This window comes from Caloenas nicobarica, chromosome 1 (genome assembly GCF_036013445.1).
Source record: "Caloenas nicobarica isolate bCalNic1 chromosome 1, bCalNic1.hap1, whole genome shotgun sequence".
In the NCBI taxonomy this organism is placed as follows: domain Eukaryota; kingdom Metazoa; phylum Chordata; class Aves; order Columbiformes; family Columbidae; genus Caloenas; species Caloenas nicobarica.
Genome location: NC_088245.1, coordinates 123,954,791 through 124,159,518, shown reverse-complemented (window position 1 = coordinate 124,159,518; position 204,728 = coordinate 123,954,791). Strand labels below are relative to the sequence as shown.

The following is a 204,728-nucleotide window of genomic DNA, read 5'->3' as shown; positions in this document are numbered from 1 at the left end:
TTCTCCTGTTGCTTTCAGCACCTTGTTAGATGTTCTCACGTGCCCTGTAAGCAGGGCTGTTCCTGGAGCACACGCTCAGGTGGCGCTGCCTGTTTCCACACTGGGGCTGTGGGCCCTGAGCTCGAGCAGCTTTGGGATGGGCTCACCGTGTGACGGGAGGGGAAGCTGCGCCCTGTTCTGCGCATCAGGATGCAGTCGCTGTGAGAACTGCTGGTAAGGACATACAGGTTGATTTACAGCAGACTGCAAAGCCCCGGGGCAGAGGCTGTGGCTGGTGGAGGCACACAGGCCAGAAAAAAAGACGTTGAGTTAACCGTGACTCTGTTAAAAGTGATGGAAGTGTAGTGAACGCACCGGCTGCTCTAGAAACCCAGTCTTGTATTCCCCATGATGCATTTTCACTCTTGGTGTCTGATACTAATGGAAGGGGAAAACTTGGGTAATCTGCTTCTAGAGTAGTCCTGGAAAAGTGTGAAGATGAATTCAAGTTGGATTGTACTGCCCTGAACTCCACCAGAAATGGAGTATTTGACATTATCAAAGTATTTAATATTCCAAGGTGCCTTTTTCCATAATGAGAGACACTTTATCTAGGTTTTTCTAGAGGTTGTCTTGTTCCGTGTAGTTACTGTAAAGAAACAAATGTAAACAAAGTATTCCTGTGTAATTCTACACGTGCTCTATTACCGGGGTAGGTTACTTGTAGTGGTGTCAATGTAAAGTAACTGGAAGGTACAGGAAGCCTTTACCATGCCTCAATGTGCAGGAGCTTCTTTATGTACCCACATTTTTAAGTTGACAGGCTCTTTCCTCAAGTACAACCTGGCTGTAGTCTAATGTTACTGTTTCAGGGTCACAGATCCTGAGGTGGGGAGCAGGACCACGCTGTAGTAAGGGGTGAGGTTAGCTGACCTTGGGGCGTGAGCACTGCTTCATTTTCTGTGCACAGTTGCAATAGAAATCTTCCCGGAGTGCACAAGCATGACAGTAGTCTACATATTGCTTCAGTATTCTCTGCTGCAGGAGTCTGATCACCTGAGGGATGTGTAAAAAAAGTGACACACATATGCCTCCAAAACAACAGCTTCCACTACCTGAAGTCAAACAGCCTGTGTTAAACCTTTTGATAGACCCTGCTATTGCTATGAACACTGAGTTGGATCAGTACCCCCTGCTGCCTCTCATTTTCTTTGTCTTCCATCAAGGGGTGCAACTTACTGCTCCAACTTGTTCTGGTTCAGGTTATCATTCATACAAATTGCTTTTTAAAAGTCTAGCTCATTTTAACATAAGTGGGTATGGGAATACAAGACAGCTGGGCTGAGCAGTTCTGAGGAAGTTTAACCTTTTAATCTGAGCTGCAGCCAGAACTCTCTGCTTCTGTCCATCTTTCATCTTTGTCGAGTTCAGAGCCGACACTAAACCAAGACATGCAACACAGCAAGGTGTAGCTGTCAAGCTTCTGGCAAGGTGCTGCAAGCAGTCTTGGGTTTTGCCAAGAATCCCACCTGTCCAAAATGGTTATGAGTTGCTGCACAGAAAACCAGAAATTCTGTACTTCAGAATAGAATTTGCATATGCATGAAGAACACAGACCTTCCAGAAGCAATTCAGACAAATAAAATGCATAATCTTATCAAGTTTTATTTTTAAAAAAGCTTTCTAAAACAGAAAAGGAGATGTCGAAGGCCTTTTCCTTAATTTCATTCAGAAGTCCTCTGAAGTGTTTTATGATGGATGACGCGCAATAGTTATCGTCCGTGATGTTCATCTAGATTGTATCCCTCCTGGTACCGCGTAGGCGCTGCCTGTGCAGACCAGAATGACATACAGCAACTGCACACTAGAGAGCGTTCTTTTCTACCTGATGGAACCAGCATGCCTAGGACTTCCAGGTGTAACCATAATCCTTCATTTCCAGAAATCGGATGGAAGATTTTCCCAGTGTTGGACACTGAGTCAGTTGATCCAAAGTCTTCGGATGCAGTCCACACGCAAGAAGATCTTTACATACAGTTTCCTGTGGAAATTCACATGAAGAAGAGAGACATGGAATAGGTATTTCTGTTTGAAATACCTGTAGTTTTTAGTGTTTACTTGTGTACGTCTGGGGAACCCTGGCGAAGCTAGTTTTCCGGATTATTCCATTTCTGAGGGAATGACAAGCCACAAGGACTTCCTAGTGGTGATCACAAGTCATTGGGTTGTATTAAGAGAATACTGTGTCACTCAGTGTCCTATGGTTTGTAATAAAGATATTATTCCTAACAGGAAAGACTGTCTCTGCTAGTTTCCTTACCTTATTTAAGGCAGGGCTTGTATCATCAAGATAAGTGTTAAACACAGCAGTTGGCTCATGGGTGTATAATACAGCGGAGAACGCTCCCCTCTGCGCAGATTTGAGCAGCATGGTCAGTGAATGCAGAGAATGAGGCATGACAGGGCCTACAATCTCCAGACTGAATATCTCCTCATACGCCAAGTGAACCCTGGCTTTGGCATTTATACTTCGAGCCTGAAGACAAGAGCAGACAGGATTAATGACACACCAAATCAAGCCCTAATTTTCATTAACTTTAAAACTGCAGTGCCACAGTCCTATTAAAAGTTCAAAATACTTTAAAATGTTGACAACTTACTGTTCAATTATGATGGTCTTACTGTCTTTGTAACAACTCCCAAGGTGTACCAACTATGGTAATGCAGGAATGCTACACAGCGTTAAGAAAGTTAACTGCAGAAGAACAGTGTGAGCAACTGGTATGGAAGAGGGCTGTGAGCAGCACATCCTTTTGTATCCACCAGTTACCAGCTGGTGAGCCATGGTTCAGAGATGCCCTTGTTGCAAGCAGCTGTGATACTTTGAGACCCCATAAGATCTCAGGAGAATCTTTTAAGAACCATTTTAGTATCTGGGAAATCTGCTTAAGGTCTTCTGTATCAGGATGTGAAGAATGGAAATGCTGGGGTGTCAGTGTAGCAGCACAGATGGCTGTGGATCAAGATGATTTAGGAGGCAGTCTGTATTGCAGTCACAGTGCTAACTCGGGCTGCAGCAACAAAAATTACTCTGCTGTACCTGAGGAAAACTATACAAAGTCATATCTGCTTTACTGAATGCAGAAACAACATTCCTTTCTTAATTGGAAAACAGAGATGGTTGCGTTACTTACTTTGAGCGTTTGCATTGTTCCACCTCGGAAAGCAACAGGGGACAGCAAAGTTGGTGGAAGCCCCGCTTGTGGACCTGCAGCAGCCACCAGGCTCTTACAGTTTATCAAGAAGTTCAGCAAAGTGAATGTGTTTGTTCCTTTCACTAACGCAAGGGATTCAGGTCTGTGATCCATCTGCACCTCGTGCTTCTCCTTACGACTGTAGTGACTGGAGTCAAAGGAAAACCATGAAGAAGCGAAAAGCATCGATGCACCAAAGGAAGAATCAGAGCAGTGCAACTCCAGAAGAAACGTCCCCCCCCCGCCGCCTCCGAACAATCGGGTCATTTAAACAAGGAAAACAAAAAAAAACCCACCAAGCTTTACACTGATTCAGATTTGGTCTTCAAATATTAAACAGCATCTTAAACCTGACTTCTGATTTCATTATTAAAGTTGCAAGACAAAAAGCATTTTCCAGGTCCAATGTCTTACAGCTGGCAAGTCATACCTATGAATTTCACAACTCCTCGTTTTACTATGAATTTTGCTTCAAAGCAAACATAAAACCATATGCATTCAGAGCTCGGACCAGGAGTCGCATCCCCCGACTGTCATCCCCACTTTCGGTGTGTTACTGCGGGGCAGCCTCAGGAAGCCAAAATGAGGTTCCTCTGGGGTAAGAGTCAGGGGGAGCTGCGCTGGACAGTGCAAATGCAAACGGAGCCAGAAGAAGACTCGAGTTAATCAGTCCCTCCGAAACACGTACAGGTCCACAGGAACAGCCGTTCTGGTCTACAGCTGCATCCCTGCTATGCCACACTACTTCCAAGTGTAAACTGAGCCTACATGAACACACCCCCTTTCCTTTAAAAAAAAAAAAAATCTAATGTCTTTCCAGTGAACCTATATGTGAGGTGACACGATCAGATTGTGACCTAACGGATCTTACAAAGTTATGTTAACAATTCACAATGGCTTTTCCTTCAAGAGGAGCATCGAGAAATACTTAGAAGAAACTCAAAAAGACATGCAGAGTCTCTTAATACGCAGTAATGTAAGGATTAGTATTTGGAAATAAGTTCTCAAAAGCTTCCATAAAACTTCAATCTATACCACAACAAGATAACATCTGCAGGGCTTTCCAGCATCATGATGTGCAAGGAAAGGATACAGTTTGATAGAAATAGTATCTGGTTTCTTAACCTTGTCTTGGACTCCCATCTCCTCAAGCCAAGAGAAACTTTCATGCTCATCATCACTTGGATCCGGTTCCCTGGGAAACAGAATCAGTGTTAGGAAGGCAACACTTCCTAAGAAGGTTTTCTAAATAGAATGCGCAGGAGTCCGTAGGTGCCCTTGAATTCTATCATTGTAGAAGACTTATTACATACTCTCCATCTTCCCCGCTGTTGTCCACTTCAAGGCTGTTAGCAACCTCAGTTTCCAAATTCACTTCAGCGTTTTTCTGTTTTCTGGTTCTACCTTCTTCTACCAAAGGTAAAGAAAACTCTATGCCTTGAACGGAGGGCGAAAGAAAGCAATGAATGGTTTTGTAACATGGCTAATGCACTGCATCAGTTATTCAAATCCTAGCAGGACTGGTTTCACCTTACCTTCATTTCTCATGGCTTCCCTTAAACCTCTAGTAGTGGGAGAAATTACTGCTGTGATAACGTCACTTCCCGCAAGACCAGCCGCACGGAACAGGACAGTAAACTGGTAGGTACATACATAGAAGTAGGGACACAGTTTGGCTTTGAGCAGATGGTAGAGAGAAGTAAAGCTAACGGACCTGCAAAATAGAATAAAACAATTCTGTAATTAACTGAAGTTAATTCTTTGCTTTTGACACATGACACTGTATTTGGCTGGGTGGTAGTGACGTGTACTCTGCAGAGGTTTGAGAGCACACCGAATGAACTGAATGATTACCCCGGTTTTCAGACGTGCTCCACGTCTAGGAAGCTGCACTCCTCTGAAATGCAGCCTGTCTGTAGGTGCTGTGCTCTACCTGCATCCTCGCTTTCCAGTATGTGAGTTTACATGAAGCATCAAAGGCAACCAGCTAACAGGATTTATGGAATTCTACCCAAACCAGTAACTAGGGTTGGAGAGAGGCATTTAACACAAGAATGTAGCTTTAGCCTTAAACTTATTTCCTTAGCCTGGTCCTCAAAATAACAAGCATTCTAGCTGGAAGAAAAAAAAAAAAAAAAAAAAAAGCTCTCTCATAGAAATGAAAAGAACTTGTGCATTAATTATAATCCCATTGTCTTAATCGTAATAAATACATCAGTTATTTGGTTCCACTTACCAGTCACTCATTAGCACTTGTTGCAAGGCTTCGTCCTGTGACCAAGGACTGGCCTTCCCAGCTATTCTTCTGTCTGCGCCAATACGAGGGAAGAGCTGCAGCCACGGCACCGAAGGGTGAAGCCAGTAAACGAGGCTTTGCTGAAAGGCACAACGCAGTTCTGTGGACAGTTTTGGTTCCTAGACGTCAAAAAGTACTTTATGAGGACAGTAATACTTTACTTCAGGCAGCACTGCAAATGATGGATTAAAAAAATACTACACTAGATCCTAAAAAGAATCCTGGGCTTGTGAATAAGCCAGACTGAAGAAAGATGGCCAACAACTGGCAACTGGTTCGTGGTTGAAGTTAAATGACCACCTCATCACTGTTTGCCACTGTGGGTACAAGCCACAGATGGAATTAGATTAGTAGTCTAAATGATCCTTATTCTTAAGGCAAATAAGATCAAAACAAGACACAATCAAACTTTCGCTGCCAGCACGTATAAGGAAAAGTGCAAAGGTACGTTCTCCTTTTGGAAGCTGGAGCTTTGAGCTGCCCTCTGAAGCGTTACCTGGATGCTCTGCGGCAAGTTTGTTTCTGTAGCTCTACAATGCTGAGCAAATCCTTGAGCCTCCTCTTGTGCTTTTAAATGTTCTGCCCAGGTAAACGGTTGGGAAGACATAAATAGAAGTCGTGTTTTAATACTCCAGTCTGCAGGAAATTCATGTCTTGGTGAGGAGGGAACTTCGGGTACAGCAACAGGTAAATGAAGGTCCTTAAGAAAATAGAAATAGCATCAGTCAACCCATGGAAAAAGAAAAAAACAACAAACCCGCAACTATGTAGCTACCTAATTATATTTCAGCATGGTTAGGTCTCCTCTCCTGTTGATGTAATACACCCTTCCTGGCAGGCAGACCAGACACGGGACTAGACAGGACTATGGCTAATACATCAAATATCCTGAGTTTAGTAGCCTGTGAAAAGACAAGTTGAACCTGTCGCCTCCTGCATGTTTTTGTCCAATTCAGCGAGTGCAACAGCAAAAATGCCGAGCTCATTTTGAGCCAAAGGAAGTACTCACCTTAAGAGACGTACCTAAACCCTTTGCAGACAGATTTTCTGCATTCGAAGTTATGCAGAGTTTGACTGTTCATTGCTAAATAAAGTCGAAGTTTATACTTAACTGATTATTTTCATCACTAACAGATTCTAATAGAAATATGGCATTATATTGTTCGTAAAAATGCAGAAGAGGGTTTCCATTCACAGGGGTCTTTCCAAAAGTCATAAGCTAGGAACAGATAAAAGGATGAATAATTTTTTAAAAAAAAAGAGAAAACTTAGCCCGAAGTTTATGAAGACAAGAATTTCCATGCTAAAAGTTATTTCATTTTATCCTCTCTTGGTGATTGTAATGTCAAAAGCTTCCCAGAGGTCATTTCTCTCCTCTGCTAAGTTAGTTTGAGCTAAAGTTTCTGAAACCATAACAACGTTAGACATTATCTGCTTGAAATACTCTTTCAAGGACTGGTTTTCAGGTATTCTCTCTAGCCTATGTGCCTGGTCAAGTTTGTTTTTTCCCTCTCTGTAGCTGAATAAAAGACTGCAGGAAATACATCGCTTTGAGAAACATCCGTATCTCAACAAAATACAAAACTAAGAAACAGAAGAATTACAGTTAACATGATAATAAAACTGGAAGAAGACAAAAACCTCTATCAACTAGAACTGCAACAGCAGCGAAGTCAGGCAGAAGGCTGGCATTTAAAAGACTGTCACCGTAACAGTAAACACCAAGGCAATTTAAGAAATTTTCTTGAACGCTGTACATCATTTTATACAGAAATGGGCCACCAAATATTAAACAGTTTCAGCTTTTTTAGTGTACTGAGAACAGCTAAAAATGTTTAAGTACTATGTGCCGTTTCGTACATCGGTGAAGGCGAGGAGGTCGGTTCTTTCAGGGGGCTCTGCTCTCCTGGCGGGCTTATCCTCACAAACAGGCTCTAAAAGCTGAAGAGAAAAGGAGCGTTAAGATGCGGCACAAAATAAGAACCAGGTTGCTAATCAAAAAAAAACCCACAACCTTCCAACAGAACCCTGCAGTGAAATTTCAGCGGCGGTACCGAGCGCGCACGCTGCCGGCAGGGAGGCGCGATGGCTTGGTTTCGGTGCCAGCGGGGTGCCAGGGCCGGCCCCAGCCCCGGGGGCTGGCTGTCCCAGGGACAGCGGGCTCCGGGCCGGGGCTGAGGCCGATGGCCGCTTCTCCCCTCGCCTCTCCGGCGCCGCTTCGCCGCGGGGAGCCGGGGCTCAGCCCTACCTGCCAGAAGGGCGCTGCCGAGGGGGACCCGCGGGGCGGCGGCCGCTGGCCCCGCTCCCGCGGCTGGGGGGTGCCGGCCGCCCGCGGCGCGTTGTCCAGGCTGGAGAAGGGGTTGCGGCGGGCGGGCGCGGAGGGGCCCCGCGGGGCCGCGCCGCAGGGCGGGGGAGCGGCGGCGGGGGGTTCGCTCCTCCGCAGCCTTTTGCGCTTCAGCCGCAGCATCGCTGGCGGCTTCTGGAAGCCGGGCGAGTAGCCGGGGACGGCGGGGGAGGCCATGGCTGCCTGGCGGGAGCCGCTGTCCCCGCTTGGCGCGCAAAGGGGCGGGCTCCGCCCCTGGGCGGCGCTGAGGCACCGCGCCGCCCTGTCCCGCGGGCGTCGGGAGGGGCGCAGGGCTCTGCGGGGCGGCCGGCGGGGCCGGGGCCGCAGAGACACCCCCTCGGTGCGGCTTCCGCCGGGAAATAAAAAACACGTTACTGCTAAAAAAAAAAAAAACCACCAACATAAGTGGATTTCTGAATCCGTTCTGAAACCAGCCTTTCTCCAGTCACGTGTCAAGGAAATTGCCACACGGCTGCACCAGGACAAAAATCACGGGCGAAGATGCTAGAACGGAGTTCCAGTTGTGTGAGATGCGGGACTAAATACACACCGTGTGTATTCGGGTTAGAAAACTAGTTTTGATTGTGATCTGTGGCCCCGGCTGTGGCCCTCACTGCAGTATTTTACTTAGGACTGTATTGCAGAACGGCACCCATCCCCTCACCACCAAAAAACGGGCAGTACTTCTCAGCCCATGCGTAGACAGATGATCCTTTCCAACATACAGCTCTGAAGGCCATTAAATAAAACAACAGTGGATTATAAAACTAATACAGACACAAAACTGGCTTTGAAGACACGTCGCTGCCCTTAACCACAATCTACACGTTATCCATACGTCCCTGGCTGCACAGGGCTCGAGCTCCCCAGAGCAAGAGCATCCTCGCACAACCCGGGCAAGAGCCGGAGCTGGTGACAGGAGACCCTGGCAGCCTTTGTGGGGCTGCCAGGTCAGCGTATGGGGAGCAGCGAAGCACATGAGACTTTTCTTGTCAAAGCTACGAAGGAACAGACGAGCACCTAGCAGCCTTTCCCCATGGAGGGGGGGAGCCTGAGCCTCACTCCTGCACTCAAAACTACTTTCTGCTTTCTTCTGTCGGGATGTGCGAAAGAGGAGGCAATTCTTCGCGAGACTCTAAAGCATTATTAAAGAGCATTTGAAATTGCTGAGATACCTCCATCAACTAAATGCACCAATAGGCAGCTTCACACCTAAGTACAAAGAGATATTTGCCTCATAACCTGATCCAGCTGAAACACTAAGAAGTGTTCAGCAACAGCTGGACTTAGTGTATTGTACAAGGGATCCAAAAGGCATTTACATATGTAGTTAGGAGTAAGGCATCTATTGACAAAAGATCTACTAAAATTAAAAATGTAATATTAAAATCTGTCTTCTGCAGTTTTGTCAGTGGTTGTTCCTGTTTTATTAAACTCTATTTTTTAACTCTTATTTTCTTTCCTCTGGTTTACTTTATTTTGCAAACATTTAAGCTAAAATGAACAATATCAGGAAAAAAAAAGCAGCTGGGTACAAAGCTTCAGAATAAATGTCTAACAGATGATTTACATGCTTTAGACATGTGTACACATGTGTGTAAAAGCATTACTTGTTTTCAAGGCTGCATTGCATCACAATAAAATAAAATAAGATTTACCCATGCTTTTATATGCTCCCCTTGCATCGCTTATCAAGAACCTACTACAGGTCTGGTGAATGCTAGAAGACAGATTAATCATGGCTCCAGCTGATCTATTTTATCTACTTATTTTATCTACTTTATTTATCTGCTTAAATGTTTCAACTTCTTACATGGCTTTAAAGAGCTAGTGTCCACTGTTTGAACCATCCACACAGTGAAAATGAATAGCACAGCTGAAAAATATTTTTGCTCTGGAATAAGAGCAAGCAGGAAGCCACATGCTTTCAAGAAAGAACAGCAGCTCTGCCCCTGCTGCTGATTTGCAGAGGGTGCACAGTAATGGAGGCTGTTGGATAAACACATTTGAGCTATGCCAGGCGTAGGACTGAGATTAAATGAGAGGAAGTGAAAGTGCACACCATAGGAAGGCCTTACTGGAAAGATATCAAAGATAACCATTACAGTAATGAGATATATAAAGTGCCTCAAACATCTGAATGACATGATTGTATCAGCTTGTGGACTCTAGATTTACTAGGTTTACTGCCTGACTGCCAAAATTTAAAAAAAAAAAAAAAAAAAAAAAATTAGCTGTGGGGGGAACTCTTACTGTCAGTTTAACATCCTTCCCCTCCAGCGTCCTTGGCAATTCTGATGGGTTTGCTTTTCAATTAAATATCAGTTTAAAATGTGGATTAAAGGCTTTAAGTGTACCACAAAGAGTGCTCAGTCTCATTTGCTGTCAAAAGCAAAAGGTAAATATAGAGATGACTATTGGTAGGGACTGGAGAAGGCAGGACTAAAAAAAAACACCTTTTTTTTTTTCTTCTCCCTTTAATTTCTTATGGTTGAAAAACCATGGCAACTGAGTTTGCTTTTAGATGTTACTGACATTTGTAACTGTGGTAGGGCAGACAAGAGATGTATGTCAAGGTGGCCTCTTTAGAAGTTGCTGATGGGAACATTCTGCTCTCAACTGAATAAAAAAACCCCTGAAGTCACAGGAGCTTCAGAGGCCATTTCTGCTGAAGTACAAGATGTTTAAATTCTGGTTACAGAATTATTTGAAAGTGTCCACTAATTTACTTCTCAAACACATTACATTTCTTTATCTTCCACAGGCTTCGAAATCAGGAAATTGTGTGTCAGAACTGGATGACTTGTCTTTTTCTTGCTTGATTCTTCTGAACTATTTCCATAGTAACTTTGGCTTCATACAAGGGGATCGGTTCATCCAGCTGAGGCCTAAAATGAAAGAATCTGTCAGAAATGTCTGGTGAGCATGCTTAGATCAACAGAAATATTGCAGGACTACTGCTACAGACTTTACTTTCACTATGTAAACTTTGCTCCTTATACAAAATGAAAGTTTATAGCTTTGCTGGGATTCACAGAAGGGAAGAACCCTAAAGCAAACACGAAAGAGAAGTTAATTAAAAGATATTCATCTTATGGAGTGGGGAAGTGGTGGTGGTGGTGAGGCTTTTGCTCAACAGCAATACTGTTACCCTGCATTAGAAAGAATCTTCCATTCCCACCTCATTATGGTAACTAGTGAAGCTGTCACTCTTCTCAGAAGAGTATTAGACAGACCTTCTATCTTTCAAAGCCAACACGTGCTCCTCCTAGACCTAGAAAAGAACGTGCTGCCTGTGTTAAATTTTGACATAGTACATGCCACAGCAAAATCATGGGATTTACCAAGTTCTCGTGTTTAGCGTGCTATAGTACAGACAGAAATAGACCATGAACTGCTCCATGTAAACGATGTGAGGCATCTTTTCCTGAGCATCCCAATATACATTTGCAGTACAGTGCTGGCAAAAGTTTTCTAGTATGAATGCTGGATTTTAAAAATAATAATAATTTAAAAAATAAAAAATCACATCTGTCTCACCTGAAAATGTTCCTTGATAATTTCTCCATTATATCTTCTAAGATGGGTATCTAAGAGGACTGTCAAGGTAACAACAAACCTACAGATACATGTTTCCATAATCACGTTTGCTGGCAAGAGCCCTCTATTGATATAAAACCAGCAGGATCAAGGCAAAATGAAAATTAACCTTAATTCCAATCTTTAGGTCAGATCTACGCAGTTGTTTATATATCAGGAACCTCCTTTCCTGAAATAGTATGCAGAAATGAAATATGGAAAGCAGAATTCTGAAAAATAAAGCAAAAGGATTACTATTGACAAATGCAGCCCGCACTAGTACAACATGGATCAATCAGAATGGCAATTGCATTTTTTTGTGCAGAATGACAATGACAGACTTTGGTACCAGTTAGCTATCACAGAATCCTTCCAGTTGGAAGAGGCCCTCAAGATCATGGGGTCCAAATATAACCTAACTCTGGCACTAAACCATGTCCTGAAGAACCTCATCAACACGACTTTTAAACACCTCCAGGGATGGTGACTCCACCACTTCCCTGGGCAGCCTGATCCAATGCCTGACAATCCCTTCCATGAAGAAATGTTTCCTAATATCCAATCTGAACCTCCCCTGGTGCAACTTGAGGCCATCACTCCTCTTGTCCTATCACTTGCTACCTGGGAGAAGAGACCAACACCCTCCATGCTACAACCTCCTTTCAGGTAGCTATAGACAGTGACAAGATCTCCCCTCAGCCTCCTTTTGTCCAGGCTAAACAGCCCCGGTTCCCTCAGCCGCTCCTCAGACTTGTGCTCCAGACCCCTCACCAGCTTCGTCGCCCTCCTCTGCACTCTCTCCAGCACCTCAATGTCTTTCTTATGATGGGGGGCTCAAAACTGAACACAGTATTTAAGGTGAGGCCTCACCAGCACCGAGTACAGGGGGATGATCACTGCCCTGGTCCTGCTGGCCACACTATTCCTGATACAAGCCAGGATGCTCTTGGCCTTTTTGGCCACCTGAGCGCACTGCTGGCACCCCAAGGTCCTTTTCCAGCCACTCTTCCCTGAGCCTGTAGCGCTGCCTGGGGTTGTTGTGACCCAAGTGCAGGACCTGGCACTTAGCCTTGTTAAACCTCATACAATTGGCCTCAGTTCATCGACCTGGCTGGTCCAGATCCCTCTGTATCGCCTTCCTGCCCTCCAGCAGATCAACACTCCCACCCAATTTGGTGTTGTCTGCAAACTTACTAAGGGTGCGCTCAATCCTCTCATCCAGATCATTGATGAAGAGATTAAACAGAACTGGCCCCAATACTGAGCTCTGGGGAACACCACTCGTGACCGGCCACCAACTGGATTTGGCACCATTCTCCACAACTCTTTGGGCCTGGCCAGACATCTCAGGTAAAAATCAAAATAAAGATGGGGACATAGCAGAGCCTGTAAATTCTTAAAGCACCACCACACATCCATAAAGGATCTTTGAGTTGATGACTAACATTCACGACAATGCAACAGATGAGGCTGTATTTAGTCTTCATAGGAAACTAAAAAAAAATAATTTTCCTTCGTTCATTTTAAGAGCAATCTGGTTAATATTTGAAACTCAAGACACTTTAAAAAGCAATCACTAGGCAGTTTCTTCAGATGATATTAATTCCATATGGTCAAGAATTGCACAAGATATGCAGATAAAAAAAAAAGCACATTTTTCCTTTCAACTTCTTAAGCTTGTTGTGATAAAACATGCTGTTGTTATTAAAGATACCTCAGGAGACAAGAGAAGAAATCTTACTGTTTAGTCACCTTACTTTCTTTATGTGGATAACTACTCAATAAGCATTCAACAAAAATTCCAAACTATAAAATGATTCAAGATAACCCACATCCCATAAATATTTCCTTAGTGTGCCTGACCTTGCCTAATCTATTTTGCAGTTCAGTGGGGGAGGGGAGGACTTCCTTGCAGTGTAGTTAGTTGTTTCACAAATATAATGACTTAATCCTCACCCGCCTCTGCTGTTCTGCTAAACTGCAAAAGTGATTCAGCATATCTCATAATCTGCAGTGCAGTACGGAACAGGGAGGGTCCTTAAAGCCATAAACAGACAAACCTTCCATTACAAACCTTCCAAGCGATCCACTGACAACTGCCGTGCTCATAGAAAGCTCAGAGTCCGGCTGTTGACGACCAAATGTAGGTAATGCAAACGAAGGAGGCATTCCTCTTCCCACACCTGCATCTGTGCTTGATAAATTTTATGTATGTAATGTTGCAAATAAAGAAAAGTTTATGAAGCAACAATATTTAAACTTTTACATCTAAAATTGCATTAAGATTTACAGATCATGGATCTACTGCCCAAAAGAACAGGAAAAAACCCCCAAAATGTTATAGGCATAATATAAAAACTTATAGAATCAAATCTTCAATTAATAGGTTCAATCTTGAACCAAAAGGTTGCATTTTCTCCAGGTCTGCTTTCTATTTCAGCACTGCTTTTAATGAAGCATATAGAAATATATATTGAGAAGGAATGCAGAATCTAGTTTAAAACATGAGGGTATGTTATTTTTTAGTTACCCTGTATGCTCAGCTGTGCTGACCTTTAAGCCTGTGGTTACGTGACTGAGTAGAAGAAAATCTATTACTTGGTTTCTCGGTTGTATTTCCATCCACTCATATTACCAGGCAGTATTCAAAACGACCATTGAAAGGATATAGAGATACTTCCCTTGCTGTATATTGGACAAGTTCCATATCTCATCATTCAGAAAGGAGACCGTGGCTCCTTTAAGAAACAAGGAATGGCTGTCTGGAGGATCCAGCTTAAATAAAATGAAGAAAAATGTTATTTAGTTTATTTTCCACTAGAAAAAAATTAAGGTTAAATGGTTATTTTATATTGATGGTTAAAAGAACGAAACTGAACAAAAAAACACCCCTTGCCCATTCTTAAGACGTAGCACACTTGTAATATTTACAGCTTTAAATTATACTTTTCTGTCTTGTCAAACAGTTTAATACCCTGATCCAAACAAAATAGGTCCTTTAAAATTTGTCAGTATACCCAAGCTACTAATAGAACTTACTATCATCTCAGAAAAGTCAGCCCCAAAATTGTCCCAAAGGAAAATATTTATTATTAACACTGTATGCTTCCCATTTTCTGGATGTAAAAGTTTTCTTAAGTGAAAACTGATGCTATTTAACAGTAGGGAACCATTTGGCCATGACAGAAGCTCACAGACACATCCATTTATAAACTCTAGTACAAACTAACTTACTGACACAGTAGCTTTACCTGAAGATTTTTTTCTGTTGTTATCCAGTGTCCCCCAACACCAAGAAGAGTAATGATATCATGCTTATGAGGCAGCAACTGTGATTTTAATGTTGATTCATCTTCATCATTAAATTGTTTCACTGGGGGGGAAGAACAAATTCATTCAAGCTCAGCAGAAAATTCTGTTTGGAATGAAATGCCCATCTCCTCCTGTACTGAAAACCACACATCTTGGATTCTTTACAGTCCTATGTCTTCAGATACAAATGAGTTGCAATATAAGCATATGAATATACACAATGGAAGATGGCTGTCTGGAACAGCACTACAATTACATTATGTTGTTAGTCATATGAGAATATCTGAGAAAGTAGAAGATTTAGGAAATTCAACATTTTTTTAAAATACATTTTAGTGGAACTCTAAGAAGTTCTTAAATTATTTCAGTTGAAACAGTAATTTCAGAGTTTTCAACTATTACGATTGTTTTAGAATATAGGTTGACATTACTGGCGATAATGGCATAATTTTTGTATTAAAATAAGGTAGCATAAACAATGATGACAATGATGTCACAGCTCTACTCTTTGAACATTTTTTTTTTTCCAGTTTTAAGTAAGAGGAAAATTTCACACAAATTTAGCAGATGACTAACAGTATTAGATGCTTCCACTAGAGGGCGATACGAGCAGATCTTAAAGAGATCTTGCTTAAGGAGCTCTATCGAGTAGATACATAAAATAGCATGGCAACAAGCAACTAAATGCAACTGTTCGAGGTAATGCAGCCTTCACCTATATTACTTGGTAATAATAATAAAAAGCCCCCACTAACGGTGCTCTGAAGACCAGATCTTCATTAGTTACATACCGCCAGCATCTAGAACAATATCCACTCCCAGGCCACCTGTTTCTTCCAAGCAGCTTTCTGCCACATCTATCTTTCCATTTGACACATCTATCACTCGAGCTAGAAGGAGCATGACATTTGGTCAATTACAATAAAAAGGTAGAGTTTAGATTCAGAACAGAATAAAACATTTCTAGTTTCCACAAGTGTTACAAGCAAGTTTTCAGCTAAGTAAAAAAAAAAAAAAAAAAAAAAGCCAATAGTTTTTTCATTTGCAATATAGTGCAAGATCAACACCAAAAATATGCATTAGCCTAATGCAGAATGAAAACTCACAAGTCTGTTTGGGCCAAAAAGGATAAAGTATGCTACTAGAAGAATTAGAAATCCTTCTGTATATTAATTCTTTGCTATTTTTCTTTTCCAAAAGTGCCTTCAAAAATATTGAGATCTGGAGCAACCAGTCATGTTATTGAAGCAAAAGAGAGTGGTCAAAAGGCAAGGAGGCACCTTATTTCACATCTCCCAGTTTTCAAATTACCTATCAAATAACCACAGCAGTAATGCTTTGGGAGAGTTTTCCAAGCCTTGCTTTCTTCCCTTACTCTACATAAAACCCACCACCTCTTGCCAGTACCTTGCAGGGCCCTTCTCTTGCTTTCACATCATAGTGGGAAACAAAACCCTCTTCTCTCTGGCATGGAGCCCTGTCTCCCAGCGCAAGTCAGAAGTAAACACGTAAAAATGCAATAAATTCAGTCACTTAGAAGGCACTGACTTAACTTTTCTTATGACTCCAGCAAGTCTTTTAATCTTACTGTATCCATCTTTAAAATAATGCTTACTAACATCATTCCTTATCTCACAGGATGGATAAACTTATTAATACCTTACTTTCTGCATGATGTTGTTAACTTCTAAATGGCTTCTTAGGTCATTAAATAAATACTTAGATGGAAGTATTTACATCTTCTCTTGAAGTATTTCTGAACTGAAAGTCAATAATACTTTTTCTTCTCATATATCTGTGATACCATATGTATAGATGGTTATAAAGATAAACCACAGCATCAGGAATAACAAGGACAGAGAAGTAGCACTTAAGGTTTTTAGTTTTGTTTCACAATTATGAGGTAAACAAACATTTAGAAACTAAATAGGCCAAAGACTTCTTAGCAAAGTGACAATAGATATAACAGCAAATAAATTTGGAGGCACATTTCCAAAGTATAATGGATTAAACTCAAATTTGCGATGTGTACTTACCTACTAAAAGCTGGCGTATGCCTTCTTGAATTTAATTACGGGGGTGAGAAGGAAGGAGAGAAAAAATTGCAAGAAACTGGTCACTAAGACGACAAATACTCAATTAAATGCCTTTTCCCCCTTCCTTCCAATTGAATCTTAAGATGCGTTCAAATTGTTAGGTCAATCATTCAATTTTTTACTGAAGTCAAATTCTATGGCTACAGAGAACACACATGGTCATAATTTAATAAAAGTGTCGCATTAATTTAATCATGATAGTCACATTCCCCATATGCAAATAACACCCCATAATATCCTTTTCTTACAAGTTTCTTTGGTCAAGAAGTTTTTTCTTAGCACAGCAATTTCACATGGTATGAAGCTTCTACAAATAGTTTCACTTTTTGAAAATAATTCTGGTTCAATAGACCCAAAGCCTGACTATCAAAACCAAATGCAATAGTTTAGTTAGGCTATTTTCTGATTTCCATTTAGCAAAAAATGCCAGTTTTGCTACTTATTGTAATATAATAGTTCAAACAGTACTCATCAAAATCCTGTTCAATTTCCTTCCTAGCAAAACACTATAACAATTTCTCTCCACTGTGGAAAAGGCTGAGCAACAAATTACAGTATCATTTCCTATAATCCTTTGTCATTTCCACAAAATTTCCTCACGAAACATTTGTAAATCAGCATAGTTTCTTCTTCTGTGACTTGCCCAACTTCTAAAGTAACATTACTCTGGCAATAAGACTTCAGTTTCTCTTTCACTGTTGGTGAGAAGTAGAAATGCCGATACTTCCACAACCTGCTACCAGAGTTTACTCTCACCCAGTAAGCTGAGCTACAGAGTCACACCAAAGATCTGCTACTTGGTTTATTGAACATGCTCAAGAGAGCCATGAAATCACTGATGAGTTCTTACCAGAAATGTACCCTCTGAAAGCTCAAAATTGGTTTTAAGGAAAAAACCCAAACCAAACCAACCAAAGTAAACCAAAAACCAAAACAAACACCACCACCACCACATCACACACAGAAAAATGGGGTGACCTGTGGAACAGAAAAACATATGTATGTATATATATTTTTCTTCCATTCTCTAACAAAGTCATTCTGTCTCTAGTCTGAAACATGGGCATTGACATTTCAAAATTCATTACAGTCCCCTCCTTCATTATATTATCGTATTTACTCCAAAGATTACTGAAGACATGCAAAGACCCCATTCTGTTAGTCTAAATATGAATCCTTAAACATTAACAGGAACTTCTACTACAGGTACTGGAATAATACTTATTTTTTAAAAGACACAAAAAAACCAAACACACCAGAACAGAGGATTTTTGCTTTCACACTCAAAATCGTTTCTCTTTTTAATGCTTTACGCAGGTTCTCTCTCTTTATTTGAAGTAAACTTGCAATTAAAATCCATCCCCCCCAATGTTTACGTTCCATAAACATTTATTTGCAAAACTGCTAAACTGAACTCCTGTTGTCGAACTCCTGTTGTTGTAAAACAAGCACATACATGAGCAATATAAGTGATGGCCTTTTCACTGCAAGAGATGGTTATTTCAGCCCTTCGATGAAGCAGCTAGTTATGCTACACACTGGTAACACAAACTGCTGCTCATTGATAACCGATAAATTCTCACTAAAATCTAAACAAAAAAAGCCCTACACAAGCACAAAACTGAAAAAGCCTCTACCCATAGACATTCGAGGTCAGGTTACATATAGGTAGCTACGCTTGGGTTTCTTAAGGCATTTATTTTATATTAACATTATATAACTTAAATATACCAGTGAAAAGTAAATATGCCAAGCAACCTGAAGTCATATTCATATGTGCTGACAGGACTATGATAATAAAATTAATTACCAAGTACCTTCTTAGCTGATAAAGTTCTCATATAATTAGTAAAATATATCCATAAAATATTACAAAGTGAAGTTTCAGGTCTTTTGTATTTACTCTTTTGCCCTGAAACAGCTGGCATAACAAACTGCTGCATATCAACAGCATTCACAAAAATGCTTTACGTTCTGATGTCTGTAACATCTATTGTTACATTAAAAAAGACTTCTGGAATAAGAAAAGGAAAAAATAGATTTTTTTTTTTGTGAAGTTGCAAAAAAACCAGAGGCAACATAGACTTCTACAGACATAAGTCTGTGAGGTCTCAGATGAAATTATTACATTCCCAACAAAAAATGTTGTTTACTGTTGAAGATCATTAAGGTCAGGCAGCAAAAACATCTTTCTGCCTGCTGTTGTGCAATAACCTCTGCACAGCTGTCTGCTTCCTGCTGCATGCTCAGTGCTCCAAAGCTACTCCGGGCAGAGCTAAAGACTCACTTGGTAGGCTGGAAGTGAATCACTCCCCAAGACTGCAGATGTGTGTGAACGTGCAGCCCCAGAATGCACACGCACACTGTGTTGTCTCTGTGCTTCCACTGGCAGTTCTCTTCTCAGGAGCCAGAAAGGAATTAAAATTGACAAGAACTCCGTTCTCTCTGCGTCTAAAGAGCAGCTCTCTGGCTTATTTCATCCCTCTACTAGCTTACTATTCTTGAGCCAGCAGGGAGAACACAAGGACAATACTATGTGCACCTGCAAATCAGCAATGACTGTTTTTAGTAAGTCAACAGGAACAAGAAAGTGGATTTGAAAACTGCCCTAATTCTCCATTTGGAAAGCCAATATTGCTAACAATATTACTATGCAAAACAACAAAGGAGAAAGGAGTCCGAGTCAGCGACAGTTAGCCTTGACATTATCTTTTAATCGGATCTCATCTTAACCCATATACATTTTGATCAATGCTACTAATATTTGTAGACATGATAACTGAGCACACAATGCTTTCCCCACAAAGATACTCTTCCAAGAGTCACAGTTACTCTTAGTTCTTTGAATGACAACAACAGTCATACACTGAAAAATAAACTTGGTGATTATACTGGGGCAAGTCTTTGCATTTGGAGGAAGAAGTATTAAACACTAGTTTTAACCTTTTGGTCACTGTACAGCAAAGTTCACAGATTGCAATCACATCGGACTTTGCAATGCCATTTTAAAACTGTCTGAATAAAGAAATATTCTGCTTTCTTCCACTCTGCAGCATTGAAATAAGAAAAAGTTTGATCAGGAAAGATGCTAGTAGCTTTTATCTAGAGTCCTTTTCCCATGGTCCAAATAGCACTGTTATTTTGAGGGAAAAACTCCCAAAAACTTATGTATCAAAGAGAAGAAATGGAAGAAGTCATAGATGAATGCAAGTGTTAATGTCTAATGCAAAGCTTATTTGGAATATAGGAAAACGCAGAGCCTTTGAGCGTCCAGCTACGGTTACGACAGTACTTGAAAGTGAGCTGCCACGCAGCCTGATAAAATAATATTAGAAGTAATTTGAGTCTGATGAATACTGTATCTCAAGTATATGATTACATCTGAACTCTAGCTCAGGTACCTAGATTACATACTGTGATACTGGTGATTTAGTAATGCCGCCTTCTTGTTCATTAAGCAACAGTTTTATAAAATGAAAAGACTTCTCAAATAGTTAGGCCAAAAGCCAGCACTTGAGCACTATTGTGCGAGATGGAAAATACTGACAGTCATCACAACTTAAATGAAAAACAAAAATGCCATTAAATACACCTAAAATATAAATTAAATACCTATGGAAAATATAAATTGAATACGTATGGAGTACAGAATAAATTTTCAAACTATTTAATTAGATTATTTATAAATTTGTATTTCAGTTTTCAGCTACTGACATAAGTCCCTAGACTAAAAACAAACAAACAAACAACAACAACAAAACCCAAAACAATCCCTCCCTCACTCCCTCCCAACCAAAACCCAAACAAACAAACAAAACCAAAAATTCGAGACATTCTTTAGCATAAACTTCACCACTGAAGAATATAACTTACCCACAGGAGGTCTAAGCCTCTCCAGGTACTGCTTATCTTCAAGACTGTATGCAGTAGAGATTACTTTAGCTCCTCTGTGTTGTGCTAACTGAATAGCTATGGTACCAAATGGCTGCGGAAGAAAAAAGGTAGATTTATTTATTTCCAGCAACAATTTGATGCACTTTAAGAAACATTATATTGCAAACGACATTCAGGAGATGTCAGGGAAGTATCCAGACATGAATTTACTCCTCCAATAAAACACATCTGAACCAAGAATGTGAACATTCACAGATCTGTTTCTGTTCCAAATGCGGCCAAAAAAGTATTTTCGTTGACTGGGGAGCTTGGAACAGACTTTTAGGAGTTAACTAGTTCCCCTCTTCAATAAAACAGCTCAGATTCTACTTTAAGTAACACAAGTACCATAACTGCACTTGCAGTTTGCACCTTTAGAGTTGCTTGCTTGTTGAAGGAAGAAGTACTACCAAAGAAAAAGCCCCAGCCACATTTACATTAACGAATGTTGGCCGAGGCAAGCTCCACATCTTCATTAGCAATAAAGATTGCAGTAATGCAAATGAAATTATTTATATCTAAGAGAAGTTAAAAAGCAGTGGTGGGAAAGGAATAAAAAATTAAGGCACTTTCCTCCAGTTATACCCGAGGGCTTAGGGTAAAACTATGTCAATGTAAACCACCACAAAAGAACTACCTCTCTTCACTACCCACACTACACGTAAAGGACTGTATTCTTGGCTCAGTATCTTATGTGGGAGGGACTTTCCTATTAATCCATTCAGTTAAGGGCACTGCCAGGAGTAAAATACAAGGCTTGATATGGTTAGTATGTTGTAAGAAATCCAATTGTTCTGGTGATAAGACAGTTATTTATAGCAGAGGTAATCTTTCTGTTCTGAAATTGTTACTATTTGACAGTTGTTACCTACACTCGCTCCATCCATTACAAGAACAGTTTTTCCAGGAGAGGCTTGGGAAAGGTAGTGTAAAGCTGTGTATGCTCGGAGACCATCACGAACAGTCCCAGCTGCTTCAGCCCAACAAACCTTTTCTGGTTTATGAACTAATTTTGGAGAAAATAAACAAACAAACAAAAAATCAGATGGAGAAAAAAAGCAGCAAGTCCCTGACATTTTATTCAGAATTATTTTTCTATAACATGAATGAAAATTATACAAGTCAAATCACCTACAGGTATAATTATGACCTATTTCACAAAGGCAATACTCCCATGTTGTGACTTATGGCAGTGTTAGGTCAGCTATGTGGAAAACGTAATTGTTATTCCAAGAATAATCAGTTTGCTTCTGCAGCACTCTTATGAGCAAGTTCAAAGACAAATACAGTATTTGAATGGGAAAAAAAGAAAAAGAAACCCACTTCCAGACAGAAATGATCTGAGGCAGCCTCTTATCCTTTTCACAAAGATAATTCCAACACAGAAAATACACAATGCAAGCTCTAGTTCCCAATTTTCTTTCCATATAGATTAAAACCTTTTACTTTGTGATCTGCTGACATAAACAGTATCTGGAGTTTATAACACATTTTAAGAGAGATAAAGATCAATATAACATTATTTGTCATCTGTGTTTTCCATTGTTTCTACCTACAAGATGTTTAAGAGTTTTCCCATTCTATCCACATGCTTAAGAGCCTGGGGAGACTCTGTTAACTAGAAATCGAAAGTTCAAACACAATTTTTAATGTAAGTCATTTACATGATTTAAGGAAGACCTTGATACTAAGCTAGAAAATCATCATAGCCCAGCTGAGAGTCTAGCATAGAACTAAGCGCAATCCTCTTGAAGCACGCTAGAAAGAAAAAAAGACTGTAAAAATTTAGTCTGCCCCTTTAAGCATAAGAATTGATAGTTTAGCCTGAATCAGGGACACTGTAAAACATAAGCAATGTGATCACCTGGGATCATTTATAAGTGTGCTGGAAAAGAATTCTAGGGATCACCACCAGCACCATCACTTTGTCTGCCAGTTGATACTACTTACCACAAAATAAGCTACTGAAGGTAATATAAAATCAGAAATATTTTCTGCCTGTAGTTAATGTAAATAGTGATAAGGCAGTGGCAGACCACAAGATTTCATTTCTGTTGATTTGTACTTTGAAGTGTTAGAAAGAATAAACCTTATTTTTTCATCTCCATGAGGCCATGACTTATTTTGCAAAAACTGTCATAGCTAGTCAGGAAAATTTCATCTTCAAACAAGTCACCATAAATAATACTTGTTTACCTCTCACATATTTTAAAAAACATGGAGAGGATATTTTACCATATCTTATGCAATAAAAGTAAGGACTTTGTTTTGGTATAAACAAATTTAAAGGAGTCACCTCATAACTACACAGGTTGAATTCATGGACAGTCACAGAAACACAATACAAACTAATTTGAGCAAAAGAGTAGCTTGCTCAAAGTTACACAACGAACTGTTAGGAAATTTGGTATTCTACACGTTAAAGCACTCTATGCCCAGAAAGGGGAAACTGGAAACTCACAATCATTGAAAAGAATGTTTCAATACTAGGTTTCCCCTAATCCTCACTCTCTGAACATTCCTTTCTCCAGCTTCTAGTTTGCTATCCCATCACTTAGTCTAGTCACAAATTATATTCCTGGATTAAGTCAAAGCAAGGAAAAAGGCAAATTTTTCCTCATTTAATTTTGTGACAGATGAGGTGAGGAAAAAGTAGAAAGACAACAAAGCAACGAAAAGGGAAGTCAGAGGGAAAAAAAAAAGAAAAAAATGAGTCAGCTTGTGTGGTTTAGGCAAAACATTAACTTGTTAAATGATAATAGCAAAAAAAAAAAAAAAGCCCTTGAAAGTACATAGTATTCAAAGCTGCTATGAACAGGTGGAGTAGACGGAATGTCTGAATGTTCCTATACAAAACAAGTTTGCCCAGAAGTCCAAGTTAATTAGCTCCCTACCAGAAAAGCTAAACTGAAGTCTAAAGATACAGTAAATGTAAATATTGGCAAAATATATGTACTACGTACCCAAATAATGCTCATGAACTAGAATAACTTCACAAAGACCAGACTCTTCAGAATCAAGAGGCAAAATTCCTGAAAAAAATTGAACACAGACCTTTAATTTCAAACAAGCATGCGTTATATCCAAAACAAGCTCCTAATGAAATTGCTAGTCCCACTTGGTCCATGGTTCTGTTCCCTCTTGTCAGGTGTATGACAGCTTAAGAAAACTTCGCAAGATAACAGTCTGTAATTTCTGTGGGCACAGTGCACAAGATGGCTCCAAAGGTGCTCCAAACAGTGTCTTGAGTTGGGGGAGAGGAAGAATGGGGGCATTAGTGAGTGCTTTTTGCTACTGGCACACTTAATTTTTGTCAGGTCATGTCTCAACTCATTTCACACTGCTCTCACTCTGATGAGTGCTCCTGTTTCTACTCTGTCTGGGCCATGGCTAACGAAGAAGAAAACCGAGCTCTCATATTGCAGACAGGCACAGACCAAGTCATACTACAGATACCTCTACTCTTCCATCCTGGTGCCTGTACATGTGTTGTTAAGAAAGACAGCAAAAAAGGGACAGAAAGAAGTAGAGGAAGAACAAGCAAGAATGCATGAGCGTAAGTTTTAAAGAGTTGGAATGGAGAAAAAAACTGAAGAGAAAAAAACCCCACCCATCGAAGACAGAGAAAGCAAACACAGAACAGGCAGAAGAGGGAAAAAAAAAAAATATCCATGCTGGTCATGCTTTTTTCTTCCACTGGCCAAAGAAGGAGATTGATGAACAGTAGGTTCTGACATCTGATCAGTCTTCTGAATACAAGTATCCTCTATGCTTGGTAAAACAATATTTTCTCTCCTCTCCCATCCAAATCTTATCCTCCATTTAGACCAAAGCAAGGGCTTTGGCTTAAAATCCTCAGCAAATTTGGCTGCTATTTCCAGTCTTTCACAATTCCCTTTAAAAATTGGTTACCCTACAAGGCTTGTATACATCTGTGGCTCTCTTGAGGGTTTATCTATGGAATAATAAGTTGAAAGTAGCTATCTACAGCAGCTATTGTGCAATTACAAAATAATGCAAGAAGGGCAAGAATCTCAGAACAGAACACACTGTCTTACAACATCACTATAAGTTCTGTCTTACTTTCATAACTTAAGTCATCCTCCAATCCTTTAATTTAGCATACAAAATATGAACATATAGGAAAGAATGTCCCTAATCTCTTCTATCTTAAAGCATCGTTCAGATTTTGATGATTGATACAATATCATACTTCAAATGTTAAGAAAAATGTTCTTATAGTAAGCTGAAGTAGCCTTGGCCCTTAAATCTGTTTGCACTCTAACGTCTTACTATAGAAAAAGCAAAGCACAGAATGAATAATACATAAAGACATTCCTTTTCTTGACAGACGCAAAAGTTCAGGAATGAGTCACATTATCTCCTAACACTCAAAACAGCCTCCAAGGAGTCATTACACGTTGCCATCAACTCACATTGATTTCAGAGTCTCTAAAACTATCCACAAAACCATGACCCTTATACTGAGGGAAAGACATATGGCATCTTAAAGAACTGTGCCCCCTAGTATACCTCATAATGCTTACAGAAGCTCCAGCATGAAGTACAGAACTTTATGTATGCCGTACATGTAAAGCATTTGACACAAGTACAAAATTACATTTTTCGCATTACTTGTCAGAAATACTCCACATAGTGTAGGGCTTTCGTGCATTGATTATTTATGTATTCAGTAACAGGACATACGGAAGAACTGACATGCAAACTGGCTAACTGCAGGTATGTTTATATTTAGGTTCATGTTGCTGAGTATCTGTGGCCAATTTAACTCTCAGAATAAATTTCCCTGCACTTATTTTAATGAGGAACATGGCATAATTGATTGCTACAAGATTCTGAGAGCAACAAATAAAATGGAGTTAAACTTTGAAAAGAAATCAAGAACGTATGTCAAAATAAAAGATTTTTGGCTGGTCTGAGGTTTTACTACTATATTTTTCTTGACCAAACAAATGATTATGTGTAAGAGAATACACTATACAGACAAAGAAATTTCCTCTGGAAGATTAAAGAAGGATCAGAAAAACTTTAAAAGTGAGAAATAATTCTTGGTATGATTTTAGGAATAGATGAATGATTTAACACACCAAGTACTTCCAGTGAGCACAGTACTATTCTTACAATTAAAAAGAATAGATTCATAAATAAGGACTGTATTACTATATTATTACTGTTAAACCCAGTAAGGAGTATATACCAGGACTATACTCTTCGACACAAGGACAGGCTCTTTTGTAAAATTCAAGTAGAAATATTTTTCTGGCAATTGTACGTTCTGGGACAGTTTGATATTATTAAACACACAGGTAACTGAACCATTTGGCAATAGCCCATTTTCTTTTAAATCTGCTCATGCCTAACTACGTATAAACTCTCAGCAATAGAAAGTAACTGGGAAGTGTGCTTGTTAGGAAAGATTTACCATAAGAGAAATAGTTCACTTCTATATTTTGTCTTTATAGCATCAATATTGGATGCATAAGGTTAAACAGCTGTTTGAAAGAGAATGCCATAAGGTTTCAGCATTTAAGGAAGTGAGTCTTCTTTCTTTCAGGGCTAAAAATATTTAATGCTGTTTTCTTCTTCTTCTTCTTTCCATATGTGTAATTCTGACTTTTCTGTACCTGCATTCACAAACATTCAGTAATAAAAACACAGACAACAGAAGTCTCTAACAAAAACAAACCTGCTTCTTCCATGATCCAAGCACAGATTCTATTCCCTTAATGTCAGATTTACTCTGAAGTAGCTCAGCTGATTCAAACTACCCATTCTATATTTGGATTAACAAGAATGGAATGAAGTCCAAATTCACAAAACTCCAACCCTCCTACAGCCACTTAGAACACCACTTAGACCTCTCAAGTCCACTGACATATTTTCAGAGTGGTTTTTTTTTCTGAACTACTTACTGAAACTGTACTCCTTCAACTACAACAGAAGGTGATTGAAACAAAAATAGTATTTTAGAATATTCAACAGTGGTAGCACGTATCAGTGATATATTTAACCAAACGAGCAATACTGTGCACAATAATGATACTATTCATAGTTCGAAGTTAATTCATATGCAAGACCAGAAAATGCTTGGCCATAACAGTTCTACTTTATTAAACAAAGCAAAGCCACTTCTGTACCCTACAAAATGCAATATTACTTCCCAGCTCTAAGGATTATACCTTCTGTGGTGAATAAATAGTAATAATCACACATCTTATTCCATTAGATTTAAGCTAATGATATAAAGGTCTGCCAAAGTTTTACCAGGAAAAGAAAAGCCCCAAACGCTTTCCAAGTGATTTTTGACCTGGAAGTCTGTTTTTAATGACAAACAAAAAAAAGGACAGTAATTACCGCTTGCCTTTCTGATGGGCTTCTCTGACAATAATGTCATAGCAAGATCAGAAGGCATGGACTCCCTGTGGCTAAGTTAGGGGGCATACAAGTCCACTTTCAAGAATATGCAGTAAAAATGAAGATTCTGGAAAACAAGCAGCTTGAATCAGTGTTTCTTTTGAAATGTGGCCTTGTATTCAGCAAAATGCCCGAGTACGTGCACTGCTTTTGGCAACTCCGAAATCCAGTAGAACTGGTGAACTTACTTGCATGTTTAAGTTAAGACCACTCTTGATTTCTTTATTTAAACAGGAATTCACGTGACTTAGAAGAAACTGAACAGTCTTCAGTATGCTAGAAGAAGAGATTCATCGCTAGCAACTAAAAATATATTTTATATCATCCTCAAGAAGGCACGAAATATAAGCCTAGACTTTATATCATCCACAGAAATCAAGATGTATTAATTTCATCAAGATAATGTTATAAATACAAATAATTGACTATGCATTCAGATGGTTGCCTTTAGAACACTCACTCCACATGGCTAATTTGACCCAGGTGTATATTCTTAAAGATTCAGTGAATGCAGGAGGACTGTGACAGATTACATCAGATGGGGACCTGAACTTCCATTCTTACAACCAAAAAACTTCCCTAAGAGAAAACATTCAGAATAGAATTCTCATAAATAAGAGTTTATTCACAAGACATTAGTTGAATCTTTGAAAATATGTGTCTAATTGTAACTTTAGCAATTATTATAGCATCAGCCACTCATTATAAAAGATTACTAATTGTGTTAGTTGATAAGACAAACAAGCATTAACTTACCCACCACTTCATCATCTGGCTGAAAAAAGGTTACCTTTCTTCCAACTCATGAAGAGCATACAGAAGGGAGGAAAAAAGGTGTGAGGATAAATGTTTATAGCTGAAATTGAACATGCCTTTGAAAGCACTGTTTAGTTCACAAAACTAAAAACACACCCTAGTAGTGAAAAAAAAAAAAAATCCCATCAAATATGCACATACCAAACCCAAAGGTTTAATTCACTAAACTTTGGCACCCCATCCACAGTTACATGCAAGTACACACATGTGTATGCATTTGAAAGATCTAGGCTTTAAACTACGCATCAAAGGTGGATATGCCAGTGAAACACTGCCGAAATTCCTGAGTGTTATTTTGTCTTACTATTCCAACAAATGATTTCTACAAATAAAGTAAAGATTGTTATAAGCACGTGCAGGTAATGTCTTAAGATCTCTGCAGGAATTACAGTTCAGATCCTTTTATTACCTTCATTTTGGTATCATTACTGACTTAAGGGAAGCCTCTTTAAGAAAGCAAATAGTTCCTACTATTAAAGGTGCACCACCCAAACAGTATTTATTTGTTCTGGATTACCAGACCTTAATTGCTCCACACACTCACAAGACAATTATACTAACTTACCTTCCAATACAACTCCAGAAATTTCTCGACCAACAGGTAGAAGCTCCTTCTCCAGTTTAATTTCTGATAGAAGCTAAATGAAAATAATGGCTCAAAATTTGCATATTTATTATCATGTTACAGTGTTTGATATTCACAGTAAGAAAGTTGAGCATTACCAAAACGTTATCTGGGAGGGAAAAAAAAGTGCACACATTCCTCATCTAATATTAAAAACTTTGCACTGTTTTTCTGTATTTAAATTTAGAAGCATATTAAAATATATATATAATACCAAACAATTGAGTTATTAACAGGCAAGCCAAACTGCGACTTAAAGTCAGTATGCAGAGGATGATAAAAGGGATTTACTGTAAGAGAACTCACAAAAGACAACTGATCTTTCTCCCTAAATTAGGAACCAAATTACAGGTGCTTCTTTATTTAAAGAGATATGCAAGAATACCACATCAATCCCGTGCCCTCTTTCTCAGCAGTAAAGCCATATCCTCAGATGCCATGAACAGAATTGTGCCAATTGCCAGCTAAGGCCCAGGCTTAGATCTTTAATGGAAACTGTAAACACCTCTAGCTTTTATAAAAAAAATAAGCAAATACCTTTGTATCTATCCGACTCAGTGCACAGGCTCTAACTTGTACTTTCACATCGTTGTCTCTTGTAGGAGGAAGGTTTTCCTAGGACAAATTTGCAGACATTACATTATACAATGCAAAATGAATGTGCCAGTAGGATCTTCTCAAGCTCTTGAAAGCACTTTTCCAGAGTCTTTGTTTTAGATTCTTTTGTAGTCAGAACAAGCATTTTTTTTCAATGAAAAGGGAACGGATATCACAATGGATTTACAACACCATTTTGAGTACACGTATATTACTATTGCAAACTGACCACTAGACCTTACTAAACCTCAACACACACTGACTTTTTTTTCTGCAAGGTAACTATCACATCGTTCTCTGAAAAAATTTTAGTATGTGATCACCACCCTAATGTCTGTCTAACCAATAGAAGGAAGCAGATCTTTTAATATTAAAACTATATTGCAAGAGTGATGGAGACTTTTAAGAGAATTTTGACATGAATGTCTGACATACTCTCCTGACAAACTTACTGAAGTAAATATTCACGTAGTCCAGATGATGCCAAAGAAACAGCACCAAGAAGAACTGGTGTCAATGCCCAGGAATGATGGCTACTCCACATACAAAAGTGTTCTACTAATGAAGCTTCCCCTTACCATTTCACCTTTTGGGGTTGGGACTGATATCTGAAATGATTTTAAGTAGTTGAGTACTGCTACTTTAAACTATTTAATTAGCCAAGTTGAGCTCTGGACTGCTGATTCCACTCAGCTGTTGAAGAGCTACCTCAAGGACTGGAGGCAAAATCATGTATTTCCATGTTATACTGTAGTCTGCAGTATAGATGTCTGTTAGAATTGAAACACCAGCAAGTCATAAAAGCTTTGTTTCTACTTCTGAAATTAAGATATATTCTTAAGTGTTTAAGCTTTCTTTGAGATTTTTTAGACTCTTCCCAAGAAACAGCTGTTTTTCTCCTAGGCTAAGCAATATGAAGAGTAACCTCTGTCCAAAGAATATTGAGCTGAACTTTTTCTCACCCCAGCTGAGTTAAACATGTGCTGTTCCTTTAAAATTGCAAGGCATGTTGCCAGTCAGGCTGACCTCCTGCTCCTCAAACAAACCAAAGTGGGGTCTCAGTCTTTGTTCCACAAAACAGAAAAGCCATTAAACTGTTTAGCTATATGAGTACTCCATCTCTAGTTTTTTCTTTTTTTCTTTCTTTTTTTTTTTTAAAGTTTGAATCTAAGAGAGTTGTGTAATTTATGTAAGTTTAAGATTATACTGTCTTTTGGAACTACCCTTTTGGTATGCATAGCTCAATGAACCTAAGTACTGCTGCAATGCATATCATACATTCTTGTATAAAAAAAACCCAATGTTAAGTCTTAAGAACAAAAAGAGATGATGAAATGTTTGTGCTGTTAACTGGCTCCTGCCTTCATAATTTAAATATGTTATTATTAGGAATTGACTAAGCACCATATAAGGAAGGTTTGCTATGGAAATTCTTCATCCAAGCTACTGACTTTTCATTATCCACCTTCTGTTCTAGTAAGGTGTCCTCAGCCAATTAGCTTTCCTTTTCCTCACTTTTTTCAATATTTATTTCTATTTAAGATAAGGATTCCATAGTGCTGGTCACTACACAGACACCTGCAGAATCAGTTCCTGTCTAAAGAGATGTAATATAGCAAGCAGGCAAAATCTTTGCACAGGAGTGCAGTTTCAAGATCTGTACCAGAGCTGTCTGGCTCACTTGTTGCCAGTACCTACATATTCCTATCCCCTCCTTTGTGTTAGAGTTAGTAATCATGGAGCCATCACAATGATGTAAACTCACTTGTAACAATTTACTAGTTTTCATCTGATAAGCTGATCGTTCTCACCTTATAGCTGCATGACTTCTAAAACCATGACAAAAAAAGAGAACAAAAATGTGCTGCTGAAAGGTGAGCAAACCTTTTCAGCAAAAGCACGACTTCACAATTAGTTTAAGTAGATCTAAGACTGCTCCATGAATATGTATCTTGATTGTATCAAAATAACCCATCTCATTGCATCCTTCTCTTCAGGCAGTTAATTAGATGTGCTTCACTACTAGAACTTGGCAGCTGCTCAGGCAAGATTCTCACCAGTACTACATTGTTTCATTTTGATTTATGACTCATAGGTATATTTATGTATCTGTATTACACCAGTATACAAAGGTATCTATAGTAATTTATTTTGCACCTATAAGAGGTTTAAGAACACAGATTCACATTCTCAAAACCACATAAGCATTTTTCTACTGTTCAGAAATTCATACTGTATCGATATACACTTATTGACATCCTGTTTTAGTCTTATGCCACATGCTCATATGTACACACTTATTCAATTAATGTTTGCATCAAACTGACAAAGACTCTTCAGCACAACAGTTTCAGCTAAATTTGACAGAAAAAATAGTTGTCTTCTTGTTGTTCCTTTATGTTGTAGGAAAATAGGTAGCTAGACAAAGGAGACTTAGCAATGCCTCTTAGAAAAAGCCTGCACTATGATCTCAATCCTCACTGAAAGCAATGAACTCACAAAAGAAAATAACAGTAGAACACTTCAAACAGAATAATGTTTTCAAGACATTTTTCTGCTTTTTCAGTGACCAGCAAATCCAACCAGAGATATGAATCTACATGAAGCTAGGGTTCATTTGTTATGCCTGCAAAACCTGTTTTTCAGTATGGACCCCACAACTGCGCAGAGAATCTAGCACTGGTTTTGCCAAGTGCTGCTTACCAAGTGATGGTAAAATACATCTCCCCTACTTTCCTTTACCTGCCTCTATTTGCAAGGATTACACCAGTTCTTCTCTAAGTGTACAGAAGAGTTAGCTGTTTCAATTCCCTTGTGGCATTCAGCCACACCCTCTTCTTCTAGTGAATGATTAATAATGCTGTTATGACTGTAACTCACTCTTTCCTGGAAGACAAATGTCATTTCCTCTCCAGGAGAATTCTGCTGACAATACAAGGCCTTCATAGTGATCTGAAAAGGAAAACACAGCAACCAAACTGTAATATGTACGGTAGCTATAGAGCAAACAAGTAACTAAAGCCTTATATTACTTTATAAGCAGAATAACAATTGTTTGCAAGCAACATGCGGCCTATGAGTCCTTCCAACACATAAGTTCTGAAACAGATAAACAGATAAGACAAGATACAGTGTTACCTGCAACAGGTAACAGTTTCATTGACCAAAATATAGCAAATACTAGGGACTGAAGATGTACAGCAAAAGGAAGTGAATGATACACAGGATTTACCAATTGCCGGTCCAATGCAGTAGATGGGGTTTTTGCCAGCCAAGCTGGAAAGCACACAATTTGACGAGCTCAGTCAGCACAAAGGGCCATAAAAATAGTACAGGAATATAAGGAACCTTACATGACTTCACTAAAAATCACAGTTTGGCTTTTTGGTCTCCTCTCCCAACTTGGCATATGTTGGCCTCAACAATCAAGGGCCTTTCGGAAAGAAAAGAAAAATAAATTAAAAAGAGATCTCTTCATGTTACAGGAAAAAGAAAAGCACAGAGCAGAGAGGCAGAAAACCACGCGGCCATTAGATTGCATCTGCCAGTCAGCGCTGACACCCCAAGGGACGCCCGAGGCTGAAGGGACCGCCCTGAAGCACCTCTCCCTTCAGAAACGCAGAGCAGCGCGGCAGCCGGGGCCCGGCACAACCCCGACCGGCCCCGCAGGGAGCCCCGAGCTCGGCGCCGCCCGGCCGCTTCCCCCGGCCCTGGGCGCGCTGCGGCCCCAGCACCCTCACGCTCCCGGAGAGCAGCTGCCAAGCGGTACCCCGCTCCTTTAGCCGTTAGTGACACCGGCCACGCCGCTGCTGTTACACCGGTGCTCTACCGCACCGGGGAGCAGCTCGGCCCCCAGCGGGAAGAGCCCCCCAGGAGCCGACACGACGCACCGGCGGCCCCCGGTAAGCACCGTCACCCTGCGACCGGCGGTTGCCATGACAAACCGTTACTTCCGCCGCTCGCCCACCTCGACGCCCGCCGGCAAGCGCGGGCACCGCCCCCACGCCTCACTCCCAGCTCCGACGTCAAGGGAGGCCCCGATGTGAGCTCGTGATTGGCCACGGCGGCCGCCGCTCTGCATAGAAGCTGAGGTGAGATTGGGTAGGGCGGCTGTCGCTCGCTACGAGCGAGGAGGCGGGAGCAAGCGCTCCCCTTTCTCCCCCCAGCGGCGCGCGAGGACTACGCGGCCCAGCAGGCTGCGCGGCGCCGCCCGCTGCACTACAGCGTCCGGCGGCTGCCCTATGTGGCCTCCCGAGAGTAGGGCTGGCAGCCTGGGTGGGACAAGGGAAGGACGAGAAACCGGCTTGAATTACCCTTATGTAAAATAAAGGGGCTACCCACCCCCGCAGGCGCGTCCCGCTGGAAGTGAGCAGGCAGCCCTGCCGCCCCCTCCCCCCGGCTCCGCTCACTGCGCGCTGACCCCCTTGGCGCGAGAGCGGGCCTGGCAGAGCCCGGATTGGCCGGGGGAGGCTGGGTCCCTGCGGCGCTCCCGGCTTCTGATTGGCGACGCGCGCCTGCCCGTCGCGTGGTGGGGGCGGGACGAAGGCCGCGGCGCGCGTCAGTACGGCTGTGAGGGCGAGCGCGAGCTAGGGCTCCTCCCCCCCCCGCCGCCCGCCAGACGGTGGCTGAGGAGGCAGCGGCAGGGGATGGTGCGTCTGGCGGAGGCGGTGGCGGACGCCGCTCCGGCTCCTCCATCCCCCCCGCCGTCGCCATGGGTGTGAGTGGGGCCCCCCGGCCCGCGCAGATATGAGGTACTGCCCAGCGGCGGTGAGAGGGGACGGGGTGGAGGGGGTTGGGGAGGGGACCCTGACTGGGAGGGGCGACGGTTCACCCCAGGCCAACGGCGCCCGGCGGGCACCCGCGGGGGGGGGCAGCGCCGCCTTTGCCCCGCGTTGCCTCTGCCGCCCCCCGCCTCCGCACGGTACCGGCGGCCGGGCGTGTCCCGGTGCCCAGACCCGCTGAGAGGCGCTGGGTGCCCGGTACGGAGCGAAGCGCCCCGCTCCTCCTCGTCTCCATCAGTGCCGTGGTCGTCGCCGGTGTGCGCGGCCGGAGGGGGGGGCGCGGGGCGGTGAGGTGGGCGCCCGCGGGATGCGCCCCCCGCGCGAGTCCGGCGGCGGCCGTTGCGTGCTGGAGAGAACGCCGCCGCCGCTTGCCTTCCTCGGCCTTTTTTTTTTTTTTTTTTTTTTTCTTCACTATTATGATTTTAATTTTTATCGATACCTCACCGGGATGGGTTTCGCGGGTGCCGTTTTCGCAGCTGCGGTTTTGTGGGTAGAGGGCGAAGCGGGGTAATGCGGTGGGGGGGAGCGCCCTGGTTCGTGCGCGCTGGCTCGGGGAGAGCGCAGCTCCCCCCCCCGCCCCCGTCACAAGACAGCCATCGCTCCCGGGGGGAGCCGAGTCCCGGCCACCCGTGTCCCCCGGGGGAGATCTCGGACGTGGAATGCGAGGGGTGGGCTGTGTGCGGGTTTCCCTTTGCCGCGTTAAAGAACGATTATTCCTGCTGCCTCTGTCCTCTTTGCTCCCTGCCCCTTCGACACGTACGGTCCGCCCCGGTGCGAAGGGAAGGAAGAATGCCATCCCTCACGGCTTGAAAAGGGCACACGACCAATTGAACGAGGGAATGTTGTCAGGGCGTCAGGGAAAAGGAAACTGGTGCGCGGTCGGCTTTTTGTCCCTTCGTTTCTGTTTGCCTCGAATTAGCAGACAACTTTGTGGATAATATTTCCTGTGGACGTCTTTTGTTCTGATTCAGCTGCTTCTTTATTCTGAAAGAAATGTGGTTTCTGCTTTTAGAAAACAATATTTTCTGTGAACTCTACCTCTCTGTGGGGTGTGGATGTCGTGATAGGGAGAACACTTCCATAGATCATTAAAGTAAGAGAGTATTGTTTAGTAAATAATTCTTGTTAGTAAATAACTAGCATTCCAGATATGATAGTGTGGTAGTCATTAAAGCAAGAAACACTGCTTTCCTTTACCTCTTCCCACCCCCTAGTTCTAAAGTATACATTTTGTTTAGAACTTGTATGGTAATATATATTTAAGGTAATAGCTATGTACTTTAACAAAATAATTGAAGTCAACCTCCAATGTGTGCATTTTTTCCTAAATCAAAAAGACAAACACTGTATTAAGGTACTGATGACTCTGGAAAGTGTTAGACTGTGTGCAGTGTTATTCCACACTTAGACAACCTCTTTTTCTTTCCTTTGCCTTTTTGTTCTAGTCACCAGTAACTTCCTTTGAGTATAACCAGGTGATGTTTTTATACAGTATACTTTTTAACATACCAGTGAATTGATTACAAAATTCTTCCTGTTTTAAAATGTTCACACTGCATCTCCAAACCCTGCTTGAGGGGGTGAGGTATGGAAGGAGGAGTCTTGCATGTCAGCTGTATTCAGATTTCCAAGTACAGGAGTGGGGGGTGTACTGATTGCAGACAGAAGTACAGGTAAATAAAACAGTTGCATTCTCTTTGGTAGCTTATAATTTAGGATATGCAGTCATCTATGTTCAGGCGTGCATGTAAGTCAAAGCAGCCTGAGCCATTTTAGCTTGCGTGATTAGCACTTGTATGTTCCCACTGATTTTGGCAGCTTTACAGGGGTCATGTTTCGTACAGATGAACTGTTTCTGAACAGTTTCTCCAGTGTATTAGGCTCAAACTTCATTTGAGCTGAGTGAGCTGCTCTTTGCGCTTGCTGCTTTACAAACAGCACTTAATTCTTTCAGTTCTAGTGTTCCCTCTATAATATCCCACTGTCTTTTGTTCCAGATAAGATCCTTTTCAGAGTAGCTGTGTTTTCCTGATAATTTTCTTTCATGTCCTGGTTCAGTGGAATAACTACTTAGATACAGTAAAATAAGAATTGGTATCTCAAAATAAACCAATGACCTGCAGTGCCTGTTCTGTCTCGTGCTGCTGTTAGCTGTTTGCTGGAAAGTCTGCATGCCCCTTCCTTAATACCTCTAATCATGCAATTAGGATAGATTTGGATTCAGGAAAGAATGTGAATCTAGCATTAAATCATTCGAAATGATGATGTTGAATAGCCTTTTCTGATTGATCTTTGTACTGTAATAGTGGATTGTAATATTACTTTTTAGTAGGGTAACACAAGGAAAAATAGCAATATGAGAGTTCTGTTATAGAATAAAAAGAAAAAAAGTTAAGGAAAATGTAAGTCATGGCTTGAGGAATGTGGACAACCTCATTATGGAGAGTGATCAACTACAGCCATGTCTTTATGCTGTCCTTAATAGAAGAGTATAATAAATCAGAAGCAGAAATATTTATTTGTAGTACACATTTCAGGTGGGGGTGACTCTGTAGTTAACCTGCATGGAACCAAAGAGATCAAATTTTTTTTGTTTTTTTGTTTTTTTGGGTTTTTTTTAAAGAAAATAAACCAAGGGTTGCTTCTGCTCCTGGTGTCTGCTAGAAACTCTGAAGGCTCATTGCTATTGTATTTAATACAGCTGCTGAACTTGAAATGCCCCTTACACAGTAATTTGGTTTTGTTTTTACTTGCATAGCATGAAATTGGGTGGTGTTGTAGAGTATTAGAAATCTGGTCTAGTCTGAGATCTAATGATATTTTACTTGTGCACATAAAACCTTACTGTGAGGTGCTAAAATTTCTGTATGATATGTAGTAAAAGTACTTACCTTTTTTTTAAGAGTACACTTTCTAAAATTAAAAAAAAAAAAACAAACACCAAAAAACCTCCCAGATTCTACTGATTAGTTTGGAGTGGCATTGTTGTTGTATGTCTCGATATTTTGATTGCAATATTTGTAACTGTATTTGCCAATCCTTCACACAACAAAACAAAAATTATATAGTTTTAGAATGTGCATGTAGATGTCTAGTTAATCTACTTGTCTAGAATGAATCTCTACATACTGCTGTGTGCGTGTGTATAAGGGGTAGAGGTGGTCAAGTTCTTGACAGACCATGCACCATTTGTATAGGAGAGATTAATTTCTAATTATTGATCTTAAATGCTTTCTACAGCTGAAACTGGAAATTGTCTGTCTGCTTCAGAGTGTCAGAGGATTAACTTCTTGACAAGAATAGAAAACAAATGGAAATTAAATAATTTGATGTGGGGAGGAGTGAAGAGGTAGCCTCTGTGTTCCCCAGGAAGAAAGGGCTTTTTTCCCTTCTATTTCTGATGCAAAAGATACATTTATACAACATTCCCTTCATTGCAATCAGTCAAAATGCAGAAACACTAAATGACATAGTACATACTTGGTTTGGTTTTCTATTATTAAATGTATTAAAGTTACATATGTTGGACATTATATTTTCCTTTTTCCTGTGTTGTTTCTGAGGTAATTGGATGAATTAATGCTACTTTTGTTTCAGTAGTTGTCTTTCCTTTTCTTTGTAAAGTCAACTTTTCATAAGCATTGTGTGCATAAAATCTGCATCTGGGATTTTGAAATAATGATATTACTAATTGCCTGAAACCTAAATCTCTGCTGTATATTTCTATTTCACCATGGTTCTCAATCTCCCTTCCCCTGCTCTGTCTCTTGTGGTTGTGTGTGCCCACAGGATATTTGTGGTGAACAGAGTTTTGACAATTGAAATCTAAATACTGTGGATTTATAATAATAAGTTTTTGTGTGATGACAGTCCTTGAAAATCATAGGCTTGATGGTATGTTCTAGTGCTATAGATAAATATTAGCAAGCCCTAGTAATACTATTAAAATAACTTCACCGAAGACCTGTTGTCTCTAGAGTTCAGGTTTTCCTTTATGTTTTGATGGGTAGCTCCTTCTAATTTCCATAGGGATTCTCTACCTAAATATCTTTTAAGGATCTGGACCTGAGGGTGACTAATCTATTATAAATGACTGGACAGAGGTTTATCTTTGCATCGTTTCAGGATACAGTTTTACTTGCTTCATATAAATGCATGATTTGTAGATATTAGTTATTAATATACTTCCAAAATATATAGAACACCTGCGTTTAAGTCTTTGGTTTCTGAAAGAGGGTTCATGCAGAGCCACCTGAAATGGTTGGGACTTCTCTGGAGGACTCAGAACTCCTTTGTAGCACATTGCTTTCTTTCATACATAACTGTAAATAATATTTACAACAATTAAATATACCCCTGAATCATTTGTGAGCTATATATGAGGAATTATGTACAGCATTCAGAAAATTTCTAACTCAAACCACATGAAGTAGTATCTTTGGACTGCTCTACTTATCTTTTAGCCATACTTTCTAAAGATGTTTTCCAAAAGTAATTCCCAAACTTTACAACTGAGAAAAAAACAATGGAAAGTGAAGTTTTTAATGGAATATATACTTCATAGTAGAAACTTCCAGCTAGAATCACACGTACTGTGTGCAGGTAGTCTGAGTTTCCCAACATCCTTGACAGTTAATGTCAGTTTTTATCATGTCGTATGACATCGTGCTTTATATCCATATACTAGTTTATATTAATTTCTGTGAGTGGTGTTATGATTTGTATGTGTTTTTACTGAACAATGTGTTAGGCATAACTAAATCACCTTCATTAACTGCCCACAGATATCTTCAACAGAATTTTTGAGACTTAAAGGGCTAAAATAAACAATTCATTAAAATTAAAGCTGTATGTTTGAGCACTTACTGAAGATACTCAGTGGCAAGTAACGCAAAACGTAGATTTCTGGTTTCTAAAAATCCGACAGCCAGAGTTTCTATAGTGATAACTTTATTAGGGTTTGAAGACCACCACTATAATAGCTTACCAGCAGGCAGCTTTTCTTGACTTTGTCCTTGCTTTGTGACCAGAGACATCTGTAGAACTGTATTAAGATTTTGAGGTGAACTGCTAACTCTTAAATGAGACAGTAATTGTTTTAAGCAATCAGTTACAGTTTTGCAGCATGTTACAAAGTGATTGGTTTGTCAATAAATTTAACAGATATGCAAATCAAATTGTTGTATTCTTCCTGTGATTCTGCAGGCCTGCTAAGATCCAAAGGTACCCAGGTCAGTGTTGCATTGGAGAAACAAGAACTTTTACTCATTTTCGATGGTACTTTTAATCTGTCAGTGTGAGTGCCTAGAAACAGTATATGAGGAAAAATACAAAAATGATGCCTAGTTGTGTGTTTAAGAAAGAGCAACCACTGATTTGGAGGGAAAAAGAAAAAAAGTATCTCTTGTTTTCTGAATAATGCTTGTCCTGCAAAGTATACATCAGCTTTTTGTTAGTTCCCCTAACAGTTGAATTGTAAAGGAGAAATCCAATATTGACTACTAGGAAGGTAATTCAACTGTGTGTCTGCATAGAATAGAACAGCCTTGAGTGCCTATTTAGCTGAAGAAGTGGTGTAAAGTCAGCTGCACATCTAACTTTCAAAGGTCAAGGTGAGTTTATGTAGGGACACTAGGATGCTTATCAATTGTGACTATGTTCATATTATGTTACAATTTAATACCTATAGTTGTGTTTTGGAAACTTGGTGCTTGTTTATTAAGTGTTCATGTGACCGATCTGTAAACTGAAGATAGTATTGAGCTAATTTTGTGTTTTGAGGTCACCACCTCTTTATTTTTAAAAAAGCCTCTTATTAGTGACTGTAAAAATACATTTTTCATGTACTCTAGCTTTATATTACAATTTCAAATTCACAAGCACAGGACTATGGACTGCCCTGTAAACTGTGAGGTGCAATATTTAATGCTTTTTAAAGTAAGTTTTTTAATAGGTCATTGCAGGATTCATCACAATTTCAGTGTTATCTTTTCTGCCAGTCTTATAACCAAAGAAGATAACTGGAACTAGGATCTGTTCAGCTTTTATATTACACTGTGTTTAGACATTAGCTTCACATTGTTAAGCCTTCATCCTGCAGGCTGTTCTGTATGAACACATGCTAGTACCCACACAAGGCCGGCAGTTGAAGAGAATCTTTTACAATGTATAGATGCACTTATGAAGAGTTCCCTGCAGGTATGTGGCCTTTAGCTGTATGGAGAGTCTGTGTGGATTCCTGTGTTTGTTAGACAGAAGCTCAATTACCCAGTGTAAGGTTTTAATAGCTTCCAAAAATCTTCAGGATATGTTGAGGAAGTAGGATTCTTTCTTTCTTGCAGAGAATCATAAACAAAAGCTGACAGCTTCAGAGTTCCGTTTTGTAATAAAATGCCAGTAATCTGATCATGTACCAAAAAGGATGGTGTAATAGTTTAATTTCTTGAACAAAAATACTGATTTTTTTTTTTCTTTGAATCACGTGTGAGTCCCCATTGAATAAACTTGGTTCTCTGTTTTTCTCAGGCAGACAGACTCTTGTGATATTCAGGTTTGTTGTTTGTTTGGTTTTTGCATGGGCATGCAGTGCGATTGGCTTTTTTAGACAGCAACTTTCTGAGCTGGTCCTAAGGTGCATCTGTTGCCTGTGCTACTGTGATGTTTACTGTCCTAGCTCCTTGCCTTCGCCAGTTATCATTCTTATCTGTTCTGGTTTTGTCTTTTTTTTTTTCCTCTTGTATCTGTATTTCTTCATTTTAATGGTCCTGTATATTTCACTATTATCTGAAGGCTGGCACTTAAATTTTATATTTCCACATTTGTTGATTTTGTTCTGTTGATATTTGTAAGAGCTAATCCCAACAAGGAAAAAGTGTGTGAATTACGTTACTATAAGTAGTTTGTAGAGCTACCCGAAATACTTTTAAAATTTTCTCACAAAGAAGCGTTCAATTTTAATACCTCTGTTCTTCAGTGTGTGCTCAAATTGCAAACCAGCATAATAACAAAGAGAAGAAGGAAGAATTTTTTCTTAGAATAGCGTGGAGTTAAGTTGCTGAAGGCAAATACTGAATTTAAACCCCAGAAATGTTACAAGGTTTTCCTCCATTCTTTTACAATTATTCCTTATAGTTGTTTCTTTTTAAATTGTGGTTTGTAAAACTTAAATTCAGAGGAAAAGTTAGGAACATAAAAGTGTTAAAATGTGTTTGCATGTGCTAAGGTCACGTATGCTTAAATTCATGGCAGGACATCATGAATTTTGGAGGTGTTTAACAACAAAGTTTGAAAACATCCATTATTCAGCTTAGAAGTTTCTGCATGTTCTGCTGTTCTGTATTTACTTAAAACCATATTAAGCAATGTAAAATGCTCATAAAAGAAGAAATGGCAACCTCCTAAGAAATACGATAGAAATTATATTCAATAAAGTTAGCATATTAAGTTTGTCATGTAGATAATGTCTGGTGAAAAATGGTATTGCATCAAGGAAATGTTGCAAACTCTATGATGACCTGGGCAGGGGAAGAAGGCAAACACATTTCATTTTTTGTGTGGTGTAGCTCTTGGCTAGGTGTAATGTTGGCATTACTGATAAGCTCTAACTGGTTGTAGTCAGGAGTCAGTGGTTTAGTTGGTATCAATAACTCTGTCTTATTGTTGAAAATTCCTGTTTGCCAAGAGCCCTTCAGATGACATTACTGGTACAAAGAGTGGACTTCTAAAGCAGAGATCTTTAGTTGACATGGAACTAAAATAGTTGGATCGTCCCACTTTGATAGTAGGTTCCTCCCATTATTATGCTTTTATGATCTCTGAGCCAGGCTTAGCTGCTAAGGGTGTTGTCTGTGCTCAGAACATGCTCCATTACCACAGTTCTAAAACCAGAATAATATGAATGGACTTGAGGCTTGTGCAGCATTTTCACTTTAACAGTTTTATGCTTTTTTGATTATTTAGTCCTCCTTTTTGCACAATCAGAAGTTATGGATGAACTGTAAGTCACATAGTTCTGCACAGTAACTGGAATCCACTCTTGTGAAACAGAGGTATGAAATACTCCAGATGCAGTGCCGACTGTAACTTGTCAAATGCAGCGATGGATTGATTCCTTAAATGCGTTGCAAATGTACATTTGATGCTGCTCTTTAAACTCAACATCTAAATATGAGAGGGTTGCTTAAAACTTCTGCTGTCTGTCAATGATGCAAGCAAACCAATTTTGCTTTGTGGTTTTTTTTTGGGGGGGGGGGAGGAGGGAAAAAGGTACATCCTTTTGAGTCAAGTACTTTTAACGTTATTCTGAACTGCTGATAAATGTTCTTGTATGACATTAAAAAATCAGCTTATTTGTGTTAAGTAGTTGGGTGAATTTAACCCAAAGTGTTTCATCTGCTATTATTTTAGAACTTACAAACCAAACCATGAGTACTTATGTAATAACCTAGAAGCATCCCTAAGTAAAGCTGTCATCTAAGTAAAAAAACAAAACAAAACCCAACAAAACAAACACACACACAAAACCAAAAAAACCCAAACCAGTCAACAAACAAACCCCCCAAAACCACCACACCCTGCATGAACTTATCGGATGTGTTCTACAAACTTTTATATGACCTTGATGCTTTGTACCCATTCCTATTCTTCCTCTATCTTAGAACATCTGGTGAGGTTTTATGTCAATCTCTGTGTTACCTAAGACTTCTCAGATGATGTTATGGGAAATATCCTGGTGAAGACTGGACTAGTTAGTGATATGGGTGGTTAAATGGAATTTAAAAGCTAAATTTGCATTGAAAGCCTGTTGTCTAGAACCAAGTGATAGTGTTTGACATGCTGTGTGAATAAGAAAGAAATAAATGAATATTGGAGTAACAAAAGCAGCATAGTGGTTTTTGTGTGTGTCTGAGACTAGACATTTTAGCGTCAGATCATCTTAGCGCCCCCAGATTAGAGCTACTGGTGTTGTAGGAGAAAAATAGAAAAGTTTGAAAATATTTGATAAAGCCTTTCTTTAAAAGAAATAAGACCAAAACAGACAAAGCTGAAGGCAAGCCTTTTCACTGTGAACATCGTCTGATCCTATGGAGTCTAACTCTCAATTTTAATAAGTGTTTGTACAGCAAAGGCTACATTTGATGCCATGTGGTATCTCTGAGTATTTAGGCATCACCATTTGTTTATGCTGTTGCTTGCTTCTTTGTCAAACTGCAGGAGAAATCTTTAGGCTTTAATATTAGAATTCAGAATTTCATGGGTAGGTGACAAAATAGTAGGATCTGAGCTAGTTTCGCTCTGCTCCTGTCTTGATACAGACTTCGAAGTTCTTGCTGACAAAGAAGAGCTGTAGGACTAAATAGAGTAGGAATATGTAGAATTGTTTTTCTTTTTTCCTTTCTAGTCTCACCACTTGCTTGGAGGCAGGGATAAGAGAAATGGAGCCTTGACCTTTCGGCATCTTGGCTCTTATTAGTCGTTGGCTTGAGGAATTGAACGTATTCCAGGGATGACATGTTAGCTGAAATTTCAGCAGACTGAAAGACTGTAGTCTTTTCAGCTCCTAGTTGTTTCTAGATACTTGGTAGGCTCCATTGATAGCTGAATAATAAACCTTCTGCCTATTGTGTGTTGCAGGCTTTTTTGTGGAGTTTTAAGGACTTTTGTATAAGTAAGGAGGAGGATTCTTTCTTTGGTTTTGATAGATGGTAAAGTTTCTGTAATTAGAAAATGCATGAAGCTTCAGAAATAGTTTTGCATTTTTTTTCCTGCTGTATGTGCTTCAAGTAGGAAAATGTTACGCTGTAGCTGCAAGGAAAATGGGATTCCCTGCTGGAGTTGCGTAATTCCTAGAGTTTCTGGAATTTGTTATGGCAATGCTAAGTTCCCGCTTTTCCTGGATTACCTTGATGCAATCCTGAATTAAACCACCTGGGGTTTGTTAGGAAAAGGAAAGTAAAGACTAGTTGGCGCAGGGCAACAACTACATTAAAATATCTTTCCTGAATGTATGTAGGGAATATAATCATGCTGAATCTCTTAAACAGTTATCTTCAAAATAAAAATTAGGCTTTCTGCTTGGAAAGTTTAAAACAGTGACAGAAATTTAGTCCTCTTATTTAAAACAAAACAAACCCTCAAACTCGCAAGCATTGTGGATCAAGAATGCTGACTCAGCTAAACTTTGTGCACTGAAATGAAACCTAGGAAGCCTGCATATTGAAATTCTTGTGAAATTTGATTTCCTTTTGTATGGAGGTTTATTGTGCTTTGTTATTCTTACCCAGATTCAAAAAGGAAAAAGGGTGGATGGGAGAAATAAATTTAAAAAAAAAAAAAAGTTGAATCCTCCAGAGAGAACAGTGCATACAGTTAGTCTCCACTTGAGATACTTTGTAGCTGAGAGGTTTAAAAAGACAGTAAATGTAAAGGGCAAGAAAAGGGCAGAAGGCTAGAAATAGCACAGATAAAACAGTTTGCAGATTTGCAAACGTAGTTTGCTCTGATTATTGTTTTTAAGGTGGCAGCAGCAGTTGCTGTTTCTGCACCAGGCCATGTTCAAGAGGAAACCCTTGACTTTTCTGGCAGCCCTCAGGTACTTTTCTGAAGTAGCTTAGATACTTAGAATGAACCATGCTCTACAGCTGCAGAAGAGAGATGGAAAAACACCAGTTTAACAAAACTAGCTAAAAAGGAAAAACAGGAGCCCGTTTCAACTGAGGTATTTTAAACATCTACCTATTGAGTTCAGTTGTTATGACTGTACTATATTATGGAACTGGATGAATATAGTCAACCAATAATTCCATCTTGTATTAGCTTAGCGTTTTCTTTCATTAAAGATTAAAGACTTTATTCTCTGAAGATTTAAATAGAAACAAAGCCTTATTGTGATAAAAGGAAACAGACAGAGGTTACCTAGTTAGGTGGCTTCCACCTTTCTTTTGATTTGTAGACTTCTAAAATATATCTTCTGAGAACATGTATTTGGGACAAGGTATGGAAACCTGGTATTAGGCTTGATTCTTCTTAGTTGGTTTTGCACGTTACCTAGAGGTTTCGTTTGTCTTGCATATCAGCTAAGGAGAACTATTCTTTTGAATTCTTGTGGTCTCTTATTCTTGTTTTACTGAGAAAAATGCTTTAGCTGATATGTTTGTAGGCATAGAGTAGGGAGGTTGAACATTTTTACAGATACGCACTTCAGGAGACTTATAGCAGGAGTGGTTGCATCTAAACACAGAGACAAGCAAACTACTGCTTTGTTTTGAGAAGCCAAATTACACATATGTGCAGCTACTACTGTGGAGGTGACATGTTCATGTGACTGTTGGTTTTAAATCTCCAGAAGATTCCCTAAGAGGCTATTAGAGGTGGCGTGGAAGTATTATTAAAGTTGACCCATTGGTGAAGTGGTGATGGGAGTAATGAGTATGGAAAATAGTCTCATGGAGGTGCTACTTCAGTGGAGATGCTTCTTGAGTGATATGTCTGTCCTTGCAGAAAAATAGCAACTTGCATACCTACAATTTGTATGTCTGTTTATTTACCTATTCCTGATCATCTGATTTGTTTTAAATTGCTCTAGTTTTGTGACGACCTCAGATTTGCACTGTATCTTGCATCACAGCAGTGAACATACTTTTCTCCTCCCACTAGGAATAGGCTAAATTTGTTGGGAAAGTATTTGGCAGTTGTATTGAGTTCATTCTGTTTGAAAAATATCTCAGCAGCTGGTTGCTATAGAATCATTATATCTCTTCCAGATTTTAATGTTTAGTGGATTGGATCCAGTGGGAAGGTTATTGGCAAGGTAACTGAAAAAATGTGTTAAGGTCTTTCTCCCTTGGAGTGATGCTGGCTTGGTGCCTCTTTGTGGGACTTCTTTATTACTGTTTTTCAGTGGCTTGCATGAGCAGTACTGTTGGTGGATGCTGTGACCTCTGGCACTGTCTATCTGGTTACTCATTTTTTTGGCCAGGCTGTAGCATTTTAATGTTATGGCTCATTTTTTCTTTTGCATCTTTGTTTATCTGTTCAGTTGGTATGCCAATCTAGAGATAAGCATTGAAAAAATTAGGTTTAACTGAATTTTTCTTATAGGTCTGCAATGCTTACCTTTGTAGTAAAACCAATAACAAAATTAGATCTCTCTTGCAACTGTTAGGTACCACTTAGAAAAACTATGATCCCCTCCTCCAAGCTTTTTTCTTTCTTTTTTTTCTTTTTCATAGTGCATAATTCACAAATTATTTAGGTATATTGTTAGGGCTTGATACTCTGAAATTCCTGTTTTCCAAAGCAGACCAATTTTCCTGTCACAGAGAGAATCTTTTCCAGTACTCAATTATATTGGCATATGCAGCCCTCTAGGAGGCCAAATCATAAGTCTATGTAATCAAAGCTTTTTTATTACTCAGAAACAAATCAACATAGGCTCTGGTCAGGATGGCACATGCACTTCATCTTGTATCCCTTCAGATTTTTTGAGAATGGCCTCCTCTCAAGGGTCAGCATAAGCTGTTTGTATTGTTCTAATGCCTGTTTATTGCTTGCATGTTCAGGCAGGTTTATGTTTACTTCTGTCTTAATATTCTAAATGCTTTAGTTCAGAAGCAGTCTGATAGTTTTCTTAATTGTCAGTAATGAAACTAATTTCCGAGAAACACCTATGGAAGACTACCTAAATTCAAAGCAGGTTAATATAAGGGAACAGGTCAGTAAAACAGAAAACTTACTATGTTTGTGTAGCCTGATGTTGTCTACCAGCTGTAATTTGTAGCTTTACATCTGACATAGAGATCCCTGTTTTCCTGAGGTATTACATTTTCTTGTTGGTCTTCAATGTCTGGACTGTTACCCAGATACTTTGATTCTATTTCAACCTGAATCTTCCACTTGGTATCTTCAGTTCTCTGAGAACTTTAACACTGCATGCTTTGATAATGTACCGGCTGTTGGCAGTCGGATTTCTCGAGGCTTCCATTAAGACTTCATTTTTGGGCTGTTAAACAGACAGGAACTTTTCAAAAGCCTGAAGTAATGATTGCGGGATTGGAAGATGTTGATTTTTCTTCTGGGCCTAATTCAAAATTCTTTCTCTTTTGTTAGTATCTCAAAGGAACTGGAGGTGCTGTGTTTTTTTTTTTTTTCTTTCTCCTCAAGCATTCCAATTCTCAGCTGTACAAGCAGTGACTAAATGAGCCATAGACAAATGTATATGAGGGATACTTGTGTTATCTCAATTGTCATAATGTATTTAGCATTTAAGAACTGATAGTCAAAATAATTAGTCAGATTTTTTTCGGCAGGTCTTTAAGAACGTGAACTGTTGCCATATAGTAGAATTCTTGTACCTTGAAACAGTTGTCATGGATGTTGTTTGTTGAAGAATTAAAAATAAAAAAGAGTAAGAAAAGAAGTGTGTGAGTAAATGGCCAGTCACTGTAGAATGTCGGTGCATCTCTTGGCTGTGCTTGCTGACAGGCTCTGTTGAGAATTACTTGCTACTGCTTTTTTCTCCTCTAAGCATATCAACTGGCATTTTTTTACTGGAATTTTTCTTGCATAATTTGGGATTTCCTGCTTAAAAGTTGCACTAAAACAGATGTACGCTTGAAGGAGTACTTTCAGTACTTGGGTTCTGAAACTGCAGCAGTATTTAAGCAGATGAGAATGGAGGCATGTTCATGTAATTTTATCTCTGTGGGTACTTTATTACTCATGTGAGAAAGCTGATTTGACTTATGAATGAGATTTATGTTGGCACTGATCTGGAAACCTTAAAAAGTGATAGAAAGTAGTACTGTAGCTTTAGGAAAATTAGTTATTGTCACTAGGTTTTTAGAGGAAATTAATTTAACTATCTTACTCTTGCTGTGTCTCACACATTATAATTTACTGCTTCATGGGACCTGTGTAAGAGTTGGTCCCAAATGGACTGTGACAACCTGTTATGCCTGTTTACAGCTTTGGAACTGAATATATCTAATAGAAAATGCTGTATATCATACTCGGTATATTTAGTGCCTCCGGTGGTTCTTGATTAGACATACAGTCATTAGTCTGTTGTCAAATGGTGGTTGAGTATTACTACATTTTTCTCCCCAGATGGGGACAAGTTAATTTTGAAGCAAAAGTTCAGATTCTTTCTCCTGCAAGTAGCCAAATTTTCGATAAGTTCATTTTGGCTTTTGCCTTTCATTTCAAGCCCCAGTAAATGTCATGTGTATTTTTCAGGAAAGTTGAAAACTAGGCTGTTGAATTTTTGGGAAAGGCTTTTTTGTCTGACAGTTTGATTGTAAGTGCTTCAGTATATGGGAATTTTGAATAGTTGAAATATTGACAACTTAATTTTTCATGTAAAATACCTTTAGCCTACACTTCTACAGACAAGTGACTACAAGAAGATCTTGCTTGCTATTTTAGAAGGTAACTCATTAGCTGTAATATCAGTGAAGGAGTGGATGTTTCATTATAATGCCAGTTTTCATTTTGAGGTCTTAACTCAGAAGGTAAATAATCAGAAATGTATTCTTATAATCCAAAGTTTATTTTTAAAATCTTGTCAGTTGCCAACTCTTAGAGTATGCTCTGCTGTACTGAAGCCAGCCACTGTGAGTTGAAAAATTAGTGCTGAATGTACTGCCAATTATGTTAGCCTCTGCTCTTTCAAGCTTCCTTCACAGCTGTCCCTATGCCTCTTCTGATGATGTCTGTGCTGCGGAAAATGGCCCTCAAGCTATCTTCTGTTGGAGTCATAAGACTCAGTTTTCAAGGTAAACTTGCCCCTATTTTTGACAAGCCAGGTTGAGAAATAAAGTAATCCTGATCCTGATTTCAAGAGTGAAAGCACCTTAAAAGTTGTGATAGCTTCTCGAGTAGATTGACTGAATAGGAACCATAATCATTTTATCTGTTGGGTTTTAATTCACTACTGCAAGTGTGAGCTATAAATGGTGCAAACATGTATTCCTCCTGTCCTATAAATAGTACAAAGTTTTCGTATCTATCGTTCTCACATGAAGATATGTTAACATGCTTGTAATGGAAAGCAAATGTAATTTGTAATCTTAAAGTACAAATCTCTGCTATTTCTTCCACTTGTCTATAAATATATATGCATAAACCTGATTCATGACCTACAGATGTGATCCAGTTAGTGAAGTGAGTTAGTTTCCTATTCTTCCAATAAAAAGAGGTTCCCCTTTCTCTGAGCAATTTTTGGTACCTAGCAATGTTATTTTATTGCTATATTGATACTAAGTGCCTGTTTGAATGACCAAAGAGTGGAGAATCTTGAAAAGCTAATGTTACTTTTTAAATACATTTTTTACAAGAAATCTTTACTGTTTTCTATTTTGAGAAGTGATAACTGAATTTGGTATGTTGTGTGTCTGCCATGGATACTGTGCTCTCCGGGCTGGAAACTGAGTAATTTATGAGAACTACTTAGTCAAATCAGATTGGTAGATCACAGTCATCTAAACAGCTAGAAAAAAATGAGAATCCTTTATGTAAAGTCCGTTTTAAGATGAGATCAGAACTGGTCAACCAGCAAAGAACTACCTTACAAAGAGGCAGAAGAATTTCTTAAATTCACTTTTTGAAATTTGAGAAAGGTTAAAACATCTGCAAGTGAGAAACATCCTTTGCACCAGGAGAACTATAGTCACTAAAATATCTCCACTATGGTAGCGTATGTATAACATCCCTTCTGTTACATGTAGTTAAATGTTTTTTCAATCTCATTACGTATGTGTACACATATATTTTATGTGAGCTGTTTATTTCAGTCTTTCTGAGCTTTGGCTGCATGCTTTATCCTGAACTTGAAATCAGCATAGAAAGGAAGGAGCTGTCTTCAGGATAAGCTTAAGCACCAGACATATTTTTTTCTGGTTTGGGAGGCATACCAGTATGTTGGTCACTATCAGCGTGTGTGTTTCATCCTATCACTCTTGAAACCATAAGAGAAAATAATATGCTGAAGATGCGCAAGTTTAAGCAGCTTTTCAAGAGCTTGAGCTGTAATTGTTAACAAAGTATGGGAAGTAACATTCTGTAATTTCTCTTATGTTGCTAGTGATGGCAAGATTGAAAATGGCAAGAAGGTGGGTGGCTTCATGGCCTTTGTAATGGTGTAACCTAGACACTACAGATTCCTTGTGTTAATGTGATTATTTCCTCTTTTTACAGAATTAGATTTTTAGGCATGGAAGTCTCATTTTACTGAAGATGATGTGAATTTCTTGATTCGGTCTCAGGATTTCACTTGATAACTGTTTAAATTGATACTAGATATGGCATCTCTGGTTCCCTGCGAATTGTGGCTTTGTCTTGACAGACACTAAATTTCAGCAAACAAAGTAAAGCTCATGGCAACAAACACACCAAGAGAAAACTTCCTGGGTGAGATGTAGTGCTGATGATTCTGTAGGAATTTACTGTTCACTCATTTAGCAAAATGGCTGGAGTCTTTCACTTCTTTGACATCTGTGTCCTATGGGAACCTTGTTCAGGGCTTGTATTGCAAGGGAAGATGAAAAAGAAGAGGTCTTACAATCCTGTTGACTACTTTAAAAAAGAAATACACGATCTCTAGGCAAGTCAGATCCTAAAATGAAGTTCTATCTTCAGTTCATTGTTTTTTGTCATTACTGAGTGATGACTGTATTTAATGTCTTCTCAGAAATGTGAAACTGGGAAAGCTTAATCTTTGTGAGGTTTTACATGAGTGCTGTAAGAGCTGTGGGAGTCTGATGGAGGAAGGGGGTGAGTTGTGGATGAACCACAAAGTCTACTGTAGCATCATGCTCTTCCTGTGCTTTTATCAGGTTTGTCTTGCTTTGTTCTTAGTTGACCCTCCTCTCTATGACCTTTCTTTACTACTCTCCATAAAAATGTTTCATTTCTTCACGTTTTTGTGTCCCTGCCTTTGCTGAGGAAACAAGTTGCTTGAGGACGCAGAGTGCAGGGTGTCTCTTCATAGTAATCAACCTTCTGCCACCACACAGCTTCAGTGAATAAGGATCATATTGTTACATACCAGTAGAACTGTACTTACGTGTGTAATTGGGCACTGATTGATAGTTGAGATGTTAACAACTTGCAAATGTGAGGGTTTTTAAGGAATTCAGTAGGCTTTTTTTCATAGCTGCCTTTCTGCTTGAATCAAATTTGTAATGTTTTTTAGATCTATTGTGTTGGGAAATCAGAGCATTGTATTACAATTTTGCAATTTGATTTTTTTCCTAGTCAAAGACAGCCACACAACCATAATGTGATATGTAAGAAATTTTTCTGATTACTAGGTACTGAAAAACAGTGACTTTTGGAGTACCCACAGGGGAGAAATGTGTAAGCTACAGTAAATAAACCTTCACCATACTGCAGATTTGTAACTCACAGTAAATAAATCATTAGCACTAACAATAATGTCAATGTTCTTATCCTCTTTAAGGAAAGGAATTTTTATCCTGTAAAGAAGTATTAAAACATTTCAGTACAGGGAAGTGACTCTCTTTAGTTTTATTAACCATACAAACGTATTTGGTCATTTACAGAAGGACCATAGCAATGTAACTTGCTTTCCAGATCAAGTATGAAAGAATGCCAGTGCATATGGTGCCCTCCTCCTGTAACCTGCATTCTTGAGAGAGACCATCTTATCAACTGTAACTATTTGTATACTGACAATGAGCACCTCTTTTCTAACTGCTTGATACGTGCCTCTAAAAAAAAAAAAAAAAAAGTTGGATCTTCCATAGCTAGGTTTTTTTCTTAGAGTTGGTTTGTGTGTATGTCCTGGTTCTGTCTTGGCTTGAAATAATTCCCAACCCTTGGCAGAAATGCAGTGTTTGTAGCCTGGAACTTGGTGGCACTATGTTTGAGCGATCCTGTTGCTCCCTCAGCTGCTCAGCAGTTAGAAAATGCTGCTGTGGAATAGTGTTTGCAACATCCAGCTTGTTATGACTAAAGCGGAAATCTGTCATTTCTTCCAATAAACCGCTGCTTCAACCTATCTCTTCTTGTAGTGGGGGAAACCTTAACTTCACTGAATCTGTGGTTTGAAGGAGGCTGTGCTCCAGAAACACTCGCAGCTCAACTCTAGTGAAATATATGGAAAGCCTTCCTCTTTTGTGTGCCCGATTTTTATCATTTCTTTGCTGTCTCTGAACTTGTTATTACCACTGGTAATATATTCAGCAGGATTATTTCTGTCCTTGTATCTTAACTTTTGAAGAATCTTTTACCCCAACCAAGGATTGAAACTTTTCTGATTGTTGTTGAGTTGCAGGAGACTGACTTATGTGGCACACTTATCATCTGAAAAAAAAACTTGTCATATGCCCTAATACTTTTTTTTTTTTATTATTATTCAACTTCACTTGCAGTCAGTCCTCTTTAGAAAGAGGATTTATAAGTTGGAATATGCTTTTAAAATTTTTTGTATATGTATCTACCATTTACCATTTAATCTTTCAAAACGTTTTTCTTTCCCTTATCCCATTAAATATATTGGTTGCCTAACCTTGTGGACATGCCTGAAATGATTTTGCTCTTTTGTGAAAATTGCTTCTAGGCATTTTGGAGGGGAATTGATATCCTGATGGAGAAAGGAACCAGAAAAACCTTACTTCGGGATATACCCTGCCTTATGCAGTGGAGCCCTTTTACTTCAGTTCATTAGTGTGTTCTTAAGCATTATTTTAAATAGGAGACATTACCTATATGGATTGAGCTTTAACATACTTAATTTCTTGTTTAAACTTTATACAACTTCTGTATTCTAGATGATGTAGGAGAATCCTTTATCCTCTATGTGCACTGTTGTCTGATAAGCAACCTTTCTGGCATAAGGAAATACCTTAATTTTACAAATGCCCAAGGGTCTGTCCTTAGCACTATGTGAAAAAAAGCACAGGAAGTTTTGGTATCTGTTGTCCAACATTTGCATTTCTTCCCCAAAAAGCTGCTATTTAAAGTGCTGTTTTGTCTTTTCATTGTCTGCTGGAAGCATATTTGTGTTAAATGGTATACTAATATCCTTAGGTAACATCAGGTACGTCTTTGGAATATTTTTTTTTTTTCCAAAGGTGTCTTTTCCTTTATCAAACTACATGCCATTGCTTTAATTGGGTTGGTTTTAAAAGAAGTGTTTCATTTTCTGTAAAGCTGAGAACTGGTGATCCTACTCCTGGAAAAGCATTCCAGATCTTAGTACAAGTAAATCTTTAACTGAATAAAATTGTCTGCTTCGTAGAAGAAATGAAGCTTCGGTAGCTAACTCCTTGCAATATGTCAGCTGCTTTAGACTCATGTATGTTCTTTGTATTCACCTGGGAACTCTTATTTGTATGGTTTTATTACTAGAGTTTTCTAAATATTCTGCTAAAGCTGCCTTGCCTCTAGGTGATTTTCAGTTTCGTAGAGATGGAGGTGGATTGTTGTATTGTATCCTGTATGGCAGGTACTGCTTATCGTGTATCTTATTTGAAGTAGAAAAGAGACTGTGCCCTCTTCTTTAATCTGTTTTAAACACAGTTTGTTACAATTTCCTTGACTAAAATACAGCATTGGTAATTTATGCACTGTGTTACTGTTTTCAGAGAACTCTGGGGAAGTCCTCTTAAAGCCTGTTGTGGGCCAAATGAGTAGAAGCCAAAACTTTTAAATCTTTGTATGAGTCAGTCTACGCATACTTTCATTGTTTATATATATTTATATTGTACCAAAATAATTTCAAAAGTCAGAATGATTTTGTCTGTTCATGCCTGAAGCTCCTCCTCTCACCTTGGTGCTCGCATGCTGTTTCTCACACTTTCCCCCTCGCTGCCAGGCCGTGTTTTGTCCTTCCTTACACGTGCTTTCCCTGAGGTGCTGCCATCCCGCCTGAGAGGCTCAGCTGTGCCCTGCGGTGCGTCTGCTGGAGCCTCAGAGAGGCCGTCCCTGCAGCCCCCCTGCTGCCAGCACCTGGACATCTGCATTCCACATAACTCTTTAAACTCGTTTTTGTAACAAAAAGGATTTAACCTTACTGTTTGATGCAAAGTGACATGGCACTCTGTGTAGATACCCACACACATGGAGCTTGTGCTATGTATATATTTTATAGCTATATACTTTTTATTACATATAAGTTATATGTGTTGCTTCTGATGAAATCGAAAGGGTCAGATAGCTGGGTTAAGTGCAGTATTGGGTCACTGCATTTTACACAAATGTATTCAGTCGCCTTACAGTGCTGGGGCCAGAACTCTGTGCGTTAGTGCCGCAGAGCAGAGAATTTCCTGGTGGGTGCTGCATCAGAAGCTTTATAGATCAAGAAGACGTTTTTAGCTCAATATGAGAATCCTTATAATTAAATCTTGAGAATTTTGTTAAGTGCTTGCTGAATCTGTATAAATCCAACCACCAGAACTATAATTTTTGCAGAGCCTTTGTGTGACCCCTTTCTCTGGGAAGCTCTGTTGTGGAAGAAAAAAGTAATTTCCAAAAAAGTTAGGAAAGTGTCCATATTTTCAGGATTTGTTTTAAAGCCTGTTTTGTTCTTGCTGTAAGGAAGAAATTACAACATGCTGCTCAGTGGTGTTAAGCAATTCACTGATAAGTGATGTCTTTTTGAAATGATTTTTTTTTTCTTTTTGAAAACAAAAACAATGAGCAAGTCTTTGCCATTCACCTTCATTGCTTTGGAGTCTTCTTTTGGCGAAGTGCAGGGAGGTTAGCCATTCTTTAGGGATGCTACTCATGTTCACGGCGAGTTCATGGAATTCTTATGTATTTTCTGAGTTGTCCTTCAGAGAGTTTTGCCCTGTGATCAAAATTAGAAAAAAAAAAAGTAGAGGAGTAAGCTGCAGAGAATGACTGCTATCAACCTGTGTCTGAACAACAGGGTTAAGTGTGACCAGAAGGAAGGCAAATAACAGGAACGCTTGTCTAAATGACATAATATACCTGTTCTTGGGTCTGAGAGAGCTCTTCACGTCATGCAGAAGAGTTAGGGAGACAGGGCTTTGAAGAGATTCAGAGCAGAAGATACATGGGTGGGAGATGTTGGCTACTTCAGTTAATAGTGATGTGGTCTGACACAACTTCTGAGATGCTGATAAGACTTGGTAGACGCTGAATAATTCCTCTTATTAAAGCACTGTTTTGAAAATCTGCTTGACAAATCTGCTATAGCAAAGTGCTTTTGCCGTACCACTGCATTTATGTAACTGATTATCCCCTTTTCTCTAAGAGCTCAGAAGAGCAGATACTTATGGAGGACAAACTGACCTACACTGGAGTAGTTCAAAGGACACAGCCATCTGCCCCTTCTCCTATATCACTATCTTTATCCTGTCTCTGCCCTATTAGACCTTTCTATGTTACAGCTTTGCTTAGGAGAGGGGAAGGGGACTGGAGACACAGATCCTGAACTCTCTCAGCTTACACTTTTGCTGACTCTAGGGTTTTTCTTCCTCCTTACCCTTCCTTCAGCATAACTGTTGTGTGAAATGAAAACTTGGAACATCAGATATTTTTATTTCTTTTCCTTTTTTCATTAACCTCATATGAAATGATCAACTATCAAGTTCAGACAAGAATGGAGATTTGCACAGCAGAGCCACATGGGATTAGGTTAGGCCAATAAGTAATGAAATCTTGGGACAGAAGACCACCACTGCTGTCCAAGAAAGACTTGATGGTTCTGACCTATTCTGCTGTCCTCATTCCTCTACGAACATCAAGCTGTCCTTTGGTTCCAATCTGTTTAATGTTAGGGGCAGTTATGTTGGCCTACTCAGAAAGAGAGAGCACAAATCTAAACTGTGTCCATAATTTCTTTGCTTTTCAGTCCTGTGACTGAAAACACAGCTCACAGGTCCACCATCTCCACTCCCCTATCACTTCAGAGCTCATCCAGGGATATGAAAAAAGAATCCTTGTGGTTAGGGTGGCTTTAGCTGCAGTGGAGGTAAGCAGCAATGATGCATTGAGAGGGCAGGAACACTGGAGTAATGCTGGACCAATATGGTGAAACAGGAGAGTTCATGCAGAGTTGTGTAGTGGGAATCTGTAGGAAAGCGGGGGAAGAATTTTGTCAGCTACCCTCTGGTATATTTACATGACCTTCTTGGCTTACAAGTAATATCACAGTGTCCACCTCACTATAGGAGGTCGCAGAAGCAGTTGTGCTGCAATAGTTGATGGCGGATTAAGGAAAGAGTTAATCTGCAAAAAAAAAAATGTAATCATATTATTCTGTAGTTGGGCTGTTTCTTGCTGAGGCAGAAATAAGGTTAATTGTTATATTGACTGGAGAGATTAGAAATCTGATAAGGGAAAAATGCCAAGTGAAACAGAACTGCTCCAGTGCTACATTGGGCTTTCAAATCAACTATGTTATACTCTGAAAAACTAGAGTTAAAAAGTTAAGGGTGATTAAGTTAAAGGTGTGACATGACTATCAGCCTTGTCTTAGAATAATACACCAATGTACAAGTAACATGAAGCTAGCACTTAGGTATTACAGAGCTCTCAGGCTTTGCTTTCCTTTGGCTAAGGCTGGACTCCAGGCTTTGGCGACTTTTCTCTTTTGTTCTGAGTGTATCTTCTAATTGCTATTGCTTAGTGGTCCTTGGATCAGTTGAAACAGCCAGGTTAACAGTTCTGAAATAAAGCATGACTGTCTTCAGTTTATGTAATGTAAATAGTAGAACCAATCTGCTTTATCCAATTCTATTAGCATTCGGTATAACTATAAACTGTTACTTACTGGCAGTTAAGATCACTGCTCAAGTTCACGTTTGCAAAACAAAATAGACTTCGAGGGTCTAATAGAACACAATGCTTTCATATGTAGCACTGATATCATGCATTTCCTTGTCCTCCTTACTGAATCCTTCTTGAACTTAATGCCAGGCTACTGTAAGGCCATCTTGTAGCTGCAGCATGTGTTCGTAACTCCATAATTATTGTGTTTCAGATTTTAAGTTTTAGAACTTGTTTTGTAAGTGGAGGAGTCAGAACTTGCCAACTGCAAGTGTGTTAATGAAGTTTTTTAAGAAAAAAAAACCCCAAACAAAACACCAACCCAAAAACAAACAAAAAAAGAAAGCAGCTTATTACTTCATCTCTGTAAGTAAAGACAACTAAAAAGAAAAATGGAAGTTGTGAGTGCTAAGAAACTACTAAAATCTCATTCTAAAAAATAAGAAAATAATTTATACTTTACAAGCTCTGGTGGTTCAGAATGAAGTCAACAAATATTAAAGTGAAAATAAGACAAGATATTTATTTTATTTCTTAATAAGAGTTTTAGAAACAGATGAGTGGTGCATTGGATTTTCCATCATGTTAAATCTTTTAAAATGAAAGCCAGTCATCTCTTTAAAAAGAGACTGTAATTCAGTAACAGTTCACTCAGTACTGGAATTACTGGGTGAAATGCTGTCAAGATTAAAACCAGCCCATGTATGTACAAGATTGGAAATGGCCATTCAAATTGTGCTACCTAGACTATACAAGAAATGATCTTATCACTGCAGCTTTTGCTTGCTTTCCTCCTAATGTTAATTCCATTTGATTAAACTGAGAACTCCTTAAGGGAAAGACTTTTGCTTTGGTTGTATAGCCCATACTATCCTGAAGTATTTTAACTGTAGTGCTTGGGAGCTGTTTGAGTACTGCTGATAATATGTAGTCATCAGCAACATTTCTTATGTGGATGAAGATGCGGAGTGTAATGACACTGGAAGATGTCTGGTTCTTCAGCTTCTCATTTCCAACCTTATCATTTAGTTTCTCTGCTGGTTATAATACCAATGTGCAAAATATGTTCTTGTGGTTTATGATCAGACTGAATTAGGTTTCTATTCCAAGTTACACTCTTAACTTTTACCTGCCATAGTTTTCCCAGCTGTGAAATTGGATTTATCATTGTAATTTGCTTTGGGAAGGGATGATATTAATGCCAATAACCAGTATCTAATTGCTCCTCATGTATTGGAAGAAGAAAAGGGCCGAATATTCAAGGAATTAATCTCTGAACTCTCTCTGAAGAAATAATCTTATATGTTTGTTAAAGACAAATTCTGATCACCTTGCTCAGGTTAAATTTATAATTATTGATATTAATATTTACTTGTCAGTTAAAGAAATTATAAACACCTTCACCCAGAAGGGTATGAGTTAATATAGCCTGGAAAACTCAGTACTGTTTTAATGAAAGACAAGTTGTGGAAAACAGCAAGCCAGCTTTAACCTGTATGGCAAAAAAAAAAAAAGTCTGTTGTCTGGATCTTAAAACTTGTCTGAGAATTTTGAGTGATATACGTCTGATTTCACCAAGAGTGTTCCTCAAAACCGTCCTCTTGAACTTTGACCCAAAGGTCTCGAGGAATTAAAATGTGTTTTGGACAGTGTGTTCTTTAGGTAGTATTTCGGCAAGAACAGACAAAAACCTGGTAGTTCCTGTGGAAGTAGTTGTGGAGGGCTTTCCTGCAACAGCACTTAAAGCTTATGTGACTGAAGAAGATAAAGTGACAGTGCCATGGCAAGAAGATAAACCATGTCTGTAACTGCAAGTTTGTTGTACACAGAAATACCATTTTTGTTGTTAGCCTGGGGCGTCCACCACAGTTGTTGATAAATGTCAACATTGCATTGATAAGTGTCTCATTTTTTCCTGTTTTTAGAAAGTAAGGAGTTCTTTATTTGTGAGACTCTTGAGCTGTCGTCTTAGAGTGGACAAAAGAGCAGAGTGTCTTGCTGCTACACCTGTTGCCTGCTTGGTGGGTTAATGGTGATTTTAATTCCTTTGTGGTCAGGTTATCCTTTCCCCAGAGTAGAAGATAGGTACCAGGAATACAGAAGTGACTTTCTCAGCAGTTTGGTCATTGGCGCAGGTATTGAAAAGCATTTTCAGTGGTGACTAGCTTTGTTAATCTCATTTGAGTGCTTGGCAAAAAATATGATAAAGAGTAGAACTTAACATTTGTGAAGGTTTTAACAGTTAGAAGTCATTCCTGTAAAAAGCAGAAACTCTGAAAAGTTTGACTGAAAGTGGTAACTATATTAATGACCTGATCTCCAAAAGCAAGAACCAAACTTACATGAATTTCTCAAACAGTTTTGGTTTTCCAACACCTATATAAAATTACCAGGCTTTGCTGAAAACTGAGTCCTTTTATTAATACTGGTCTAAATGCTTTCCCATGTAACATGGGAAAACAACAAAACCTGCCGTTAGTCTGTGATACTCTCATATGACATTCTGCTTGGGCATATTTTGTAATAATTTGGAATTCTTGAGAAGGATGTGGGGTTTTTATCTGGTTGGTTTTGTGTTTGTGTTTGTTTTTTGTTTTTTTTTTTTTTTCCCTGTAGGAGGAGGAAGGTGACTGATAAGTTGTCTCAGGAATTACTTCTTGAATTGTATGCCCAAATTATCTTGTGAATGATTTTTTAGGAATAGAAATGCTGTGCTGCATTTTAAGGAAAACAAAAATATGATGTTATTTAGTGTTAAACTTGTCCATATAAAGACACATAGCACTGAAACAGCTAAATTGCTCTTAATTTTTACCTGCCATGGCTTTATTGCAGTTTTCTATGTAAACACGTCCTTAGAAGAGCACAGATAACCTTAAACAGAAACGATAATAACATTTTGAGCCACATCGTTAAAGACCATATGTGATATGCATATGGAAAGAATTTTCATACATATCTGACTTTTATGCATGTGTTGTTAGTGTAGTTGTTTTCAACCTGATTTTTTCAAGGTAAACACTCAGATAAGACATCAGTGCTTAAATGTGATCTGGGCTTGTGTACATATGGAGTTAGTATCTGTATATGTTTAAATTTTACCTTTATATGAATAACTATTAGTCTAGAAAGCCCTTCTTTGGAGGAGTGGAATGTTAAAAGAGTACTTTATATATAAAAGAGAGTACTACTTTGTATATAGATTATTGGTTTATGTGGAGAGAGTTAATTATTTAGAGTGACAGATGGGAAAGAAAATATTTCTGGGCTCATCTACAGTAGTATAAGATGGAAGAGGGAACACTAACAGCTGAGATGGCTGGGCAGCTCAGGGCTGGGGCAAGCAAACTTCTCATAAACTAACCTATGTGTGTTAAATGTATGTCTTAACACTCTGTCTATATAAAAATAATTGTGTAGATTTTGAAAGTTCTAATTGTACAGAATATGAAAGTTATAGCTGTCTGAATGCCTTGGTCCTCATGTTTGTTCTACACTTTATGTCTGTGTGCCAGTATGACATTTCATCATCCCCCTTGCTCAGGCATGAGGAAAGCCTCGTTGTGCTCTGAAGGCTACGGGAGATCGTGGATGGGAAGACTGTATTTATCCCAGTAGGATTGCCACAGTGGGAGACAATCAGGGCTGAGAACCTACCTCCAAGTATTGTCCATCTCCTTACCTCTGAGAAATAACATTGGTCCTCAGGCTGAAAAATGTAGGCTCATCTGGTCTTATCAACCCCATTATTTCTGAGAGATAATACTCTCCTCTTTCCACACTTTCCTGGTTGGAGGAGTTCACTCCCAGACTTTATGAGCTTTCCACCTCCCAAGTGACAGAGAGGTAAAACCCTTGAACACGGTAGATGTTGAATGAAACTGGAACAGTGCTCACAACCAGCATCCTTTCTACGTGCTCATAATAACACAGTGCAATAACCTGAACAGAAAAGAATTGCAGAGAGCAGATGTGTGTAATGGGTCTGATGTGCATTTGCAAATTATTGATCTCCTGGAACATCATTTGTTCATTACGCTGCTTTCACTGACCTGAGAACACAGACATGTTCTGGTGCTGCACAGACCTTTGTGGAGAGAGGGTGTGCAGTATGGTTGATGCAGGTATCAGGCTGTGAACTTGAAAGCTGGTGTGTATGCTTTTTCTGGAGAATGGGAAAGTACAGAACTTGCAAATGATCTTAGTGTTTAGTGGCTTATATGTTGTGTGGTAGTCGCTTAAGCCCTTTTGTTGGCAAGTGAAGGTGAGTAACTCAATGTTCTTTTTTTTTTCTGAAAGCAGTATAAAATATCTGTTGCAGATTCTTGAGGAAAATAAAACTACTTGATGGACTGTTATTTAACAATTTGTTACTATCATGATTTTGCTTATGGTGAGAGTTTCGGGATGGCTTTTTAAGGAAACAGTGCATATGATTGACTGACAGTGCAATTGTAGTTCCCTTTATTGTCTCTCCTTCCTGCTTGAATAATTTCTGAACTCATTGTTTAGTGTCAGTTGAATTTTTTAGAGTTCAAAAAATTGCTGAGATAACTAATTTCCTACAAATATCAGTAGTTAGAGAGAAACTGCTGCTTTCCTGAAGGGAATGACACAGAGCTCAGTTTACTCATTCTGTTTTTCTGTCAGCTTTCTGGTCAGTTGGTTCTACATCATTTTTGTTTGTCCAACTATATGTTTTTTCTTGTTGAGGGGGTGTCGGGGGGAAAACAGAAGGCAGAGGGGTTAACACTGTTGGGAAACAGGCAGAGATTAGGGTACAAGGAATGCAGATCTAACCAACTTGTTATTATTTCAAAATAATGTTGCAAATTGAAATGTCAGTGCTCGTATTTCCATTCCAATAATTTACAAATATATGATAAATTTATAATATAATGACTATGCCAGATACTTTTCTGGTAAATAATACCTGGTCTTCAACCCAAAAACCAGAATCATAGAACAACCTGGGTCGGAACAGACCTCGAAAGGCTGTCTGGTCCAACCTTTTGTGTGAAGGGGAGCCTAGATGAGATTATCTAGCACCTTGTCCAACCGCATATTGAAAACCTCCAGTGATGAGGACTCTACCGCATCCTTGAGGAGGTTGTACCAGTGATTGATTGTTCCCAGTGTAAAAAATTTCTTCTATCAAGATGAAACCTCTCATGGTGCAACTTGTACCCATTGCCCACTTCTCCATGTGGCTCCTTGTGAAGAGAAAGTCTCATCATCTTTGTAGCGTCACTTTAAATACTGGACTACTGTGATGAGGCCCCTCTGAGACTTCTCTGTGGAGAAAAGACCAAACTCCTTCAGTCGTTCCTCACAGGGCAGGTTCTCCAGCTCTTAAATACTTATACAAAAAAAACCCCAACCTATGAAGTCCCTGAGTCTTGGCATGTTGTGAAATTCCTGATCTCTTTTAACCTTAATTTTCATATTGAACAAACTCTGAGCTGTTGGAATCAGCTGTCCACAGTTGCAAAGTCTAATTCCTGCAGAGTTACAGCCCCTGGCATTACCTCGGGCATGTAAAACGAAACTTCTGGTTATGGAATTCGGGTGTTACATTTGCAATAAACAGGAAAATTAAATTAGTCTCTTACTGGAGCATGTTGATCTTGCCTTCTGTTTGCTTTCTATTGTATGTCTGTCTGCAGTCTATTTTGTTTCTCATTCGCTCAAGTTTAAACATAGCTTTCTGCTCCTTTTCTCCATTTTACCTGTCACTGTTTAATCTGCTTACAGTGAACACCCCCCCCCTTTTTTTTTCTTATTTTTATTTTATTTTTTCTTTCTTCTTCTCTCCAGAAGCTCTTAAGAATGTTTTTATGCTTTCTTTGACACAGGGCTAGACTTGAGACTTTTCACACCCCCTCCCCTCTTTCTGATGTGTTCAAGGTAAAAGAGGAATAAACTACCAATTCCTTTGGAGTACTGGTGGAGGAATATCTGAAGTGGCTAAACACTGTCCATCCTTTTAAGCACTCATCTGTCACAGTATTTACAATATTTAAGTTTTCTTAACTTGCAAAAAAACCCTAAACCAAAACAAAGACCGCCACCACTCCTCCTCAACCCACCCTCTCGTTCTCCTTTTCAAGTCTCTTGTCCTCCCGTGGCTGCCCCAAGTGCATTTCCTGTCCTTCTGCATACTCTGGGAAATTGAAGTAGGAAGATAATCTGTGCTCTGCTGATCTGCCTCGTATTATCTTTTTAACACTCGAGTGTAAAAGCTGCCTGTGCTGTAAGATTCAATAGTACATATGTGGAACTTTAGAGAACTCTCCTTCTTTCCCCCCGCCCCCCTCCAGGATTTGCTTGCATTTGTAAAAAGTAGAAGCATAATAATAGAGGAATTGCCTGCAACAGAGTACAATAAAAAAAAAAAAGCAAGGTTTGAAGTGCTGATCTTTAGCACTTAAGAAATGCTTTTGAAAGAGCTGTACTACTAAGACTGCCTATTCTGAAAACACTGTATCAGTATTATGTGATTTTATACTTTTGAGGTAGTGTTTGCTGTGCATGAAATTCGTATTGGCTGTGTTACCTCGCATTTGGAAGAAGGTTTCTGACTCATGTACCACACTTGGTTGCTCTGCCAAATTATGAGGAAAAAAAAAATCAGTATTTTTTCATAGTTCTCTAAATTATAACTGATGGGGAGACCGGCTTACAGAAGTGTTGTGGGTTTTTCTGCAGTGACATCTGTGGAGTGTATATATAGTAGGTTCCCAAGTTGGAAGCCAGAAGAGTATGTGGGAAGCGTGAAAAGGGGGATGGGAGGGGAGCAAACAAGAAATTCAGACAAAAGGAAATTGTTGATGCAAGTTAATGCCTTTTCTTAGTGATATTGATAAATTTCTGCTGCTGTTCAAGCAGTCTAAATTATTCTCCTTCTGATTCTGTTTCCTTTTTCTTTTCTCCTGTTGCCTAGAAAACATGAGTGGAATCTAGTTGGACAAGAGGCTGCTTTTTCATTGTTTTGTGGCTCTGTTGCTAGCTATTGTCCTCTTTGCTCAGGCAGTTCATGTCAGTCTTTGTGTGGAGTAAGAAAAATGTTTTTCCTTTTTTCTTTAAAGATTAAGTTCTAAACTGTGTGGGTTGCTTTTATTTGAAAAGCAAGCAGTGCTAACCTAAGAGTATCAACTATCAGCTAACACATTTTTGCTTGTGATGTCGCCTTTAGCACTTTCTTCATTCAGATATACTTCTTAAATTTGTGGGCTAGTTTTGGGGGTAAAGCAGTCTTGAAGTCTAGTTTCACTTTTTAATAGACTTTGTTTGAAATTAAGGAACTCTAAGTAAGACAGCTCATTTAATGACTTTTTCTGTCAGGTATAAAAACCAGATCGCTGACAATGTTGTATGTTTTCAACAGCTGAAAATAGAGCCAATATTGCTCTTAAGTAGGAGCAGAGCCGTAAGACCCAGTAAAGTAGTGCAGCCTTAAGCAGTGTCACTGAGATCTTGTTTGTTGTGGCTTACTTAGCCCTGTTCTTTACTACATCACTGATTATTTATGAATGAAGATTGTTTTTGAGGACACTCTTGAAACAGAACTGAAATGTAGCTGTTTGCTAGTATGAAAATGCACTCATGGATGCATAGGATAGTGCAAAAATGAGACATTTAGTTCTCTTGTATGTTACAGTTCTTACAGGTAGTATTTATATGATCATACTTCTTCATTGCCTTTATTTTGCTGTACTAATTGATTATATGATGGTAAGAAAATATGTTGAAAATGGAAGATGCTGTAACTGTTTGATTATCTGTCGTGTTATTTTTTTCTTTTTCAGGCATCTATTAACAAGCTAAAAGTGACAGAACCATGGCTCAGTTTCCAACACCTTTTGGGGGTAGGTGGTTTATAGTGTATTCTGAAATAGTCTTATACGCAAAAATTCTGCATAAATGTGTTGCTTTCTAAATATGCTCTGTATGGATAGTGTTTGTAGATAGTGTGTCTTTCTGAGATGATAGTTTATCTGATTTGTGATGCTTTTGCAGACCCCTTAGAGAACAAACATGAAATTTTGCAGAGATATCTCAGGAGAGTCAAACAGAAAAGCTGTGCTGGATCCCTTTTTGTGCACTGATCCGTTACAGTCCTATAGTTTGTAACTGTGGGGCAGATCCAGGCCACTCAGCCACTGACAGTAGGGCATAGCCTCATCCTGCGCTTACTCAGTTTTGTTTGCCTGTCTTAAGCTTCCCTGTTCAGTCCTGCCTGCTTTTTTTTTTTAATATACTTTTATATACTTTTTTTCAGAGGAAAGTCTAAAATGCTGTTTAAATGTTATAAATTCTAGCTTTATAAGCACTACTTGTGGCGGAGAAATGGATGTGCTTTTTCTTTGAGGATTCTTGGACTTTCTAATTGCTAAAAAGTACAGCAGATGCCTTTAGATGCTATCATTTAAAATATATGTTCCTTATTGTCCCATAACCCATGTTTATATTAGAACAAAGGTGCTGTATTTTTTTAGCTCTCCATTTATAACAAGGGAAGATATAGCAACTTGAACTTCAGTCTTTTTGAAAGATCCAGAAAGGGCCCTGGTAATGCAATAGAGACATTACTTTTTGCTGTTCCCATCAAACATGTTTTTGAGCCCAGTTTTGCAACCGATCTGAAGTAAGATTACAAAGATAAATTTCGCTTCTGACACGTAGTAACTAGTTTGGTTCTGCTTAAATGTTGCATCTGTTAAGGGCTTTTCTCTGGAGATGCAGATATGATTCTTATGTGTATGTTTGTGTATACATATATATACATATAAATATGCATACACACACCAAAAAAAAGCGTGTCTGTATATAAATATATATGGAAATCTTTGGGATCGGATATAGCTAGGAACTAAATTTGTACTTAGTGTTTCATTGGGAGACTTCAGTCAACACGTGTGTTATTCAGAGTATGTTGTTAGAGGAACCCAGTTCTTGTTAAACACAACTGATTGCATCCACTCTCTGCCAATCCGAAAAAGCCTGTGAAGCACAACAGAAAGAGCAACTCTTTGCATGTGGTAGCTAGAACAAATGTATGATGGAAAGCTGCCATTCATTGTCTCAGTTATCTTTAGCTCCAGCCTTCTGGAATTAAATCTTGTTTGGTGCCAGACTTTAGGAGTAAAGCTGGCTACCAAAAACCTCGATCAAATGAACTCACAGGACAGTTCAATGTAGGATACACTTTCAGATCATGTAAAAAGTTGTGAATAGCTTCATTTCACTGTGATTTTCCCAGTCTAAGAGAAGTCATGATGTGAATGAAATCTGCTTGTTCAGACCGAAGTATTTCCGTTTGTTTAGAGTTTGGACTGTGCTTTGCATGCACCCAAATTTAAACATGTACATGCATTCTTAATGGAAATCTTGTCTTCAAAGCATTCTCCTCTGCTGTCTTCAGAGTTTGCATTACAGATGGATAGCAGCTTTCTTTTTTCAACTTTATACATTGCCATTTGATCTTGCATCTGTTGTCCAGAATCCTATTAATTCTAGTACATGGCTTTAGGAAGGAAGGAATTCACTATTTCTTCTCAAACAACTTTTCTCGTCTGACTGCTCTGCAAAGAGGAAGTTTAAATAAGCATGTGCCTAATGTAGTTTCTGGACTGTCTTTAATTTGTAATGTGGCGTGAGGGAAGTTGGTTATGACATTAATACTTGAACCAAGTCTACCAAGTAGCATCATATCTCCTCTTAGAAGAATGACAGCAAAAGTCTAAGATTGTTGTAAGGCGAAACCAATGGTGGAAAGAAAATCTCAGTTTTTATGAGGAAATTTGTCATCCTTTTGAGAATGCAACATTTTGTTGCCTGTAGTCACCAATCAAATGCAGAGGAGAAAATTTATGCAGTCTCCATCTTTGGAGAGCCCTCGCTCCAAATGCGCAGCATCTAGTATCCCTCTGCTTGTGAATCCCAATAATGATGTTTTTGTTTTTATTTAACTCCCTTTCTTTTTAAAGAATCTTTCAAGTCAGCTTGGGAAATGGGTATGGAAAGAGGACAGCACCTGCTATTGAAATTGGGGTGACTCATTGATATTCCAGAACACAGCTTACTTTAAGGATGACTAATGGAAAAAAGAAATAGGCATGGTAGGATTTTTGTAATTGTTAGGAAGAATGCGGTATGCTCGACCTTCTGTCAATTTGTCCAGAAGAAAATGCCCATTTCATATATGAGAGCCCACTGCTTTGTTTTTAATGATGAGGTGCATTACTAAGCCATGTAAAAGAAAAGGTGGTCAGAGGGTTTGCTGCTGCATTCAAGAATGGCTTGCTTATGAGGCAATTTTGTGGTTTGGTGACTGCCTCCTTTGTATCCAAATATATTGAAAAGCCCCACAGCTTCTGTGTTAGCATCCAGGATCTGAAGACATGAATGATGTCTTGGTGTTGGGAAAGATCCTGCTTCATGCCCTCCCATATATCTTCTAGTTTTCTCAAATAAAAAAAGATGGAAACAAGGCAATGCCATTCATACTTTTCTGACTGAAGAGGCTGCTAAGCTTGCTTGGTTTAGCATTGGGTGTTTTGATGTTCATACCCACAAAGGAGATCTACTGTTTCAATACCAACCAGATCTCCATCTGGAGGAGTAAACGTTGACAATCATTTGTACCAGTTACAGGGATTCCGGAGAAGAAATCAACAAATTTAGTTTCAAAATAGTTAACAGAATACTTTTTTACTTACCTTATGCCATAAGAGTTTTTAGTTCTGGTTTTTTATTGCCTTCTTTGTGGAAGGTTAGGAAGAGCTGGGGGGTAGGGATTGTTATGTTTTTTGGGCTTTGGTGTGTTTTGTTGTGTGTGGGAGGGGGTTTTGTTTGGTTTTCTGTTTTGTTTGGGTTTTTTTCTGTTTGGTACTATAGTCATGCATACCTCAAATTCAGAGAGAGCAAGCCAGCAGATCATCGCAAATTCAATGTTTTTTGTTCTGTGTTGTGTGTGGGTTTGGTGTTTTGTTGTTTTTTTTTTTTTTTTGTGGTTGTTGTTGTTTTGGTTTTTTGGGGTTTTTGTTTGGTTGGTTTTTTGGGTTTTTTTGTTTTACTCTCCCCACATTATATTCAAGAAATTCTCCCTCTTTGTGTAAGATACCACATCCAGCCTTAGGATCTTAGGCTGGAGTAGTCATCTCCAATACAGGGATGTGTTCATCTGCCCCTAGTTGGTCTAGTCTGCCTATTGGTCATAAAGTCTTAACACCATTCCTTTCATCCTGTCAGGAGTTCATGAGAAGATGGGGGAGATTATTGCATATGTGAACTATTGTGTTTTGGAATGTTCATGCCCAAAGAAGAGTCCTTTTTCATTCCCACAGGGAGCACAGCTATGAAATCTGTTTACGGTGCCTCTGTGAGCTTAATCACTAAAATTCTGGGATTTTTTTGACTAATCTTAAAATGCCCTGTCTTTGAATTAGATATTATTAGCCTGTCTGCTTTTAGAAATACACAGGCTACCTAAAAGTGAGATAATTTTTTACCAAGAATGTCTCTCTTCTTTCATTAATGAAATCTACCATTTAAAGTAATGTTTTTCTTCTCTTGTCCATTTCCTTTTCTCTCCAAAGTACATCTTGCCACATGAAAGTAGATTTTTAAATAGAAGTAGTTCAGGAGGCAGGAAATTCTCATGTTCTTTATAATTGCTGAGTCTGATTCTGCCTCAGCCTGCAAGCAGCTTGAAAGACTTGCTGTAAATATTTGTGTACCTTATTACTTGAAATTTAATCTCTGAGACTTTAGTGCTGAGACAGAGTGAATGCTAGATCTTCTCTTTATTTTCCTACAAGTCTACATTTTATCTTCTAATATTACTTAGATAAAATAGTGATTCTGTTAACTTGGATGCCTTCGTGTTGTTACGTTCCTATACAAATAGGAGTTACAGTAAGTTGCACCAGTGTAATGTACTTCTATGGATGTTGAAATCCTTATGTTTTACTGGTTAGAAATCGTTGAGACAAACCTGAAATACAGAGTTAGAGTGTTTATTGGAGGTCTCGAGTGGAAGCTGAGATATGTTTGCTCTGAATGTAAATGATTTGGTGGATGAAAGTGAAATGCCTGCAAGAGAAGTGCTGCAAAAATGAAGGTAAAACTGGAGAAAGCGTTGTGGAAAGACAGCACTGTAGAAGGGTAGTAAATCTCAATATAAACTAAATATTCACCTCCAATTCATGAGTGTGGTGTGAAGAATCTGGTGTGTGTAACACATTCTTACTCAGATATCTCATTTTCAGAGGAATGAGGAACACACTTTGCTGTGCTATTGTTGCCCAGGAGAACTGTTTAGTATCTGGTTGAGTCACACTTTTCCTAGACAAGTAGGGAGAAGAGTTCTCTTATAATAGTACAAAACCACATAGTATTTGAGGTACCTTTTCAGTTAAAAGAACTTGAATTGCATTTCAGCTATATATGCTCTGAGAGACAAATGACTTCCTACCCCAGATATTAATATCTAGTGCTATGAACCTACTCGACTATATCCTCTAGTATGCTGATGTTGTCTTTTAATAGAGCATTTGTAAGTTTGATTGTACTTTGAGTAGCCTGGTTGTAACTGAAGATTTGTATGAGCCAGATAATTGAATCGGTGCTCAGCAGTCATCTTAATTAGGTAACACAGTCCTGGTAAGTTCATACATCCTAAATTACTATTTAAGGATTAATGGAGTTTTCAACTATAGGCTTTGGATGAACGGCTTCTGTGTATATATTGTTTTTAGACGTCCAGTATGGTATGGTAAAATTACACTCAGAAATAAAAATGGTGCAGTTTTTAGATAAGGTTTCTTAATTTTATTTCTCAATTTCTTTTGAACTAGGCAACCTGGATGTCTGGGCTATTACTGTGGAGGAGAGAGCTAAACATGATCAACAGTTCCATAGTCTGAAACCAATATCTGGATTTATCACTGGTAATGAAATAGTTTCGACTTCTAATTTCATTTAATTAAATCTTGACTAATGAGCCTAAATATGTACAGAGTTCCCTGGGAGACATTTGGGCATAAGAATTTAAAAAAATGGAACAGATATTCCTCATTTTATTTTCTGTTTTTTGTATGCCTTACCACATCAACCCATCTTTTCTGTTATTTTCTGATATTTTTCTGATATTTACCAGCTATACAACTGGTTTATGCTGCTTGATTTTTTTCTGTAAGTAGCAATAAAATAACTGTGCTAAAATAAAATAAAACAGTTCTATCGTGTAGAGCCAGCTGATACTTAGAAACTGTGGAGTTAGAATCTGGGATGTGGAATCACTCTGATGCCTGGTAATATTTATAATACTTTTAATTTGCTCAGTAAACTAGCTCACTGTACTGAATCTGGCTGAGATGGAGTCAACTTTCTTCACAGCAGCCTGTATGACACTGTGTTTTGGATTTGTGACTAAACCGGTGTTGATAACACATCAACTTTTGTCTATGGCTGAACACTATTTGCAAAGCCTCTCACCCACACCACCATGCTCAGCAAAAACTAGGCGGGTGGGAGCTGTTGTCTTCCAGGGTGGCCATTGCTCAGAGACTGAGCTTGAGGACAGTGGTGAGTGATGAGCTTTGCATCACTTGGGTTGTCTTTTTTTTCCTACTCTTTCACTTACTAAACTGTCTTTAGCACGACCAGTGAGTTTTCTGAATGTTCTCACTGTTGCTCTCCCTATTCTCTTCTCCATCCTGTTGGGAGTGGAGGGAAGTGAGGAACTGGCTGAGTGCTTAGTTTCTGCCTGGGGTCAACTACCATGCTAACATAGTAATAGATTAAGAAGTTTGTTTAAATAAAGCTGTATCGATTTAACTGAAATCTGTTTCTGAAATGCATTCTTTAAACTAGTAAAATTGGCATGGATGACTACTTTTAGAAATGTAAATGGCAAAATTGATTTAAGTTGTGGGAAGCAAAGCTGCAAGTAAAGAAGTTGTACTACTAAATTTTCATTGAACACCACTAATTTGTTTTGGTTTTAAAGGCAATAGGATGCTATTAATAGTTTGCTTTGTTGTATTTAATTTTCTTCAGTGCTATCTACATTCTGATGCTCAATTGAAATGAAAGGTATAGAAGTCTTTTACCTTTCTTGCTGTGTCTGATCCATCAAGAGGATTTCCAGAGTGTGAAATTGGAATCAGATTCTTAGCAGTCTCATCACAGGTGTACATGCCTCCAAATATAAAACTTTTCTGCTACTGTTACATGACAGATATGGTACAAAATATTAGTTTTTATTGACCTCCTTTGATCTTTAGTGCTATTTCTAGACTGTTTACAGATTTCCTCTACAAGCCACATTTCCAAGTGCCTAATCCTTTTGTAATTGCTTTGCTATCCTTACTTTTAATGGACAGCAGGAAAATGACTTTGAAAGATACTGTTGCTTTCTTTAATGGTGTGTGGCTTATCAGATTCACATCAGGGTGAAGACCACTTGATTTAGTTTGTGCTAGCTGACTAGCGTTGTACTTCCAAAAAAATCTCAGTTTATATTGATACATACTCTCTGTGGAAGAAGAAATTTTATTCTTCTCACAAGTCATATGATTCCTGTAAAGAGAGCCATTAAGACAGAGAAGGGACTGTGAACCGTGAGTTTCCCGTTGCCCTGTATGTTTATGCCCAGTTGACTTAATGTGGTGCTGACTGTTGCAGATTTAAACAGTATGTGCTCGTTGGAAATATCTGGTAGGTGTACAAGTGACAAAGTAAGTTTACATCTCATATTCTGTTATTTATGTGTAGTATTAAGTATTTATGGATTTACTGTTGCTTGTGGCTTAGATATTTTTGACTCATGATTTCCTCTTTCCTCTTACAGATATTTTTAGCGTTTTCTGAAATGATGTCCTATTTATGTTATAGGTGATCAAGCTAGAAACTTTTTTTTTCAATCTGGGTTACCTCAACCGGTGTTAGCACAGATATGGTGAGTACATGGGAGGGGATGGGAGAATCGCAGTTATATCATAGAGTGACGTTTAGTTGTACAAACTTGGACGGTCACTATATTTAACATTCTGGAGTTCAAAATCACCTGTTTAGTTCAGTGTGCCTTCCAAAAGTCTGTAAGGCAAATGTGCTTTGTAGTATGTTTTAGCTGAGTTTTTAAGTTACTAATTTAGCGATTGGAAGTAGCCATCCTTCTACAAACGGCATTTTTGAAGTTGGCAATTTGCAACCCTCATTTCAAATTACTAAATGCTTTAAATTTAATTTAAACTGTACTAATACAATCACTAAGCATAGTAATTAGTATTAAAAATCTTCTAATGGGATATCCTATGCAATACTTCTTACAGAAAGACTTTGCTACAAAAATTAAGAGTGGCATAGACTGTTTCCATTGTAGTTGGAGATATAGCTTGAAAGCTTGAAATTTTTACCGTTCCTTGGTGAGCTTAGGCAGATCTCCATTGCTGTATGTTACACATCACAAACTTTTCTACAATCTGCCAGTTTTTTCATGCAGAATTGCAATTGTTTCTGCTTAAAATTATATGACCATGGCAGACTCAGACTTGCTGACTTGCATAGATTATTCATAATTTACATTCATTATATTACTACTGAAACTTTGTTTTTGGTACTAGGCAGAGTGAAGTAGTATTGTTTTTCATTGTAGACTGGAAAAAGCAGCAGAGGGATGGGTAATTTTCAAAAAATGCTTTTCCTCTGTTGTTAACTGTTTGAAAGACAGGGTAGTTTATTGCAGTTATAAAACCTTTTTGTTGTATTAAGTACTTTTAAAGGCAGACTCTTGCTCTGACTGGAGAAAGAAGAGAATGATTTTCTTGCAAGAAAAACAATTGCTTTGGAAATATGCATGCCTAACAGAGGGCCCGAATTTACATGACTTTTAAATAAATAGCTTATGTTCTTTTCAAATTATCTTCATTTTACAAACATCAAATCTGGTCTCTACTTATTTGTTGAAGACTCAGTGGAAGTTTAAATGTCCCTTTGGAACTTTCCTTGACTCTTAATTAAACAAAGAAGTTTTGTCTTAAACAAGACATCCTTTCTCCAAAAGTGTTCCGTAGGCATTAACTTTAAATAGGTGTTAACAAAACTAAACAGTTGTAAATAGTCTGACTAAAAATCTCTTCCTCTCCAAATTATTCAGTTTTTCAGCCTCTTGAGAGGGGGAGAATCATTCCACTAGTTCTGTAGTTGTCATAGAGACAAGACCTGAACTTGTGCATTTTTTAAATAAAGCTGAACTAAAACTTATTCATGCTGCCTTTATAAATCATAAAAAAGCATATAGACATCCCTTTCTCGCTGTCTCGCTTCTTTTTTAAATCATCTGTGAATTAAGCGAAGTAAATATTTAAGTGAAAATCTAGATCACTTGTATATATATTTGAATTAGAATAATGAAGTGGGAAAATAGTTGCATAGTGGTAGTAAGACTCCTTAAAAAGAAGAAAATTAAAAAAGGGGAAAAAAAATTAACCCCCCTTTCTTTTCCCACAACTCGAATGATCTAACTCTTGATCTGTCAGTGCATGTTTATTTGTAACCCACCACAGATTACTGCTGTTCTACAGAAACAATAGAGGTTAGACTGTTTAGTGGCAAGAAGTCCTTTGCAGCCTCCAAAGGACGTCACAATATCTCAAGACTGCATTGAAAAATGTGAATAATTGTTTGCCTGAGCTCCCAGCAGTAAGATCTCAAAGTGGCATACTTGCTTTGTTGATTAATAGCAGTATTCTGATGTTGTCTGTCTAAATTTCTATTAACATTGATATAGATCCATGAGTACTTAAATAGAGGGTGGAGTTCTGGAGTAATAAACCCAGAATCTTTGTGAGAGAGAGAAGCTGCATAAAACCTCTTTTTTTATCAGTATTCTTTATTTCCTGAATAGGTGGATTTTTCTTTTTAGATAGCATTTCATTATTAGAAGTAGTGAAGAGAAGGTACAGCAGTCTTTAAGGAAGGAAAGTTGTTATTTTGAGTTACGGCAACTTGCAAAACTCTTCAGATTAATTTTCTGATCCTAGAAATATGGAAGTGTATGTATGTTGTGGTTTTGTAGTGTTTTCCTATTCTTAATATTCTACTGATTTTGAATACAATTCATTACATTAATCTTTCTGCAAGATAGGGGTCTAGCATTTGTTTCATAAAGGGTTACCTACAGCTGTATGTAGACAAGCTCATGCTAATGCAAAGTTTCACCTGTTCTGTTTAACTATGGAAGTTCTTGTATAGAAAAAAAGAACTGGGAAAGGAACCACAGGGGGGATTGGCCTAATGAGTAACTGGCCAGACTGTTTTCAGAGTTCTTTGCAGAAAAAACAAGCGCTCTGTTAGTTTCCAAACATATTACGAGTGAGAGAATTTTGATTGCAGAAGTGAGCAGTATAAGGATTTTTGCTGTCTTGTATTTTAGTTTTAATTAAAGCTGAATTGCCGTTTTTGCATCATGAAAAAATAGTTTTCGCTAGAAAATAAAGAAATGCTAGCTAGCTGAAGTACCAGTTAAATGTCTTCTGCCTCAAGAGCTGCTTTGAGAATATTCTGCAGTTAGTGTAATTGTTTTTTAAGATGAAACTCTAAGGAGTATGTCTTATTTTAATTTCTGCTATTAATCAAAACTTCCCTAGAATTCATTTTCCTTAAAAATAGTAGCTCCATGGTCTTTAACTTTGAGAATTCCCATGTTCCTTCTACTCATCGTCCTTTAAGAAAAAAGAAGTCTCTGGAACCTCAGTAGAGCAAATTAGTAGAATTATTGTGGTCTGTCATGACGACTTCTTTACTGTTCTGTCCTTTAAAAGCTTTGGAATCTGCCCAACTGGTAATCTATTAAGAAGCCTCTATAAGTAGGGCTTGAATTGAGACTGCAATGGCTCGGAAGATAACTATTTTTAAGTAGGCAATAATCTGGCTTTCTTCTAAAGCCCTCATAAATGGTGGCCTCAAAAAGCATCTTGTATGTAGCCTGTCTCTCTGGAATTAAATGAGAACTAGAATAATCAATGCCATCTGTTTTTCATGCATTTAGAGTTATTTATTTTTTCAGGACAAAAGCCATTGGTTGACTTACCTGGTTCTGACATATGCTTCCCTCACCACCTTTCACTCCCACACTTGGACACAGTCATAGGTGGCAATTCTGTGAGCTGTAACTGTTACTATACATGCATTAATTAAACGACTGATGCTAAAGACCCAATTTCTGCAATTATGGCTGGGTTTTATAGCACAGTATGGGATTGTATAAGCTAGTATGGGAATGTAAAGCTAAATAAATCCAGATTTTTGAACTGCAAGGAGGTTTCCTTGTTTTAACACTCAGTGCTATTTTCATGGGAATAGATGTTTCGTAGGATAATCATAAGCATATTTGACAGAAAAAACTATACATGCTTAGTTTCTGTACTTTATAAGTGCAGAAATAATCACATGGTCTTTGCATTCTGTAGAAAGGAGCAGAGAAAAGATGAGGAAGAGATCTGTAGGGGAAGAATTTTGTCAGCACCTGAAACCTAGCATTGTGATGAAGTCCACTGCATTCCCTCCCTATTATAAACACAGACTTATTCTATAAAATATAATAAATATTTAGTCAATGTTTAATCCATTTACTGCTCTGCACTGGTTCCGGTCAGACCTTAAATGAAACAAATTTAAGGACACTGCATTCTTCCAAATTTCATTAGAAGCAGAACAGTGAAATTAGGTAGTGTTTACTGTCAGCCACTCGCTGCATTTAAGCTGATGTTTATTCAAAAGTTGCACTCTAATCTAACAGCATGACACCGTAATTAGAAATGGAAATTTGCCCTATTTTTGCACTGAAGATTTTGTCAGACAAAAGCTGATTTTTGTTAACTTGCTTTAAAAACGTGTATAAATTCTTTAATGTCTACATAATTTTTCTCACTGAAATTTGTGCTGTTAATTTAAATAACAAAGCCATTGATGTAGAGTAAATGAGTTGAACAGAAGGTCAGACGTTAAATTAAAAGCTACTGCTGATTATGTGACTAGGAGTTCAATTATAAAGCAATGAGACTGCACATCAAAGTTTCTTATTACTGGACAATTAATATTTTTCTCATGTAGAATGCAAAGACTCAGTGTGTTCTAGCAGTAAACTCTGTATATAGTGCCTGGAGAATCAAGGTTACCTACAGTATGATATTTACTCTTATTGCATTTTCATGGCCATACAAATGACAGGTTGAGGGACACTGCCTGTGTTTTAGTACTGGAAAGGCTTGCATTTTGTAAATCAAAAGTATTTGCAGGGGTAGAAGCCACTTAGGTTGAACAAGTAAGACTACTATAAACACGATTTGTGTAATTACTTTGCTTAAATGCAAAGGTGTAAGGAACATTGTGACTATTAATTTGGGTTGCTGGTGCCACTTGATCACTATGCAGCTGACTGACTTCTCTGTACGTTGGGGAAGGAATCATCTTTGGGAGGACCACTGACTGCTTGGAGTGCAGTCAAAATTCTGCTAGAATACGTTTATCCGCACCAATTTCTCTAGCTTTGTTCCTCTGCACATCCTCAGCTTGCTAGCTGTATAAGCCTGGATTTTACTGCTTGTTTCCACTGTGCATGTGACAGAAGAATGCCTAAGCATGTGTTGAACTAAACTTTCATTTAAAACGCCACACATTTTCCCTCTTGACTATTTTTGAATTTTTTTTTTTTAGTTGCCTTCAGAAAGCCATGGTGTTTGCTCGTAAGCATCAATTTAATGAAGCTAATTATCTCTCCTGGTTTTCATTGTTCTTAATACTCTGTAATTTTCTGATGAGGCTTTCTTACCCTCAGTATTCATTCACTGGATGTTGGTTTACTTTCTAGTGCAAAACCCACTCAAGGGAGCACTTCAGGAAATACATTTAGCCGTTAAGTTTCTGACATTCTAACACTCCAAATACCTTTTGTCTCTTAAATGTTTTGGGTCAGTAAGACTTGCAGCATTTATTTCTCTCAGGTGAAACTTTTAGAAATCTAACATCACTGTTTGTAGGTGGTGACTAGTGATGTTACATGGACTATTTTGGTTTTACAAAGTAAAAGGTGTATGAAGAAGATGAAAATATACTGACTGGTGCTGTTCCTTGTAGGCCTGAGTGATGGTTTTGGGCAGCAAAAATTCTACAGCGTGTTGTGGAACTCTTCCATGCTATTGTCGAAAAACAGAGTGGATCTTCTTAGTTGTCACAGTTAAATGATGAATTCCTTCAAAATGAATTTGAGATTTTTACAGGAATTTTAAGTTGATATAAACATTTCTGATTTAGAGAATTTTAGAGAGATGCAAACATGTCTTTTTGAGTTTTATACCTGTTTCATTGTATAGGAGGAAAAGCACTATATACCACATACGTGCAGTCTGTTTGCAGGTTTGTATATAGTGGCTTGTGGCATGTACGTGCCACTGGACAGAAAGCTACGATGGAACCTAATAAACTCTTAGTATTTTTATGTCCAGAGAAAGCTATTGCACTTCAGAATAAACAGAACCTGGATAACCTCAATAAAAGAATGTGAGAAGCCTAGTCTGTGTTTTAAACTATTTTCTAGAAGTAACTATACATCTCAGTTGAAATACACCTTTTTCATTAACAGCCATTGCAGTCTGTCTTTGGTGTTGCTTAACACTCATAGGAGAGAGGCTTTTTTGCCTTCATTGGGGTTCTCCCACTCATCTCTGCAAGTTGTGTGAAGATAAAAACATAACATCTTCCACTTCAGCTTAGCCTGCCATTATATCAGGAGGTACCAGTGTGTTACTTGCTGTTCTTGAAAGAGTGATCACAAGCTGAGACTCTAGAGCAGTGATGCTCTGCAAAGAAAAGGAGATTCCCATTCCAAATTGGTACGTCTCTTGGTCCAGGTTTGCCATGCTGGCCTTCCTTCTCCCTTCTGCTGCTGGGACTACCAGATATACAGTCCAGCTGCTACAGTGGGATCTTTTTAACTAATTATTTGTCAGATGAACCACATTCTAAGTGATCATGACTGAAACTTGAATCCAAATCACATGATGCTGTGTGGGTCCCAGAATCAGTTTTGACTAAATTTAGGCTTCCAAAGGCTGGTAGTGGGATTAGAGGAAGATTTAAAGTTACTGAAAGGTAGGCAGATTTTATCTGCAAATTAAACTTCCTGGGATACAAAGCTTCAGGAAGCAACACATGGAAGTTCTCACAGCCAAAACTTGTTCTTCAGGGAAAAATATGTGGTAATTCAACATCTTTCAGGGAGTGGTGCAACGCATACTTTTCTTTTCAACTCTAAGCCTCAAAGTCTACAGCTTCCTCACTAGACTTTCTTCTTTCAATACTGCTGCCATATTTTCAGTAGTATTATTTAGCCTCATCACATCAAAATTAATGGTTTGAGACAGATAACACTGCTGAAAATGCTGTCTTATAAGTATTGGGAAGGGCTGGAGTTGTCTCCATTTTTGAGGTAATACTACTGGTGATCCAAACCAGGGGAAACTATTATGAGGTATTATTGACCTGTGGTAGCCCTTACTGAGATCTGCCTCTTTATTTAGTTTTCCTACTTTTTTTTGTTTGGAGTGGAAGGGTTTTCATTTTGTGAATGCTTTTCCACTGTATTTACTTGGCTGTCTACTTATTGAAGTTTCAGTTATAAATAACTGTCAGTTTATTTCAGTACTTTTTTGATAACTATTCACATACTTGCATGAAGTCTTTCCTTGACAGGGATTTGATCAGAAATAAAGTTCTAGTTTAACTAGACTGCCTGGATCCTTTGTGTTGTCATGTCTGTGACATGTAAATGTACGCATGAACTTAGAACTATGTATTATTCCAATACTGAAATGTGTACTTAATTCTTCAAATGAATGCAAAGAAATAAGCATAATGTTTTAAACAAAGTTTACAACCGATTACATTATTAATATATGCTTCCTCTGTTTTATGGTTTGCAATTGCAGGAACTAACATTCATCTTCCTGCTTCTCTCCCCCCGATCTCCCAACCCTATTCCCTGCTGAGCGTGGTTTTCTTAACCATCAAATGAAGAAACAAAAAGAAGACTGTTAAAGTCAGACTACTTTACATGAAAGCCTATTCAGGTCTAGGCTCAATATTTTATCTTGAATACTATTGTTCAACTGAAAACACATTTGTACACTTGAGATGTAATGGCGTTTAGTGAGGTGCACAGATTTAAAGAACATTTTATTTTAATTGTAGCTAAAGTACGGATTTGCAGGCTAAGTCACTTGATTCCCTGTGGTGCTGGTTGTAGTACCATGTAGTTTCACTTGTGTGATTTTTGAAAAGTTTTTGTAGAACTACATTAATTCTTCTGTAGACACTTCACTGTAATTCTTCTAAGAGTTGAAAAGTGACTTCAAAAATATTTATTAATCACTCCAAGAAAGAAATCGAGAAGCTCTCCATTTAAATAGTGTCTTATTTTGTGGCCATATTTAGACTGACATTATTGAGTCTTGAATATACACGCCGGTGTGTGAACGCTCCTAGGTCAGTTCCTGAAGTTCCTAATTTAAGACTCTAACTGTGAAAATCATGTGTTTTGTAGGGCTCTAGCTGACATGAACAATGATGGGAGGATGGATCAGTTGGAGTTTTCAATAGCTATGAAACTTATCAAATTAAAACTACAAGGCTATCAACTCCCATCTGCGCTGCCTCCCGTCATGAAGCAGCCACCTCTTCCTCTGCCTAGTGCACCAGGATTTGGTAAGCTCTTTGTTTTCCTCCTAGTTGGCTTGTATTGTAGCAACCTCAGTTGAATTTGATAGTTGTTTTGCAGCTTCCAAAAGAAACTTTTAGGAAAAAGTACTTCTAAAAGTATGTGGATAAAACCAAATGCTTCCACATGCATGAACATGCTCCAGAAAAAAAATCTCAATGAGCTTTTAGCACCCAACCATGCTGAATAATGTAATTTGAGGTCCCGTTTGCTTCAGGTCTTATACTGCTCCCCATATGTTGCAAACAAAAGTGTTTGCAGGGAAAAAAAAGTGGATCAGATGGCAGGGCTAGTGCATTCCAAACTGATGGAGTTTTTATTTAAACTGTTGTTATTTATCACTATTTTTCATTAAGAGATCTCTAGCTGTGGCAAGATTAGCTATGTTTTTCTTTATTTTTTACAAGTCGTGGTAGTAATATGCCCCTTTGCTTTCATTTTATGAACAGTGCTGCACTGGTATTAGCTAGAACAGCTGCTGATTCAGTTCTCATGGTTAGTACTGCCAAGATTGCCATCATTTCAAGGAGGATGGTAGGGAAAATGGAATAGTGAGAGGAAAAGAAGAGATGAAGCTGAGCCCCTCATATGTGACACATTGATGTTCTGCTGTATTCTGTAGTGAGAGATCCTATACCTTTCTGTTTTAGTCCTTGCTGTGACTCTGGTTGGTTGGTGCTTTAGAATCATGGCTGTCCTTAAGAAAAAGGAACAGTGCATTTGATAAACTATGTGCAATTGAGTTTGATCAGTTGTTGCTTCTACAAGTTTTACAAACAGTTTTATTTTCGACTGTAAGAAATCAGTGAAATTGAAGAGAACAAATACTGGTTTAAGTGAGAAAAGTCATAATAAAGTCATAATAAAGTCAAACCCCCAAGAAAACCAGCAAATTCTTTTTTTTTTTTTTTTTTTTTTTTCTCATTCACTGTAGACTTGATCTCAGCTGTTTGCACACAGCCTCATTCTTCCCATTGGCATGACTGGACCTCCTTAACCTCCCTGTTATCCATGCAACTGTGCTTACACCTAAAATACCTCATTACTGTGCTTCACCCTATTAGCTTTGCACTGTTTCATCCTGACAATAGGCTGCAAGCAGTTATCCTGAAGCTTGCTCTTTTCAGCTGTGGCTAAATGTAGGCTTTGGGTTCATTACTCACTGGAAGTTGACAGTGCTGCTCTTCATTTAGTTCAAGGCAAACAATTCTTTTCTTCAGCAAATGCTAATAGACTTTTTTGGTCAGCGTTGGCATCCAGTGTGATCTTATACGCATACATTATAAAGTGGTATGTTGTTCCCTCTGCATTGTTTTATGTTCCCCTGCCATGCTAATGGTGCAGTGGACTCTAAGAGTTCTTTCATGGGGTGTGTGGAAGTTTCCATTTCAATTTGCTCTTTAATTTTGCATTTACTGCAGGCTGCAGTTAAATTGTTATGCCGTATTAGGAGTCTCTAAATTAGAAAAAAAAATCTCCTTTTCTTGCCCATAGGTATTGGGGGCATTGCCAGCATGCCATCTCTTACAACTGTTGCCCCAGTGCCAATGGCACCTATTCCAGTAGTAGGAATGTCTCCACCATTAGTATCTTCTGTTCCTGCAGCAGCAGTACCTCCCCTGGCCAATGGAGCTCCTGCTGTTATACAGCCTCTGCCTGCTTTTGCTCATCCTGGTATGCTACATACTGAGACGCTTTATTCTCTTGCTATTAATAAAATATTTTGACAATTTCTTTGGATCTAGAGAACAGTAGACATGGAATTAGTCATTCTAACTTACTTTGAGTAAGGACTGTGCTTTGGTTTAGCCCAATGTAATTGGTAAGCGTATTTGTATACAATTGAAAAGAAGAAACATGGACATACCATACTGTAACAGTCAGTCATATTGAGCAAGATATTAACTCTGTTATAACAGCAGTATGATAAATTTAGCTTGGCAGTAAACTGTTGCCTAGAAATTGGTCCTCTCCTATCTATTTATAACTACTGAAGTGCTGCTATTTGTTAGGATTACTTTAAAATGCTGGAATACGTATGATTTCTAACATTAATCACAATATAATTTGATATCAACAGTGTTTTCATAAAACTGAAAAAGTAAAAAAGCCATGAGAGAAATGCCTTTGTGTTTTCATCTATTTTGTTATACCCTGTTAACTTACCTTAACATTTTTAAAAGGGATACCATCAAAAATACCATAATGCTCATATTTGGTGTTAGGAACTAAATGAAAGTAATTGAATTTCTAGATTTTAAAATATTAATACTAATAAATACATGTATTCTCTTATTTACAGCCACATTGCCAAAGAGTTCTTCCTTTAGTAGATCTGGTCCAGGATCACAGCTAAATGCAAAACTGCAAAAGGCACAATCGTTTGATGTGGCTAGGTAAGTTGGTATGGAATGAGAGTGTAAGTGTGTATTTGGTTCCCCAGAGTTAGAAAAACTACGTCTTTTTCACAAAGTTGTTCTCGGAAATAATATTTACTTGCAGAAATCAGTTCCTGCTGAGATACTACTTCAGGATTTCACAGGATGCTGTGGTTTTACAAGGAATGCTCCATGAGAAGTGAATAATTGAAATGTAGTAATTAACTATTACAGTATGTGTTGAGACTATTTTCAAACTCTTGGAAACTTAATTTTTAGAAAGGCTTTTGCTTTTGTAAACATAATCTGCATTGTGTAATCCCGCACAGGCAGTCTTCCTGTTAATGTGGAAACATAGCAAGTAATATTTTTAAAAATTACCAATTCTAGCATTATTTTTAAAAGCAAAATATTCAATAATTTTCATATTTTTAATGCTTTCCATATAACTATTTCTTACATATTCTACAAGTTCAGCACAAAAAAAATCACCCAAAAGGCTTGTAGATTATTTCAAGACCTAGGAAGATGTATGGTTAGGCAGAAGGTATTTTACTATGGTCTAAAGAAATGTATCTAACAAAATAAAACTTCCTGAGAGGAGGTAAGATAGTAATTTCGCAGTGTCTTTATGAATGAAAACCTTCTCAGAGGCCTATACTACAGATTTTTTTGCAAGAAGAAAACGGGTTGGACATGATTTAATTTTCTATTTTTATTTTAATTTTTCTTCTGCAGGTTTTTCTTGTGTCCTGGTATTAGATCAGTGACACTACTAGATTATTGGCAAGTAGGATTAAAAATCTTTCAAAACAAACAATTCTTTTTCTTTTTGAAATGTAGTACTGTCTGGAACACAGTGGCTATTCTCTGATAAAATTTCCAGAGGCATAAGGAATTATCTGCTTTTCCTGAAAAATACACTTAACAATGAATGAAGTTCAAGAAACTTCAGCTGAAATGGCTTCTAGATGTTCAGTAAGAGGGCTGTCATAGTTTTGAGGTTAACTATATGTGGATCTTGCTGGTCACTTTTGTTGCCAACAGAGGCCTGAAACTCGGGTGAGATGACTTCTGAGATGAGATTGCAGGGTTGTCTGAATCTATTTGATTGCTGGAGCTTCCTTAGCTCAATCACAGTTACTTCATTAACTCTGAAACATCCGCCAGGACTAAAGGGATGGTCTTCCTTCGAAGACTGCTGCTAATGCTGAGTGGTGAACTATAGTTCATCATATAGAGAAAACAGATAGCAAGGTAGCTGATTTGCAGAGCTTATGGAAAGGGAGGAAGAAGAGCTGAGTCCATTAAATCGAAATGTAAAGTTGAAGATTTTCTTTTTTCCTAGCTGATAATTATCTTGGGAAGGGTGAAATTCAAAATTCCACTTGTGGTGCTATTATCGCTTTGTCTACTGAGTCACTAGCAGTGAATTCTTGGCATACATGGTGTTTGGCATACCTGAGTCAACTGTTATGTCCTCCAGTGTTTTTTCTTCCAAAACTATCATTTGAGTATCTGTGAAGGAGAGTTTCATTATGTAATAGTACAGTGACCTTACTTCACAGATCAAGGTACCTATATATGTAAGACAAAAGTAGACTTAATGTGTGGAAACACCAAATATAGCACATCGATAAAACTAAAATTGTCAGCTTTTTTTTCCTTAAAATTTCAATTCTTATTTTCATTATTTAAGATGCAGCTGGTTTTTGCTTTGCTCCCTTGAAGGAGTATTATTAAAGCACAGTAGTTTGGAAATAGAAATAGAGGTAGTAGCTGTTCTGGGTTTTGTCATGTAAGAATAGAATATGAGGTTGATGAGTAGAGTACTCACAGGATCCTTTTCTGCTCAACTTTGAATGATCTTAGCCTGCTATCTGCTCAGTGGACCAGAGAAAAGGTATTTGGTGGTTTTGGTTAATTTTTTTGTACCATTATTTGGTATCCTCTAATAAATGCTTATTTAATCTGGTTGCCTTTTATTTTTTTTTCAACCTAAACAAAAAAGGACAATGTTTGAATGTGCCTAAGGACAGAAAAACTGTGGTCATTGTTTTTCAGTATGAAGACTTGTCAGCCTTCAAGCATAGGAAATTATAGCTACAAATAACAGCACTCAGCCAATTATGTGGATGAATTAGAAGTTGGAATATTACATTTGTCAGTTGAGTTCAATTACAAGAAGCTTCAACTGCTTTCAAGTGCAGCTTTTTCACACTCATTTCTCTGTTTTCAGCATATTTTACATTTGTTTTCCTTAATGAGCTTGTGAATTATTTGGCTAAGACAACCAGTTAAAGACAGGGTAAAGTGAGATAGCACTGACTGTGGTAATGCCTTTCCTATTATATGTTTCATTAAAAGCTTTTAGCTCTTCTAAACTGTTTAGTTTGCTGAATTCTCTGCTAGTAAAGAAAAAAGCAAAAATCTTAGGCCTGTCATGCCAAAAAGCGTCTTCTAAGACACTGAATTATGCTAAATATTTTCAAACAAGAAGTCAAAGCTGTTGTGGTTTCAGGAACAGAAGGGAGTATTTGTGAAAAGAACCATTTAAGGCATAAAACTTGATTTATATACGATACTTCATCCTGTTGTACGTGTTAGCTTCCTGTGATTAAATTTAAAATTAGATTTCCCTCCCTCATTATCCTTTTTCTAATTCTAGTGTGCCTCCAGTGGCAGAGTGGGCTGTACCTCAGTCATCAAGACTGAAGTACAGACAGCTGTTCAATAGCCATGATAAAACAATGAGTGGACACTTAACAGGTATTCAAGCAGTTTTTGTTGTCTCCTTTTTTTGAACTGTAAAAGGCCAATTATAGTAGCATTTAGAATGCTCTTCAGATAGTAAGAGACTCTCATTTCTCTCTGTTGTCACTGTCAATAATTTTCTGTTCAAATCTCCGAACTGCTTAATAATCTCATTTAGGAGCTAATATTCATTGTAGCTGGGATCATTTTATCACCTTCTTTCCTTTATTTTCTGTGAAATAAGTTGGCACTGGGAAATGATTATTGGAAAGGGTACAATGGGAATGTTAAAACTTCTGCAGCCATTTACAGTGTTCAGTTCATCTACTGCTGATGGTGCCTGTCCAGTTTCAGAAAGAAACTAGAATAGTACACTGGCATAGTTTTACTATTTCTTGAAGCATATCTTAGTCTCTCATAGCTTTTTTTTCTTTTAAAATTTTTCTTTCTAAGTGTTGTAGAGAAGGGAAGGGTTATGTATTTTGTAATATTTTCCTTTGGGAAATATTCGGGGATGCCTAGGGATATTTTGTGTGTAGCCTCTTTGAGCTGATAACACCTCTTTAGTGTCACCATTTCAGAACTAAGCTCTGCTTGTGCAGTAGGTACTTGGTAATGCAAGAAAATGAGAAAGTTGCCTGTTTTTTAATCCTTGTTTCACTTTGTTAGGTCCACAAGCAAGAACTATTCTTATGCAGTCAAGTTTACCCCAGGCACAGCTGGCTACAATATGGTAAAAATCTATCAATTTCTACCAAACTGGAAACTGTACTTAAACCTGTATGCCCTATGTTGTAGGGTTTTTTCTCCCTTTTCAGTCTCCCTCCACTAATAGATCATTATACGTTGCTCTTTATAATGTATAACTTTATAAAGCAAAACCTGCACTGCTATGCTTATATTAATATTACTTCACAAAAGTAAAAAGTGTCTTTTATGCTGTGCATATAGATGTTTCAAAAGCTGGGTTTCAGTTAATGGTTGTTTTTGGCAGACTAAATTTTCAGCCTCCTGTGTCTTCCGCATCCCCAGCTGTATATGATAGAGCACCAGTGAAATTTATACATTTGTACACATACCTTGCACACAGGTACTACAAAAGGAAGCTTAATCCAGGACCATACTTTCTTTGGGGCTAATCTGCCTTTTATGTGAATTTCTAAAGACTTATTTCCAAGGAACTGGAGTTTCGTAATTTTAAAATAATAGATTTTAAAAGGATTTGCCTTGGCTTCTCATTTTCCTTTCAACAACTTGTTTGCTGAAGCTTATTATGTTCTCATTGCCTCATGGATTAGCCTCTCTCATCCCTTGTACTTTGGAAGGTCATGCTTTCCTATGTACTATGTAATGTTTCTACTCTATTACTTGAGTAGTACTTGGTTATTGTTGATTTATTATTATCTTTGGTGCCTTCTCAAATGGCCTTCATTCTGCCTCTGTGTATTTTTAATTTCCAGTTGCCCTCTACAAGTTATTTCTAATTAACTTCTAAACTTTGTAAGTCTTTACTTGGAAACCATTGTCAACTCACTAACCCATCTGACTTCTGCATGAGGATGTCAACTATGTTGTCACTCTAAACTAGTGGTTCAGTTGTGCTTGCTTTCTCTGCCAAGCACTGATGTTTTTGTTATATTTTAAAAAGCACTCTCTCTGTTTCCTAACAAAGCTACTATAAGGAAAAAATATCAACCCAATCATTCAGCAGATGATTAGTCAAAAAATACTCAGCTTGTTGCTGGCACTTATGTAGGTTGTGTGGGCACGGGAATGACGTCAGCCTACACCAGGAGTTCTAAACATAACTCTTTTAATTTTTGACATTTAAAACTGCCAAGTCTATTGAGGTAAGGAATGGATTTTACAGCTTTTGTTGTCCTAAGTATTGCTCCCTTTCCTGAAACTTGCTCTCTGGCAGTGGAACTGCTGTCACTGTTCTCTGGGGCAAGATTTGTCAGTCTGTATGGGGAGTGGATTCACTGCCTCACAGGCACACTCATGTGCAGCCTGTCAGCTATTCTGTAGCAGCTATTTTGGTATTTCTGTAACAAAGATGCAGACCCAGACTGTTAGGATTGGCTGATCGATTGTATCCTTGCATGTTAGTTTTTCCTTGGACTGGCTTGTTCTTGTGCCCCAGCCTGAGTTCACTAGCACAAGCATAGATCAAATGGGTCTATAATTGTCTTCTGAATTTAAGTCCTGTAAACAAAGTCCTGTATCTGTTGTTTACCTTGGATTGTCACAATATCACGGGAGATTTTCTTGCGTGATTAGAGTGCAGCGTGCTAGAGAAATAAAGCTGATGTTTAGGCTCTTAATTTTTGCCCACTACCATCTTACTATGAGTAAGTACTATGAGTTACTCGTGCATCTGTTGGAACACTGGTTTTAAGCCATCCAGAGATGTTACTCCATAATTTTTAATATGTGCATAATGCTAAAATGTTGTGCTTGTCAGGACTAGAATGTTAATGGCTTTGATTTTAATGCAAATGTGTGCTCTGGAATGTGAGATAGGAACTTCCAGGGAAGAAGGAGCCCAAACCAAAAAGTTCTACTGAACATCTGAGCTGATTCCTTTCCAAATGATTTTGTATAATTAATGTTCACAAGGTGTTCAAGAAAACTCTATTAATTAATGTTGCTTATATAGCATATGGTACAGGCAGCACTCAAAGAGCAAGTGAAGTAGAAGCCATGGCTGTAAGGATAGTTTCAAGGCAGACACGTGTGAGAAATGTGGGAAATAGTGAAGCTTTTGGTTTTTGCTTTTTATTTGTTTTAAAGAAACAAAGTAGTGTGAAAACAAAATAGTGAAAAATTGAATTAATTTGGAATTAAATACGTTAAAACCATGTTTTCTTAAGAGTGACTTTTTTATCTTTAAGAAATTGCTTACTTTGTGCCTTCCCTTTAAAAAGGAATCTTTCAGATATCGATCAAGATGGAAAACTTACAGCTGAAGAGTTTATTCTGGCGATGCACTTAATTGATGTAGCTATGTCTAGTCAGCCGCTGCCACCTGTACTGCCTCCAGAGTTTATTCCACCTTCATTTAGGTAACTGATTATAATTCTGGAATCTCACTCCTAAATTTTTATTTCATTTAGGAAAGCTGTCCTGTGAGTGCAAAGGACAAGAGATTGGAAAGTACTCCCCCTCCTCTTTGTGCTACATCTATGGCATAGAGTGCCTTCTCAATGGGAAATGCTTGTCTAGCTTTTTGGTTTTATTACAAGTACTGAATGCTGGAAGTAGCAAGAATTCCTTGTAAGAGTACAGTTTTGTCAATGTTTTATGCTAGCATATCTTTCAAAACTTATTCCATCCGGCCATATGAATTTGAAGTGCTTTAGTTCAAACTTCTACTTTTGTAGAGCAAATAGGTCATATTGGAATTCAAAACATGCCATGAATTGATACTGTAGCAAATTCAGACCTGTTTTGATACAGTTGTATCTGTGAATAGTAGTGTGAGTCATTACTTCTGTTTCTCTGTTTCACTTTTTTGTGGACAAATGAGTGGGAATACAGTAACGGTAATGGAAAGAAATGTTTGCATACAGTCATAGCTTCATGGTTTTTAAGGACCTTCCTGAAGATTACAATTGTTTTAATTTATTCTGTGTGGGGTCTTGTTTTTAGCTTGACTCTAGTGAGCTCTTCCTCTGTCTTTGTAACTTTTGCTGTAGTCTGAGTCAGCATTTCCCCAACTTCAGACTGATCACAAGTGAGAGATCTTGGGGAAAGGGCTGAATATAAGTTCCATGGTGCTGTGAACTTTGAACGGGGTTTCTCAGGTCACCAGTGTGTGATGTTGAGACTCGGGAGGATACTGTTATCTTAATGGCAATGGGTAAGTAAAATCCTCTGGGCAACACTGAGGGAACATTAAATGTCATTAAACATCACATCACTGCGTTTAATTCATGATTTATTGATGAAATCATAAATAAATTTGGTATGCATAGGTTCTTTTAAACAACTTGGAATTACTGTTTTATTGACAGAAGAGTACGCTCTGGTAGTGGCATATCTGCTGTAAGTTCAGTATCTGTAGACCAAAAGTTACCAGAAGAACCAGCATTAGAAGAAGAACAGCAGCAACTGGAAAAGAAATTACCAGGTGAGCAAGCAAAAATAGAGATGTATTGTGTGCTGTTATCAGAGAGGTGTTATCATCAGATTACATGCTGTGGAATTAAAAAGATTTACTAAGAAATGTTTTCTTTCTGGATGAAGTTGAGACATGCCAGAGGCGTAACCAAGACATTACTTGGTCCAGCTAATTCCTGACTGTTGCATGATCCTTTGTATTACTGACAATGTGGATATGAACAATGTTCAGGCTGCTTATCTTACGTATTCTCAATAGAGGCAGCACTTTGCAGCCCTATTATAGGACTGCAATGAAAACTTTTCGCTGTCTCCATCTTCTAACTTAGGTAGAGTGTAGTTTGGCTCTTGTTACTTTTCAATCTCTTCCAGATTACTGTTGCACACTGAACAGCACAATTGCTGGTAGAGATCTTTGAGGGAGGCTACTGAGAATCTTTCTGTCATTGTGAAAGTTGGTAGTTTATTTCACCCCTGAATTCTAATCTTGTAACTGTTCGTTAGTTCCCAAGGACCTTCTGTCTCTTTCCATACCAGGTTAGTTTGAGGATCTGCACGTGAGCAGTTCAGATACAACTCTTGTCTTTGCTTTGTATTATAAAATCCAAACCGCTGCTGGCAGTCTGCTGGGTAATTCCTGGCTGTAGGAGGATGAAGGGAGTTAGCAGAGACTGCTGCAGCAGACCTCATGGAGGCCTCACAATGAAACGCTTGGTCACAGGTAAGGTTTGACTCTCCCGTATTGGCTCTTTGAGGCCTCAAAGCCTTGTGTCTCTGGAATCAGAGGACTTTGGTAGTTGGTTTGTACAGTCAGGAAGGTCAAACACTGCCTTGGATTAGTTTCTTTATTAGCCTTCAAAATCACACAGTATTCTTCTGTTGACCTGATCTTCTTTTTCAACTTGCTTATTGATGCAATTGGGTCTATTAGATGTGAGAGGCAGCTTTCTCCTGCACTCTTTCTTCCACAGTATCACGTTTAGTCATGTATAGTAATTAATTCGCTTTCTGTTGTAGCCCCTGCTACTTTGCCCATCGTGGGAGTAGACTGACTTGTTTGTAGCTTTCAGGATCATTATACTGTCTTTTCTTAAAGACTGGTGTTTCACTTGTCATCTTCTAGTCTTACAGCACTGATTGGTGGGCAGATTGCACACCACAGCTAGTAGTTCATGAATTTTATATTTAAACTATGGATTAGCATTGTCTGGGTTTGGCAACCTGTTACTCTTCGTTTTCTGGTTTTATTTTTCTTCTAAAGTTCCAGTTCAAGAGGAACTAGAATATAAGCCTTTTACTATATTTGATGCACAGATTTTCCATTTTAAAGATCACTTATAATAGTGAATGTCATCTTGCTTCTTCACTGGCTTTGCCAAATCTGGCTAGGTGGTGATTTTTCTTTTGAGACATTTGAAAGAGGTTTCCTTGTTGGCCTTTATAACCTTTTAGAAACTTTCCCTTAAGCAAAGTAAGAGAAGATAGCTACATATTTAATTTGCTAGAAGTTGCTCTCTTCTGTTTTCATACTTTTGATATGCTTTGTTATCTCTGGTAGCTACCTTGGTTTTGCTGAATAACCATACTAGCCTATTACATCTTAGAATCTGGTGTTTCTTCTTAGTAGTGTGTGTTTTCTGAGCCATGGTTGCTTAATTGCCATGCTACTTGCAAGCATTTTGCCATTCTACCTAGTGCTTTTAGCTGACTTTCTTGACATTTTTTTTTCTTTTTGCTTGGCTTCCTAAATCACATTCTCTATCAGTCTGTATCTTAATATTCTTTGAACCCAGTTGCTAACTTCGAACAAACTTGACAGAGTCAAAGACATCAAAGCGGTAATTTTTTTTCAGGTTTTAGAAGATTGGTGATTGGCAATAGGAAAGGGGGCCCAACTTAGAAAAAAGACAAAAATTCAAGTGGTTCAGCACATGTTGGACCAACGTGTCAAACAATTGGTGCATGCACACTTTGAAGTAAATATGTGCTATTTCTTGACTTGCATGCTAAAATGTACATGTTGGGCATGTGGGGAGAGAAATATAGGATATGGGTATGGGATTGGGACACACAGGGTATGAAAAGAAGCAGAAGGTGAATTGGAAAGAATTGCTTGGAGGAACTGTGAGGGAGGGGACTAGGAATGTGCAAGAGGGAAAGGACAATCTCTGGTATTGTGAAAGAATGTCAGGGAACCTGTGCTGGAACCGAGGTCATTCTTTTAGGACACTGAGCGATGAGGGTGTGAGGATGTGAATCTGCAGGAATGCAGTGTTCCTGAGTTCAGCTGCTCAAGGACTTAAGCAAGACATTTCTTTTCCTAACAGTAATGACTAATCTTATGAGAATATAAAGTTTAAATACATTCTGGTCATTCGCATAATGGCTTTTTTGATAATATCATCAGCTGAATTCTTTGCCTTACTTGTAGTAATTGAAGTGTTGATTCTTGTGCTGCTTCTATTATCAAATATATAGAGGACCTCCAGATCCTGTGTTCACACAAAAGATTAGATGGCGTAGGGGTTGTCTAAATTACACATACTTTCTGAAGAAATCTAGAAACCTGAGGAATAGGAACTGAAATTCACACCTTGGTTTCCTAAGGGTATGGGTTTAAAGGACATCTACAACATTGGTGGTAATGATAAAACCTAGAATTACCTGTAGACTTATAATGTTAGTAGTTGAGAGCTGCATCTAGTACCACTGAAGGTTGTTTCACTTTGATTCAGCATACATTGTTTTGTATGTTTGTGTGTGGTTTTTTGCTTTTTAAGTCAGTAGCGAAGTTTAATTCTCATTTTTCCCATGTTTCCACACATTAAAGTTACATTTGAAGATAAAAAACGTGAGAACTTTGAACGTGGCAATTTAGAACTTGAAAAACGGAGGCAGGCTCTCCTGGAACAGCAACGCAAGGAACAAGAGCGTCTAGCACAACTGGAACGGGCAGAGCAGGAAAGGAAAGAACGTGAGCGGCAGGAGCAAGAACGTAAAAGGCAACTGGAGCTAGAGAAACAGTTGGAAAAACAACGGGAATTGGAACGGCAGAGAGAAGAGGAAAGGAGGAAAGAAATAGAAAGAAGAGAGGTAACCAACTGGATAAAAGGAAGGTGGTTATGTCACTGACAGCTGTGTTTGATTAGAACAAAATGTAATGTGTACACTAGATATTTTGCCATCATTCTTAATAAGCAAACATTTAAAGAATTAACTTCAGTTTCTGGGTTTTTGAAGGTAAGGCAAGAGTTTGCTATTTCTTTTTTTTTCATGTGAAATGAATGGATGAGACATTTAGGTGTAGGACAAAGTGCTCCTAACCTCTGACTTCTCTAAAAAATAATCATTATTATTTTCTTTGATATAAATAGATGCTAGAATGAACAAAGAAAAACTTGTGGGTATTGGTGGCATTTGTGGTTTTCCTCTGATTAGTTAATTTGTTAAAGTAAACACACATTGGTTAACTTGAAAAAACGATTGCCTTTTCACATTACCAATTAATGACGTATTCAGTGCTGCAGCATTTGATTATTCTTTGCAAAGCTGCAGAATGTCTAATGTTGGAGGTTGGAGAGAGATTTGATGCTATCCTGGAGAGTTCTTGAAGTCTTAATGTCAAACAACTTGTTAAATAATTTCTGATTGGATGTTGGGAAACTGATTAAAATGGAGAGATATTGTTTAAGCACCTGTCTGCTATACAGTGAAACCCCATTGCACCAGTGCTTTCAAGTGAGCATTTAAACAATTGAGTGAATTGTGTGCTTAAACAGAGGCACATATTTAGTCCACAGTTTAGCATTGTATTTATATTAATGTTTTAAATGTACTTCAGCATAGGAATATCAGCAATTAAAATAATTTCTCAAAATAGATCTTTCATGTTTATTTTAATACTACAGGCTGCAAAACGGGAACTTGAGAGGCAACGGCAACTTGAATGGGAGCGTAATCGTCGGCAGGAACTACTAAATCAAAGAAACAAAGAACAAGAGGACATAGTTGTTCTGAAGGCAAAGAAGAAGACCTTAGAATTTGAGCTGGAAGCTCTAGTAAGTTGTCACATTGCAGGTAAAACAAACAAGCACAGTAGTGACTGTGATACGGTTGTGTTTGTTTTGTGTAATTTTGACTTTTAAATATGGATTAAAAGTACTTTTTAAATCTTGCGTAACAAACCATTCTAGAAAAAAAAAGACACATTTTTCTTTCTTTTCTAAAGAATGATAAAAAAAATCAGTTGGAGGGAAAGCTTCAGGATATTAGAAGTCGTCTGTCCACCCAAAGACAAGATATTGAAAGTACAAATAAATCTAGAGAACTGAGAATTGCAGAAATTACCCATTTGCAACAGCAGCTACAGGTGAGAAAACATTCTCTAATTTTGTTCTTAGCCCTGCATTTTGACGTGCTCAGCTGCATCAATATCCCAAGGAAACTTACTTCAATATATGTGTTGTTCCTTGTACATGAGGAATTACTGTAGATAATTTTTCATTCATTTCAATGAGTTCTTCAGGAATTGCTTTCTATAGTTGAAGGTGTGCTATATGATGATCACTTCATCCTCGTGGAATCCTGTTGTGGGGAATAGTAAATAAATTGCTTGGTTGAAGATGTTAAAGGTTTTGAGGGAATGAAGAGAATGAAGTTTCACAGCATGTATTTTTGTTGGCAGTGATTGCTGTTTGTGTGCTGAAAGAAGGAATTGACTTCAGTGAAGTGGCTTGTTGTTTATGCCTTTTTTTTAAATTATGAAATAACTAGGAAAGACAAATTCCAGGGTTAGACCAAGAACTAGCCAGTTTAACCAGTAACTTCACTTTTGAAAGGTATCTGTCTGAAATTCTCTGTCAAACTAAAGATGGGATTGAATAAGTGTCTGCTTTGAGTGAAAGAACATTCTTTGCAATTTATTAAGGTTTCTAGATGAGTTGTAGTATTTGTTTTAGGGCGTTTTTTTCTTTATTAAATATTTTATATTGCTTGAAATTATTCTTGGCCAGTAATGGAGGCTCTCAGTGCACTACAAAGTGGATCTCTCATTTATATTATGAGGGCTTAGGTGTAAAACCTATTTTAAAACCTAATCCTACTTTTCCATTTTAACTTTCTAAGCATAATTAAGATAGTACATTCATTTGAAGAAAACCAGAACTTGAAAGTTTAGGCTTTTCGTTCTATGCATGGGTATTTCTTTGACTTCATTTTTTTCCTTTTTTCTTAAAATATCTTACATTTCTGTTGAAGTTTTGTGTACACCATTACACCTCTCACAAGACATCTTCCTTTTAGCAGCAGTTTGCTGTAAAGAGTATAATTTAGGGGTCATATTCTTGCACAGTGTTTGTATCCACTTGATGCAAAAAAGAAATGCTACTAAGAGAAGCTTGTGACATAAAGAACTGCTATAGTTTGGCTTGAAAACGCTCTTTTCTCTTTAATGAAATGCTGCTATATTGGCAACTGAAAATGATGTCAAACAGTATTGAATCAAGTGTAGTAAAATGTTACACTTAGCAGTACTGGCTCAAAAAGACAAAAAACTGACTATGCTTGATAAAATGCATGCAAAAGCCCCCATTTACCTGAATAAGTTAAAGACCACTGATCTAATGTGCACAGCCAACGTCCATGTAAAAGCAACCACCACCTGAATTTCCCTCTAAGCTTTCTATTCCAAAAGCTTTCCATAGAAATGATCTCGGGTCATGCAGAAGCAGCTGTGCAGCTAAATAGCCATTGATAGAGAAATGCTATTTCAACAAATTGAATGGAATTCATATCCTATTTTCAGATGTCATTTCTGTTAACTTGGTAATTTTTGTTCAGTTAGCCTCTGTAGTCAGAAAAGATAAAGTATCTTTTTCCTTTTGTCATAATATAAAAATTAAGAAAAAAAAATGGTATGTTACAATAGAGACCTATAAGTTATTTATTTTATAGTAGAGACCAATTGGGATAGGGTCCCATTATAACAGACATAGTAAAAAAATATGAGAAAATATCATTATTGTCAAGAACTTGGAGTGAGCTTCCACAGCTGAGTATAATAAATGGAAGGTGCAGAGGCAAGAAAAAAATGTGAGACCAACACTGTTGGGAAACAAGTAATGAGAAGGAGAATCTATTTACAACTACATGTAGTTAAGTAGCTTATTAAAAGTACTAGATAAAAAAGGAGCATTGTTCTCTGTAGACTCATTCACAATATTTTGAATTATTAATCATACCTTTGGCTGATCACAGATGCACTTCCCTTACCTCCAGCTTTTATACATTGGTTTTAGCTACGGCACCGTGAGATGTTAAGGCAGGCAGAGCAATTCTTCAACTGCCTGACATTTAGTTTCTGCTACTTATCCAATTGCAATGGTCAAAAAGCAGATTGTTTTTCTTTTTTGTCTTCAGCATTTTGACACCACTCTGAAATTTTTTTATTGAAGCATCCTGGTGAAACAGAATGAATTTTGCACATCTGTTTACATTTTCCTTTTTTTTTTTAATCACTACTATATTTGTAGTGATTTTTAACTATCTCTGGTCATTGTAATTGGTACTAGATGGTATGTACCCAGCAGCTTAGTTAATGCCTATTTGCTCCTAAATTACTTTGTTCCCAAAGACTGTAAGAGCACTCCTGTAATGAAAATCACATTTTTCTTTCTTGGTGGTTGTTCTGTTGGATTTTTGGTTTTGAGGTGGTGGTGTTTTGTTTTGTTTTGATTTGTTCTTCAGTTGATGGCAATAGCTTTGGCTTTGTGGTGTTATTGTCTCTCAGGTGATCATTGGTCTCTACCACTAATATTTCAGTTAGAGTCACTTGAGGGGTTTATCATAATTGTGATCCCAGAAAGAAGTTTCACTAGTTAGCAGAAAAGGAGAAATTTTATCTAGGGAGAACCTGGAAGAGTAGATAGCTTTTTCTTTAAAAAAGATGAGTTTCTCAAATATCTTATAAATTTTACTATCTAATTTGCAGAGGGAAGACTAAAGCAGTAAGTGACGTTTTAGAGGGAGATTTTGATCTTCTAAACTCTCAAATAGGTTAAAAAGCCAATATTGTTGGTTATCTTTGTAGGATATTGTATCTTCATCTGGAAATATTTTAGTTTGTAACACATCTGACAATTGCTGTGGAAAGATGAGTTAATTCAAAGGAGTAATTATTCATCAGCCTATTAATTAGTTTCAAGATGGTGTGATTAAACCTGTGAAAGAAATTGTATAACAATCCTGGGTGATGAAAATTTGTGCTAGTTAGATGAATGTGGTATTTGGTAGAGTGGTATTTACAGGGGTGTTCAGAAGGATCCTACCTTCCAAACACCTTAACTGTATGTGTTTTGAATAATTTCTATGCTGTCTGCAGGGCTTCTGCTAGTTACCTGTCTCAGAATCATAGAGAATGGTTGGGGTTGGAAGGGACCTCTGGAGATCATCTAGTCCGACCCACTTGCTAAAGCAGGTTCACCCAGAGCAGATCGCACAGGAATCTGTCCAGCCGGGTCTTGAATGTCTCCAGAGAAGGAGACTCTACAACCTCCTTGATGAACACTTTGACTCTCAAGTGATGGCTTTCCTCTGAAGCACCAGAAGCAGAGTATGTGGCAGAAATATAAGATGTATAGTGGTGTCTCAGTTTCTTATATGCCCTCTTGCTCAGGGTGTAGGATCAGAAGAGAACTTCGGTTAGATTGAGAGAAACTGTTTTTTCATTGTTTTGTTTGCCTTCTGCTGCTATATGGGACATTATGCAGTTCTTGGAGATTTCTTGTTGCATGAAACTTCAGTGTTAGTGATGCCTTAATTTCTTTCATCTGTTTCTTTAGTACAGCTGAACTGAAGGTTGTGGAAAAGCATGTTGTCGACGCTTTTGGAATAGATGCTTTGTTCTCTGTATGCTTACATGATTGCCTGTGATTTCAGGAAACTGAACTTGACCCTCATGGTCCTTTGGCATTCTCCATTCTTAAGTACTCTCAAACTGTTCTGTGTATTAAGGTTCAATAGTCTGGAGTTTAGAAGTAATTTGCCCTTTAAAAATAAACAAATTAGGGTAGAATTACATTCCACCCTTAAGTATTATCCTATGTTACTTTTTGTACTTGAAGAATGATAATTTTTCTGTAAATCCTGCCTCATTTTGACATCCATTCTATTTGGCTTATCTAAATGGTTCTTGAATTGGAATGAGGTTTATCTGTCAGTACATTTAGTGTACTAGATGCCACCTTTCTTGGATTTTACTACTTGAAAATTTCATTTCCGCGATGCCTGTGTGCTATACTAATTTAATAATAATTGTTTAAATTTTTCATCCCAAACTATGGCGTGGGGCATGCAGGTATTTGTATGGGAGGGTTTGGTTGAAGGGAAGGTTTGAACACAAAGGACAGTGTTTGTATGTATTTTAAGAACATGGTAATGGTTGTTGTTGGGAAAGAGGCAGGCCCCCTCTGGCAGGTGGCTTGGAAAATACTGCATTATATATTGCTGTTTCTCATTTGGTTCTAGATAGGGAATAATAGTCCCATTACAGGAGTATCTGGCCTTCATGGTATCCTTTAAGGGCTGAGAAAGATCTGCTGATGCTATAGGCAATGCAGCTGAACAGTGAGGGATGTCTGTTAACCCCTAATAGTCAAATGCATAGTTTATCTTAATTTTTATACTTTGTGAATTGATGAAGTCTTTGACTGTGCTGTGCTATCTAAGTATATTTTCTGGAACAGAAAGAGATTACAGTAGTCTGGTCATCCCCTAATCATAACATCGGAGCTGTACACTGCAGAGGCTTGGTCAAAGACTGCCATGAGTAAAGTGGGAAAACTATGAAGTCATGGCAGTACGATCAACCTATTGCTCTTATAACAAAAACAAAAACTTTTCATGGCACTCACCCTGGTATCGAGCAATCAGGTGACATTTATTCTTAGAATTGTGTTATGTCATTTGCAGTCCTTCGTGACAAATTGGAATTGTCAGATGGCTGATTCCTCAAAAGCCTGCAATTCAAGACAACTGCTGAAATAAATTACTTAGTTTGTCTGAAAGATGGGATGTTGATACTCAGGCAGCTTTTATAAAATAAGCTGTTTCACACCATGCTTCTATGATATGTTTTGACAACTTGAAGCTGGAGGTCAAGGCTTCTGAAAGGTGTATGAAGCAGCACTTAATCCTTTAGAAAGAGCAAGGATTATATAGGAGATATTTATGATCCATCGAAGGAGGAATTTCTCATCTGCAGGGTCTCTTGTAATATATTGGTGTACAGTCTTAAAAACGTGTCGAAATTGAGAGAGATCATAATCCTCTTTCAAGAGAGCTAAATCAAGAGATCTAGGACTCAAATATTCTCATCTGACAGAGCTTGTGTTGTATAGCTTTTGGCCATAATACATTCCTTTAGAGTGAAAGCCTTTATTTTCTCTTATTGAAATAGACTGTAAATATTTGTCTTTCTATTCCTGATCAAAGTTAATTTATTAAAACAAAAAATTAAATGTTAGTAAGTCCTCGTTTTAACATTTCCTGAAACCTATCCTTGTCTTTTTGCCCTGAAATTCAAGTAATTCCAAGCCAAGTTATATATTCAAAGAGGATAAATTCTGAAGTAATATGCTTCAATTTAATACGTTCACTTTTTTTGTATTGGCCGACAACTGTCTCTGAGTGGTAGTACCACAGAGATCATGCTCGGATAATAGCAATAATATGTAATTTAATGAAAGAAAAAGTGAAGAGTCATTTCAGAAGAAATGAAAATGAGAGGTCTTATGGCTAAAGTCATCCTTCACTCACGTTTTCATCTGTTTCTCTTCTTGTTTCCTCTCTCTTCATTGTCCTCTATCCAGGAATCTCAGCAGATGCTTGGAAGGTTGATTCCAGAAAAGCAATTGCTAAATGACCAGCTAAAGCAAGTTCAACAGAATAGTTTGCACAGTAAGTATCTATTAATATTTGTATGTGTCTAAGTTCGTACGGGATGTGATGCTGCATTGCACAGTGTACTCTGTAATTTCTTTTGTTGTTGTTGCAAGATACATGTTGATAAATGTTGGTTTTTATGACCTAAATTTCTCCATGTAAGAAAATACTTATTTTGACAATATGTTTAAAACCAGGAGATTCTCTTCTTACCATCAAAAGAGCCTTAGAAGCCAAGGAACTAGCACGTCAACAGCTCCGAGACCAACTAGATGAAGTAGAAAAAGAAACCAGATCTAAACTTCAAGAAATCGATATTTTCAATAATCAACTGAAGGTAGTCTTAAACTTTTTAACCCTTTCTTCTAAATGTTCAGTTAAATGGTTTTTAACCTGATTATGGAAAAAATACGGAACTAGAATGACTGATTTAGAGTGTCAGTTTTGGGAACATTCTCAAATCTATCTCTTTTTTTTTTTCTTTTTTTTCTTTTTTTTTTTTTTTTTTTTAAGAAAATACTACTTGGCATCCAAACTTAGAGTTTGAATCAACTTAATCTGCAGAATCTATTTAAGAACAAATTTGACCTCTGATTCCAGATCTGTGATTGCAAAGAGATTAGAATTTCTGTCCTTTTGCATAAAAGAAGTGCCAGACTGTAGCAGGTCAGCAAATCTGCTGGAATCAGTACTTCAAATTGAAATCTGTAATAAAGAGACCTGAATTTCTACTGACATGCAGAATTTTTATCTGCTGTTCGTAAGCTCGTACTTGTTCCTGAATGTAGTTGTATGTTGTTTGTGGTTTCATGCTTTATTGATCAGTCTTTTGTTAAAACTGTGTGGGGTTTTTTTTGTTTTGTTTATTTCTGCACAAGAAAACTACAGAAATGGCGAAAGTCAGTAGAGGAAGTGTTCTTCAGAGAGAAGTTATAAATCAGCCTTTAGTTACAAACTTTTAATAACGTTCATTTTTTCATAAAATATTCTAATGTTAAAGTACTTGATCAGCTTATTCAACTGATGGTTTCTCCTGAAATCTGACTAGAAAAATACTCAGTTTCCTGCAAGGTGCAATAAATTGTGCAACAAGTATTTAGAACGAATAGCACTATGATAGATACATTAATCTTTCTCTAGTTGTTTTGAAATTAGATCAACCATGATTACATCGTATGCTTTAGGATGGAAGGTGTGTTTGAAGTTAAGTAACAAATAGATTATTTTAATATTAAAGTTATTCATTGTTATAGGAAAAATTAAAAGCAGTAGACCACACTGCTACCTATTTCAATATCAATTCAAAGACAACTCACAGTCTTAGGCCGGGAGGTAGAAAGAGGAGAATCTCTGCAGTCATAAGACACACAAGACAAACAAAATATTCACAGTTCATTTTAAAAGAAAGCAGAATGGTTTGCCCACCTTTTATATGTATACATATGCTTTTTGGACATATCATAACATGTTGTGCTTTTTGGGTGATTTTTTTTTTCCTTTTAAAATGGAGTTCTTTTGAAGTGTTTTACAGATAAATATGATTAAAGGATATCAATTCTAAAATTAGTCTCAGCATTCGGTTTGATGATAAATGACCTAAACAGTTTATAAATGGACAGAGGGATGAATAATTTTAGTACTGTGACAGTAGCAAAAAACCCCTCCAAAACAAACAAAATTCAGTATTTTAAATGGTGAAAGGCTCAACAAGTAACAAGCTTATAGTAACTAGAAATTGAAAATGCACATTAAATAAAGACACTGATTTATTGGAATGTCTGCCGTATGTCCAATAATACCTTGTATAATTGTAAACTATTTTGTAGTTTAATGGGAAAATTGATTTCTGTGTTCAGATCTTAGTATTTAGAGTTATCACTTTAAATGCTGAAAATTAGTTATGTAGACAGTTATTCGGAAGACTTCAAGCTTCCTCTGGCTTGAGGCTATTTTGTTCTTCATTTCATAATGTGTAGAAGCAGTGCTTAACAGGAAGGCTACTTTTTGATGCTGTATGTTGGTATTTTTGCCTTCTGACAGCTTTCTTTGCTTTCTTGGAAGAGATGAGTTTGAGGTGAAAACAAGGCAGTGAGGCAGTTTTACTATTGAAACTGAGAGGCACGAGCTTAATTCAGAGGGGGTTGTTGTCTTCTCCCTTCTGTAGTTTCACTAGGTGTGTAAGATGTATTTTGGGGAGTCTTGGTGATTTTATTGTTATGCTAGATGTAAATATTTACAAAGGCATATATACCTTTTCCTGGACTCAGCATGGAATGGTTGTAGTATTCCCATTGCCAGAGAAACTACTTAGATCAGGGGTGTCAAACTCATTTTCACCAGGGCCCACGTTAGCCTCGTGGTTGCCTTCAAAGGGCTGGGTGTAATTTTAAGACTGTATACATGTAGGAGTAGTTACATTGATACAGTCTTAAAATTACGTTCAGCCCTTTAAAGGCAACCACAAGGCTGATGTGGCCCCATGGAAAATGGGTTTGACACCCCTGGCTTAGAAGATGCTGTGTGTGGAGCAGTGATTTAATGGCTGTTGCTCTTGTGGAAAGAGCACTCAAAATGCCTCATCTGTGAGACTTCATGCACAAAGCAAGTTCAAGCTTTCCTGAGACTCCTAGTTTTATTAGAGTTTGTGTGTAGTGGGAATTCTGCTCTTAAACCAAGGCAGAACACGCCTATCTCTTGGGTAATAAATAGTATTGCTCAAAACAAAGTAGTCTAGGAACTTGCATAATTCTCAGATACTTCTACCTAATTGACCAAAAATCCGTGACAACTTTTAGGAACTGCCATTGGAAAGATGACTGTTACATTTGAATTTGGTAGAAAATTGCTTATAAATAATCACCAAATTAATATTTTCCCCAATTATAAGAGAACTTTTTGTTTACTTATTGTATTAGTAACTGGGTGCAAAAATACGGCAGGCTCGTTTGCTGCTAAAATACCTAGCAGTTTGTATAATTATCGGTCAAATAGATAATGCTCACATTTAAATACAAACCTTTTCAAATAATGTATCAAAAATTCTACCACAGCTGAGCTCTAAACGTAATAAAGGCTTCTTATCTTGTAAATTAAGGGAAAATATGTAAAGATGTGAAATACAGAAATATTTATTTTTAAAATGTGTTTTCATTAAAAAAACCTTAATCAAGGTTGTTCCTAAATTGTCTTATCTTATGTCTTTACTTAGTCAAAATGCTTAATTACTTAGTCAAAATGCTAGTTTTGATGAAATGCCTAAGATACAGTGAAGTTGACAGCAACATTAAATTACAACCTCTTTTCATAATTGTAGAGACTTATTCCTTATGTTATTGGCTGTGAATATCAATTACATTATCTCCTCTATGAATATATTCTTAAATTTTGCAAAACTCCATTTCTAATTCATTCTCTTGAAGTAGGCTACACTCGATAATACCTGTGATAATATAAGATAAAACAAACAATTTAACTAGTATCTACTGTGCCTTTTCATTTATGAGACCATAAGATTCATTCGGTGTTCCAATATATTTTAGGTTAAAGGTAAACTTGTTAACATCATAGTAGTATACAGTTGATTGCACTGCATTTGCCGCTGCATTGTAGTTTTTATGTTCTGCGGTGAGTACTTAAAACTGATCTTAAATTACCTTATCTTTGTGTCTTAATATCATATATGAGATAGGGAGATAAATGAATTGTATTATTTTTGTTTATATCTTTTTTCATCCCTCCAAAACAACAGATGTAAATTTCTTCTGATTCATCCTTTGGAGCTCAATACTTTTGTTTCAAGTGAACATCTCAGCAGTTGGAAATGTTCACAGAATTTGTTTCTTTTCAAAAACTTCCTGGAGTACAAAATATCATTAGTATTCCAAACCAAGTAGTTTCAAGTATCTTATTTAGGTAGAACTGAATGGTTTCAGAAACCTCTTGGTGCTTAGAATTGCTGGACTGGGCATCGTTTTAGCCTGAAGTCACAACATTGGAAAAGTGTACTTGTATGGCAAAGAAAGAGATACCTAAGTCTGTAGCTGGTCAGGTATCCTTTTAAATCAGATTTGGGGCATTTTAGCAGACAAGATAATAGTCTTGTGGATTGTGCTGTATTTGGCATAGAGAGTGACTGAGTTTGTAACAAGGTTGTATACTTAATTGTGGTTCAAGGAGTCTAACTTCTGTTACTCGTTAAAAATCTTAGCCTAGATATCCAATAATCAAAATTGATACAGATATTAATAAAATGTAACTAGGCACTTGTTTATTTTCTCTCCTTTATAAAAGAATTCTGTAGAATAGAAAGCTTTATATTAGATTTCCTGTTTGTATATGTATAGTTCTACTATAATTTACCTTTACAAATTCTTTCTACCTTCATCATGAAATTATATTTAAATTTTACAAGGTCAGTCATTACACACTGTCAAACAAAGCAATTAAAATGGTTCTTAATACAGTTCTTGTCTTCAAAGGCTAAATAAACATTTCATATACCATAGAGGAATCAAGTATTTAGAACTTATCTGTGTTATTGCACAGGAGAAGACAACTAAATTAGTGCTTCTGAAATACATTAGTCTTGCTGAGAAACTGTTCTCAGTGTCTGGAGAAAGTGGTGAACAGGTAGAATCAGTTCTTAAAAATGTTTTACATTTTGTGTCATGTTGCAGTTGTTGTCAGTCCCTGTCTAGTCGGTGTGCACTGGACAAGTCGTGCCTATGAATGCCTGTTTACATTTGAGCATTTCTTTCTTCCAGTCAGTGACAATGGAAGACGCAATGCTGCAGTGCCTGGCAGTTCTCCTGGGCTGCGTCAACTACTTAGACTCCTTTCTAAAGGTCTCCATGCCATACTCAGGCAGTACACAACTGTCTCAATCTGAGGGATGAACCTCCTCCAGTTATGTGCTTCACTTTACCATAAACAGATGAGTGTGCAGTGTTTAACTAAGTTAGTATTTAATAAGAGGTGCTAGCACTAAAACGTAACCAAAGAGAAGAATTTATCCTTTGATTCTTTATCTAATCCTTACTGCCTAGATGAGGAATGTGCCTTGAATTGCAACCTGGGCAAGGTACTAGTTAGTTAATATTGTCTTGTGCTTATCTGAAATTTCATGATTCTAAGTTAATTGCCGATTTTGGTCATGATGTTCAGAAGTTGTAATAAGAAAACACTTTTATGGGAAGTATTCCTATGCAGCACTGTAATTTGTGATTCCAGGTATGAGAGACATGGCAATACATTCACTTTATCGGATACCCCATAGCTATAATATGGGGTGAAAAGAGGAACTGTCTCTGTCAAGGACAAATCAGGCACTTTGGGAGCTGGGGAATGGGGTGGAAGAGTATCGCTGTGGGGAAGGCTCAGTGAGCACAGAACTGCAGGGTTCTTTCCTCTGGGATCAAATGCTCTGGTTTGTCTCAAGTGGAGAAGATTTGATGGAAACCTTGTATTGTAATCCCTGAAGTATCCTTAGTTCTGTTGTCTTTCTGTCAAAAGGCAAAAATTGGGTTTAAACAACTACATTTCTAACGTTAAGGTTTTCATAGCAATATGACTTGTCTGTATATAGTGAATATTACTCTGCTGTATGAAACTCATATTTTAATTCATATTTTATATTATGTGGGTACCTAAATGTGGCTATTGTAATATCTCAAAATTATACTTGTTAGTCTGTTTGTGAATTAAGTTCAAAGGTAACAATTTCTCTCTGCGTAGGAGATAAGACATGCTTTGTCCTGCACACCAGAAACAAGCAAAGCATTGTTATGTCTTTGGAGTTACAATATACGATTTGTAAATGTGCAGCTTTTAAGTTGCTTGTGTCTGTAAAAGATGAGTGGAGGACTGTGCTGAACATTCAGTTGGCAAATGTTTCATTCCGTTGAAGTGTTACTATAATTTTGTTCAACTGGTGTCCTGTAGCACTGTGGGAGATGTTGATTCTTTCTCCCTTATCCTCCCACTGGTACTTGACAAAGCAACAGAGCATTTATCTGTTGCATGAGATACCAATCAAATCTTTCTTTGCTCCTAGCTAATGCAAAGAAGGAGATATATTGTATTTTTTTAATCTCAAAAAATATTCCATCCAGTGCTAGGAGTATAAGCTAGGTTAGCTTGTCTTAACTGTTACAGGTATGTCACAGAAAAATCTCTTTGCAAAATAATGAACCAACACATTGGCTTAGCTGGGCGGCAATAATGTGTTAAAATGTCTGTGGAAAACTTTTATAATTATAAAAATGTTCCTTGAGATCCTAATGTAGCTGAGCATATAGGTAAAATGACAAAATAAGCAAACAAAATAATTTAATTATTTGGACCAGAGTTGGCAGCAGCATTTAACTGCTGTAATGCAGCAGTTAATGACCCTGCTATATGTACTCAGTATGCGGAACTACTTGCTTTGGACAGGCATGGAGGCATGGCTCATAGCTACAAGTTCCCAGTTTTCTATTTGGCAGTAAAAGTGGTATACTATGTTTAGCGGTAAGGTAAACTTACATGTCTAAACTATAATTAAAATATAAAGTTTGGGCTAGCCTTACAGTTGGACATTTAGTGGAAGTAATTAATGTTTGGCACACAGATGTCTTGCAAGTTGTGACTAGGTTTTGTGTATTTGTGGATTCAGGAATCTTTTCTGAAGGCAAAAAATGCCAATATTCTGAATGAGAGGTAGATCCCTCCTGATTCTGCAGATATAGGTGAAATGAATCATTCTTTTTAGTTTACAAATGTATTGTTAAAAGAAGTGAACTAAGATACTTGCATCTGGGTTGTCTCACTTAAAGGTTTTGAGATTATTGGGGGAGTTTTGTTTAACTAGGATAGCCTTCATACTCATCAAGAATTTTAGTTCCTCTTTCTTTGCCTAGAGATTATTTCTATTTTACCTCTCAAACACCAGATTTTGGGATAAAGATGAAAAGAAGGGGGAGGACACCAAACCTAGAAAGCACTGTTGTCTAAATAGCTTAAAATTTTGCAAGTAACAACAGGTTGTCTTCAGTGTTGCCTTATTAGAAATGTGTCGCTCTGATGATGCTCTCTGTTGAATAGCAAGAGGAGTTCTCATCAGCAAGGACTCAGGATATTGAGCTTCTTGGCATACAAAGTTAAGTGACAGGAAGAGACATGAATGTGAAGGAAAGCCAGAGCAAGTAGAGCAACAAAGGACTTCTAAATGGAAACATGGGCTACAGCCTGACTAAACATAAGACTCAAAACTTGTGCTTTGGATAGAAGTCGCTTTATCCAGAAAAGAGAAACAGCTTGTTAAAAATCATGAGTACTAATCAAGATATTTGATGCTTCACAGTAGCAACATTTTAAGCTACAAGTGCTTTGTAGATACCTAATTTTATGGATTTCTGCGATCTACAAAAATTCATAATACGGTTGGCCAGGTGGAAAACTGCTTTCAACTGTGCCGTTTTCTGATCTATGTCCTTTCAGATTAATGCTTGTAAATCACACTCTTGCTAATGTTCTTATGGTCGTGTTTGTCCTTTGCACTTGTACGTATTTTTAATACAAATAAGGGTTCAGGTCATCATGTAGAGAAGACAGAGACTGTTTCCCCCCGAGAAGTTAATTTGAAGCAAGGGTCAAATAATTTGTACCTCAATATATTACAAGTGTAGCAACATTAAAGAAGCTGAACTAATAAAATACAGTGATTGGAAATGACTGTTCACTCTAGTTAGCACTTCAGAAATGTATAGTCTGGTCAGTCCACCTCTAGTTCCAGGTGCAGTTGACCAAACGTGTGTTCCCTGCAATCTCCTGATCCTTTTATTTTCTCATTGTTCTTTATGGGCTAACTACTAAAACAATCATTATGTTCAACATTGATGATGTATTTCCTTTTTAGTAGCCTTTTTCCTTAGTCTAAAATAAAGCTCTACATGAATGTTTATGGTCATGGGCATTCAGAGTTTAAAAATTTTCCCAAAGGCAATATCCTACCTCAATAATTCTGGTGATTTTGCAAGAAGAGTTTAGTTTTACATACTGTAATATCCATTCTAGATCCTAACTATCTACTAAGCTTTAATGTGAAATAATGATGATCATAAAATATAGTATTGCCCAAATTATCATCTCTGTATTTCAGTGAGTTTCATGGCCTCAGCAGAGTTTTAATTAAAACTTGTATAAGAACTTACTATCTCTTTAATGATGTTAAATTCTGTTTCCATTGAATTTAAAACTAAGGATCATTTATGAAATGAGGCGGAGAGGTAGGACATGAGGTTCATCTTACCTTATTTTTAAATTTCCATCCATATATCAGAACTGTACTTAATACCTTGCAAAGGTCATGTGCTACTCCTCTTTGTAATGTAATGCTGACATCTTAAAATGTAATGTTGCACAGTGTGCAGTTGTGCAGCACTAATGCATGTATTGCTTTCACTAACTGAAATTTTAGACACGGTGCAAGTATAGTCTGTAAATAAACAATATTAACTTTCAACTTTTATGAAACTATAGCTAAGAAGTTACTAATAATGTGAAATTCACTTACTGAAGCTTTTCTCATTTTGGCCCTTTTAATCACTTGATTTTTTTAAATTTTTTTTTTCCTCCTCTTATGCAATTTTCTACATTTTGGTCAATGTATGAGGATAGTTATATGAAGTCTTCATCTGGCTAATTTGTAGATTGTGAATTTCTGAAAAATTATCCAAATACTTTCAAGATTAACTGTTTCAGCCCCTGAATGAATTAAGATAATTCTTTTAAGGATGTAAGAACTAAACAAACCTGCATGATGTAAGTCATGTTTTAATAAAAGTAGACATTATTAAGATACAGATTTAGAAACAATTTTGTGCTACAAACCTTTTCTGCATATTTTTGTCTGTACTATATGTCCATTAAAACGTCATTTTTTTTTTAAGTGAACTATTTTTGATGACATTTCAGTTGTCATATTTTCAGTTGTCAATTTTTCCTTCTAATTCTGAGGAGTTCAGATGCAAAATTCTAGATTATGCAAAGAGATTCAGGATAAAATTTGTATTTGTGTTAATAGATGTTAATGCAGAAAACAAATATTGAGGAAAATATGATATTTTTATTATTATTTATATTCTAAATGTTTCAGGCAATGTCTTTCCAGTTAATTAGAAGAAAAGTGACTTGTATATGGATGAATACTCTCTGTGCCACAGTTCATCCCAAAGTCATTGCTTAAGGAATTTGATCTGGGTATAAAAACAATCCTGAGGATCCTTTAGTAAATCACCATTAATTTAAAAATAAAACCAATTGACTGAAACAGTTGCTATTGTGAGTAGCTTTTTGTATGGAATTTAAGAAATGAATTCAACAAACCAGCAAATAAAACATAAGTGACTTTTTAGATTAAGCTTTGTCAAACTTTTGTCAGCTTTCTAGAGTCCCATTTAGAAAAGGCTTTCTTGTTTCCTAACCCTTTGACATCTCAGGTAATATGGATAAAAATAGGAAAACAGTAAGTGGTTTCTGTACCTTTAAAATCTGCCTTAAATATCTGCCAATGCATTTGGCAATACTGTAACTTTGAACAGAGAGATCCAACCATTTGCAAGTTTTATTAGTTCACAATGAAATCAATGGGACCATTAGTTATGATTCACATAGTATATGTTTACACATATTCGACTTTTTTCTCTAGGAGCTGAGAGAAATACATAACAAACAGCAACTGCAGAAGCAAAAGAACTTGGAAGCTGAGAGGCTGAAGCAGAAGGAACAGGAAAGGAAGACAGTAGAACTGGAAAAGCAGAAAGAAGCTCAAAGGTAAACCACTGCTCTAAATGGAGCCCTTCCTGTAGAGATGTTAAAGTGCAAAGTATTTTGCAAAAAAGTATAATAAACTTTGTATTTTCAGGAGCATAATCTGAACTCAATATATCGTTAAATGGCGAGAATACCCAAGACCTAGACCAAGTTTCATTTCAGTGCAGATGATCCCTTTTAAAGTTAGGGGGATCTCTTTATTTATTCTTGAATGAGAAGTGGGTTGTGGAGTAAGAGCTGGTCAATGCCCCAAGCCTGTCAGTGTTTATGAGGCATTTGGACAGTGCCCTTAACAACATGCTTTATCTTTTGGTCAGCCCTGAATTGGTCAGACAGTTGGACTAGATGATCTTTGTGAGTCCTTTCCAACTGAAATATTCTTTTTTTTTCTGTTTTATTCTATTCTACATATGTCTGTGACTCTTAACTGTCAGTGATACATACACAGATTTCAGCCATGTTACTTAAATGTGTAGTGTACTTCTACACCTAGAGTGATTCTTGAACAGTGTAACCAACCAGCACTGTCTTTTGTACTAACTTGCAATACAGAGTGAATGTTATTTTTGCTACATGCTTGCAAAGTTGTTTTTCTGCATGTGTTAATACTACATTTATGTAAAATGAATCGCATATAGGCTGGCAACCAATTCCAACGTAATTTATCAGTAGTTGTTTGAGTTAATTTTTAGCAGTTGCGGGGTTTTAATACTCTTAATGTACAAAGATGTTGGTCAAGAGATGAAAACAAAGTCCTGGGAACAAGGAGTCCTAAATTATTGGTTACAGTATTATGTGGACTAGGACCTAAAGGAAATTGATAACTTGTGTTACTACTTGCTGAGTTAATTTTTACATTTCAGGGGGAAAAAAAGGCAAAAAATAAACCAACAAAACAAACAAAACCAAAACAAACAAAAAACAACCCCAAGGTCTCAGTGAAAACTGTATCTTCAAACAGAAATCTTATACACAGAAGCAGTTAAGTTTAGCTAATTCTTAAATCATTTGCATAAAACCTATGCCTTTAAAAATCTTAAAGATCAACTTCAGAAACAGCAAACTTTCTGAGAAAAGAGCTTTCTCTCATGAAGAAGTAACTACTATTATAATGTTGGAACTTTCCTCAAAGACAAGATGGCTGCTGAGGTACAGGGAGTATATTACCACTAAAAATACACTGTTTCAGAATATTAATAAAACACTTCATTTCCTACCAGAAAAATGGAAATTTAAAAAACAGATTCAAAAAGGAAAATGTTCTGCTATGGAAAACTTGGTTCTGACTTTTCATGGTAGTTGAGCATTGAGACATTATTGGTAATTCAAGACTTCATGCTGCCCAAATATTCCAGCTTCTAAATAGTCATAATTGGTACACTTGATAATGAGCAGTCTGCCAGTCTTACTGATTCCCAACAGACACTAAAATGAAAAAGGTGAGTGATTAATACTTATAATCTCGATACTGCTCCATAATGGCCTTTTAATCCCTCTGTAAAAGCAAAGAAAGAAACAATAATCTAAGGTAATAATTATGTGCATTTCAACCTTTGGCCTAATAGATAACCACAATCACTTTATACCGAGAACCCTCTCAACAATTTTTGTTTGTAATTATGCACTGAATTGTGCACATAACTTATTTAATTGAGCAGACAGAGATACAGACATACATATTTGGGGATTGTAGAGGTCTTTTTGAAGACCTCTTAAGGCTGATTAGTCTTAATTATCTTAAGGCTAATTCCATGCAGACTTGCATGATTATGGGGGTAATATATAGTTGAGAGAGGGAAAAAATCCCACATTTGAGTAAAAATAATAGAGTTTACTTTTGGTGTTTGGGATAAGAACTGCCTGAGTGGTATAATGCAGTTGGTGAGAGAAAAAAGGAAATTAAAAGAGTAAAAGCAAGTATAGGTAAATCCCAGATTACAGGTCATATTCCACAATAATTAGCACATCAGGAGTCATGAAGTAAGGAGAAAAGCAGAATTTCAAGTTTTTTGTTCCTAACTCCAAGCTGTGGAGCTCACACCTGGGCTTGTGTTTGTTCAGCTTCTCTCTCTTCTTACTCCCTTCCTTGTCTTCAACACATGATATTAGCTTCAGAAACAATCAAAGAAGAAAATTCTGCAGCTTCTATGGAAGGAAAAAAGAAATAACACATACCCCACACTCCTCTAAGATATGTTTTCGTCTGCTCTTCTTGCTCCAGCAGTTAGAGCAAACTTGGTTTGTAAGTATGAGCAGACTTAATCACTCTACTAGAAAAATAATGAAAAACTCAATTTCCCACCTAAGCCCATCTGACTAAACTCACCAGGTAAGACACCACTCCAGTCAAAAGAAAATTGAGCTCTTTGTGTCTGTGTGGTACAGCTTCAGTGTTACAACAAAACTACTGCGTAATTGGCTCTGAACACTTTGCAAAAGAACATCCGAAGGACAAATTCAGTGATGAAAACAGGAGGTTATCACAACAGTGAATTCATTAACTTGTTAGATCACTTAACACTGAAGATTTTTTTGAGCTTGTAAGTTAGTAGCTGCCATCTTAAATAGATACTGGGTACCTTGACATCTCTCAGAACATATTCTTGTCAACTTGAAACTCACATTGACAGAGATGAGATTTTTGCCCTCTGGTGCCAACCTGCTGTCTGGAAAGTGGATTTTTCCCCTTAAGGATTTTTCTTTTTTCACACAGTTTTTGGCCAGGAATTCACGTTGCTCTTGGACAAAATCTGTTCTATGTAGTAGGCCAAGTTTTTAATGACCAGCTTGCTGTCATGTGTTTGTCACTAATTTTGTAAGCATGAAGAAACTATAGAAGTGGGATAGGTCATGGAACAAAATAAAGTGCACTGTGCATCTGTTATAGCCCTTTAAAGTTATCTTTACTTGTGTAAATTGTTTCTAGCAGAGAATATTATTCTGTTGTCTTCTCTGCTGGGGGTGGGGGGAGGACTTGTTTGCTTTAGCAGTGGGGAATGTGAAATTTTCTGAATAATTCTCCAAGAATGCTGTATGAAGCTTGCAGATATTTTTAGTCCTTGCCCCTCAGCAGGATCATCAGGACTGCCATATCTTCTGATTACTGCCATTTGTTTTTTACTCTGATTTGGTTATTTTGAGTCTTACCTAGATATGTTTGTCTTTGAGATAATAAGCAGAACCAATTTGTTTGATCAGTATTCCTGACTAGTTCCTGCATTTTAGAGCTGAACTGAGTGCTGAGCAGATAAAAACTGAAGTGTATAATTTGCTGCTTATTGGGTTTCAGGGAAAACTTTATGGTAATAATTCATTATTGAAAACATCTGGTGATAGCTGTAGCTGATATCTACAGGCCTAGATTAAATAAAAGGAATTGTGGGGCAAATGAAAATGGAAACTTGCAATGCTGATATAATGGGATACTCACATTGCTTGAATTAGGCTGCTTTGGAAGAGACTTTGAAAAGCAGCCTTACAGTTACATGGAACTGAAGGGCTTATGTCTGGGTTCTTGGATGCCAAGGAGTTTTGTTTCTTCAGCCACGGGAGATACTTTTTTCATTTTCTTCCTCCTTTCTCCGTGTGGTTCATCACTTAAAATATCTGCGTAGGATTTATGAATCCCATGGAAAACTATGAAAAGAGAATACACATATATTGTTGAATTCCCAAGTTAAGACTCAGATGTTGTTGAGTTGAAGTGGTGGGACTGAAAGTGTAAGATACTGGAAGATTATAATTTTCAGAGCATTGCGATTTGGAGACTTAAGATACTTGTGTAAAGTTTAATCCAATAATTAGAAGACCACAGGTAAATAGGTTTATTTTCATGTCATTGTAGAGGAGAAGAAATCACAGCCTCAATAAAGAAAATAAAGTTTAGCATCTACAAATCTCTGAAGAACTCTGTCAAGAAAAAATCGTGTTAAATGTTTTTCCTATCTTGCATTCAGCTCTGAAACATAACTAGTTTATAATTTCTGTATGCTTAGGTTGCTCTGTATCCCCCTTAGAGTTCTATGGAATCATATTTTAAAGAAACAGTATTGATACATTAAAAAAAATACTAGAGATAGTTTTTTAAATGCTAAGACAAAGCAACTCAAGGTGATGGAGGCCTGCAGTAAGTAGTGGGTTACATGAAATAATGTTCTCTCACTTGTCTAAGACTCACAGCTCTTCCACTGCGAATACATACAGATTCATAGCAAATCTTTCTGAATATTTCTCCTTTGCTGTCTAGGAGGCATTCTGTAAAATGATGCTGTGGAGTGGTTGATAACTCACTAAAATAAAATTAACAGCTCTTACAGGGTACACAAAAGCCATAAGGAATACACTTTATACGACAGATCATGCACAAGGACAACTAACTTTCATGGTCTTTTGTTTGACTGGCTTAAGAAAACATCTTAATTGGTCCGACAGGCGAATGCAAGAACGAGATAAACAGTGGCTTGATCGAGTGCAACCAGAAGAACAACTTCAGTGGCCAAAAAATATTCAGGAAGATGAAAAGCAAAAAAGGGAAGAAATAACCAAGAAGAACGAAAGTGAGGAGAAGGGGAAACAGGAAATGCAAGAGAAACTGAGCAAGCTTTTCCAACCACATCAAGAGCCAATCAAGCCAGCTGTCCAGGCTCCTTGGTCAAATGCAGGTAGAGGAAAAAAATGGAGAAATGCTGTTGCACATGCCTCTTGAACAATTATTTCCTGTTTTGTCTTTCCATTTAATACAGAAGAATAATACGTTTCAAGATTGGATTGCTAGTCTTATTAAAGTAAGTCATGTGGATGGAGCTCTAGACTTCAGAAAGTTGTTCTTTTAGGTGTTGCTATTCTTCCTAGAAGTATCGTGTTTAGCAGAGTGTAAACCACAGTTGATGAGACTCACAGTGCCAGCTGCAGAGAGAATGTTAGCTGTAAGTTTTTGGAAGGTCTTGATGCAAGATGTCAAAAATTATTCCTGTACTTATCTTTACAATTCTTACTTAGGAGTGGAATATATGCCTTGGGATTTTCTAGAGTTGTAGCAATGTGTCATTTAGTTATCCTTTTTCCTCTTCCTCCTTCTCCATGCTTGTTGTTTACTGATCAAATGACCTAAAGTCTAAGATTTAATCCCCTTTTTTTCTGCTACACACACAATTACTTTCAGTTGAGAGCTTTTCCTCTGTATTATAACCTGGTGTTTGCTCATATTGGCAATCACGGTTCCACCTTAAGTGGCTTTGATACATACATAAGAGAACTGATTGGTAATGTAATACTTGTTTAAATATTTGATGAAAGGATTACATAAAGGATAAATTACCTTGTATTTTTTAGCCCAAATCTAGAAATGACTTAGTCTAATATGTCCTCTTGCTGGGTTTTATTTGTGCAGAGTAGCAGAGGGCACTTTTATGACCAAATAGGCAAAAAAGCAAGTGCATTATACAAAAGCAATTTAGCTTCTATCTTTGGGGCTTTTCTTCTTTTTCTAATAATACATCTTCAGCGTGGAATTTTAAAAAAAACAAAAAACCCCCCAAAAAAACCCCCCAAAAACAAACCAAACCAAACCAAAAAACAAACAAACAATCAAAAAACCCAACCAAACAAAAAAAACCCCACAAAAACCAAGATCTGTAAGTGACCTCTTTTCAGCCAATCTGTACATACTAGGACATTTTGAAACATGTTGTTTGGAAGTACAGTCAGGCTGCAAATGAAGCTGCTGCACAACAGGCCCTAAAAGTATTTAGGATACCATTGATATAAGCAAGAACATCCCTGTTTGAATTGAACCTATGGCTAATGAGATTTAACCTACAAAATCATTCAAGTATTTGAGAAGTCGAATATGTTGCTTCAGAAATACATGTTTCTTTCTATGAAAATAGTTGTATATATCATAAAGGTTAGAATATATAGTAATATTTTACCTGATATTTAGAAAATAGTATGAATTCATTTTCTTATTTCCCCTTGTGTAAAAGGAAGATAATATACTTCCTACAGATAATGTAAGGTTTGTTAATTTTTGTCTCCACTTTCACCTCAGTTTTCAAATATTTAAAAATAATATTTTGATTTTTTTTTTTTTAATTTGTATTTGTGTGTTTCTTTCCTTTGCTCAGAAAAAGCTCCTCTAACCATTTCTGCTCAAGAGGATGTAAAAATAGTTTATTATAGAGCACTGTATCCTTTTGAATCAAGAAGCCACGATGAAATCACTATTCAGCCTGGCGACATAGTCATGGTAAGAAGGAATTGTGATATTACTTGAAAAACTTACTTAAACTTTTGCACTTGTGTGATTGAAATTATTTATGGCAAGATTTTTTATAGGCTTTAGAAAAATATTTCAGTGAATAGCGATATGATGTGATAAGACATACTAACCCTATTATAATAATGGATAGCTTCTTACAGCTCATTTTAAGTGAAAAGTTTAAACATATAATCTATGAGTAGATTGTATCAGTTTTAGTATGCCGAACTGTATGTGTCTGTCAATGTGTTTGAAAAGGTTCCGGTACCGAAGTTATTCAGTGAGAGGTTTATTGTCCTCCAAGGGACCTGGGGAACACAGTTACTGTTATTTTCTGTTGCAAGAGTGGCTGTTAAGTGTGGAATGAAAAACTGCGTTTGATAAATGAAGTATGTTTCTTATAAGAAATTTACCTTTTTACAGGAATAGTACAAGAGCAGTGTAAAATTTTTAATTTGGAAAATTGCCTTTATTAGGAGAACATGATGTCCAGTGTAATACTATGTGAAACAATTACGCTAAGCTACAAGATGGCTACACTTCTGTCATGTTCACATAAACATTAATATAGTCTTTGTATGGTGGTGATACTCCTGTAGTAATACTGGAAATTTTTTATACAACTCTTTTGGTGACAGTTTTTGACTTAATGATCTAATACAATTTTAACTTGGAAATGTTTGTATGATGATTTACTTTGTTCTTTTTTTTAATCTACTTAACTCTTTTGTGAGATACTTTTACATTTACTTTTAAAAGGATATACAGTAGATAAAATGTCACTTCTTAAAAAAGGAAACTTCAAAACCTAAAAATTTGATTGCAGGTGTGTTGATACAGAACATAATTTCCTTTTTTTTTTCCCAAGTAGATGATGAGATATGGTCAGCCTATAACTGTTGTGTTAAACTCTAAAGTGATATTCTACTTTTGTCTCTGTCTCTAAAATTATAGTTCTGTTAATAACTGCCGTGATTAAATGTGTATATTAATATTAATAAATTGCAAGTATGATCTTAACATGCATATGTCTATTCATAATGAAAATGTCCAGTGTAACTATTAAATGATACCTTGTCCACTGTAGGAAAGTATATTAATTATAGTGTTCTACCAAAAAAAATAGACTTTTAAGAGCTATTGCATTTTGGCACAGTTTAGTAAGATTGGATTTTGGAAAAAATACACTTAGTAGACTCATAAGTTGTAATGGTACCTATTTTTTTAAAAGCCTGTATTCTGTGGAGATGAGCCTTCATCTCTCAGCATTTTTTTAATTGATTCAGCTGTGTCACACTGAAGTCTTTGTGACATTAGAATCTGTTTTTGGAAAATAAAAGGTGAATCCTGGATTAGTAGCACAACTGAATGACTCAGGAAGAGGCCCAATGCCATTCTGAATAACAATGCAATGTGTTGTTATTCTGGAGCAAGAAATAGTATTGGTCAGTCAGCTGTTAAATGAGAGAGGATACAGGTACATAGGTCTCCTTAGGCTATTGAAAAATGCTGTGTCTTGTGTTTGTGGGAAATAGATTGAAGCCTGGGCATGTAAGTACACTGTTTTTTTCCCTTGAGGGAGAGTGATTACTATTAGGTAGACTTGCAGGCAAATAACATTTTTGCCAAAAATATGTGATTTAAAGGAGTACTTCACACATTTTAAATGGAGGCATTGAGGTAATTGGAGTCTTTTCTATATGTTACTTTTCAACTTATGTTACTGTACGAAAGCAGAGTAACTACTCTCAATTTTCTTTATTTAACTTACTTTTGACAATAATTAAACTTGATGACTGATTCTTGTGGGATTTATCTCCTGCTCTGTAGTAATTGCTTAAATGGGCTACTCTCAGAAAAGTTAATGTAAGACACTTTTGTGAAATATGTTATAATTCTGCCTTGCTTTAAATCATTGCTTTCCTGATGGAGGTTAAAAGGGAATGGGTAAGTGTGCTATATGAGTGTTAGGAAGTCTATGCAGTCTGTTGATTTTTTTTTTTTTTTTTTTTTTATTTATTTTTTTAAAATACAGATTTTGTTACCATGTAGTTTACTTGTTTTTGAATTCACCTTGGGTAAAATTAACAAATTTGCTCACATTGTCAAAAGTAATTTAAGTGCAATGGACCAGAACTTACTTTTGATAATGAGTGTTGGGACTTTCAGATTCTTCTCTGTCCTTAAGTGTTTGTCCTGTCCTGTGGTTCTAAAAGGTTCAAGTCAGTTTTTTTCAAAAGTAATAATTTACAAGCTTACATGTTAAAGTGTGTCTAACTGATGACATAAATGGAACTCTGTAGTTAAGCTAACCTATACAGTTAGATGTTTATTGTGTACAACAAAATAAGTATTGCTTAGAATAACTGTGTTGTAACATAGGCAAATTTAGCACTTCACCATTTTAACACTGTAAATGGTTTTGTGTGTGCGGGCTTGTGCAATCATGTCCTGTATTCATCTGGCTGTACCCAAGATCCCACCCTAACTGTAACTGCCGTGAGCAAAGAATCCAGCTGAGGCCCAAATCCATTGACTGTGCACATGGAAACCAGGCCTAAATCCTGGCTGCAAATAGGACTGCAGAATTCATTATGTCAGAATGATTTGTGGCTTTAATAGATGTATGGCTTGTAAATAGTTTTTACAGCAGTGTAATGCACTTTTACACTGAGCATGCATCTTGAGACCTGTCTTGGTGGACGTGAGGGAGAAGGATGAGTGTTTATTCTGAAAAGAAATGTATTTGCAAATTTGCTTGCTTCTGCCTGACTTTCTAGTACATGTGTTAGTTACCTGTAGCACTGATGTGTCTTGTGTAATGGTTTAGAGAATGTGTGGGGTGTGGGCTGCGTTTTTTTTAACTCTTCCACTTCTTAGTTACAGGATTTTTATATTTTCTCTTAACTCTGATTTCGGCTTTCTCTGCTGCTTACCTTGCTATGTACTTCCAATTTCTTTCACTGTAAACTAGATTGATTTATAATCCTAACTATAATTTAACTAAGCTTTTGTCTGGGAACAAATATTCTGAGCCAAGAAAGCCATACCTCTCTCAGGGCTCTTGTCAGTTCAAGAAGTGAAGTTTCTATTACGTCTGTGAATATATGTATACAATGTACGGAAGTATTTTATTTTGGATAGCTCTCCTACAAACCAAGTCCCGCTGGCATTTTCTGCTATTGGGCTCCAGCTTGAAGTAAATGAATGGATTCTGTTGTTGCTGATAATACATGATATAATACAGCTTATTTAAATAAACAAGCGTAATTCAAGGAAATAACAGGTAAATTATTGAATTGCTGAACTGTATTAGCTCTGATAGGAGGAAAACAAAAGTTAAATGGGAAGTTCATAAAGAAGCTTCCATGGAAGTCTAAACCAATTTCATGATGATAGTTTGTCGTCAGTTGTGTTGGTAATTGATTGTGAGAGTTAGAATGAATGTTCTTTGTATCAGACACATAGACAGCCTTGTTGTGTTAGATCCTGTGTAGGCGTAATGAGCGTATGGCCTCTGGCCTGCAGAGCTTGTGGTCAACATTATAACAGGAATTCCAGTAGTCTCAAAATATCTAGATCAAAGGCCTAGAAGTTGAATAGAATTAAAATGGTCATTTATTGGAGAGATGGTTGAACAAAACAGACGATGGTACTCTGTTTAGCTTTGATGAAATACTTTTTGTGGGATTATTAGCATTTGGCTTTGTATGTAGAGTGAATGTATACTATAAAACAGGGTGTCTCTTTTTCATAGAATTGTAGAACCATTTTTGTTGGAAGAAACCCTTAAGATCATCAAATCCAAACATAACCTAACTCTGGCACTAAACCATGTCCCTAAGAACCTCATCTAAATGCCTTTTAAACTCCTCCAGGGATGGTGACTCCACCACTTCCCTGGGCAGCCTGTTCCAATGCCTGACAACCCTTTCCGTGAAGAAATTTTTCCTAATATCCAATCTGAACCTCCCCTGGCACAACTTGAGGCCATCTCCTCTGATCCTATCACTTGCTACTTGGGAGACCAACACCCTCCATGCTACAACCTCCTTTCAGGTAGTTGTGGAGAGCGATAAGGTCTCCCCTCAGCCTCCTTTTCTCCAGGCTAAACAGCCCCAGCTCCCTCAGCCGCTCCTCATCAGACTTGTGCTCCAGACCCCTCACCAGCTTCATTGTCCTTCTCTGCACTCTCTCCAGCACCTCAATGTCTTTCCTGTAGTGAGGTGTGTGTGTGTGTGTGCACTGCTGGTGATACACAAGCCAGGCCAAAGTGGAGCAGGGCACTGCAGAGCCAGCCGTTCTGTTGACAGAGGCACTAACTGCACCTATTGCTTTCACTGCTAAGAGTTGTGTTGCTGTTACTCCTGTCCCTTGTGTTCAGTTGCTGGAAAGAAGTAGTTGTAAGTCATGGCTTTAAAATACAGTTGAATAAATAAAAAATAAAACCACACACACTGTAATTCACTGTTCAGCTGTACATTCGAAGTCGAAGTGTATTTTGGAAGAAAATAATCTGGGATAGGGTGTTGTAGGGACTTGTGGATGGTGGGTGTAAAAGCGTGAGGAAACTAGAACAAATGAACTTTAAAAAAGGTTCAGATGAATTTATTTTAAGTTCCACTACTGTAGTATGAAACCAGATGCAAATTATGTTTTATATGAATAACCGAGAAACCAGATTTTTCATGAATTATAGAGTTTAAATTATCCCTCGAAGTGTCTTTTCATGAGTATACATAGAAAAAACTTAATTGAATCGAATAAGCATAGATTTGACTATTCTAATAGGCTGTTTTATGAATTATTTTAGCTAAAACTGTCTTCTAAAGAGACATTAAATCTGTTGTTTTTAAAACCCTTTGGTAGTTTATTTTTTTTTCTTCTATAAAACATTTCTGTCTGAAAAATCACAGTGGTTTCTGCATGACTGTGATTCCTTTCAAAGATGCCCATTTTTAGAACATCACTGTGAAAGATTTTTGGCTTTTCAATCCTAGTTCTTTTGCATGGTAGTGATTCTGGTTCATACTTGACCAACTGAATGAGAGCAGAAACTATGTGACTATTATTACTGTTTAGATTATTCAGCTTGGCATCAGGTGCTGATAATCCATTTTTCCTTTTCTCTCCAAGATTTACCCTCTGCTGTGACCTTCCATCACTCATACTGCTGCTTTAACAATCCTATTCAGTGCTGCAGTGGAAATTTTGCTCTGCACTGCAGTAAAACCACATAGAACCAGTCAAGCATGTAGTCCATTTATTTCTGGGTTTGCTTTGAGTTAATAGGGACTGAGACAGAAGATGGACCCAACAAAAAGCATAAGTAATGTATTGGTTTGCACCAAAAGAGGGGTGTGGGATACAAATTACAATAGGAGGCAGTCAAAGAGTCGATAACTGGCCGAAGACAATGCTATCTATCAGCAGCTCAAATGAGTAGTTCAGGGACAATCAGAAGCAGAAGTTTTGCTTGGGTTTGTCACTTCTATGCAAAAGAATGGTCGCACCTCTAGTCCAGAGCAACTAGTTTGCACCATTGCCACAAACAGATTTCTTTGGCCACTAATGGTTGTGGTGTATGTGTTTTGGTGGTGGTGTGTTATTTTGGGTTTGTTTTTTTGGTGGGGGGGGGTCGGGGAGGGGATTGTTTTAGTTTTGTTTGGTTTGTGTTTTTGGTTTTTTGTGTGCATGTATGGGTTTTTTTTTTTCTCCAAACAAGCAGCTGATTGGATTATGTTTTGTTAAAATTGATAAAATGAATTCCTAGGTGTGTTTCCAACTATAGAAGCATCTAGCTGAAGACACTACTATATGCTTTTTTTGTATAATGTCGTATACTGAAAAGTCCTTTGACTGAACAGGGTGCTATTTCTTATTCCTTAGCTCATGAAGCATTCTCTTATCAACAAATCCCTCACATTGATAATGAATTTTTAGGAAATCATGTCACATGATTTAGAAGTACAAATGTAAGCATCTCTGACTACTGTGATGTTATCTGCCATAGTCAACTCTTGAGTTACACTGTTGTTTGAAACTCTTATGTATTTTGAAAAACTGATTGCTACTGGCCTAAACAGATGGGAGAAAATCTTGCCAAAAACCAGCCAGTGTGTAGGGTTGGCCATCTGACTTTTGATTACTGGCCTGGTTTTACTGCTGACTTGGCCATTGCTGGGCAATCTATAGCTGTGCACAGCAGATCCTTTTACAAAGTAGGTGTTTATTTACATGTCAAAGGTGTAAACCATATTCATATGTAAGAGCTTGCTTGAAAACTGAGATTCTTTTGACCTATCGAAGAGATTAGATAGCGAGAACACCCAATTTAACAAGATTATTACCAAATGCAATTATTGTCTTTTTTTCTTCTAAAAAGTTTCTGCAAGTGACATGGCCTTGGAGGTATTTAGCCACCATAGCAATTCACCAGGGGTGGCAACAGGGAGTTGCTTTTCTTCTGCAATTCTTGCTGAATGGGGTTAGTTGCAGCTCACAGAATTTGAACTGAGCACTTTTGTTGAAATAGCAGACCAAAACAGTAGTCTATCAGTAGAGCTTGGAGAGCAAGTGCGAAATGTTTAAGAAAAGTTAACAGGAAAGTGTGAAATTTGCAAAATCATAGCTTAACATGATTATAATCATCAATAAGTAAGAAATAAAATACAGCTGCAAATAGCCCTGTTTCATCCAGTCCTTTATAGCTTGGCAAAGATACCAGAGTGAGGGGAAAGAACAGAGGCCTGCAAATTTATGTGTGAAAATTTACCATGAAATTGTTTTGTATAAATACATTAGCAAATCTGTGGATTTGTTTCGAATTGTTCGGTGGATGTTGTTTTCAATATGATGTGATTTTTTTTGTTGTATTTTCTGCAAGAGAAAATCTAGGAAAACTTGTTAAAAACTGCACTTGGTATTAGTTAAACCAGAAATATCAATATTTAAGGCATTTCTCTAGAACTGACTTCTGCTAAGTGTGCTGTATTATGAGAGACTTTCAAGCAACTGCTTAAAACCCCATGCTTGGCTTATGCACTAGGACTGAAACATAACTTTTTTTACCTCATCACCAAGAAATCCTTTTGGTTTTGGCTTGAGGGGGAGGTGGGAAAACCGAGCCACCAAGAATTGCAAAGCGGTATTGCCGTGCAAAATGTTCCCTTATCTATTAATACACCATAGAAGCAATAGCTGTGAATGGAATCCTCCAAAGGTAAATTAACTAACAGCAACAAAATTCTACATAGGTAGAAATTGTCTTTGCAATGAAGGTGTCATGTCTCTCTAACTCGAGAAAGTTTATTACTGTGGATGAGATGGATTTTTTTAAAGTAAAAATTCCATTTGTATGTTATGTTTCTTAACTTTCTAACGTAATGCATCTACAGGTGGATGAAAGCCAGACTGGAGAACCAGGGTGGCTTGGTGGAGAATTGAAGGGGAAAACTGGATGGTTCCCTGCAAACTATGCGGAGAAAATACCTGAAAATGAAGTTCCAGCTTCTGTAAAGCCAACAGTTGAGGCGACTGCTGCACCTAAAGTTTCTGTGCATGAAACCACTACGTCGCTAGGAACTTCTGCTTCTATAGAGTGCACTACAACTGCCAATAACTGGGCAGACTTCAGTTCAACGTATGTTTGGGTAGTGATTATCACCTTAAATGTTGTGGAGTCCTTTTCAATCGATTTGACTGTGGTGGCAGTTAACACAGAATATCAGGACTGCAAAATAAAAATAGCTTGTTTGAAGTTAAATATTTTTTCCATAGTAAACAGTTAAAATCACGGCACTGTGAAACTTTAGCCATGTTGCCATCATATCTGCCTGAGCAATGTAGAAAGAGGCATCACAAAAAGGAGACATTCCCAAGTGAGGATAGTGGCATGATGGAATTCCCAAATCCTTCTCTTAAATTAGTTGACAACAAACCTCACTGAAAGTTTCCAACTTGGATTATGCAAAATATGGTAATATGGCAGAGTTAACAGGAAAAGATGATTTATTATTTCCTTACCACAACATTAATAAGGCTGATAAAAGTAGAACATGTGCCCTTCCTTAGATATCTTGTTAGATCAACTCAATGCTCTGTGCAGTATTATCAGCTCTATGTAAATAGGGTTGGGTAAGCAATTGTCTTATCTTTTGATCATATAACATGTTTCTATAAATTAAAATCTAAATATCTTAGTACAATATTACAGTACATAAGATGTTCTACTACAAAATTTTCATCAAATAGGTCACAATAGCTTTTCCAATTATTTAAGCTCTTTCTGTTTCATTACAGTCATTTTTCTGAGGGGAGAGGGTAAGACTAAATCCTGAGCTTCCTGGAGATGTCTGGCACATACTGGATTTTAGTGTTTTGAATAAATCATACTTTTGACAAGGCTGGATATACTCTAGCTGGATAATGCATGCTTTCATGCTTTTCATAAAATTTAATATTTGATTTCAATACAAAGCGAGCATTTATACTATAATATTGTCCTTGCCATAATGTAGGGCTTAGGGATGGTTGTGGCCTTTGGACGCTATTACAATCTGTAATAAGCGGACAACAATTGATTACTCCAACTAATAGCACAAGCAACAGGCAAAGGAAACTTAGGTTTAAGAGATGTGCTTTGTTTACACTGCTAGAATTCATGGGATTTTGTTCATTTAAGTTGGTATTTGGAGGCAGAGATGTGGATTATGAGATTTAGGAGGCATTTTAAAGGATAAGAGAGAACATTAAAAGGATAAGATGTTGCCCAAAACTCTAAAGAGCTGAAAGAAGTCAGCAAGAAATAATTTTAAGTAAAAGGAAAAAGGTAAGGATTTCAATGAGTAGCAGCAAAATTATGTATAAGGGAAAGGGATGTGAGAGGTCAGTGACATGCAGGTGCGAAGATTTCAAACCAGTTTTGAAGAGAATGATTGGGGTTTTGTTTTTAAGTTACCACTTTCCACTGTGTATAATATAGACTGCACTACTTGAACTTCTGTTGTATTAGGGCACAGCTAAGAAGATGAAACTAAACTACAGGAACAGCTGGCCTTAAGTAACAAGGGCAATCAACTGTATTTAGAGATCGAATTTTTAAGATAAATTTATTGTTAGCCTATATTTGATTGCAGTACTTCCACCTGAGAGTTATGATGCTCATGGAATAGTCAATTAAAAGAAGTTAACCTAGAATGTAGAAATTTTTTTCTTCACAATCTTCCTGCATTTTTTCATTTGGTCGAAAACAGTAGGAATTATGTTATTCTCCCTCTTTTTTTTTTTTTTTTTTCTTCTCCAGATGGCCAGCGACCAGTAGTGAGAAACCGGAGACCGATAACTGGGATGCCTGGGCAGCTCAGCAGTCTTTGACTGTTCCTAGTGCAGGGCAGCTGCGGCAGCGATCAGCCTTCACTCCTGCCGCCGTTACAGGGTCATCTCCCTCTCCTGTCTTGGGTCAGGTGAGCACCTATATTTCTTAAAAGTGTTCTGACCTGGCACAAATGTTTGGAAAGCAAAGTATTAACATTGACCATCCATTAAAACAGTCCTCTGAGACAGGTAAACTATTTCAGTTCTGAGTGAACATCCATTTGCAAAATGCGTAGCAGAATTTAACATGAAGCAGTTTCTGTTCTGCTATTCTGTGCTGGCTTTTTTAGGCTTTGGTGGTCCAGTCTTAATGTTTTGGCAGGATGTCAGTTTGGGGTCACCTCCATGGGGTTTTCCAGAATCATGTGGTGGTAACCTTCACTCCAAAGTGGATTATGTAGTTAAGTGGGGAATAGCAATGTCGAAGCTTCACATCAGATGAATTCCGTCCATCTGTTAAGGCATTTGCTTTTCCTCAGCTGAACAACATACTGTTCTTGTAAGCTAATGCGTTCTGAAAAATGCTAAATATCTTCCAGGAAAAAAAAAAAAAAGGAATGTACAGGGAATAATTTGCAGCAAAGCATTATCTTCTCTAAAGTTTAAGTTCTGCCAAAATAGCTTCATGAAGGTTTATTGTATGTATGTCTTAATTGTAAAACTTTAACTTGTTAAGCAAAACTCCTGATAATCTGGCATTGTATTGATTATGTGTTAACAGAGAGAAATTTAGGAGGACTGTTAATGTTTCTGGTATTACTTTGTAAGTTTAATTGACTTATTTTGCTTTATGCAGTTGAAGGAAAGTCTATGTGTTTTGGTGCTATAAGAATATAATTCCTTAAGCAGCTTTCTTTATGAAGGTGGTGCACGACTGACTTCTCTCTCTCTTTTTTTCAAATTGCCTTAGGGTGAAAAAGTGGAGGGGCTTCAAGCACAGGCTTTGTATCCTTGGAGAGCAAAAAAAGACAACCACCTTAATTTCAACAAAAATGATATCATCACAGTTTTGGAGCAGCAAGACATGTGGTGGTTTGGAGAGGTTCAAGGACAAAAGGGGTGGTTTCCTAAATCATATGTGAAGCTTATTTCAGGCCCCATTAGGAAGTCAACGAGGTATTTTATTTGCTTTTACTGTACTTTACTTCTATACTGTAATAGTTAAATATGAAGAGTAGCACACTTGAATTGTAAAGTTTAGGATCTACTCTATAAAAATGCCTTTTTTTATATTACTCTCTTGTGGGGGGTTGAATTCCAACCCTTGTAATTTGTGTGAGGAATAAGAAAAGTGACCTCAGTTCTGCTTGGGTCATGCATCACCAAAAAAAGACCTAATGCTTAATGGACAGTCTTAATTTTATGTGATTTGCATGTAAAAAATGAGTGTATTGAATTTTATGAATAACAGCTATGTAAGTCGTAGCTTATCTTCCTGCAAAATGAAAAGGTCTACTTCAAAACTTAATCACTTGGAGAATAAAACAATCAAAATCTGGTTCTGTGTAATCTGAAGGTAACATTAACATCAGTAATACAAATGGGAATGATTTTAGGCTTGTTTTTTTTTCTGATGTAGAAGAGGAGGTGCAGAAACTTTTGTATTTAAGGTAGTTAACCAAATGTAACCATGACTGGCCATTGTACTTAAAAGCTTTAATTTGCACATTTACTGTCACTTCTTTTAAAATACAGGGAATTGTTTATGGATAGATACACGCTGTTTTTGGTTTTTAAAAAAGCAATATTTTTTCTGAACAGATTTAATTTCTTAAATAACCGTTATTTTCTTCCAAAGCATGGATTCTGGTTCCTCAGAAAGTCCTGCTAGTCTGAAAAGAGTAGCATCACCAGCAACAAAAGCAACTATGTCAGGTGAAGGTAAGCATTTAAAACTGAATGGCATTAATAGTATTTAACTATGTAATTAAATAGAATAAGTTTGCTTATTACCAGAAACAAGCTTAGAATCAGATCTTAGTGTTTTAAGATAGGCCCTGTTAAAATTGAAGTGCCAATCAATTTACCTTTAGAATGACTTAAAATTACTATAGTAAGAATTTATATATATTGTGTATATAGAAGAAATAATTTCACATGCCATTAAAACATCTTCTGTAGTTTGTGCTGTTTCTTGTGTAAATATTTTGGTAACAATTCCTGAACTGGAATGGATTTTTGCGGAGGGACAAATAAACACATCTGTACCTGTACTTCGAGATGTCAGGAATTATTAATAAATGTCTCAATGTCACCCAAAGTTCATTTCCGATGTTTCATCGAAGCTCCTAATTAAAGAAATTACAGTCAGTTATAGAATGTTGTGATCATTATGGTCAAGGCTACCCCTCATTTTTAAAGATGGAGCCTGGGGCACAGACGGGTAGTTGTCAGGCCTCTGAAGGATTTTAAAACACTTGTGTTCCTGGCTGCTACCACCCTTCAGCTGGAGGTTCACCAACTGTATGGGTGCTCTTAATCCACTTCAGTGCAGCGTAAGCTGGCTTAATGTAAATCCCAGTCAAAGTAAATCAATGAATCTAAATATAGGTTACAAATGATCATTTGTATATAATCTCCACAGCACACCTTACGTTTTTTAACTACGGTTCTACATACAATTTTAAGTGAAAGAGCCTCTTTGATTACCGACATATTTAATTTGCCAATGACATGAGCACTACAGAAATTAAAAGGAGGTCCATAAAGGTCCATGCAACAAGGGAAGTGAGATAATCAGTTATTTCAAAATACAACTAGTCTTGCTAACTATATATTTGAGGAGAAGCAATTGTATGAATGCTAAGGTGTTTTTTGTGAAGTATGAGATATCTCAGGTTATATGGTTGTATTAAAAAGGAAGACAACTTTTTAATAAAACATTTCAGAAAAGCTGTATCTTTAAGAAGTAATAAAGCATGGTGTATGGGAATATAGCACAAGATTGGCAAGGAGTTAGTTAAATGTAAATAAGCTCAAGTGACTTGCACCTGTCTGTAGAAAAAGCACATACATCACACTAATTGTTTTACCGACCCTGTGTGCTTGATGAGTAGAACCTCTGCGTTAGGTAACATAGGCCTGTGAGAAACTCTGGGCACCTTATCACTGAGATTCCTGCTTTGTTGTGAGCGAGAGCAGGAGGCTGCGCCTGCCTGAAGTCTTGAAATATAGGCGAGCTCAGCAGGCCCAGTGATCTTCCAGCAGGGCTGAACTTACTAGTGCCTGCGGCCCCGCTTGTGTCACCTCTGCCTGGCTGCTTAGGTGCAACTTAGGAGATCCCCCAGTAGACACGTAACTAAAATAAAACTTGCTCTTTGCAATGCATTCGTGGCCTCTGGCTCTTCTTGCGACGTGCCTGCATATGTATACACACATGGATTTAGCATCTTATGTTACATTTAAAGGATTAAAGAAAAATTCTGTGTGTATAGCATGCATTACGGAATTTAATGTGTGTGTTTGTGTGTACATATATGCAGATAGGTGTTTATGTTCTTCATCTGCAGTTGTCAGACAAACCATGTCCTAGCTTTCATTAAGGGTAGTAATTGTGGTTTGAATTCTTGCTAAACTTCCCTGAGCTAAGCTTTTTGGTCAGATTTGGTGTTCAAGCAAATAGAACAATTGCCAGATGCACTGGATTACTTGAACATTTTTGTTACATATGCATGAAATTCTTCCTCAAATATTGTCAACTGCTCTTAGGTCCAGAACCGGTCCTAGAAGCAGAGGATGTAATCTTCAGAAATCGGTTTTGTGCCCATATAAAGTGTGATAGTGCTCAGTTAAATAAGAATGTATCGAGTTGTTTAGAAAATGTTACCGAATTGTCTGAAATTCTTCTTTGTAATCAGTTATGTAAAATTTTTTTCTGTAGTTCTGTGATTGAATTATGCATTACATTTCTCAATATCAGTCTACTTTAGTGTTTTTGCACTTGAATACTAAGTAGTTGACTGTGTTTTAACAAAACAGAACACATTCAGGCTTTGTCTTAACATTTCCCAGCCATCTGTTGTGTAAGATGCAATGAGATGTGCGCCCTTCATGCAAACTTCAAGTAATGAAAGAATTCATTGTAAAGGAGAGCCAAACAGCATATGTAAAATAAAGACTGTATCTACAGATATTTGGATGCTAAGACTTTCCATCCCAAGACTGAAAACTCTAGTCATCAGCACAAAACAGAAACCATTGGGAAACATGTTTTCAGAGTATTTTCTGATATAAATTAGTAATTTTAATTATACTAGCAAATTATTTTACCAAAAAAAGTCCCCCAGAAGCAGCATTTTGATAGATTGCATTTAGTTCTGATAGATATCATTTTATGCATTAAATATTGAGTTTTCTATTAATAGCAATTAAAAAATTGTCTTTTATCTAGCCCATGAATAGACTACATTACATTAGTTAGGCTTTGCAAAATATAATTGAGCAGTTTTTCAAGTGTTTTCCCATGTTTTGTATTTATTTCCCTCTTACAGAGTATATTGCTATGTATACTTATGAGAGTTCTGAACAAGGAGACCTAACTTTTCAACAAGGTGATATGATTCTTGTGACAAAAAAAGACGGCGACTGGTGGACAGGAACACTGGGTGATAAATCAGGAGTTTTCCCATCTAATTATGTGAGACTCAAAGATTCTGAGGTAGAGACATATTGAAATGTTGTAAAGTTGAGCTGGGGAGGTATGTTTTATTTGCTGTTGTAGTGATCGTTGCAAGCCAGTGGTTCGTAAGGGAATAAAAAAAAAAGTTTTGCAATTCTACCAAATGTGAGATTGGAAAAGGAAAACAATAGTTGCATTTTAGAACATAATGTCATAAATAACTTAGTGGAGCATATATTAATAGTTAACTTAGCAGTTTTGTAGAGACAAATCAGAATAACTATGACTATTTTGTTCCCCAGGTAAGTTTTTAATGACTGACTTGTATCTTACTGCCATTATTTTAAACAAAGATATAGAGAGTAATATTTCAGTCTATTATCTTTTTTTTCCCATTATCATTTTCTTACAACCAGGGAGAACAAGTTTTGTAACAAAACAGCTAACTACTACACTTATTTGAAAGTTCTTGACTGAATAATAGAGTTTCTGTTTCATCTGATTTTTTTCCTGGAATAATCTGTTATAACATGTCTGTGTTACATTTTTTTTTCTTTCATTTTAGGCATTCTAAAGAAAGGTGTTTTCTCATTTACATTCCTCACCTGTTTGAGAGGATAATTCAGCTACTAGTAGGAATTAGCTTACAGTCATAGTGGAATACAATACTAATCTTTTGATGAGAAGGAGTTCTTGTTTTGTCTCTAAGAGTAATAGGGGTTTTAAAAGTAAATAAACAAGTAAAAATTACTGGATTTTTTAGAAATCCAGGTGATAAGGCTTTCTCCAAAAATCTTGAATTCTGTGTGTGACACAACTCAATGAAAGAGTGTGTCTACATTGCAGAGCTTGAGCAAAATCACTTCTTAAAATTATTTCTGTTGGTGGAAAACCCGAAGAATAAAATCTGCAGTGAAGTATGTAGCTGTCAAAAGCCTTTATATAATAATTTTCTGGAGAGTAGAGAAATTTAAATAATATAATCTGAGACAGGATTAAAAAAAAGTAATTGATATTTAGTATTGCAGTCCTTAAAATAAATAGTTCTGTCATATTGCTTTCAGAAACATTTTAGAAAATTTTCTCATCTGTATCTTGCATCACGTAACCATTTTCCTAGTACTACTAGTTTGAAAACTTATCAGCCTTATATTGGAGAAGTCCTGTCCCAGTTTTGATTAGCTATTCTGTTGTGAGGTACACTTTTCTGTGTACATTAAGAATGTAGTTTCATAGAACAGAATAATAGAATCGTTTAGGTTGGAAAAGACCCATCAGATCATCGAGTCCAACCATAAACCTAGCACTGCCACGTCCACCACTAAACCATGTCCCTAAGAACCTCATCTACATGTCTGAAGTACTTCCAGGGATGGTGACTCCACCACTTCCCTGGGCAGCCTGTTCTAGTGCCTGACAACCTTTTCCATGAAGAAATTTTTCCTGATATCCAGTCTAAACCAATCTAAACTAATCTATCCTGGCACAACTTGAGGCCATTTCCTCTTGTCCTAACACTTGTTACTTGGGAGAAGAGACCAACACCCTCCATGCTACAGCCTCCTTTCAGGTAGATGTAGACAGCAATCAGGTCTCCCCTCAGCCTCCTTTTCTTCAGGCTGAACAGCCCCGGTTCCCTCAGCTGCTCCTCATCAGACTTGTGCTCCAGACCCCTCACCAGCTTCGTTGCCCTTCTCTGAACTCTCTCCAGCACCTTAATGTCTGTCTTGTAGTGGGGGGCCCAAAACTGAACACAGGAGTCAAGGTGGGGCCTCACCAGTGCTCAGTACAGGAGGACGATCGCTTCTCTAGTCCTGCTGGCCACACTATTCATGGTATAAAACAATCATATGTAACTCAAAGTGAGCACAAATATGGTCCTACCTGCCACGCTTTTGCTACACTGTCTTTCATCTACCCTGTTAATAAGCCATTTCAGGACACTAAGCAGTGCAGAAAGCTAGTCTAGCAGAAGTAAATACATACTTCTAAGATGCTACTCTAAATCAGCTCAGCAAGGGTTAGAAAAATGGCAGTACCAGAATTCATATGGGAGGAGAATAGTGAAGGAGGCAAGATTGCTTCAGCATGGGCTTAGATTAGCTTGAGCTGGTTTCGAACTGCATTGTTAGCTGGCTTTTGTGTTAAATGCTTCATTTTAGATCCAAAACATACCTTATGCTTAGTATATCGTTTTAGATATGCCTATGCTCATTCCTACCTTTCTGTTGTGTCAATTCGAGTGACTATGGAGCAGCAGATATAGCTAGATCAGGTCCCAGACTAGAAGAGAAGTACTTAACGGTTTAGTTGGTAGAAGCATTGTAGCTGTAGCACTATGGAGCCCATCGCAGCTGGCTATCTTGTCTTTTTGGCAATTAGAGTAAATTTTGTACTGTAGTAAGTTGTGGTGTTGGGCAAGGCATAGGTTTACCCTGACAACAGAGCTCAGTGAAAGTCCAGACAAGAAATTCTGAACTCTATGTCCTCAAGTCCAGCAGTTTGATTCTCGGCTGAGTGGTACAACATCCCTTCGGTTGTGGCAGTGGAGGTGTTTGTAGGTTTGTATCAGGGAATTTACCTGGTTGAGAAAAGCACTCCTTTTTGCTGTCCCGGATGTGGATTATAGTTTGGCCCTTCACATAAATTAAAAAAATGGCTGCTTGCCCCATGCAGGTATAGGAGCAAGTGTATGGATAATTGCCTAACCTGTGGAATATATTGTGATCATGAAACTGTACCCTAAGTATTTGTATATTACCTGTAAATTCATATTGTAGTTGATGAGTAGGAACTTGCACTGTCAGCCTCCTAAAACCATGTGAGGCCTGTTTCATAGGCAGATAGTAATAGTTGCTCATTAGTTAATCTTGGCTACATTATTGTTAATGTTAAGTTTCCTTTGAATTTTTGTGAAGGAACTGGTTTTGTTTTCTCTTAAGATATTCTCAACAGAGCTTAGTCTCAAAGCCTGGGAATTTGTATTTGGATGTACAGAGCTGCCTTTTGTGTGCCTTTAAGGACTGGATGCTTATCCTGCCTAATGAGATATAGGCACACATATTGGCAATTGTTCTTTGTAGGGAACTCAGAAATAGACATTTAAAACTGAAAACTACTTTTATTATAAATAGATAGGTCAGTTTCTCTGATCTCAACTTTCTGGGGTTGAAACAGCTAAGTTCTCAAAAAAAAAAAAAGTGCTCCAACTGCCCTTTTTGCTGGTGAAAATCACATCTTCAGATAAAATCTTGATGACAGAGGGAGAAAAAAGCACAGAGCTCATGGAGATCTTGATATCCGGGATACTTATTTTCATAAAGTGATTCATAAGCCCCACAGGACATATTTCTTGTTCCAAGTGGATAAGTGCCATTACACGTACAGTGTTTTGCTATTCAGCTTGTTCACAGAGCCAATTTTTACAAAGGGTTTCACAATAGTGGTTGGCTGTTAACTTTCAAATGTGCCACTGTGCTTGGACAGCTGGCTTATTGTGGAAAACGTTACTAAAAGAGTAAATTAATGCATTCTGCACTATTGACATTGGCCCAAAGGAAAAATAAGGCAGTGCTGATCTTTCGATAGCAGGCACAGAGTTTTAAGTAGTGGTTGAAAGCCTCGAAATATCAATGGTTTATGCATCAGAAGAATTTTTTTTGAATCTGTCCTTCTTTACATAGTCCCAGTATACCCATTCATCTAGAGTTGCTAAATTAAACTATTTCCTATTCCTTAAAGTTTTGCCTTATTAACAGGGTGAAAGTCTTGGTTCTTCAAATAAACAATGACACAGCTTCATGGTCCATTCTCAGAGTTTTCGTTAGATTGAGGTAGATGGATACAGATCTGTAGCAGGTTTTTATTCTACCCTGGCTTGCTTGAGACTAGTGATAATTACCTCTGCATAAGGTATGGAGCTCATATGGTGGACTTGGAAACAAAAATTTAGGTCCCTCTAGTTACGAAACTTTGCATAAGTGTTCTGAAAATAACAACAGTCTGTATTTAATCTGGATTCTAAGGGTCTTACTGTACAACACAATTGGCAGGTCTACTACTGTGTCTTATTGAATTAACAAAGCAAGTTCTGCTCTACTGTTTCACGACACTTTATCACTTGTCACAAAATGTCCTCAAATGCGGTTTATGTCTGAGGTGTACAAAAGGGTTACAGAAGGGGGCAAAGATACAATGGCACAGCCTGTTTTATCTGTCCCTATGCTCCTAATCTGGCAACATGGATGTTGACTAAGTGATATTTTGAAGGAATGTGTTTTCTGAAGGTCCAAAGAGTTGTTCTTTATAGAGGAGGGGGAGAATGTTTCTGTGTCAGAAATGCTTTCCAAAGCAGAATTAATTCCTGAAATTACCATATCAGTGTAAGTTGTCACCTTTGGTTCCACACTTTTTAATCTTCCTTACTTTGGACTGTTCATGAACTTGCAGTCACTTTGTCTGGACCATCTTCTTCTTGTCCCCAGACCTGAGCTTAGTCTTTGTATCTGATCTCAGCATGATGCTTTCCTGTTTCACTTTTTTTGTTAATATAGGTCATAGTAGTTGTAGAGAAAGATGCAGAACTGCAGAGAAAGAAAGGAACACAGAGAAGAAAGGAAGATTTCCTGGCCTTGTAGATAGTAACTATAATCAGTCTTTTACAATGACAAGAAAGCAGGACTGCGACAGCGGCATCCAAATATTTAGCTTAAAACATTCACTTTCCACAGTCTTTCCCAAAATTTAAGTTGCAAAATGTAAAAGAGAAGCATGTTATACTAGATGTGTGTAAGGTGCTGTAGTGCCAAATTAAAAACCAAAACAAATTCTTCCCATCCCCACTCTTATGTTCCAATACCAGTTAGAGCTGGTGAGGTGAGCAATGCCAACTCTGCTGGGTTTTCTGCTGTTATTAGATGGGGTTGGCTTGACTAATACAGTGTGATGAGGTGCTGTAGTTCAGTCTGAAGATCAGTCTTCTTTAGTAGCTTTTCTGAAAGATGTTCAGAACATGGATGTCTTAGAGCAGCTATGTAATCTTCGAGACAGAATGAAGATCGATCTAATAATCTATTTCATAGAGGCATTCAAAACCAATACACATTTTTTTAAATGGCCCTTTTCTCTCAGTTATTTAACTATTTTTTTTAGTTACACCTTGTATTCGTTTCTGCCAGAATCTCCAGGTTTTCAAAGCATCAAGTTAAATGGAGAATACTGAGGATGAAACATAGAGGAGTTAGGATTCTGTGGAAACCTTCAGGTCATTTGGTGTAGGCTTCAGGTTTGTAAGGAGGATCCTAAAGGAGAAGTTGAGGGGACTTGAGAGGAAGTGTTGTGACCCTTGCTTGAAGGCAAGAGGCTATTTATGGTCATTTAACATTTCTGACGAAAGTACAGTTTAGGTTTGTTACGTTGCTCTTATCCATATCAAACCTTTTTATTGCAGAAGACAAGACTGGCAACATGCTTGAAGAAACTAAAGTAATTATTTAGTGGACAGGGGTAAGCTGTCCTAGACAGGGATGGTGAATTAAAGGATTGGAAGATGACTGAGGAAGGGGGGCATGCAAGAGGCAGAGTTGAGACCACGCACTGTTTTGAATATATATTAGTAGACCTGTCAGTGCATTAAAATAAATAAAGATAACTCTTCCCAAATTACCAATGGCCTCAAGGGAAAATAGGGGTTTTTTCCCCCCAGGAAGACAACTTTGAATTGTAAATTATGAAAGCTTTTAATGTTAAATTTCATCTTTCAGTATCGCTGTTTTCCTGTACATAACTGAGCTAATGTCACTGCTTGCTGGATTTCCTGTGGCTGTTCAAAGGCTTTTCTTGCAAATCTCTGGGCCTGGATGATGATGATGTTCATCCCTTATCTTACCCCATCTAGGTTCAGAGGAAATAGCTACAGATAGATACCACCTTGCTAACCAGTATCCTGTGCTCTCACTTGGACACCAAAATGGTGGTGGGACTTTTAATACTGCAACACACACCACCTACAAAGTTCAGATGACTCATCTTAAAGATGCAGTGACTACACTCATTATGCTAATCTGTCGTATGAGAAATTTTAGAACCCTAATATGGACAGTATTGAAATAATTATGTCCAGTTAGTTTTTAGGCATATTTGCAATCCAGCTTTTTGTAGAGTTGAAAACTACTACTGTTGCTTTAACTTGACAGAATTTACATTCTGTAGATGTGCAGATTTACAATTCAAAAGTTATGTAATTTGGTATTACATTGGTATTTGTTGTCTGTGAAAGGCAAAAAAGTTCAGGAAAGAAGTCTACACATTTATATAGCTAGTCATCCACTTCCATACACTGCTTGGTATTTATTCCTATATATTAATTGTCATCTAAAATATTAAGGGTTTCTGCAAGAATAGAATCTGTCTGTGAGAGTTTTTTACTTGCACCCTTGTTCAGTGGGTTAAGCTGAAGCATAGTAAATAATTTTCATATATTGGAGAAATAAATATGAATGCTAAACTTCATCTTACTTTCTGTTTCAAGGCTCCTGGAGCGGCTGGAAAAACAGGAAGCTTAGGGAAGAAACCTGGTGAGTCATATATTATGGCAGCACCTTATATCGGTTCTTAAGTACTTAAGTTCAGTGGCAGCAACATCTTCTCCATGAAAATAAATTGGTCATTTTTTAGTAATTTGCACTGATGAAAACTGTTGTCTATAATAAAACAATGCATAATCTGTCAATCATTCTATCTAGCATGTATCAATCACTAAATAGCATGGAGCTAGAGAATAAAAATATGCTTGCTTAAAAATGTATGTAAATTTCATGATAGCTTGCTGAACAGAACAGTGAAAGCCTACAAAAAGCCCAAGTTTGCCATTGCCTCTGAAAACGAAAGTGCACATTCTTACCCTGTGGTTTTATAGCATTTTACCCAGAATGCTGCACAGTATGGTGTACATGGACTCTGTGAGCTCTTGTGCCTGCTTCTCATTTTCAGGAACACATGTCCTGTATTTGTCTGATGTATTAGTAGATTATGGTGTGTCAAGCCTGGCCATAGTGCAGATCATGATGCAGATTACTTTTTGCCTAGAAAGAAGTCCCCTGGCTTTTGAGGTGGAAGCGGTTATATTTCCAAACAGCCATTTTATTTCCAAAGATCATTAGAAAAGTGTATTCTCTGCTACTATCAGGCATTTGTGAACTTCTCAGAAGACACCTCTTCTTTCCTTCAGTGTATTTATTTGCTTTTGTGACAAAGAGATGACTTTGCATTGAGCTGAACCAAACTGAATAGGAGGCGCTCCATGCTTCTATTCTGTCCCTTTCTCTGAGACTTGTTCGGTGCACAGTGAGGTGGTTCAGGGATGTGATTTACCAAATCTTGCCTTATTTCTATACGCATACTTATGCATGTGCATATTTTGTTTTGTGGGGAGGAGGTTTTGCTTTGTCTCCCTGAACTGGTTCACTATGTGTGTAAAAGGAGAGGGAGAGAGTAGATTGCAGCACCCCTGATTTCATTTGTCTTATTTTACTTCGACACATGAGTAACGGGCTCCTCTTGTCAAATCTTACTGATCCATATATGGAGAGAAGGGATTAGAAGTAAACTACTCCTGCCTTTTCTAACTTTCATTTGCATGATTACAAATAGTTGTGTTAAAAGATATAAAGCTTGAGGGAGGCAGAAAAGAACAGAGATCTGGAAAACATCTGGAAGTGATACCTGGTAGGAATAGTGTGAAGATACTGGTAGGTCTGACTGCTTTTTCCATGCGTGGGACAAAAGTGGATGGCGAGACTTCAGCCTGCAGTATCAGCCTTATAATCACCCACCTTCTGTATTTGAACTTTCAGTGGACACTGTGGGGATGTTGACAGAAGGTGTGTTCAGAATCTTCTGGAGTTTGAGAACAGTTTGGGAACAATCCTGCCTCGTTTTCAGCAGGGAGGTTCATCGATATTTGGTCTATAAATGAGCTGCAAGTGCTCAGCCAATATAAGTGAAGTGCTAATGAATGAGGTGAAATATTCCTGTTTATTCTAAAAACAGCAGGACGAGTTGGTAACTGTGTGTTGAAGGGCAAGGGAAAAGAAACTGCTCTCTACAAATTTAAGCAGCTATAGGACGACAATTATATCTGTGAGAAGGCATTTATTTTTTTTTCTAAATGTACCTGTTTTAGTAGAGGCCATATTTTTTGGCCTGGACTGTAATTGAATTGGATCTCTTCTCAGTAATTCAATACTTAAATCAAAATTTAAAAGTTTTTCCTGGAAGGAAAGCTATTACAGTTTTTCTAACATTTTTGCTGAGTTATTTTCTCTAACTTTTTGCTTCTCTGTGACATGCAAGAGCCCGAATTTTAAACTTGTAATTTGTATCGTAACTTATTTAACACACAGTCCACAGTAAAAATTCTTTAAGCTGCTGTTTGGTAAAAGAGGATATCTGATGCTTGGAACCTTGTAAATCACCTTTTTGTAGAGAAAAATGAGAAATTTCTTGTTCTGAGAGAGATGCAAGCTGTAAGATTTTGGCACTCTTAGTATACTGAATATTGTAATTACCATGGTAGTGAGAGAGGTTTATGCCTGATTAAAAAAAAAATTCTACAAACTCACACTCTTAGTTTGTTTGCTTGTGTTCATTTTGCCTCCTGAGCAGCTCCAGGGTGGAGGAATTAATGTAATTCTGTGGAAAAACGTGCAAATGCAGAGAGCTTGCAGACTTTCTAGCAGTATAACTGTGTTTCCTGCCAAATAGCTTCATTGCTTTGCCTTTCTATGGGACAGCCTGTGCTGCTGCTGGCTTTTGTCTTTGTGAACCTTGCTGCTCTTCTGTCGTCACCTAGTGTATTTTACTTAGAAATTCTTTCTTCTGTCATCTGCTTTCACACTTTTTGTGCTAAGTTTCAGATCCAGGTTTAAAGCATCTCTCTAACGCTCAGCTACTGGCTTTTTTATCACCTGTTTGATTCTACCCTTTCCTGCCTGTGCACCTCTGTGTGCCTCTCTCTTCCCTCTCTGAGTTATCTTGAGGGAGGTTCTGCTGTCGTTTATCCTGCATATGTCATCATTTGCAGTGACTTCAGATTGCTTGGCATCTCGCTGCTTCTTCATCATCCTTATGTTGTTCATTTACATCTTGAATGTTTCTCTGACCATTTTTAATTTTCCTAATCATCCTTTTCTTCTAAATTTTAAGTAAACCATCTGATGGTTTTCCTGGCAGTCTTCACATCGCTTTGTTGTTTCTTCCCTGCAACAAAACCTCCCTCTGTTTCAAGGGAGTTGGCTTTGTGGTTTCCTCTGCCTACCACTGCTTTTGCAATGATTGCTCCCTTTCTCTGCCTTACCAGCAGATCCCCCTCCTTTCCCAGCCCGTGGGTGATGTGTTGTCACTGAGCGCCTTTGCTGTTTCTCTTGGCAAGAGGAAGCATAGAATCATAGAACAGTTTGGGTTGGAAGGGACCTTCAAAGCCCATCTAGTCCAACCGCCTGCCATGAGCAGGGACATCTTCAACCAGATCAGGTTGCTCAGAGCCCTGTCCAGCCTGGCCTGGAATGTCTACAGGGATGGGGCATCTACCACCTCTCTGGGCAACCTGGGCCAGTGTTTCACCACCCTCACTGGAAAAAATTTCTTCCTCATGTCTGGCCTGAATCTCCCCTCCTTTAGTTTAAAATCATTACCCTTCGTCCTGTCATAACACACCCTTCTAAAGAGTCTGCCTTGATCCTTCTTATAGGCCCTTTTTAAGTACTGAAAGGCCACGATAAGGTCTCCCTGGAGCCTTCTCTTCTCCAGGCTGAACAACCCCAACTCTCTCAGCCTGTCCTCACAGCAGAGCTGTTCTAGTCCTCTGATCATCTTGGTGGCCTCCTCTGGCCCCTCTCCAACAGGTCCACATCTTTCCTGTACTGAGGGCTCCAGAGCTGGATGCAGGAGTCCAGGTGGGGGTCTCACCAGAGCAGAGCACAGGGGCAGAATCACCTCCCTCGTCCTGCTGGCCACGCTCCTTTTGGTGCAACGCAAGATACAGTTTGCCTGTATCTAGCCTCTGGGCTAGAAGTGCACATCGCCAGCTCATGTCCAGTCTTTCATCCACCAGTACCCCTAAGTCCTTCTCCACAGGGCTGCTCTCAATCTCTTTGTTCCCCAGCCTGTATTGAAACTGGAGGTTGCCCCAACCCAGGTACAGGACCTTGCACTTGGCATTGTTGAACCTCATGAGATTTGCATGGGCCTGCTTCTTGAGCTTGCCCATGTCCCTCTGGATGGCATCCTGTCCCTCAGGCACGTCAGCTGTACCACTCAGCTTGGTGTCATCGGTGAACTTGCTGAGGGTGTGCTCAATCCCACTGTCTATGTCATTGATGAGATATTAAACAGTACTGAGTACAGGTCGCAGTACAGACCCCTGAGGGATGATGTTTGGTGCTTGTTGACAGAGCAGGGCAAGTAGAGCCGTGCCCAGCACTGTGTTACTCACTCCGTATAGCTGCCCCTGAGAAAGCTGGAGACCATTTATGTGTAGTTGCTCCCTTCAGCCTCCCTCAGTCCCTTTTGCTGTTGCTGTGTTGGCTGCTAGTTTACCCCACACTCCCCGTTGCGTTGCTTTCTGATGATTTGTCAAGGGACAAACTGATGGCAGGAGTGACCTTTTTCTGCTTAGTCTTCCAGTGCCAAGTTTTTAGGATAGACTAAATAGAAAATAATGAGTGAAAATAACTGATACACGTAATTTTTTAATCAAGATTTTCAAGTGAAAGCTGAAATCTCAAGCAGTATATCAATCTGTGATCAGATAATTGCTGAGATGTTAAATTAAGTTGGCTGTCTTTGCCCTGAAGCAGTTGAGACACATTTCTGTGACCTCGTGCTACTGGCTCTGCTGTGGGCTTTTTCTAGGATGGTCTTAGACCACAACCATAACTAGTCAAAGTCAGTGGCCACATCAGCTGTTTGATGGTCCCAAATTTTATTTGATGCATTGCCAAATAAAAACCTCATTTGTCTTAAACACAGGATCAGAATTTGTTATTCCAGGAAAGATTTTTTCATTAAAAAAAAAAAAAAAAATTCCCTATCCCTCTTCAAAAAACAATCCCTAGATCATTCTGTTTAAGAAGAATACTTAAGTGATGAATGACTGTGTACTGGTATACTAAAGTGGAGTTTTCATCAGTAACAACACTACTTTTGTGCTGCTTTGGATGTCTGAGACCCTATACAACTAAATGAAGACTAAAAAAAAAAAAATTGGCCCTAGATTCCCCCTAACTCTTGACTAAAAAGAGACTATGTAAATGTAACAGCTGAAAAAGTTTAGCTTACCAAAAGCTCAAAAATTCCCAAATCTACCATCGTTTGTTTACAGAAAATTTCCAATAATAATAGTATTAAATATATTCTCCATCACTCTAAATGTGGTTTGATGACATGTTAAACCTGGCTTAAAAGCTATAAGGAGGACATCAAAATACCTATAGCAGCTTATAAGCTCCTGTCAGTTCAAATTGGTTCAAAAACGGGTTAACTCTGCCAGACTTTGGAGTGACTGAGTTATCATCTCTTTCCACAACCACTGTAAAATGGAGTAAAGTGCATTGTCTGCTTTGGCTTATTTAATGGAGAGAGCTCACGGTTACTCTGCATCAGATTCATGCCTGGTAGGTGATCAAATAAGGCACCGGTTTTGTATTAATGTAATTAAAAAAGAAATCCTGCTTGTTATGTTTTTAAAACTTTTTTTTTTTTTGGTCTAGTCTAGCGGTGAGGATTTTTCTGCAGGCTTGCATTAGTTTGCACCTCTATTACTGTAATGACTTCATTATATTGTCGTCGACATGTATCTCTTTTTAGGTAGCTTAGTCTAAATTGAGGCTACAAAAATGTATTTTTTGGAAAATAGTATTAACAACACTTTGTTTTAAGAGCTATATAGCTCTAATGATGGTCATTATTCTTCTTCTCTATTCCAAATGTTTTTATATACTAGCCTTAGAGCTGCTGCACCTTCGTTTTATTCCTGTAGTACTGGGAACTTCTGATCTGTTTTATAATCAGCATGATTTCATGGAACTACATAAATAGATAAAAATTTTATAGAAAGAAATTCAAAATGGTTATGCTATGGCAGTGATAATAACAGAGACTATGTTGTATAGAATGTGTTCAGGTGTTTCCAAATTAACCTCTTTTTTTTTTTTCCCTCCCCCACCTTCAACAGAAATTGCCCAAGTTATTGCCTCTTACACAGCAACGGGTCCAGAACAGCTTACTCTTGCTCCTGGTCAGTTGATTCTTATCAGAAAGAAGAATCCAGGTGGCTGGTGGGAAGGAGAGCTCCAAGTTAGTTACTGTTTTTTTGAAATAAAATTTCACGTTTAAAAAAAAAAAAAGTAATTTTTTAATAGTTCAATATTATGAATGCATCAATGATAAATAATTTTGAAAATGTTCTGCAGTTAAGCATTTACGAATGGAATGCCTTTACAAAAATACACATACATTCCAGTTCTCTGAAACTGAAATAACTTTGGAGAACAGCGGGAGGAAGCCGTTTTGCCTCATTGTAAGTAAAGGACACCTGTCTCACAGATCAGACTCAGCCTGCTGTCCACTCCCTTGTACATTCTCCTGGAGAGGCCCTTCACATATAAGAAAGGAGTGGATTTTAGGGTGTATTGTTTTGGCTGCTTTTGAATCCTCCCAGCCTTGTGTCCAGTAGTCGTCTTCATGCGAGCAACAAAGCAGTTGTTGGGTGCTGGGAAGGGCAGCCCTGCAACAGGAGCGCACGGGGCTGCTGGGTTGAGTGGCAGCGTCTGCTCCTGTGTCCCGTTCCAACAGCGACTGTGCGTATCACGCACATTTAGATCATCTGATACAGGTGTGCACTGTCACAGTGGGAGAAATACTGGGGTGTGCAGTCCTGAATATCTTCCTAAGAAGCTTTCTAAATTGCTTCAGCCAAAGGTTTGGCTATCCCTTTTGTTGAAAGATTGAGAAGTATTTTACAGCAGTGTTTTTTGTAGGGTGGCTGCTGCTTTTTTCAGGTTGCTTAATGAATGTGACAGTGTAGAACACCAGTCTGATGGCCCCATCTCTGCAATAGCTGAATTTAATGTAGAAGAGTGAAAAGACTGGTGTCTGTTGCAGGCATTGAATAGGAGAGAGCTTTAATGTTGTTTTGGAAGATGAGAGATGATAAAGTATTTTAACTTTTTTTTTTTTTTTAAGGGTAGAACTTGGCAATTCAGAAGCTTTGATTCTCAATGAGTTTCAGCGGCAAAGCTTTTTTTTCCTGTCTGTTTTTTTGGTTTTTCTAGTCATGCTCTCTACCATTGAATGAGGGTTGGGTTTTTGTTTTCGGTTTGTTTTTTGTTTTGTTTTGTTTTTTTAACAGGGAACATTACATGAAAGAATGTAATTGATTTGTTTTTGCTATGCAGGTGCTTGAACTAACTCAAATGTTTTTCCCACATTACTACCTACCCTTTTTGCCTTTCCTGGTGATGACTTTTCATGTCTTTTGTTGAGAAATCATCTTCCAGGATTGCTTTGATTTTTTTTCACTCTCACTAACCTTTATGTTGTTGTTAACTTGTAGCTTTAAAGAGTCTCACATTAAATGTATTTCAAAATAGAAAATAAGCTTCACTGGGCAAGAGCTGTCACCATTACCACTTAGCAGCTAATGTGAGGTTTTTTAAAAATTAATTTTTGGTTGTGTGAATACTTATTGTAGCTTTGAATATCCTATTATCTTGTGTATGGTTTTACAAGTTGGTTTTTTCCTCATTAGTAGTCCCTTACTTATTCTTTTAGTTCTTCTGTTAATACTAGTTCTTGCTCCTTTGTTATGGGAGCTCAAAGGCTAAAGCAGCAGTGTGGTGAAATGGATTGAGGAATTGATTAACCTCCCACTCCCCAAGAAGGCCACCACCACCACCAAAAACAAACAAACAGAAAACTAAAACGAAGTAGTGAAATTATGACAAGATTTGGAGAAGGGCACTAATATTAACTTTTCTTTATACATTTAATTTCAAAGTGGTAGATTTTTTAAAGTATATGTACAGTTCAGTTTCAACCTTAAGTCAATTTTGATTATACTTGTCTTAGGGATCAGAGTGAAGACAGATGTGTTAAGCATTACACATTTATAATGTTTAATGCAGTCTTCCAAAATATCTTAAAGTGAATGATCTAGATACGCTTTAGATCAAATACTTTCATTTTCAGCAAAGAAAGAGAAGAAGAGTAGTTAAAGAATAGTATATATGTTAGATGCCCTTTTTTCACTAAAATGAACATCTATTTTGTTTTTAAAGGCAAAATTCTACATACCCAAAATTCCAACCTTATTCTAGCAACACAAAAAGAGAATTAAGTAATTCTTAACATAGATTTAATAGATGTAGAAGCTTAGATTTGATTCAAAGTTTTAGAATAACCTTTCTTACAGTACAGATTTTTCTTCTGCTTCTATTTGCAATGATCAATGCAGTTGGCAAAATAACAGGATGCAGTTTCTGTTGAATTCCTGCCCCGCTTGGGTGACAGAAGCTTTGTCACACTGGATGGGACCTGCATTTCCAAAATCCTGTCTCTGACCGTGACTAATTGCAGCTGCGTTACAAACCGCAAGGCTCTCAGGTGTAGGGTGACTGCCTGCTCTCCCAGCACATCCACATGGACCACATGCACACTGAGACATGTGTGCACCACCTTTTCGTACTGATGTTCTCCGGTTAGATAGGCATGAGAACATCTAGTGTATTTTCCAAAACTTTAACGTCTGTTAATTAGGATCATTTGGACAGTGTCTATCCATGTGGATTTGTAGTTGCCAAAGCTTAATTTTTGTTTGATTGGAGTCTGGCTTTGGCGTTTTGTATTTGACTCCAAACTTCGCCAAATTTTTTTCTTGTCATAATGTTTTGCTGTTCTTCTAGCACTTGGTTAATGTGACATATGTTTATACTCTGTTTAAGCAGGAGAGACTATAAAAAAATTTAGATACTGTTTCTTTAAAAGAGGTGATTTGGATTCTTAATCTCTACTTAAACTATCATAATCTAGGTACCTATTTAAATGTAATTCTTTGCATAATGAAAATGAATTTAAATGCTGCCACTCAATGCAATAGCTAGCTTAATATTCTAGAGGAGAAATCTTTCAGAAGGATCAGGGTTGTAGTATTAATGATAAACCACACAAAGTAGGAACAATAGAAAGTGAAAAAATCACTCAAACTAGTAGTAGAATAACTACTGTTTAGATATACTAAGCTATTATGAAAGCTTACTTCACATAAGTATCATAATATTAAGCTATTGCCAGAAAAAAGCTGACTTTTTCCTTATGAAATGCATTTTTCTTATTCTAAAATAGTGTGACTGCAAGTAGTTAAAATATTCGCAGATTTACCTTGTCTTAGGATCTATTGATGTGCTTAATCCTCTTAAAAGAATTGTTTTTTTACTAGGCACGAGGGAAAAAGCGGCAGATAGGATGGTTTCCTGCTAATTATGTAAAACTTTTGAGCCCTGGTACCAGTAAAACTACACCAACCGACCTCCCTAAATCCACAGCATTACCTTCAGGTAAGTGATGTAGATGCATTAACAAAGTTGCTTTTGTAATGCGTATCATTTACAATAGGACAATGGACATTCAGTAGAACGTTTAGTATCTGTTATACTAGTCACTTTTGTTAAACTCTTCATTTGCTGGGGGCGGAGCTTAAGAAGAAAAAACATACAATCGGTCTATATATTTATGGTGGTGGTCCCTCAGGTATGAACTGTTGAATGCTAAAAAGCCATCTGTGACATTACACGTTACAGAGTGAAACATTCAAATTATCAGTCCTGTTTGTTTCCACTAACTGCAATAAAGGAGTTTGTAAAGGTTCAGGATGGTCCATGAGCTTAGCAGTTGAGGCACCTCTCACTCAGAACTTTTTATTTTTCCTAAGGTGAAGTGTGAGAAAACCACTCAAATGAAGATGTAGCTTTTTCTCCCGTATAGCTACTTATTATAAGGTTTATGAAAGAATACAAGAGCAATAGACCAATATATTTTTAAAGCTATTTGTTACAGCTCTACCACAGGAAATATCAAACAGTCTTGTCAAAGCATAAAGCCAGACAGAAGACTGAGAACAAAAAGTTCGTTCCTTGTGACTGTTTCAGTCTTAAACCGTTTGGGGCTTGTGAGTTGATGTAGTACTAAGTAGAGAGGATTCTTGTCAATCAAAAACATGTAGAATGGATGTATTTTATTCCATAAGCCACCCAAAGACTTGATGTGGTTGTCTATCATCTGTTTGCATTTAGTTGGGGGTGGCAGGGAGCAAAAGCTTGATGCTTCCCTGGGCCATTTTTTTGACTGTCTATCATTAAAATGAAATAAATGTTTCTAAATGAAAAAATATCAATGAGCATAGTTTTCTCCTTTAAATATGTACAAAGCATTGTCATGCAGTTTATGGAACTAGAATAAAATATTGAGGTATTAGTTTCGTGTATCATTGGTATAAATATAATGAAAGTACCAAATCAGAGAATACAAGTGTTAAAAATGGTGCTGACTCCTTTGGTAGTCATAAAGATGCAGAAAATCAGACTTCTATAAAGACTCATGAGTTTGGGTCTTGCAGTTAAAATGGTATCTCAGCATCAAGACATACATTTACAAGGCAATATGATGGGATTTTTTTTTTAATTGTTTCAGGTTTGACAGTCTGAGACTTTTTGCACATACTAATAAAACTGTTATAGAATAAACTTTTAAGCACTATTTTCATTGTCTAGAGAGCATCAAAATCTTAACTGCATTTGTTTTTATCAAATTTGACTTTGTTATAGACCTTTCATTTTGGAGGGGGAGAAGAGTCGTCTTTTCATTATGATAGACGGCCTCACTAACCATGTGTTTAACATAAGAGGTTAAGAGGTTAATGCTTGAGAAGCGTCTTCATGGCAGAAGTACGTTAGTGGGGGCTTACTATAGCAAAAAACCTGGAAAGCCTGAAGAAAACCATCTACAAGGGTTGAGTAATGCCCAGGGTGATGCATTACAAAGGGTCTGAGAGTGAGCCATTACTGTTTGGGTTTTGAAGGTAGGGGATCCATCAGAAACCGGGATCGTCAACACCTCTGTTTCTTTTGTCATTTTGTTTTGATGCATATGCTCTCCATCTGCTATACTGTAATGCAAACTGCATGACTTTAACAACTTTTAAGTTCTGTTGCATGGGCACACTTGCTTTATACTTTGAGGTTTTCTTAATTTCTGACTGCTTTGTGTGTGTTCCCTTCTAAACTTGTGTCACGAACGTGTCCTTACTGATGTTGAGAAATGGAAGGAAATGCTGCCACGACTTGAAGCTAGTCAGGCATAAGGAACTTCACAATATAGGAATAGTGGGAAACATGTTTCAACTGTTCTGCTTGTTCAAAGAAAGATGGCTTGTTCAAAGAAAGATTGTACTGATCATGGGTGTTGTATGAGACGCTGGACTCCCTCTGCTGTTGCAGTAAGACCAGTATATATCAGTAGACAATCTTTCTAAAAGGAAACAAATAGCTGAAAAGCACTGGAGCTCAAGGAAGGTAGGGTATAGCTTGCTTCTGTAGTTAGCTATGGCCTTTGGAAATTAAAATAAGTGAATGACTTCCTTGCTGGGACTATTCTAGAAGAGCTTCTTATATAGGACTAAGGTGTATTCTAAGCTTTGTGACCAAGTGTAAATAAGATAAGATGAGCTCATTCATTCAGGTTCAGTTGAGGAGTCCTATCTCTTCCAGAAATCTCTTAAATTACTTCCGCAAGTTTAAGATGATTCTTGGGATCCCATAGGACTATTTAGATATTCTGATGATACTACTGGACAGCACCAAAATTCATAAAAGTCTTTGAAGTAGAAGAGAAAGATCCAAATGAAAAATTTTTGAAAGAAATTAGAATGGGTTACAAATCTGTTAATGTACGTATTCAGGTATGGTCTAGCTTAAACTTCTTATCATTCTTAATGTTAGTAAGAACCTGTAAAAAGAGTGCTGCAAAACAGATTCACAGGTCTTTAAAGTGAAATGTGAAGCATCGGTGGTGTTCACATGTTTGAACTTACGTAAGCACGAAACTACCTAAAACAGGAGTATGCCATAATACACATTGCCTTAGAAATACTGGTTTATCTCCGGTATGACAGGGAAATACACACTTTGGTTAGATGATGTGTTATGTGTGACAAATGACAGTGAATGCCCCTTTTTAAAATTCCTTTTTTTGTTTTTGTTTTTTGGGGTTTTTTTCACCCTTTTTCAAGTAACAAAGCTAAATATTGAGACATATGCAGAGTCCTGTTAAATGTGGAGTTTATTTGGTTATGATCTTTATGAACAGGCACAATGTATTAACGAAAAGGAGTTGAATAATCTCTGAAATACAGAAAAAAAGAGGAGCTATTTGACAAATTTAAATAAGTTACTGGCTGTGTACAAGCATGAAAATAAAAGAAATTTTAGGATTAATATAATGGAGAGAACCTGACAGCAAGGCTAATTAGGTAGAAGTCTTTGTCTAAAGGCATAATACCAGAAGCCCTGTGGCTTGGCATAGACAAAACATCAGAAAAATAGCATAAATTATGTATTTTAATAAACAGTCCTGCTGCTTTAGAGAATTAAGGAAACTGCCTTATTATAGTTGAATAGAAATGGCTGTATTCTGAGAACCAGTCAGATTTGATGAGTTTCACAGTAAGGACATAGAAAATAGGCTGCTGGAAGCAGTCCTGTGGTGCCAGAAGGGCAGCCTAAGTGGCCTAGGATGCTTTTATTTTTTCCAATCCTTTCCAAGGTCTTTGTGTTCCTACTGTCTCAGTGGCAGTACAAGGATATCACCGTTGCCTTTCTCTTGAATTATAGAGGTGTGTTGAGCCTGTCCAGTGCTGGAAGAGCCTTTTAAAAGCTTCAGGTAGTGGAACTTAGTTTCCCAGACTTTTCTGTCCATTGCCCAGTTCTGTTGGAAAGGATACTATTCAGAACAGGTTGCTGAGGATGCAAAATCCTATTTTTATAAATGTACAACAAATTTGGTGCTTTTCTGGGGAAAAAAAAAATAAAGTGAAAGAGAAGCATCACTAGAAAGCTAACATCCTTGAAGTGTTTGACTTTTTGCTAGAATTTCAAATTTTTCCAGTCTTCTCCTACTCTTGAGCACTTCCAAACAAAAATACCTTGAGTACAGCTCCAGGCAGGTTACACTGTTGTCAGTTCGCACCACTGTGCTCTGTCCTCCCAAGGGTGATTCTGACCCCTCGCTAAGCTAACTGAGAGAGCAGTGCTGCTAGGAAAACTTTGTGGGCTTTTTTTGTTGTGGTTTTTTTTTTTTGTTGTGGTATTTTTTTTTAAATCACCTTGAGCCAATTTGTTGAGGGCTCAGCTAAGTACCAGCAAGGGACACCAGAGGGATGGGCAATGTCTTGGAACTATGCTGTGCCATCTGTAGGGTTCGTAGTTGGTTTATGCACAGCTTCTGTTTTGCTGAAAGGTGCCCAGCGCGACAGACCTCTCCCTTTATCTTACAGTGTGCCAGGTCATTGGCATGTATGACTACACTGCACAGAATGACGATGAGCTGGCCTTCAATAAAGGCCAGATTATAAACGTCCTTAACAAGGAAGACCCAGACTGGTGGAAAGGGGAGGTGAATGGACAAGTGGGTCTCTTTCCGTCCAACTATGTGAAGCTGACAACAGACATGGACCCAAGCCAGCAATGTAAGTGACCCTCTCTGCTGCCATGCTGTGACTCTGTGTGTAGTTCTTTTAAGACGCAACATGCAGCATTGCTGTGATTCTGCTGCGGTTTGCAGAACTCAAAGCCTCGCCACTGCTGCACTTGGCAAAGTCTCTTTGAAGACCTTCTGTAATGCAAACCTTATTTTATGTTTGTTTTATTTTTAGTTCCCATCCCCTTTGTAGCATGTTACCCTTTTATCATTTTTGCACCATGCCGTTTACACGCCTGACTCATTTTCCTAGCTTGAATTTGCTCATTGTTTTGTTTTGCTTATGTGTTGTTTTCCTCCTTTTTCTAGGAATCATATGTTGTCCATCCCCCACTCAGGCTTGAAAGTCCTCAAAGAGACCCACTATCCCATATCACTGCCCAGAGGGATGATGGGAGATGCAGCCTTGATCATGTGGCTTCCAGCATGATCATCTACTGCCTTCTGAGTAGAAGAACACACTGCAGAGCAGTTTACCTCATTTTACATTAGTTGCATGTAATCGCAATGTTTAATTACCTACAGATATAGACGCAAAATTAAAATGAAACAAACAAACAAAAAAAAACCACAAAAAAAATCAGAGGATAGTGGGTCCTTTTGTGGCTTTCATAGTTACCAAACTAATTTTTTCACCTTTGCACAGGTGCTTTCAGTAGTTTAAAAATTATTTTTAAATATGTATTTTAGGCTTTTAAAGGAAAAGTATAAGTTAAATTTATTCATTGCAATTTTGTTTGTGCAAAAAGACCCACTATCAAGGAATGCTGCATGTGCTATTAAAATTGTTCCAAATGTCCATAAATTTGAGACTTTATGTATCTTTTTTTTTATTGTTCACTTGTCCAGTGTTGTCAATATATCTTTTTATTTTATTTTATTTTTAATTACAAAAGAACAGAAGGAGTTAAATCAGTGTAAGGTACTTTAAATTTGCCCAATTACAGATAAGGTATTTTGTTATAGTTATTGTACTGTATGTATCAGGTGTTCCTCATTGAGTGTGTAACACATTGTGGAGAAAAGAAATTAACTTCCTTCCAATGCAAGAGATATTAACCTTGCATAATGTTGTCCCAGTTATGTTAATTTTATTTTGCACATTTCTTGTAGCTGCATACAGTTAGAAAACACTCTGGTTTGTGTTTGCCTCGGATGTTTCTTTTTTGCATTTTTGTATCAGAAATCAATAGAATGCTACATTCATGTGGGATTTGAGCATTAACTTCTTTATTTTCATCTTGGTTACATGAAGTTTGATTTCTCATTTTTACTTTCTTATGACTATGGAACAACACATTTTGAACAAGTAATTTTCCTGACAAGAAAGAATGTATAGAAATATCTCCCTGCAATTAATTTCCAATGTTTACAGTTTTTTAAACTAGACTGTGGAATTTATACAAATTAATATTAAATGGAGCTTACAGTCAAGTTTATGTAGTAGGTGTGCTGTAGCTAAGCCATGTTTGTCTTTCCAGCATTAGTTACAAGCTCTTGCTGAAATGCCTGGTGCTGTCAGCGCAGAAACCCTCCCTTCCCAATGCCTCAAGCACAATGTTGCCGTTCTACTAATTACTTTACATTTAGTTATGTTCTGGTTTATGTATTTCATATATTTCTAAATGTCATGCTGGCAGTGTTGTAGCGTTTCTAATCCTACCCCATCTCCCTCCTTCTGACCCGTCATGTGGTGCAAAGAACAAGTGAAGCTCCTTATTCAATTGCACTTCAGTATTTCATCAATATGAATGTAAATTATATAAATATATAAAAACCTGCAGCTTTAACAACTGTAATACAGCCTTTAAAATTAGTTACATGTATAGATAATTAAATTCTTCATATAAAAGATAGACTAAAATGTGTGTGTTTGTCTTGTTGCTGTGTACACACAGAATTCACCAAGTGGCATTAGTGCATGTAATGAATTTGCCACCAGAACAGCCTGATGCCCACCTGTTTTATTTCAGAATGACACTTGTCTTGTTTCTTTGGATATTATTTCAATATAATTACTCAGCTTGATCGTGATTATCTGCAACCTTTTGCACCTTTCTTTATTCAGTGCTTTCTACATGTTAGAAATCAGTTGATATTTTTTGGCGCTATACTGGTAGATGGATTAAGAATTTACTATGGGTTTACATTGACTTAGGCTCTGTGTTTTATGCCAGAAGCTCTAGTCTTAAAACGTGAACAGTTGCACAGATTTTCTTTCTTTTTAGTATAGTGTTTAACACGCATTTTTCATTTACCTCTGTGCCATTAAAAAAAAAAAACCTTCACCATAGCCACCCGCTGAAAAACATGCTGTCTGGTATGACAGAAATTGAACAGAATGTAATACTTGTAATTTTCAGTGCCCGTTGTTTTGCTTACAAGAATGATGTCGCTAGATTTTTCTCCACTATTTCACTATTTCGTGCATCAAAATGTTATTTTAATGGAAGGGTATCTCTAATTTCCCATAATGAACTGTTGTGTTGAAAGATTTCTAGCTTAACTAGAAGCATTTGTCCTAAGGGACATTTTGGTTTTTACGACTTCAGGCCAGAAACGTACTTTCTCTACATATTGGAATGCTGGCAATACTTTGGATGTAGGGGATTTAGATGGTGCTTTTTTTTCATTACTTCAAACGAGAAGAAAAATAAAGCTATTATTATAATCTGCAGGCTACATGTTTCCTAACATGCTTTTTAAAAATGCTGGGAGTGGTGTCTCACAAAAGGTTTTCAAAGTCACAGTGTTCTAGAAGTTCTTGGGGTGTTTTCCACTTTAAGGAAAAGAACAGCCTGAAGTTGTCCCTCTGTAGATACACACGTACAGACAGACACACATGCACAGTGGTGTCTGTTGTGCCAGGACTCAGATGAGCACTGTGTGTTACTCAACAGAGCGACAGCTTTATCTCTCAGTCTATTGTTGAGAAGGGTTAACTCAAAAACCTTGAGACATGTCTAAAATGTCCTAGGCAAAGATACTCAAAGCATTAGGGCTTATATAGACTTGCATTGTTGAAATACCTATAATGTTTATTTACTCAATAATTAAGTTCTTAAGTGTATTACTATAGCTTGGCATGGTAGCATTTAATTTTCCTCATAATCAGTTATTTCCCTTGAGTAGCAGGGAACAAGATATTGCACTTATTCTTTCTTACCTGTCTGGATTTTTGTTTATATATACATATATATATACACATATATATATATGAGAAAGAGGAGTATGAAAGCAATTCTTTAATAAAGAAAATGGATTATTTCCATCAAAACAGTAGTTTTTCAAGGTTGTGTTTCAATCCAGTTTTGACCCTCTCTTCTCCTTCCTCGTTCATCTGAAAAGATGTTTAACCTCCTAAGGCACGTGGTCCCCTCTCAAAGCTGCAGATCTGGACTGCAACAGGCAAACCTATATCAAAAAAAAATGCACCCTGTGATGGAAACGTGCCCACGCTCTTGCTCCTTCAGTCCTTGTATTTGTGGCTGCAAAGCTGGCAAGCACTAACCACTGTCAAGGCTGAAACAAGATTTTCACAGACAAAACTGAGAAGCTGTTCAGATGATTTTTGATTTTGTCTTCTAAGTCAACACTAAGAAAAAGAGCAGTCTCACTGCTGCCTAGTCAATCAAATGCATTCTTAATTTTCATTTGTGAGGTACCTTTTCCCTTTGCACAGGAGCTCAGGAAAAGCTGTCACTGGAGGGATATAGAAGAGACTGGATTTAAAGACCACTCCGGGTGGTGATGTTTTTTTTAGTTCACAATTTTTCTGTTTACCGTGAGAGGAATTTCCTCTGTATTCAGCTGCTGAGGAAGAATTCTCATGGGTGATGTTTCCAGGAATTTGTTAATTCCAATACCTTAAATGCATCCAAGACAACTCAGAGTCTGAAATGCAGGTTTATAAAAAACACTTGGCTTCATATTCAGAATCAGTTTTATTTAAATCTCAATTCTTCTGGAGCTTCGGTAGTATCTCTCTCAGTCCCTGTGAGCTCACTGAACACATTTTAAAATGACCTAATACCATAACCTTCCCACATGGCAACAGAACTGCATGTTCTGGTTTTGTTCTCTGTTTTTAAAGCAGTTCTTTTTAGTTCTTTGTGATTATTGATTCCAGCTATTTATCTTCTTATTAAATAGCTCCTTACATGGAATCCTCTTCTGATTACAAAAAATGGCTTATTTTAACTTTTTTTTTAGACAACTTCAGTAAGTCCAGGAACAACCAATCTCAAATGTTACTTGATCAGTTGAATTGTAAGCTAAATGCATGCACGCAGACAACTGAATAACAAGCTGCTACTTAGCTAACCGAGAGGGCTAAGGTGACCTTTTGATTCCAAACCCTGAGACAATGTTTACAGAAGGTTGCCCTGGATACAGTTAAAAACGTAAATTATTTTCACAAAGACTTAATTTCCTGCATGTAGACCTTATGGGCTTTTGTACTTATTGTTTGATAGCTTGCAAAGGAGTACTTTGCCATGAATAAGGATTCATTTTGAATTATTGTCCACGTGAGGAGAAATTGTGAGAGTTATCTTAACCATCTGGTGTAACCTAGTAACGTTAATAGTATCCATAAACATAATTCTGATATGCACAACAAATTTCTATAGCTTGTTACAGCAAGTTTTGTAGCTGTTTCATTCCCCTCCCCCTTCCATACATCTTAATTTGGAAACTTCTTTTGAAAAACACGAAGCCCAAGAAGTAACCCTGTAGCTCTGCAGTGCTCCTCCTCAGCACAAAAATTCAGAGTACAATGTCTGTGTAGAGCCAGAAACTAATTTGGATCAAACGTGTAACTCTTCTTCTGTAACTTTTTTTAATCCTATGGAGCAATGCGGAGTAAGAAGTCAGATTTTAGAACAAGTTTAATCTTGTAGAATACTTATAATTAAGCATTTAATGGAAAAGCTATCTGTTAGTGCCTATAGGTGGAAATATGTTTCTACCCGAGATAGCTGTCCTACAGCAAGTGGGCGTTGAGCTTTTAGAAGGTGTTGGATTCCCTGTGGCCTTATGGTGCTCCTTGATCACAGGATCTGGCTGCACTTTCTAACAAGAGCTCCTCATTTGTTTCTTCGTGCCCTACCTACTTTTTTGAGCCTGACCCCTCAGCTGCAGCTGGCCCGGGCTGCAGGAGGGGAGCTCCGGGCCTATGTGTGCCACTCAGTTCCTCGCTTTTGTGTTTGGTCTGTCACGATACAGGCTTGTGCCCGCAGAGCGATGACCTGGTGCTGCCGGCCCAGCTGGTACTCACCAGAGCTGGGAAGTGGTTCCAGTGCCAGCAAAGTGCTGGTCTGAGCCCAACTCGGATCAGGGCCACAGATTATCAGAGGGCTGGAGCATCTCTTCTGTGAGGACAGGCTGAGAGGGCTGAGGTTGTTCAGCCTGGAGAAGAGAAGGCTCCGGGGAGACCTTAGAGCAGCCTTCCAGTACTTAAAAGGGGGCCTACTGGAAAGCTGGAGAGGGACTTTTTAACAGGACCTGTTATAGGACAAGGGGTAATGTTTTTAAACTAAGAGAGGGGAGATTCAGGCCAGACATGAGGTAGAAATTTTTCACAATGAGTGTGGTGAAACACTGGCCTAGGTTGCCCAGAGAGTGGTAGATGCCCCATCCCTGGAGACATTCCAGGCCAGGCTGGACGGGGCTCTGAGCAACCTGATCTGGTTGAAGATGTCCCTGCTCATGGCAGAGGAGATGGACTAGATGAGCTTTGCAGGTCCCTTCTAACCCAAATTATTCTATGATTCTGTGATAATGGGTTTCTGTGCCCTGGCATAGATAGCTGAAACCAGATTAGTGTTTTTTCCATCACACTCATCTCTGCCAAGTGCAGTTTTCTCTGCTGAATTTTTTCATATGTTGGAGTAATTTGGGATCCAGATGAGTGTCAAAATCAATCTGGTTTGATTTCTTTAATTCTTTTATTTTGGGGGGAAAAGCCTGAAGTCAGGAAAGATGATGGCTGGAGGTCTGGTCAAGAGAGTGAAAAAAAACAATAAAATATTGTATTTTAACTTTCAGAATACTACATTTAGTTGCCACATTTCTGACTCCAAGTGAAGTACCTCTGTAGCATCTTTAGTTTTGCAGAAGACAATATAAAGTTGGACTGTGCGGTTGCTTCTGCTTGGGTCTGTGGCTGATGCTCTTGACTGATTTGCTGTTACTGTACAGTGAGCAGTCAGGGGCTCAAGATAGGTCCCGGGTCATAATTCAGAGGTGAGATTTAAAGTTACCTGATGTGAGATAAACCAGCCCAGGAATCGGTTAGCTCTGACAATTTATATTTTTAGATGTAGCCATGCCCTCACATGGAGAATTTTACTTTCCCTGAGCAGATTCTGGAAAGGCAGTCATAGACATGTTCTGGTTTTTTTTTCTCAAAGGATTTATCAGGTTTCCTTCTCAACTGTCTCACCTGTTGTCTTCCCCTTCTTCCCTTGGTTGAATACTAAAGTATTTTTTTTTCACAGAAAATAAGGTATTAACCTAAAACATAGAAGAAAGATTTTGCTAGCGCAAAATGAAGATGCAGGTAGTGTATCACAAGTGTATGTTGTCGAGGACTGCAAAGCTTGCCATTAACAATCAGGCATATTCTAGAATTAAAAAGAAAAAATGGAAAATCGAGATTTGTTACCCAAGGTCCTTAAGTCTCTTGCTTGTCCTGTGTGGACTGGCAATGGCAATCCCTCCATCTGATGATAGCTGACTGCTGTGAACAGGGGGAGGAGGCACATATATTGGTGGCGACTGGTCTTGGCAAAAAGCAAAATAATGCTTAAAATTTTACAAGTGGGACTTTCCAGACTTGTTTCTAGATCCTACTTCCATCTGTCCCAAAGGCAAATGCTCTGCTCTAATGAAAAAATGGACGTACTAGTCCAGCTGAGAAATTCTAAACATGCTGAAATAGTTGAAAACGGCTGTGAAATGGAATTTCGCATCGCAGGAGCTTGAGATGGAGAGAGCTGTTTGATCAAACTCTGTGCTGTCCTCAGCAAAAGCCTGAAGTAGTCTCTCAGTGGAGGGTCCGGCCCACGACATATTTATGGGAAATTGGTGGCTGCATTTGAAGCTCGTTGATAAGGAGACTGAATGGTGAAATGCTGTAATTTGAGAGAAGGAATGCTGTCACACTGCCAGGAGTGCTATTTCTCCCCACTTAAGGTTTTGGAGTTGTTGACATAAATTTTTACTGTTTCTGGTTCTGTATTAAAGAATGGACTTCTGTCTACTCTGATCATGTCATTAAGGACTAGGCCAGCATGAGGTTTACGGTGAAATCTGGCAGTTACATTGTTAAGAAAATCTCCCTGAATTAGAAGAAATCAGAAGTTGCGCCCATGTGCATAGAACAATGAGTTCCACAGCAAAACCTTCCTTCTGAAAAAGCAGCATTTCTCGCACATTGCTTTCGAGCTTAGAGGTTAGCTTATAAGACCCATATTTTCAGGGCTGACTTTGGAAGGAAAAGGAGCAGCAAGTTTTCACCTTAGAATGATATTTGATTTTTTTTTTTTTTTTTTACATTTCTACAATACCTTAGCCCTATAGGTCCTGTGGTGACAGGAGGTCAAAGCACGGATTTCTAGTTACAGCTTTGGTATGTTGGTTCCATAAGTACAGACAAAGTAACCAGTCTGGTGAGCGTGTGCAAATGCTGCTGCTCGGGGCCATGCTGGTTATTCAATTAAAGGGCAGAAATTAGCATATTCACAGTAATATAAACATATATGCATACTGTATATCTATACAACATATAAACATATGTACATTAATATAACATATAAAGTTTGCTGTTGCAATTTCCCCATTCTTTTCTGAGTTTACTGGGTTGTTCATAGCCTGGGATTCAAATTTGGCACCTTCCAGATGGAATCCAACACTCTACTTTCTCAGAGCAGGAGAGAAAACATGAAAGGATGGGGCACTCAGTAACTGAAAAGACCAACGCCAGTGCTTTATTTTAAGTACCCGAATCCCTGTATGCACAAGGGGCTATCCGCGTGCTTCAAGTTAGAAACATTAACCAATTCTACGCTGAGGTAAGGTCCTGTGCTTTACCCATGGCAGAGCTTTTCCATCTGCTGGTGGAAATGTCTGATATCAAAGGCGGTTTCTAGCCCCTAGCAGGAATCCCTTAGTGAAATGAATTAATGAATGATGTTATTACAGCTGTGAGTGGAATTTAGGTGTTCATAAAAGTACTTTGCACGTCCATGAAAAACTAGCTAGAGCCCCATGGCCTCACATTTCCACTTGGAAAGGAACGCAGTTCTTTTTTGGTGTTTTTAATACAAAGACAAGAAATATCTTTGTACTTGTGCACCTCATGAAGAAAATCCCCTATCAGAAAAGTGCCCCATGCATGTTCTGCTCAGATTGAAGCAGGACATTTTTCCAAATATTTAGTGTTCAAAAGTAGACTGTTTGTTGAAGTTCAGAGTAGCCCATTTACACCCTAGCTGGCCGTCTGTCAAGCTGGCCACTAAAATACATTATGATTCAAAGTGTTAAATGCTTCCTCTAAAAGGCTGGTGGTTGGAAACCATGCTTCAAACCAAGGTCATCAGCATCTTTGAAAAGTAAACTTCCCCCAGTCCTTGGAGAAAAATAATTGAACACTTTTTTCACTTTTAATGAAGCTGACAGTCCATGGGGAGAACTAGTTCTGTTTATTAGACCTCTGATTTACATGATAACTAAGGAAAAGCCCTGAAAGCAGCCCTTTATTAAACAGACGTTAAACTTCTGGCTTTTGAAATATGCCTAGCGCTTTGATTATTTTGACATAACATTGATAATTCTCAAAACCTACTTCTTATTTCAAGCAAAGTTTCAACTACATTTTCTAAAGGACTCCAATGTACTGTGTCTCAAAGGAGTGTTATCGATACGTTTATGATTCCAATCTGATCTGTTCTTAGCTGCTTAATTGTAGAGCAAACTACCTTGACTGTCTGTATCTATATTGCCTGTCTCCCTTCCTCCCTCCCTCCCTTCCTCCCTTCCTCCCTTTCTCTCTCCCTCTCTCCCTCTCTTTCTCTATAATTACCTTTTCAGGAGCACAGATTAGTTGAAGCAGCAGTTGGAAGGCAGTCCATTAAAAACTTAATGGTGATACGTGTGGACCCTGCTAATGGCAGAGTGCAGAATCAGCTCCTGAGTTTCATTCAGGAAGCTAAAAATGCAGGAAATACTAAGTATTAACTTTTTATGCAAAGAGCTGAAAGAGTTGTCCAGGGCGTGCTGTGATTAGGAGCAGCAGCGGTTCACTTTGTGAAAGCATATGCGAACATCTGATCTAAAAACATTCCTGTCAGATCTCAGTAGGTTGGTGTCATTGTTGATGCTGGCGAACAACATAAAACAAAGCCTTGACCGTTTTAAATACCACGAAGTGAAGGTCCCCTCGAATATTTTTCAGGGAGAACTTTTTCCATAAGGAAAGTTTGTTTCAATGGGCAACATACTGAATTTGTCCATACTTCACTGAGGGGTGAGGGAAAGAATTAAACTGAAAAATTTTGACTGTGTAGAAATACTTGTAAATACTACATTTTTAAAGCAAAATGTTTTCAACCTGTTTGAAATCACCTTTGCTTTTTGAAATGCATTTTATGCAGAAAAGTAAAAAACTAATTTAAAAAGTGAAATTGGAAGAAAACATTCTGCTTGACAGTCTCAGAAGAATTTAATTAAGCTAAACTGAAAAATACTGGCTTACAGAAAAAATTGTAATTAATTGTTCAGTTCTAATTCAGAATAGAAAATAAAATTTGAGATTCTAGAATTTATACAAAATTTCTCACATCTACACAGGATAAACACGAGGGTGGTGGGTTGCAAAAATTCAAGGACAAAACTGATGGAAGATGAGTTCTTAGTTACAAACTTTTCCCATGCTTTTAAAATAAAGGAGAACAATAATCAACTGCTTTGGCTTGGCCTATAAATTGTGAAGTCTCCAGAGCAATCTCTACTGAGCTTCATGTGTTCTGACTCAAGCCCTTCAAATATTTAGAAGCAATTTTTAATTGAAGTGTGAAGAAGTAATTAGGCTCTGCAGTACCTTCTTGATTAGGGTGTCTACTTTGACTAGAAGGATAAAGGCCAACCTTGAATTTAGAGTATCAATAAGCTGAGGGCTTATATAGAATTCCTAAGTGCCCATCAGAGGATTAAGGTAACTATAGCACTCTTTCCTAATTCTCTTCCCTTTTAGGATATCTCTACATTTTCTTCTGCAGTAATACCAGATGAAGTCTTTTTTATTGATGGTGATCCATCTAGGGATTTGTTTTTCAGTGTGGCTGCAGTTGAATGACACAACTAAAGGTGACAGTGAACTTCATGGTGAGGTTGGAAGTGGGCAGGTAGTGGTGAGGGGGACTTTTAAGCTTTGCCACCAGAGAAAAGTTGGCACTTAGAAATGGCCTTGAGTTTTTAAAAATATTTTTAAAAAATCGAAGGTGTTAAATACAATGTTTTGAGTCACTAAGAGATTAGGCATTGTTAGTGTGTGCCAAGGCGTGAATAATGATTAAGTGAACTGAACAGGCAGTAGTTACTGTTCCGTTACCTGGACTACAGATCTGAATCAATTTGCAAATGACCATAAGTAAAATCTAGGATCCTTTTGTGTTTTCCAGGGTGTGCAGACTTGCATCTTCTGGATATGTTGACGCCTACCGAAAGAAAAAGGCAGGGATACATCCACGAGCTCATTGTCACAGAAGAGAACTATGTCAACGACCTGCAGTTGGTCACAGAGGTAAGGCAACACAGCAGTTTTAGGAGCAGGTTTTAGTCACTCATCTTTTCAAAGTGAATCATTAATTTCACTGTGGAAACTAATTTTATATCACTGCCATGTTTTCCTTCCTAGGAATGATCTGTATTAATTTTTCATATCTATATAGATATATATGCATGCTTATATGGACGTGGGTGCAACTAACATTAAACCCTTGTGTTACTATCCCCAAAACACTGATGTTTAAACTATCATTCTAGTAAACCATTTTTGCTTCTGATTTTGAATGTTATTTCTCATGTAGAAGTTCTTAAAGCTTGAACCACGTTTTCCACATTCACACAGTGGCATTCAGTTATCACTTACTTTGATTTTCTTTATATGTTACAGGGTAAATGTATTATGTGGGAAAAAAAGGGAATGAGTACAGGCAATTGACTTTGGCAATTCTTTTGACAGAGAGGGAAAGCCTTTTTTTGGAAAAGAGGTCAAGATACGCAAACCTGAGACGCTATGAGACAAATCAGAACTTCCATAAATGAATCCAAAGTAAAATGTATTTTCAGTTGTATTATCGAAATAATCCTGGGATATTTTGCAGGAGACCTCTGACCAGAATTTCCAAGTTTCAAACAGAATATCCAGATGGTAGTTAACACCACCAACACAAATTGAGAGTATGCTCTTTTAAAGCCGTTTGCTGTTTACAAACATATTATCAGAGAACCCTATGGATCTCTAGGGCACAGCACATGTTTGAAGGCTGTTCCACTGAGTGTCAAGTGCTACTCTGGTGTGTAGTTTTCTCACCTCCAGACTAAAGAAGTGAGCATCATCAGTCTTAGTCACTTTGATTATACTTACCGTATACTTTCTGAATTACTTAATTTTCTGAATCCATAGATCTTCCAGAAACCACTAATGGAATCTGAGCTGCTAACAGAAAAAGAAGTTGCTATGATTTTTGTGAATTGGAAGGAGCTGATTATGTGCAATATAAAACTACTGAAGTAAGTTTTTTTCCCCGTACTTGGCAATAACAAAATCATGGGCCTCTCCCCGACTTCTCCTTTTAGCTGCATGAAAATATTTGCCACTTATGCAAGTAGTAACCAAAAGGGCCATGTGTTTTCCCTTGTTGGAAAAAGCAAAATATTAACAACGTTTGCTGTGACTTGTTGTTGAGAAAAATCCAGCAGTTCTTTGCTGAGTAAGTATTTGCACTTGCTTTGCTCTTGCTGTGCACGCACTCCAGAAGGCAAGATCAGCCTCTCCTGAAGAGCGGTGCCCGCCAGGGCTGTCCAAGGTCCTTTTGTAGACTTTAACTTCCTTGGTCACAGCCCATACCCAGTTCCAGTCCTATTGTCCATGAACGCAAAACAAGGCACAGCAAACTCTGCTTCCCTCACGCTGAGTTAGGTGCCGTATTCTTTTAGTTATTGTCAGTTTATAGCACCTGAATGAGCTGTTCTGTGAGAAGTGGCCCCGATAAAGCCTGGTTTCCTATGGATTTGTGTCCAGTGTACCTTGCACCCTTCCTTCCAAAGTCTCCAACTACTGCAAGCCCAACTCTCTACCATGAAACTCCACACAGTGCAAATACCTGTATTTCTCTCTTCATTCTCTGTAGCCTCTGATGGATCCAATCTTTCCTACTCGCATCCTTCTCACCCACCCCTCCTGCTTCAGCAAGACACAGTAAATGCTGCGGCTGGTTTGGAAGCAAATTGCTCATCTGGCCATAGCCAGAGAAAAAGAGCAAGGATTGAATTAAACCTGCATCTTCATCAGCAAGAAGATTAATAAATAAAATAAAAAGTTCTTTTTCTCCTTACTGAGCTTCTAATTTTCATTGAACTTACGGGGATTTTTAGATCTCCTCTTTTGTGAAATGTGTTTGAAAGTGGCCCCCAAATTGATAAGTTATGACAGTGATAGGACAAAGGCAGACAGTTCGATGCTGATAAGCCTCTTTTCCTTAGGAAACCAGACTAAAAACTAGAAGTAGCTCCAGACTTAAAGTAGTGGTAAGGGTTTTATCCCTCATTCAAAAGCATATCTGTTACTCTCTTTCTAAACTAATAAAAAAGGAAATTACATTCCTTTTTATGTTGTGTCTAATCCAGGATTGCATTAAGTTAAAGCCTAATAACAGTTCGGTGGCCACAACAGGGAAAAATGTTGTTGGCTGAGGGCGCAATCTTGGTTATGGTATTCTTACAATATGCAATAAATCTTGAGGCTGACCTTTTTATTATTCAGGGGTCACTTTGTGTCAATAATGAATAAGAATCAAACCATTTACTTCATAAATGAGGAATCATTCCTTAGTGGTCTACTTATAAAACACACGTGACCTTTTCATGTTTAGGGCTTTGCGTGTGCGTAAGAAAATGTCTGGAGAGAAGATGCCGGTGAAAATGATTGGTGACATACTGACAGCTCAGCTGCCACACATGCAGCCTTACATTCGGTTCTGTAGCTGCCAGCTCAACGGGGCAGCGCTCATCCAGCAGAAGACAGATGAAGTCCCCGAGTTCAAGGAGTTTGTTAAAGTAAGGAAAGAAACAATCACCGTAAATTTTGTACACAGTAAATTTAGTGCATCATTTTGCCGCTTTACAAAACAGTCTCACATGGTGCTCTGTGTTGGGCTAGAATGAAGAATCTTCAGAGTCAAGCATTCATTGAAGGAGTACACGTTTTCACTGAAGGAACACATTTTTTCCAACAACTATAGAGCCATTAAATACTTTGTTTAATGATGGTTTTGCTGCAAAATGCTGGGACAGTAACAAATGATGAGTACTGGGTCAGTAAGAGGCCCTTCTCTTGCACAGGCAAGTCAGGTAAAAGTATGTTGTAGAAATATAAGAAATTCTACTGCACTGACATTGTTTGTGATCCAAGAACAGATTTAGCTGAGACATGGTGTTGGTTTGTTACCTTACCTTTTCCTTTCTTGGAGGAGCTCGTTTTGCAGGGTTTTAAACAAACTGACTAACACTGTTTTACCTCTCTAATGTTTCAGAGGTTAGCAATGGATCCTCGCTGTAAAGGAATGCCACTATCAAGTTTTCTACTAAAGCCTATGCAACGGGTAACAAGATACCCACTAATAATTAAAAATGTATGTTCTTTTGCAAAGATGTTGTTTTTGATGCTGCTTTGCTTATAGCTTAATTACAGGGTAGTTCTCGTATTTCGTCACTCTTTGTCACTGTTAGATATCTCATGTACTAGGGAATGTGGGGTATCCTTTTATATTTGATCACACTAGAGCAAATGCGATAACTCATTTGGCTTCAGCAGAATGACTTGATATTTCAATGAGAAACAGAGGTGAAACTTGCATACAAAGAACCAGAAGGCAGCAAATGCTGAATGAAGACTTTAAAATTCAGTTGACAGGAGTAACAGGTCAATCTTATGCACATCTTTGCCTTTTGCCACAACATCATTCCCTCCCCATAGTCTTGTAAATGACATTTGGTGTGCAAGCCTGAGTGCCAAATTTTTGCAAGTTACCTTCCCGCACAGCTTACGATGCTGGATGATTTACAACCCCTTCTCCTAACTTTCATTTGTTGCCTAATGCTTACCATCCTGAATAATGCTAGTGAACTTGGCCCAAGGCTTTCACAGGAAAAAAATATAAATTGGATGTTGGCATTTAAGAGATTCCTTAAACAGTCGTGGTTATATTTCTTTATGTGGCTGGAATTTGCATACTTATGTCAGAAGAGTGAGCGGTGTAGTGATGTAAAGGCTCTCCAGGAAGGCATTCATTTCAGGTGTTCACAGGCAGACTGTGAGTTTGTCTCCTATTTTTCATGTTTGTCAAGGAGGAAAAGAAATTTGAAACCTACTGTCCAGCTCTGGTGAAAATGAAGAAATAAAACAGAAGTGTAGAGCTGATAATATATACACATTTTAACTGCAGATAACAGAAAAGGCTAATGTATTTTATTTATCTGTAGATAATAGAAAACACCCCTGAAAACCACCCAGACCATAGTCACTTGAAACATGCTCTTGAGAAAGCAGAAGAATTATGTTCTCAAGTAAATGAAGGTGTGCGGGAGAAGGAAAATTCAGATAGACTGGAGTGGATCCAGGCTCATGTTCAATGTGAAGGCCTGTCGGAGGTAAAAAAAATGTCCTATCTAGAGTAATGCAAATGTGGGTGCACTTCTCCACCGGTTGGGAAGAAACCATAGTTCACTTACAGCACTGCATCAGGAGACGAACAGTGTAATTAATCAAATCATATAATCTTCAATCCTTTGTTTTCATCTTTCTTTGGCTCCCTTTCACCCCTGCACGTAATCCTTTTTGCTGCTTGTGTTATCGCTTTCTTTATGATAAATGCCGCTTTTGTTGCCTGCCTCTGGACTAGTGCCAGGTTCAGTGCTGCATTTTGCAACCGCAACTTTCCAGTTTCATAGCTCTTTATAATACAGTGGTTATTGTACTGCTGTATCTCATCCTGAACGTATGTCTGACCATCCTGGAGTCCTTTATCACAGAAAATATTTTTTGAGATAAAACCTTTTATGCATTTGGGAAATTCAAGAATATTGATCGAGTCTCTCTCAAGACTTTACGGAGAGAATCACTGCCTACCATTGCATGTTACTTTTTAAGGTAACATGCCACACTTCTCTACTGAAACTGTAAAGAAAATATTTTGTCGGTATGTCCTGCAAAAGGACGGAGGATGTTTTGGTGGCTTCCCTGTTACTGGTGAAGATACCAGGGGCAGACAGATCACAACTTGATTTTCAAAGTGCGCATTGAGTTTCAATTCTAGCAGATTTAGGAAAAAAAAAAAAAGAAGCACTGGTTGGTTTATAAACTGGAAACCATTGCATTTCATCTTATGAAGTCTGTTTCAAAAAGACAGGTATGACAATTTCGGAAGGGCCAAAGTCATGTTCAGCTGTCTTATAACTACTGCCTGAAGGAAGATGGCTGCTTTTATCTTCTGTATGTGATGTCTAGCCCTAGAACACCAAAAAATATTACCTGAAAGACCAACTGGTTACTTGCTGACATGGTCATGCCAGGAACAGCCTTGAATCTGTGGCACAGAGTGGTCCAGCCTTCCTCCAGTTTTCCGACTGAGATGTTTCTAATGTGTAAAAGGAGCCACTCCAGATCTAGCTGCCTGGGCAGCTAGGATGGCAAGAACCGTACCATCACGTAGTGAAAATAAACCAGAAAACTTTAGGAAAGGCCAATCCTCTGCTCCTCTGGTAGCAACCTCCAGATGAGTCTTAAATTCTGCCAGTTCCAGCCACTGGGCAGCAGCTGTCCTCTTACTCCAGGAATCATGGGTGCACAAAGTCAGGCTGTCTGGAATTCTTTTGGTATGTTTCAATGGGTGAAATTCAAACACAGTTCAGAAACCCAGGCCTTGTTTAGAAAGCTCAGCGTTTGGAGAGGCCATTCGCGTCGTTACTGCTGAGCCAGGACAAGTCATCATCAGCTCAGTTCCGCTCATAGAGATGCATGTGCGTGGCAGAGGAACTCCAAAGGAGGCACAAATGCTTTTGGCTTTTCTCTGACTGTCCAAGGCTGTGCCCGGTGCAACTGATGGGCCGATGGGCTGCCTTAAAGTTAATTTTCGTGTAGCCTTTCTATGACTTGCACTGCTTTTCATCATGCGCAAGGCAGAGGCATTGCTCTTCATCCCCGTGACACAGATTAAAAGCAATGTCAGGACTCAAAACTATATTTGATCTCTTTCAGGGGAACCTCGATTGTTTTACTTTATACAGTGCGTTGTTGTTCTTCTTCTACTTTTCGCAGCAACTCGTATTTAATTCTGTTACAAACTGCTTGGGACCACGCAAGTTTCTGCACAGTGGGAAACTTTATAAAGCCAAGAGTAACAAGGAACTGTATGGCTTTCTGTTCAACGATTTCCTCCTCCTGACTCAAATCATAAAACCTCTTGGCTCTTCTGGCACAGACAAGGTCTTCAGCCCCAAGTCTAATCTGCAATACAAAATGTACAAAACTGTAAGTACCACTCTTAAATGGTGACTAAGATGGCTATATGCTAACAGTGTGTATAGCAGGCAGCAGCTCACATACTGGATGTGCACGCAATAGGCTTTATATAGAACAGGTTTGAAAGCTTTGGTGTATGCTGGGGATTCCAGGGACTGATGGTGAGAAAGCTGGTTGTTTGCTTTAGCGAGATAAGAAAAGATCCTTTTGGAGTTTTGCCAAAACACAACTAAGGTCATGTTTATCAGAGAGTGATGAGAGTGTAGTGTTTGCTACTCTTTGTGGGAAAGGAAGGATTGCTATGCTTCATGAGGCTGCTTACTTACTTCAGACATGTTCTCAGACTCTGGACGCACCTATGTCTTTGATAATAAGAAAATACCAAAAATGACACATCTGAAGAAAGATGGGAGGCAGGCAAAAGGGGAAAGATACTGGAGGCACAAGATAAACCTGTTATAAATTGCTCTGTGTTAAATGCATCTGTTCAGATATTGTACAGTAGAACTCTAGCTTTGCCTAATGTTTTACAGCCGATTTTTCTAAATGAGGTACTAGTAAAATTACCCACAGACCCTTCTGGAGACGAGCCCATCTTCCATATCTCCCACATTGACAGAGTCTATACACTCCGGGCTGAAAGCATTAATGAAAGGTAAGTACCTGCACAGGCCATGTTCATACTGAATTTGAAAAGTCTAGTGCAAATGTATATGATGTACACACCCATAGCAGTCTCCAAGCAGTTTTTGTTACAAGACTGGAGAAATCTCTCTGCTGGAGAATATGGTGATACTCAATATATGAAAAAGAGGGAGAAATAATGTTTCCTGAATTCCAGTAAGGCCAACAGTGAAATGGCGAGGAGGGCTGCTATATAGGCCATATTTCACAGCATGTCATGTTAGCAGAAGGAAGCCAAAAGATGCAATCCTGTCTTCTTCTATTAACATCCATTTGTTTGTGCCAGTGCAAACATTTGTATGGCTGTATGTTGAATGAAGTTCAGGAAGAGGTCAGAACTTGAAGCAAAAACCTACCAAACAAAAGCCAGTTGGTTATAACCTAGTTCAGTTCAGACTGAAACACTCAAAAGAATGGCAACCTCAAAATCTCAGCTGGTGATTTTCATCTCTGGCAAGCTTAACTGTTGTCAAAAAGAGAAAGCTGAAAGTCTAGCAAAAAAGCCCCCATAGAATAGACATGGCATTATGCCTGTTTGCAAATCTATGGCCCCTAAACTTTCTGATGCATAAAAATGTATAAAACATCTTTGCTTCTTGCCTGCCTGACAGTCTTATTCATCATTATTTATACACATAGTTTTTCTTGCAGAAGATCATACTTTTATAGATCCCACTTGTCCTTTGGGGTACTGTCTGTGCCTGTATGCCACAGAAGGAGTGAACATTGTGGTTAGACCCTTGGAGATGAAAATTGGCACAGCCTTTTCAACTTAGGATCTGTTGCATAAATCAGACTGCAGCAATAATCATCTGTTCTGCATCAGAGCACTCACCGTGTTGGTCAGAACCATCTATAAACTCTGCACCACATTCGTCCTACCTAGGTCAAGGAACTTCAGTGGGATGGTTAGGCATGCTCCGCTGAACCATCAGGGGAAGGAACCAGATCTTCACATGCTGAACACCTTCCCTCCGTTCACTGCAGAGAAAACCCACAGGAGCAGCAACCCGCATTTGGGTGCTGCAGTCAAGGGCCTTTACTTATATGGGATAGAGCTGTTGACTTTCTTTTATGCCAGAACTGCTTACTAAATAAATGCAGCATTTTAGGTGACGTACCTTCAGGTTTTCATCATTCACTTGCTTTTAATTAAGAGCAACAGAAATAAAACATTAGTATCAATGAGTGATTAATTTACCCAGTTAATCCTAAAATATCTTTATGATCAAAGGCTTGGTATACTTCTGAAGCTGCCATTTACCACTTAGGGCTGAGCTAGAAGACAGAGTTTTTCTTAAGTGTTTTATTTTCCTGAACAGTTGTCTGTGCAGAATACAGGTGGGTGTTTGGACCCAAATCCAGGCCAGTGTAAGCAGCTGCAGTGCCCTCTAGAGCAGCAGCTCTTCATTTTGGGATCAGAAGTGGATCCACAACTTCTAGATTCTCTCGTTTTGCCTTGACTCAGGTCTCAGGCTCCCTCATATGTCACAGCAATTCTTCTAACCCTTTGAGGTCCCTCGGTACCCCTTCTTCTGTGCTTTTTTCCTGTCAATCTTTCCACTCAGTCTCTTAAGTATGACAGGATTTCCCAGAAGACCCCATAGGGAACCATGGTCATTCATCACCTGTGTACTCCCTGAGTTATTCTGCGTGTGTCCCAAGGCTCAGAAGGATTTTGGTATGAAACCTCAGGGAATAAGAAAAGTGGCCACCTCTGCAGCATGACTGTATCTACTAGCTACAAGAAGTTAGTTTATTACAATAAAGCGACAGGCTGTTATCTACTCCTTTTGGTTTCTCACCAGGTCCCTCCCACTCATGATTCTTTCGAGCTTTCTTTGTGCGGTGCGATCTGCTAGTCTGGGACAGTTAAATTATTCTACAGGTGCTGTGATTTCCAGTAAAGTCTATTCCAGGCAGACAGCTTCAGTGTAGCAGAGCCTGTGATGGGCCAGAGCCCTGGGCTGCAAGTGATTGGGAAGGAGGGACAGCTTTACTTTTGTCTGCTGTGGTCCAGGGAGGAAAAATGGAAATGGTATTTTGCAGCTTTTTTTCCTTTCCTTCTGAAGGACTGCCTGGGTTCAGAAGATCAAAGCTGCTTCGGAACTTTACATAGAGACCGAAAAGAAGAAGAGGGAAAAAGCCTACTTAGGTACAGCATGGGATGTGGGGGTCTCATCTTTTGTGGAAAAGTCCATGGGCAAGAAAAGACACTACTGACTTTTCTCTCTCCTCTTTGGTTTCACCACAGTTCGCTCACAAAGGGCAACAGGCATTGGGAGGTTGATGGTGAATATTGTTGAAGGCATTGAACTAAAACCTTGTAGGTCACATGGTAAGTGCCTTGGGTTTGTCATAATATGCTCTGTGAAAAAGACATTCCTATCTGTCAGACTAACTTCAGAGGAAATTCTGTCCAAAACCTGGTTTTGTTTAACGAGGACATTTTAGTGGACTTAAAATATATGAAAGTGATTTCATGCAGTTCGGTAGCACTCATGCAGTTGTCCTGCATGTAAGCATTTGTTTCAGACCAGCTTAGTTTCCACCACTTAGGCCATATCATAAAAGATCATAAGCCATGAAGTCCTGAAATAAAGAGTGGAAGGTGCACTCTGCCTTGCAGAATTGTGTCCCTGTTCATTATAATGGCAGTGAGGCCACAGTCTTTCCCCCATCCGTTGGCTTTAAGAGTTAAAAGGACATTTAAGAGGAAGATCACATACCTAAAAATGCAATTTACTCCTTTCTGTTTGTTTCCATTTTCCCAGGAAAGAGTAACCCATACTGTGAGGTGACAATGGGCTCCCAGTGCCACATTACCAAGACGATACAGGACACCCTCAACCCGAAGTGGAACTCCAACTGCCAGTTCTTCATCAAAGACCTCGAGCAGGACGTGCTCTGCATCACAGTGTTCGAGAGGGACCAGTTCTCCCCAGATGGTATGTAGGGGGCTGTCGCTCTTCCAAAGCTATTTTCAAATCTCCCGTTTTGTAGAGATGCATGCCTGCCGAGGTAAATTGTAGAATCAGGGAATGGTTGGGATTGGAAGGGGCCTTTAAAGATCATCCAGTTCCAACCCCAATATTGAACCCCTTTGCATACTGAGAACCTACTCTCCCTTGCTCCCCAGTGGAGTCATGCTAGTATCAGTGCAAAAAAAAAAAATCAAGCTGTCTCTGGGGTGTTTTGGGGTTTCCTTTCTTGCACAACTTGACAACAACTGAAGTGTGGTTTGCAATTCTGGGAAGTCTTTAAAAAAACTCTGGATGCTGTTTGCATATGGATAGATTAATCCAGGAGGAAGAGAAATGTCTTCATGTTCCTGTAATATGCAACAAAAGTGGCAAAAATGAACCCAAGATTCATAGCCCATTCTTATTTAATAACATGGGATAGATATATGGAGCATTGAAGAGTGTATTTTGGAGTCATAATCTCTCAGGAAGTATTTGGATAGGACTGTCATTCATCTGGCCAGCACCAGTTGACCCGTTGACCTTGTCACTAGTGTGTTGCACTTCTTGGCTCTATCATCTCCAAAGAGCTTCACGCTCAGTTTGAACTGTGCAGTGGCCTTTGGCCTTTTTTCTAACATCTCATAAAATAAATAAGCTACTTAAGCAAGGCAGCTGTAAATTACATTGTAGATTTTTCTGCTTATGAGACCAGTTGTTGTTAATGCCTCTGCTGTCTAATATGGTCCAGCTAAAATCCTCTTCTATGCAGACTGGCAGTCTTTGGCCTTCTTTGACTGCAAAAATATAGTTGGACTGAAGACTTGTTTTCTCCTTTTGTTGTGTGTAGATGGAAGCTTAGTTCCTTCTGCAAATTAACACTTTATTGCAACATAAAACAGTTGTGTCATTTCTGAGCATGCTGTCTTTTTGCGTTTCAGACTTTTTGGGCAGAACAGAGATCCGTGTGGCAGACATTAAGAAGGATCAGGGTTCAAAGGGACCAGTTACAAAGTGTCTCCTTCTGCATGAAGTCCCAACAGGAGAGATAGTCGTCCGACTAGACCTGCAATTGTTCGATGAGCCTTAGAAGGAAAGGGACCAATGTTTTATTTGTCTGAGTTCCCTGCAATAGGTGTCTGCAGAAGCTGTCACAAAATCCTTATTGGTGTGGTATGAAACTACTGCTTGCCCTTCACACGTAAGAGGGTTATCAAAGCAAACAGGAGCATCTTTGTGCCTTGATAATTCTCACTGAAAAATTAATCCCAGTTTAGTGAGGAAATGTCCCTCAATTTCTCTATGTGGAACTTGACGTTAGTTTCCTGGGTTTATAAAATAACCTAGTTGTTCATTGTGCTCCAGTCTGAAAGGCTGGCAAACCACATAGGTTGCTGTACTTGCTCCAGTTAGCCTACTCTTTAATTTACACGAAGAAGGCAATGTTGGTATGTTTTGGAGGCTTTCTGCAGGGTTTTCCCCCTCTAGGAATTCTGTGCCTATTGCTCAGCAAAGTGGTGTCTAAATGTAATGTGAATGGAAGGAGCAGTTACGCTGTAAGAAGATCTTTGAAGATCTTCATGGTGGTACTGAAAAGACTTAGAAAATAAATAGTCTATATCTATAAACAGAGAAGATTCTATTAACATACCACTTCATGACTCATGTTGCCCCTGAAAATAAATAATGTACAAGCCTTCTGCACAGAGATGAATTGCACTCCAGAAGAGTTCACCCACTCGGTACCTTTGGAAGCTGCTGTTTTCTATAGGACTGTAAACGCTCGGACAGTAAGTGAAGGATTAAACGTAGAGCCCTGCTGAATGTTGTGCTACTACCACATCGATACTACTTTACTACTGCTGCCTGATTGCATGACTACAGATGGGCGATCTGTCGCTTGCAGCGGGGAAGACAAAAAAAAAAAAAAATCACAGCTCTAGCTCAGGAAGCTCATTTCCACCCTGCAGAGTCTAGTTTGCAAAGCAATCAGTGGTGATCAGTTATTAAGTTGCACCATGCCTGCGTTTGCCATCGTGTTGCTGAATTCAGGGCAGCAGCGCAGTGCAGCTCGCAAAGGTGTTGGTGGCTCAGCCGGGGTGGTGGCACTTTCGGTGGCAGCAGTACAGGATGTGACCAGAAACGGAGCGCTCGTGATGGTGCAGAGTGGGTAACCCCAAAGGAAAAGCCTTGTCATCTGGGGGAATGCCAGGGCTTGTGTATCCATTTAACTCTACGAACACACACGTATAGGCCCACATCCAGCAAACTTTCCCTGTTTGGCAAAGCGCCCAGCTGTAAGCGTGCACTTATGTCTTGTCTCCCTTAAGCACAATGCGTAAGTGCTTTGCTGAGTCTGGACTCGAGCAAGAATAGACCCCTAAGAGTAAAATTCCTCTTTGTTCTGCTTGGATTCATTTTGTTCATGACCTGTCATGCATACACTGGTATTTTTGTAAGGACTTTATTTCCGAATGGAAGGTGTCAGCCTGTTTCATTAGCATGTGAACGTTCTTGTGGAGCCTGTTGTTAGGTTTTGGTGTTCCTTGCATGTCCATTCAGTACTGGTTTCCACCTTTCCTGTATAGGCGGTGTTCTCTAGCACTACAAGTCTTATTGATTTCCATTAGGAAATTAGGATATATTCATAACGGATAGGTAGATACAGTATGGTAATAAGTGTAAACTGTGCTGGGAAGTGTCTGTGTATTATAATTTCCTATGAGACCACTGTAATGTTTCAAGCAATGGGGAAAAAAATGTATGTTGGAGGGACAACAAAGTTTACATTTCATACTTTTCAGAATCGCTTTATTATTTATTTATTGAAGATAGTGTAGAATTTTGTATCAGAAATGACAGACATACTTATGTATTTTTTGAAACAAAACAGAGATACACACTTTAGTTAGAAACTTTCAACTGACCACATTTTAGAGGGAGTGTAACTTCCTAGGCATGTGTTTGTTTACCACTAACTGGCTGAAAACACAATTAAGAGAACTTTAAGTTTCTATTTTTCAATGTTGTTAAGAAAATGGTTTCAATTAAAATATGTAAATAGTACTAAACCCGTGCTTTCCTAATTCCATATCAATACATTTTATTAAATATAATGTATATGAAAATGCACATTGTTGTGGTAGGATAAAAAAAGTGATAAAATCTATTAATGGAGTAACATTAAATGTCATTGTCTAACCTTTTACCGCTGTCCTAATTTTACTCGGTAGCTGTAACTACGGTGAACGTTCATTTCAGCATTTAAAAAGTAGCGTCACTTTTTTAACGGTATCATTTCACCAGCATGAATTACAATAACAACTGAATAGGCAAACGGGACCAAAAAGACGGTGGGTGCAATGCAGAAGTCCTGGCCAGGTTTTTGAAGGGAGCCTCAAGGAGCTGCACATTCCTCCTGGTGTTGGAAACAGGGGACCCGTAGCCGCAGGGGCTCCTCTCACACTGCGGCCCTCATCAAGAGCATGTTCGACTGCACCAGTTGTGGAACTGTAGCAGAGCAGAGCATCTGCTCAACCACCATCACCTGTGGTTTCCCACTTACCCTCCATGCATAGCAAGGTTTAACTCCCGTTAACATCAATAGGAGTTACACAAACATGACGATGATGGCTGGGGTTCGGCTCATTAACAGCTAATGCATCTCTCATAATTGGTCTAATCCTAAAGGGGAAGCTTTTCCTAATCCCTGTGCATCGAGGACAGAATGTGTATATACCCTTAGAGCCACCCGACTGGGCATTGGGATGTCGCTGTTTTCTCACTTGCTCACCCTCGGTGCTCTGTAGCAGATTGGCACCGGTGGCTTCCCAGAAGGAGCTGCTTGTCACCAAGGTCAGGCAAAGCTGCTTAGAAACCCACTGCTTCCCTCCTGGTTTTCTGTCTTCAGGAATGCTGCAGTCTTGCACATCGCTTTGCATTAACTCTGCTGTCGTGCAGGCTGCGGGTTTCTGCTTTTTCACCCACCATAGCTGCATAGACCTCCCACTCATACAGGACTTCGTACTGTACAAGTTCAGGCCTTTTACTGAAAAAAGAGACTAGCTGGCTGCATTCCTACCAGTACTTTCACAGAGAAAACTGCAAGCTCTCGCAGACTTGTTTAAATGCCACCTGTGTTCTGAAGAGTTTGGGGAAGGGAGAGGCATGCAGCAACACCTAGGAAGTTAGGGATCTCTTCATGTATTTAGAAAGTCAGCTGGCATTACCATGATGTGAGAAGGTTGAGCCATCCTCTTACAAGGGTCACATGCTGGCTGTCAGGCCAAACTCTGCTAGTCTGTGCTACTGGTACTGAATACCTATATTTATGTAGACCCTAGTTTTCAGGCGCTGGTTATTGATCTCTGAGTATCTGCATAAAGTAGCACACCTTAGCTCACAGATTCTTTTCCAGCCCCATCAAGATGTGTGTAAGTTTTTTTTCCTATTGTTATGCGAAACAACCACAAGAACAAAATTGAAGCCCAGATGATAACACTTGATCATATTTTGGACTGAAAGAGCAGGTTCATGCAGATAAGCATCCCCACTAAAATGCAGAGGTTGTAAACCTGTGTGTTGTGGAGTTCTGGAACCGGCTGTCTGCATTTGCTTTGGTAAAATTCATCCTTGGAAGAGCAGCTGAGTACAAGGTCTCTCCATTACTCATCCTTAAAATGAGGCACTGGTGAGATTGAACTGGTGCATGGGCCACTGGGACTGGCCCTTAAGATGGGGTTGCATTTTCATCTTCTTGCAGGATCTACTATTTTGAAGAAAACATTTTGCTTAGAAGTAATTCTTCAGCATCAAGCTCCTTCGCTGGCAATGAAGCATTTCTAAAAATAATGCTGTGCATTTACTGTGCATTTGCTGTGCATTTACTTTTTAGTGCATTCACTGCTTTCATTGAAACAGTGGTCTTGCTTTGGATAAACTGGGACAAAAAAGCACCAAGAGAAGAAAGATCAAAATATGCAGCTGTGAGGAAACTTGCAATGGAAAAAGTTGCCCTGGTGGTTTGGTTTCCAAGCTGTAATTATGGGAATTGCATTTTTCCATTAGGTACATTAATTTTAACAAGGAGAATAGGGTTTCTCCCTCATGCTTCCTTGGGTTTATGTCTTGTAGTAGAACTGAGTTAATGAGTCAGAAACTGGAAGGGAACACCACTGCTTTTGGAAATTATTAAAATTACTTTTGCCAGATGCTGGTAGCTGGGAACAGGCAGAATGTCGATGTTGTTATGGCTGCAGACAGGAAAGGATACCAAAGGAGAGGAGTGGGGCAAGGTTTACAGTCAGAGCCACAGTCTCACAGCAGAACTTCTATCATTCAGGATCCAAAGCATCCATAAAATAACGACAGTGATTGATAACAAACCATGTGTTTGTCCTCACCCTGGTAGAGCCACACTGAATTTAATGCAGCTCTGTATTTATGCAGGAGTTTGCATGCACTTTTTTATAGAAGCGAAGCTTCTCGGTGTGTGTAACAGCCCTTACACTCCTCTTTCCAGGAGTTAGCTTCTGAGATATACCTCTGAGGTGCTCGGGCACTATGTTGTTTTAAGATGCTTTCGCAAGGACTCCATAGGCTTGTAAACATTGCTGTCAGGCTCTTCACTTCCCTGGTGCCAGCCAGGCAGCACTCACCACCACCCAGGAGGCAGATGGGTACATCCCCTTTCCGTACAGGCAATCAGCTGCACCAGCATCCACGTGCCAGTTTTCTGTCTCTCAAAAGACTTGTTTTCCCAGCCTATAGTTGTATGAGGGGTTTGCCAGCAATGCCATTATACCTCGGCAGGGTGGATATCTGCCCCTTCACCCGTATCCCCATTTAGGATTGCTCCATCATCGCTCCGATTGCAGTAACAATCAGCCCAGTCTTGCTGATCTGCCTCTGCCAGTGTTTTTCTCCCCATGGAAGGAGTTGGCCCTTCAGAGGTGCCTCTCGGGGAAATGACCTCAGCTCATTTTCCTCCGCGCTTGGTCAGATGTAGCTGGAATCACGTCATTATGTCCAGGGCAGGTTCAGCTCCCCTGGCACCGGAGGTCGCAGCCACGATGCCCTTGCCAGCAGTGCCGGGCTGTGAGCTCCCGCTGCCCACGCTGCAGCCTCTGGTTCATGGCCATTAGGGTTGAGGCTCATGTTTGAGATCACACAGGTCCCCTCGCGGCCGTGACTTTCCCCACCCGCCGAGCCCCTTGGCTTCCTTCAAGCCAAACACCGGCCGCGTTGCACGGACAAATGTTGCGGGTGACTGGAAAACGCATCTCACTGCCTTGCTCTGCTGTGGTCCCACTAGGTTTTTCTTCTGTGTATATCTTGTGCGTTAACTGGTGCTTCTGTTCTGTATTTAATTAAATCCTTTGGAAAGCATCACTCTTTCCTTCCCTTTGAACCCCAACTCCCAAAGCTCAGCTGTGTGAAATAGTGCTGTTTTAGGGACTCCTTTCCAGGTTTCTCCCTCACAACTCATCTGGCAGCTGCCACCTCTGCCTCAGCCCCTGGCACAACCAAGCACTTCAGCAGATCCTTAACTTTAATTTGTGCCCCAGTTCAGTGCAAAGGCATACATAAAGCCAACCGGGTGCCTATGTGCTTTGCTGGGGACGCAGGGAGAAATTCAAAAGGCTTTGATAATATAAGGCCTACATGACGAAGTTGGTTCAAGCTCTGTAAGGACTGGAAGACTGCAATAGAGCAGCAAACAAAAAGTCAAGATTAAGATGAAATACAGAAGTATCTTGTAGTCTTTGCAGCTGGGTCTCTTTTCTTCCTCATCTTTTGAAAGTGGTTTTAGCCACTAAGCTCACCAGAATTATATTTACAGGGCAAATCAGAATTCTCACACTTACAGATTGTAACACACTTGGAAACCCTGTAAGATTAAAAAAAGACCAGGCTGACCTTGGCCTCCATAATACCAAGTACCTTGCCAAGCGTAGTGCTGGTAGAAAACCAGTCTGTAAAACCCTGTGAGGTTGCACAAAGCTGGTGAGTTGACTTAGGCATCTTGAAAGACAGAGTATATTGCTGAGCTGACACTAAGCCAAATAACTGACAAATTACAGAACTTTTTTCTACATGCACTTAATTTTTCTATATTTTTCTCAACATGAGGTTTTATGAGGGAACTTTTTAAACGTTCATTTTACAATTTTTTTACCCTTTAAAAATAAGTAAATCACTTTTTGTTACATGTGAGTAGGGTTGGGGGAACATTGTGGATAATGCAGTTTTTGTAATATTATTAAATACATTTTCAAAACTAAGATGTGACAAATCCAGCCTTCTACTGCAACAGTGGTATCTAGTTTCATTCTGCTACTGTGATATTTCAGTTTATTCAAATCCAGCAGTCAGAACCCTTAAAACACAGAAAAGCTGGGAATTAGGTTGAATCACCTTAGCTTCGAAGGGTTTGCTCTGTATGTACATTCCGTATGTATTCTGGCATTTGTTTAGCCCTAATACTCTTGTCCTACATACATATCAATGTATCTGTAGTTAAATACGTGCATGTGTATATATATATGTGATTATTTGTATATACAATATACAAATGCAGTTACGTTATTGTTGTCAAATACTAGGTAAATCTAACAGGAAAGTGTTTATAGACACCCGGTTTTGTTTTTTCATTTAAATTTTAAAATAAGGACTGTCCTCAGAAAAGTATTTTTCTGTACATAGGAGGATATATTTAGGAACTAATGTAAAAGAACAAAGAACTGCAGTAACGGTATGTTAAACTAGCCTAGTTGCTTGATAAAGTTGTCAAAGGCTCTGCAGCAATGGTAGGTGAATTCCCTGTGCTGCTTGTCAAGCTGCAGGAGTGTCTCTAGCCCTGGATTTAGCGGTCGATTCTGGGATCTTAACGTATTCTGCAAGCAAAGGGAGCTGGTGGTTCCTCTGAGACCCCTGTCAGACCCGCAGGCAGCAGCTCCTGCCCGCTGCGGTGAGCACAGGTGAAATGGGAGGGCTGGCCTGCAGCAGAGGAGGGGAAAAACGGGAAGAAGTAGGGGCAGAGCTAAAAAGTAAGAGCTTGGTGAGCGGGAAGATCTCTGCTCCCCCCCAAAAAAATGAGGGTGGGTGACCGTCAGGTGATGGATTGGAAGGGAAATCCCTCCCAGCTGTGGTGGCTGCTCCATGGGAAGAGCCTCATTGGTGTGACCCATTCTTGCCAGGAGGAAGAGGGAAGGTTGGTTGCGGGACCGTAGCGCCGGTCCAGGCGCTTGACCAACCCACTGCCTCCACTCCCGGCTCTTCTCACCACATTTTTCAGGCTCTCCAAGGCTGCACCACCACACTCAGCCCACAATGGGCTACTTTTGGGGTGACCAGGCAGTGTCACCTGAAAGGTCACGCCAGTGTGGAGGGACCAGCACCGACCCCCCTGCACTGTGTGTATCCACTCCACCTAGGCAAGGCCCATCGCAAGCCCCACTGCAGGTACTTGCTCCCCCCATGGTGAGACAACCCCTACCCCAGGGGGAAAAGGCAAAGCTGCCCCTCGTGGGGCAGGTTTTCCTGGAAGACTTTGGGTTTGTTAACTGCTTGTGCAGAATTACCCTATTTCAGTCCTTGAGCTGCCAAATACAAATTCAGATTCCAGCAGCCTTTGCAGGCTGTGTAATGGGTACTTTCTACTTCATGTTGGTAAGTTGTTGGAAAAAAAAGACAGCTGTAGGATTTTTTTTTCTATTGGTAATACTTAGAATTGTGGAATCCTCTGCTGGTGGTGGTGTTACTTTGTAGTGCACTTTTCGGTGCCAAAAAAATTGTGTCAATTAGTTTCCTTCTTTTCTCCTTAAAAAAGGAAGTATTGTACTGTCTGTAGTATTTATGAGATCCTAAAAATTACAAAGGCATTATAAAATGTTATACGTATGTCTTAAGATCTGGCTGAATAGGAGAAAAAGATACTTCTATTTTTTTCAGAGAAAATGGAATGAATTTGTATTGTACATTTACATGACATCTAACTATTCTACAGTAAAATGTTCATACTGTGAAGTTTTGGGTTTTTTTTCTCACAGCATTTGTAATAGGTATAATGAATAATTATGGCTCAGACACCACTGTTTCTCATAAGACAATTTCAACTGTACTTGAATTGCCCTCAGTGTGTTGTTTCCTCAGCCATTCTTTGTTAAGTAATTTGATTTACATGCATGGTCCAATTAAACAAAAGTCCTTAAAATGTGTTCCCCTGTTTGAGGAATTGTGCCACTTCCCAGACTGCAGTCACCGAGGTGGAAACTGCCCATAAGGTTTTAGACTGTGCGATTTGTTTGACACAGACAAGACTGTGGTTGTGCAAGTGAAATTATGCAAGAATAAATTCATTTTTTAAAAAAAGCTTACCTGCGTACTGTTACATTCTTGAGAAGTCCTCAAGAAGAGTGATACAGTGTCAGACACATGCCGTAAGTCTTCAGATTAGTATTTTTGACATGAGGACTACATAGGTATAAGCAAAGTGATAGTCTCAGAAGCAGGGAGATAACTTCCCAGCATTTCATGCCTGACACATGCCACTTTTCATCTCTGCAACGTGTTGTATGCGTCTTCTTCAGATTTGAAAATCAAGAGTTGACCAAATGCGTAGTAAGACAGCAAAAATAAATTACAAAAAAACCAAAGCAAAGCAAACCAACCAACCAACACCAACCAACAAAACCCACCACCCCCCAAAAAACCCCAACCAAAGCCCCTTGCTTAACAGGCTGGGTGCCATTACTTTGTGCATGTTATAATGTCACACAGGCCCTGCTCTGTGGCCCGCAGCAACGTTTATGCAGCTTGTCAGCGACCGCCTGTGGCTCTGCTGCTTGAGAATATAAGCAGTCCAACACTCATCTCTCCCCTAATTTTTGTTAATAATCACCAACTTTGGCCAGCTGCCCTGAGGGCAATACCCTCAGTATCCTGTTAAGCAGTGGGCCCCTTTGCCTGGCTCAGCATCTGCTCACGTGTTTTTTTCACAGCTGGTTTGGGGCTAGGTTGGCACAAGGGGCCAGCACCAGTTCATGGACCAGAACTGCTGCAGCAGTGAGACAGGACACATCAGGAAGCTCACCAGATGCTTGGCGCTGCTTTGTCCACGTTAATCCAGGTGTGCAGGGGCCAGCGTCCCCACTGCACAGCGCTGAGCTCTGTAAAACCACATTGGCCCAGGTACAGCTCAATGCACCCCACTGCTCTTACAGAGCAGCACCAGGAGTAGAAAGCGGGGTGCAGGAAGCCCCTCTGGGCCACCTGCTGCCCCATGGCCCACACAGCCTGCCCCTTTGCCCTGCCTCTCAGCCTCCTGGGGGTCCCAAGTGCCACCCACCCTCAGCACTGACCCCTCAAACTTCAGCACTCCCTCCCCTTCCCCAGCACAGTCCCACTCCACCTCTCCTACTGCCACCGGAACAAGAACTCTACTCTGCCTCAAGGGTTCCTGGGCTATTTCCATCCACCACCCCCTTGCCCCAGGAGGGCTGGCAAGAAACTGAGCACAGCAATGGATTCTTTATGTCCCCTCCAGGCAGGATGCAGGGGCAGCAGCTCTGGGGGCAAGTGTACTTCCAGCACCAGGGAAAGCACAGGCTAAATGGTCTCTCCCCTGCAGGGACTACTTCTGTTGTAATAAAAATAAAAATGTTTCTGTTTAACAGGTTTCAATAATGCAACCGAAATAAGCTCTTGCTACTGGTTCAACACCTCACCCCTGCAAGAATGGTATCCATCAGAATTAAGTCAAATGTCAGTTCTTGATCAAGGACCAACAACAAGAGACAGGCACTTTACACCAGTTCACAGGCCTGTCAAAGATCATCTAAGCAGAAAACAGACATAACACTTCAAGACAGAAAACAGAAACTTATGAACCCATGCCCTAATGCTAACCAAGAAGCACGTACAGCCGGTCATGACAACACTCCCATAGTACTTGCTAGTTGTGAGCCCCTGTCTTGTTCCAAACATTTTTGTATGCACTTTGATGTCACAAACACCTCAGCCCCTCACTAGTAAGCTTTTAGAGGACGACTTTAGTTTAATGCGTACACAAAACTCTCTCCCATGATACAGATGTGGAAGTAAACTGGGCCTGCTAAAGCGTTCACTGCTGAGAATGCACTGATGACACAACTGTTTTAACAGCCACTGTTGTGTTTCTGAAAGCATCTACCAGTCACCGTTCCAGCGTTCAGGCCTTCCACACAGAGGAACAGCACACGCAGCAGCAGGACTGTTGCTCTGCCGTCCTGGTCACCGCCTGAGCAAAAGCTTTCTCTGGACACTGACCGAACTTCAGCAGCAGTGATCCCATTTATCTCCTCCTAGAGAATTATTCTCCACTTCCTTCATAGTTCGCCTGCATTTGGGACAAGCTAGATTTTCAAGCTGCATCAGGAACTGTTCAGTGAGGACTAAGTGAAACTCATGGCAGCTTCATCACCTTCCTGCCTCAGTGCTGTTTCTGAATCAAAATACTTCACATCATCTATTCAAGAAGTAATTTTATTGTTTCCGTCTGACAGGTTTCACTGCAAATGATAAGGACAGCTTGCTAGACAGTCTCTCTCATGATTTTGGTGAGTTTCTGGATCTTTGACCTTGTTGACATGTCCACGTACTTCTCCCCAATATTGACAACCATGCCACCAAGGATTGACGGATCAGTCTAAAAAAGAAATATTGAGCAGAAATTAGAAAAATGTTAGCCTACTACACAGTTTTTACACTAGTAAAAAAATAAAAACTGCTTTTAAGAGAGACTTTTTTTTTTTAAGATAACTTTGCAGTCACTGTATTCCAAAGTTAAGATTTCAGTAATTGAAGCACCGTTAGGTCTACAAGAAAACACAGAACTATGTAATATGGCAACTGGATTCAGTAAATTTTTTTTTTAAAGATCAGAGAGACAGATGCCCGGCTTAACGATAACTTGATGAAATTTATTTACAAATCAAAAATTCAGACCTTGGTCTCCAACTTCAAGACCTCTCCCTTAGCCAAGAATCCATTCAGAACACTTTTTAGCTCAGTGAGGCTGGCATCATCCAAGGGCTGAAAAATACCAACGGAAGACAAGGAAAACAAAGGACATGAAAAATCTTCAAATGATACAACAATTTTCCATCCAGATTCTTACAAGATCCTTTCACCAGGAGGGCAGATTAAGAAGCCTTCTGGAACAGGAATAACCGAAGGACAGTAAAGAAACAGCAGTCACTTTGTGCCCTCTTGATTTCATGAGACTTTGTTATTTGTGCACATATTCCCAGCAAAAGTTTGATGCTGACACCTTCAGATGGAAAGCATCAGGAACCCGTACTTGCCAAACAAAGCACTTGATGGAAAATCTTGAGATCTACTTCACAACAGCGTTCAGGCTGTAAAAGGAAAGGTTAATTTTGCTGCTTTTAACAATTAAGATCAGCTTGAGAAGGAACATGGTTTCACGTAAGGCCCTGGGCAGCGGCTGACGCCACTGGCAATGAGCTCCCAGCCCTGCTGCCGGCTTGTAGAACTGCTCCTGGCTACGTACACCTCGCTACATCACCATGAAGAACCCTGCATTTCTGTGGGAGAGACACTGGGAATGTGTCCTTGCTTCCCCTACAAGTTGCTCAGACACCACTGAAATAGCAACAAAAGGGACTTCACCAAGGAGTAGCGGCTTTGTGTTACTGGCAATTTACATAATTTCTATTTAATAGCCAACAGTTTGACAGCCAAAAGAAACTAACAACAACAAAAGAAAAGCAGCAGGAAAGTAACTTGACGTATGAACTATTTGGGAAAACTTGTGGAAAGTCCACAATGGGAGTCCACATGACCCTGAAGGCTATCAATCAGACTGACAATCTGTGCTCGTGGCCTACAGGGAACAAGTGAATCTGGAGTGGATCAGTCTCTTTATTCAGTCCAGGTAGGGAGTTCACTGTAGCCCTACCCAAGGGCTATAGATTTACATCACATACCTGGCTGACCATCTTCCTGCTCTAACAGACCCAGGCATGGATCCACTAATGAAGAAGTTACTGAAGAGCCAGAACCAACGTGTGTCCAGCCTGATATTTACAGCTCATGGACACGACATTTTCCCTCTTACCTTCCTGAGCACCAGCCAGACCTGCCTGCCTGCTGCTTTTGAAAAAGTCTTCCTACAGTTTTGTACTTAGCCATTGTCCCCACTACTGCAGGTGGCGAATCAGGCAGCTGCTCCCTGTGAAGCACCACTCACCACAGGAATTCCCAGTCCTGTCAGGAGTCTGCCTTGCTCTAGCTAACAGCTCATCTGTTAGTTCTGACCTCATCTGTATGATCCTGACAACAGAAGTAAGAACAGAGGCAGTTTTATCTGCAGACCAGGCTGACTTTTATCAGTCACTGGATTTGCACACAGGAAAGATATTCCCTGCTAAGCTGAGATGGGAAGAATTGGTTTAATTTTTGACCAATAATTGTAGGATATTAAAAAAAAAACTATTTGCAGAAAGACTTTCAACTTGGTAGACATGAGATATTTCCTCACTACTCATATAGCAAATACTTAAACTACAGAGAGCAAAATTAAGCTAAAGAAGTTTGGTTTTTATATTGCTACTTGTTAAGCTTGATCTAGAGGTTCCTAACTCACCTGTGCGGTGGTGACTGAGCACAGCACTTCTCCTCGGTATGCGCTCATGATCTTCCCAAAGGCAGAAACAATGTCTGGAGTGTGACGCAAGCGACCATTTTCAGCAAGCAAATCTAGAGGAGGTAGATACATCGAAAGGGTTTAAAGCACCCACTAGACACAGATTTGTTTAGCTACCAGTAAAAACAAGTAGCCTCAGATGTTTTTCAGAATTCAAATGGTTACTCACTCATCAAGTTGACAGTAATAGGAGACATCTTCTCTTTTGCTAAGGCATCACTCACAGCTTTTTGTTTAACTGTGCCCTTGGTATGAGGATTCATAACAACATTGGATAGCTTGGGGTCCTTCAAAAGAGTCTAAGAACGTACACAAACAACGTGACAAAGACCAGGAGCTTTCCAGGCATCACAAGGCCTAACTGGCCTACCCAAAGCAGGCAACATGGTCATTCATTGAGCAAGAATAAAGGGGTCGGAAGGAGATGGGAAGTGAAACGGCAAATCCAGGTACAGCTCATTTACAGTCTGTTTCTTTTAGAGCTGAAGCTCCTCCTGCATCACTTCAAAGCAGCTTAACACCGGGGGTGCAGTGCAGATCACAAGCATTCCAGGCCAGCTGTCAGTGGGAGCCCCACTGTGCGCAAAAGCTGCGCCCACCTCCCTCCTAACAATGGGCGAACCCCACCGCCCCCACCCCGCTGTGTGAGCTTCGAGAACACCTTACCGCCACTCGGCTCAGCTCCTTCTCTATCTGGTCCAGCTTCTTCTGCTTGCTGGCGGCAGAGTACAGCGCCGTGGCATAGCGTCCTTCCAGCCCGTACACCTGGATGGGGGGCTGGGGGCGAGAGAGCGGGCGGGCGCTGAGAGCGGCGCGGAGCCGGGGAGCCGGCGGCTGGCGGCTGCTCGCCAGACCGGCGGCCCTCGCCGGTGATCCGCCCACCCGCCTGCCCCCCTCACCTTGACCAGCTTGGACACCGGCCTGGCCGCCGACGTGCTCAGCTGCCGCACCTGCGGGGCGACAAACGGCCGCCGGTCGGCACGCGCCTCGCGCCACCAACCGCCGCGCCACCCGCCGCCTCACGGACGGGACGGGACGGGGCGAGGTGGAGCGCGGCAGGGAATCGCGGTAGCGGTTTTAGGTCAGAGGTTCGAGACCCCGCGAGGGCGTGAGAGGTGGGCGAGGGCGCACGCGGGACGCAGCACGTCCCGCTGCGCTTTTCCCACTCCCACCCAACAGCCCGCAGGAGACGCCTTTCCTCCCCGCTCCTCGCCCCGACTTCACCTTGAGGGACAGCCCCGCCACCGCCGCCATCTTCCCCGGCCGCCGCTCGAGGTCACAGCTGAGCCCGGCCCCCGAGGCGGCGCAGCGCGCAGGCGCGGAGCAGCCCCCGCCCCCGCCCCCGCCCCCGCCCCCGCCCCCGGCCCCGCGCCACCCGCCGTCCTTCTCTGCCGCGGGGCGCGCTGGGAAAGGTGGTTCTTCGGGGCCGCCCCTTCCCCACCGCGCTGCCTGTTGGGGGCTGTAGTTCCTGAGCGCCGGCAGGGAGGGCGGCCCCCGCCTCCCCTCACGCCCGCCCCCCTCCCGCACTGCTCGGGGAGCCTCACCCCAGCGTCCTCCGAGCAGCTTCGCTAGGCCCTGCTGGCAGCTGGGGCGCACTGGAGCAGGCTCCCCAGGGAGGCATCTCGGCCCGACGCCTGGCAGTAGTCAAGAAGTGACTGGAAAATGTCCTCAGACACATGGCGTGAATTTTGGGCTGGTCCTATGCAGGGACAGGAGCTTGACTCTTATGATCCTTGTGGGTCCCTTCCCACTCAGGACATTCCATGATTCTAAGGCACCCCTATTGCCCGGCAAGCCTGAGGGGTGAGGCCGAGCTGCACCGGCAGGCTGCTGCACAGCCGTGCTCCTCCCGCAGCAAACTGGTGCTCGGTGAGGGCCGGGCGGCCTGCGCTCTGCCACGGGTGAAGGAAACGGGAGTGGGGCGCCTGTGGCGCACCTGCCCGGCAGGGGCTGGAGCTCTGGGTGAAATGACCCCCTCGCTGCCCCTTCCCGCACCCTGGTGCTGAAGGTGGCCCTCCTCAGGCAGAGAGAGCCTGGCAGCGTGGGGCTCTGGAGAGGAGCAGAGTGACCGGGGCAATGGCTCCCTTGCGGGCCTCACTCCAGCCTTTGGCTGTCCTGCACATGCAGAGTTACGCCCGGCTCCTCAGCTGGCCGTGCAGCTGTGCGTGGCTTTGCAGACGGAGAGGCCATGGGATGGGAAGAGTGGCCTGGGCCACAGAGGCTGCTTGGAGGCTTTGCAGTTGTAACAGGGTGCAGCGACCCACCACCCTTTCCCGTGTTCCTGTAAGGGTCCTGTAACACACACCCACGTGCGTCCCTCTGTTCAGATGCACCAGGAAGGCAAGTGTTGCACAAGCCCTTCAGCAGGGAAAATACCAGCTGTGCTTTCCTCACAGACATTTCTGCTGCCCTCTAACACAGCGAAACTACCTCTGAAGCACAATGAGCCATTTCCCCGCCCTTGGATAAACTAGATCCAAACGTCTCCTGGGGCAAACAGTCTTCCAGGTAAAGTATAGCACAGGCAGCTCTGTATGACCTTGAGCAACTAACTCCCTCAGGTCCTGCCTACTACTGAAGTACCTTGAATGGCGAAACTCTTTTCCTAATTCTTCCATCTTTTCCGTAAGAGAAGGTAAAATGCTTGCCTGCTTCCCAGGGCTGTAACCACGTTTGGGTAATGATTTTCGGTGGTGTGAGTAGCTGCGATGGGCGGTGCTGTTGACATGGAAAGCATCGCGTAATGGAAAGCAGGCTGCATGAATTCTGCAGGGCAGACTGTAAACACTAGATGTTGCTGTTGCTACAAATTGAAAGCGAAGTGATCGCTTAAGCTACGTCAAAACCAGAGAATTACAATAATGCTCTTTCATAGGATCACAGAATGGTTTGGGTTGGAAGGAACCTTAAAGATCATACAGTTCCACCCCCCTGCTGTTGGCAGTGACACCTTCTACTAGACCAGGTCGCTCAAAGCCCCATCCAGCCTGGCCTTGAACACTTCAGGGATGGAGAAATACAATCTGAATAAAAGAGCTGGTCTCATGTCCCACCAGAAATAAGACAGTATCACCAACAGGCTTTATTCTGGATGTCAGAATTTAGTTCCCTCTTCTTCCCCTGGCTGTATTTGCTGTGCTGGCATTCAAAGGCACAAATACAGCCTGTGACAGGTTTAAGCCTGACATAACATCATGCCTCTTGATAATTTTAAGAACTACAGTAGTAAGAAAGGCATGTCTAAAATATAAAAAAAAAATCTTTGTTTTTCTTTAGAAACAATAATATTTTGCCTATTTTTCTGTAATACCATGCATGCACTGAAGTTTTGGAATGGTGTGGGAAATGGATTTATTTGAAGTAGGGTCCTGTATCCCAAATTTTATTACTGTAATTCTGAAACACTCCATGATCTTGTAGCATTTTAATACACAGAAAGTCTGGCTTATTGAGGCTAGTCAAATCACTGAGAGCTGAGGGCACTTTAATGAACTAGGGATTGGGTCAAATCCTGACAGTGCTTTCAAGAATTAAAATCAGAGTACGTCTCACAGGTTAATTTAGACAAGTAAAGTCCCACAGGTGATAAACAGTTTGTACCTTTGTGCCTTATACTGGAAGGAATATTTAAATCCTGACAAAGCCTGTTCTTGTGTTCGGATATCTGTTATCAGATTCCTCCATCATCATTATGTGGGCGTTTTTAGGAGCTTTTTTTTTTCCTCTTACAAAGCAATTAAACTGCCCATACTGCCAATCCCTCAACATTTGACATTTACCTCTATCCCCGACTTCAATTTGGTCACTTAGCGAGCACTTGGACATTTACAAACTCTTCCATGAGAAACACCTGGAAGAACATTCACTTGTGAGTCTGCTGCTTTACTGCTTGTAGGATTGTAACCCTAAAGTACTTACTCTTAGTGAATATGGTGATTTTTAAATATCAACTCTTTTCCTCATGTTGAGACAGACTAGAACCGAAATAGTGCAAAATATATTTTATTTTCCCTTTATTTGAGAAATCTTGAAAACAATTGGTCTTAGTTTAGATACCCTTGTGCTTATATTGGAGATACATGGGCTTCACACAGGTGTGACAGTCATAGAGTACACTATAATCAGAACGTTTATGTCTCTAGAAAGAATGTGATGATTCGTCAACTGTGGTAGTGGTGGGGATGTGTTTCAATCGTGCCTTATCTGCATGAGGTCTCATAAAACTTGTAGCAAAACTTAGACCATCCCATGAAGAACCTGCAGTGTGTAGAGGTAACAAGGGGATGAGGTTTGCAGCAACGCACCTGGGGTCCTCACAGTGATGAGAGCATATCAGGTCAGTGCCACAAAATGCGTCAAACTTACCCTCTGTCAGACTAGGAGCAGCTCCTTTAAAAAAACCCCTACCACACATAAAAAACTCTAGTAATTATACTAGTGACCTCAAATTTTTAAGCAAGGCTAAAAACACTGAATACTTCTTTTCCCTCTCCTTGCATCTCACCTGAAACATGAGCTTTTGGCCTGTTTCGAATGCTGTTCTGCACCTGCTAGTCAGTAATTGCACCCCGCTGTTTCCCTTTGACTGAGCCTGGGATTCCCAGACTTGGCGTGGGAGACTCCCAGAGGAGCCAGGGCATGGCTGCAAACAAGTTCGTGACCGCTGTAAAAAGTTTATGTTATTTACAAGAGGTGGAGGAGTTTTCCTCTCATAGTGCTCGAGTTAAGCTCAGAGAATGTGGCACAGAGAAGCTATGACACAACTCGCCTCTCCTTTGCTACAGTGTTTTTGTTCCTGCAGCTGCTGAAGGAAGGTTTTGGTTTGTTGTTGTTGGTTTTTGTGTTTGGTTTAGTTTTTTTTTCTTCTCTCCCAGGGGCTGCCCTTTATCTTCTGCAGGAACAGTTGGTACTCTCACTGAATCTAATCCACCTGGTTGTTTTCCATACTTCTGCTCCATGAGCAGTTCCACTCAGGCAGGTAAGTTCAAGTACTCTGTCACACTGACTCCCTGGGGACTAAGCCTTTAAGGCAGAGTGACCCACCCACTGAAATCTTGCTGCTCAGGGAAGACCTGACACATTTTCCCCTTAAGAAAAGGGTTTTTCACTCAGTGGCAGGGGACAGGAAACATTTTTTTGTCTCCAAACTGGAAAGAATTATTGTAAACCCACAAAAATTATTAGAGGAATTCAGAATAGGAGCAGGAACAATATTAATTGAGTCAGGCAACTGAACTCACTGACCTTAGCATCAGAATGCTGCTCTGCTAAAAGCTCTTCATAGGGATATTTGCAAAACCAAGCACCTATGCCTACGTTTTCCTGCCCTCCAAGGGAGGTTTCACTCTAGCATTGTTATATGACAAAATGATTAATCATTACGATTTTATTGTGCATGTGATACTTCTGGGGTGCTCATGGTGTTCTAGTGTGTTTTCCCTGCTATCACAGTAATCTGTTGTAAAAGGGGAATAAAACCACAACTAGGTACTTGTAGTTTCTTTGGCAAAATACCTACACTTTTTAAGAGCAGACTTATAAAAATCTACACACCTTTAGGATATCCTAAGAAGCCTTAAAAATTAATTTAAGGATGAACTATGATACAATTTTTATAGGTTGGTGAAATAAGCACTAATCTGCAAGGCTTTATACTAGAAAAGGTGATGTAGGTTCACTTGGACATTTGATTGTTTCAGAGATTGTCCATGAAATATCAATGGTAAAAAGAACAGATTTGGGAAAATATGTGGATAATAGACATGCTTTGGTGTAGGTAGTACAAATAGCTGAGAGTTACCATTTCACACATTGGCAGAGGAGCAGTTAGAACATTGCACTGACACTCAGGAGATTTGGGATCTATTTTCAGCCCCGTGTTAGGCCTACTGATTGGCTTATAATTATTCTGCACCCCAGTTCCCCCATCTGTAAAAAAAGCAAGAATGAGACCAAAATCCTTTATAAACAGCTTTAAATTCTGTTGATGAAACGCACTTTATTAATAGCAATGATATCCTCTCACACACGCTGCTGTTAAAAAAAAATCTGTAAATTCACGAATGTAATGTAAATTATGGTAAAGTGCAAGTGGCTATGGAGAAAATAAAGAAGAAGAGAACCATCACGCCTGCTCCATCAGTGCCTCAGAAAATTAAATGTTAACCTAGACTCACCTCTGAAGGCTGAATGGCAACAAACACAGCCAATTAGAGGTGTTTGGCTATATTCTTGAGGTCTGTCCCGGAAATGCCCACTAAACAGGCAGAATCAGCAGATATCGTTGACTGAACAGGTCTAGAACATGAACCACCCTTTCAGCCAGGACTGCAAGTGTACCTTCAAGCAGAAGACCTCTCTTCCTACAGTTTAAACTTGGGCCAGACACTGGCCTGAGTCACAGTTGGGTAGATCTCGGATATACTCAAGTCTGAGGTATTTCTGCAGAGCTGAGACCCCAGCCTACCACCCACTCATCACAAGTGGGTCATCATATCTGCCTTGAACTGAAATTAGCTGTCTTGTGCATAGATGCAAGGGTCTTGCCCAACGAGCATATTGCAGCATTTTGTGTTAGACAGATGCCTGAGCAGATTCTGGTTACATATTAGGGCTACAGCTTACTCATTACCACAAGAGGGAAGCCAATACTAATAATAGAAATTTATTTGTATACTAACTATGGTTAATTGTGGCAAGGTGAAAACCATTGAAATCCATTTCAAGGCTGTTGCATGTCTCCTTCTCTTTTCTTGTAGCAAACTTGCATTTGATCATATGTCAGAAAATAAAGAACATTATTCCACATTCCATTTGCTCAATGTCCTGTGAAATGAATTTAATGGAGTTGCCTGTTTCATTTGAATGGCAAATACATAAACCCAAACCAGAAGGTTGGGGTGAAAGTAAGCTGGTTGCTTTCTTAGCAAACTTAAACAGTCCATATGCAAGTAAGGGGAAGTTTGGTGGGCATGGCACTTGAAAAAATAAAGATGGTGTTTTCCCTCATTTGGATGAGCAAGAGAAATTAAAGACTATTCTAGGGGTCATACTCATAACTATTTCCAGTAGTTCTTACCCCACAGTAGTGACAAATTAATTCAGCAGGTCTTCTGACTCTTGTCAACCTGTTTTGCAATGCATGTGGGCACCTTCTCTATGGGCTCATTATGGCAAACCTGATCTCATTTACTCTGCTGCAAACCAGAGTAACTCAGCTGATTTCAGGAACTTCGTTGAATCACTTACCTTGAGGTATGATATCTGTGAAAGTCACCCTTGTTCAGATCACATGCTGAAGGCTTAAACCTGGTGGGTCAAGATTTGTTGTTACTTTTCATTTTGCACCATTATGCATATGGCTTTTGGAAAAAGGTCTTCGTAAAGTGGTGAAAGCAATGTTTTTGCAGATGGGGATTTTTAAAACAGTCTGGCTGTAAGACAGAAACTAAATGGGGATTCATCAACCAAGTTTGTTTAGTTGTTGTTTTCCTGTTCCGTCTTCTGGATTGCTGCAAGATATACATATATATATATATATGAGAGTCACTGTTCAGAAGATTTCTTTAGAGCATTGCTGACATATGACACTGGCTAGAGGTCATAATTCTTGGTGTTTGGAAGTAATGATTTTTGAGGAACAGCAGAAAAGTGAAGCCAGAACCAATGCAGAAAAACACGTGTTGAGGCTTCCTATGAAGACCCCTAGGGTGTTCCCTACAAGTGCAGGGGAGGGAATCAGGGCAAGGTTGTGACAGTCACAGACATAGATTGCAGTCCCCAAAGGATATTTGCATAACTAGCTTATTTTTGTGTGTGTGTGGTTTTGTTTGTTTGTTTGTCTTGTTTTTTGTTTGTTTGTTTTTAAAAATACTTTAGGAGAATTTTCAGTATTTTGTTCTCCACAGCACCACCTCCCATTTACAGCAGTCGTACCTTAAAATGCTTTCCTAAAGATGCTGCTTGTCTCAGAGAAATTGTGAAGCTTAGAAGGTGAAACATAGCTGGAAATATTACTGTTGCCCAAGTGGGCAGACAGCTTTCACAGACCCTCACGGTACCTTGTTGTTCAGGTGTTCCCACACCACTTTTCTTTCTTCTTTCTCCTTTCTCTCCAATGCTATTTTAGGCCCCAGACCCACATGTATCTATGCATGCATTTGACTCTAAGTACAAGAGCAGTCACACTGCCTCCAGTGAGAATATTCACATGACTAAAATCATGCACATGCATAGGGATTTCCTGAATGAAGGGCATAAAAGGAAATGGCGATGTTAAAAATAATGGGTTGGTTTTATCCCTGATGTAATGCCTTTGACACTAGTGGAATTACACAGGTCTGAAATGGATCCAATATGTCCAAAGAAAGAGCTATCTCCTGCTCCTTCACCTGCCAGATTCTGTATCTCTATTCGTGGCATAATCTAAGTCAATCCTCCATTCCCCGTGCTTGGGTGGCAGAGGTTTGGGGGGAGTTCAGATGGCTTTACACCAGCAGGAGCTGCTCTACTTCAGGACAGGTCCCAGCTGTGTTTGCCCTGGGGAGCTGTTATGCCCGGGGAGCTGTTATGCCCAGGGAGCTTTGCCAGAGCTTGTCCCTGTTGCCTGGTCACTGCCACATGGAGTGGCCGGGGTCCTAACAACAGAGCAGGTGTTGCCTGTCCTGCCACTTACCTGCCCCTCTCCAATGCTGAACCATTTTGTGGCCTAAGCAAGAGCTGCTGGTCTTGGGACGAGAGCCCCTCTTGTCTTGGTTGGCATCTTTTTGTCTCCTGCACCAGCGCTGCTTTGTTCTGCGTGGGTATTAAATGCTCCAGATGAATGCTCACACTTGAAAACAGGTTTTCACACTTGAAAAAAGGTTGTTAGGCTTAGAAGAAGCCTCTCTTAAAAATGTTTTTCCCTCCTTTCTGTGGCGGTCCTGCCTTGTGCCCACATGGTGTTTGGGAGACCCCAGCCCGTGCCACCATGAAGCCCTGACCTGGGACCTGTGTGAGGCTGAACTTGCACCTGCAGCTCAGCATCTCTGCAGCCCATCTATGGTTTCCTTCAGATCACCAAAAGCATTTGCCGTACCTTCGTGCTCACCCAAATGCTCGCTATCATGGGATAGACCTCTGAATGTCAAAAGTTAGGGAGTCAGGGGAGAGAGGAAAAAAAACCCACCGCAAAACACAACGCTGAATAAACAACCTCTAGCACCCAGAGCTCATGACTGCTTTTGACAAGATCTATCTTTAGTTATAATAGTGAGTCACATCATTGTGATCTGACTTTACGGTTAGTTTGAGGTATGAGCAAGGCCATGGGATTGAGAGCGAGAGCATCATGGGATGTAGCTGTAAAATTCCACTACTTGCTACTCTCTAAATCAGGTTTGAAGAGCATTAAGAAACAGGAAGCGTGGGGGGTGGGGTGGGGGGAGGTATTTTTTTAGCGGAAAATTATTGTGGCGCATGGTTCATCGTATTGTAGTTCGTCAGTGCAGGGAGAATAACAGGGGAGACGTATCAGCAATCAGGGATGGGTGTAATAGTCTTGAGCAAAGCACACCTCTCTCCGCACAGCTCTGTGTGCAAAGTGTCACGTCTAACCCACCCCACCAGCCACTACAAGCTAATGCAGGATTTTCTTGGATGGTGCTGCGTTGCTTAGCAACATTGCTAGGCAGCGTGCTATACATCATGCACAGCGCTGGCTACTACGGTGTAGCAGGGCTGCTTCCAGTTATTTTCCCCCTGCTATAAAATATTAATTTTCTGCTCGCTAGCAGATGCGACACCAGGAGGTTGAGGGACGCTCCCTCCCGGATGGACATGTGCAGCTCCTGTTGACTGTAATGGGAATCACAAGCAGCCCCAGGCAGAGCTGAGCTCCTGGTATGTGAAACGTGGGTGTGATTCCTGAGATATAAACACTTGCCATGCCTGAGATGGAATACAAGTTGGCTTTGACATAAATAAATAACGAAGTAGTGAAGGTGATGTGACAGACAGAATAATACATGTAACATATACCCCCCCTGCACTTTTTTCTTTGACTGACAGAAGCAAATCCTCTTGTGTGGACTGCAAGTTTGTGTACACAAAGAGAGACATTTACTCGACATTCTGGGATGTTTTTTAGGCTTCTTTATACCACAGCGTTGTTGAATGAGAGCTCATATCACAAACACCAGTGGTGGGTTTTTAGACTGAGGAGTGTGTGATTTCATGAAGTCTGCCTGCCAAGCCCCCTCCCCAAAACGATTGCATAAACAGCTGTTGCATGCACATGCACACACAAAGAGAAAACCAATCCTATTCTGTAAGTAGCTGAGGTGTTATTACAGAAGGCAAACAAAAGAGCACCTGGTACCCAGAGCTACAGAGAAGATGGGATCTGCAGCTCACTCCAGGAGCTGTCTTGTCCGATGGCAAAAGAGGCCTCTGCAAAGAGTCTACACAGGGTTGGATTTGAATAGTTGTGAAATTTCCACACCTAAAATGTTCATTTTTTGGACATACTGTTACTGAGACTGTTAGCAGGTCACAAGAACGGAGGGATGCAAAAAAGCTGATAAAAGGCAGCAGATAGTTTCTGGCATCTGAAAACTGTTTTTCTTCTGCACGTCAGCGGACAGACTCATTGTGAGCCGAGCAAAGAGGGAAGCAAGACGGGAAAACCACACTGTCAAAATACACAACGGTTTGTGAGATGAACAGCTGCATTACCCTTCGTTTTCACTTGCAGACATGGCAGCACTGATGGAGTCAGCAAAACTGCGTTTTCTCCAACAATTATATTTCAAGAGAGTAGGAATTTACTTCTAGCTTAACCCATCTTCTTGAAGGCAAACCTTACGGTATCTTAGAATGTATGGTGGAACCAGATAAATCAGACTTTTCTACAATAGAGCAGTGTGTCCTTGCACTACAGATCCTGAAGGAGCAGGACTGCAGTTTGATACAGAAAATGTTCCTGTGGCATTCAATGGCATTTGTCCAACAGCAGAACAAAGACAGCGACAGAGCTTCCATCTCACATTTTTTACCAAATCATGGCAGACTGAAGCAAAATCAGTGCCCAAGGCTCAGCTCCTGTGTCAGGCTCCTCAATCTTGCTTTGTACATAAGGCCAATTTAATCCTAGGAGAAGATGTTCCAAATTTGCACTGAGAGTGGTATATGTACCTAACGCTTTGGACTGAAAAGTACTGCTACAGACAAGGAAAACATCATCCCTCCTGTACCTGTGCTTCAGGCACAAGTGTTATCTACAAGCTTGTCCTGATTTTGCAGCCATTTTTTTCAGTGAGATAAAAAAGAATATTTATCATCTGTCTTTTTTATTTTATTTTAACCTGAAGGACTTCAATTTGAATGATTGCCCAGTTTTATTGCTAGATTTTTATCAAGATACTTCTTCCATTAAATGCTTCAACAAATATTGGCAGCAGTCACAGTAAAATTTAAGATGTATGAAAAATTTGTAAATCTTTCTGTCACTTCACAAAACTTCTCAACACTGATCACTTGCCAAGGCCGGAGCTGCTGTACTTTTGGTGAATGAAGACCAAGCGAAAAAATGCAAGGCTGGTAACTGTGTGCATTCACTGATGTCTCAAGGAATGGCCCAAGGCTTCCCCTTGTTGTTCAAGCAAAGACGCGAATTGCTTCAGAAAGACGTCCATGAGTGGTAGAGGAACGCCAGACCCAGCGCACGTCTAGGACGACTAGGGTGCCGTGCCTGGTTCCTGTCAACATGAGGACTTCAGTAGCAGAAAGGTACTTTGCTATGAGTGTAAATGCCTTTTACACCTGCTGCAAGACCCCTGTGGAGTCTTAATACAAATGACAATCCATCTCAGCCCTTCCCGAGGGCTGAAAGTCATCACAGCAAAATTTAAAAGATAAATTACACCTTCCCAAAAAATGGTGCCAAGTACAGCACATGCAAGTGTTTAAATCTGTGCAGAAAGCAGAATAGTGTTATGTTGGGCAGGAGTAAAAAAAGAAACAAGTTAATTGCTAATGAAATTGGAAATGAAAATAGCCAGAGGACTTTTTCTCTCTCTGAGTTTCATGGTAAATACCACTCAGTTTTCAGTATCATTAACAACTTATTATGACTACTATTAAGCAGTAGCCCCACCTACTTTTGTCTGTATTTTATGGGCACATCTCAGCACTTTACAAGTTGGAGGTTGTTCTAGGAGCTGGAAATATTGTATCATCATTTCATTAGCACCTGGCTTAAAGAAAAGATCCATTAATCCGATTTTGTAGGCATCTTCTGTGAGAAAGTAAGGCAGGAGGCTGCTACAAACTCTCCTACAGTTACTGTGAAGCTGCAATTATTTTTTTAAAGAAGAGGCAACATTTATCTTCTGCTTCCTTAAACTGATCATCACAGCTTCATTTTTTCCTTTCCATTTATTTGCAAGAAATAAGATTTGTTTCTTTGTTTGATGCTACAAGAGATGTCACAGTTTTCTTTCTCTCTGAATGACTCAGGGTCGACAAATCTAACAGAACAAACTTTTTACAGATAAACATACAAGAAATGAATCCAGTGCTGCTCTCCTCCAAAAACTATTTGCATGTTTTCCTTTCCATCATATCTGTCATGTTTGCGTGGGTAAGGGACAACACGTAGCTATGTTCAGAAGCAGAAGAGCTCTTCTGTAAAAATGTGGACAAAAATGTGGTATGTCAGAGAGGTTACAGGTCACCCAGTTTACCTAGAACAACTCTTGAAATTAATGTAATTGGGGGGAAAAATAGTGAAAAAGAGCACTTCATAAAAATTAAGTGCAATCAGATAGGATGTGTATGTGTTTGTAGGGGTATCAGTCTCCATGTCTCTCTGATCCTTAAAAAAACAGTATTAAAGTTACGAGCCAAACCCCTGAGAATGGATAAATGAAAGAAGGGGACTAGCCTGATCATTTCCACCCCCCCCAACATGTGTTTTAGGACAAGCTTTTAATTAAAGTCACCTGCTATTTGTTCATAGAATAGCCGCCTCATTGACTCGAAGCAGGTGGCAACCAGTGAACGGTGTGTGTCTTGAGATGCCGGTCTGTCTGGGTGACAGTGTGATGGAAATGCCTTCGGGACACCTCCCAGTGCAGGACTGGAAGCTTACGTGCAGAGGGTAATGCAGCAGTCACAAGGTAACTGGTGAAGGCAAAAAGGAAAAAGCCAACTTGTTCTTTCAACTCGGTGCTGTTGGTCCTGACCACTGAATGTGATAGGTGTTCTGCGATAAGAGAATATCTGATCTTGTAATGAAAAGATATAATAATAGGAATGCACTAAAAGGCTAGTTAAACCTATTTGAACCCTCATGATTGTCTCATCAGACATCCTGCAAAATTCAGGCCATCAGTCCTCAAACTCTAGTTCCTCTCTGCACCCTCTGACTACTGTTAGAGCTATAATATATGTGACTTAGCTGTGATCGTATTCTTTGGATGCTAATTTTAAATGTGTTACTAGCATTTTGCCTTGCACTCTTGATTTCATGTTGCAGAGTAGCCAGCCCAGGGTTGCTTACAAAAACAGGCACATAGGCTTTGTATGCAAAGTTAAATTTTAAATATCACTAGAAGCAGTCTCAGATTCATGATGTTTTCATTAAAAAAAAAAAATTACTTGTATTTATTTTTACTTGTATTTATTTTTACTTTTAATTTTATTTAAACGTTTACATTTGTATTTCAAATTGAAGTGAATTGAAAAATGAACAAAAAATTATGGTTTGGTTTTGTTTTTTAAGAAACACTCCTCCTAAGCAGAGAAGAAAAAATAAATCAGAATTTTTGTAGATGTAGATATTTCAAGACATTTTTCCTTTTTCAAAAGAAGGGAAAATTAAAATAAAAATAGTATCACTCCTTCCCTTATTCAGTCATTTTTTAATACCAGAGTCCTAAAAGCTGGTTTGGAAGATGAGCATGCATTACAGAAATATCTAAGCATGTATTTTTTTGCCATGGTCCTGGATCAGTGACAGTAACACCCTCCTGGATATTTTTCCAATACACAGGAGGCTGCTGATTGCTGGTTTATAGATGTTGGGGCCATTTTGTTTGTTCCTTAAAATCGTGTTAATGTTGTTGCCATCTCACAGTATAAAACCATGCTGTTGCTACGAACTAAGAATTCACTGAAAAACTCAGCTACTGAAAACCAGCTACAGAAATCTTTCTGATTCATGAACGTAGCTGTACTGATTAGGGGTAATATCAGCACTACCATAGCCAGCTTACTCTCTGTCAATAAATCTGTTGTTTCAGTCTGGGTGAGTAATGCGATCTCGCTTTTGATATTACACTGTTGTTCTGCGTTAGTAACGTTTGTGCTCAGGTGTAACGTGAACCCCATCGTTAACAGTGTGTCAATGAAAGTGATGCCAACCCGTGCTTTAGACGGCATGTCGTTGTGCTCCTTACTCCAGCAAATTGTACATCCTTGTAATATATGTTACGTAGTCAATGCTTTTTTTTTTTTTTGCTTTGTTGTTTGGAAAAGTAGAGTTTGATTCTGATCGCTTGCGACTCATGGGGCTGAGATGCCCCATGGAGATTCCAGGTAATTTAGTTATAACCATTGGAACTGCATCGTTCTAAAACTGGTGAAGGGCTTGAAGGATTAACCTGTGGTTTAATTTATAAAGCAGTCGTTCTCCTGCAACTACATTCACTTTGTTGGTGTTAGGAGGACAAAAAGAGGACAGACAGGAGGGAAGAAGTTTCCAAATCCTCGCCAAGGCTCCCTGTCACAGAGACAGCCTAAAATTTGTTGCTGACTCTTGTCCCGCTGAATTCCCTATTCTCTAAATTTGTCCTTGATGACTTTTGTGGTCCTGTTTCTAGCCTTAACAGTTCACTAAAATTCATCTTAAATTCTACCTGCAGGTTGGAGGGCCTCCTGCTCATATTCAGGTTTGAAGAGCTATTAATTGCATCTGACTGTCACACAGCCATTCAGTCCTTCCTTCCAGGTGTTTTCATCTTCTCCTGTAGCTTCAGTTCGTATTTGATGGACAGTGAGCTGCCTCTTCAGAGGAATCTCATTTAATTTATCTTTAAAATATCTTTCAAACCACTGCAGCATTATAAACCCCAAGTAAAAATTAACATTTATGAGTTGCATATTGTAATCCCCTAAACAGTTCTGAAGAGCAAGTCACAGGAAATGGCAGGGAAAATCTACTTGCTCATCAGCCCTTGTCAGTGCTTAGCTGCTTCTCCACAGGATATTGTCAAGTGCTTTTTCCAGCTGATGCTTAACTGGCCTGTTCTGACTGGCCAGATTAAACATTCCCATGTGGGTTCCTGTTGAGGGGGATGTCTATTGCAATAAATGTTGTGAATGCCCTTGTGCTCAGCAAGTCTTCTCTGGGCTTTGCTGCCTTGTTGGAAGGTGCCAGCAAAGGAAAATCAATACAGAACACGTAAAATTGCTGGCCAGAGGTTTGGAATAACTTCTGATGCAAAGAAGGAAGATAAAGACTCCATTTCTGGGAGAAATTTTTCCAGTACTTAAATTTAAACGGGGTTAATTTAGGAACAGAAAGTTCTAGAATGGGCGTATCTGTTTCCAGGAAAAGAAAAAAAAAAAAAAAAGAGGCATGTATTTCTCAATCAGCTAAAATGTCCCTGGCCATATGTATTGGCATTCTGACACCTCTTTCCACAGAAAACTATCCCTGGATTTAAGAATGCAAGTAATTATTTGCTTAAAGTTAAGTCTAGAAATAAATCTTTTCAGGATCCAAAACTTGTTAAATATTTTGTGGTGCTGGTGTTTGATGGCCTGGACAGAAGAAAGCTTGCAAATTTCAGATTTGTAGTTATAATTAACTATTAGGAGGGAAAAATATTCCCTGAATTTCCTTCTTCTTTTTCTTTAATCTTTCAAAGACTTTGAATGGACAAATTCTAGAGCTGCAGAATTGTAGAAAATATTGGAACAGTGATGATGATTAACAACTGGAATGGTTTGAGTGCTAATTAGATGTAAAGTGATATAGAGAAAAAGGACTTAATGGCTGTTAACATATGGTCAAAACAAGGAAATATAGGTCAGATTTTTAAAGATTTAAACAGGGTTTTAAGAGAATATGTTTATTTTCAACAGAAGCATAGCAGCTAAAATCTGCCACTGTTTCTGTGTGCGCAACACCTCATCCAAAAGCAGGACTGTCACGCATCCAGATGTACCTTCTTCCACCCAGAAACTCTGTGCTGTCACAAAAGGAAGAAGGTAAGCATCTGCCTTAAACTTCCAGGTGCTGGGCGGATGTCCCACATCTCACAGAGGTGGCTACTGTGGAATAACTGTGCAAAAGATGTGCGACCAGTCCAGAGTGTCAGGGCTGTGCTGAGCATCCTTCTCTGAGGCTGCAGGGTTGATCTGTGTGCCCACGGTAGGTGCAGGCCTGTGCCAGCGCTGCCTGATGTCCTTGTGGTGAGATTTCCCAGGTGGAAGAATGGGAGCCTGAGGTTGATGTTCAAGTAGAAAAAAGGATGTATGGGTCTTTTCATGAGCCTGGGTGACAAACAGGTGAAAAAATCACCACTGAATATCCATGTACACATTATCCATGCACACACCAACTCTCAGCCTGGAGTTTGTGAGGTTCTTGTTGGTCTGTGACTGTTCCTATGCAGTCATTGAAAGGTGTTTAAAGGAAGAGAGCCACTGGCATGGGAAATAGGTCACTACAGAGGGATCTGCAGCTCCACTGGAAATTTTCTAGGAATGCAAACTGGAAAATCTTGAAAATATGAGTTAGGTAGAATGGGGTTTAAGTATAAAATGCTAGAGTGGCAGACTTTGCAGTGCCTGTTTGTAGAATTTGGATTTTGGCACAATTTGTTGTTTGATGTGGTTTTCTGTTTACTCTGAAAAGAGTTACATATATATGTATGTATGTATGTCATTGATACTTCATAGACCTGCATATACATACATATACTTCGAAGTGTGTCTATATACGTGTATATATACACGCATATATACCCATACCTATACTTATGTATGTTTATTTATTTATTTACATACATATACACACACACACACCTCAAAATGCACCTCTGTTACTTTCCTGCCGTTTTACTCTTGTGTGAAACATGAACAGAACAGTGAGCAATGGTTCAAGGGATTCAAATGGTTGCAGGTCACTGCTTGTCTAGAGATGGCTAAGGAAACACCAACTGAAGTAGCATCACCTCAAAATCTGCCCCCCACCTTTCTTACTTATTTACTTCTTTATTCTCCTTACTTTCTGACTGCAATAACAATAGCAGCCCCTGTGTAAGAAATTTTCTGTAGGTAATGGCTAACTGGAGTTAATGGTTTTCCACTGTTTCTCAGTTCATCAGCTCCTCCCAGCTGGTCCGTAATCCCCACAAATGCCTTGCACCCTTGTTTCCTGGAAGACGATGTGACACACCTTTGGTATTTCAAAATGGATGAGCCACTTTGAATCACACTGAAATCAACTATCCAATTTTAGCCTAGTCAAACTTTAATCATGACATGAGTGCTTCACTTTCTTTCATTCTGTCTCCCTCTTATCGACAGTGACATGACTTTCATAAATGCCAAGAGAAATGGAATAATTGCTTTTATTTCCTTTGCCAAGGTCAGCAAATCACAGCTCGCTCAAGGTATCTGGTTTATGTCCTCCCTGAAAACAGTTATACCTGTGTGAGAACGTAGCCGTTTAAATTATTCAGATTACTAGTTGCCTGAGACAGTTCTTCTCATATCAAGGCTTTCTTTTGTTGCTCTCAAAGCACTTGTCAGGGGGTGTTTTACAGAAGATCAGAACTAAGACAAAGGTCTTGGCCGAAGTCTGCAGTAGAGCTGGGAGCTTGATCTGAGGAATGGACTGCGATGTCCCAGTCACTGCTCCACTCTGCCTCACACTGGGTGGGATGGCAGAGAAGCAGAAAAGGGTTGTTGGGGAGGTTGGCAGTGTATCTTCTAACACTGGTGTATGCTTCAGAAGAGTTGTGACTAGCTTTTACACATCCACTATTGAATGAGTATCAGCGTAGATCTTTACATGGCCTCAAGTTGCACTAGGGAAGGTTGATTGGACATTAGGAAACATTTCTTCATGGAAAAGGTTGGGAAGCAATGGAACAGGCTGCCCAGGGAAGTGGTGGAGTCACCATCCCTGGAGGTTTTTAAAAGACATGTAGATGAGGCTCTTAGGGATGTGGTTTAGTGCCAGAGTTAGGTTATGGTTGGACTTGATGATATTAAGGGTCTCTTCCAACCAAAATGATTCTATGGTTCTATGATTCTAGGTAGGGATTTACTGCTCTCTGACATTTCTGCCAGTGTAAATACAGGATAATTTTACTGCAACCACCATAAAATTGGTAAGAGGCAGCACAATCCAGCCCACACTGCTTTTCAAGTGAAAATAAAGGAATGTTTTGTTGAGAAGCACCAAAGATAAAAGTGTCCGTTTGTATCATCAAACTACAAAAATGAAAGAGGAAACAATTGGTTGATTTAATTGGCATTCATATTCCCATTATTCATGCTGACTGTTCCAAGCAAGTGGCAGGTCTTTACTCTGCCTTCACTGGGAGCAGGAAAGAGGCCAGTTTCACTCTCTGCTTTTTTGTTGTTATTTTTATTGTCTTAGTAGTACACTGATCAGAGTTTGTTGGCAAGTATGTAGCACAGATCATAGGCATTCCTAGTGTTGTTTTATTGAAATGAGTAAAATGACATTGGGAGGAAAGTTGACCTAACTTGTTTTGTTTTGGTTTTAATCACAAAATCTTGCTGGGCACTGATCAATTATTTTTTAAGCAAGATTGCTCCAGATTAAACAAGAATAGTACAAACCAAGCCATGCAGGCTTTGCTTGTTTTGGACACTGTTACTGAAGAGGTGTAGCTTATAAGCATCCTGCCAATTTGATCAGTTTAACAGTGTGCGGGATAAAGCATATAGTGAGCTAAGTGTTTATTATGCCAGCTGCCCATGCAATTATTTGAAGCTCCTTAGTTCATCTGACCTTTAAAACTTAGTTTAAAACACAATCACTTTTGATCAAGTGGAGCATTAAGGTCCGTTCTTCCTCTCTGGCAAAGTAAAGCCAGCCACTGTTGTGCAAGCAGAACTGGACCTTTTAAAAGGTTATAATTGGTTTACAACTGCAAGAGAAGATTACTCAAAAAATTAAAGACTAAAGGTGATGTGTATTTAAACTATGTTTTAGAGCCAAACAAGCAGCGCCAAAATAGGTCCAAATATAAAACACTGTCATTTGGCCAGATCATTGTATGTCTCTTAAACTTGATCCTGACTGTTTTGGGATACTTCTGAGCAAAATTAAACATGTATGAAAACACGTGCAGAATTTGGCAGAATCGTCTGTGTTCACAGAAGTGGACTGCTGTTAAGAAGAGCACATTTCAGCCTTACAGACCACCTGAAGTGCTTTTCAGCCATAAAATAAGACTGAAATGAGATCTACATGGCTGGGGTAAATGTTTCCCTTGTTCCACTCCCCACTTCACCTTTCAGATTAAACTCCCACTGACTTCATTGACAGTTCGTCTTAATGGAGTAATAACTGAATAAATCTCAAGGTCTGACTCACACAATAGCTGTGTGATCCACCCAGATACAGTGGCTTGTTAGTCTATTTTTTTTTTTTTTAAAAAAAGCAGGCCTGTTTTGGGTGATGTTATCTTTAAGGAGGAAGACTTTGCCCTTGGCAGCTGCTGCTGTGAGAACGTTCACCCCATGTCAATACTGTGATATCAGATGGGGGCCTCGTGATGCCCTTTATTTGGAGATGTGGAAACTCAAAGTTTAGCAGAGTGGCATGGCATGTGCCTTTATCTTGGCTTTAGGTTGTCTGATGACAGCAGAGGCCCTGGCCCCATTGGTTTCGACCAGAGAGGAAGCCTACAATCTGAGCTGTGTTTCCTACTAGGTCCTCAGTGGACTTTGAAGGTTGGACCCATTTTAAATCTCACAAATCATCCTTACTCAATTGACTGAGTCGAGAACAATTGTCAAGGGAATAAAATACTTTGCACTTGTTTCCACTCCATATCCCATGATATAATTAACGCCTTGGCTTAAGCCCTCTAGCCCATTTTCAGCACAGAGGCTTCCTCTTTCGCACACCTTTATAGAGTTAGTGTCAATGCCTCCCTCACCTGGTACCGCACACACACATTCCTCCAGAGCAGCAGTGTACCTGTGTTATGGTTACAGCGTAGTGTTTCAAGGTCGTGTGTTAGATGCGGCATGTATTAGAGGTACCAGACTTTAGTAAGACTCTAAAACGGCCTGATTTTTACCTTGATAGCACAGGAAATACACTTACCTACTAACCCTCCTCTCACCCAATAAAGCACAAAATGCTATATATTTTTCTTACCTCAGTTTTCTGAAGGAGATTTTACTTGTGTGTGCCTGTGGTTCTTCTGGTGCAGCTTTCTGCTACTTCTCAGCACTGTCCAGATCATCTTGGTCAGCTTTTTTCTAACTTTGGATGGTCTGAAGTAGCCTGGACTCCAACAGTGAGAGCACTGACTATCTGTTTGTGTCTTCTTCCAGTGGACCTGGGAGTCTCCCCATTTACCTCCTGTGGAGGTCTGAAGGCTAATGTCAGTATCTTGCTTCCTTTGCCATGTCTTAGGGTATTTGCCAATCTAGAACAGGAAAAAAACCGCTTCACATAGCCCTTGTCTGAGCAACAAAGACAGGTAGATTGAAAACTGGCTGAAGGGCTGGGCCCAGAGGGTGGTGATCAGGGGTACAAAGTCCAATTGGAGGCCAATGACTAGTGGTGTACCCCAAGGGTCAATACTGTATACAATCCTCTTGAATGTCTTCATTAATGATCTGGATTATGGGGAAGAGTGTATCCTCAGCAAGTCTGCAGATGACGCAAAACTGGGAGGAGTGGCTGATATGCCAGAGAGTCCTGCTATCATCCAGAGGGACCTTGACAGGCTGGAGAAATGGGCTGAGAGGAACATCTCACAGTTCAAAAAGGGAAAGTGCAAAGCCCTGCACCCAGAAAGGAATAACATCATGCACCAGTATGTGCTGGGGAATGACTGGCTGGAAGGCAGCTTAGCGGAAAAGGACTTGAGGGTCCTGGTGGACAACAAGTTCAGCATGGGCCAGTGAAGTGCCCTTGTATTATAGCAAAGAAGGTGAATGGTGCCCTGGGCTGCTGTAAGAGGAGTGTTGCCAGCGGGTGAGGGAGGTGATCCTGCCCCTCTGCTCTGCACTTCCGAGGCCACAGCAGGAGTGCTGTGTCAGTTCTGGGCTCCCCAGTACAAGAGAGACATGGACATACTGGAGAGAGTCCAAAAAGGGCCATAGAGATGAAAGGACTGGAGCATTTCTCCTGTGAGGAAAGGCTGGGAGAGATGGGGCTATTCAGCCTGGAGAAGGCTCAGGGAGATCTCATCAATGTACATAAATGCCTGAAGGGAGGATGCAAAGAGGGTGGAGCCAGGCTCTTCTCAGTGGTGCCCACTGACAGGACTAGAGACAACGGGCACTAACTGGAACACAGGAGGCTCCACCTGAACACCAGGAAACACTTTCTCATGGTGAGGGTGACCAAGCACTGGCACAAGCTGCCCAGGGCGGTTGTGGAGTCTCCATCATTGGAGATATTCAAAAGCCATATGGACACAGTCCTGGGCAACCTGCTGTTGGTGGCCCCACTCGAGCAGGGGGGTTGGATCAGATGCCCTCCAGAGGTGCCTTCCGACCTCAACCCTTTACAATTTATTTACCAGCCTTGCTCCCGTGTCTTGCAGTAAGTGCTATAGTCCTTGTCAGCAAATGGTAAATTCCACAGCTGCGCAACCAGATCTTACAACTTGATATTTCACAAGTTTCATACAGATAAATGCCACAGGTTA

The 204,728-nt window shown here is 39.1% G+C and overlaps 4 protein-coding genes across 14 annotated transcripts; 1 reads left to right on the top strand and 3 right to left on the bottom strand.

Annotated features, from left to right (window-relative positions):
- Nucleotides 1-1,662: 1,662 nt before the first annotated feature.
- DONSON (DNA replication fork stabilization factor DONSON) lies at nt 1,663-8,065 on the bottom strand. The gene is made up of 10 exons (XM_065652895.1): nt 7,778-8,065; nt 7,390-7,470; nt 6,026-6,229; nt 5,470-5,648; nt 4,769-4,947; nt 4,547-4,670; nt 4,327-4,428; nt 3,174-3,372; nt 2,300-2,515; nt 1,663-2,020 (listed from the first exon to the last, which is right to left on the bottom strand). The coding sequence occupies exons 1-10, from the start codon at nt 8,048-8,050 to the stop codon at nt 1,883-1,885; spliced, it is 1,695 nt and encodes a 564-aa protein (XP_065508967.1). The 5' UTR covers nt 8,051-8,065; the 3' UTR covers nt 1,663-1,882.
- Nucleotides 8,066-9,342: 1,277 nt separating this feature from the next.
- On the bottom strand, nt 9,343-33,665 carry CRYZL1 (crystallin zeta like 1). Of its 6 annotated transcripts, none has more exons than XM_065643364.1 (15): nt 33,608-33,665; nt 32,620-32,699; nt 32,147-32,218; nt 29,207-29,284; nt 28,610-28,682; nt 27,985-28,029; nt 23,757-23,825; nt 21,666-21,799; nt 20,734-20,845; nt 16,801-16,824; nt 15,556-15,654; nt 14,704-14,825; nt 14,122-14,227; nt 11,414-11,459; nt 9,343-10,761 (listed from the first exon to the last, which is right to left on the bottom strand). In XM_065643364.1, exons 3-15 carry the CDS (start codon nt 32,210-32,212, stop codon nt 10,662-10,664), a joined length of 1,074 nt encoding a protein of 357 aa, XP_065499436.1. In that variant the 5' UTR covers nt 32,213-32,218; nt 32,620-32,699; nt 33,608-33,665; the 3' UTR covers nt 9,343-10,661. The 6 variants fall into 6 exon arrangements, with proteins under 6 accessions (XP_065499436.1, XP_065499421.1, XP_065499413.1 ...); XM_065643349.1 differs by lacking the exon at nt 33,608-33,665 and adding an exon at nt 33,234-33,297; XM_065643341.1 differs by lacking the exon at nt 33,608-33,665 and adding an exon at nt 33,211-33,279.
- A 180-nt stretch (nt 33,666-33,845) lies between these two features.
- On the top strand, nt 33,846-178,440 carry ITSN1 (intersectin 1). Of its 6 annotated transcripts, XM_065652329.1 has the most exons (40): nt 33,846-34,017; nt 40,573-40,597; nt 64,614-64,673; nt 69,666-69,758; nt 71,707-71,770; nt 79,412-79,572; nt 81,080-81,259; nt 81,888-81,981; nt 84,632-84,732; nt 85,387-85,450; nt 87,645-87,782; nt 88,734-88,849; nt 91,670-91,932; nt 92,748-92,897; nt 93,068-93,208; nt 98,706-98,793; nt 98,976-99,115; nt 108,464-108,588; nt 113,020-113,249; nt 114,714-114,835; nt 122,245-122,489; nt 124,152-124,311; nt 125,133-125,338; nt 126,021-126,103; nt 128,713-128,879; nt 135,370-135,415; nt 141,073-141,194; nt 144,334-144,451; nt 148,444-148,635; nt 159,329-159,450; nt 160,336-160,442; nt 161,804-161,987; nt 162,464-162,562; nt 163,413-163,580; nt 165,247-165,459; nt 165,984-166,105; nt 168,207-168,289; nt 168,389-168,472; nt 168,909-169,082; nt 170,039-178,440. In XM_065652329.1, the coding sequence occupies exons 3-40, from the start codon at nt 64,646-64,648 to the stop codon at nt 170,185-170,187; spliced, it is 5,142 nt and encodes a 1,713-aa protein (XP_065508401.1). In that variant the 5' UTR covers nt 33,846-34,017; nt 40,573-40,597; nt 64,614-64,645; the 3' UTR covers nt 170,188-178,440. The 6 variants fall into 6 exon arrangements, with proteins under 6 accessions (XP_065508401.1, XP_065508393.1, XP_065508413.1 ...); XM_065652321.1 differs by lacking the exon at nt 40,573-40,597; XM_065652341.1 differs by lacking the exons at nt 40,573-40,597; nt 81,080-81,259.
- Nucleotides 178,441-180,604: 2,164 nt separating this feature from the next.
- ATP5PO (ATP synthase peripheral stalk subunit OSCP) lies at nt 180,605-184,136 on the bottom strand. The gene is made up of 7 exons (XM_065649005.1): nt 184,030-184,136; nt 183,705-183,755; nt 183,472-183,582; nt 182,975-183,104; nt 182,746-182,858; nt 181,083-181,169; nt 180,605-180,783 (listed from the first exon to the last, which is right to left on the bottom strand). The coding sequence occupies exons 1-7, from the start codon at nt 184,057-184,059 to the stop codon at nt 180,670-180,672; spliced, it is 636 nt and encodes a 211-aa protein (XP_065505077.1). The 5' UTR covers nt 184,060-184,136; the 3' UTR covers nt 180,605-180,669.
- Between the last annotated feature and the right edge of the window lie 20,592 nt (nt 184,137-204,728).

Excerpts from the sequence above, each read along its gene's own strand:
- DONSON (XM_065652895.1), bottom strand. The coding sequence starts at position 8,050 with ATGGCCTCCCCCGCCGTCCCCGGCTACTCGCCCGGCTTCCAGAAGCCG. Across the intron at positions 6,230-7,389 it reads ACCTCCTCGCCTTCACCGAT|GACCTTCATTTACCTGTTGC; the intron begins GTACGAAACGGC and ends TATTTTCTTAAG. Across the intron at positions 4,429-4,546 it reads AACAGCGGGGAAGATGGAGA|GGAACCGGATCCAAGTGATG; the intron begins GTATGTAATAAG and ends TCTGTTTCCCAG.
- CRYZL1 (XM_065643364.1), bottom strand. The coding sequence starts at position 32,212 with ATGAAGGCCTTGTATTGTCAGCAGAATTCTCCTGGAGAGGAAATGACA. Across the intron at positions 14,228-14,703 it reads CAACAGAAAAAAATCTTCAG|CTGGATCCTCCAGACAGCCA; the intron begins GTAAAGCTACTG and ends ATTTTATTTAAG. Across the intron at positions 10,762-11,413 it reads TTATCAAGGAACATTTTCAG|GCCTCAGCTGGATGAACCGA; the intron begins GTGAGACAGATG and ends CTTTCATTTTAG.
- ITSN1 (XM_065652321.1), top strand. The coding sequence starts at position 64,646 with ATGGCTCAGTTTCCAACACCTTTTGGGG. Across the intron at positions 122,490-124,151 it reads TGGGCAGACTTCAGTTCAAC|ATGGCCAGCGACCAGTAGTG; the intron begins GTATGTTTGGGT and ends TTTCTTCTCCAG. Across the intron at positions 168,290-168,388 it reads GAGGGAAAAAGCCTACTTAG|TTCGCTCACAAAGGGCAACA; the intron begins GTACAGCATGGG and ends GTTTCACCACAG.
- ATP5PO (XM_065649005.1), bottom strand. The coding sequence starts at position 184,059 with ATGGCGGCGGTGGCGGGGCTGTCCCTCAAG. Across the intron at positions 183,756-184,029 it reads TGGCGGGGCTGTCCCTCAAG|GTGCGGCAGCTGAGCACGTC; the intron begins GTGAAGTCGGGG and ends GTCGCCCCGCAG. Across the intron at positions 181,170-182,745 it reads GCTCAGTCACCACCGCACAG|CCCTTGGATGATGCCAGCCT; the intron begins GTGAGTTAGGAA and ends GGTATTTTTCAG.